This window comes from Rousettus aegyptiacus, unplaced genomic scaffold, assembly GCF_014176215.1.
Source record: "Rousettus aegyptiacus isolate mRouAeg1 unplaced genomic scaffold, mRouAeg1.p scaffold_m13_p_5, whole genome shotgun sequence".
Taxonomy (NCBI): Eukaryota; Metazoa; Chordata; class Mammalia; order Chiroptera; family Pteropodidae; genus Rousettus; species Rousettus aegyptiacus.
The window spans coordinates 15,574,273-15,861,941 of record NW_023416308.1 but is presented as its reverse complement, the minus strand read 5'-3'; the positions used below and the strand labels follow the sequence as shown (position 1 = coordinate 15,861,941).

The following is a 287,669-nucleotide window of genomic DNA, read 5'->3' as shown; positions in this document are numbered from 1 at the left end:
CAGAGACCCCTTTCGGTGAGTTGGGCTCTGAGTCCCCCTCCCCACCTCCTCTTCTGGCCCCTGATCCTTCGGGGAGGGCAGAGGCCTCCCTGAATTTGCTTCTCAGATTTCACTTGTCCTCTGGCCATGGGTCCTATTAGAAGCTAGTAGAAGCTGTTTCCAGACAGAATCAACCTGGCAAAGGCTCCCCACCATGTCCTGGGAAAGGTGAGGTGAGGGATCTGCTTAGAAGAAAGCTCCTGGGGAACTCCAGCTCTTCTTCCTTCCCAGACACACCTGGAAGAGCCTCCAAAAGATGCTGCTGACTGGCCTGCTCTTGTATTACTGCTTCTGGGGGAAGAACACAGATAGAGTGCTGTTCTTCCAGCTCTCACATATCTTACCTGCAGGCTGTGCTGCCTGCCCAGGAATTTGTCCCAACAAGCAGGATGGACAGGTTTTGCCAAACAGCATGGAAGCTGACACGGCCTGGGTGTGGGCAGCCTGGTACTCGTAGGCATTCTTAATGGCAAGGACATTTGCCTCTGGCCTAGGGCTTTCTGAGTTCTCGGGGGAGTTCAGTTGCTAGGGAAAGGCCTGGGCAAGTGCTTCCAACACTGGGGCAATTGGCTTTGTAATGTTCCTGAGCTGCAGAGCCAGCCCCCAAGTGTGCCAGGCCTGAGTACCTCTCGGGCCTCTTTCTGTGGTGCTACTCTGGAGGGAGGTGTGTAAGCTTTCTCACTACCTCTAACCTGCCTTTCTTTGCTCTCTGCCCCACCCCGCCTCCAACAGAAACTCCCCACGGGGTTACTGGCCCTCAGGGTCCCTCTTGAATGGAGTCATTCTTGGCTGGGGTGGGGCTTGTTTTCATTCTTTTGGAGCAGCCTGTTGTTCCAAGGGCTGCCTCCCCCTCACTAGTGGTCCTCCTGCACTTCTCCCTTCTGGCTTCCCCAACCCACCCCGATGCCCAGACTTCGCTGCTGGGATGCTAGTCAGGTGGCCAGGCCCAGGGCAGAAAAGCAGAACACCATGTGGTTTCACGGAATTACCGGACTGGTAGAGTGGTGAGAAGCCTCTGGATTTGGGGGAGGGGGAAGGGAACTGGTCCTCAGTGCTGACTCTACCAGGTGTCCTGCTAGGCAGTTTATCCTTTGATCGCTCAACAGCCTAAAGACATTATGTCCCCATTTTTCAGATGAGGCAACTGGTTTCAACAGAGATAAAATGGGGTCCTTCTGCCCAGCCTCTCCATCTTCCTGAGTTTCTCTCATCCTTCAGAAGGTTGCACCTTTCCCAGGGGCGTTCTAGGTTTGCTTTCCTCTCCCAGCAGAGAGAGGACAGAAAAACGACCCCCATAGTTTGCCTGGTATATCATCTGCAGAGCTGATATGAATCGATCTTGAGTTTAGAAGGCCGGTTTTGCCATGTGGAATCGAGATGCTAGGTGTTTAAAGTAGCCACTAGTTTAAGCCAGAACCTCATTAATGCCTCTTATTCTTAATCCTGGAAAGGCAGTTGGGGGAGGGGTTGTGCCCTTAGGGGCCAGGAATGTTGTGCCCCTTTTAATATCTGGGGGCAGGACCAAATTTCTCAGGAGTTATAGCAGATAATGAACTCTCAACCTGGACCTTTGAGGGACAGGCCACCAGTGTCGCCCTGGTCTTCCTGTCCTTCATCTTGTTCTCCCTCAACCGCTTTGGGAAAGCTGACAACCCCCACCACTCCAAGGTCTGCTTGCCCAGCTGAAGTCAGGGGGTACTGACAGACTGACTCACTACAGACCTCCTCTCCCTCAAATGGGAGGCCACATTCCTGAAGCCACATCTGAAGAGATAGGAGGCACATTGAGCTCCGTCCCACCGGAGGGACCACTTAGACCCTTTCCCAGGTATCGCTCTAATCAGTAACCACTGTCACTGCCTTGTCAAAAAGCTGCTTCCACCATCAACCCCCTCCTTCATTATAGGGTGTCCTGAAGGACTCCTATCTGACCAGGTCCCTATTCCCTTCCTGGGCCTCAGTTTCCTGTCTACAGAGCATAGGGACTGGACTTCCGGGGCTCCTGAACATGACCCTTGCCAGATTTTGTGAAACAAATTAAGTCCTTGACCCCAGGAGTCTGGGGGAGTACAAAGTCCACAGGAGTTCTGAGGCTGTGGTTGCAAGGAAAGTGACGCACTAGATTCCATGGGGACATGATCAGGCGTGACAGCGGCAAGGGGAGGGAAGAGGGAGCAAGGATAAAGAATGTAATTTCTGTGCCCTGTACACCCCTGCCTAACAGGCCATGCTTAGCAGAGTACATTGTCTTCCTCTGCCACTGCCACTCACATCAGGGTTAAGATGCAATTGCACGTGTGCTCTCAATAAGAAAACACCTCAGATTTACAAAAGAAGTAAATTAAGGACTGACTTTTATCTGACATCTTTAAAGGATTTTTTAATAGCATTTCCTTTAATGTCCAACACTGATTTAATGGGCTTGGTTTACACATTGTCTCTTGAAGAAAACAAGCGCATCTTTATATTCTAAAACAACCCATGTTTACAGGGAAAAATTACTCTTAACCCTGCCCAACTTAGCAGTAACATTTGGCAGCTGCCTAAGGTCCTGTGGGAGACTCTCTTTCTCCTCATCTGAAGAATGAAGGGCTGGAATCAAGTGAATGGTTCCCAACTACTACACAACTCATGTGGTTCCATGGAGACACACAACCTCTTTTCCTTTTTTTATCCAATTAATGAAGGCTCTATCCTTAACTAATACAACTGAACAAATTACTTGGAACTACAGGCTTCTTGGCTTTCGGTTGGAATTGAATCAGTGCACCCTGATAACACTTATTTCTTGCTGACCAGAGGCTTGTTATGTTTTTGGTGAATTTTTAAAAGCAGTGTAACAGTATATTTCATAATATTTAGAGCTAAATTGACAGCCTATTTCAGTCTACAGGGTCTCCATGAAGGAGTAGTAGTAATAGGATCTTTGGCGGTAGAAGACAGGGCTCTGATGAACCAGTGTCTTTGCACCCCTTGTTATATCTGCCCCTCTGGGTCCTGGGGAGAGTTGGCATACCATCTCTAGCCATGACACTTTCAGACTGGGCGTCAGCCAGGCCTTTACCAGGACATGGGAGGGCTTGTTCTTTAACCTGGGTGAATCCATTGTAATAATGACTGTTTGGTTCCATTACTACATTAGTTTGAAAATTTACCTGTAAACATTTGACCTGAAGAATTTGCATGTGATTGAGGGCTGGGCCTATATCTTATCTCACGTTTGCATCTCCCAGCATAGCACCTTGCCTGTTAGGTCTTGTACATCCTAGAGGCACAGTAACTATTTCCCAGTTGATAGGGATTGATTAGAATGTATTGGTTTTCTAATTACCTAGATAAATAATTCATTTTAGGACCTTCTCTACCTACAGAAATCTGTTTGGTTCTGGGCCAAGAAGCAGGTCCATATTGCTTGGGCATGAGACAAAAAAGGGGTTGGTCTGTCTCCTTTCGCGCTTGGTGTTCTCAAAGAGGAGAAGGAGGGAAATGGAAACTTACTAAGCACCTGCCAAGAGCCAGGCATCATGCTAGGCATTTGTATAAAATCGAATTCTCATAACTCCATGAGAGTTTATCATTACCAGTGTACAAATGAGGAAACAAGTCCAGAGTCATGAAGCTAAGTGGTTTTAGGTGACCCAGATAGTAAATGGCAGAGAGGAAAATAGACCTTAAAAGAGTTATTTGTGAGAATCTCAACTGATTATCTTTTTTAAAAACTCTGCTGACTCAAAAGACCTCGGTTTAGATCTGAGCTGCCCACTGGACTGACTGCCAGGATTCAGTGCCCTTTGTAGCTGCCCAGACCCTCTGAAGTGCTTTGGAAGAGGAGTTTTGGAAGTCTTCAAAGCTTGTGAGCATCTAGGGATCCCCTGGCTGAGGGTTTCAGTTTTGTTCACTCTGGCTACTCAGAAAAAGTGTCATGACTGAGGCCTTGCTTGGCCCTGGGTTCAGGGTTCTACTGCATCCAAGCTGGACACCCTGGGGTCTGCAGTTGGCAAAATTTGACTTTCACTTGAAACTTTCAACAGTTGAAAGCTGGAAAAAAAAATCTCTTGGCTTTGGGAAGAATACATTTTGGCTAGGGCCTCTGAAAATGTGAGGTGTGAATTTTTTTTTTTTTTTTTAAGTAGCACCCTACATTTCCAGAGTATGTTTTGGATTCTTTTCTTAAAAGGGTAGAGACTGCTGGGGAACAGAATGTTGTAGACTAAATGAAGGTAGAGAATCTTGCCATTTAACTATCAGTTCTTGGGCTTAAGGAAAAGCTTCTCAAAGTGTTAACACTAAAAGGACTTGAGTTCTCAGGGCTCCATCCTCCTTATTTTCATAGACGAGAATTCGAGGCCCAGTTTAGCAGATGTGCCACCTTACTCAGGTGTAGTACAATGAAAATGTCTTTATAAGCAAGTACACATAGGTTCAGATTCTAGCTGCCATAAGTATTAGGCAATATTGCAGAAGTGACTTGACTTTGCTTTACAGTCTTCTAGTGTATAAAACAAATAATCCCACCACCTTGTAGTGATCAGTATTAGAGATAGTGTAAGTACATAAGTAAGGCACTTCACAGAGTGCCTAGAATATGGTTGGCATTCAAGTAGCAAGTAATAGTAGCTGTTGTTAATATATAAGCTAGAACCGAAAGTCTCCCATGGCAAACTTCTCTGGGGAGAGGGGGGAGGAGAGAGATAGATGGGGTAAAAGTGGTCAAATATGTGGTGACAGAAAGAAATCTTAAGTATGGGAGGGGAACATACAATGCAATATATATACGCCATACTGTTAAATTGAAATACTGGATTTCGTTAACTGATGTCACCAAAAAAAAAAAAAAAAAAAAAAAGTAATTAAAAAAAAAAAAAAGCCTCCAGTGGCCTAAGAACCAGTTGTGTTCTATATCAACACAGCTTGGGGACCCGTAGCCCTCCTATCAGCTGTTCACCTTACCGTTCTTCAGAGACACCTGTGGTGACTGACTTTCAACCGTGCTGCTGGCCGTGCCCTTCAAAGGCATTTCTTGACACAGATATGTGCATTGGTGATGGGGCACTCCAGCCAGGTGTTCTTCCCAGCAGGTTGGCGTGGCTCTCTCCTGCATGCCTGCACTCGTTTCTCTCTCTGTTCCTTCTCTTGGGCCTGGCAAGGGCACTTAGAGCAAACAAAAGCAGGATACTGGCAGTGGAAAGGAGGACGTGTCCCGGTGCTCCTGTGCCCTGCAGCGCACATACCATTGAAAGGGTGTAACAGGACCCAGGTCTACAGTTGGGTACAAATATGTATGCGCTAGCTTTTCTCTATTGCAGACAGGAGGAGGTCAGGACCTGGTGACCATGAGCCACAGAATCCTTGTGCTCTCATCAGGACTTCTGGTTCTTGCCATTCCCATCATTTTCAGTTTGGAAACCTTTGCGAAGGACTTATTCTGCCCGGCCCGTTGCTAGATGCTGAGTCTACCAAGACTAAATGGAACACTGTTCCTGTCTTCAAGGAGTTCATAGTCTGGTGAAGAAGGAAGCCTCTGCTTCTAGTGCTGGCCCTCTTCTAGGCACCTCACAGCCATTCAGGACCTCACTTAATTCTACCCTGAAAGTAGGTGGCAATATTGCCATTTCACAAATGAAAAGTGAAACAGCTGACCTAAGATCATATAAGTAGTAAGTGGCGGTGAAGAGATTTGAACCTTGGATCATCTAGGGGAAAATGTAGATATGAACAGAATTGAGGAGATCGAGGGTACAGTCTAAACCCCTCATTTTACAGGTAAGGAAACTGAACTCAGAGAGGCAAAGAGGCTTGTCCAAGAGCAGGTAGCTCCTAAGAACTTGAACCCAGGTTTCTCTTCTCCCAATTCAGACCTTTTACAGAGAGGAATTTGAGCTACATGCCCAGAAAGGGTTTTCCCCTCAACCTCCTAAAATTTATGGTTCTTGCTGTACCATTCTAGGTACTTCCTATCATATCCATACTCTTGATGCCATACTGAATTTTCAAGACCCTGAAGTTCACCATCCATAGGATAAGTAGAAAATGCTGCAGGATGGGGGTGCCTGATAGCAGAAGCCCTCAGTATTTGTTGAGTACCTAGGGAAATTGGACACTCCATAGAGAGGGATTCTCAAGGGTCCTGCTTCTCTAGACCTTCCTAGCTCCACAGCTTTCTCCATTCTTTTATACAGCTTCTTCAACTCATTCCTCCTCTGCCTCCTGCAGTACTTAAAAGTAGTAGCAGTCATTGTGGTCTCTCACCTTGCATTGTTTAAATTAACTTTTGTTTAGACATTCTCTTCTCCAACTCCATTATAAGCTCCTGGAAGGTGGAGTAGGGGACCTTGTATATCTATCTTTTATATCTTCAGTGGCTAGCAAATTACTATAATAATACACTTGCCTTGCCCCTCACGGTTTGCAAAAGGCTTTCCTCATACATTAACTGATTTAGTTTCATGGTGGCTCTTTGTAGTAGGATGCTGTTGGTCACATTTTGTCAGTTAGAAAAGACTACTGAGAGTTGTCCAAAGCTACCCAGCTAGTGGCAGTATGTGGTTAATAATATGAGCTACCATTATTATCTTTAATAGTTAACACTTACTGATTTCCTACTGTACTAGGTCTTTTATATGAACTCTGTATGCTTTAGCACATATGATGTCACTTTCACAGTAGTCTATTTCACAAATGAGGAAACTGGGTTAGAGAAATGAAAGAACTTGCCCAAGATGACATATCTGGTATATGGTAGGGTCATGATTTAAACTAAGCGGCAGCTCTATTCTGCCTTTCGGAAGCAAGGATATGGCCAGTGTGAGTGGTGTGAGGCTTTGACAACAAGAATAGTCTGCTAACTAGAAAAAAAAAAATGCATTATGGGCTCAGCAGGCCAGGGAGCTCTTAGGTCTGGGTGCTGGGAGGCTCAGAAATGAGGAAGAGCTCGTCTGTGCAGACATGGCCTGAGCACACGCCTGACCTGACAGAGAAGGTGGAGCTTCACAACCAGGTGACTGAAGGAGAAAGGAGCTGTGGGTCCAACATGTACATCGTGCACAGTTCTAATGGAGTTTTGTTTTTTGCCCCTAATGTTTTATTTTGAAAATTTCCAAATATATAGAAAAGTTGAAAGAATAGTTTAAAGAACACCCATGTGCCCTTCACCTAGATTCATCCCTTGTTAACTTTCTCTTTGTCTGTCTGTACACACACATGTGCGTGCAATGTATTTATTTTTGCTGAGCTGTTTAAGTTGTAAGTATTTTGACTTTTACCCTTCATTATTTTAATATGTTTCTTCTAAGAATTATTATATATAACCAAAGTATTGTTACCACATCTAAGAAAATTAACAGTAATTTCGCAATATAATCTAATGTGTAGTCTAGATTCCCTCAGTTCCAAAAATGTCACTCATAGCTGTTTTTTTTTTTCTATTCTGAATTGATTCCAAAGTTTAGGTGGTGCATTTAGTTGCTATGCCTGTAGGCCTTTTTAATCTCTCTGCCTTTTTTCTCCCCATGACAATAACTTTTTGGAATAGTCAAGACCAGTTGTCTTATCAGATGACCCATGTTCTGGATTTGCCTGATTGTTTCTTTATGCTTAATGTTTTTGGGGAAAGAATGCTATGTTAGTGATGTTGTTGTTGAAGGGTACATTTTGAAGAATGGAGGTGACTGAGCTTTTTTAGTTTATTGAGATATCTCTCTAGACCAGAGGTTCTTAACTGAGGCCAAGATTAGGCTTCGATCTTTGACACACATATACCCTACACCTAAATTACATGCACGTTTTCCTTATATGTGCTTTTTTTCTGGAAGAGGCTTCTTGGCCCTTAACAGATCCTCAAAGAGCTTCAAGAAGTGAAAGAACTTGCCCAAGATGACATAACCTCTTTGGAGAGGTTAAGAAACACTGGATCCAAGAAACATCTGGATTCCAAAGATCCAGGAGAGTATCTCTTCTCTGGCCTTTCAGGTGTTCAGAATGCCAGGAGTCCGTCACCAACTGGTACTATGAGAAGGATGGGAAGCTGTACTGCCATAAGGACTACCGGGAGAAGTTTGGGGAGTTCTGCCATGGTTGTTCTCTGCTGATGACAGGGCCTGTCATGGTAAGTGAGTCCCTCCATCTCCGCCTTTTTGGTCATCAGAATCCATTGATAGTGTTTTTAGTTCCCAATGATCATGCATCTTCTGGTCTTCCCATCAAACAGGGCCTCTCTCTTTTAAATTATTTAACAGATACTTGTTGAGTATATTTGAGTGCCAGGGAAGAGCCTTCCCTCAAAGACTTAACAGTCTCGTGTTGGGTGTGGGTGAGTAGACAGGCAGGGAGGAGACACAGTGCAATGGGATGAAGGCTGTAAGGGAGACCATTACAGCTTGAGAGGAGGATACACTGAGGTTGTGTTCAAGGAATCAGAAAGGGAGCCTGAAATGGGCTGGCAGACTCTGAAATGGGCTGCTCTAGACAAAAGGCTTTAAGCCTAGTCACAGACTTGCCAGCCCTGTGTTGGAGAAGCTATGAGCCTGTCTAAGGGGAATGATTGGTTCTGGGAAATTGTTCTCATGGCTGAGATCAAAACAGTTTTTTGCAATCTCGGAAATGAAAGTGAGGCACCAACCTGACACTTCCACTGGTAGCTCTAAGGTAGGAAGTGCAAAAATACATTATGACAAGGGTCTGGAGATCCTTGATTGGAGGTCACTCACCCATCCATCTCTATCCTCACTTTAGCAGCAGTGAGGACTCACTTTCTGTATCTGACCACCTTTCTCCCCACCTGCTTACAGGTGGCTGGAGAGTTCAAGTACCACCCAGAGTGCTTTGCCTGTATGAGCTGCAAGGTGATCATTGAGGATGGGGATGCTTATGCCCTGGTGCAGCACGCCACCCTCTACTGGTAAGATGGTGGCCCTGTGTCCATCCTCCCTTACAAGAGTGGCTGAGAGAGAGTGATAGGGGTAGCATAAGTTGTGCGGAAAGACTATTGGGGTTTCAGCATTGGATTCCTATCACAGGAATGCTCTTAACTGGCTTCATAACTTGTAAGCAAGGTGATAACAGCCCTCTGGCCTCTGTCCTTACCTACTGTGAGAAAAACAACAGTGCCCTGCAGTCCTCCTAGAGGGAGAGAATGGCTGGGAAGGTGCTCTCAGAGAAGGATCCCAGAACATTAAAGGCAAAAGCCCCTTAAAGCTCACTCAGTCCAACTGCCTTGGTTGACAAAAGAAATCAGGATGAGATCCAGATCGGGGAATGGGACTGGGCTCTCACTGAGTCAGAGGCAGGATGAAGAGAACCCAAGCCATCTCATCCCCAGTCCCAGTCCACCCCAGAGAACCCAGGCTCATTCTGAGCAGCCAGCTGGATCATGGCAAGAATGGTAACAGTGGGATTATAGGTACTATTGCTGGAAGCCTTGTAGTACAGTGGTTGCTGGGGGCTTCGAGGTGGGACTCCAGGATCTTAGCCTCTTTACTGCTCCTTTCCCCAGTGGGAAGTGCCACAACGACGTGGTGCTGGCGCCCATGTTTGAGAGGCTCTCCACAGAGTCTGTTCAGGACCAGCTGCCCTACTCCGTCACACACATTTCCATGCCGGCCACCACCGAGGGCAGGCGAGGCTTCTCCGTGTCTGTGGAGAGTGCCTGCTCCAACTACGCCACCACTGTACAAGTTAAAGAGTAAGTATTTTGAGAACCTTGGTGTAGGGGTTCTTGAATAGAGTCATAGGCGGGCCTCAGGGAGCTCAGAACTCCAGCCTTTTGCAGAGCTCTCTCTTTGTCCTCATCTCATATCTTTCTCCTGGAGCTCACTTGCTGTAACCATGCATTGGGCATGGCACTTGACTGTTCTGTCTGCCCAGGCTGCTTCCCACCAGATACTTAATGCCAAAACTGCTCACCTTTCATATGTCAAGTTTCAGACCATGTTAGTTCTTTGAAATTATCTGCCTTGATTACGTATATTAGTTTATCATCTATCCTCCCCACAAGTTCCTTCTGGAACTTAGTCTTGTTCAGTACTGCATTCCCAGGACCTGGAACAGAGCCTGGCATATAGTAGGTGTTTATTGGTTATTACTTTATCGATTTGAGTGGATGAACAAAGAAAGGAGGAAAAAAGTTTAAGATTACATCCTAGGTCCAGGCCAGAGACCAGATGAGGAAAGAATCTGTGTCCATCTCAATACTAATATCGAGGCACCTGTGGCTGCCAGCCCTCTAAATCATGATCATGCACTCACTGTGTGGTAGGCCCTGGGTGCTTACAGTATAGGTGAGCAGTACTAGGATTGGGGAAGTCAGGAAGAGGTGAGGTCTGCTCTAAAGCCTCATTAAATGAAGGAGAGAGGGAATCATGTTAAGGGCAGAGGTGGGAGTCTGGTTGTGTCTGGTGTAATTGGGTGGTTGGCAGTAGCCAGAGATGGGGTTGTTGAGTCATGGAGGGCCTGGATTATGAAGAGTCAGCAGGTCTATTGAGGGATTAAAGCAACAAAGTGAAGTGACCAGGTTAGCATTTTAAAAGGATCACTGATGTGGAAGTTGGGTGGGAGGGGAGCAAGCCTAGAGATGTAGAGACCAATTAGGAGGCTGTTGCAAGATCTAGGTGAGAAGTATTAGTAACTGTGGTGATAGACGGTAGGATTCTCCAAGATGGTGAGGATTCGGGAGCAATGAGGGAACTCTGATGGCAAGGATGACTTCCAAGTTTCTGGCTTAGGCTACTGAGTAAATGGTCTTTTCCTGTAAATGGCCTGGGCCTTGAGGGCCAGTAGGGGCCTGGAGTCTAGTGAGCCTTCCTTGCACACGTGAAGTTGGTCAGGCATGTTTTTAGGATGACTTCGCCTTGCCTCAACTTTTGTCTGGCCCAGGGTCAACCGGATGCACATCAGTCCCAACAACCGCAATGCCATCCACCCTGGGGACCGCATCCTGGAGATCAATGGGACGCCTGTCCGCACACTCCGAGTGGAGGAGGTAGAGTGTGTGTCCAGTCTGTCTTACTGGGGCGGGACATGGAACAGACCTCTGGGAAACCAAGCTATGGCCTTTACTTTTCCCCACCCCTAGTCATCTCTTTGTCTTGCCACTGTGCCTGTGACCACTCGTGACTTATGTCAGTCTGGCCCTTTCCCCAGGCAGCAGGGATGGCCTCACAGATGAGGAAGCTGACAGGATGCCAAACAGAGTGCACTCTGGGGCTACTGGCAGCTTGAGGCCACCATTAGCCATGTTGAGCATTGGCCACACTGTACTTGGATCATCTGGGCTGACAGTGGGTAGTCTGGCATGGGACAGTCTGTGGGAGCCAATCTTACACTGCTTTTGGCCACAGGTAGAGGATGCGATTAGCCAGACGAGCCAGACGCTTCAGCTCTTGATTGAACATGATCCCGTCTCCCAGCGTCTGGACCAGCTGCGGCTGGATGCACGCCTCTCTCCCCACATAAAGAATGCCGGACACTCCCACACCCTCAGCACCCTGGACACCAAAGAGAATCTGGAAGGAACGCTAAGGAGACGCTCCCTGAGGTGCCACCTTATACCCTGGTTCTGTGCTGTCCCATGCCCTATTCTTCAGATGAGGCAGAGCTGGCTTTGAAAAGGGAACCAGCTGGCCAGGGACAGGCTATGAGGATTGTGCTGACCCAGCTCCCCTCATGGAGATCACAGTTCATATCCAAGACCTGTGTATGATCTGACCCAGCTGTCTGCCAGGTTTTCTTAGAAACTGGAGGGTCAGACTCTGTCCACTGAACTCCTGAGCTGGATAGGAGGCAGTGATGCTGGACCCCAAAGGGCAGCATGGCCTGTGGGGACATGGGGCTCGGAGGCTGGAGTAGGGGCACAGATAGGTTTAATAAGTATACATAAGGACATTGAAAACTATAAAGCAAGAGATAAATACAAATTGTTTTATATTTATTAAGGGATCAACAACTGAAACCTCAAAGATATCTAGGTCTGTGGGGCGGGAGCCTAAAATTGCCAAGTAGGGAGATGGAAAAATCAGGAGCATAGAGCATTGGCTCTCCTAGGCAGACACACCCATGTGGCACCTTTGAGCTGAGCTCCTTCCCTTCACAAATCACTTCATCTCTCCTAGCCTCTTTCTGTGTCTCTGAAGTGGAGTTGCAAGATAAAAGTGACTGTCTCACCAATTATGTAAGGATTCAGTGAGGGAAAAGATGCCAAGTAGCACAGTGCCATCATAGATTCAGCACTCAATGTTGTTAGTATCACTGGGAATCAGGTTCTGTATCTGCCTTCCTGACCAGACAGAATGAATCACTCAGGGCTCTCTTGGCCGGCATCCGTTGGAAATAGGGCCCTCTCTACAGTGGCTCCTGTCATTCCTCACTGAGCGGGCTGGTGGAGGCAGGGCACCAGAAGGGCACAGAAGGCCTGGGAATGTGTGGCCTGGAAAAGGGAAGATGAGGGGGTGGGGAGGTGGCCAGAGAGCTATTCAAATATCTGGAGGGCTGTCATGCAGGAGAGGGGGCAGAACACACACCTGTGTGTTCTGTGGGCACACTTGGCAGGAAACAGAGCAGAAGAACAAGGGTTGGGGAGCTGCAGGTTGTTGCCCACGTGAAATAGGAGTGTACCCAGAGAGATAGTTGTGGGGTTGTAGTCTACCTATAATGCTGTGGACTTCAGCCATCTTGTTCCTTCTTTAGGGAGTCAAAGTAACAGTTATCAACCATTAACTATTTCTGGCTGCTTTTAAAAATGTAAACATACTGGCTTTATTGCTACAAAAATTATACCTGCTTATTATTTTAAAGTTCAGGAAATGTAGACAGATACAAAGGAGAGCAAAATATCTAAAATCCCACTTAGTCATGTTTTGGATGCCAGTGGGCTATCACTCTGACCCAGTTAGTGCCTTGAATCAAGCAGACATGCAAGGTGCAGCATCCTCTGCAATAATCCCATGTGTTGAGCACTATATGCCAGTAGCATCTAGTCAGTCATTCCAGATGAGAAGTCCTTAGGGTTCCCATTTTGAATGTGTTTTTACTATGCTTAAACTGATGTCTGCAGCACTCAAATGGCATGTCTGTCTGATGTAAGAGTCCCCCTCCCCCCATCATAGCACCTGAACTATAGACACTGGAATGGATGGGGTTCCTGCCCCCAGGGTTTTCTGGTGGGTCTCTGAGGACCACCCTACCCTACCTCTTCCTTTCCTCATCCTCAGGCGCAGTAACAGCATTTCCAAGTCCCCTGGCCCCAGCTCCCCAAAGGAGCCTTTACTGTTCAGCCGTGACATCAGCCGCTCAGAATCCCTGCGTTGTTCCAGCAGCTACTCCCAGCAAATCTTCCGGCCATGTGACCTGATCCACGGGGAGGTCCTGGGAAAGGGCTTCTTTGGGCAGGCCATCAAGGTAAGCATAGGTGGCAGCTGCTCTGCTCCTCTGCCCCCAAACATGTTCAACAAACACCCCTCTCTTACCTTCTTTCGGGAAATCTTACCACATGGTCTCACCCGACACCCTGCAGGACACCAGGCCTCCTTCCTGGCTGCAGGTGATGGTGCGAGACTCGGGTTGGGATGAGCTGTGCCCATGGCCCTCTTGCCTCCAGTCAGTGGGTATTTTTAGGCACCCAGAGGCCTCAGTGCTGGGCATGCTGCAGGGAGCACATGGAGGAGTGGCTCCTGCCTCCCAGATGAACAGTTTTGGGGACTAACTTCTCTCTCTTTCTCTCCTCCTCCTCTACTGAGAGCTGGGAGGGGGGGTCAGGTAAGCCGTGTGTCTCAGCTTTTGGGGCATTGGGGCTGGAGAGCTCACCCCTGACCCACCCAGCCCCCTGGCGCATGTTTGTGGCACTGACCTTCCTGCCCCCAGACTTCTGTTCACCTAAGGGACTCACTCCTGTGTCAGATTACCAGAGCCCCTGCTTGGCTTGAAAGCGTCCCCTCCTGCTTCCGTCCACACTTCCCTTTTCTGGATTCTTGCCTCTCCTCTGTGCATGTCCAGCTCTCCAGGGAAGAGGGTATGCTCTCCTCTGAGTCCCCTGGTGCCCCGTGCCGTGTATTCTACACATGAACTCTGTCCATCTGATCTGGCTCAGGGTATCTAGGGGATGGGATGGCCAGTTGCATAGATTTTCAGTTTCCTGGAACTTCCTCTGGTGTCTGCACCCATAACAATTGCCCTCCTTGTAGGTGACACACAAAGCTACAGGCAAAGTGATGGTCATGAAGGAATTAATTCGGTGTGATGAGGAAACACAGAAGACTTTTCTGACTGAGGTAAGAAGGTGCCAGGGGGTTAGGAGTTTGGTGTCACTGTTGGAACAGGGAAGACCTTATTAAATAATGGTTTCAAGAGGAAATTTAGTTCGGAATCATTTTCTTAAAGGCCAAGCAGAAAAGTGCACTGGAGGAATGCTCCTGCCCCTCTGAATTACAGCATTATTATTTGTTCAACAAACACATACTAAAGACAGCACCAGCTGGGTATAACGGATAGAGTAACAAACGAGGTGTGGTTCAGAGGTGCTCATGAGTGATGAACATGAAAACAGACCAACTTAGTACAACTAGATACTATAATCATCACCTGAACACCTAAGGGAGCCTGGAATGGGGTATCCTAGAGAACTGACTCCCCTTGAGCAGTTCCACAGTTTTTACTACCTCTCCCAAGTTGCTTTATCAAATCAGCTAGGTACACCCATGGTCCAGGTGCTGCCCTCCAGGCCACTCCAACAGCCCCCGCCCCAGTGCACTTCCTAGAAAGGTAGGATCTCAAGGGTAAGGTCCGTGGGGCCTCCCCATCCATGTGGTGGTGTTCTTCCCCATCAGATAAGCTAGGTGGTAGGAGGTGCCAGGAGCACTGGTTAGGCTGACCTCCCGGAGGGAAAGGGTGAGGAAGACATAGTGGGAAGTAACCACCCACCCTCTTTGGCCTTCCCCACCCCAGGTGAAGGTGATGCGCAGCCTGGACCACCCCAATGTGCTCAAGTTCATTGGCGTGCTATATAAAGACAAGAAGCTAAACCTCTTAACAGAGTACATTGAGGGGGGCACACTGAAGGACTTTGTGCGTAGTGTGGTGAGTATATCACCCCGATCGTCCCCAAGAGCCCTGGTGGGTTGTCAGTGGGACCTCTATATCACCACTGCCCTGGAACTACCATGGTCAGAGAGACTCACTGCTTTGCCATGATGAGTGGGACTAGGCACAGGCAGGGAGGGTTCAGTGGCAGGTCATGTTGATCCATGGGGCTTGGACCATGAGTGGGACAGGGTTAAACATTCTCTGATGGACATTCTCCCATCCTGCAGGACCCCTTCCCCTGGCAGCAGAAGGTCAGGTTTGCCAAAGGCATTGCCTCTGGAATGGTAAGTCTTAGCAATAACTTTACCATCAGGTTGTCGGGTGGGAGGTTGGGGGTGGCATTGGGAGAGGTACAAGGATTGCAGGCAGGCATTGGAAGGCAGAAACCCTGTCCTGAGCAGCTTGTGTGGGTGGGATTATTCAGTAGCTGTGTACTGAGCTTATTTCTGTGCCAGTGAAACTGACTCCAAATGGCTCTTCTCTCAAAGCCCTACTCTCAAAGAATCCAAATCTTCAAGGACAAACAGGACACGGGCAAGGCAAACTGAAGAAGCAGACTAGTAGGAAGTGCCCTGCCCTTGCTATCACAGACTTGTCCAGTTGCTCAGAGCCCTTGGAGCAAGCAAAGAACCTCACTGCTTAGGAAATCCAAGAAGGGAGAAATGTGTTCTAGTTGAGCGCTAAAGTATGGGTCAGAATTGGATAAAAGTTCCTCTGGGCAGAGAGGCCCCAAGGTTGAGGGGATGACAGCAGAAGAGAGAAGGAAATGGTCTGTTTTACCTGGGAAAAAATGATACCAACGATAGCAATAATAAGTGGCAGTTGCTGAGTGCTTTCTGTATATCAGGTACTAGCCAAGGAGCTAACATGCATGTGCATATTTACTCCTCACGACAGCCCTGTTTCCAGGTGAGAAGCTGAGGCTAGAAAGGGGCAGAGCTAGGAGCTTGGGCTAGTCAGTTCTAGATTTTAATCACTGCTCTTCACGTCTGGTCCATGAAGACAGTATTAGTCTGGGGCCACATTTAACTCCCTGTGTTTCGAGCTAAAGAGTCGACTTTATGTAGTACACAAAAAAGACATGTAAAATATTTTTAAGCAAGAAAGTTTTATGGCCAGAGCTGCACGTGAGTCTGGTGCGGTCAGTAGGTTGGGGTGGAATTGGAACTTGGCAGAGAGATCCTGGGTGGGGGACTAATGAAACACTTCAGGTTTCCGATTTAAGGTATGGCTGGGGGAACAGATTAGGCGGCAGGATGGAGTCAGAATGGAGAGACAGGTGACTGAGGGAACAGAGATGGTAGGAGGAATTGGGGTGGCTTAAGGTCCCTAGAAAAATTGTGTCATTTACCAGAGGTTATGGCACTAATGGTTGGGAAACAGATTTGGGAGGAGCTAAGATAGGTGTCCGCTGAGGCCGATGTGGTTGGTGGGGATCAGCATATGAAAAGAAGATGGCTTTGAGAAGGGCTGACATTGAGGAGGCTGGAAGGAAAAAGCAGGCACACAGGCGTCTCGGGGGCAAGTAGTCTGGGAGAGGTGTGGGCAACCTTTGAAGAGGGAATGGGCAGGTCACTGAGCTACAGTGATTCTTGAAGAGCTCCCTGGGTGTAAGGGCAGCTGCGGGAGCCTAGGGGATGGAAGCAGTACTGCAGGGGGCTGGGGAGTGGGGAAGTGGCTCCTTCCACATTTGCTGGGGAAGGGGAGAGAAGGAAAAGGAAGTGGCTTCGGAGAGTTACGAGCCAGAGATGGAGGCCTGGAGGGGGAAAATAGCAGACAGACCTGTTTGGAAACATTTAGGTAGGAAGAGGGAGAGGTTAAAGTGTAGACAGAAAAGAAGGAGGGTGCTAGGTCTAAGGAGGAGACTATCAAATACAGAGCCAGCCAGACCAGGAGGAGGTCATTTCTTTCCCTGCCACACCACAGGAAGGATCCAGGGTAGATGAAGCCAGAGATTGGGGTCAGGGGGCCAGGAGCAGTGCATCTGAGGGTGCTCACCTCAGCTGGCCTGGATCTAAATAAATGGGTAGAGGGAATGGGGACATGCAAGGGCCAGGGCCCAGTAGCGTTGGGGACTTTAGGAGAAAGTAGTGAGAGCTTAGAGCAGCCACTAGGTTGAGGTCAGTGAACAAAGGATGGGCAAAAGATGGCAGCAGGGGGAGAAAAGCCTAGGTGGCCTTTGGCTTTCTGATGGTGTTGGGGCAAGGGAATGACAGCAAGAGGGCCTGGAGGAGTCTAGGTTGAGTTCTGAAGCTGGGTGGGGACGGCTTAGGAAAAGAGCAGGTTCTGTGGCCCCAAATCCAGAGTCAGCATCTGGTCGATTTTACTGGCCATTGGCCTTCAGCTCCTACTTCTTTTCCAGGCTTATTTGCACTCCATGTGCATCATCCACCGGGATCTGAACTCACATAACTGCCTCATCAAGTTGGTATGTCCCATGGCTCTGGGCCTCCCTGGGGCCAACCCTTCTGGCTTCCTTGTCACAAGGAGATTGATGGTCTCCTCTTGCTTTAGACCAGAGATATTGCCTGAGGCTCCTATCTTGCCTTTCTCGCTGCCTCCAATGCCCTCCTCTGTCTTCTGGGGGCTACCAGACACATGCAGACACAATTCTACCTCCTCCCTGTAGCAGCCTTTGAAATCCTTTAGTTAAAAGGGACTTGAGAAGTTCCTTAACTATATAGAACTCTGTTGATTTTCTGGGTTTTGCCCCATGACAGTCCTGTAAAACAGCTGATGGCAGACCCCATTTTAGAGCTGTGGCGCCTGAAGCCACAGAGCTGGTTACAGTGACAGGTTGGGGCCAGCATTCCTCCCACTGGCCGGACAACTCTGGTTGTTACAATGTTATTCCTCTTTTTTTACTTGCCATCTGGCTTTCTGGGTGTCCACTAACTGGCCCTGGCTCCACCCTCTGGACCCACACCAAACAATCTTAATCCCTTTTCCACATGACTGCCACATAGCTATTTGAAATGTTTATCTCCCCCAAGTACCCCGCTGACTGCCTCCACCTTGCCTTTTTCTGCCTTATCTTGGTTCTCGCAATGGCCTTAAATCTTTTGGGGAATAAGGCAGGATGGGGAACAAACAAAACAAAAGAAATCCCCTATCTTGCCTCTGAATTCCACTCTCAGTTCCCAAATCCTTACCCTTCCAGGCTCCAGAGCCTCTGCTGTGAATACCCCCAGGTCTGGGGAATCTTCCGTGCTCGATACCAAACTGTTAGAAAACAAACGCCGAGCCTCACCTGCCAGAGAGCTTTGGTTGTGACTCTCCTTTGCTACACATTTTTTCTTCCTTTCTCAATGGCTTCTCTTAGAATTGTCCCCACCAAGTTTTGACCTAGATCTTGTCCTGGCAGGACAAGACTGTGGTGGTGGCAGACTTTGGGCTGTCACGGCTCATAGTCGAGGAAAGGAAAAAGCCCCCTGTGGAGAAGGCCACGACCAAGAAACGTACCCTGCGCAAGAATGACCGCAAGAAGCGCTATACTGTAGTGGGAAACCCCTACTGGATGGCCCCTGAGATGCTGAATGGTGAGTCCTGATGCCTAAGGGTTAGTTGCAGGCCACATCTTGCAGCAGCAGAGCCCTGGAAGCTCCAGGGGACATCTGTGAAGTGTCAGACCAAGTTATCCCAAGCTGAAGGCTGTGTGATTTTTATCCCTTGCCAGACTGGGCTTCATAAACTCCTTTCTCCCTGAGCTCAAGCCTAAAAGCTGGTCAGTGTCCCATCCTGGGCTTAGAGTGAGATCTGACTGTGGCTTTTGTGTCCCAAGGGTAGGTGAGAACTCAGGCAATTTATTGCCTGAGCTTCAGCCTTTTCTTCTCTCTCCCTGCTGAGAACTGAAGTGTGGCACCCCCTTGTGGATAAGTCTCAAACCAGCCAGAGATGCTGGCTGGGATTCTTGAAACATACAGGGTTGTGAGGTCTCAGAAATGGCCTGATACAACCCTTTTTGGAACCTGAGGCCCAGAGAAGATCGGTGGTTTGCCTAAGGGCACACAGCTGGCTACTGGCAGAGTCCAAATGAACCCTAGTCCAGTTGTCTTCACTATCTCATGGTAGTTTCGTCACAGACAGTGTTGTTTAATCTTTCCAAGGCAGCCTACGCAAGGCTGAAGAGAGGTGATTTTCAGGTGGTACCTGTCCTGGGAAGCCTTTGGGGATCTCCACGAAACCTATTCTAGTTCAGGTTCTTCACTGTGGCCTGGTTTGGCCCTAGACTCAGTGCAGAGCCGGCAGGTAAGGGACCAAACCTAACAACCTGCTCTGTTGTGTTCCCCCAGGAAAGAGCTACGATGAGACGGTGGATGTCTTCTCTTTTGGGATTGTTCTCTGTGAGGTGAGCTCCAGCACATGGGCATTGCCTTAGGCAGCAGGCCCAGCAGCTCTGCCTTGCCTCAGAGCTGGGGCTCCTTTTCCTAAGGATGAGTAACTCACCATAAAATCAACACAAGTGTAGGGTTGTACAGTTTATCACACATCTGTTGACACATTTGAGTCTTATTGACTCCATAACAACAGGGCAGGATTCTTTCAGTTGAGGAAACAGACTCAGAAAGGGTCAGTCGCTTGCTGTTAGTCACGGCCAGTAAGGGGCGGGTGAGACTCAGAACATCACTAGGAAAGGCAGGAGATTTTTCATGTGGCTATCCATCTGGATCTTGGGCCAGATGCAGACTCTCCTTCCAAGCTCTAGTGGTGCCCCATCTTCAGCCTGGAAGTGGAAGTAACCACTCCAGGAAGTGCCAACCCATCTAGCACAGTGCTAGGCACTGTGGGCTAGAGAGAGTTTTGGGAAGATTTGTGCCTTTAAGAGTTTAGCTCAGTAAAACACATACGTTCAAAGGCTAGACAGGTGATGGTCGGAATATGAAGGAAGGTTTCTTTAAAAACTTTTCTTTAATAGAGATCACTTGAACAAATACTGTGTACAAAGCACTAGGCTAGCACCAAAAGGTTTCAGGCATGAATCAGACCCAGACCCTTACTTCACAGAGCCTGGACTCTGACAGGGGACACAAGAGGGACACAGCAGGGCAGGGTGAGATGTGTAGACGCTGCCCCTCCAGATTTGAAACATTGTACTTCTGCTGCAGCGAGGCCTTTTCTATAAACCTCCCTCAATAACCAGACTCTCTGTGGAGAGACATTCTGGATTAGCAAGATTTTGAGAGGTGGGGGTTGGAGGGAAGCCCTCTAACCTTGATTTTTATCTCCCTCTTCTGCCCATCCTTTCTGTCCACGAACCAGCATCCCACTCCCCTGCAATATGGCCATACCCTCCGTAGTCCATTCCTGACCAGCCATCTTCTCACTGCAGATCATCGGGCAGGTGTATGCAGATCCTGATTGCCTGCCCCGAACACTGGACTTTGGCCTCAACGTGAAACTTTTCTGGGAAAAGTTTGTCCCCACAGACTGCCCCCCAGCCTTCTTCCCCCTGGCCGTCATCTGCTGTAAACTGGAGCCCGAGAGTAGGTGTGTATCCCACCCCTTTTCCTTAGCTCACAAGTTCTGGAATGCTTGCCTCAGCCTTCAGCCATCCCCAGTCTCTTCTTCCCAGGAACAAGAGTGGCAAAAGCCTTGAGCTCAAGGATCTGGCTGTCAACCACGAAAGGCATCCGATAACTCTGACATGCCAAGTAGGGGATATGAGTGTTAGATGAGGGCACAGTAGCAAGTGACCTGGTATAACACAGACACAGCCATTAAAATAAATTTTAACAGAAGGAAACTCACCCAAACCTATGCTATTCTATTGGAATAAGTATCTTCATATCTCTATATTCCTGTTCATGTCCACACACACACATTTTTTATAGTTATGATTTCAAATAGAGGAAAGTTTTATACCTTGCCCTGCATTTTCCTTGTTACTACCCAGTCTTTCTGTTTACCATTTTTGTTGACTATGTGAAATTCTGCTAAGAGACTCTAAATGTATTATAACATACATAGTGTAGATGTTCAGGTTTGTCCACTTTCTCTTTATAGTAGGTATTATTACAGTGAGCTTCTTCTGCATTGGGCTGATTTTCTTCTCTAAAAAAAGTCTTTTTAAAATTAGCTTAATCTTCTTAGGGTATAGCTTTCATTATCACCAAAGATACACTGGTTCTTTTCAAGTTTGTGCATCAGAAAACTAAAATATTTGCACTTTTTTCCTGCTATCAAAAATCATGTTTCTTTAAAAAAAAAAAAAAATTCAAACATTACAAAATATATAGCCCAGGAAGTATACGTCCTCTGTGATCTCCTAACCAATGGTCCATCAATGCTCTCCTCCTTTCTCAACTTCATCTCCCTAAAGTAACATAAAATTGACACATAACCTTTATTTTAAAGTGACTTCCAAAGGTCCACTATAAAGTTGGAAGGCACTATGTCTTGTTCCTTCATGGGACATAGGACTGCAGCCCTTCAGTAACACTGGAGTAAAAGCATGAGAAAAAAACGTGAAGCTACACAATATTTGTCTGCTGATATCGCTTCTCAGTCATTCTAAATGTCTGTTTTTAATTCACTCAAAAATATATACTGAGTACCTACCATGTGCTAGATACTATCCTAAGTACTTGAGATACATCAATGAATAAGAAAAAGGTACCTGCACTCCCAGAATTCACATATTAGCAAGGAGAGATGATAAAACAGTACATATAATAAAATATAGTGTATATAAGAAAATGACAAATGCTTTTTAAAAATATAAAGCTGAGGAAAGAGGATTATTTTGGGTACAAGTTGTAATTTAAAATGTGATCGGAGTAGGCTGAGAAGACGTTTAAGTAGAAACCCGGTGGAGTATGCCAGAGATATCTTAGGATTCCAGGGCACCAAAGCTGTTTCCACAGCAGTGGGAGCCAGGTGTTTGCTTTCTCCTTGGGAAGAGCTACTGAGTCTATGAAATGCCCTTTCCTGGGCACATCCATTGATGTGGAAACAGTATGAGGACTGGAAAGGATCTTTAAAAAGGCACTTAGTCTGATCCCATCTTTGACAATTGTGTTTCCTCCAAGACATAGGAGGAGCTTTTTCTCCCCTGGACTTTCTTTTTTTAAGTTACTCCCTGGAGCCAGGCCAGCCTTCTCACAGTGTTATGTCTAATCTTTACGGCAACCCTATGCAGTAGCAATAACATTACCACATCCCCATCTCCCACAGGTGCATGCCCGAGGTCCTACACCTAGGAAGTGGTTGAGCCACAGACCTGGGTGGGTGCCTTTCACAGCACTCCATATTTCACCTACCTCCAACTCACCCCTTTTCTTTCTAGACCGGCATTCTCAAAACTGGAGGACTCCTTCGAGGCCCTCTCCCTGTACCTGGGGGAGCTGGGCATCCCACTGCCTGCAGAGCTGGAGGAGCTGGACCACGCTGTGAGCATGCAATATGGCCTGACTCGGGACTCACCCCCTTAGCCCCAGCCTCGCCCCCTGCAGGGGGGCGTTCCACAACCAGCACTGCCCCCTCTGTGCCCCATCCCTGCTGTGGGCAGGGCCGTCCGGCTTCCTGTGGATTGGCGGCTTGTTTAGAGCAGAACAAGCCATCCCTACTACCTCCCCAGGAGGCGCGCGGCGCAGCACCAGGGAAATGTATCTCCACAAGTTCTGGGGCCTGGTTACTGTCTATAAATCCAACATTCGCCTGAAAGCTGTGAAGAAGAAGAAAAAAGCCTGCCTCCTGGGCCAGGAGGAATCTGTTACTCTTGACCACTGAGGAACTTCCGGGCAGTGGGATTCCTGGAGGATCTTGCTTACACTAATCAGCATGACCTGGACCTGCTGGGCAGGATTCCAGGATGAACCTGCCTGTGGTTCTGAAGTCTCTGGTCCAGCTGAGGGCAGGAGGACTTCAGGTGGGAGTGTGGACGAGAGCAAGACTGGTAACCAAGCTGCGATTTAAGGATGTGAAATGACAGTGGTGCTACCCCCCTTCCACTCTGTCCCACCCTCCCCTGGAGCAGGGGTTGAGGGAGTAGATTTCATGTGAAGAGTCCCTTAGTTTGTTGTAGAAGTGGCTGGGAGTCACAGGAAGGGCTGGTTTCCGTTTACCTCCCAGGCCACATCAATGTGAGAAGGAGCTTCTGCCTCTCATTCTCAAACTGTACTGGAGACTGGCTGAGAACTTCTGGGTGGCATCCTTCTTGCCCACAACAAGAAGTCACCCGCAGTGCAGGAAGAGGCTGGGGGCTGGAAAGAAAACTGCCCTCTAGAAAGCCCATATCCAATCCAGGCTGCTGTCCCTTGTGCCTGGTGGGTATGTCAGTCAGAAGCCCAAGACATTTTGCTAGATGAGTTCTGGAGGACAGTATGGCTTATCACAGGTCCAGTGTATGAGGCTGGGGGAGTGGCAGTCTCAGCAATCTCCTGTCCTTGCGCCAGCCACTGTCTACCCTTCCTTCATACCCAGTCCAGGCACCAACTTGGGCAGGAAGAAGTGGTGGCAGTCCCAGAACTTAGATGCTGGGCCATCTAGTTCCTACTTCCCCTGTTGGCTAGCCTAGCTCACTAGCTCCTGGCTGCAGCCCCCTGAACCACAGCCATAGGTGCTGAAAAGCCCTGAGGGCAGCCTCAACCTTGGCTCCCAGAGCTCCAGGGACTCAACACAAATAGATTTGCCTCCTCCTAAGTGTCTGTGAGCTTGCACCATATTTAACAAATTAGGAATGGGTTTGGGATATTACTGGGATGTGTGGTGGTTGTATTGGGGGTGGGAGGGAGGAGGTGGGTGGGAGTGATCCATGAGAGTGATTGCTGTTAATACTATCTTGTTCTATCTCTTGGGTGATATGTGAAATAACTTCATAGATCTGATGAGTTGTGGGATTAGATGTCATCTCTGGCTATGTTATATAGACCATACTGTGTGTGGAGTGTGCAAGCTTGTGGAGTTGAGCTCTGGGCTCCCAGCAGCAGCAAGATCAGCATTGTGTGGCTGGTTGTGCCTCAGGTGCCCTCGGCAGGTGTGGGAGTGGTGGGTCCAAGCTGGGCCATTGAGCAGACGAAATAAATTAAGCAATTAACAAAACTGACGATAGTGAGAGTGACTTGGGGCCTACAGATACCTATGGAAGGTATGCTGGCTTGTCTGCCCCTTCTAGAACACTACTGGCCACTTTCAAGCCCAGGCCACATGATTCCCCATGGCAGCGAGTTGTCATGCTCCCTGACTCTAACTCCGCCCCTCCTGAGTGGACTCCAGCCTGCTCCAGAGAACATGTATATTCCACTAGTCCTTAAAACACGTCTGACTCCTACCTGCTGGCTGAGTCATTCCTTTGGGGCCCAGAGCCTGCCACACAGGTGTTGACAGGTAGCCAAAAGCTTCCTAACTTATGAGAAAAGTATTCCTAGTACCCCAGGAAAACTTCACAATGTGGAGTCCTTTTTTTTTTTTTTTTTTTAATTTATTTATATAAATCAAATGCAGAGCAATTTCCTGCACTTTATATGCAGGTATCAGCATGAGGTATATAAAACATGTACACAGAGAAATACTTTTATAGAAAAGTAGAAACCAGTAATATTCTTTTCTTCAGCATCACTAATACCAAGGGACCCCCTGAGGCATACGTCCTCTCAGCAAACCACCCCTGGGAACAGCTTGCTAAAGACAGTGGGCCCCACTAACCCCCCTCTCCATGTGGGTCAGTGGAAGGACTTTGGAAAGGAAGCTCTGTGGATAGGGAGCACTGCTAAGGCCTCCAAGTGTGACATCAGGAATTGGAGCCCTTGCTGAGCCACTGGCACAGTGCAGCACGTGGCTGCGGAGAATTGCACTCTCCTCCTGGCCATGCCTGTAGCTTGCTCTATGACCGTGGGTGTCACTTTCCCCCTCTGGGGTCCTGTGTCCAAAAGGTTTGAGGAACTCTTAAAGTCTCTGCCAGTGGTTCTATGACTTACAAGCTAGGGGTTGTGACCCTACCCCACTGCCCCAGTGGACAGCGCTGGGCTGGAGGCACCTGCAAACTCAGGCCACTGCAGACAAGCCCTGAAGCACTTTATTACCTTGCCTCTGAGCTTAGTTTCCAGGTTAACCTCTCAGAAACAGCTCACAAGGCCCCACAGTATAATTCCCATAGGTTAGTTGACTGTTGTTTTACTCCTGCAAAATGAAGAGAGGTCACTGTCTACTCTGAAAAGAGACTTATATAGGGCACCCCAGGTTCACCTCAGGTCCTGTGGCCTAAGGCAGTCGCGATCCTTATCTACCTTCTTCATAAGTGGAAAGTTCAGTCCTTTCGTTTCAAAACAGGAAGAGGGCCTGGGCCTGGCCCACTATTGTCAAGGCACATCACTTGCCAGCAAGCTGGAGCACACCCAGCAGCCCCTAGTTGAGATCTCATTCTCAACCCACAGTTCGTACTTTTATACACACTCATTTCCCATTTTCAGCAGTCACTAGGGGAGTTCCATCCCAAATATTTAAAAAACTATATTTTTAAAATGTCATCCCTCAATTGCTTGACCTGAACTATGAATAACAGTGTGCGCCGCTCAAGCCCACAAAGAACAGATGGAAAGGCGGACACTGAGACCACCTTAGATAGTAAAGCACAGAGGAGCCTGGGGGAGCTCCCTGTCCATCCCTGATTCAGTTCCGGGCACAGGCAATGTCTGGAAGCCCTTGTCAGCAGCACTGCTGTGGGGCTGTCACTGTTTCCATCCACAGGCAAAATCCTGCCCCAAGGGAATGGAAGAAGAGCATTGGTAGGACCCTGCCTAGCCTTGCCCTCAGTCCACAACACCTCTTGCTTCAGTCTTAGGATTCACCAAAAACGAAAAGAAAAAAATGTGAGGAGGGTTTAAACCACACAGAGACTATAGATCCTCCTAGCTGTAGGAGGGAAGGCCATCTTGTACCAGTGTCTGCATGGGCTTCTGCCCATTGGGGTGCTCAGGCCCCAGGGGTGCCTGCCTGGCCCATAAGGGGGGCACTGCCCTCCTGAAGGTCAACTGGAGTCTGATTGCTATGGACCACAACAGTCTTCTCATCCACGATCTCACAGGTAGGGTTGCTGAAGGCAGACAAGGGCAGGGTGATTCGCTGCATCTCCCTCTCACACTCTTTCTGCTCCCGCTGCTCTTTCAGGTCCTTCCCCCTGGCAAGAAAAGAGGGAAGTGATCAGGCTGTGCCTCCTACATAGCTCTGCTCATTAGCATCTCTGAGGCTCACGCATGGAAGGAGTTAGCATGGTCACAGTGAAATCAGTGGCTGATGTACTAGCTTTCTATTCTGCCAGACTCCCTTACCTCCTACACCTGTGTCTCTGCTTCCCCACCTGTAAATTGGGGCTGATAGTGGCATGAATTTCACAGTGCTACAGTGGGGCTCAATGAAGAGAATGTAGAGGAAAAAAGACTCTTAAAGCAAGACATAGTTTTGTTCTTTCAGGCTATGACCCCTAAGAGACCCAGTGAACTATCTCAGCCCTAACCCATAAAGTCCGTAAAACTGACCTGACCATCCTGTTCTAAGACAGTCACTGTTGGACTTGGGCTGATACTCAGAGAAGTTAAGACATGATCAGGGCCACCCCAAAGAAATAGTGGAGGAGGGACTCAAACCCAGTGTTCTGGTTGTGTATGTAGGGCCCTTCCCACTGAATAGGGCTACTACTATTGCAGACGAAAGGGTTTGGTGAGTGCCTAGCACACAACACCAGAACCAGCATCCAGGAAGCAGGTCAGCATCCTTCGAAGCCAGCAACTAGATACATGGGCTCAGTTGCTGTAGGAAATCTTCCCAGAAGGACTGCCCCCCCCCTCCACCACCTCCTGCTGAAAGAGGCCTCACAACAGGCAGCTAGCTGATGGATGACTTGGTGAAACAATATGGGCCCACTTCAGACCTCCTCAGGGAGATGGCTGAGATCTGATGGATTATACATCTGTCACGATAAGAGGTGCAATGACAAGTTTCCAGACATGAGAGAAGAACACAGAAAATAACAGGGGCTAAAATAGGAGGAGTTTGTACAGGTGCCTCAGAACTATCTTTAAATCACCCCGTTCTCTACTCATGTTCTACTAACAGCTAAACCTTGGCGTGTGACACCTGGCAAAACACTTAGCCTTGGAGCCTTAGTCCCCTTATCTGTGAAATGGGATATCTGCCTCAAAATAAGATAATGAAAGTGAAAGCACTTTGAAAATGGTGGAAATGCTTTAAAACTCAAAGGTTATTATGATATGCCCCAAATATGACTTGACTCACCAAGCAATGTTATCTTAATCTGGTTTCCCAAGGAAACCCTCCTACTGACCAACCAAGGCAAGTATTGTTTATGTGACCTCAGCAATTCCCCTCTTCTCTAGGCATTAATTTCGTCATCTGTAAAAAAAGGAGATGAACCAGGGCCCCTAATATTTGGTAAGATCCCTTGCATGAGACGTGCTCTGATAACACTAATCCTCACTGTAAGGTCACAGAAGGCAAATTTGTGAGCTCATTTCCCCAAGTCATCCTGGGTAACTTAGTTTCTGAATATGCAAGCCTGAGGCCTGAAGCTCTTGCCCAATCCTCATTAGCCTCTGTACCAGAAATCACCAACTCCGGCAGCAGAATAACTCTCAGGGCACCCAGAGGAGAAATGGAGGGACATGAGAAGAGGGTTGTCTGGGTCAAGTGCATCCCTACTCACAGCCTGAGATTCACTTTGCCCTCAGGTACTGCTTGTCAATGACAGCTGCTGCCAAACTGGAAACACCTACCTCGTAATAAAAAAGCCAGATTCTTCAAGGTTGCCCATAAAGGGAGAAACTTGCAAGCTCTGGGTTTAATTTTAAAAGAGAGCTCCCAAGCCAGTAGAAGACCAAAAGGCAATTTACAAAAAGAAGTGGAGTATACAGGTGTCTTGCCCAGGCCTGAATTTCAAAATATAAGGGGCTGGAGGAAGAGGGTACTTCTTGAGTACCTACGAAGGTGTCAAGAAATTGTCCCCCAAACCAGGATGAGAAAAGCTACTTATACACCTACTGGATGCCATGCACTTTATGTATGTACCATCTGTGTTTAATTTCCACACCAACTCTGCAAGATAATATACACGTTTTATAGATGAAGAAACAGACTTTGTTTTCCTCGGCTACCTCCTTTGCCAAACATCTGGTTGTAGCCCCCTGAGTTGTTGATAGTGGTCAGGCTGTATCATACACAAGTCTTTGGAGGGGGAAAATCAATTTCACATTAATGGGTCAGAGCATGGCTGGAAGAGCAGCCAAGGATAAAGGAAGCAGGTGCTGGGACTCATCTGGTTTATTCTCATCCATTTAGAAGCCTCAAAACACACCCAACCCCACGTGTCTCCTGTTAACGCTGCCTGCAAGTGAATCTTGGAGATACGGTGGCTGCCCCCGAGATCTCTTCAAGATTGGAGAGAAGCCGCCAGGCCTGCTGCATTGACCAGCAGGCAGCTCAGCCCAATCTCACTGCGTTGGGTTTGGGGGGATGGGGGGAGCAGCCAGGCAGTTGTCTGGCAGCCAAGAAAGAACAAAAGGCTTATTCACTGACTCAGCTCCTCTCCTAAGGGGATGGAATGGTGTTGACTTACAGTTTTCCCCTTGCCTTTTTATCAGAAAATAAGCTCTCCCTCCAACACTGCGCTTGGGGCAGACATGGAGCTGCAGACTGGCCATCTGAACCTCATGGCCTAGACAACCAGGACAAAGATGAGCATGGCTAAGCCCTCATCCCCTCCACTCCCACCTGCCACCCTTCCTCCCCTAAGAGGAAGCCTGGTGCCTACCTACCCTTCCCAGGCAGGAGAAAGCTCCATCCCATTAGCCTCATTGCCTTTTGCCGTATGTAATTCTATCCCTGACTGCTCCAGGGCCAGGATCTGGGAGCTGAGCTAGCCTGAGAGAGCAGGTATGGATGAAGCTGATACCTGCCTCTGACATCCTTTTGGGGGGGGAGGGTAGGGGTGGAAGAATGGAGGCATCGAAGTCCTCCTTCAGGCAACACAGGTTTCTTCAGATTATTAGGTAACTCTGAGACACAGCTATTTTCCCAGCAAGAAGCAATGCTGTGTCACACTGCTGCTCAGAAAAAGTTCCTCAAAGCAGCCAAGGTTATGAACACCAACTATATGCCCAAACTGCAGTCTTGTTTCATCCTCACAACAAACCTAAATAGCATCTATTAGGATTTCTGTTTCAGATATGGGAAGGCAGATGCAGAGAGGTTAAATCACTGATTCAAGCAAATGGCAGAGCTGGGATTTGAACCCAGTACTGCCTGCAGCCACCAGCGGGTAATACTGGTTTTTTTAGGAAATATTAGAGCTGGGAGGATCATCATATCTTAACCGCTTGCCCCTACACTATTTTAGATGAGGAAACTGATGAAACCAGAAAAAGTATATGACCTGTCCAGTGTCACACCCAGAATTGGTAGCAGTTCTAGAACTAGATCATGGTTTTTTTGACTTCTAAATCCAGCTATTTTATTTTGAAAGTTTCTATTTCTCCTACTGTCCTTTGCAATCCAAGGCAAATTTGCATGAAGCTACTGGGCTTCTCGGGACTGGGAGATGCTGATAATCTGTAGACACATCTTATTAGCTTGGATGTAAAACAGTGTAAAAGTGATCTTTCTAGTGTGCAGCTTGGGCAAGGGCATCAGTACAGCCTTAGTTATTAAGAAAATATGCAATAAATGTTGACTGCTACTGTGATTGTTTACCTAACTAGTGTTCTATTTATATTTAATATTTATGATAATCTTGGGTGGGTGGGTGTCAGGTGGGCATGGTGTGTGTGTGGAGGGGGCATATATTATTCCCTTTTCACAGACAAGAAACTGAGGAGTAGGGTAACAGAACCTACACTCAACAACTCTTTCCAGGAATTTTTCCCTGACTCTGTGGAGAGCTTTCCTGTAGCTCACATGTGGTTTCCTGTTGTACAGTTTGTGCTCAGAGCACTTTTGATGGGGAAAGGGGTGGTCTGATGGTTCGTGAAGAGGAGTCTGGTGACTTGTTGTTTTGCCCTGAGTTTACAGGAAAATTATCTTAGGCCTCAGGGCAGTCTCGTGATAGTCTACAGTAGCAAATCTCGAAGAAAGGCCAGGTTTCCTCATTGGGCATGACAACCGAGCTCAGAATTAAGAACATTTAGTCAGGTCAAGTACCTGGAGGCTTGGAAACTGTCACAAGATTAGAAGAGAGTCAACTGCTATCCAGTGACTGAGGATCAAGGGCTAACGTCAGTTAACATGGTTTGGTTCTGACACAAATTGTAGGCCAGGGTTACCACATCATTTTGTCTCTCTGAAATGAAGAAGCAGGTGTCCCTGGACCTACCACATCAACCATTCTGCTGGGGGTAACGACCCTGACTGGGACTCGAGAGACCCTCTCAGGTCATTACTTCCCCTCTCTGAACCTCTGCTTTGTGAATCACAGAAAATTAGAGAAAAACTGTGGTTAGAGAGCACGAGTACAGTACCCACATTTTACATAAAAGAAAAACAACTTTCGTCATGACCACTGAGCTAAGCAGTCACATGCCTTAGCCACAGCAATGCTCTGCAGCAGAAAAAAAAAAAGCAACATGCCAGAAGTCACACAGTAACTTAGTGGCAAGGCTAAGACTTGGCTCCATCAAATGCTAACTGTGTGACCTCAGGCAAGGTACATAACCTCTCTTGCCTCAGTTTCCTAATCCATAAACTGGGGGTTAATAACAGTATTTGCCTCATAAAAGTGATTGCCAGAATTGAGTTAAGGCATGCAAACTGCTTGAAGCACTGTCTGGCATATGGTAAATGTTCTTTGCTACTGCTGCTATTGTTTTTGTTTTTGCATTGTTATCATCAGTACCCAACACTTCCCCTTTTTCATCTGTAAAACGAGGAGGTTGATTGCATCACCTCTAAGGGCACTTTATATTTATTTAATGCTGGATAATTCACTAGGGCTGTGGGCTCAGACATGGCCCTCACCACTGGAAAATGCAGGCCACCATGCCACTTCCCTTACAGGATGCTCTCTCAGATCACAGAAGAGAAATATCACAGACACTCAGGGATGGAAGTCAAATCCCCTGATTTTGTTCAGGAACAGCAAATAATTTTCCCAGTTAACCAGTCCTATAAAAAGGAATGCAACTCTGGCTTATCATCTTGCACCTGTCATTGACTTTGATAGCCATTTCCATGTCGTTTCTCAGGGGCCCTCTCAAAATAAGTCTTCTTCTTCCTACTGTCCCAGCCAAAGAGGTTTGTCCCTGAGTTTCCCACGTAGCCTCCTTGGCTTTCTGATATATATAAACAGGCTGTCGTCCAACTCACTTTTTTTCCTTCTGTCCTAGAAGAGATCCTTATGACTCAGGAAATTCAAGCCCCAATGGCAAAAGTGGTAGCTGGGGAAGTCTTCTACTAGCAGAATTTTATAACTCACAGGAAGAATTCAATCTTTGGGTCCTACAATGAGTGTCCAGCCTAATTTCTGCAATGCCACTCACTTCCACATCAGATACACTGGATTAGACATTGGGGGATTTAGTATCAAAAGAGTTGGGTTTGAATCCAGGTTCTGCCACTCCCAGGCAGTACAACCCCAGGCGAGTCACTTCACTTCTCTGACAAAGGTTTCATCATCTGTAAAATGGGCAATACGAACCTCTACCTCACAAGGCTTTGGGTGAGGAATAAAGGCATCAAAGGAAAGAGTTTGTTCAAGGTTACATGATAAAGACCAAAACCAAGTCTCTACATCTTGAGCTGGTTTTCCTCCTTCGATACTTCAACTTTTATTTATTTCCTTATTTTTTGAGTAAGAATGCCACAAAGGAGTCTGATTCAACTTTGTATACAGGAAACCCAGAAGAAAAGTTACTGACCTCTTGTAGGTGTAGCCCAAGACGATTCCAGCTCCCATGACGATGATGATCACCATCATGGTAATGCCCAGCACAGATCCTGCCAAGGACAGGACACAAGGCTCCATTAGCCTCATCCAAGAAAATCAGCAAATGTTTCTGCATGAATCCCACAAGGACAGGGGTGGGGCAGTCATACCTAGGGTTCCCAGGTCCTTTTTCTCCTTGGAGTTCACTCGTACCCGCTGGCTGATTCCAATCACAGGCTGCACAGCCGCTGCCTCACTCCCGGCAGGCATGGCATTGGCAGGAGCAAACAGCTGCACTTCATCTCCACTTGGCACTTCAGATGCCTCCTCTGTTTCTGTCATGGAGATTGGCAGGCCCTGGGAAGTGGTCTCTGGAAGTGAAGTGGGAAACAGTTCTCATCAGAGTGGCCTGAGTAAATTCCACAATTAAACGTGGCCTGAGTACTGAGGGAGTTAAGGGACATTCACTTTAGAATGACCCATATACTCAAATCAAACCCTGCCCCAGCAAAAAGACCAAGGTCGTACCATAGCTGTGGCAAGGCAAATGTGAGGGGATGACCATCACAGTGAGCCTCTCCTGCCTTCCATCTCTTTATCTGTTCAAATCCTTGCCATCTTCCAAGACCCAACTCAGTTGCCGGCTTCTCCAGGGGATCTCCCTCTATGCCAGGAGATAATCCATGACTCCTCTGGGCAGCTCACATTTACTGAGCCCATGCGTGGTGCCAATCCCTCTGTTATATGCTTTACACATTCCACTTAATCCTACAGAACTGTCTTGCTGCCACGGAAGCAACAAGCCCGCGCTCGAATCTAATAGACTTGGATTCAAATTTGGACCCTGCCATTTCATTGCCTTCGATAAATTGCTGAACTTATCTGAGGCTCCGATCCCCAAAGAGCTTCTTCCACGGGTGGGGAGGGGAGAGCTGTGTGCAGAGGCTAGCACACAGCAGATGCTCCATAAACAGTAAACGCTAAGGTGATGGCTAAGGAGTTCAGAAACCGAACGCGGCTCCCTGGGGCTTTCCCAGGAAGCGCTGCGGCTCAGGAACAGGTTGCCGAAGCACGCCGCCGTAGCACGCCGCCGTAGGGCGGAGCTCGCCTTCTACGGTTGTTTACCAGGCGCTCGCGGAGGGAGCTCACATAGAGAGGCGGAGGTGGCCAATGAGCTTTGGGCCCCGCGGCCTGGAGACAGCCCTGCCCAATCGGACGGGGCGGGGGCGGGGGCGGGGCCGGCCGGCCGGCCGGCGCCTGCACCCGCATGTGCGAAGAGGTTGTAACGGCAGTGTCCAGGCAGCCCTAGGCGCTGGGGTCGTGGTGTTCCTGAGGCCCTGGGGGTCCCGGGCAGGTACCTGGGCAGCGCAGGTCCTCGCAGGGCCTCTTCTCAGGAGTACCGGACTCGCCGCTGACGTAGCACCAGGGACCGCGCGGGTCCTGATCTGGGTTCCGGCAGTAACTGTGGTTACCGGCGCCTGGGAGGGAAGACAAGGAGCCATGGGCCTGGGCCAGGACCGCGGCCGCTGCCCGTCCGCCGCCCAGGACGGATACTCACCCTCCTTGGGGGCAGAGGCCAGGCTGTTTTGTGCGTCCAGCCAGTTGAGACAACGGAGGCCCGGCGTGGGGTAGGGCTGGTGTGCCCAGTACAGGTGGCCGTTGTCCCAGAAGCAGCCTGTGAGGAGGAAGAGCCCCGCGGCATTGAGTGGCTAGCAAGGGAGCCCAGGTCACTCCGGCTGGGAGATCCTGGCCCCTGCAGGGCTTCTGGGCTTCCCTTCCTCCCGTGGAAAACCGCGCCCGTGATGAGACCTCAGTTTTTGTTGTTGTTAAGCCAGAAAGCACTGCACAAGTGCAAAAGATTGTTATTCTGGAAACCTTGGCCCCTCTGGAGGGTGCAGGAGAGGGCTTGGATGTTTTGGGTCGGTGGGCAGCCAGGCCTGAAATTCATCCCTGTATTTTAATTCTATGTTACATAAACTCTGGTGTTCCATCTCTTCGGATATGGCCTCACTTCCACAGGCAACACTCTCTCCCAAGAGAATACTACAAAAGATTCAGTCAGGCAAAAGAGCCTCAAACGAAGGGAACCTGCCTAATCCGCTGCCTGAATGTGACTCCAAATTCCCACTCCCCTCAGCAGGAGAGCCACAGGAAGAGACTGACCGGGGAAGGAGGCCTGTGCTAAGGCCAGACCACTCAAAACCCCTGAAAAGAACAGGATTTAGGGAGTGTGGGAGAGGAACCCCCAAGTTCCATCCACTCATGAGCCACAGGCAAGGAGAAGGAAAGAGAAAGTGGCTACTTGCCTTTGTTCTTAATGGCAAAGATGGAGCTGCAAGTCCCTGGCAGAGAAAGAAGGAAAAAAAAAAATAAAAGGCTTTCATGGGACAGCAGAAACCAGCTAAAAGCTTCGTTTACTGTCATCTTCCTGTGTAGCCTAGCCATGCTTGGGAAATAGGGAGCTTTAACCTTTCTGCTTCATAAAGTTGGCTGCAGAAAGGAAAGATTGTGCTCTTACCTCCAGATCCATAGGCTTCTGATAAAAGCATGTTGCTGACAAGGAATGTTTGCACCCAGGCCAACAGCATCCTCAACACCTTCATCTTGCAGGTGATTGACCAGTGTCCAACCGGGGTCCTCTTTGGCGGCAGCTCTGCCTCCCAGTCCCAGCCTCACAGTTAGACCTGCCCTTGTTATGCTCTTCTGGTAAACAGCCTCTCTTTAGAACTGGGAGCTTCCCAGCTAGCTTGCTGCAGCGAGCTGTTTTTCAGCTAAAGGCGCCCCCTGGGTCCTAAATCTATGCCATGCAAGATCACTAACCCTGAGTCAAGAGGAAATCAGCCAAGTCAAGAGAGGCAGAGAAATTCTGGTTGTGCTTAGCAGCTGATTAGTTTGAGACCTGCACTGGCTGCATCCCCAGGGGTTTTCGTCTCTTCTGTTTCCATTTGTGTGAGTACAGAAAGAGTAATTCTGTTAAGAGGCAACATTGCAGGAAGGGAGTTTAGAATTGTAGTCACCAAGGCAGGACAACTTAGGGAGGACAAGCTACACAAGACCACAGAGGGGGATGCAAATAACAGTATCCAGGTGGGAGTAACTTTATACCCTTTATTGGGAAAAAAAAGGGGGGTGTCTTTGTGTTTTACATGTGTTTATGAACACTGACTTTTAACAGTATAACTTTTCCATAGTCAGATTAGTCACATTCTTTTGCTTATATTTGGAGTTCGAGGTGTCATAGGAATACAGAAGGGGTCTCTTTAGTTGAAAACACATGTTATGCAAACATTGGGACATTTGCTCACTATATTTCATAGTCTTCCCATCTACTAGCCCTGAATTCATATAGAAGTTAAGTTAAATGTTTGCTTCCCCCTATCCCCTGCGGGAAATCCATTGCAGCGATTTATATCCATCAGTAAACCTCACCACATCCATATGACTTAGGCCTTTTGGAGTTAGGCAGAAGGGCTCTCTTCCTGTTTGGCTGACAGTTCAAGTTCCCAGGCAGCCTCACTAAACAGAGAGCAGAGTGATTCGCCAAGACTACCTTGTGACTCAGGCAACTCTCAAAATAGAAATGGGAGACTTTCCATCTGAGGGCTTGCATCTTGCAGGCAATAATTTAAAGAGAAGGAAAATAAACTTTACTGAATACATTTTGGAAGATCAAGGAAGAAAGCTATTGTTAATCCAACTAATCTGAAGTGAATTTGAATTCACTACGTCAGATTTCAGGCCTGTAAGGACAGATAAATTTAGTTTAGTACTTAGAGAAGTTTGCTGACAGTATTTGACTACTTCAGTCCTTTTAATAAGGCATGTTGCTTTGTTTTTGCAGTTACTCTCCTATCTCCTCAGAAGCTTCTGGTCCTCTGACTCCTAATTTGGCCTATACTGGGAATTACACCACAGAGTGTAAATTTACTATCTCAGACACATGTATACACAGGCAAAGATTTTCAAATATAACAATCCAAATAATATTCAGAGCTCTCTCTTATTTTTTTTTAATACTTTATTAAGTTTACAAAGTTTCTGAGACCCTACTACATTCTAGATACTGAGAATATATCTGCGAACAAAATATTTGAAATGTCTGCCTTAATGAAACATATTCTATTTGGGAAAGACAAATGATAAAGATATAAAATGTCAAATGGTCTTAAGTGTTACAAAAACAGGGTAAAGGAGAGAGAGTAACAGAGTAGTATTTCACTTGCTAAAGAAATCTTATATTTTCAGGGAACTAGTAGGATATTTCTACAGGCAAAGGCCGAAGGGGAAAGGGATGCACAATTTTCCTTGCAGGTCCTAAATACTCGTACACCACTGCAAGAGATATATGATGCGACTTTTGTTTCATTACATAAAATACATAGGCTTGAGAAAATGAGAATTCAGTTTTTCATTTCAAAGTAGCAAGGGGATTCTTTTTTATTGATCCCTCAGCATCTTTGTATGCATTGAGTGCTCAATTATTGCCTGATGAAATACTTCACCTTAGACTCTGAAGAACTACTTCTGCTGGATTATAATACTTTTCTCTCTGATTACGGTAGAGACAGGCTGTATACAGGCCAGCACTTGTACCATTTTCAGAGTACATGCTGCCAATATTACTTTCTGAGAAGCCCACAGCTTCTTGGCCTGTTGCTGTTATCTTTTTCTATTTAAGAAACTGGTATCTTCCCTAACTTATACACCTTGATATATAGCAAAACCACATTTTATGCCTTGTATCATCTTAAAAGGTACAGCATTGCCTAGAAAAGATATAAGACAGGCCAGAGATTTTTTTCAGCTTAGTCATCTCTGCTTTTTCTCTCCTATAACTAATACATTTATCAGTGTGCTTTGATTTTTTTCCCCCCCGGGAATGACTGGCTTATTGGTCCTTCAAAGGCATATTCTATTATAATAGGTTCAGTACCTTCCTTCCTCAGGGAAATCAGATTTCGTTCAGAGATGTGGCTGTCATCATCACTGATGATGTTTTGGTCTTTTTCTTATGATGTAGATTTGAACTTTGCTTCATGTGTTGGTACTAAATGGCCATATTTTATGGCCTATAGTTTCCAAACTTAAGATATCTTCTAGAAATACTACTGCAATAATCATATAGCACTACTCAAAGACTGATTTTAGATTGTTTATATCCTTGAAGACAGTGTTGTGAAATATAATATTCATATTTGACTAAACATGTCAGAGATGTTTGACTATTGGTTTCATATGAAATCAGTACTAATTCAGCGCTATAAAGCCATACCGTTAACTTAGGAAAGAGCCTCCAGAGCACTTCCCAAGAAGATGAGCAGTTCATTTTGATAACAGGCTATGTTAGTGGAAGAGCTCTAATAAGGAAGCTGTAAATCTGTTAAAAGGCTAAAGAATCCTTTTTGTCAGCAAAAGAGGGCCAAGGTGTTGGTAAATATGTTTGGAATAAGATCTAATGAGTTGGCTTCAGCTATCGTCTCCATTTGATATACTGTAGAAGTCGTCACTGAGATTTTGCTGGAAGATATTTGGGTGTATAATTGCAAACTGAGCAGGAGATGATTTTATGAAGCTTGTTAAGGAAATAATATTGTAGTCAAAATGTGTAGACCTAAGACTGTTTCTTTGAAAGTATGCCCCTCAGTGAGTTAACATTTCTATTTTGGTACGTAGTTGAGTGTTTAAGAAATGTTTGAAATAAAAGGGAAAAGCAGAGTACTATGTAATGAAAGAGTCTAATACACCTACAGAGAATAGTAATTTTTTAAGGTTAAACAATAAAACAGCCAGGAAGACTTGTGGATCACAGGTTACTTTCAGAAGCAAGACATTCTACATTGGAGAACTGAAGAACCACAACAGCAGAGAACTTGTGAACATCACATTACTAGTTTTGAGAAATAAAAGGATGTGTAAATTCCTGAATAAGAGTGGGTTTTGACAGAGGCCACAGCCTTAGAAAACATGGCTTTCACATGGAGGGAAACACAGTCTTCAGTGTTGCTGGGAGAACACTAGAGACTTAATTGGTTGGTAAGACTGGGCTTTCAGTATTTAAGATAAATTAACCAAGTAAACCACAACTATGCCTCTTTTGGAAGGGGATCTTCTCCAATCTCAGTAAATTGAATCTGCAGCTTTTAAAATCTATCAACACCCAGTATGAGCTTTAGAACTAACATTTAAAACAAGAGAAGTGGTATGTCAGATAAGTAAGAGTACAAGCTTTGGAAAGACCTGAGTTCCAGTCTCAGCACTACTATATGATCTTAGGTAAAGTACTTAGCATCTGTAATTCCAAGTTTCCTTAGCCTATTATTATAGTGTTTAAAAATACAGGCACCAATGTCAGGATTCAAATGCCATCTTGTCACTTATTAGTAATGTCATCTTAAAGCTAAACCCTCTATGATTCAGTTTACTCATATGGAGGGAGAGAGAGATATTGGATGTCAACTCTAACTGAAAAAGAAAAAGAAAAAAATTAAACCCAATGCAAAAATAGAGTGTTAAGAATATGATATGTGTCATTTTAAGCCTTTTAAGAAAATGCATATAAAAATAAATGCATTTTATACTCATGCAATAAATAAATAAATAAATAAATAGTCCCTTCATCACTGGATTGTTGACACTGGATTGTCAACATTCATTGAGCCCTGAATAAATGTTAGCTGTGTCGATTTTTGTGTCAGTAACCTCTAATTTAGAAATACCGAGTATATTTGCTATCTTCCAGAAACATACAATCTGGTTTTAAAGCTTAGGCTAACACATGAAAATAAAAGCAATATATATAGGGTCTGTATAAATAGGTGTGAAAAAGTTGATATAGACAAAGTTTTATTGATTCAATTATTTATTAAATGTCTACGGTGCATCAGGCAGGCGCTAAGCTGAGTACCAAGGATACAACAGTGAACCCTTCAAGGTCCCTGTTCTCAAGATTACAATCTTGTGATACAGTAGATAGTGGGACACAGGCAAAACAACAGCGTGAAATAAATGTTACAGTAGAGATTAGTACTGGGGGCTGTGGGAGCTCAAGAATGGGCATATGACCTAGTTTTAGGAGGTCAGAAAAGATTTATCAGAAAAAGTAAAATACGAGGGGGAAAGGAGTTAGTGTTCTTGGCCAGTAAGACAGTGTACAGGAAGCCTGGAACTGTAGGCTATCACTATGGCTAGTGGAACATTTAGGGTGGTGATTAAAATGAGGCCAAAAAAACAAAACCATGAAGTCAAAGAGGTAACCGTTTGCTGACCACGTTATGGGGGTTCCCTAGTGTGGACTTTATCATGAAGACAGTGAGGAGCCAGTAAAGAGTTTTAAGCAAGAGAGTGACAAGAGTCAAACTTATGTTTTGGCAAGGTCACTTGGGCCACAGGGTAGAAGATTAGTGGAAGCCAAGACAGAAAGCCAGAAGACTAGCAAGGCGGCTGTTCCATGATCTAAGTAAGAGAGAAGAATGGACCTGGACCCAGAATTGAGTCAGGCCACCTGGGTTTGACTCCTGTTTTGCCACTTAATAACTATGTGACCTTATGCAAGTTATTTAACTCCAATTTTAATTGTTTAAATTGGAGATGATAGTAAAATTCACCTTAGAGGCTTATTGTGAAGATCGAAGCACTTAAAACACACCTGCCTGGCACACTGTAAGTGCTCCCTAAATGTAGGCAATGAGGCTGAAGAGAAGCAGTCTAGGAAAAAGAATAATCAAGATTCCTTAACTGAGGGGATGTCAGGAGAAAGTAGGAGGAGCTAAGGAAGTTGGTTTCAGGTCTGAGAGTTTAGGAGATGGTGGTTCAATACACTGAGATAAGGAGGAAAAGCAGGTTTGAGGAAGGCTGAGAAGATGCAGCCAAAGATCAGTGAATCGCAACCAGGAGCGTATGGTATTAGAGAAGCTAAGGGGGTGGGGGGAAAGTGTTTCAGGAAGGAGGGAGTGGTCAGCATTGTTAAATGCTACATGGAAGGTCCAGTAAGATAACAGTTAAAAAGAACCCATTTGTTTTAACAAGAAGTTCATTGGTGACTGTCAGGAGGAATTTTGGTGGTGGTGGTATATGGATTAGGGAAGGAAAAGGAGGTGATGAAGGGAGACTGTGAGAACAGAAGACTCCTTCAAGAAGTTTAGCCAAAAAGGACTGGAAGTAGCTGGAATGATTATGGGCAAGGTTGACATTGGACCCAATAATAAACTGATTTAGCCTACTGGTGGGTAGATTTCTGAGTGGCTGTGCATCCATTCTAATTGCTCAGTAGCCAGGGAGGTTAAAGAAGTGGAGCTGACTTAGGAACAAGTAATGGAGTTGGCTTCACTGGTTTTGAATTTGACATAAGGGCAAGGTATATATGCATGTAGAAATGCCCAGCAAGCAGTTTGATATGGGACTAGTGGTGGGCCAAGTGGACAGAAGTTAGAGTAAGATTCAGGTGAGTGGGGATGAGTTAAGAAGGTTCTAGAACAAAGGCAGGCTGTCAAGAAGGCACAATGGAGCCTTGTGTCTAGCCATAGCATTCATGAGAGTGTGTGAACTCCATGAAGCTAGGTGCTAGTAGGGTGGGAAATGGGTCTCAAAGTGGTGGGCCTCAAATCCAGACTTCATAGCTTATGAAGAGCATTTGCAATAAACAGGGGAGTTCAGAGATGGATCCTTGGAGTTCTAAGCTATTAGGGAGAGGCAGCAAGAAAGGGAAGTTCTGGGTTTGTAGTTGCGGGTGATTGACCTTGGCCAAATGCTAGGCCTAGTCTAGGGAGTCACGTGGCATGACGGGTTCTCTGGGTTAACTTTTGTCCTAATCTTTGCTATGTCTTCAAAGTGTGAAAATGTTCATCTGTATATGTCAGCTGTGCCAAGCCCTGAATGTGGTGTTTGACATGAATTACTTTTAATTTATCAGACACAGTTGTAGTTAGCATTTTCATTTATGTAAACAATATGTAAATCAGATGTTTATCTATTAAATATATCCTGGGTGGGGAAAAAACAAGGAAGCTGGGAAAATACCTCTGTTCCACCTTTAGAATCCTAGTATTTCATTCTACTACTACTACTACTGTTTATGCTTTCAGTCAGCAAACAGTTACTCGGCCTTTCTGAACCTATCTACCTTCTGTGTCCAGGGCTGCTTTTCCTTTTATCATCTCACTTCTCTCCTGGCCATCTCTCCCATTCTGCACTATCATGTGGATTATTCTCATTGAAACTTTTTTCATCCATCTTTTCTCATGGTTAGTTCCATTCCATCTCCTCTTAAGATATACCATTTAAAGAATTTGTATGTCAGGAAATACTAATAAATGTTATAATATATATTCTTCGGACTCTGTTATAGTCAAATGGAAAGAGAAAGAAAAAAGAATCCCACACAAGATCATGGCGTGATTGTGGCTAGAAAGAAATGCAAGGACAAAAGAAATCAACATCTTATCACTATGAGGCCCAGTCCTAAGATCTGACTGTTGCCCTTCTCACCCTCTATGAAGTCCAGATAACAGAAGTGAGCAGTGTTATGGGAGGTATCATAAATGGACTCAGATTGGTCCCAGCATGGCAAGACCCTGAGTTCAATAATAGAAGGTTAAGTACCAGCTTCAAACACTCAGTGTGTTCTCTGAGTTCCCAATGATATTTCTACCTGGAGCTTTCTTCTACATTTACGTTAATGGCTCAGTTGGAAGTCAGCCATCACTGCTAAGTGTTCTTCAGTTTTTTGCAGTATTGGCTACAGCTTCTTTATTATCCTGACATTAGAAATAAGAAATTCTGCCCCATTGCAGCTGAGTTGTTGCTGCTCAGGCAATGGTGGAGCATTTCTACTTTCTAGGATCTTGTTCTTCCCCACACTGAGTGGCCTAACCTTTTGTCGCCTTCAAGAGTCATCGTATTTATGAGAAAGCCTTCCATTTCTAGAGTGGCTCAACTATCAGCCAGTAACGTGCTTTTGCTCTGAGTTACTGATCTCTTAGATATAGGAGGAAAATCTCCAATAAACATTAAATTGTTAATATATATAAAGCATTTGGAAGAGTGCCTCATACATATTAAGAACTTCTGCTATTATTGTTGTTACTCCCACCATCTAGTATCAGAAGCTAGAGCCTAGCTAACCCTCTGATATTGCTCTTATTATGCTGGGTTTATATTATTATAGGGTTGAAAATATTTAGTTTCCTCTCAATTTTGTGTACATTGTTAGCTCAATGAGTCTTACAAAGGTCAAAGTGTTGTCACGTTAATATTTTTACTTGTTAGAGCTTTGATATTCCCTCTCTGGATTCCTAAGAGACTCTAGTCCTGACTTGATGGGATGGATAATCCAGCAATCTCAGCATAGGATAATGTATATTTTGTCCATCCATGAGTGTTTACCAAACAGCTTAACATGGGACAGTAATAAACATTATAGCTAACATGCAATGAATATTTAGTATGTACCAGATACTGTTCTAAGTGCTTTTATATATAGTATCTCATCTATTTTTCATAAAAACCCAATGTATAGGCACTATTATTATTATTTTGTAAATGAGGAAACATTCATAAAGAGGTTAAGTAACTTGTCTAAAGCCACAAAGATAAAACATGGAAGAGCCAGGATATGTACCTAGGCAGTCCAATCCCATAGCCTGTGCTAATAACCACTTCACTGTACTGACAAGGAGAACTCTGGATTTGAGAGGCAGAAGTCTAATTCTGATCTAACCCCTCCACTTCATCACTTAAATTGAATGATCTTAAGAAAGTTACCCCACCTTTCTGAACCTGTCTAGTCATCTGTAAAATGGGGATGGTAATTAATATATAGTTCATAGGATGGTTATGAAGCTTGCTATGTGCCTTGCACTTATTAGGCATTCAGTAAATGTTAGTTTCTTTTCTTCCTACTCTATTCTAAGCATTACACTGGTGGTCAAGATGGAATAGGAAAGCTGTATCTCCTTGGGGGCCTGGTGTGGGGTGGAAAGAGAAGAGGGAAGAAGATGACAAACGTGGGGCTAAACCATTGTAATATAGTATAAGAAATGCCACTTTTTAGTATATTTAGTAGAGGAATGTACAGTTGAGAGGTTTGGAGAAAGTAACATTTTCTGAGATGGGGCAGGGAGAAGTTGGAGAACTTTCAAGGCACCAGTGATATTTGTTTTGGTTATTGAAAGATAAAATAGGATTGGATGGGGTAGACAGAGAGCACAAGTTTGCAAGCAGAGGAAGAACATGAGCACAAGTGCTGAAGAATTGAAGAGCTTGGCAGTCTGTTCGGGTAATGCCTAGAAGTGTGGTATGCAGTTGAGGACTGAGGATGAGACAGGAACTGAAGGTGACAAATGAGTTGCAAGGAGAGGGCCACATGAGCCTTCAAATGTCAGTATGTCCCTGCACCATTAAGACTTAGACGCATTTACAAACCAAATTTAATGAACTTAAGTAAATTTAATAACAAAAAACTTATGAATGCTCTATTTTTTATTGAGCTACAATTCACATACCATAAGATTTACCATTTTACAGTATACAAAGCAGCAGTTTTTAGTATATTCACAAAATTGTGCGATCATCACCACTACCTAATTTTAGAACATTTTTGTCACCTCAAAAAGAAACCTAACACCTATTAGCTGTTACTCCCCATCCTCTCGCAACCCTTGATCTACTTACTGTTTCTATGAATTTGCCAATTTTGGACATTGATATTTTCATATCAATGGAGTCATATAACATTTGACTTTTTGTGTCTGGCTTCTTTTATTAATGCAAAATGTTTTTGAGATTCATCTGTTGTAGCACATATTAGTATTTCATTCCTTTTTATAACTGAATAATATCCCTTTGCATGGTTATACTACATTTGTTTATCCATTCATCAGTTTGAGGACATTTGGGTTATTTCCACTTTTTGGCTATTATGAATAGTGCTACTATGAATATTCATATACAAGTTTTTGTTTGATACCGTTTTAATTTCTTTGGGGTACATACCTAGGAGTGGAATTTCTAGGCAATGATGTGTTTAACTTTTTGAGGAACTGCCAAACTGTTTTCCTTTGTAACTGATTTTTACTGTTCTAGATAGCCTTATTGACACTGTTTCTTCTGAAATCAGACTCATTGGCTATCAGGTCCCACCCCCTGGATGTCAGGGAATGATGGCTGCCGCTTTTAGTTCGTTCTCACTGAAACTCGGACTTTCCCATCTACCTCAGCTCAGACTCAATACCTCCTGCTAGTTGTGAATTAAACTTCTGGGGTAGAAGGCCTGCTAAGAAAACCTCTTTCTTGAGCCAGAGCTTTCCTAAGGTCAGGAGTGGTCCAGCCTTACCATCTGCTCTATGCTTTTTTGTAAATTACTATCCCTGAGATGTCATTGATGAGGAGTCATATGGGGAAGAACCTGTATTTTGAACTTCTCTCATAGTGCCAAAACTAGCATTTACAAGTGCTATTTCCATATGTAATATGTCCCTGTCTTTAGAAAGGAGGAACTCACAGAGATTATGGGACTTGCCCAGTGACCTCACACTGCTACTAGGAACAGAATGCACCATCCACTACCATAGATTCCCTTATCATCTTTGCCAAACACTCCTTCCCTATTGGGGAACATAAGGTAGAACTTACATCTCAGTATTTTCTCCAAGACAGGTTTTTAGTTTCTTCTTACCTGATCTTATGAATAATACAGATAAGGAACCCCAGCAAAATAACTTGCATACACTGTGACACCCTAAAGAATCCAGATCATAGGCTCTGGCAACAGATCTGTGAGAGGAGGGGACAGGAGAGAAAATGTCTGCGATTCCCATGCATTCTGAACTCTAAGAATTTTAGATGAGTAGAGATGCTCAGTTTTCTTCTACGACAAATAGGATATTTTCTGTGAAACTTGACTGTAGTGGTTATTGACCAAGTAGACTTTTCCTATGGGAATTTTCAAACATGTACAAAAATAGAGAGAATAATATAATGAATTACCAGGTACCTGTCACCCAACTTGTGGTATCATCAACATATGGCCAATCTTGTTTCATATCTACTCCCATTCACTTCCTTTCCCCATTAGATTATTTTGATCCAAAATCAGTATATTGACCAAATTTTCAGTTTCTACTTGTTCTTGAAGGTATTTCCCTTAGATACAGGGACATGTGCTCTCATTTAGATTGCTTTTAGCAATTTTATTGAGCATGACATTCTATCTATCTATCTATCTTTTTTTTTTTTTTTTTTTTTTTTTTTTTTTTTTTTTAGTTTTTTATACCTACACTACCTGGTCTTCCTGGGTAGTCTTTCGTCCAAGTACTAACCAGGCCCAACCCTGCTTAGCTTCTGAGATCAGATGGGATCGGGCTTGTTCAGGGTAGCATGACTGTAGATGACCTTCTTTTTCTGACAGTTTTGTTTCTGTTTTTGTTTTGTTTTGGTAGAATTGCAGGAATTTTCTGGCCTCGAACTCTATTTTTTTTCTCTCTCACTCCCAGAGTCCATGAACCTGTCATGCATCTTCACTTTGATCCAAGTGCCTAGACCTCCACTCACCAATTCTCCCAGTTCATCAGCTCTAATGTATGAGGTTAGGGACTCGTAACAGTCTTTTTGATTACTCTATATTCAGTGTCTAGCCTGGCATGTAGCAGGTGCTTAATACCTAGTTGTTGATGACTGGATGGATGAATTCCACTTGGCTTTCCACTCACCTGAACCTCACAGTCAGCTGTTTTAACTGTGCACTTGATTCTGTGTATCTTAAATGAGGAGAAAGTTTACCTGAGCCTCTTGAGAAGTAGCTTTTATCCTTCCTTGACCCTTTAGTCTAGCTGAAGAATCTGAATTTTTCTGGCTCCCCCTGCTGGTGGTCCCTCCTGGGCAGTTGCATATAGGTGCATCTGGTGACAAACAATTGGAGTCAGTCAAGTTCTGCTAAAAGAATATAGACCATTGCTGTGGAGTGCCCTAGCCAGTCCAGGCAGATCTGAGGAGGAAGAGAGCAGCTTGTTGAGAAAGTTCTGGGAAGTGTAGCTTTCTGTGTAAGAGTCAGGGTATAAGATGGCCCACTGCCTGCTCAAGTCAGCTCTGAAGCACTGGATGACCATGAATATCGTGATCATATGGGTACATAAATGAGTTAGTCATTATGTGGGGATCAGATTTGTATTGAGAATAGAGATGAGCTTCTTCTCTCCTTAAGACAGAGCAGTCTGGAATCAAACATAGTCTCCATGCAGACAGTGGCTACCGAGTTTCATTTTGACCCCCTGTGAAAGTTGAAGCAAGAAGGGTGGTGAAAGTAGATGAGAGTGTCCCCAGAGTTCATGGTCCTGTGTTGTATACATGACCCCACCTCCCAGCTCTTAAGACCAGTAACAACTTTGTGAATCCCTGGGTGGATGTTTTGCTGGGGCCTCCTCCTTCCACCCTCTGTAAATACTATAAATTCCCCACCTACCCACCCCCTAGATCAAATTTCTGGTTGTCCACATGTATTTGTCTTTTCTATAACACAACTTCCCAGAAAATGCGCTGTGGCAGAATGAATCTTGCTAGAGTCCAGCCACCTATAGGCATCAGGAAGAGGGTTAAATATGGTCGGACACTAAAGGCAGATCCTCTCTTCTCTCAAACCTCAAACCCCAAGTATAGGGTATTTCCACTTAAAATTGAAAATAGGCTTGTGTTCCCCTTCAGGACACAGAGATAAGCATGTGATTATCCCCAGTACATGGAAGGGGACCCAATGCAGAAGAACCTCAGGGCATTAAAATTACCATTGGACTTAGGCAGGTGTAATTATGAAACAGTCATTATAAAGAGGTGTTTGGAAGGAATTTGTTTCTGTACTGGATGCTGAGGATGTAGCAGTGAGTGAAGTCCTGCATTCCAACAGGGGAAGGCAGATCATAAATAAGTATATAATATATACTAAAAAGGAAGGAAAACAGGGAAAAGGGATAGGGAAGGGGTGTGTTGTTTTAGATTTGGTGATCAGGGAAAACAACTCTGTAGAGGTGAGGGAGCAAGCCCTGTGACAATCTGGAGAAAGAGTACTCCAGGCAGAGGGACTAGAAGCCTTACTGTGGCTGCAGTGTGGAAACTGATCACAGGGAGGCAAGGATGGAGAAGGGAGACCAGTTGGAGAATGGTTGTCAGAGAGAGGTGATGTGGCTTGGATGAGATAGATACAGTTTAAAGGTACAGGCAACAGGGTTTGCTGATGAATCGAAGGTTGGGTATGAGGAAGGAGAGGGCCAAGGCTTATGCCTGCATCATGGAAAGAATGGAGTTGCCCTTTCCAAGATGGAGAAATCTGGGAAAAGAGCAGATCTAAGGGAAAATTCACCAGTTCTCTTTAAATCTATTAAGTGAGATACCTCTTCAATCTCCAAGTGGAGGTTTCCACATCAAATAATAGTAGACATTTCAAATAATATGCTCCTCAAAAGAATAATAGCCAATAATGTTTGCATAGTGCTTTATAGTTGATAGTGTTCCCGCATGTTATCTTACTCTGTTCTTACGTCACCCACATAAGGAAGTTCATGTTCTTTCCATTTTAAAGATAAGGAAGCCGAGATTTGGAAAAGTTTGAACAAAAAAGCCATTTTTTAGATGCTGCCACACAGAGGAAGACAACAGCCAGTTAGTCTTGAAGAGCAGCAGCCAACCAACAAAGAGAAGGCCGCTTCCCCAAGGCTGTCAGGTCGGAAGACTTATGCCTCCCCATCCCTCTTCCCAGCCCTGTTGCAGAGAGGAACAGTGGGGAAGTGGTGGATCATGCACCATGTTCCCCCACCCGCCACTCAAACCGCCACCGCTGGGGCCAAGTCTAGCTTCCTTGGGAAGAAACAGGGCAAAGGCTTTGAACGGAAGCTTGAAATGGACATTTTAAAAATGAATATTTTTATTTGTGTAAAAATTTAAAATGAATCTTAAATACCAGAAGGAGACTATTCTGATTTTTAAAAGTAGATGAGAATCTCTGGCATCCAATATTAAGCAGTGAGAAAAGGGGATTTGACATGGTATCGCTGAGGGCAGCTGTTGAACAAGAGAAAAAATCTTCATGTGTATAGAGGAGGAGACGCCCCAATAAATCAGTTGCAACTGCATTTCCTTCCAGTCTTTTTTTCATGCATCTTTTTAAACATTGCTCAGATCTTACCATCTAGGCAATTTTGATTTTTCATAACCTGTTTTCTCGTAACTACTTTTAATATAAACATTTCCCCCAATGGTAGAAAACATTTTTTTGTAATCATTATTTTTAAATGGCTGTATATTAACCATCTTTGTGCATGAAGCTTTTTAGGATTACTTTGTTAGATAGCCCCCTATAAGTAGAATTATTGATTTAAAGGATATGAGCATTTTTAGACTCCTCATAAATTCTAACAAATTATATTCTGCAAAAGTTCTTCCATCAGTATAGTAAAGTAGAGTGAGCCTTGGAACCAAGACCATCTGACTCTAAACCTTGGGCTTTTAATTCTGTGCTAGGTTTATGATCTTCGGTTTTCTTATTGTGAGATAGAGATGACTGACCCATCATGATCGTGAGAATCAGGACCATGTGCTCAATAAACGAGGGTAGTTATTACAGTGAGAGTATTATAATGAGAGATTTGTCATTTAAAATGCTGGCTGCAGAATTCCTCCAAGGAAATTGTGTGTTCTACCAAACTGGCCCCTACACTCGGTCAGTCACCCAACTGATCCTCTGCAATCTACCCCGACCAGCTCTTCTTCACAATCTGATTGCCAACTTTTTCCACCAGCTCTTACTGTCTGAAGTGGCCCCTCTCCCTTAGTGACATGAAGGGATTTGTCACTTTGATTATCAGTTGGCATTTGGATTTCAAAGGCAAGTTTGCCCATGTCTTTCTTTCTTTGAGCTCCCCTGCTGCCCCCACACACGGCCCTATATGTCCAAGTCCTAAGCATGCTCCAGGGTCCTACTCTAATGCCATCACCTTCTCAGACCTGGCCAGCATCTCATCCTTTTCTGAATCACCAGAGCATTTATCTCTCCTCACCTCTCATGTCACGTTCTCTCTTATGGTATAGATATTTGTTCATGTGTATGTCTCACGTCCTTACTACTCTGTATGCATAAGTTCCTTGAGAGCAGGAATTACGTCTTTCTTAGCACACAGAAGCCATTCAGAATCTGTTGAATGAATTAGTGGCTGCTAAGTGTCAAACACTAATTCGGGTATTGTGAATAGACAGGTGAATTACCTTTGCATAAACCCCATTTGCAAAGAAACCATATGGGGAGATAGATCTATAAAAAGATGATGCAAAAGTAGAAATATGTGCAGAACAGAGATGGCACAGAGGAAGACACAGTTATGGCGCCCTGGGCTCCATAGTCAGACAGTTCAGGGTTCGAGTCTTGGCTCTACCACTTCACAGCTATATGACATTGGAAGTGACTTGACCTCTGTGGACCTCAGTAAGAATAAAATAGTACCTACCCCATAGGGTTGATGATGTACGTAAGGCCCTGGCACGGTGCATGCCACCTAGTAGTGACATAATAAGTGAAAACTGTCTCTATTCTGGGGGGCAGGGGAAGCATGCAGACAGGGGCAATTTGAGCTGAGCTTTGAATAAGAATTCCTCAGGTAGCCAAGAGGTCAGGACTTTACAGGCAGATGAAAGGACAGGAATAAGCAGCTTATTATTATCCAAAGAAAAGCTTTAAAAAAATTAAACACAGGCCCTGCCACTCATGGAGTTTGTGCTCCTTAACATGGAAACCAAAGCATTCAGCAGGCACAGATTTTGACTCAGAAATAAAAATCAAATGAGACTGCCCTTCAAGGAGGGAGGAAGGTGTCAATAATCACAGTTTTCTTTTCAGTGCTACCATAGGCTTTGACCTCAGCCTGGTGTGGCCTGGCCACGGGGCAGGACAGCAGATTTAGGGAGGGCAGCAGTCTTCCCTTGAAGCAAAAATATTTTCCTGTGGTGCCCATACACAGCAATACAAAGAAGCTTTATTCAGAGGCGCCTACCTCCACACTGCTTTGTCCTCAAAGGAAATTTGTTTTGTTTGGATGGATTAATCTCTTAGATAAATATTTGGCATTTCCTTTCACAGTTTAGTAAGAGATGAAGATCCAGACATTAATTATTCTGCCCTCCTCCTCAGCCCCAGTGAGAAACGCTTCCTAGGATGTAAGAGGAACCCTCCACTCTTAAAGAGGTCCAGAGAGGGTCAGGCAGGTGGCTGTGGGATGCGCGCGCACGCGCGCGAGTGTGTGTGTGTGTGTGTGTGTGTGTGTACAAAAATTCTGGAGGGCCTACTGCCAGCTGTCTGGGCATGATTATGTAAACTGGAGAGACCACCGGCCTGCTTCCTCCAAAGGCCAGGAGAGAGCTGCAAGATTTGTGATAACTTTAGGGTAAGTTTTAGGTAACTTTAGGGTATTTGCAGACCATTGTCACTTAGTGTTGAGAGATGGTAAAACTGTGAGATTTCTTTCTGCAAGGGGCACTCAAGAGAACTGTGAAATTCTGAATTCACTGCCAAAACAGGCAGCTCTCGCTTTATCCCTGGTGCCTCCAAGTACAAGCCTTTCAGGAAAGCCAGAAAAGAGGGACATAAGCAGCCAGAAAGAACCCGAGCGACAGTAACAGAATTCAGTCACTGGCCTCATTCACCACTTCCTCCAATCCTTCCTTCTGCCAGCCCCCTGCCTACCTTCTTCCCTGTCTTTCCTCCTTTGCCCCTACCCTCTAAAGGAGACATGAATGAAAACAAAATGACCAGAAAAACAGGTAGGTGAACTGCGCAGGCAGTTCTGGTTCTGAGCACATTGGGTCCTTCTTTGTGTGTACTCCGGAACTCTTTAGAATGACCTTGGTTGGGGTACTTGGTGTTAAACTCTGCATGGATCAATAGATTGTTTGGCAGACCAAGAAATCACAAGCTCTGGGTGTCAGATCAATTTAACTCATGTGAACTATGAGTCTGGTTGGCTGGGACCTGAGTCTGAGTGACCTCCAACATCTGAAAGCAAGGAAGGCCTGGAGAAGCAGGAAGAGAAACTGGTCTTGTGCAGTAGTCAGCAACCTGTGGCCTGGGTGCCAAAGCCAGCCCACCGTCTGTTTTTGTACAGCCCGTGAGCTAATTACATTTTCAAATGGTTGGGAGAATCAAAAGAATATTTTCTAATGTCAAAATTACACGAAATTTGAATTTCAGTATCCATCAATGAAGTTTTATGGGAACATAGCCCTTCCCATCCATTTATGTACTGTCTATACCTGGATGCTCTGCAATGGCAGAGCTGAGGAACTGTGACAGAGACCATATGGTTCACAAAGCTGAAAATGTCTATCCTCTGGCTCTTTACAGAAAAAGTTCATTTATCCCTGCTCTTGTTAATTATTGAGGGTATAGTCTAGTGGAGGAGGTAAACTAAAAGGGAGCTTTTTGAGTGTTTCCTAATGTGCTTTACAGGGATCAGCCCACTTAATCCTTACAGCAGCCATGCAAATAAGAACTGTTATCCTCGTGTTCCGGAGACGTACCTGCCAGGGGTCACCCAGCTAGAAAGTGGTGGCCCTGGGATCTTCCCCCTGTACTGTCTCAGGAGACTGCCATGAGGAAACTGAGGTTCAGAGATTTGCCCAGGGCTGGCAGTGACCACATGCTGGAGCTGGACAGCCAAAGCATGGGCTCTGTACACTTAACCATGGCTAGAGAAGTCATTCTGCCTTTGCCTACCCATGTTCTGCACAGCTTTTCTCCCCATGACCTGAAGGCTGTGGCATGTGGAGATTTGGAGGTTAGAGGTGCTGGGGACAGGCAGAGACAGCTCTACTTACTGCTCAGGCCTCCAGATGATTAGTGGTTTGGAAGAAACGACAGCCTGCTTGCTTTGTGGTTCCCTTCCTGCCACGTGACAGATACCGTTTCCCAACTATTGTCCCTACCTGTCCACGGACACAACCAGGGGTGTCAGGTGGGGAGCAGGGCTGAGAATGTATCAAATCCTTTGTTCAAGGCCAGGTTCTTTGTTTTAATGCTAAGTGGGTATGACCAGCTGGCAGATTTTGTAGTGTTCTACAAGATCACATGTCCACAGGACCTCAGCATTCTAGGGTAGCTCCTTTCTCTGAGAGACCAACCAGCCCAAGCCTCCATCCCACATGCTCCACAGAGTCCAGCAACTTACCCAAGATTTTGTCAGTGGTTTAGAGAGGTTTTTTTAAAAAAAAATCCAGTTCAGAGTCTTTGCCTTTAAACCAGAACAATGTAATTACTGATATTAATGTAGGTCTAAATCATTTTGTGCTTTGTTCGTTCCTCCTGGTATGTTTATTTTTCTCTCCTTTATCACTTTTTTCTCCTTGTGGATGTTAAATGCTGTTTCTGTTAGTTTAGGGGTTTCTCTCTTCTCTGGGGTTTCTTTAGCTGTCTGGCTGCTGTAAGTCTGCCAGTCCCCTCTTACTAATTCTTGCTCCCATTAATTCTCCACTGCACTCACTTCTTGCCTCTTGTTTACTGTTTTCCCCCCCTTCTTCTCATGCATTCACCATGAAGGCTATGACAATCTTTTACTTACCCCACAGGTAACGTGGGGTTGGGATGATTGAAGTTGCTGAATTTCTTAAAGCCTATTGGTCATGAGGATTTTCAATCTATCCATGTCCCTCCTTAGGTCCTAGCCGGTCCCCTGTAACTGCAGGTCTTCTCTCCCAGTGTCCTACCCCCCTTCCTAGACTACCTTCCCCACCCTCCCATTGTCGCTATTGTCGCTATTCCTGGTTAAAACATTGCCCAGTTTTTCTCCTTGGACTTCTTATTACATCTGCTTACTTGTTAATTCTCTCTCTCATTAAGCTCCACGAGGTGTCCTTTCACCACTGCATCTCTCCAGGGTGTGAGGCTGGGACTAGCACACAGCAGTGAAGACAACAAGGAGTGAGTATCTGTTAAACGAATGGGTGAATGCTGGCAGCTGAGTCCTCAGAGAGAACATCCACCTGTCAATCTCAGGAACTCATGCAATGAAGAGGAAGATAGGTCTCCTGGGATCCCATCCCCACACCAGGTGCAGGGGCATAGACTGCCCACCTTCTGGGTCCCAAAGACCCCTGTGGCTGAAAAACCAAACTCAGGGGAGCAGGTAGAGTAACGTACTAACGTTTTTAATACAGTCTGATCAGATCAATTCACATCACGAGGTCAACCTGGGCTTGCTCACATGTGATACAACCGAGGTGCACAATGTCCCCACCTGCCAGCTCTCCTGCCTTCCTGGCTCCCAACAACACTGAAACCCGCTACCTCCCTGACCAGACTGGCATTTTAAAAATTTTGCATAAAACTATTTCTTCCATAGACTTCAAACAATCAACTAGCCAAGTTAATTATGGTACATCTAAACAAAGTTTAATACTAACCCTAACTTGTGACTGCGGTTTACAAAGAGCTCTGTATCACCTGGGATAGCTTTCAGTAGCAATTCACTACAACTGGTCCTAAAAAATAATAACAATAATAATAATAATTAGAGAATTAAAACCCAACAGCAAGTCGAATGGTTAAAATCACGTAAGAACTGGAATTTGGGGTGAGAGTGTCCTCAATAGCTAAGCTCATCCTAGGAGCAAAATGCTAGCCTCCAAAGAGGGCTCAGAAAGGTCTGAGGCCCTTCAGGTCAGGGGTCAAGCTCAGGGGGCTCTCAGAGGACACTCACCCCATGGTCCATGGGATGCTGTAGGCTTCCAGCTTCCTTAAAAACAGTTGGGCATCAGTGTTGTGTAAGTGGGTGGGAACCCTACTGTGGTTTCTTTTGAGGGATATAAGGGGGAATGAAGGATTAGAGAAGTAGGAGAGGACCAAAATCACTGAAGTCCCAAAATGCTGCCAGGTGTAGGTTTGGGATGGGGTCACTAAGAATTGAGCACCAGAAATTCCAGCTTCTTCTAATTAAAGAAACTGGGACTGGCGTTGCCTTGGAGGCCTATGTAGTGTTTCCTGCCCTTGTCGCATATCGGGTCTCACAGATATTTCTGCAGAGTATCAGATGACAATCTATTTCTAAAGACCATTGGGGGATGGGTGGTGGAGAGGAATGGGATGATAAGGTTGGGGGGAAGTTAAAAACGAATAAAAATCTCTCAGCTACAGAACCCAAAGACATCACTTTCCTCCGCATTCACAGCATTTCTCAGCAGTCCCCAGATGGCCATTTGTGGGGATACAGCATCTGCCTCACTTCCCCTCAGGCCCCATGGGCTGCTGGTCAACCTCAGGATCTACTAAAGATGATGCAAACGCCGACTGAACAATCTGAAACCCAAATGACTCAAGGAGAGACATGTTCTGCTGAGGAGAGAAAGGTGAGCCAAGGGCGGGGCCCAGGTCTCCCAGGGGGCCCCCGAGAGCCCGGACATGCACCTTCTGGATGTGTTTGTTCAAGTAGGACTTGGAGCGGAAGAAGCTCCCGCATTCGGGGCAGGGGTATTTCTTCTCCCCATCAGACTCCATTTTGTTTTTGGGGACGGCCATGTCACAGGAGAAGGAGCCATTGGTGCTCTGCTTCTCTGGCGTCTTCAGGTCACTGGCGTCCGAGAGGTCACCGTAGGAGTCGGAGCTCTCAATCGGATCCTGATGTGAGCATTTCTGGCCTTCTAGGAGAAAATAAAACACAGAGGAGAGATGAGGCCAGGCTTTGGAGGTGACCCTTCCTGGAGGGGTCATGAGGGGCCAGCTCACAGGCCTGTGGAGGGCAGCTGATGGCCAGCCACTGTCCTGGCGGAACCCACAGAGGTTCAGCTGGTCAGTCAGGGAGCCTGGCGTGCCTACGGGGGTGACAGCAGGGCCCTGGGGCTGCCAGCCTCCCCTGCCGCGGACTCTTCATGCAGGTGCATGTGTATCGCTCACCACCACCTCAGCCTGCTTCAAGGAAGGGGGCATAGAGGGGAGACCTCACTGCTTCTGTCCAGAACAACTCAAAGGCCCCCGACTCCTAGGTGTGTTCTCTTGGGTGCCTCTGAAGTTCAAACAGCTGTTCTGATGATGCCAAGCAGGTATGTCAATGGCCTCGCCTCTGCACCAGACTAGCTGCACCCTAGCAAGGCAGAACCAGACCCGCAGAGTCCTCGACCTGGCAGACCCCACTGATGGCTGAGATAGAAGCGAACCCTTTCCCCAGTGCTGCCAACACAAGCCCTGCCTGACCACCTTCCTTCTGCCAAAACCCTTCCAGGGCCAAGTGGCCAAAGCACAGAGATTAAGAGCAACTTTGAATAACTCAGTCAGCTGGCTATCCCCACACAGGGCCCAGGACAATCTGGACCTGGAGACAACCCTCACTGTTCTGCCTTGCCCGGCCCACACTGGAGTCCTTCACCAAGCAGTAGCTTCCTGCCTGGCTTCAGAGAACCATGCCAAGAAGGGCGGTCTGTGATGGGAGCGTGGAGCATGCCATCTCTGCCATCCACCAAGCCCCTGACATCATCCCCAAGGCAACGACAACTTGAAATACCAAAGAACAACCTGAATCAAGTGAAGGTGGGGCTTAGGGAGCTCTATTCAAACCTTCTCCGAGTCAGAGGCAGTCAGGTAGCTCATGTATCGCCATGCATCTCACAAACGCAGCCAGAGGCCCTCTGGAAAGGGCTGCACAGCAACCAGTCACCCCTATCAAGAGGGAAGCCAGCCTTTGGCTCCCCCTGCCCTGCAGGGTCAAAGAAGAAAGCATTCAGCCACAGTTCCACACCACCCTTAAAGGGCCACAGGCAACAGACAAGCCCAAAGTGACTCATCATGCAGGGCTCCTCTTCCTGCCCTGGGCCTGGGACATCCCTACAGGGCTACAGACTGTGGGGGCCTGGCCAGGAGCAAGGGTGGAGGGCTGGGGACGAGGAGGCGGGGGCTGGATCACAGCAGTGCCCTAAAGCCTCACTCACTGCCCTGGAGTGAGATACCTACTGTGACTTTTGTCCTGGAGGCCACTGCCACTCAGATCTCTGAGCCTCCTCCAGGCGGCCAGTAAGACGGCAGCCTTCCCGCCTCCCCACACCCGGCCCAGCGCCCCCACAACACAGTCTGCGCAGAGAAGCAAAGTGCAGAGCAAGGGGTCGCTTGCCTTTGTTGCCATAGGTCCTGGCGCAGTGGAACGCTGCTCCCCCATTCGGTATGGGCTCCTGGTGCCTGGAGACCTGGGGAAGGGGAACACCGTGGTGGGTTTTAACATGGACCTTTAAGTAGGAGGCAGAGGAGAAACCTAAACAAGACAAAAGGAGATGAGATCCCGCGGCCAGCACAGAGATACCTCTCTGCTTCCCCCAAGCCTCTCTTCTGGCCGCTCTGGCTAGCATTCCCAGGTCAGCTGCACCTAGAAGGGACCCCCTTCTTGGCTCAAAAACGGCTGCAGCCACGGGAGCCACCTGGCTCACAACAGAGGGTGGCACTGTCTTCGAATCAGCTTCTCTTCAGAGTGCACTCAGCAAGGCTGTGGTGGAGGACCCAGGCTGGCTGCCTGGACGGATGGTCTGAGATCCTGCTCTGGCCTGGGCCAGAGGCCAAATGCCTCTAGGCTTGCTTGGTGCCTCAGTAACAAGTGATTTGAGTGGAGGTCTCACAGCCCAAGGTCAGCGGCAGGGACCAGGGCTAGAAATGTAGTCAGAAAAATATATGGGGCTCCAGGGCAGCCATGGGAGGCCAGCCAGCAGAATTCCTGCTAACACACATAAAGGTAAACTGCACAATAAAACAGATGGAAGCAAGATGAAGTCCCAAAGGAATGCCTCCAGGAGTTCCCATTCTACTAGGACATGTCCTATTTTGCTAATTTTCTCACATTTGGAATAACTGGAATTAGTAACTGTTTAGACCTTTTGAAGAACAGTGAAAACAGAATGTATGTTAAAGGGGCGCAGTCACGTCTTATTTGTAGTGGTCTTTCTGGTTCAGTTTTGCAGCATCCATGAGGAAGAAACAGGGATAATCTTAAGGAAGAATCAGGGATAATCTTTGTCTTTATTTTAGGGAAGGGGCAGTCCAGCCATCTCGGAGCTGCTCCAGCCCAACCCAGATGCTCTGGTCAGTTTGAGCCGTGCGATATCTCAGGCTGGGAAGAGTAGATCTTGGGCCAACTTCCACACCAGCCACAAGTCTGAGGATATGGAACCAGGTGGGCGAGCCAAAGGATTTTTGACTTGGATTTTGCAGGAAGGAGCTGTGTCATCAAACCCCATCATGGTCAAGTCAGAAAGAGTTTTCAGCAGGAACCGAAGTTTTGTTTTAGCATAAGGCCCACTTGGAGCTCCAGTGCCCTGATGACGTCCCTTGAATCCACTCCAGATCTGGATGACACATTCTCAGTTTCTTTTAAAACTACAGTTACAGGATAGCAGTGGGATCCACTACTAACGGGTCAGAGGCTGAAGAGTACTGTGTAATGTCTGCACGAGACTTGTTTTAAAGTCTGAATTGGCATGGCCTTTGGAATGCTGCAGAATTATAATAAATGTTCACTTTCACCAAGCGACGATGGTGTGCCAGGGCCCAGTGCATTGCATGCATTATTCTGCAGTACTCCCCTAACCACCCTATGAACTGGGAATTATTATACCTATTTTATAGATGGAAAAATAAGAGGCTTGGTGAGGCTAAGTAGCCTGAAGTCACATGTACAGCTACTAAATGGCAGAGCCTAGACTCCAACCCCAGGACCATGGGCCACCAGGAAGTCCTCAGCCACTGGGCAGACTCTTTAATGGTTCCTGTGTCTCGGCCCTGGCCCTAGAAACATTCCTTGGACTTTTTCATTAGGTTTCGTTATCTCCATTTACACTCATGTATTTCTCTTTTATTAGAATGGAAGCTGCTGGTAGACAGGCTGACCTGCAGGAAGCTTACTTAACAAACAATCCCGATAGTAGCACTTGGTGGTTCTGGAAGAAATGGAGGACTCAGTGAATTTTCCTTACTTTCCTAAAACAGCTTCTTCATAGCCCTGCTTGGACCAGATGCAGGTGTCTTTCCCTGCCTGGTAGAATGAGTTGTACTGTGCTGTGACCGAGTGGTCTGCCTGGGGCCAATCACCAGGGACAAGAGGCTTAAGAGGGTTCCATATAAACGTTCTTAAGAGGAAAGCTGTAATCAAGAATGAGTAGATGAGTAATTTGGGAAAGGGTACTTTAGCCCTGCTCGTTGCTGTGGCCCCAACAGTCAGCATATCAGGATTTTCTGATGCTATGATGATGCCACTTTAGAAGGGAATTTTTTTCTTTGTTTTTTAATCCCTTGTGGGGCCTCTGAAGTGTTAGGGTATACTCTAGCAGGTCCACTGCATTCAGAGGGGATGGGAAGAGAAGGGAAGGTGCACCAGGAATTATTATATTTACTCCTTGAGGGAAGAGCTATGCCAGGGGAAGATAACAGATGCTCAATGAAAACTTGCTTTTTCCTGAAAAACAGTCTGAGAAACACATGGCTAGGTCTTCTTGACTTTACCCAGCTGCAGACTGTACTATCTATAGCAAAACCGCATGGCTGGGTGGTAGGAGTGGATCCACAGCTGCTACTTAAAGCTCAGAATTTAAACACAGAGCAACTTGGCAGCCAAACGTTGGGATAAAACAAACTGAGTTTCTAAAAAGAACACATCTTTAAAGTCAGAAATATTTAGTCAGAATTCTGAACTCACCTGCCCATTCACCACTGATTAACCAAGAACCAAAGAGGCGGCTTGACCCAGGAGCCAGAATGGAGACTCCAAGCATATATGTGACTCCCCTGGAGCCAATAAGTCATCCTCCCTCTCACTCCAGAGCGAAGAATTTATCACCAAAAGGCTAACCGCTCCACCATTGCGTTTTCTTGTCTCTTATGCTGCATTTCACACTCCAGAAGCAAATCTTCCTTTCCCAAGTTCCACATCTATGCAGGGGTCAGGGATTGCTTTCTCCTTGTCCAAACCTTGGTGGGGCCATGCCCAAGTGAGCGGTGCTAGAACGGGGCATTAAGTCAGTTGTGTCAGCTCAGTCCAGGGGAATGGCAGGCTGTCTATGCCCATGCCTGGCACTGGTAACAACTTGTATGGCCACCTCTGACTGGGAAGAAGACTTCCTCTACCTTTTAAGCAATGATGTTTCAGACCAGACATTGTCTCTGTCGAAGGCAGAGTCCCAATAAGCTATCCTTCTTCTTCATACCAGTACGTATGTAGATATACAAAGACCCAGCTACAGAAATTTTAAAAGAAAAGAAGAAAATCATGGTGCATATGTATCTCCCAGCTCCTTCTCTCCTTCTCACTGATCAACTTAACTGATTTCCTTAACTTTAAATGAGGGAACATTTCTATAGCTATCATATTCCTCCCACTGCAAATTATCTTCCTCTACAGAAGGTATAACCTACATCCTGATATGTCTCCAGGACAAGGACAAAGTCATCTGTCTCAAGTGTGGGGCTACAGCAGCCAGACTGCCTCCCATCTTTCCCATTCTTCATAGGCAAGAGTAGTTTGTGTGGCAAAGACTGAAAAAAGGCAGATCTATCTGTGGCAGAGTTGACTGCTTAAGAATTGTTGGGATTAACAGATCTCAGAGGGCACTTGGAAATTCACCTGATCCAACCTCAACCATCTGGACCAGCTGGCTGACATCAGCCTTTGCTCAAACCCTTGCAGAGATAAGAATATTCATTTATTGGTGCAGCTCCATTCACAGCCTTGGTGGCAGACAGGGCAAAGCATGACCCAGAGCTCTCTGCATTCTGATTCCAGTGTCTCAATGTCTTTGGTATCCTTTTCCTCTTCCTAGAAAAATTGCCTTCCTCTTTTCTTTCGTTCTTTCTTTTTTTTTTTTTTTTAGGAGGAGTCTCTTCCTATTTCTGCCCAAGAAATGAGTCTGGAGGTAGAATCCTGCTCCTTCTTTTCTAATAAAAAACTGAAATTGTTTTCTTTTCCTTCTGAGTATCCAACGGAGGTTAGACCAGAGCCCTCTTTTATCTTCTTGGAAGAATGGGACTTCCCGCTCTGATTCTGGAACCCAAAGCTGTTTAGCCTCTGATCCAGACCTAGTGTTGGCTTTTCTGAGAAAAGGTAGCCTCTGCTTTTATCCTTCTTGTACCCCCATCCCAGTCGTGTAGCATGTGGCAGCTGCCCAAGTCCTCTTTACCAGCCTACGAAAAACAAATCCTGACGTACAACAGTTGTTGGCTTTGCCACATCAGCTGTCTTGTAACTGGGTCGATTTTCTCTGCTGTTCCCTGCTGCTCTCAGCTCTTCTTTCCTCCTGAGCTCAGCCCTCAGGCGCTGTGCCCCTCGGTCTCCCACCAGTTCTTGCTCCACTTCACAATCTGGGCTAGGCTTTCTGAGTTTCCTTATTAGCATCCTTCTTTATTCTCATTGGTTCCCACTTTTGGTCTCTGATCCCGGTTCTCAGGCTAAAACTTCAACCTTGAAAACTTGATGAAACTCTTGAGGATGGCATGTTGCAGCAGGTTTAGAGTCATTCGGGGATGCTGTCAGGAAGCCAGGTTAGGATGACACAGGACAAACTTTCTAGAGCTGGGGCAGCCACGGTCAAAAGAGCCACAGCCTGATAACACCCTGTATACACAGCCCCACTGGGCTCACTACCTGGGGGAAGTTCCTGCCAAAAAGGACTCTACTGACATGTCAGAAAATAAGACAGACACTTAAGCAGCTTTTATTACCACCTCCCCACTTTCACAGCAAGATTCCTGATGGTACAAACAGTGACATCCAGCGGCCTTCAAGGCAAACTCCAGGTGTGCAGTCCCAGGGAGAGACCCAGCTTCAAGGCACCAAGAATAAATACTCAGCTACTCAGCCATCTCCCTCCACCAGCAGCCTCAGGGTACATGGAGGTAGCATAGGCACCCAAAGTTTCCAACCAAGGACTGCAGGGATGCTGTGCCTCATCCAAATCAGTGTCAGTGAGCCATGTCTTTCCTAATACTATTACAAAGTGTAAGGACAGGGCCTCCCCGATGTCCAGCACCTTGCGGGGTTCAGTTAACTTTCATCTATCTTGCCTGTCGGGATCCTCACAACAACCCTGTGAGGTGGGCAAGGGGGTTGTTCTTAACCCTATTTAAGAGATGAAGAAACTGAGGTTTAGAGAGGGGAAGGGAGAGCTCAAGGTCGCATAGTAGGGTGAGGTGAGAGGGGATGGAATTAAATCCTAGGTTCCCTGACTCCTGGTTCAGTACTCAATTCACTAAGCCACACTCAAAACTTTCAGAAACATTGGGGCAAGAGCATCCCAGGAAATAGAACTTTCCAGCAATGTCCGCACCTGGCCAAAGCAAGCTCACCGTGCATAAGCATCCTCACACCCACCACAGAGAGCTACCCCGACCTCCTTCGGCACAGATATGGCGCAAGCCTCCTCCACTGACACTGTGCTTGCAAAACACAAACCTCAGCCCTTCCAACAGCCAACAGGCCCTGGCAGAGGCTCAGGGACAGGACAGGCCTACTTTATCCAACAAAACACCAGGGCCAGAGTCAGAGCCCACCTAGGCCAACCTCAACCGCAAGCACACTACCCTCTCAGAATACTTTCCACTTTCCTCTCTCGTCAAGGCCACAATCTACCTGGATTTGGGCTCGTTTCTGATCATTTGTGCTAGAAAGTTTCCACCCCTATCCATCTCCAGATTCAACTTCCTTCCCTTGCTGCTGAATTTCACACACCAGTGAATTAGCAAACAAAATCTCTCAGGCAGGACCCCTTCTTTTCCACCTCTTGGGGCTTAATGACTTTCCCAGTATCAATAGTGATGGTTCAGTGGTATCTATAAACGCATCCATGCTGCCACCTGAGCAGCAGATGTGTTAGGAGCCCAAACCTGGGAACAACACTCTCTCCTCTGTTCCAACTTGCTGATCTCCTAGGCGCTCCCATTCCAAGCACCCCAAGTTTCTTGGAAAGGAAGGGGTGGCGAGCAGCTAGCTGGGTGATAAAGGTGTTTATCATTCGGTGGGAAGGGAGGGCCAGCCGTGTAAAGAAGGGACTCTGAGGCAGGGTGGTAGAGAGACCCCCTGGCTTCCCACAACCTCAGGCCCATCCTCTGGAAGTGAGGAAAGAGCAGGGAGATTACCTCGGTTACAGATACTGCAGAAGTTGCTGGGCCCCTCGCTGTGCTTCTTCAGGTGGTCTGCCATGTACGCTGCTCTCAGGTACTTCCCACACACCTGGCAGGGCACCTTGTCTTCATGACAGGCCAGGTGGGAGCGCAGACGGTCTCGGGTGGCAAAAGAAGCATTGCAGGTCTGAGAGCAGAAAGGAAAACAGGGTGAGGTGAAAGCTGGCATTCCACACCTGACTCCCCATCAAGCACACAATAAAGCAAAACCATTTCTGACCAACACGTTTGATTCCCTGTATAAACAGAGCTTTAAAATGTGACCCAGGCTTTCTCCCCAGAATGTCAAGTAGTTGCTTTTATTTCCCACAATGGCTCCTCATGGAACACCTGCGCTGGAATTATTGATTTCAAAATGGCTATAACGTGCCCAGAACATGGCACACTAAGTACTATGCTCCCTACGAAATGAGGGTGGGGCGTTTGTTCATTTGTAAACGTTAAGAATTGACTTCAGTTGCGTCAACTAAGAATTTACAGAAGAGTTACTAGCATAAACAGACCAGTCTTCCTGTTCTCCATCCTGGGTTTCCCCTAGTTGCTTTATACAAAGAATTCAATGTGTTCACTTTATTCAAAAGTGACGTTAGTCTTGGCCACAAGAAAATGGAAAGGCAGGACAAAGAACAGAGATGATTCTTCATGATATTCTTGTGAGTTTGTATTGAAAAAGCAGCCCATAAGATGATAGTGTCAATTTGGCTAATATGATATGCTTGCTTCGGCAGCACATATACTAAAATTGTGCTAACGTGAGAATTAGCAGAGAGAACGAGGGTCAGAGGCTTTGGGAACATTTGTGAAACGTTAAGTTGGGGAAGTGCTGGTAATAACGAGGTTACTCTCACCTTACGTTATTACCCTGAATTGATTGAGGACTCATTCTGTGCCAGGCAGGCACCATGCTGAGCTTTTTACAGACACTTGTCTGATGCAGTCCATCCTTATAGCAGTCCTCTGAGGCAGGCCATGTCATCACCCTCCAAGAGTGTGGCCATAGAAAGCTGTGCTGTGAGCACCAACTCACAGCCAGGCCTCAGGGGCAGATGATTCAGGCACTGAAGGTCAGCACCAGCACCTTGCAAGGGCAGCTCCGTGCCCCGGGGAGCTCCTGTACCTGACGGACCCGACTCAGTCTCGATCTCAGATCTCCCCTCAACATCCCTTCCTCAGCTGGGGCTTGCACAGGCACCCCAGCCTTGGAGGTCATGAAATGCCAGGAAAGCCCTCAGGAAGACTTCAGTCTGGTGACTTGCAAGCTATTTTGGTTCTCTAAAGTTTTTTCATGGGTTTTAGTCGAGTTTGATTCATTTCTGTGTGTTTGTGTTTACCAACTGTTTAGGAACTGCAAAAGAAAGCAACATTCACTTTGTGTGTTACAGATCAGAGGTGAATCCACGGGAGACACACTAGAACGGAGCTGCTTCTGCTGTGTCTTTTTAACAGAAGGTCCTGAGGTCCTGAGTCCTTGAAGTAAGTGTCTGAATGTCACCATGTACATTTATCTGTCTCCTTACCGTACAATCAAAAGCAAGAAACAAACACATGTGACACTGTGGAGGCAGAAGACGCCACTGTCGCTACCCAATCCCAAATATCTGTGTCCATCGGGACAGGCCTTGCTGTTCTCAGTTATTATCTTTTAAGTAAATGTTACAAATTTGAATAGAACAATTTATGCACTAATGAAAGACTGCTTTTATCTGTTTTATACGTTGTTTATTCGTTTGACAAATGAGGAAGCTAAGTTTAGAAAGTGATTTGCCCAAAGCACATGACTCAGCTACTAACGAAAGCAGCTGTCTAAATACCCTGCCACTGCCAGGCCAGTACCCTCCCAATCCTTTTGATTACCCTATATTCCTTGATTTACAGCTGGGCAGATGGAGGCCCTGAGAGGATATGAGACAGCTAGCTGGCCTGTGAGCCAGCCTGAGTCTGTGCTCTTACCACCTCTAGATTTGGTAGAGATCATTTCTGGTTGAGTGAAAGGTACTTGACACTTTTGAACACAGTGTACTTGGTAGCCAGCATTTCCTTGACAGGGAGAGGTAATCAGACTGTGCAGGGAAACTCACATACTTAGGTGACTCAGAAAGCATCATGGTGCTTGGTCTCACGGCCGCAGGTGGACCCCACCTAGTCTGGGACCTCATGACCCAATTATAGGACACAGTGTGGGGAAAATGCAGAATCTTCCACCTACAGCCCACTGACCTACCCAGAGCATGGGCTGCCATAAATACTCTCAGGAGGGGGATGCATCTGTTGCTCTATCCACCGTCAAGAGCCAGTTTTTCCAGCCCGTGACCCCTCTAATGATGAAGGGCAGTGTGGTCTACACCTCAGAACTCACGGGAACCAAACACAGACCAGATGTGAGATAAAGCAGCTGAAAGCACACATGCAGGACTCTGCCTTCTGCAGTCCCAGGGAAAGGGCACCACTAGAGGGATGTGAAAGAGATGCTTTGTTTCTCTTGCCAGCCTACTTTTGGGATCTGTCCTTTAAAGAACTGCCTGTCATACTTGGCTACCTAAAGGTAATGGACAGCCATATCTCAATTATCCACAAATGGATTATCCATTTGGGGGATTAGCTAAGCAAAATTAAAATCCCAGACCAGGTTGACTTCCCCCACCCCTTCCTCCACTGATTATCTCTGAAGGAATGAAAGTTAACTTTGGCCTGAGCAAACATAATTAAGAATGTAAATCTGCTGCTGGTAAAAAAAACAAAAAAGAAAAAACAAAAAACAAAAAACAAAAAAAACAAAAAAACCCACAAACACAACAAAACTTTCACTGTGTTACAAAAGCCAAGCTAAAGTGACTGTTGGCTTCTCTGTGCCAGAACTGACTCTTTGTAGCTGAGTCCCCAAGGTTTTCCGGGGGAATCGTGAAAATGCATAAGTCTGAGTTTAGACGTGCCAGAAGTTCAGACAACACAGGACCGAAAAAGCCTGGGCACATGACCCAGAGAGAAGTGACACAGAAGAAGAAGACAGATTTCTAAGAAGAGGACACCTAGAACCTCCATGGTGGGGCCACTCAACAGAAAGGCAGTTCCTGTCTGGGAGACAGGGAGAAGACAGAGGGACCCTTGAGGGGACAAGAGTAAGCCAACAGTAGCATGATTGGATTGCCAGTGGTGCTCGGAATGGATGCCCTGCCTACGATCCTGCTATCATTAGGTGCCAACCCAGCTGCCCTGAGCTCAAGTCATCTCTGGTCATCAGCCCGCAACACTGAGCCCCTGTAATGCTCCCTTCCCTCCCCTGCCAGTTTCTCCCCATCCCAGAGTTCCTAAAGCTTTTGTTCCCAAGGGCTAAACCACTCAGTAACGGGGCCCAAATGGTACCAGGGATACTAGCACAGCCCCAACCTCTGGTGGCTTTTGAAACCTGGCAGCCTCAGCAGGTGTGCTAAGCAGGCTTTTCCACAGCCCTGGAAAAATCTAAAGGCAATGCCTGGAGGTCTAGTGCCATGGGCCTTGCTGGCCTCCTTCTTCTTGAGGGTGTCAGCTCCCTGATTCCCACCTCCATTCATTCCTTCTCTAATGAGCTATCCTCTAACCCAAGCCACCCCAATTAGCTCCAGAGAAGTGGGGCCAGTGGAAGCAATGGGAGAGGTCTCAGCTGCTCTAGCCTCTCAGCTTTGGGCTGAGTTCCACATGGGAGAAATGTCCCAGCTCACTGCACTCATAGATCCACCAGTATCTGGGCCATATGGGCCAGTTAAGGACACTCAGGACAAGCCCCGAGGAGACTTGTGTATCGCTGCTAAGCCTGAGGCTTCATGCCTCGACATTTGGATTGCCATTTCACTCAAGCTGTGGCACCAGTCTTGGTAACTGGCCTCCATAGTTCTCTGTGGCATCTAGGGCCAAGAGGTCCAGCCCATGCCCAGCTTTGCCAGAGGCCCAAGGAAATAACTCCTAGTGGGCCATCTCTTTACCTTGGAGGTTTTTATACACCATGCAAATCAGATGCCCCTGTTGGTTAACCAAGCCCAGGCACACTTGACTGGCCAGCCCAGCGTATGAGAGCCAGCATGTCTTTACCTGCTGGGTCATCATTAGAGGAGTTCTGGCTATAGGGCTGGAAGCAGGGCCAACAGGCCAGTGAGAGTGCGTGTTGGAGGGGCAGAGCAGGAGTGGGCTCATATACTGAGGGACAATGATGTCAGTGTTATGACACAGACCAAGGACAAAACACACAAAGCCTGAAATGTTAGAATGAAAACTTTTATCATCACTCCTGTTATCCCCGCGGAGCCTGCGGGGGCTAAAGGGCACACCACCGGGATCCAAGGGGGGTCTACATCTGCTTTATCAGCCCCCAAAGCCATAACTGGGGTGACCCAATATAAAGCTACTGGTTAGTCTAGTTCCTGAGCAGACCTACTAATAAACCTCAAAAACACAAAAGTCTAATTCACTAGCCAGAAATGAAAACAGGACCTGTCTTAATGGGAAGGGAAGAGGGCAGCGTAGGCTGACCCAGTTGGAGCTGTACCAGAGTCTCCTGTGGAGGGGCATTCACTCCCATGGTGGAGGGAGGGGTGGCCAGGCCCCATTCTAGAAACCTCGTGCCTTAGGGGAAGTGATGCCAGGGGAAGGGAAGCATAGAAGCCAGTGGCTTAGTTCTCAGGAAAGCACCAACCTCCAAAATCACCCAGGCTAGGATAGACACCCAGGGGTACCATCTGGTAAAGGGAGGGTAAAAAAGGCAAGAAAGCCCAGAAAGAAACCTGGAGGCTGCGAGGGAACCCTAAATGGAGCTTCTTGCTATCACCATCTTGGGTCCTTGAGCTGGGAAAGACTCCTAGTCACCCAGGGAGGAGCTGGACATGGTGAGTGGAAACCACTCTGCTGGCCTCTCCCAAAAGCAAGGGTCTCAGAACAACCGCCACTCCAGTTCCCTCCACAGAAAACCCTCTCAGGGAAGCCAGACTAGCCTACAGGCCACTGGGGAAAGGCCCGGCTGCCCTCTGGGGCAGTCCAGCCCTGCCTGAGATATCCTGGTGGGGCTGGGCAGAAGAGAGCGTTGCTGGAGTGTGCTGGGCCCAGGTTTTCGAGGGCTGGGAATGATTTTTTTAGAGAAAGGGAAAAGGCGGTGTCAGGAACCGAATGGGACGACCTCCACAAAGCAGGCTGGGCAAAGTCCCATGATGGCAGGTCGCTAGGAAGAGATTCCAGGGGCGGTAGGCCGCTGCTGCTCCCAACCCACACCTGGAAAAAGGGCAGAGAGTGCAGGTTACCCCCCCAGGCCACCGGGCATACCCCCACTGCCCTCTGGGCTCCTCCTACTCTGCTGGGCTGCTCAGCACACTACCTGGGAGAGTCAGAACGTGCTCTGTGATGAGAGAATCAGAGACAGAGAGAGAGAGGCAGCGAGGCACAGATGGATCTCAGCAGGCCCACCCCTGGGTGATCATCCTCTGGGGAGGCCACCTAGCCTGGTATATGCGAACACCATCCACACCTGGCCCCTGGGGGCTCTTTGCCCTACCTATAACATGTCCATCCCTCCCTACAGGTCTCCCTGAACCCTCCCTCCTTGCCACTACCAAGATAAAGAGAAGCAATTACCCTACCAGAGATTGCAGTAAGCATCCCACAACACCAGCTCCCCCTCATATGGCAGGAGCTTGGCACAGGAGAAGGGAGGTGACCAAGGAAAAGAGAAAGGCGTTGTTTTCCATCCACACAGGCATGCTTAGTGGCCAGGAGAGGAAACTTAATTTTCTGGGTGGCGCAGGGCCCCCAGATGCTGTTCAAGCAGAGAAACCAAGGGGGCGAATCTTGCCTAGCCTCCCTACCTACTGCTACACAAAGAGCTCACAGGAGAGGAAATCGCCTTGTTCTCCAGGCATCAGAAGCCCTGGCTATTTGCACACATGGCTCAGGAGGGTTAAACAGGTGCCAGTGTTCAGGGTTGAGACGACCTACTCCCTTCTCCTCCTCTACCCCCTGCTGCCTTGTGCCCTAACCTTAGGGGACCCAGGAGCTCCAACTTGGGTCAGGCTGCCTGGCAGGCAAGGGGAAGAACTGCTGGCTGGAACACTAGGAACCTTTTACAAACCGTTCCCTCCCCACGGTGTCCCCTGCAAACTGCTGAGAACCAGAAGCCGGGCCCAGTGGGGTGCCAGTGCCCCCAGGACAACACTTGTGGCCCACCATCCAAGGAACTGGCTAACACCAGGAGAGGAAAGCCAAGCAACAGAGCGAAGATGGAGACAGGGTGGGAACCAGGACCCGGCAACCAGGAAGGTGGCACATCACGGTTGGGGGGAACAGGGCCAGGGGGAAGAACAAAGGAGAAGAGCAGACGGAGGGTGGAGGGACAGAGGGGGAGGTGTGCAAAGCGGTGGTCAGTCAGCCGGCCCAGCACACACGTCAGCTGGCTCATGGCCGGGCTGTGAGAACAGCAGCATTCTCTTTCAGCCCATCTCTGCCCTGGCCCGACCCCTACCTGACACTTGTGAGGTCGCTCAGAAGTGTGCACCTGCTTGATATGTCCGTTCAAGTGATCGGGCCTAGAAAAGAGAGAACCAAGACAGACTTTAATATAAAACCTCAAAAAATGAGCCACACACTTGGCCAGAGCCCCCAACCTCACCCGTACACACGCTCTGCTGGAAAGGATTCCCTCCCCCTCACCCCAGCATGACAAAGACACAGTCGCCACCCAGTTGTGGTCCCACAGGCCCAGGCCTCTCTGCCCTGGTTTTCTCTAGAGGGGAAGGGAAGTGGGCGGTTTCTCTGACCTTGCCTACCCACCTCCCATCAGAAACTCAATGATTTCTAGGACCTAAGGAGGTAGCTTTAGAAGGAGACAGGGCGGCCTTGCTGAGGCCTTTCCAGGAAGGGGTATGTGTGATTCATTGTCCAGACTAAAGCCCCTCAGAAACTCAGTATTCCTCACCCCCCCCCCCCTTGCCGCTCCTGCCGTGGCGGCCAATGAATGCCACGGGGATGGAATTCAGTCCCCAGAGGCCAAGGGATGGAGCCTTAAGTCCCCAGCTGGGCTGGTAAGCCAGGTGCCTGCCAGAGCAGGTGGGCAGGGGCTGCCTGACCGGTAAGACGGGTTCCTGGCTGGGGCCCCTCTGAGGGAGTTTTCCAAACCTAGGTTCCACACACAAGGTCCTCAGTATCCAGGCAAGTTAAAACCAGCCTTTTATTCTGGACATTCTCTTAAGAAATAAAAAAAACCCCTCTGCTCCCAGACAAGTTCTCAGTTCCCTATCAGACTCACTGAAAAGTGAATCTAAAAATCTCCCTTCCTCTCTGTCCTGAAAACATAAAGGAAACCTGGTGGGTTCCGTTAGACTCTGCAGCCACCAGGTCAGGGCTGAGCAAATACTTTGGTGTCAGGAAGTCTCTGGGTGCTGAAGACTGTGCCTCATGATCCTATGGGGCTGTGAGGGGCAAAGCTGGAGTCCACTAATCCATGATTGCCAGTGCTCTGTGCTGGGGGATTTGGTGCCACAGAAGTGTAAGGAGTCCCAGATGCACTTGTTTCTGTTTCAGTCCCTCCCTCAGCAGCCATTCAAGCAGGGAAAGTCGCTGGAAGAGTCCAGCCTCCCGCCCCCAGAGGGGGCCCCACGCCTGGTGCCGGAAACACAAAGGGAGCCCAGGGAGAAGAATGGTGAGGCCCGGTGGCTGTGGCCTGAGGAATCCGGCTCCTTCCTACCAAGCCCCAAGGAAGAGACCTAGGGCACGCCTAGTGCCAGAGAACTTCCCTGAGAGAAGAAAAAGCAGTTTTGTGGTCATACCATCTCAAAAACTAAGATCAAGTGACCTCCACAAGTCCCACGCCCCCAGATCTTTGCAAGGAACTGTCCCATGAGCCAGGAACAGGACAGGTCATGGCAGAGGGGCACCATTCCTCACCTGGAGAAGCCTTTCCCACAGCTCTGGCAGATGTAGGGTTTGCCCACGGACCCATCATGGGACCGCACATGGTAGGACATGCGATCTTTTCTCTTGAACCTCAGCCCACACACAGGGCAGGAATAGGGCTTCTCCCCCGAGTGGGAAAGCTTGTGCCGATTGAGATGGTACACATCACGGAAGATCTTGCCGCAGATTTCACATGCCACCTGCTTCCTGGTCCGGCTTCTCTTTCGGGGACCATCAGGGTCCTCAGAGATGGGTAGCCCATTCTCACCCAGCCTGGGAGGAGGAAGGTCGATGTATCCCAGCTGGAGACTGGTGACACCATGCTGGGCCTCGTGCTGCCGGAGCCGGTTGGCATCAGTGAACACCTTCCCACACAGGCCACATGGAAGGATGCCTGCCTCTCTTAGGCCCCCTGGGGACCCGAACATTGAGTCCAGCAGGTTGGCCTTCCTTGGGCGGCCACGGCCTCGCTTGCCAGTCAGGGGAGGGGCACTGGATGCCACATTGGGGAATGGGGAAGTCAGCAGTTGGGGTGACAGGGGTCCAGCCACCATGGGCAAGCGGTCCACCCCCGGTAACACAGGCAGGGAAGCTTGGCTGGCAATGGCTGCACCAGCCGCCCGAGCTGCCTCCTCCTCGGGCTGCATGCTGCCTGCAATGCCATTGCTGTTGGCTGCCAAGGCTGCCCCGTTGGTCATGTCCAAAGGGAAACCCAAGTCCGAGGTCCCAGGGGGACGAAAGAGCATGATATCAGCCCGGGCAGGGGGCACCAAAATCTGCACATTGGATTGTTTGATGACTTCCTGGCAGATCTCAATGACCGACCTCATCAGCAGGAACTTGGCGGCCGTCATGAGCTCGGGGAAACTCTCTAGGCGAACCACAATGCGAGAAGTGTAGGCGAAGTCCAGGATGTCGCCGAACACCTTTGAGCTGATGGTATGCATCTCCAGCTCCCGGCTGCCCCCAGCCCCGCCGCCCGGGGCCGCCGTTGCGCCCCCCACGTCAGCAGGACCACCGTCCGCAGCTCCGCCGTCGCCCAACTGGGCGCTGAACACCGATTCAAAGTACTCGCTGCAGGCGGCCAGCACGGCGCGGTGCGCTGGGAAGCTCTCGTCACCCACCCGCAAGAGCACGTCGCAGAAGCGCCCGCCGTTTTTGCGCTGCTGGTTCAGGTTGTGCAGCATCTCCGTGCTGTGCCTGCTCACCTGGTAGGTGTAGCAGCCCGACGGGCCGCAGGAAGCGTCGTTCACCCGCTCCATGGCCGCCCCCCCCGTTCCCTTAGGCAGCTAGAGAGGGGCGCAGCGGATGTCTACACTCCCCACACGTGCCGGCCCCGGGCTCTTTAGTCTCGCAGGTGCGCCCAGCGCACACGCCCCCTGTCCAGATCGGACTGTCTACACCGCAGGGCGCACTACCCCCCGCATAGCGGCCCCTACCCCTGCTGAATCGCGCGCTCCTCTCTCCTCTCCGCCCGCCCGCCTCCCCTAGTCGGTCTACCTCCAGGGGGTATCAGAGCAAAGAGGTGCGCCCCTCCCGCAAACGCGCCTGCTACCTCCCCTCCCGCCCGCCAGGCGGCGCCGGCGCGCAGCCAACTGGGGCGCGCGCGCGCACGCGCGCCGGGAGGAGGAGGGGGTCTGTCGCGCAGGCGCGCGCGCGCCGCGGCTTTTCCCGGGCCCGCTGGGGGCGCGCGCTGCGTCCCCTGCAAAGCGCGAGCCGGGGCGGGGGCGCCGGAGCGGAGGAAACAAAAGGCGAAGGCGGCGGCGGCAGTGGGGCGCGCACTGGGGCGGCAGCGCGGGTCGGGTCCCGGAGCCTGACGGACGGTGGAGGCGATGAAAGCTGGAGCGGGCGGGCGGCAGCGGCGGCAGGATGGGCCCTTCCCCGGGCCGGACGAAGGCGGCGACGGAGCGGCGGCGCTGCGGCCCCGGGCTCCGTGTGTTCGGAGCGGAGGAAAGATGGCAGCGGCTGCACTTCCTCTTGCACTTTCACCCCTGGGGGGAGGAGAAGGAGGGGGCGATACCAACAACACCCCCCCTCTCGCTTGCAGAAAAAAAAAGAAACGGCGAGCTTGCTGTGGGGGCCTCCCGGTGCCCCCGGCCCTGCACGTGCGCACCCGTATCCTTGGCCCCGGCCGCCCTGCGCTGCAAACTTTCCACTTTCTTTGTGCCGAGCGCCCCCCCCCCTCACCCAGCCGAGGATGCACGTCCCCCCTTCCCTATTTATACAACCCCCCCGCAGCTCCGCTCCCCCCGCTTCCTGCCCCCCCTCCCCATTCCCCAGCTCCGCCAATGCTAGCGCAGCTGAGCCCCCGTCCGGCCCCCGCCTCCCCACCCCGCCCGCGATGTCGGGGGCTGCAGTTTCAGCCCCCCCGGACCAATGCAAACGAAGCGCCAAGCCAGCAAACCAGCTCGCAGTGCCCCTCCCTCCCCGCCGAGAGTGGCGGCGAGCGGACGGGGCTGGAGGGGGGTGGGCAAGAGGTGTAGATCTGGGCCCCCAGCCCCATCCTGCGATGTGCACCAGTAAGTGGAGCGGGCGTCAGCTACCCTTCCGAGCCCCCCTTTAATGCACGAAATCCCCAGAAGTCGCCTGCCGACCGCCTTCCCTCTCCCAACCCCAGAGAGAGCCCGGGGTCCTGGCTGGGGGCAGGTCGAACCTCCGGAGCTGCTTCTGCAACCCGCGAACCGACTGAGCTGAAGGGGCTGTGCGCCTGAGAGAGCTGGGGAAATGAGGCCATCGTTCAGACTCTCCAAACCACCACACGCCGAGCTTTGTGCCCCAGGGAGCGGAAAGTCAACAGCTCTGGGAGGCGATTACATAGGGGCAAGGGCGATGGACAGGAGCAGGGGATCCGCGCGCTCCCCAGCAGCTCCCAGGGAAGTGAGGGTCTGGGGAGCCCCCTTTGGCCTTTTGAGGCCCGCAGCATCCCCATTGCCTGCGGCCCAGCAAGTCGCCGAGCGCTCCAGCCATGAGCCCCGCAGACAGGCCTGGGCGCTTTGTCCCTCGCTGGCCCGGGGATGCTGCCGCGCGCTGTTTGGACATCGAGGTTCGCCTGCCGGGGATGCGATGGCGACCGCTGCCCGGCAGCCCAACTTGGAGCCCCAGGCTGTATGCACCGCGTGTGCGGGCGGGAAGTTCCCACAGTTGCAAAGAGGGAGCGAAGTATGTGTTCCAAACTTTCCACGGTTCCAAACTAGCGCTTCCATTAAGAGAAGCCGTATGCGGGAGGAAAAGCATTCTGGGTATTAGCATGCAAATGAACGGCCGGGCTTCCAACTCCACTCGGGATTCCCACCGCCACGCGCCTTCCTGCGCCAAGCTACACGCGCCTAGGAGGCTTTCACGCGTGGCGCCGCGGGAGGACCCGAGTTCGAATTCCAGACTTACGCTCCCGGCTTATGTGTTCTGGTGCCAGCTGGCTTCTTAGCCTCTCGGTTACAGAGATTTACTAACTTGTACACCGGGGACAGCAGCACCTGTCGTGAGGTAATGACTGTTGGAAGGTCGTGTATGCACAGCACCTAATTCTGGCCTGGGTCTTTCTCCGTACACACCTGTACGGAGCCCCCATTCTGTATGGTAGCTATAGCTATTCCCATTCTGCCGCAGAAGAAACAGGGAAATGGGTGACTTGCCCAAGGCCACCCAGATAATGGTAGAGCCAAGAACCCAATGGGTTAACATGAGCGTGCCCCTTCCTTACCATTAATTTGTGAACCCTCTCTGACTCCACGTGACATAGGAACTGGCTCTCAATCTTCTGTGCTTAGAAAACGGTGCTGTGACTGGCTGCACCCCAGAGGGTTCACAGAATGTTCTCAGGACCCACATCCACAGTGCTCTGAGGAAAACCGGAAAGAGGCATAAGCCCTAATTTGCAAATAGAAAGCCTGAGGCACAAGGAGCTTGAGGGAGTGGCCCAAGGTTTCACCATGGTGAAGTGGCCAGAGACAAATCCAGATTCCAGTTCTGACTACAGCTGCATGTTACCTTGGCAGTGTAATTGTGCAGGATGCCTGTAATGATCTCTCAACTTCATAACTCCACCTTCAGACTTGCCCATCTTTGTGGCTCCCAGGATTCCATTCTGTGACTTCAGGTTACAAGGCATACTTCTTACAAGACACACGTTTTTCTTTTCTTTTCTTTTCTTTTCTTTTCTTTTTTTAATTTGGTAGCATGTATTAAATTCACAATATAGTGTAAGCAACATCTCTATTGAGTTCCAAAACATCTTAATTACTCCAAAAGAAAAATTTGTACCCATTAGGCAGTCACTCCCCACTCCCCAATTGTTCCGATCCCTGGCAACCAACCACCAGTCTGCATTTTGTCTATGGATTTACCAGCTCTAGGTATATAATATAAGTGGAATCATAATTTTTGAACTTTTGAGCCGGGCTTCTTTCACTTACCATAATTTTTTGTAGACATCAATACGTCATTCCTTTTATGGCTGCATGCCACTGTGTGGATATACCACTTTATTTATTTATTTATTTATTTATTTATTTATGTTTTTTGTGTATGTGTGTGGTGACATTGATTAACAATGTACAGTTTAACAGTAAGGCATATATATATTTACACTGTGTGTTCACCTCCCATAGTTAGATAGATATCTTTCCGTCACCACATATTTGACCCCCTTTACCTTGTTTACCTCCCCACTCCTCCCTCATCTCCTATTCTCTGTAGTCCATATCCATGAGTCTCTGTTTGTCCCATTCATTTGTTGCTTTTAGGTTTATATCCCACATATAAGTGATATCATGTGATTTTCAACTTTTTCTGTCTGGCTTATTTCGCTTAGCATGATTATCTCGAAGTCCATCCATGTTGTTGCAAATGGCAGTATTTCATCTCTTCTTACGGCTGAGTAATATTCCATTATATATATATACCACAGCTTCTTTATCCAATCATCTATCATAGGACACTGGTTGCTTCTATGTCCTGGCCACTGTGAATAATGCTATGAACATCGGTGTGCAAATATCTTTTCAGATATAGGTTTTCAAGTCTTTAGGGTAAATACCCAGTAGGGGGATTGCTGTATCACATGATAGATCAATTCTTAGTTTTTTGAGGAACCTCCATACTGTTTCCATAGTGGCTGTACCAATTTGCAGTCCCACCAGCAGTGTATGAGGATTCCTTTTTCTCTGCATCCTCTCCAACATTTGTTATTACTTGTCCTATTGATTGTAGCTATTCAAACAAGTGTGAGATGGTATCTTATTGTGGTTTTGATTTGCATTTCCCTAATAGCTAGTAATGTTGAGCGTCATTTTATATATTTGTTGGCCATTTTGTATGTCCTCTAGATACCACCTTTTCTCTATCTATTCATCCATTCATGGCCTTTTGGCTATTGTGAATAGTGCTACTATGAACATTCTGGTACAAGTATTTGTTTTCAGTTCTCTTGGGTATATACCTACAAGTGGAATTGATGGGTCATATGATAATTCTATGTTTAACTTTTGAGGAGCTGGCCAAACTTTTCCACAGTAGCTGTACCATTTTATATTTCTATCACACGGGCCTTTTCATAAGTAATTTTAGAGCTATTTAAACTTCCAATTTTATGAATGTACATGCTGAGGCCCAGAGAGGTTAAGTAATGTCTAAAGTCACACAGCAGGGTCCAGACTAGAACCAAACTTTCTTGAGTTTCTGGCCTTCCATCCACTAAGAGCCTCCAATCTTCTTTAAGGATCAGAACTACCTTCCTGAGCATTTATCGATTGATTTGACAAACCTCTTCAGTGAACAACTGAATTAACCACATTTATGGTTAACTTCTTTCCCCTCAACATCTTTTGAAAGAGCCTACCGCCATGTTCCCAATTTCCAGGCTGCACCTTGAAAAGATGCAGAGCTCACAATTCCTATCTGTCTCCTGCTGCTGGCCTGGCCAGCTCTCTTCTGTTGTCATGGAAACCACGCACCTCTGTTTTGGCAATGCACCAGCTGGACAGCGAACTGAGAGCATCTTTGTCTCCCAGGCTAAATGAAGCTGTCAAAAGTTATTTGACTGCTAGATCTGTATTTATTGAGCATCTACTAAGCAGGTTTTTCATGGTTTTTTTTGTTTTATTTTGTTTTGTTTTAAATGCTAGGGATACAGCAATGAACAAGCTAGACCTCCTCTCAAGGAGCCCACAGCCTAGGGGAGGAGACAAATAAAAAACGAGGAAATAAAAAAGGCTTCTCTTGGCTTCCCTCATCCTTGGAGGCACTTCTCAAATCCCGCTTCCCCTGGGCATCCTCTCCAGGAGCCCAGATCCAAGTGATAGTTCCTCTCGGTTCTCAGAGTTTTTATTTATTTATTTTTCTTGATTGAAAAAGTGATAGTGCATTGCAGACAATGTAGGAAATATGTAAAACACAAAAGAAAAAGATTCCCCTATAATTTCACCACCAAGGGTTAAGAGCTGGCAACGTTATTTTTCTGCTCCTTTTCCCTTTCTACATCTGTGCAATTTTTGTTTTTAACATAATTGAGTTCCGTTTTCTATACTACTTTATAATCTTGTCTCATAAGAATGTATTTTCCTTCCTACACCTATTCGAAGTTCCCCAAAGTCAGGGGCAGAGCACTGATAATAATAGCGAGCATTTATTGAACACTAACTGCCAGCCATGGTACTAAGAGTGTTTTTGGTTTACCCTCTGCAAGCCTCAAACCACCCCTATCAGGTGCCTACTCTGAGATTCTCATTTTACAGATGAGGAAACTGAGGAATGACCAGATGAAGAAGGGAAAGGGATAGCTCAAAGTGTGTGAAATACAAAGTGGCACCTGGACCTCAGCCCGTTGCTGGGGCCTTCTGCAGGAACCCAGGCTGCCACATTTTGTTGAGTAATTAATTGCCCATGAGCCAGGGACCCAGCCAGAGGCAGTGATGGAGGAAGCACGGGAGAAGGGCACCCTTTTTTCTGCCAGACAATGAGAAAGCACCCCACTAGACTTTGTCAGGCTTATTTCGAAGGCATGTAAAGCCAACCCACCTCACCTCCCAACTCTCTTTAATGCCAAGCTGTGTTTGACTCCCTAAAAACAGTGACAAGATCATTCACTGAGCAATCATGGCATCTTATGTAGGAGCAGCACTCAGGGTTTGGAGCCAGACACGAGTTCAAGTGCCCTTTGCCGACAGTGGAGCTCATAGTGAACTGTGCCAGAAATTTATTTAGTGCCCCCCACCACCTTCCTCTGGGGGTAGGATCATTGCCCCCTTTTTATAGGTAAGGTAACTGGAAAAATAGGTGGTTCACCCAAGCCTGCACAGTGGTGAGAGAAGGCACAGTCCTCCCTGACTCCAATAGCCAGGCTCTTTACGATGAACCCTGCTCCTCTTTTGTTTCCTGAAATTGAATTTCCTTTGTGGCTGGGAAGAGTGTGCAAATCATCTGCATCTTCTGGAGGCCCAGTTCTTTGAACTTCATCAAGGATCCTGCAAGAGACACAGGCTTAGGGGTTCCTGCCTCCCCACCCCATCCCTGCTTATCTTGGCCAGTCTGCTGTGGTCTTCAGGGGATGACAGGGACGCTGTGGGCCACAGTTTATCATCGGCCATGTTTCCTGCTTCTGTGCCACCAACGGGACCTTAACTCTTTCTCTCTCTTTCAGTTAGTTAATCAGGAACAAAAAAAGGAAAAAATTATCATATGCAATTGTTTTATATTTTCTATGTGCAAATCTATGAGAATTTTCTTTTTGTTCCTAATTAACTGAAGGAGAGTTAAGGTGCCACTGGTGACATGGGGGCAGGAAATATGACAGATGATAAACTGTGGTGTGCCCACATGCACACACACATAAACACACACAGAGCAAATGGCCAACTAAAGGAAACAGGCTACATATGACAGAGTCAATGTCCTTAACATAGAAAGAGATCTTAAAGATCAATTATAAAATAAACACCCTCAAAATTAGGGTATTCGTTTTGCTGCTTTTTAAACATTTTGTGAATTCGAAAATTTCTAAGTAATTAATTTAAAAAGAGAACTCCTTACTGCATAATATTGTAGTGTAATAAACGCCACTGAATTTTACACTTTAAAATGATTAACATGATGAATTTTACCTCAATTAAAATAATTTTTTTTAAAAAAAGAATACCCTAAAAGAAAAAATGTGCAAAGGACACAAGTAGGCAACTCACAAAAGATGCAATGCAAGTGGCCTATAAAAACCAAGTACTATTTCTAACGGACTAATTGGTCTCTGTTTAAACACAGCTTCCTCAAAGAGGCTGCGCCAATGACCCTAAGTAGTTAGGTCCTTCTGTTAAGTTTCCAGTAGTGCCCTAAGCTTCCGCTTTCCTCTTTCATAATAGCTCTGACACCACTACTCCCCTAGGTTATAATTACCTCTTAAATTGTCTTCTTTCTCAATAGACAGAAGTTTCAATGACAGGGACTCCTACTATCTTGTTCCCACTATGTCTCCGTGACCTAGCACTCATAAATATTTGTTGAATGGATACATGAAAAATAATTTTTAGCTATCAAATTGTCAAATATTTTGCTAATTGTCATTATGGTTGGCAAGGGCCCAGAAGAACCTGGCATTCTCATCTCCTGCTCCTGGGAGGGTACTTTGGTGCAACTTTCTGGAAAGTGGTCTGGCAATACATTTCAAAAGCCTAGGAAATACGCTTACCCTTTGACCCAGCAGTTTCATTTATAGGAATATGATGAAATAAGCACCATAGTGCTCCAAGATGTAGGTTCCAGAATGTTCTTTGGAGCACTATTTCTAATAATAAAAACTGGAAACCATCTAAATGTCCCATAGCAGGGATCAGTTGCATGAACAAAGGTAATGGTGCTTGGGTTGACATAAGCTTTTAGCTGAAGATTTCTGGGTGATATGTGGTCCAACCATTGGCTCTTTTGGGGCACTTTGTGCCCGTACAACCAGACCGTGAGAAGGAAGAATGGTCCTTAGGTCGCTTCTGTCCCCGAGCTCTGGGCACAGAGCTTGGCATAGTCAGTACTTAATACATTTCATGTTTATTGAACTGAGGTAACCTTAATGGAGAGACCATAGCACATGGGCAAAAATGACCTCCTATGGATGTCCATGCTGGATCTCTAGCTCAGGCTTTTTTACAGAGCACTGCCCTTTTTTGAGCCTCTATTTCCTGATTTTTGAGCCAGCTCAAAAACGGTAGTTCTCATTGTTATGGCTAGCCACAGGGGTGGTCGGCCTGGTTTGGATGCAGCTAATTTACACACAAACTGAATCTTGAACTAGTACCGGTCCTTGGGTAAAGTAAAGAAAGATAAAAGATTTTATCATTTTTATTTTTAATGTTTGTCTTTCCATGAAGAACTCTTTGGAAAAGGAAGAAAAGCAGGAGGAAAAGAAAAAAATTACCTACAGCCCCAACCACCCAAACATAAATACTAAAATGTTGGTGACCTATCTGATCTCAGAAACTAAGCAGGGTTGGCCCTGGTTAGTACTTGGGTGGGAGACCAACTAGGAAGGCCAGGTGCTGTAAGCATAAAGAATTAACAAATAGGGGATTGTAAACTGACAAGGTCCTTGCATTCTGTGAGGTCAAGGGTTGCCTCGCCTAAAAAATAAAAAAAAATTAAAAAACAAAATAAAGCCTTGGTGTATTTCTGTCTAGCCTCCCCCCACCCACCAATTTTTTTTATTATGGTAAAATACATATAATATGAAATGTATCATCCTAAATACTTTTAAGTGTACAGAACAGTGCCTTTAAATACACTCATTATATTGTACAACCATTATCACTACCCATCTCTATAAGTCCTTTCATCATGTAAGACTGAAACTCTATATACCCATTAAAAAGTAACTCCTCATTCCCTCTTCTGTGCAAGCCATGGTGACCATCATTCTACTATCTGTCTCTATGATTTTGACTAAGTACCTCATATAAGTGGAATCATACAGTATTTGTTTTTTTATCACTGACTTATTTCCCTTAGCATAATGTTTTCAAGGTTCATCCATGTTGTAGCATATGCTAGAATTCCTTACTTTTTAAGGCTTAATATTATTCATGTATATACATATATCACATTTTGCTTATCTATTTATTCACTGATCAACATTTGGATTGCCTCCACATAGCTATTGTGAACAATGCTGCTGTGAACATGGAGTACAAATATCTTTTCTTTCTTATTTCAATGCATTGTTAAAAAATAATACTAATGAATATATATAATTGCATCCCCCTTCTTCAATGTGCCGGTATATCATGAATACATCATATGTTAACACTGCAGCTGGAAGTAGGTATGTTTGTGGGACACTTCACTTTTTACCTTGAACACTTTTATGGTGTTTTTTTTATTTTTATTATAAAAAGAGATTAACGTTTTTAATTTGAAAAGCAATGAAGAATCCATAATATTATGAGTATTTCTCAAGTCGTTCCATAAACATTAAAAATAAAGTGAGTAAATATTATTTTCACTGCTGCAATGCTTTCCTACCAGGCAGATGCTTATACCTTGATTCTTAGTTTTCTCCGTTGGACATTCAGGTTATGTTCTTTTTCTTTGTCTTTGCTATTATAGTCAGCGCTGAGATGAATGTCTTTGCACATCAAATGTAGCAGAAGATTTAAAACGATCGCCTGATTTTATAGGTTGGACTAGAAATAGAGGGAGTCAGTTTGTGGGGCCAATGGTGTTTTCATAAGGCGTTTTCTTCTGGGGGTGAGAGATAAATAGATTTTGGGCAGAGGGCTTAAAACATCAGAAATTAATTCAGAGGTCCAAAACCTTGATTTTAGAATAAGAATTATTATATTAATTACTGGACTTTAGCTAAAAGAGCCTTGCTTGGTTCCACTCTGGCTCAAGAAGTTGGGGTGTCATTCCAAGCTGGTTAGTAGTCATTCACTTCAGCCCTGGGCTGGGGTGAAGGGTAGGTGGAGTTAGACGCAGAAGCTTTCAATTCACCGTCCCTATTTACAAAAACACTGCAAAGTCCCTTGAGGTTCCCTTTTTTCCCCAGTTCCCATCTGTGCAGATGGAGAACATGGAAAGTCAAGGTGATGGAGTAAACCCACATCCGCAGGACTTCTGGTCTCCCTTGATTCAGAAAATCCGTGCCTAGCAACAGAGGTTCAGAAAATAGGAAGAGCATCAGCTTCGTGCAAGACAAGGAAGTCTGACCCCCCACTTCCAAGCTATGAGACTTGAGGAAATTTATTTTACTTCTTTAGGCCTAAGGGGTTCTCACAGATATTAGTGAGACTATTATTACACATATTATAAATCCTTAAGCAAATGGTAGCTATTTTGTTGTTGTTTGCAATTCACTGTTAATGCCGTGATGAGAGAAGCATCAGAATTAGACCATGTCAGGGATGATGGAACCTAGTCTGGGGGATCAGGGCAGGCTTCCTAGAGGAAGCCACAGCCAAATTCTGAGTGACAAAGAAGAAAGGCCCCAGAGTACTTCTTTTCTGGCAGCTGGACCTTTTTGTGTAAACATGTAGCATATTCTGGTGCCAGGTGATTCCCAAGCTTGCTGGGGTGAGGATGCGCAAAAGAAGGGAGGGTTGAGGTGAGGAGGGGGAAGGATGAGGAGGGAGAGAGGTGGGGTGGCAGGTTACAGGAAATTCTGGAGGCGCCAGCCCAGGGGAAACTGCTATTCCATTCTGTACCAGGCCCCTGGCATACAGCAGGCTTTCAAACTTCGCTTCAGGCATGAGAAGTCCTGGTTTTCTGGACCATGGCTTGTGCCGCAAGAGAAACACAGGACTGGGAATTGGATCTTGGAAACTAGCTGGAATCTCCAATCTTTGTGACCCTGGTTAAGTCCTTTCCTGTCTCACGATTCAACTTCCTTACCTGTAAAACAAGAAAGTTGACCTAGATCATGGGTCTCAAACTTGTGTCTCCAGGGCCCAGCAGAACTTGGTGAGGTGTATGGGCTGAGGAAGACAGCACAGTGAAGGATCCAGCCCATTGTGAGAATGCAGGCCCAGTGCTATTAGGGCTTCTCATTTTTCAGAAGAATCTAGAAATCCGGAAGTCTCTCATTTTTAAATGTTTGGTATCTAGTCCAAATTTTTCAATACACATTGCGCTGGCCAAATGGAACAGGCTATTGGGCCCAGTTTATCATCCCTGGAATGGCTCCTCTAAGAGGAGTCCTCTGACTCACACTTTGCCCTTTTATGTGCCTGGAAATTGCTCCCATGATTCCCGGGTGGGCCTTTCTCTGCCAATGGGATGTAATATATGACCTTAGGCAGTGAGGTCAAATGCTTTGAGCCTGCAGGCTGTACCTCGACCACAGAAGCACTCTGAGATGGGGTCTGGGGCTCAAAACCAGTCTCTGGTAGCTTCCCAGAAACTTAGAGCTTTCTTAGAAATTCCTAGAAACCCCTACATTGTCCTCCACCCTTTGCAGGCTCATCTGTCCCGCCAGGTCCCAGGGGCCAACAAACATATTGTGACACATCAGAACTTGGATTCACAGGAAATAAACCTGGGCTGAACCCTAGGTCATCTAGTTAAATTCCTCCTTTTTACAGACCCAGAGTGGAAAGCAATCTGCCCCAAATCCAGGAAGCCCCAGAACCCTGCTAAAGGGGGAGTTGTTACTAGTAAGCATTTAGGGACCAGGCAGGCCTGGGTTCAAATCCTGCCTTTGCGCTTGCCAGCTCCTAATACTAGGCTCTCTTCTAGATAAATAAATCTGTTCCATAATCCACTTCTGTTTCTTGCTTCTACACCTTCACTTCACTTCCTCTATTAGGAATTCCCCTTTTCCTATGTTTTTCTCTTCTAAAGGAAACATCCTACTTGTTTTCAACCGTCAGTTCAGATTTCAGCTCCTCTCTGAAGACTTTCATTTATCTATTCATTTGAATAGGTACTACATTCACAAATACATTCAAAGTTCAAATGGAATGAAGTCTTTCTTGATTTCCAGCCTTTATCTCAGTATCTTTGTCTTCTCTTCCCATTAAACTGCCACAGGATCCATTGCTCTTGCAATGAAGGGGGTATGGTTGTGAAAATCAAGGTTTATTTCTGGGATGAAATAATATGCAGCCATTTTAAACGAAGTGGAAGAGTTTAGAAAAATATTCACAAATTGTTGAGTTAATAGAGATCCTACTTCATACAAAACAGTAGGATCCCAATTTTGTCAGGAAAAAAAGAAGGTACACATAAAAAAATGATTTGAGGACATGCAACAAAATCTTCCTGGTGGCATTTGGGGGCGGGAACAGAATTACAGGTGAAAATTTTTTTCTAATTTCATGTTATTCTTCATTTTCAGAATTTTATACTTAACCATTTATTCACTTTGTAATCATTATCAAATAATAGTTTTTTAGACTGTTGAATCTCTTACACCCTTTGACCATCCAACAGCTCTGGGTGATCAGAAAAGTGAGGACTATCATTCCCATTTTAGAGATGTGCAGACTGAGGCTGGAGTGAGTCTAGGATGTGTCCAAAGTATGGTGCTAAGGCATGAAGCCAAGACTGAAACCCAGATTCTCCCACGTCCTAGTCTTTGCTTCCTTCAGGGAAACCCCCTGTCACTTTCTGCATTCTTGTAGCCCTGCACACGTGGCATCTAAAGATTTGGCAAGGAGCAGAAAGGCCAAGTAAAAACAAAGACATGAAGCAACATCTTGAATATGTCTGAGGGAGCTGGGTCTAATGTTGACTTCCACACACATACAGTCATTTGTTCTTTTAGCCAAAGCTCTTTGCAAAGACTAATTCGAACTAGCTTAAATGAACATAGTATGAATTTACCTGAAAGGCACTGCCACATCTCACTGAATCTAAAGTAATGGGGCCTCAGGAGGCCTGGAATGAAACATGGGAAGGAGATGGAAGTCCTGAGAATCAGTTAGAGCTCTTTTGGTTGCAAGTAACAAAGTCATCTCGAATTCTGTAAACACACGCATGCGCGCGCGCGCGCACACACACACACACACACACACGCACAACACAAAAAACAAAACTTTTATTTGAAAGACATAGAGTGTTCCCTGGAACCCACAAAGCAGGAATGCCAGCAGGCCCAGAAAAAGGGAGAAGAGTACTTTGGGGATCAAGGAAATCCCGTCTCTTCATAATTTGTCTCCAATGTGTTTTTCTCAGGCTACAGACCTGCTTCTCTGCTTCTCTGGTCTGGATGGGGAGCAGACATGTGTTGTTCCCCACTGTGACACATGTAGTTCCAGCCACACAGACAGACTGGACTTCTCACCAAATTCTTGGGGCAAGGACAAACTGGCCAGACTTGGCTCTGCTGCCATGCAGGTCTGGTCAGTTAGAGTCAAAGACATGGTATAAATATAGCTGCCAGGAAACAGCCCTCGTTTCTTCTTTCCCCTGAGCAATCTTGCCCTCTACAGAAAGCCCATCGATCTACCCAGGCACATGGCAAAAGATGGCTACACTGTGGATCCCCAATTTTGTCATGTTCCTCCTCCCAGCCACACCAGGAAAAAACTAGAATTGCTGAGCCTCAATGCCGAATCCTCTGGAGAGAGAATTAGATGAGCCCAACTCAGGTCCCTTATCCACCCTGGTACCATCCTCTGTGGCCAGGAGGAGAGGAGGGGTCCTGTCCTACTAAATGGCTACTTTGGTCCACACTGTGAGAAGAGGACAGTTCTCAGGAAATGTGATTGTTATGAATGCGGCAGGTACCTCATAAGATAAGGGCTCTTCTTGAAACAATTAGATCATGTCACGGCTTTCAGCTTGAAAGCATCCTTCATAAATGAGGGACTAGCTTCACTATCTTCTACTGAAGGCCCAGAAAAACTGGAATGTCTTTTCCTTTTAAAAACGTCAGAATTGGAAATTTTGTGCACACTGACTAATTCGATTTGGCCAGCTTATTGAGCAATTACTTTGAGCTAAACACTGTTCCAGGCCTTGGCTGTCCAAAGATGATCAGATATCATCTCTGCACAGTAGATCCCACCCACCCCTGCCCCCAATATGGTGTTTCTATCAGTCAAGTTCATTTAGAAATCTGTTATTTTTGACACAGTCTGCTTTGGAACTTCCATCTGACTGCATTAGAAGGCACTAAATTGCAAGAATTCATCTGAGAGTTGAGATCACAGGAACTAATAATGTACTTGATCTCCTTACTTTGAATCATCATTTTTTAAAACAAAAATATTATGAAGGCCATTGACAGTGGTGAAATTAATATCCGGTTGGGATTTCCCAAGCAGCCTCGGAGGCCTGTCATTATGGAGTGGAATCTGGGCCAGATACACTCGTGATGCTCTCCAGCATCTGCCTTGGCTTGTCATGTTATTAATGGTTTTGCAGAAGGGCACACATTCAATGTGGCTGGCAAGTCCTATTCTTCCATTTACTAGCTGGGTCACTGTGGATGGTGCACCCACCCCTCTCTGAACCTCAGTTACAGCCTCTCTAGAAAAGGGCATAGTACCACAGACTAGCTGCTGTTACTTCTGGGAGGAGCGGGGGATTTCAATGAGCTACAAAAGGAAATTTTCACATATTACTTCATTTGGTATTGTCTGAATTAACTACCAAGAGCTTGTATTTCCCTTAATTTTTTTTTTAGCACAAATTTAAAAAACTCAAGAGTAGAATGGACAAAGGCAAATTAGGAAAAAACGTTGCATATCAGCTCTTAACACGTCCAAGCACATGTTGCTGCAAATATCATCTTATACTAAAGCTAAATAAACGGACCTGCCGTTTCAGCTGTTTTTTTTTTTTCCCTGTCTTTTACCATGAGCGCTACACTCAGAAGAAGAAATTCTAGAATTTTTCTTTTGACTGCCCCAAGGTCTGACTGTAATTTGTGGGATCCCATGTAAAATGAAAATATGGGGCCCTTTGTACAAAAAGCAGGGGGGGAAATGCTATTGAAAGTAATAACAGGTTAAGCTTTTCCCTTTCTTCTGTGGTCTTTCAACTTGTCGTGGTGTTTGTTATTTGCTTTTTAATATCATTCTAAGAGAAGAAAAAAACCAACATTTTGCATTATTAGCATGAATACTACCATTCATGTTTATATTGTGCAATGCCAGTTTTAAATGCAAAAATATAAGAAAATTTAACTCATGTGGGATAACCGGATTCACACAATTTGCATTTTGTGACTTATACATGCATTTGTATTTTGTTCTTGCTATCCTGTGAAAATGCTGCACGAAACAAGCTCGAGTGTGTTTTTTTCAAACTCAAGTGTTTTCAGTTAACTTCTTGATATATACACATTATATCAACATTCTCAGCTTGCTGATGAATATGAAAAAACGAAAAGGAAAAGGAACTATGCATTGCTCTATCTTTCCCTTTCCTTTTGTCATCATTTTCAGCATAAACGGTTGGCTAACATAGAGAAGGCACATGAGTAAGGCAGAATATGATAGGGTTTTTTGGTCATTCATCTTGCTTAGAAAGATTAGTGCCTTCTTTCCTTGTTCAAGCAAGTTCTGATTCAAATAGAAGGCATGACCTCTTAGGACTATGTCCCCATTTACTCAGCCTCGGAGTAACCCATTTACCTTGTACTTGCTTTAAGTCTTGCTGAACTCCCATAATGTGGTGCGATCACTGGAATTTTGTGCTTATGGGACATCGAAAATGCTATGACCATCCTACAAATGTAATTACGTACACTTATATGTAAGCGCACTGATGTAGTATTTATCTCCTCTGCTCTTTTGTGCTGTGGGACTTAGAAAACACCAGTTCAAGGAAATTATTAAGAATTTCAAGACAATGACAGAAAGCTCAAGGCCCTTCAGGGTGAGGGGCCCTGTGGGACTGCATAGGTTGCACACGCATGATACCTGCCATGGCGGTCCTCTCCTTAGCACAGTGGAACCTACACTAGGTGGGCAGCAGTCAAGGGAGAAGAGCTTTGGATGGGGAGTTAGGAGATGTGCTCTGGCTCCAGTGATGCCGCTGGTTTTGATGGGACCTTGGGTTATGTATCTTTACCTAACCAGGTTCCAGATACACCTATAAGATTATTTCCCTGCCAGCTCCAAAACCTGCCCTGGCCTCCTCTTGGTCTCAGTTGTCAGCTTACATGCCACCTCCTTACAGAGGCCTTCTCTGACCACCCTAAGAAATGTCACCCAACATTATTTTATCAATACACCCTCTTGATCTCCTTCATAACACTTTCTCTAAATCGTGATGATGTATTGACTTGTGTGTTTGTTTTTTTTCCCACCTTCCTCACCAGAGTGTAAACTCTACCAGGCCAGGCGATATGTTAGGTTGTTTTCTGGTTGTAACAAAGAGCAGGTGTTTTGGAAATATATGTTTGAGTGAAAGTTGAACTCCAGAAGTATTTCCTCACAGGGATTCTAATGAACCAAAAATTGTTCATGAAGAGAAAAAGTGCTCATGATATAATATTGAGTTCAGGGAAATGAAGGGCCCAAAACTGGATATAAAGAATGATCCCTAAGTTCATCTAGAAAAAAAAAGTAAATGCAGAAAAAAGGGTCTGTGGGCTACATATATAAATGTAGCCCACAGACCCTATTTGTGGGATTATATGTGATTTTCATTTTCTTCTTTTTGTATATCTGTGTTTTCTAAAGCTTCTATACTGAATATGTGTTACTTTTGTAATAAGAAAACATTTAAATATAAACTACTATATCTACATTGAACTAGAAGGAAACACAAAAATAATGGTAATGGATGGGACTGTAGGTGTTTCATTTTATTTTCCTTATACTTTTGGAATGCTCCAAACCGTCTACAAGGAGAATCTTTTTATATGTGCTTGCACAAATCTTATTTTTAATAGAAAGATTGAGTTCTTCTCCATTTTAAAAATTATTTTTATTTTTCAATTACAGTTGACATTCAATGTTATATTAGTTTCAAGTGTACAGAATAGTGGTTAGACACATATAACTTATGAAGTAATCCCCCAATAAGTTTAGTACCCATCTGACACCATATAAAGCTATTACAATATTATTGACTATATTCCCTGTGTTGTTCTTTACATCTCTGTGACTATTTTGTAACTGCCAATTCATACTTCTTAATCCCATCACCTTTTTCACGCATCCCCCCAACCCCCTTCCCATTTGGCAACCACCAGTTTGTTCTCTGTATCTATGAGTTTGTTTTTGTTTTATTCGTGCATTTATTTTGTTTTTTAGATTCCATATATAAGTGAAATCGTATGATATTTGTCTTTCTCTGTCTGACTTATTTACTCAGCATAATACCCTCTAGGTCCATCCATGTTGTCTCAAATAGTAAGATTTCATTCTTTTTATTGCTGAGTAATATTTCATTGTATATATGTACTACATCTTTATCCATTTATCTATTAATGGACACTTAGGTTGCTTCCATATCTTGATATTATAAATAATGCTGCAATAAATATAGGGATGTATATATCTTTTTGAATTAGTGTTTCGAATTTCTTCAGATAAATACCTAGAAGTAGGATTGCTGGGTTATAAGGTAGTTCTATTTTTAATTCTTTGAGGAACCACCACACCGTTTTCCATAGTGGCTACACCAATTTGCAATCACAAAGAAACATTTTTAATAATGATTTAAACATAATTTAAACAATTATAAATAAAATAAAATGATAAAAAGCTAAAAAGAACTGAAGAATCTCACTTTTACCAGGGACGCCTTCCATTTCATGGCTCTGGACTCAGTGAAGTATTGTGTTCCTATTGAGATACATTTGAGAAAGAGAATGGTCATGTGACAGTCACGTGATCTCACAACTGGCACAAAAGGGCAACATGGGACTATCCATAGAGGCATCAGGTGAAAATCCCTCTTATTTTAACTGAGTCCTTAAGACATATACACTTATACTCCATTGGCATTTGTACTACTATTTTTAAATATATGTTTTAAATTTCAGAAGTAACACTCTGTGCATACTCATTTTAACAGGTGAAACTATTTTAATACTTTCTTCCCACCTGCCTCCCTCTATTTCCTTTCTCTTAATGTGACCAGAGTATGCAGCTTGGTATGTATAAGTCTACCTCTTTCTTTACTCATACACGTATCTATGGATAAATATAACTACATGTATATATAAGAGTTTTGAAAAATAGACTTTAATATTTAGGACTGTTTCAGAGTTACAGGAATTTTGAGGAGAGTTCTCACATACCTCACACCCAGTTTTCCCTATTATTAACCTCTTACATTAGTATGGCACTTTTATTACAATTGATGAACAATATTTATATCTGTTTGGACTCCTGGATATTTATTATTTATACTTCGTGTTATAATTCAATAATTCTTTATTTATCTTGTTGCTCAAATTGTTCCAGCTTTGGCCATTGGGAGCTTGTATATATAGAATTTTATGTGAGTTTTTTGTTTGTTTGTACTTTTACAAAAATTAAGAAAACTGTACATATTACTCTATAAATTGATTTTTCACCTAAAAATAGGTAGTATGTATATCCTTCCTAGAAAAAATAAAGATCTCGTACATTCTTTTTTAATACCTAGGTAATATTCCATATTGTTCATATACATAATGGATTTTACTCTTCCGCTATTAATGGACATTGGGTTGGTTCAGGCTTTTTTTTCTCCACTTACAAACAATATTGTCATAAACATTCTTGTACTTATAGAGGAATTACGGAATAGATTCTCCAAAGAGGGACCGCAGGATAAAAGGACATGTATGTTTTAAATTTTAGTAAATATTACCATCTTATTTCTCAAAAAGATTGTAACAATTCACCTTTTTTATAGCAAGGAATGAGGATGCCCTCTCTTCCACATTCATATTAGCACTAAATGTCATTTCTCTTTATTATTATGATGGGGACAAAATTCCATCTCATTGTGTCTCTCACTGGAATTTCCCTGGTCAATAGACTTGGTAAGCAGTTTTTCATATGTTTATTAATCAATCATTTGGGTTTCCTTTTCTAGAAATTGCCTGTTTATAACCTTTGCTCACTTCTCTGTTAAATTTTTTTTTTTTTATGACAACTTATACAAGCTTTTTTGTATAGGAGGAATTGTAAAACTTTGTCTTTCATATGTGTTGTAAATGCTTTTACCAAATGCTTTTTCTTACTTTGTTTTTGGTGTCTTCTGCAACCCCAAAATATGTTTGTTTGTTTTTTTAAGCTAAATTTGCCAGTCATTTCCTTTAAGGTCCCTGGTTTTGCTTTCTTTTGGAAGCCTTCTTTTACCCAAAGTTTTCTAAATGTTTTTCTAAAAGTTTCTTCTAATACTTTTAATTGTGGTCATTTTAAAAGGATTTAATATTATGCCATCTCATGTAAAATGTAAGACTCTTACAACAATATAATTCCATTTATACCTCCAATATTCTCCCTTGTGCTATTATAGTCTTATATTTCATGTATATAGACAGACTTCACAATACAATATTACTGTTTTTGCTTTAAACAGTCACTTGTCTTTTAAAGACAATTCAAAAATATGAAAGACAATTTTCCATTTATGTTGAGATATAATTGACAGGTAACATTGTATTTAAAAGATAACTTGAAAAATATTTATCTACATATTTTTCATTTCCAGTGCTCTTCATTTCTTACTGCAGATCTGAGTTCCATCTGGGATCGTTTTCCTTCAGCCAGGAGAATTTCCTTGTTTAGCATTTCTTATGGCTGGCAGTGAACTCTCTTTAACTTTAGTTTATCTGAACATGTCTTTATTTCACTCTCATTTTCTAAGGATGTTTTTACTGGATAGAACTCTGGATTGACACTTTCTCCCTTTCAGCACTTTAAAGATCTTGCTGCGGTGTCTTCTCGCATCTGTTTCTGATGAGAAATGAATTGTCATTGCATCTTTTCACCCCCATATATAAATGTGTCTTGTTTTCCTCTGGTTGCTGTTTAGACTTTCTCTTTATCCATGCTTTTTAGCACATCGAATATTATGTTCCTAGTTGTGTGTGTGTTTGTTTGTATTTATCCTCCTTGAGATTTGTTGAACTTCTTGAATCTGCAGGGTGATGTTTTCTGCCAAATATGGGTACATTTGGTCCATTATCTGTCCTCTCCTCTGGGTTCCCATTATAAGTATGTTACAATTTGGTACTTTCCCATGGGACATGAAGAGTTGTTCATATTTTTCTTGTTTTTTTCCTCTTTATTTTTCAATTTAGATAATTTTTATTGATCCTTTAAATTTATTTAAGCTTGATGCTGCACTTTTAATCTTTTGTTAACTTTATAACTCCTTTCTAGATATTGTGTTCGTTTGTTCCATAAACCCCATTTTTTAATATTTTCCTTTTTCTGCTGAGATATTCCCTCATTATGTTCATTTTTCCTTTAAATCTTTGAATCTATTGATAGTAGCTGGGTTATACCCTTTTTAGCTAATTCCAATATCTAGGACATCTAAGGGTCTTTTTCTGTTGACTTTTTCTCCAGATTATATATTTCATTTTCCTTCATCTTTGCATGTGTAGTAATTTTTATAGTAATTTTTAAAGGTATGAATGATACATTAGCCCACATTTGGCCCATAGCCATGCCACCCTGAAAGAGCTCAACTCTTTCTGATCTCAGAAGCTAAGCAGGGTCAGGCCTGGTTAGTACTTAGATGGGAGACCACCTAGGAAGACCAGGTGCTGTAGACATTAAAAAAAAAAAAAAGTTACATTGTAAGGAGTTTGAACTTTGTTGCATTCTTTTAAAGGTCTGAGTTTTTTTGTTTTGTTTGTTTTTGTAGGTGGTTGAATTACTAGTAAAGCCTCTTGATCCTATCAGGTTTGGTTTTAATTTTGTTTAGAATTTCTTTCTTTCTTTCTTTCTTTTTTTTTGGTCCTAGAGCATGCTCCTTCGTATAGGACTTCGTTCTTAATCCTAAAGCCTGGTCTTTTAAGGGTCTCAACTAAATACCCAAAGTGTACAGCACGTCCACTCTGGCTGAGCTTGAACTCCAACATGTTCCAACACTGAGCAAACTGTTATCTCTATTCAGCTCTCAGCTTTGAGCAATTGTTTTCTGTTAAGCCCCACAGAGTCTCATTCTGTAAACATATAGTCCACAGCCCTCTTTGGCCAAGACTCCAGAGGAATTCCTGTGTAGAGACTTCTGCCTCCTTCCACCCCCTGTTGTGCTGCTCCCTCCTCTTCTGTACTCTGGCCCGCAAATTCCTGTTGCTTCAGCAGCCCCTAACATTGATTTCTGCCTCCTCGGCTCAGGAAGACCACTCCTTTGCTTGGGATCCACCTCTCTCCACTGTAGTTGGGAAAATGTTCCCAGGCAAAAATCTAGGACAAACACAGGGCTCATCTTGTCTATTTTCCTTTTCTCAAGGATCAGTTTTCGTTACCTTTTTTCCAATGCTTGAAAATGATCGCCTCTGATTTTGTCCAGTTTTTTTCAGTTGTTTAGGATTAGAGGATTAATTAGTCATCACTGGAAATCTTACTTTCTATGTCTTTTTGAATATCTTTTTAGAGGTATCACTGACATACAATACATTGTACATATTTAAAGTGCTCAAGTGATGAGTTTTGACTTTTGCATATACCCATGGAACCATCACCACAACGAAGAAATGAAGGTAATGAACATATCTATCCCCTCCAACTTTCTTCTTGTTCTTTAAAAGCAAAGACATCTTAGCATGAAACTATCGGAACCTGGTGCCTTCTAAAATGTTACTTTTTCAATTTCTTTTATAGTTATTAGTCTATTTATACCTTCTTTCTTTTCTTGAGGGAATTACAGCATTTTCTTTTTTTGCTAGAAGTTATTATTTCCCCTAGATTTTCTAATTATTTGGCATGAAGTTACATGTATAGCCTTTTAGATTCTTTAATTGTTATTATTACTAGTTATATTTCCTTTCTTATTCATGATTACTGTTTATTATTATTATTTTTCTATCCTTTCCCCCTTTTTTGGGCTAGCCAGGATATTTTTTTCTTTCTATTTTATTGGTCCTTTTAAATCCTTTTGACTACTTTTGACAAATTGTTATTTTGTTAATTTTAGATTTGAATTTTTAAAGCATTTTTTTCTATTTTATTTTGGCTTACTTGTATGATTCATTTCCATTTTATTGTACTAATTTTTAAATTTGAATATTTAATTCATTCATCTTTTGTAAAATAATAAAAACCTTTAAAACTGCACAATTTCTTTTTTGTATAGCTTTATCAATATTTTCATGGTTTTGGTAAAGTGTATTAGTGACAAGATTATAGATGATTTGAAATTTTACTTTTTGTTTTTATTTTTTAGGGGAGTGGTTCTTAATTTCCAAATGGTTACATATCTTTTCTACTAATATTTCATTTTATTGGATTATATTCAGAGAATGCAGCCTATGTAACTTCTAGTATTTGGAGTACTTACAAAATTTTAAATATCTTCTTGTATTTTTTTACTACAATTCAATGACTTTTTAGTATATACACAAGATTGTGCACCTATTACCACAATCAATCTTATAAAATTTTCATCATATCGAAAAGAAACCTCATACTCTTTGACAGTTAACCCCTCAACAAATCCTAGGCTGTCACTGATGTATTTTCTGTTGCTATAGATTTGCCTATTTTAGGCATTTTATATAAACGAAATCAGATAATATGTGGTATTTTGTGACTGGCTTCTTTTACTCAACAGAATGTTTTTAAGGTTCATGCATATCGTAGCATGTATCAGCATTTCATTCCTTTTTATTGCTAAATAATATTGCATTTTATGGATATACACATTTTATTTATCTGTTAATCAGTTGATAGACATTTGGATTATTTCCACTTTTTACCTATTATGAATAATGCTGTTTTCTTTTTGTTTGCATTTATCTGGCATATCTCTAACCATCTCTTTTCATTCTTTTATTTTTAACCTTTCTTTGTCACATTTTTTTTTCATATTTAAGATCCAGCTAGGTTTTTAAAAAATCCAATTGACAATTTCTTTTTTTGAAAGTGGAATTCAGCCTGTTTACTGTATAATAACAGATATATTGAATGTTTTTCCTTTCATTGTATTTTATGTTTACTATTTATTCTTCTTTATTATTTCCTCTTTCTCTCTTTCCTTACTTTCACTGCCTTAATCACATTTCCTTACACCCCTTTTATTTTAGAAGTTCTACTATGTTTTTTAATTTTACCATGGTTACCTTTCCATTGCTAACATCATACTCAAATGTATATTTCTTTATAATTAAATAATGACTAAGCCTTTAGAGGGTATTTATTACTCTATTCTCCCTCATGCCCAGTGCCTCCATTTTGCTAAACTAGATTGACATTTCTAGTCCAAGATTTTAATTAGACTTCTTTTGAGTTCATGTCTTCTGTTTTGAGCATACTTGCTTAGAATGAACAATATACATTTTTGGACATTTTTATAATTTTTTCAGAAGAAGCCTAAGGAAGGAAAGAGAATGATCTTTTAGTAAAGTACTATTTAGCATGACTGGCCTTGCTGACTATATCAGTGATCTCAGGTGAGCAGGATAATCAATAATAAATTTGTTTTGAGATGCTGATAATCAAGAATACTTTTGTTTTGGGATGTTCTTAACATATACTCTCAGTCCAGGCCCACTGGGACTTGTGGAGACTACAGATGTGTACTATGCTTGCCTTACTTTTCCTTATTGCCTGGAATGGTTTCCCTCCTACATCTCCGTCTCCATCTTTCTAGGTCCAGCTCTTTCAGAGGGCTTTCTGAACTAAATCATATGTGAGCACTTCTTTTGAACTTCACAAGGTACCTTATTTATATCTCTTCTAACACCTCATTGGGCTTTGTATTACTGAGGTTTGGGTATTTGCATATCTTCACTCCTCTCCTCTTTCCTTGGGGTGGGGAGAGGAATTTTGTCTTTGTATTCCTGGTGCCTAGCACAGTCCCTAGAACATAATAGGTACTGAGATGAAATGACTAGAAGTACTATATGGGTCAAGGAATCACCCACTTGAATGACAAAAGAAGGAGACTTTAATTTAGTGAAGACTTTTGTGTATTTTTATTTTTTGCATCTATGAGACAAAGTAAAGAACTGTCTTCTTTGTGCCCTAGATATATATGCACATTCTTGAGAATTCTCCTTCTAAAAGCAAAACATTTATCACTCACTAATGGTATTAATAATTATCCTTCATCTAGGGTTTCCCACTCTCTACTGCTACAGTATCCTGAGAATTTTGATCTGTTTAGAAGCTAAAAGAAGTGATAACATGGATTTTTTCATGTATCATTATCCTGTTACTTTTCAGGCTATCAACCAGACTCAGGTGTTTTAGCTCTCAATTACTATGGTGTCTGTAATAAGGTATAAATGATCATTTAGGAAAAAAATTAAATATCTTTTCTGCTCCTTTTTTTTTCTGTCTCATTGCTTTTATTTCTATTTGTTTAATAAATATGTTTCAAGAGCTTACTGTAGCTGCTGGGAGATAGATATATCCTGCTCCTCCTTCATGGGCTCAGGGGTTAGTAGGGAGTCAGACAGCCAACAAGCATATGATGGGGTGAGAACCTGTAACTGGGGAAGCAGAGGCAGGCCCCTACCCAGCCAAGGAATGCTTCTCAGAGACTATACATATCAGAAAACTATGACATGAAAGTCTTAGCTAGATATGGGTGGTGGCAGGAGAGGCTAGATATGGGTGGTGGAAGGAGAGGGTTTTTTCTACTGAGCAGAAAAAACATGGGCCAGAGAACATCTACGTATTTGAAGAAGTGCAATTACTTCAGAGTGGATGGAGTGCCCTGGCAAGAGATGAAGCTTTTCTGTCTGCTGTTTTTGTTCTGTTTCATTTTTATTTTTTAAAGAAACACAGTGGCAAGGTGCTAGTGGTTCAGCCATATGGCCAAACAGGCCCTCTTTTTGTGCTTAGTAGCAAGCAGACCTTGGCTATTCTTGGCTCTTAGGAACTTCAAACGTACAAGTTTGGCCTTGGCCTCCTAACTTAGATACTTCTTAAGTGCTGGGACACTGTCTGAGTCACTCTCTGTTCTGTCTCTAGTCCTGGTACAGTGCCAGGAAGCAGTCAGAGATCGGTAAATATTCAATGGATAAGATGGTCACTCAGGACCCTGTGGGAGATGAATAATTACCTTTTGGCACACTCTCAACAGCTCGGGACCCCTGAGATGGGTCCTGGGGTGTTTTTGAGCAATGAAGTAGTTCACTTAGCTGCCTGTCTCCTATGACAGATTTGCTGAGGAGAACCTACTCACAGAGCAGTGATGCCCTTGATATTGTCAGGCAATTAATTCCTTAAGTACTTCAAGTTAGGAAAGGCTGGCTGATTTGATTTTATCTGTCTTTTAAGACTGATCTTTGATCATATCCTATTCCAGCTAGACTTACTTTCCTCTTCTTCCCTCCTCCATTACTGATGGTGCAGGATCTAATTACCTCATCACCCCTTAATTTATTTATGAAAGGGCTGAGGTTAAAGAAAAGAACAAAACTTCTGGGCCCTTTGGGGACCTTGTGTAAGAGCTTTCCTTTCCCCAACCCCTGCTTTCCGCACCCCCTGCCCTGGTCAATAAAACCTCCTTTTCTGTCTCTGGCAAGTTGGAATTGTTCTTACTTACACTTCCCTCCCAGTGCTGAGTGGAGGGCAGCCATGTGAGTTAAGCCTGGTCTGCCACTCCCAATGGATCAATCAATCTATCAACAAGAATTCATAGATCCCATAGGAAGCAAATTTCAAAACCAGCATACAGCTCCTGGTTGTCCTGGCTTCCTCTTCACAAGACACTTGGGGAAGGGGTATTTTTGAAATTTTTAATTTTATTGTTACACAATTATTGTATGAATATATTCAGCTTTTAAAAAATTCCAACGACGCAAATGTGTGGAAAAACAAGTGATAAGGCTTTTTCCTTTCCCCACATCCCATCCCACTGTTGAGCTTGAGATTGTATCCTTTTATTCAGACCTTTAAACATTTTCATACGTGTACATCTATATAAACATCTAATTTAATAACAAATGGAATTACATTTTTTGTTGTTGTTGTTAAAGCAATATGTCCTGGACCACACAGATCTACATTTTCATGGCTAAAATAGTACTTTACAGCATAGAGGTACCATTATTTATTTGTGTCCCTACTGATGGACGTTGTTTCAAATTTGCGAACACTGGTTCTCTATTTAATGATGTATTTATTGTTGGTTCACCATGTGCTACGCATTCTACTCGGGCTTGGTGGTAAACAAAACAGACACCTAAAAATAATTTTGAGTGATGGGAAAGGGGCATTTTCTTTTTCTAAGAGGGTGAGACGAGCGGAAAGATCCGTCTCTATAGCAATCCAGGAAGCTGAGGAGTCCGCTGCGGTGTCTTTCCAGCATAAAAAAAGGTTCCAGAACCCATAAGGAGCTGGCAAGAAAGAAGGTTGGAGAGCCAAGTGCGCTCTTCACCCATGCCCAGAGTCTGAGCGAGGGTTGCGGGTCTGAAAGTACCGTAGCGAGGAATCGTTCATTGCAAATCACGCGCCAGGCCCTGGTCACAGGTCAGACCAGGCGAAACGAGGCCGGGTGGGGCGGGGCCGAGCGGCGCGCGACCCTCGGCGCGCTCGGGGATGTATGGACCGGAGAGGCCTCTCTGGCCCCTACTCCCGCGGGCTCTATGACACCGCGTTGGCTCGCGGGACGGGGCGGGGTTGGTTGAGGGGGAGGAGATTGTTCCACGCTGTGCATCTCGCAGGGACCCTCGCGCTGTACTCTCGCGAGAAATGGGAAGTACCGCGCTTGCGCACTGAAGTAGCGCTCGGTGGCTCTGGCAGGTTAGCTGGCCGGTCTGTGAAGGGAGACTAATAAGTGTGGAGGCCGCTGCGTCCTCGGCGTTTCGCCACCATGAGCAGCACCTTAGCCAAGATTGCGGAGATCGAAGCCGAGGTAATGGGCTCAACTGGCTCCTCGCTCTCCATCTGAGCGTGTCTTCTTCCGCGGTGTCGCTCCTGCCTGAACTCCCTTCAGTCGCGTCAGGACCGGGTCGGCGTTCTCAGGCTTTTTTCAGCCGATGCACGCGTTTTTCGACTCCCCTCATCCTGTGCCCGCGTTCCCTAAACCCCTCCTCCCGGGCCCACATTCTGTTTACATCCCCGGACCTTCGTCGGTACCCTCTTCAGTGTTCAGCGCCTGTCCGAACATTGTTGTTCTCAGTCGTCTTTTTTTTGTGTGAGCAACACGGAATCCTGTTATACTCTATACTTACTGTTCAAGTACTTGAATATCTTTCATTACCTACCCTTGAAACCCCCGCCTCCTGCAATTTCTACTTTGATGACTCTCACCGCATCGCTCTGGGGAATAGGATCTGAAAGTAAATTGACGTCTATGGTACTTGTTTATTCCGTCTGGATTCTTGTGTGATTATTGCCCCAAGCGCTCAGAGCTCTTTAAAGTGGTGACCCTGTGTCAAATGGGGCATACCAGGTACAAGTAGTAGAAAAGGAATCAACAAATGTGTTTTATTCTAGTCTGTGGACGCTGATTGTAGTGACTTGGTCATATCTTTTCTCTGTGGGCCTCAGTTTGCTCTATAATTAGGGGAATGGGCTGGGTGATGGAGAGAATGGATATTTATTTTTGTGTGTGTGACTAAAATGGGTATCCTGACATTAGAGGGACATAGAAAAAAACATAATTCTCTCAAGTGCTGGGAGAACATTCATTCTGGATATTTTACCCCCTGTGAACTGCTTTGATTTATTACTGTGATTCTTCCCTTATAGATGGCTCGGACTCAAAAGAACAAGGCCACTGCCCATCACCTTGGGCTGCTTAAGGCTCGCCTTGCCAAGCTTCGCAGAGAACTTATTACTCCAAAAGGTGGTGGTGGTGGTGGACCAGGAGAAGGTATGTGTTTTTCTTCAACATTTTTTCTTGGTGTAATTTCTATCAAAATATAGGCATGTGGTTTAAAAATAATTTTAAAATTTCTATCAAAGTAGATTTGTATTTTCTAAGCCTAAACCCTTGAATTGTGTTTATTTTATTTTAATTTGCTGGTTTCAAAGGCAAATGAATATTGTCTAAGTGAACTAGGATTTTATATATGTATGTATTGTACTGATCTAAATAGATTTACATTGGCTTACAGAAATATGTAGATATATACAGTCAACATATAAAAAATAAGGAAATTGATACAAAGGGAAGGTAGGAAAGTAGGAAGAATACATCGAAGCCAAGAGAGAGAAGGTTAGAACAACAAGTATGTCATAAGATCTGTATACTTCCTAGAGAAGGGCCACAAATTTGTCTTTGAACCTGTTTGCAGCCATTGTAAAAAAAAAAAAAAAAAAACCCAGGCATTTTGGGTTTGTAAGACAAAAAATAAATCCATTTTTAGACCAATTTTTATATATGATATTTGGGTCTTAAATACTATGGGTACTTAGAAAGATATGTAACAGTTTAAGTGGCAGAGGAATAAAGTTTTTTTTTTTTTTTATCAAACACTCCATTAAACATTATAAATTATTATAAGAGGAATTTTGTGTGCTTAAGTTCTGCTGTAGAGGTAAACTGTAAAAAATTGGAGAAATAGGTCCTTGAGAGATAGGCAGACAGAATGTGAAAAGAATTGCATGAGTCTCAACACTCCAAGGGATAACTTTCTTCCTCTTGATATTTATTGATATTTTAGGTTTTGATGTGGCCAAGACAGGTGATGCCCGAATTGGGTTTGTGGGTTTTCCATCTGTGGGGAAGTCAACACTGCTCAGTAACCTGGCAGGGGTATATTCTGAAGTTGCAGCCTACGAATTCACTACTCTGACCACTGTGCCTGGTGTCATCAGATACAAAGGTGCCAAGATTCAGGTGAGTCAGGCCTGTGGGCCAAGGAAGGGGAAGAAATCCATTCTTTACTTCATTTAAAGAGCACTTATTGGGAGCTCTCTTATGCCAAACCTGATCTTTGATACAAGGCCCTCACTGTCAAGCAGGGGCTATAGAACAGTAAAGAAAGTAATACAGTGGGATAGTTTCTGTGAAAACACAGAGAAAGAAGGGACTACTTTTTCATCTGAGGATTGGCAATTGGGGAAGGTCTGGTAAGACCAGAAAAGCTTCATGTAGAAAGTGACAGTGTATGGGGGTTTTGAAGTTCAAATAGAATTTCACCAGCCAGAGAAGGTGAAGGACAATTTCAGGGAGCTATAATGGTGAACAGCTTACTGTGGTGTGAGTGTAGGTGTGGGACAGGGGGTGTTAGTAACTGAATCTGGAAATGTAGTTTAGGGCTGAATTATGAAGGGCCTTGTGTGCTTGCTAAGAAAGTTGAATTTTATCTTGTACATAGCTAGGAACCATTAGAAATGTTTTAATAAATAATATGATCAGACCCCTTTTAGAAGATACTTCTTATCTGTAAGCCTAATGAATTTGGTGTCGAAAGATGATAGATTTAGGGCTCCCAAATGAGAAGTCCCCTTGTCTGTGAAAGTGGTATATGTTAAAGATAATGGAAGATATCTTGTTGGCTGCACTGTTAAGAAGGCAAGATTCTAAATTCCATGATATTTGAATCTAGGCTAAAGGTTCCCAGACTTTTATGGTTCACAGCACCTTTAAGTCTCTCAGCAATTATTTCATGACCTTTTCTTGCCCAATACTTTTCTATGGTTCCCCAGGTCAAAAGAATATCTAATGGTTCTGTTAAATAGTTAGGTTCAAAAAGCTTAAGTTCTTAGGTCCTTACAACCAATTATTTACTAATGGGATATGTGCACTCTTAGGTACCACGTAACTTCTCAGTCCCTGGAATTAGATTGTATAGTGCCATATTTGTTTTCTTTTCCATGTTGATTTTTTTTGGTGTGGTGCTTTTTACTATAGCAATTGCTGAAAAAAATCTGACTTCTTAAAGATTTGGATCTGACATAATTAAAAGCAGTCTACTAGGATTTAATGTTGAAATTGGGAGCTGCTTGGAGCTAGTATTTCCCTCAGTGTCTGACATATCAAAAATTGCTGTTTCTCTCGAATATCCCATGGCACCCTCAAAATTCTCTGGTGCACCAGAGTACCTGAGCACCTCATTTGGGAACTCTTGGTGTATTCCTTTTTGCTGAGCTACATAGTGAATTGTGAGGTGCATTCATACTTCTTTATTATAGACTCTGAAGTAGGGTGGTACCAGTGTCCTGGTAGTGGTATTTTCAATGGGTTATTTTCCTGTTGGTTAGGTGCCCATGCAGAGAGTGTGTTGGGACATGTACCTCTCTGGGACTCCATGTGCAAATGTGTACAATAAGAATGAGGATGCTTGGGCATATTTGGACCACTGCTTGATTCTATCTGTTTTTAGAGTCTTGTTGATAGTTACAGCTTTGGTAGCTCAGAGAATAATCTCTTTACTTATGGGACTCTAGTGACACTTCTTTCAGGGCTTCTGAGTATCTCAGAATAAATAGATACTTAAACTCCTTTCTTTCCTTGTCTTTTTCACAAAACCTTAATTCATTTCACACTCTCCTGACTTTAAAACTTTTTTTTTTTAAATTTTCCTTTTTTGTATGGTGCTTTCTTTTCTACCTGTATCCTTTGCCTCTGTTTTTCCTCCCCTTCTGACTTTCTCCAGAAACCAAGTTATATAAGCATACTAGTAGGTATGCTTTAACTGATTTAAGATGACCGTCCTAAAATGTTTTTTAAATGGCTGTTTTGTGCAGAAGACTCATCATCTGTGTTTGGTTGTAGAGCGGTACAAAGTTAGAACTGCTTAATAAGAATTATAATGGGGGAGATTTTTGTTTTGTTTTGTTTGGAAGGAAGATATTTTTATTAATAAAGGGGCCTAAAAATGGAAGGGGACCTTTTGAGGTAATTAATTTCGGTGTCTGGAGGTGTTCAAGTGGTGGCTGAACTACCACTTAACAGTGATATTACAAAGAAAACTGATGTATCCCATAGGCTGAAATTGACCTGCAGAGTGGATTGTACTGTGTTTTAAAAATTACGGGGCTTATGTTTCACCTTTCCAGGGTCCCTAGCACTCCTATTGTCCTATATATAATTGACTTGCATTTTTAAGTTATCCGTTTTAACCTTTAAAGGCATTTGAGTTTGAAGTAGGTTAATATTCAAGTCTTAAAATTTTACAATTCCATGATTTAAAGAAATATTTTTTCTTATTCTTTGGTTATAATATGAAATTCAGATATGTAAAGCATGTGCTATTTTTATTGAATAAAATTAAATAAGATGCCACATTTAAATAGTTTAGTATAACTTTAAAAATATTTCCCTCTTAAAAAAAGCTAAATTTAACTTGCTTTTACTTTTGTAGGGAGCTCAATAAATTTCCCTTGTGTGTTTAGCTGTCATGGTTAGAAAGTTTGTGCTCTTTTCTCTCAGTATAAATAATCTGTTTCAAATGGTCGTTATATGACATTATAGTCATCTTCTAGATCTAGTTGTTTCAGATTATCCAGATGAATATTTCCTTTTGCATTCTTGATAACATCAGGTTCAATATGCAGAAGCCTTTTGCTGGTGGAATACTTTTTTTTTTTTTTTTCCCGAATAGCAGAAAAGGATTTACTAAATGGTAGGAGATTACAGAGTCTTTGGGAAAGTGGAAGAAATAGACTCTAGACTTAATTTCTAGGAACTGATGATGAACTTTTTGTTTGTTTTTTTCAAACATCTTTAGGGTATAATTCATATACAATATACAGTGTGTTAAGTTTTGATATATCTATACTCTGGTGAAAACAGTGCCATGATCAAGATCATGAACATATCATCCCCAAATGTTTCCTTATGCTCCTTCCCTCCTGTCCTTTCTTGTCCCTTTCATCTCTAAACAATCAATCAGTTACCTACTTTTGTAGATTGATTAGTTTACATGTTAAGAGTTTTATATAAGTAATGCCATGTATATATAGAAATGTACTTTTTTGGGGCTGACTTCTCTCATTCAGCATAATTATTTTGAGATTCTCTTATATCACTTACCCTGCTGCCCCTAATGTTAACATTTTATATAGCCATGGAATAATTATTAGGGATGGATTAACACTGGTTCAATAATAGGCACTAAACTATAGACCTTATTTGAATTTTTACCAATATTCTCACCAATGTCTTTTTTCTTTTCCAGTATTCTATCTGGGATTATTGCATGTTGCATTTAGTTGTTTCTCCTTTATGACCTTTTTATATTTTTATTTATTTGTTTATTTTTAGATTTTATTAGTTTGAAGTATATAGTACATTGGATAGACATTTATATAGTTTGTAAAACAATCCCCCTAATTTCTCTTTCTCTCTTTTTGCTCTCCATGTAGCCATTACATTAATGCTAACTGCATTCCCTATGTCTTGCTCCCCATCCTCGTGATGTCTGTCACTACTAATTTGTACTTACTTAACCCTTTACCTCATTCTCCCAGCCCCCTTTACCTCATTCTCCCAGCCACCCAATTCCCCTCCTCTGGCGGTCACCAGATTGTTCTTTATGTTTGTGAGTCTTTTTGATTCATTTGTTCTTTTTGTTCCTTAGATTCCACATATAAGTGAAATCATTTGGTATTTATCTTTCTCTGTCTGACTTATTTCACTCAGCATAATAACCTCTAGGTCCAGACATTGCAAAGGGTAGGATTTCATTTTCATTTCCTAATGGCTGAGTAATATTCTGTTGTATATACGAACCATAACTTCTTTATCCAGTTGTCTGTTGATGAGCATTTAGGTTGCTTCCTAATGTAAATTTTGTTGCCATGAATATAGGGGTGCATAGATCTTTACAAATTATTTTCGTACAAATTTTACTTTTTACTTTTACTTAGTAAAACTTTACTGCTTTACAAATTATGTTTTGGTTTTCTTTGAGTAAAATACCCAGAAGTGACCTTTATACTTTTAAAGAGTATTGATCAGTTATTTTGTAGAACGTTTTTCGGTTTGAGTTTGTTTCGTGTTTTCTCATGATTAGACGGAGATATATTTTTGGCAAGAATACCAAAGAAATGATGTTGTGTCCTTCTCAGTGCATCTTGGGATTCACGATGTCAGTATGTCTTTATTAGTGATGTTTACCTCTGTCATTTGGTTAAGGTGGTGTCTGCAGGGTTTCTTTACTAAAAAGGTATTATATTTTTGTGGCTAATAAATATCTTGGGGTAGATACTTTGAGAAGAGGCAAAGCCTGTTTCTCAAACTTGCCCACTAATTTTAGCATCCGCCTCTGGATCTTATCTGCAACAGTTATTACTGTGTTTCTTGCCTAATCGTGAGTCTTTATTTTTCTCTTTCCTACTAGCTGTTTCTTCTTCCCCATTTATGTATTTATCCAATAATTCGTATCATTGTGCGCTCATGAATGTGTTTTGTTTTATGGGTTATAATCTAGTACTACTGTTATTTTATTACTCCAATTGTTCCAGCTTTGACCATTAGGAACCCCTTCAAATTGGCTTCTATGGTCTTTATATAAACCCTCGTCTTTTATTGAGTACTTATTTTCAGACACTACATGATGTTCTAAGCTAATCTTATATTTCCCTGCCCCAGCCCTGGAATCAACTACTACTGAAAGAGCACTAGTTCCTCTTATTGGTCTTTAGAAATCAAAATCTGTTGTGCTCATTACTCACCATGGAGCCTTTTAAAATCAATGTAACTAAAGTTTCCAAGTCAAGGCAGGTGTATTGAATATAAATTATCTTTTTTGAAAGATGAAAAGGTAGCTCACTTTGTCCAGTATGTTGTATAAATCTTAGAGAAGGCAATGTTAATTATTAGAATAGAGAGGAGCTTTTGAGTAGTTCTTCAGTGGAAAATTGAACTGTCTATGCACCACCTGAATTGGTTCTTTTTCATTGTGGTTTATTTAATATGAGGTATATTTCTATACTGTCAGATATGGTTATGGCAAAGTTTAGTTTTAAATGATATTTTGATTAAATGCAACTCTGTTTTCAGTCCAATCATGGGGATAATTCAGTATTAGCCATACAGTAGACTCTTGGTATTTTCAGTTTGCTGTCTTGACTCTTTTTAACAGACTCTTAAGTGCTTAAAACTCATAGTTCGTAATTTTGGTGCGATGTGAATTTGAATCGTGTGTGCTGTGGAATTGGTTTTGATGTTCACATCATTAGGTACATACATGGTGAATTCTGTGAAGTTTTACTTTACTGCTTTCCGGAGCATTTAAGCAGTTATTTTTATTTGGGGACACATACAGAGTCAGCCATAGAACTTTTTGAAATAACTGATCAGTATCTAAACCTTTCTTTGGCCCTTCCAAAGTAGAATCTGCAGTGATGGGGCTTAGATGTCTGCACTTTTAATGGTTTTACAGGTGATTCTTATGTGCTCTCCTGATTAAGAATGGCTGCAGAAATTTTTGTGAATTGAGAAATTTGCAAAGGTCTCAGTATGTATCACATTCGAATATAAAGATCTAGCTATTACCTATAGTAAGGAATTTGTGTGGAAGCTCAACATTCTAAAAAATGAGAGATATTGAAAGATATTAATGTAGAATAATGGATTTGGCCCCAAAATGTGGGTTATAATCTTAGTTGATTTGTCAGGATGGCAACTTTGGGCAATTCACTTAACCTCTGTGAACCTCAGCTAATACCTTTATCTCATAGGGTTGTTAGGCATTTTAAACTAAATAAAATACATAAAAAACCTGTAGCTGTCATTTAGAAGATGCTTAAAGTAATATATTCATAAAGAAGATTAGATATGGATCTCCTAAATTTTGGATAGTTGTGAAATAAATCCTATTTGATCTGTTCAGATTTATAACTGATTTTTCCTTTTCTCTCCTTCCCTCTGTCCTTAATTTCGTAGCTCCTGGATCTCCCAGGTATCATTGAGGGTGCCAAGGATGGGAAAGGTAGAGGCCGCCAAGTCATTGCAGGTAAGTGGTATAGGGCTACCATTCTGGGATATCATCCCTTTACCAGGTATTGTTCCTTTAGATGAGGACGTTGGGCTTGGTGATGATACCACAGCGAAGGGCATAGTTATACCTGACTTTTTACTGGAGTAGAATGTCAGAACTTGGAGAGGAATAGTCCAGATCCCCATTTGAGGAGAGACACTAAGGATGGAAGAAGTGTCACAGTGTTCATAGCAGAGTTAGAACTAGAACTCAGGTTTCCTGACTCCCACCCATGTCTTTCATTCTTTTCTTTTTAAAGTAAAATCTTATAAAAGGCTAATTATGACTTGCAACATTCTGCCATCCCATCTCACCTTCACTGTCACTCTCCATTGGCAACTATACTGTCGACTCTTCAACTGTTTCTTCTTCTACTTCATATTTTTAAAAATTATGCTTATGTTGCTATTTCATAATTAATTTTAGATATCTATTGGTTTTTATAGTAGAGAATTAGCTCTGTTATAATTCATACCTCTTTTTCCATTCTTTTAAAGAAGTTATATCACAATTTTTAGTTAACTCATCAGTCATGGTTTATATGACTATGCTGTTTGTTCAATGCAGAGATAAGTAGTATATTATGACTTAGTTTTTCTCTTAAAATATGCTTTTGAAATTTGTTTTTCATGGAGTTAATAATTGGTTATTATTTTGTATACTTTTCTGTGTTTGCTAATGCTTTTCAAATGTATTTTCAGTGATCTATTTTCAATAGATAAAATCACTATCAGGCAGCATTTTTCTAGATACTTAAATACAGTTCTAAAAATAATCTTATTGATTGCATTTTTCCCTGCCCTAATCCTGACACTACCCTTTCTCTTTGTGGTTCAATTTGGATTGATTGCTTTCTAGACCAGCACTGTCCAGTAATGGAAATGTTCTGAATCTGTGCTAGGCATGTGTGGTTATTGTGCACTTTAAATGTACATAGTGTAGCTGAGGAACTGAGTTTTTAAATTTAATTTAATTTTAATTTAAATAGTCACAGGTGGCTAGCGGAGTCTGTATTGGGCAATGCAGCTCTAGACTTTTTTCATAGCTGTCATCCTGAGATGTGTGGGATTCCCTATTTCCTAGGATCAATGTTTTACATTTTTTGGGTTATTGTTATCTTTTGCTGAAGTACATTTTTAGTAATTTCCTAAGAAAGGGTAAATGAGAGGTAAATATTTATTTTTTTCCATGTTTGAAAGTATTTTTATTCTACCCTTATGTTGAATTATTAATTTAGCTATTCTATAAAATTATAGGTTACAAGTTATTCATGGGCGAATATCAAAAACACTAAATTAAAAGAGCCAGGCATACATTTTATTTGAGTCTGTTTATATGGAATTCTGAAAAATGCAAACTAACTTGTGGTGACATAAAGCAGACCAGTGGTTGACTGAGAATCATGGGGAAGATTGATTGGACAGGGACACAAGGGAACTTTTGGAGATGATGGAAATGTTCTGTATCTTGATTATAGTAGAGGTTACACAGGTATCTATATATTTGTCATCAAATCGTATACCTAATGAGCACAATTTATTTTTTGTAAATTATACTTCAGTAAAGTTGACTATAATTGATAACCAGAAACTCTTATTCTTTTAGAGTTCTTACTGTTTTAAATCTTTCTAAACTCAGGAATTTAGATTATTACCTGGTTTGTGTCTTTATTCTGACTTTTTTTTTCTACTAGTGTACCTAGAAGTTGACATTTTCTAGATATATTAGTAGAAAAAAAGTCATTATAAATTGGCTTCTGGAATAAATCTTTGTTAATCTTAAGAACTTCATGTTTGTCTATGTCTTCACAAAAAATCCTTTGTCTCTTAAGTGCAGGAACTCCAGTCCCCTCACCCCCCCACCCGTTTGAGTATTTGGATTAGTTAGGTCTTTCTTGCTTGAGTATCATTTTTTTTTTTTTTTTTTAAATTCTTTAGTGGCCCGAACATGTAACTTGATCCTGATTGTTCTGGATGTCCTAAAACCCTTGGGACATAAGAAGATAATTGAAAATGAACTGGAAGGCTTTGGCATTCGCTTGAACAGCAAACCTCCCAACATTGGCTTTAAGAAGAAGGATAAGGGAGGCATTAATCTCACGGCCACGGTAAGTGGAGAAGGTGATATGGGGCACGCTGCTGAAGAGATTGGGGTGGGGAGTGGATTGAGGTACAGGGACAGTGACATTTGGAAATTACCTGACTTCTTCTAGCACTAATCCAAGTAACAACAATGACCTTGTAATGACTGACAAGAATCAAGAGTAGGATGAGTCAGTCCCAGACTTACCTTTGCAACTTCATTTCATGGGAGTATAGACCAATCTTATGCTTGCATGAAGTAGATGGCTGCCGATATCATGTTTCCATTCATTCAACACAGATTAGTAGAGTGCCTACCAAAGACCAAGTATTGTTTTAGGCTGTGGGAAGTGGATGGAAGAGGGAGTAAAGGACAAAAATCTTTGCCCTTATTTCCTAATGGGAGCAAGTAGCAAACAAAATTGAGTAAATATAGTATATTAGATGATAAATCAAAGGACAAAAGTAAACTAGGGAAAATAACTACCGGTTGAGTTCCAGTCTATGGAGTGAACTTGATTTGATTTAGATTAACTGAATCTATCTGGCTGTTGAAAACAGACAAATGGATTACAAGCAGAAGCAGAGAAAACATTTAAGAGGTTATTGGAATAATCCAGTCAAGAAGTGATAACTTCTTAGACTAGGGTTGTAATAGTGGTGGAGATGAGAAGTGGTTGATTGTGGAAAGAGTTTGAAAGTAGCTGGTAGGAATGACAGCTGGATTGGATGTGGATTGTGAGAGAAAGATGATAGTTTTTTTTTTTTTTTTTTGTCCTGTGGTAGAAAAATGCACCCTCATTACTAAAATGGTAGGACTTTATATAGAATAGGTTTGGAGGGGAGGGAAAATCAAGATGTGTAGTTTGAGATGCGAATTACACATCCATGTGTTATTGTCAAATAGGCATATGAAGAGTTTTCTGGTATGAAGGTGGTTATTTAAGGCCATGAGTTGAGCCGAAATCACTAGGAAGTGAGTATAAATATAAAAGGATTAAGCTTTGTGTCCCGTCCACCCCCTTTCCCCCTCTCAATGATTAGAGGTTAGGAGATGGGAATAAATCAGTATATAAAACTTCTCAGGAGAAGGAAAACCAGAAGAGTTTAGAATCTTGAAAGCCAAGTAAAGAAAGTATTTCAGATTGGAGGAGTGATCAGTTCTATCAAATACTGTTTCTAAGTCACATAATTGAGGACTGAGAATTTCCTACAACATTTAACATTCTAGAGGTCCAGACAGTCTGACTGGCATAGGTTTAAGCTGTCCTGCCCAAAAGGTCCTTCTCTTTATTACCCTGTCATAAAGTTTGAATTTGAACATTCAATATTCTTTCAGTATTGGTTTGCTAAGGCTGCCATAATAAAGTACCATAGACTGAGTAGCTTAAACAACAGAAATTTATCTTAATGGCATAGGCTGGATATGTTGAGATCCAGGTGTGAGGAGGATTGTTTTCTTCTGAGCCCCTTCTTGGCTTATAGATGGCCATCTTCTCTCTGTGTCTTCACATGGTCTTTGCTCTGTTTTTCTTTGTCCTATTTTTTTATGAGGACACTAGGCACATTGGCTTAGAGCTGACCCATATGATCTTGTTTTAACTCAAGTTACCTCTTTAAGACCCTATCTCCAGTCACATAAGATATTGGGGTTAGGACTTCGACATATGAATTTGGGTGTGAAAGGGGTAGGGTGGGACACAACTGAGCCCATAACATCTTTCTTCGAGTTTGGAAAGGTTTTTAGTTTTCAAGTATCTCCTGCTAAAAGTCATTTACTCTCATCCAGGATAACAGTCTTTAGAAATGAGTTCACACCTTAGCCAGATATATCAGTAGATGATACTCTTGGGAGATTTTTTTGTTCTCTGACCAGTCATTGTCATCTGTGCCCATTTAGTGCCCTCAGAGTGAGCTGGATGCTGAAACTGTAAAGAGCATTCTGGCTGAATACAAAATTCATAATGCCGATGTGACGCTGCGGAGTGATGCCACAGCAGATGACCTCATTGATGTTGTGGAAGGAAACAGGTATGGACTGAGTGTGCAGTTCTAGTGCCTGAGTTTGAATTTGAAGCCTCTTAATCGAAACATTAGATCATGATGGCAGACATTGATTCTAACTCTAGTCGTGTTGCTGACACAAATAATTGTGGGTCTTGATTTCTTTGCTGTAAAATGAAGGGTTGGTCTTGATTTCTAACATCCTTTTTTGCATCTAAGATTATGATGATCAAATTCCCTATTTTAGTTACTTACTGTGAACCAAGCTGTCCCCTAATCTCCATGTCATATTATGGTTGAAGAGACTAGGTTCTTAGTCTTCCCCCTGAGTTAATTCATCTGAGAAATCCTATAGGCTGTCCTACAGAACTCAAAGCAGGCCAGGCTGTGTATCTATTCTATCTAACTTAAGGGTACATAGCTGAAACCCTATTCTACAAAACGTTATTATTATTAATATTTGAAATTGAGTAATGAAACAATTGTTAAAATTATTCCTGGCATTTGGAAATATTTTTTAGTTGCTTTCCTGTTCATTTGTTCCTATTTGTTGGATGAATTTATTTGATCCTCATCTGAAAGCAAACAAAGGTAATGCTTTGAGTTAGGTATTTTATAAGTTAGACAATTGAAGCCTGAAATTTGTGGCCTGCCTAATTATTAGTAAACTTAGCTGCCATATTGATTGGACATTGGGATTGTGACATTGCTAGATACTGTGTTTAAATTTTTTTATTCTTTAAAAACTATTGTGAAATGTATTATTAGAAATATACTTATATTCTTATAATTTTTTAAAACAACTTTGTAGAAAATCGACTCTGAGACTTGCCCAGGGGCACATATCTAGAAAGTGACAGAGCTGGGAGTAGATTCAGTCTGCATGACTCCAAAGCTTGTGTTCTTTTCACTGTAGCACATCCTCTCAGTAGTTAGCTGCATGGCTGGGACTAAGGCCTGGATTTTGTTACTTCTCAACCCATAGTTTACCTCTTGGGTATTCTACTTTATCTTGATAGAAAGCTTTTTTTTGGAGGGGTGAGGGGGTTAATCTGCTTTTTATGATCCCTTTGGCGAGTCTTTGATTTGGGGTTCTGGGTGAGGGGGTGCTGATAATCAAACTGACAGTCTTGTCAACAGCTCCAGGCTAATGTCCTGTTTTTCTTCTACTTCTCTAGAGTTTATATCCCCTGTATCTATGTGTTAAATAAGATTGATCAGATCTCCATTGAGGAATTGGATATCATCTATAAGGTACCTCACTGTGTACCTATCTCTGCCCATCACCGCTGGAATTTTGATGACCTGTTGGAAAAGATCTGGGACTATCTGAAACTAGTGAGGATGTAAGTTTTAGTGGGTAGGGTAATATTGCTGTGGGAATTAAACCAGACTGTCTGAAAATGATATCCTCTTAAGCTCATTAATATAATTTGTCTTTTTGGAAATATAAATAAATTAATTCCTGTCATCTGCTATACTATATTGAGGGTACTTTTTCCTCATTTGAGTTGGAGGTTATCCAGGTCTGACGTTCTCAGGGGTGATAGAGGGTTGATTTGCATTCAGCACATGAATCATTCCAAGAAGTCGGCAACCTCTGTTCCCTCTCTGTTCTAGTTATACCAAACCCAAAGGCCAGTTGCCAGATTACACATCTCCAGTGGTGCTGCCTTACTCTAGGACCACAGTAGAGGATTTCTGCATGAAGATTCACAAAAATCTTATTAAAGAATTTAAATAGTAAGTATCATGGGCATGTGGTACCTTCTTTTCTCTTTGAGCTACTGATTCTACTAATAGAAATTCTTAGGATAGCATTAAAGAAATCAGGCATCAGGAAGGCTGCTGAAATGCTTGTTTGGTTAGAAGTCTACCATATTTTCTTAAAACTATGCAAAGTTGATTCAGGAAGAGCTCTAGAAGCCTCTTCTGGAAGACTGATAGTACAAAGGGCTCTGACTTTCTTTCATTAGTTCACCTTCCTCTTGGCAAACATAGGTGTTAGTTCTTCCTGCCAGCATCGTATTGGCCTCCACTGGGTATTGAGTCCCTCTCTAAACTGTAAGCATGGGTAAACCCCTCCTAATCTCATACTTTCACTGCTGATAGGCTCTATAAGCAATGGTAGCCCGCTAATAATAAGCATTAAAGTATTTATTCATGTTATTTTAAACATATTTTGAACTGATTTTATATTTACAGAAAAGTTGCAAATATAGTGCAAAAAGTTTCCTTATATCCCTCACCCTTACCTCATTTCTAATATTATCGGCTACCATAACCATCGTATAGTTACCAAGAACAGAAACTAGCATTGGTGTATTACTTGAATTTTAATACCTTTTCTACTAATGTCCTTTTTGTGTTTCAGGAATCTATATAGCATTTAGTTGTTACTTCTCTTTAGTCTTCCAGTGTTGCAGTGTCCCAGTAATATTTCCTTAGTCTTTTGAAGAGTATTGATCAATTATTTTGTACAACGTCCTTCACTTTGGGTTTGTCCAGTGTTCTCTCATGATTGAAGTAAGATGCATTTTTGGTAAGAATACCACAAAATGATGTGTCCTCAGTACATATCATAGGATTCATGATGTTGATGTGTCTTATTGATGGTGATATTTCCTTTGATCACTTGGTTAAGTTGGTATTGGTAGTTTGATTTTTTTTTGTTGTTCATTTTAGCCTTCCCCTTTCTCTTTTTTAACTTTTTTCTCCTACAGTGAGAAACCTGGCTGTCTTCATCTATAATCTCCTTACATAATTCTAGTACATATATAAAGTAGTTCAGAATTGCAGTCTATAACCCTGTGGGAAATATTTAAACTGGATTATAATATTTATGAATAGCTTTTTTCATCTTTACAGGCTGAAATTTCTTGTTTTAAAAACAAGAAAATAGAAAATAATTATAGAAAATTGGGGAAGCATCGAAATAGTGACATTTTAAAATACTTATTTGTCATCCTAAAAATACTGAAAGAGTGAAGTTCTTTTTTAAGTTTTACATTCCTTTTATCTAAAGTAACTATATTCCACATGTAGGTGATGATTTTTACTTTCCTCAAACCATTATATTTTGGCACAGGCTTGAATCAGTGGAGTCTTGGAAAAAGACATTTTCCTTTTTTAAACTTCATAGATTTCTGTATGGCTCCTGCCTTCCATGGTAGCAGAACACTGTGCAAAGTGTTTAGAACTATAAATTAACCAGGGAATTAAATGAGAGGAGAGGAAAATATTTTGGAGAAAAGACATATCAAACTAAATAGAATTTTACTTCGTCACTGTTTTCTTGTTTTGTTTTTTAAATGATAGCATTTTAACTATTTTAATAGAAAAATTCAGCTTTAGACCTTCTAATTATAACATTTGTCCCTGTTCATTCCTTTTATGTCGTTGACCATATGCACAGCATATCCTTTGATCATTTACTGTATGTGTTTTCCATGTAACAAGATTCATATAATTTTTATAACTATGTTTTTCCTATATTTTGCTACTTTACATAATTTTCTAGTTTTCACTCACAAATTTTTCCCTTTTTCTTTAATTTAGCAGTAGGATTAATGATTACATGGCTTTTGATGTTTTACTATATTGTTTTCCAAAATGATTGAACCTGTTTACGTTGCCATCAACAAAATAGGAAGGAGGCACTTACTTTAGTGCAGCCAGTGAATTTGGCTGATAAAAACTACTTTTCCTTAAGATAGTAAAATGGTCACTTCGCATTTATCTTGTGTGTTTTAAATTTTTATATATATTTGTTTTATTAATACTGTTATATCCCTGTTATTTGTGTTTTTTAAAAAGTGAAATCTTATTTAGTGATTTATTTTTGGAATATAGATTTAAAAAAAAAGACAGTGTAATAACAATATGGTCACTGTTTTCCGCCACTTGGTACATAGTTCTCAGGCTCTGTGAGGCAGATCTTAGTGTCTTATTCACCAGTTTCCATCACTAGTATAGTCTATTTTTAGTATTGGAGACCCATGTGTAAAAATCACCTTTATATATTCTAAGAAATTAGGAGGATAGTTTCTTGATAGGGAGAATTTTCCTAGCATTGCTGAGGAGGGAGTACCCACTGGGTTTTAGTTGAGCCAATAAAAACTTGTATTCTTTAACAGTCTATAACTGACACTGTATTTGTAAGAATCAATTTCCAATCTGAATTATTTCAGGGTAATTGTCTATAACAAACCCAGGCTTTCTCCTTTTAGTTTTAAGCTAGCTTTGTCACACTTTTAATTTGTGTTTTTTCCCTTTGACTTTCATACACTGGCTCTGGAACAAGAGGAACTACACAACTCCAAAAGTGTTTGTTTGCTACTTTGTATGTGAAGGCTCCAGTGTGGCACACTACTGGGGAAGCTAAAGCCTCTTGGCTCAAAGCTTTGAGTGTGTTTCTTGACTGGAGACAGGAGACCTTGACTATTGCAGGCCTATGTCTCTTAAGAGTTGGAATGCTAAACTGGAGCAGAAGGGTGGCACCCAGGCAGATAGGGAAGAAACTAGTTGATTATTTATACTGATTGTTCTTTTTTCCCTTCCATACAGTGCTCTGGTCTGGGGTCTCTCTGTGAAACACAATCCTCAAAAAGTGGGTAAAGACCATACGTTGGAGGATGAGGATGTCATTCAAATTGTGAAGAAGTGAAACCTTCCCCTTTCCCTCTCTGCTGGGCCAACCACTGCAGCTTTCCCCATGACCAAGCACCCTACACCAAGCTCCTTCTGGCTTTGGGAACCACTGGATCAGGATTCAGGGGAGGGAGTTGGAGGCACCCAAACTGGAACTTTAATTGTCTTAACTTGGTGTCACTTTGTATGTTGAACCATAAAGGACCTGGTAGGCCAGCTGGCTATGTGCAGTTCATGTGTCATTGTCAGAATTTGTTTTGGGATGGACTGAATGAGGATGGGTATGTACAGTGAGGCAGCTGCAGAAGGGGTACCTGGGAGCTTGAATTTGAGTGTGAAATGGATAAAAATGTGAGTGCAACATCTTATTTGATATTTACTCATGGGAAACCTTTCCAACTGGGCGTGGCCTTCAGTCCTTTTTAGTGGTCTTTCCCAGATGATACCGGAGAGGAGGACTTGATGTAAGTTAACTGATTATTCCTTACATGGCTAACTCATTTGGGAGATGGCGTAGTATAGCAGTTAAGTATTCTGACGAGGCATTTTGTTGTTTGAATTGCAGGTCCACCTCTAATTAGCTGTGGAATGTTGCACAAATTATTCAACCTCTGTAAAGCCTCAGTTTCCTCATGTAACATGGAGACAGTAATAGCACTTACCTTCTAGAGTAAAGGTTGTTAGTCAGGGAAATGATACTTGTAAAATACTTAGCATAGTATCTGGCAATAAATACTTGGTGAATGTTGGCTCTTATTGACATTGGTCTGTTTCCTTTACCTGGCCTCCCTCTCTGTCCTAGTTAGAACACAGTTGTATGTCATTGTTGGGCTGAATGTTGAGCTGAACCAGGCTGCCAGGTGGGCCACTAACTATCTCCTTTCTTGTATCCCACCCAGCCTTTCTGCTTGAACCCCCATAGCAGTCGCTGGCCTCAGCCATGGAAGATGGGTGAAGGCATGGAGGCAGAACTAGTGTGATCAGAACTAGGTTTGTGTGTATACATATATGTATATGTAACAGTGGGAGGTTAGGTTAGAAGGAGGGGTGGGATCAGGACTATTTGAGAAGGTACTAAAGGCTTAATTAGAGGTTTTGGGGCTAGGAATAAGGAAATTTACAGGGTTTGTCTGATGATAGGAAATTGGCAAAAGTTTTTGTGTGATAGACTGGGCTAGTGAGAACATGGGCAGAGGGAAGGTATGGGCATTAGGTACAGAGGAGAAATTTAAATTTGGTGACTGACAGACTTGTTCTTTAATGTAAGAGAAATCAAAGATTACTTCAGTATGGATTACAGGGAAAATAGAGAAGGGTAGTCCCTGAGAATCAGGAAGGGAAACAGATTTGCAGGATGGTAGTTTGATTATAGATGAAGCAAACTAGAGATAGTAGGTTGTGACGAATGGGGATGTGGGATTATCCACATACTCAGACTTTTCCAGTACTTATTACTCCTGTTACCTTAGAGATTATTTCCCTCTGATAGTCTTCCTGTAGCTTAGGCTTAGCACTGTCCCAAGACCTAGGAGATAAGCCCCTCAGGCCTGGTATCCTAGTCACTTTGCAGGATATAGACCTTACTATCACCAGTATATTCATAATAAAGGCCATAATCTAGAGTCTAACTTCAGAGAAATATTGGTTTTCTGAGCTGCAGGATTTCCAGCAAGGTTTGTTCTCTAGCCAGAGCATATATAGAATTTTGGGGGGAATCCTCATTCCCAAATTCACTTTCACTGAGCAAGAATTTAGCACTAAGAGAAGACTGCTGAAATCCAGTTTATCCAAGGCCTCAGGATATGCTTTGATTTGGCCTTGCTTTCATTATTCAGTACCTTCCCCTCACCTTATTGGTGGTTTCCTGGAGCTTGAGAGCATTCCCTTACCTTTCCCTTTTGGGCTCAGACTTGAGAGTTCTGGGAGAGGGGTATAGTTTTATGTCAGGAATGCTGCCTGGGGTGGGGCCACCAAGGAGGGTAGCTAAAGGCTTTCTTTTCATGAACTCTAAGAGTATAGTGGTTTGGCTGACACAGCATGGCTTGAATTTCCTGTGCTGTTAAATATTCTTTCCTGATTTCTTTTTTTATTCAGCACAGCTAAGCAGACTCATTGTCCTGTGCCATTAGTTAGAATGTTGTTTGCTGTATTTTAACAAATTAATTTAACAAGCTGAAATGGAAGGAAACTTAGTCTTATGGAAGTCATCTAGAACTCAGTATGTTCATGGCAGGTGTTGTGTCATTGAGGATCCAAATTCTTTCCATCAGGCTACTCTGTCTACTGCAGTTTATTGGCTTTGCAGGGCAACTGGCTCCCCTCACAGTCACAGAATGTCTGCTACAGTCCCAGGCTCTATTTATGTCAGCATCCAGAGGATAATTAAAAGGAGGGCTGAATCTATTTTCCAGAAGCTGCCCAGCCATTTTGTCCTTGTGTCTCATGGCCTAAATTGGGTCACATGCTCATTCTTGGTCAGTTTGGTAAAGAGAATAGACTTATTTAAGAATCAGAGTTTATTCCTATAAGTTATCTTTGTGCTTGGCTTGTGTTTGTGCTTGTCTCTTATTTACAAAGGAGGGCCAGTGAATCTGACTTCCCTTTCATCTTAATAGACCCTGGTTTATAAGACAATAGCTGTCTTCTAAAAGGTGTTTGTGCTCTCCATCTGCCCCCCTTGTTGATTATAATTGACTTGCTCAACTGCTTCTTTTAGGAGGTATTGTTCTTTCCTACCTGACCCTTGTTCTTAAAAGGTCTTGCATGAGGTCCTCTGTGGCCCTCTGCTGTTTTACTTTGAGGCTGTCCACATTCTTAGATTCTCTTAACCTTTATTTTGCATACTTTTCCAGCCCTGATTACTTCTAAACTTGTCTCATGCTTGCCAACTTCCCAAAGTTGCTCCATGTAAGACATCTTTTATTAGCTGTGACATCACTTCCTCCCACCTTTACCCTGCATCAGGCTTGTCTCTTATTTACAAAGGAGGGCCAGTGAATCTGACTTCCCTCCTGGAAGAATGCATTAACTTCCTTTTTCTCTCAATTCCCTCCCATGCACCAAAATAGTTTTGTTAAAATCTTATGTCTAGCTTCTGCTGTGCTGGTGTTCACACTCCATTATTTCTTTCTGGCTCCATCTCACCAATCACTGGCTAATAAATAGCTTTGCCCTTTCCTTGGTGCCTATATTTGTTCATTTCAGTCCTACCATCTTTTAACCTGAAAAGCTCTTACTGGCAGCTCCAACCCAGTCCTCCCCAGCCTACACCTCCAAGTGTTGGTTCAACAAGAAGGGGAAAAAAAAGAAGCAAAAGGAAAGGTGAAACTGGATTCAGGCATCTATTCTGCCACTGTTACTTGAGACTGCTGTTTAGCTTCTACCTATGGAAACATTTGCAAGAATTCTAAACATAGGTGTCTATTTCTGAAGCTGAGGAATTACACTGGGAGCAAATCTTACTGAGGGGGAGAAAGGATAATAAAGTTGAAGTACTAGTTAGAAAGACCTCATGCTTAATCCACAAAGCCAGGTTTTGTTGAAAGGCAATCTGCTTTATATTCATGGAAGTATATGGCAGGGTGGGCAGCTCCAGGTTTATAGGCAACACCCTTCATACTCAAGACTCAGGTTGTTTTTTACCCTTGCAGTCAAAATCCAACCACATTTCTCTTTACCTGTGAACCATAGAATGGCCTCATTTGACCTAACATAAAGTCAAAATAGTGGCTCTATATGAGCAAGTATCAAGAACTCATGAAAATTCACTTGAAGAGCTTGGGAAACCAGTATCATCACCTCAGATCAGTAGGACTCAAGACCATAGCTATAGTATTCTGGCAGAATCTTTTTCTTCACTGCTTACATGTAATTAATGTGAATAATGAAAATAACTGAGCCGAGGAATGAGATAGAAAACACAAGGAATCAGTTAACACAAGCATTAGAGTCTTAAGGGAAGTTCTATATGCAAAAAATTAGACTTTAATGGATTGAATCAGAACTCTTGAGGTGTCGTTTTTCCTGTAGGAAACTTTGAGCTGAACAGGATGCCAGCAAACTATTTACTTTAGCTCCAGGAAATGTGGATTTGTTAGGTAGAATTTACCATATACATGATTATCCAACAAATTGTTTTCACTAGGTGGTTTAATCTTAGAAATTTCTCATGATAATCTATTAGCCACAAGGCTACCTGTAAGGTCAAGCCTAGCCTAAATTTACCCATTGGGGTCTTAAAGTCAAGAAAGAAGGCCATAGCTTTCTTTTCCTAAATGAGATAAAATTCAATGCCTTGAGTTTTAAATAAAAAAAACATCAGATCATTTCCCTCAAGGAACCTACTGAGCCTTAGAGGTCAGCTGGTTGGAAACAAAGAGGAAGGGATTCAAGAAGAAATAAACACAACAATGCCATTCACTTCATTCACACACAGCATATGCAACTTTAATCATCCAAAAGAAAAAGTCCCAAATGTACAAGTGAAAAAAATCCAAACTGTTGACACAGGCTTAACTAATATCAGCTACTTTTATATACAGCTGTATAAGTTCAAAAAAGCTATCCTATATGTATGTACAAAAGTTGTTTATACACAGGTCTGTACATAAGGGTCTATACATTTATTTCCTTAGAACCCTTAGGTGCCACCTCTTAGTGAAGACACCAACACTTCATTCACATATCTTACAAAAAAAGAATGTTTCCAGGATTGACAACACTGTGCATTCTGTGTTCAGACCACGTAGGCTTGATTGGTTAAGATCTTTCCATCATGCAGACCATACTAGATGCCTAGGCCCTCCCTAAACAGCTTTGCAGAGTGCTTCAAAGTAAAAAAGCCCGTAAACCAACCCGAGATGAGGAAGCAGAGTCCTGGCCAGGGTGCTACCATAGGTCCAAGCTTAGGCAAACCTGCCTTCCCTGCTCACTGTCGGTATTCTAATTCATCTACACTTATGACTTTGGCGGGCATGGAGGGCAGGGGCTGCTGTAGCACATCTGAGCCAAACCATTTGGCAAGGCCCACTGGGGAAGTGCTCCTCTGGCTAGGGCGGTGCTCCAGCTGAGAGTGCATGTGAGGCAGGCCTGATCGGCTGGCCACATTTTGAGGGGTCGTCTGAACACTGACAGCTGCTGCCTGGGAAGCAGAGCCCGGAGGATGAAGAACTGTGGGAATAAGAAGGAAAGGTTATTCAGAGCATGAGGGTGAAAGTAGTTCTATATCAGGCCTTGCTTTGCTTAAACCCCATCCAGAAAACTCCAAACAGAATTCTTTACCAGATGATTTATTCTAGAGCTTCTTAAGGAAACTTTATTGCAAAATGCCAGAAGAAAAAATCTTGGAAAGCTGAGCTATTCAGAAGCCATCCACATTGAGAAGCCATCAAAGATCACATGACCACTACTTCCCACAGTAAGTGGCCATATCACAGAAACACCAACGTTAGCTGGTGAGAGGGCATCTACTCTGGACAGTCCCTACTGCTGAACCTCTTGTGGGAAGATTCTCAGCCTCCTCTCCTAAGAGGTAAAGGACAAAAAAAGCCAGAGCACACTTGACTCTACTATTGTTTTACAGGAACAGGAATTCCAGATCACACAGAGGTTGGTTTACTTCATCCTATTCTTTGGTAACACCCTTATCTCAGTCTTGCGAGGACAGTTAAAGAATGAATTGTCAGTGTCAATTCATCCCCTTCACTGGAAAGTAGTCAAAAGTTTTAATCCTATTCAGCCCATCCCCAGATAACCTGGCCCATTTCTGAACTTACCTGAGCGTTGTAGCTGTTGCTGCATCATTGCCAGATGCAGAGGTGTCCCAGGACGAGGGTTCAGGAGAGGGTGACTAGCAGCAGGTAAAGGGTAAAAGGGTTGACCCAAGATTGGACCAGATAGTCCCTGTAAATGAGTCAAATCCATCCCAGGAGGAAGCACGCCTGTTGGGCAGAAGGAAGGAACTGGTGAGAAGTAATCTTAATCTACCTGGAAATTTTCAAGTTTGATTGTACAGTTTTGCTGATTGGAAAGTTCATTGAGAGTGAAGTATACTCAAGTTAGGTTCCTAATCTAACTGAATTGGACCCACTGCTTACCAGTTAGATTGAAAAATATCTAGTCACATCTTTCTAGGGATGAAAACCTCCCAGAGTATAGCACTTTATCATTTCTAGCAACTGTTGTCATGCCAGGTCAGAAACTCACCAGCTTGGAGCAAACTTGGAAGATGCTGTGGATGTACTCCCTGGGCCAGCATCCTTTGGACCAACCCTGGGTGGAGCTGGTGAGCAGGCCGAACGATTGGGACATGGGGGACAAGGGGAACTTGGTGGACAGGGCGGAGAAAAGGTGTTCCTGGAACTGGGGATGCCAAGGTGGGTGTTTTTCTCCCAGCTGCTTTAGGTCGATAATCTTGTTCTTTGGTATAACGGTTGGTTTGGGACAGTGGTGTAGAACATGAAGACCGCTGCAACGTTGACAGTTTGGGATTTGTAGTGGGAGAAGAGTCTCGATCAAGACTGGGCACAGAGTTGGATGAAAGGAGGTTCTCTGTAAAAATCCAAATAGAGCATTTTGTTGGCAAACTTCTCCCAAATACTGTCTTTCCAGTGATCCAGTAAATCTCATTTCTTAGCTCACAATCCTTATTGGATCCCAACAAATTTAAAGATCTGCATGGTAAGGACCATTGCCTTATGAACAGGCCCAGTCAAGGTCACAGGAGTAGTCAGGGACAGAGTTTGACTAGACCCCAAGTTTTCCGGTCTTCAACACTTTGTTGGAAGTTTATTTTTGCTACACTTTAAAAATCCGAAGGCTCTGAAGTTAAAAATGACATAACCCTTTAAGAAGCCCCTGTCTTTATTCTTATAATCCTCTCAACCCAGGAATAGTTATGGGCAAGGGAGCCTGGCATATCAGGCCTCAGTTGGGCACCTTGCTCTGTCCCTATGGCTATGGTCTGGATCTGTGTGGGAGCTAGCCCCGTCCTAGTCAGCTGCTTGGGATTAACATGCTTTTTAGCCTAAGGGGAAAATCAAGTAAGAGTAAAATTACGCAAATCCATCACAACAAAGTTAAATAGCAATCATAATAGCCTAGTAAAGGAATCTTAATTGCCCTCTAGTAGGACCAAAAGGATTTCCTTTTTTTTCCCCCCAGAAGCTGTCTCATAAGCAAAAAGCTTTCACACCAATATTCTAGACCTGTGTAAACCTAAATTATTAGAATCTATTTCACCACATCTTTATTGGTCTCAACTGTGCAACTCCTAAAAGCCTCTTACATTTTCTATATACTTCTACAAGGCTCTCCACAATTCCTATAGGCTTCACTCACTGCACAGACTTTGTTAGACACTTAAGTCTCCATAGACTGGAGAGAACCTTTCAGAAGTAAAACTGGTTTAACTATATTAATCTGCCAAATAAATGTACTATCATTCAACTTTGAAGCCCAAAGATCCGAAACTAAAGCTCATTCTTTCCTGTCTAATACTAGCACTCATACCACTATTAGATTAGTTAGAATTTTCAAGTGGCTAAGAGCTGTGAGCTGGTCCAAACTTTCTGTCAAACACAGAACTGTGGTCCAGAGCAGCCAGGGGTCCTGCCCAGGGCTTTGCAAAGAATCATGTCAGGCAGGTCAGCACTCAAGTCCATTCTCCCTCTGTCACATACTTTCTTGGGCAGTATACCCTCAAAATCTCTGCCATACCTTCACTGGCCTTCTGAGTGTCCTCTTTACTGTCACCAAGAGCTGCTTTTCCAGGTGCTGGCTCCTCCTTGCTTTTCTCTTTGCTCTCGTACATCTTGCGAATCACTGAGGTAGGGGTGAAGGAAGGAGAAAGCTGTGGAGAAAAACAGTATTAGCAATGCTCTAAATACCTTTCCCTAATCAAGCCAGGATTAACTGGCCAAACTACTCAGTGAGCTGAAGAGCCCCCCTTATTGGCTACATGTGGCAGAGGCCAACTCCAATGCTTAGCCTCTAGCTATTGGAAGTAAACAAACAGGATGGGCCATTATAGGCGGTAGCCCCGTGTGTCTCATCCCTTGGTCACAACTCACTGGTATCAAAACCTAGACTTAGTTGTAACATGTAGTTAAAGCACAGAGCTTCAACCTGCCTGTATCTATGGTGACAGAGACCTCCTTATGCAGTCACCACATCTCCAGCCAGGGTATTAGGCTGGGAAGAGGGTAAGAACATGGCCAGAAGTATATTCTGGAGCAAAAGACCTTGTAGCAGGGAAAGGGCATTTTAGAGACAACATCAGAGCCAAATTTCTCTATACAGCAAGTCTTCACTTAACATTGTTAATAGGTTCTTTGACTTTAAGCAAAGCAACTATACTGAGACCAATTTTACCATAGGCTAATTGATATAAACAAGAGTTAAGTTCTCATAGTGGCTCACTGACATTATAACCAAATGACACAGGACCTGCTGTACTCCAGATGTTTCCCACCTTAACTTGTCTACCAGAAAATTCAAAATTATCTTAACTCTCCTCAGTCACTAGGATTCACCATTTGGGGTCATTTGTTCCTATGTACCAATTTCTACTTTGGTAATTTTATTATGCATCCAACTTTTCTCCTTGATGGTAAGAGACGGCATGAATTATGAACAGAAAAACTCCGTGACCTTGCCTTCCAGGTGTTTAGTGTGTAGACCCACTTGGGGTCCAGAAGCACAGTGTAATAGTTTTTTCCCCATCTATCAGCTTTGACCAGGTGATTAAGAATCTGTGGGACAGGAAACTTTAACAAAAAGTAATGCTGATATATGAGTCAGTTATAAAACTAGACGTCACCACAAATAAGCAAACCCCTCTGTCCCAGACTTAATTCATATCACTGAGACCTGAATCTGAGTTTGTGAACTCACCATGTTTCACTGGACACCCCATGATCCTACCCCAGTCACCCCATTGGCTCACCTGCTGTCTTTCACCTCCGTCCTCCCCACTCTGATTGTTCACTTATTTGAACATGCTACATAATGCCTCATGTGCTCTAGCACATACTTGTCCATCTGCTAGAACACACTTTCCCCAATATAGGGGCTTCATCAGAATCCTAATAGGCTGGATCCTGAAAGGGGAAAACCTAAGAAACAGGTATGAAAGACTACTCAATCAGTTATTCCTGTGTAAAGGCACTCAAGGACATTTGGGCTACATAGTGATACACCATAGGTACAACCAAACATGGAGAAGCCTAGAAATCATTTGCAAAGGCAAAGGTCACTGACCATGCTTGTGATGGAGGCTGCGGGGGCGGGGGAAGAGGAATTCCCTCTGTGCACGGGTGCTGGTGACTTGGTCACTCGCTGTTGCCTGTGAACAAACCAAGTATCACTGTGAGCCCTAAGCTGCTTAAACTCCAAGTCATAAAATCACAAAATACTCAAGACCAGCCTAAGACTTTAACATCTTCTTTTCCTTATCCAATTCAATTTCCAAAGCATCGAAATATGCGAAACCACATGTCAAGTTCTGAGGGAAGACAAAAGCTTACTGAAACATGGTCCTGGGCCTTGCAAGAACTTTCATCTAGTGAGGGAGATACTAAAAACCATGGCATGCAGATACTAGGTACCAACAAGGTGTAATGGGAAAATGAGGGTTAGGAGGAATGATGGGATAATTCTATTGAAGGGACTCTGGGAGAGCTTCTTTGGGAAGGAGCTGCATTAAATTGGGTATGACTAATGAGAAGCTACAAAATGGAGAACAATGACTCAGGTAGAAGGAAAAGGTAAAGGTACTTGGGAAGGCCTTGGGACTATAGGGTTATCCAGAGCTGGTGTATAGTTTGTTTATAGACTATACCAGTGAAATGGGCTAAGAAGGGCCTTCATTCTGTGCGCCAGGCTGTACTCTGGACGGTAGGGAGCAACAGTGATTAGCACATGCCTGGCATAGAACTGATGCTCTGTGAGACACTGGTTCAAATACGGTGCCAACAGTTTTAGCTATTTTAAGACCTAGTTACATTCAGCATTCCACACCAATCCTAGTCTACACAGGGACTAGGTCTCTCAAAGTTTAAAAGAACAAACTTCCATCCTCTCCCTGGACATTCTACTTATTTTCTCTTAACTTGAAGGAAAACAGCTGATGAAAATATAAACAGGTGGCGAGAAGAATGAATTATGTGAGCTCATTGACTAATGAAAGCTTCACTGCATTTCAATCATGTCAGATCTTGTACCACAAAGGCCAAAACCCAAGCATAGTCAGTCAATGATTCTGGGAAGTTCTCTGAATCATATGCAGATGGGAATCCTAAACCCATGGCTTCTTTCCAGTCTGTACCACGTAAGCCCCATTGCTGCCATACTGAGACTCTGAATATGACAATGAAGGGAGACAGATCAGGAGTGTTCTGAGTGATTAAGAAACAAATCTGAAATCAGGTGGTTCTGCAATGATCTATGATTTATTCCTTTTGATAAACATACCTGAACATCTACTATATGCTAGCCACTGTTCTAGGTGCTAAGGATACAGTGGTAAACAAAACGGACAAAATATCTCTGGTCTCATTACATTCTTATGGTTGCAGAGTAGAGAGGGGTTACTATGGGCAGGGAGACAGAAAGTAAATAGTATGCTAGAAGGAGTTTAAGTACAATAAAAAAATAAAACAAGGCAAGGAGAAAGTCCTATCTTTTGGGGGCTACAACTATATATATAGGGTTTTCAAGGAGGGCCTGAGAGGCTGACATTTCATCCAAAACATGAACGCTCTACTGACATTGACTTGAGTCTGCTTACTAGTTTCAAGTCAGTCACACTTTAAAAAACTTAAGCTTCTGTATCTGTAAAATGCAGTTATTTGTCCCATCTACTACACAGGGTTGTTGCCAAGAGCAAAGAAAATTCTGGAGTTCAAAAGTGTTTTGAAAGTCAACAAATTATGTCAATGAATATTAGATAACTCCACTATTTTGTAGAGAGAAATCCAGTGACCAGGGGTGGGGGTGGGGCGGGGCTCAGAGGACCAGTCCTGAACTCTGTTTAGGCAGAGGGCTACTACAGATAGGATGCATTTATATAAAGGTACAGAGTACTTAACTGGTCTCAATGTTTTCTGAAAGTGTCAGCATATAAAACCAGCTGAACCAAGACACTGAGACACAGATATGGCAAAATTTAAGTATCACATCAAAACATAAATACTTTTTAATTACCAAGTACTATATAAGCAGGACTAAACTGTCCTTAAAGGCTGGATGGTGGTCACTTCTCGGTGAGAAAAGGGCTATTACTGGGAAAGGGCACATGGAATGCTTCTGGGTAGCTAATAAGGGAGTTTGCTTTATACTAAGCTATATAATTGTTTAATGTATTTTATTTTACAATAAAAAAATATTGCTAACACCCCCAACTTATGATTCATTTAATTTTACTACTTGTTGCAACCAGCAGATAAAACAGGAGAGTGAAGTCCGTAATCGTTTGTTAATGGCTCTGATCAGAAAGCTCATCAAACCCATCAGATCTGACCAACAAACTCTTGATCAACAAATGTGCATCACTGGATAGTCTGATAACAAGGAATCTATGAGAGAGGAAGCTAGGTGTTTTACTTTCCATTATCTCATAAGCATAGCTGCAAATAAGAAGCGATGCTAGCTACATTTGTGAAAACGAATCTTTCAAATCAAGAATAAAATTATATAGGATGAAAAGCCTATGCCCGTACTATAGAATTCAATATTATTTCCTCTACTGAACATCTGGAGTGAGATGGAATTCTCACCATGTACTGTACAACATGTCAGTGTATACAACAGAATTATACTGTGGATAGCTGACTTGCTAATCTGAGGAAAATTAATTTGCAAATTCATACAAGGGTAGGATTAGTAACTTACTTGTTTCTGAATCCATCTCTGGTTCTGTCCACCTGTGGTTTGCCAAAACCAGGCTGATAGAAGTTTGCTGCCTGCACTGCAAGGTCATGTGGTAGGGCCAGCCCCTCCAAAGCTGCCTGTTGCAATTCTAGCTGGCTCATCTGCTGAACAGAAGTGGCAGAGAATGATCAAAAGAAGAATGAGGACAGTCAATGAACTTTATACAAATCTCTCTTTGCTCTCTTAGGTATGTCTGAGAAATTAGATACTGTGGCCTGACTAAACTATGCCCCTATCCACTGAATAGAATTTTAACTATTTATGACTTTAATTATTTACTCCTCTTCTAGCCTTCACTTGAATTATAGTTCAAAATCACTTCCAACAACTATAGCAATTTTAATTCTCCATCCCACAAACAACAATAAGGATGAAAAGCAAGCAACAGACTGAATTTGAGTAAGAGCTCAGCTGGACCTGGGCCGTGACAGGGCTCATGGGCTTGCGCATGCCTTGGAATGGATCTCCAAGTAGCTGCTGTGGTCCTGGTGTGAAACCTGTTGGGAAAGTTACAGTATCACTGAGTGTGAAGACAGCAGTTGTCCATCAGAGAGGCATATCACCAATGCATGCTGTTCCTGAATACCATCTCTTTCGGGAATTACTGACTTCCTTGGCTGGTGATGTCCCTCGTCTTCTGTGCTCCCCACAGTGGGCTATGTAGACCTCAATTAGCACTTAATGACCCAAATTGCTACTGTATCCATTTTCCCCACAAAGTTGTCAGCTTTGTCCTTTTCAGAGCTGAGAACTCTCTCTACCTGTGAGAGAAGAGCTTTCCTAGCCAGTGATTTGGCCCATTATCACCAAGACTACTGATATCAATGCTCTGAGGTTCATACTCTCCATTCTATCTACCTGTGGAGGGAAGACAAAAACTCCAAAGGTTTGACAGGCAGGGACCAGAGTGGCCAGAAGCTATGTAGGGACACTATAAGATTCTGTACACTTTGCTAAGACAGCTTTCTGGAAGTGTTTCTTCCACTTATATTATGATTTAACCACAATACCTCAAAGTTGTGTATCAAGTTCATTAGGTTGGTAGAAAGCCACTACTCTGACTTCTACTCTATCAAGAAAAAAACCTAGAAAGCCAAATTAACTTTCTGGGGTTGAATTCCCCAAATAAGGAAGAAAACTAAAGAGCTGGATCCAGTTTAGATCAATTTGAAGAGAAAAAACTATATCATGAATATATTTATCTAGAGCTCTGAGCAGTTGGATAATAAACTATCTTCCACATGTGTGTCTCCACACATTTCTTTTTAAAGACTTTAAGGATGCTGATGAAAAAAGACTTAGCCAGTTCTAGAGGACAAGTATAACTTTGCAGGGGGGGAACAGGGGTAGGGGGTGCAGCACAATGGGGACAGATGGATAGACGGTATTTACCAACTGGTGATGGTATTCGAGGACGAAGGTAGTCTGCAGAGGCTGCTCGTGTTTGAAACACCTGTGACAAGGGAGGAGAGGGTGCTCTTTGGCCCAGTAAAGATGCTGTAGGCTCCAAGCTCCCCATAAGGCCACTCAGAAGATTGGAAGAAGCAGGCCTCTGAACTGGTGGACCCAGAAGTTCCTAAAGGCAGAAAAGTCAAATCCTTGTGAATAAACCTTGTTCTCTGTCCAAGTCAGAGGTTATGGATTAACTTTTGGAAGCCAAAGATGAATCTCACTCATGCTCCACTGAAGGACTTGGCATGTGTACATGCAACACATTTCTCTGAATGTTCAGCTAGCAACATTTGCTCTAAGTTAGTGCTACAAATACTGGTTAGATACTTTAAGTATCCACAAAAATTGCAAACCTGCAAATTGGAAATCAAAGGCTTACTCTGTCATCTTTTTTGAGCCACCTCCCCATCCCACTTTGAGGTTAACAGTGACACATAACTATATCACTTAGTGACATATCTATCCTCAATTGCCAGGCAACATGGATCATTCTCTAAGGCCCAGAGCAGGACCACTACAAAAAAATAGGTCAGAGGACTACTGTTCAGGACTCTGAGGCCTCGGTGTAAGATTGTGAAGTACCTGCAGGATGTTCTTAGGGACAGGCTGGCCTGGAATTTCAGCAGGGGACATCAAATGGCTTTCAAGGTTTCGCTAAAAAAGTCAAAGGAAAACTGGTTTTAACCTTCTTACACACTTAAGAGATTAATTGGGGACCATGAGAAAGCATTAAGAACTCCCCAGGGAGTTGGCATTTATCAGCAGAATGTCGTCAAAATCAGAAAACTTAGATCAACTTGTTCTACTGCCTTATCTCGATAGGTCTCAAAGAGATCTTAGAAAAGAATCTTCACATGTACATGTAATGTCCACTGAGGGACCCTCAGACAAGGTCTTTTCCTCCCTGTGGTAAGCTTAGTCCATTTTACTGTTTCTAACACTGTGACCAAAAAAGGGGAAAAGAAAATGGTGAAATAGGGGAACACTTATTTAGGAAAAGCCACATGTAGGAATCTTTGATAATTTAGACTTTGGTTTTTGAGGCAACCTTTGCTATCCATTACCTTTAACAAGATTTATGAACCACAGACAGTACCAAAAACCTAGTAAACAACATGCAGGTTTGGCCAAATATTTCAGAGCTTCATATTTCAGGAAATTTAAACTTTATAATCAAGCTGTTTCAAATGTGTCATATACAGGATGATATTTAAATCCTCCATTTTTTGCTTGATTAATGCAGCAGCAGTCATGTTTTGCATCCAACTTGCATTACTCCTGCAGTTCAGTACATCCTTGTGCCCATTTAGCCCTGCCTAAAGTGCTTTCTCTGGTAGTTTCCCTTCTACTAGGTGGAGATGCAAAGGTATATAGCAATGTCCTCAGGAATGACAAATAACCCAAAGATATCCAAGTGTTTTATTGTTGGTTTTGGAATTGGGACTGAATACAACAGATAATTTTAATGAGATATCCTCAAAAGTCATTTAATTCTACCTAACAAGTAGACAACTTTATACTACATGGCTTACTATATTTGGAGGATACAGTATATAATTCATTTTGAAATGGATTAGATGGAATCAACATGTCCCATTTGGGGGATAAAACAATGTGATTGAACCTAAACAGAGAGAGGCAGATCAGAAATAGTATATATAACACACACAGCCATAGTAATTAAAGACTTGATTTTAAAAGTAGATCATGACTCAATAACAAATGTAAATCAAGCAGTATTTTGAGATAATGTCTGGTGCACTTATTATATACTTTCCTTTGTTGCTTTCTTTTCTAGGTTAGGTTGAGTTTGTTACTTTTTGCCTAGCAACTTTAATTATATAATCCATTCCTTTACATAGGTGTTCAAGGCCCATTTCCTCAGCTGAAACCAGATATATTTCAGAGCACTGAACACTAACATTAAACCACTTACCCTCATAACTCAGGGTCAATTGTATTAATGTCAAACCCTAGAATCATATCTGAAACAAAATGTTCAAAAGTATCGGGTTAACTGTTGCACTTATCTGCTCTCATTTCTTTATTTACTGCACTAAAAGAAGCTACTTATAAGTTCTGACCCGTATCATTGCAGTCAGTACCCAGTCACCAAGAAACAAAAATAACAAAAATGGAGAACAGGATAGTTTGCGATTTTTAAATATGGTTCTCACTTGAAAGAACTTGTAGCTAATAATTCTTTGTACAGAAATAACTCTCAGGCAGTTTATGAGAAACATTCCCCTATAACTGGCATGGTGTAGTCAGATACATAGGAATAAGTCTACCTACCTGAGATGCCCCCTTTCAGAAGCAGAGAGTCTGTCCCAGCAGTAAGGCCAGGAACAATGGCACCTCTGTTGGAATCTCTATCACTAACTGCTGGTCATGTAAGAAACATCAAAAATCAGTTGCCTTTCCATGGTACAAGGCCCAGTGAATCAAACACCTATCACTACCAGAGTTAACTTGTAGTTCTCAGACAAGAAGGTATAAGGAGAAAACAAGAGGCAAAACTCAAAAGTAAATTGGTTATAACTTAGCAACTGGAATAGCCTATTTTATTATTCAGATTTACCCTGTATCATCACTTTGTATCACCAAGGGACAGCAATATTGACACATAGGCCGTGACTGAGGACCACCTTCTAACGTGTTATGATGAAGACCAGTATGTGCTACACATCTGCATTTATCAATGTGCAGTCACCTTTTAACCCAACTTCATGCCTAAAGGTGTTTTACAAGTTTGGAGCCATAGCTTTTTCTATTAATAAATTAACAGAATACAATTGTCTTGAAAAACCCATTCTAGACATTTACAAATGATTCATATAACTGCCAACTGCCGAATCAAGAAAGCAGGTAATCCCAGGTATTTGGGAATAATTAGAAGGTATGAAAAGATGAGACTGTAAAAATTCAGTAAGTTATTTTAACTTAAGTAGCTGAATAAACAGAAAATCTTCTTTGGAGCTCATCCAAAAAGATATTTTTTTTTTTTTGGCAGTAACTTAAGTTGACTGAATCTTTATACTTGTCATCCCCGATACATGTAGATTAACCACAAACCTGCTTTCTCAAGTAACAAACAGATAGTAATAATCAAAGAACACACAAAAGCATCAAGGACCAAATGACCACTAAAGAATTTCCAACTTACTCAAAGTACCTTTTTAAAAATCCATTTATTGTGGTGGAAGAGAAAGAGGGAAAGGAGAAAAGGCTGGGGTTTGTGCCAAATACTTACGCTGACTTTGGGCTGAGAAGGCAAAGTCCCACTTGCCTTCATGGTGCTCACTAGCTTGTTGAACGCAGTCATGTCACCATCTTTTTTGAGCTGTCGATTGCTGGTTACAGCATTCAGCGTCTCCTCTAAGTGCTCTGCCATGAAGGGAGTGGAATTCTTCACTTGTTGGTCCACCTTCAAGCCCTTGAGCCCTGCTTCTACCTCTTCCACTGAAAGTACAACCCCTGAATGTGCTGAAAGGTTGAGAAAGTCCAGGTTAAGCCAAGCAAAGGAATATGAGGTAGGAATTCTTTTTGGCTACCAAGATAGTTAAGGTGAAAATAAAAAAGGCTGACACCAAAAACAGACAATCTGAAGACATTAAAATCACTGTTGCTCAGTGGGAATAAGGTCATAATTGCGTACTCAGTAGAAATGGCATACTAACCTAAAATGTTTAGGTGACAAAAACTAGGGGACCAGAACTGCGGTGCTATGGTTTAAGACGTGACAAGGTCCTGCTGCACATCTTGCAGGAGGACCTCTATAATGAGTGTTTTGGAAACTTGTTACCAGGGACAGAAATCCCAGCTAGCCCAACGTCAGCAAGACTGCTACTGGTCACTATGGTTATTATATCACTAAGGTTTTATGTTGAAGGCTTAAAACCTAAGCAAGAACATGGCGGAAAGATGTGAGAAGCTAAGTTATACTGAGGAGGACTACAACATTCACTGGTATTATAATTAGGTCTAGGTAAGAAGGACTTGGTGGAAAAGTTCTTCTTATTATAGGGCCCACAGACTACCAAGTTCTCAAAGTGGTGGTATTGTCTGATAAAAAGTTTTTTCAATAACATTTAACAAAACCCTATTTAACTATTTAATGTTTGATGAAATAGTACATTAGATTTAACTGCCTTAAGACAGCACTCAAGCTTTTTCAGACACCTAAAGCAGACTCTAATAAACACTTACAGCTCTCTTTAAGTTTTTCTTTATTTGCAGAAAGGCTGGAGAGAAGAGGTTTTAAATCCACTTTGGCTTTCTGTAGCATTTCTAAGATATCCACTTTATTTTCAGCATGGTCTTCCAATGGTATAGGAGCAAAATAATTCCCCGAATTCTGTCCAGGGGAGAAGATGGCTTGCTCCAGACCTAATTTTGCAAATAAACATATTCATAATTAATTAGCCCTAATAAAGCACAGAAACTATCTTCAACATTATTTAAAGGACACAAATTGAAGACTTTTTTTTTTTTTTCTTTTAGTATCCAGAGATCCTTTAACCCTAATGGACCCCTGACTAATGAAGGAAGACTGAATAATGTCAGAGAAAGCTCAAGTCTTTCTCCAAGGCCAGAATCTGAAGCCACATTACCTGCAAGTCTCTCCAGTTCTTCATGTGGCGTTGACCCAAGACTACTGGATCGGCTTCCAGATCGGCTCGGGTTAGAGAACCATCTACTGAACCGACTGGCAGAGACTGACCCTTCTCCTAAAACATCTTCTATCATCTAAAGGGAAAAACAAAAAGAGCTAAGATAATAGTTCCTAGGTGAAAAAGACAAGAAGGTTAAAATTTTAAGAAAGGACCACTTACTTTGAAACTTCCTTTGAAGCGGTTGACCTTAAGGTAAACACCTTCAGAATTTAGGATTTTGAAAATCTTTAATTTTTCTTCCCCTCCTGGGTCATTTCTGAGTAACCCAAACTTGGGCATAATCAACCGCATACTTTGTAAGAATATAAAAAAGCAAAATCTCTGGGCCACAGAAAATGTTTTAGTTTTCTAATCTTTGCCTCATTAGAAATTCCATGAATTACTGAGTGTTCTTAGAGTAGAGGTCCCCAACCACCAGGACCGTGGACCTGTATTGGTCCGTGGCCTGTTAGGAACTGGGCCGCACAGCAGGAGGTGAGCAGCAGGCATGAGCAAAGCTTCATCAGTATTTACAGTTGCTCCCCAGCGCTAGCATCACTGCCTCAGCTGCACCTCAGATCATCAGGCATTAGCTTCTCGTAGGAGCACCAGTCCCTGGTGCCAAAAAGGTTGGGGATTGCTGTCTTAGAAGACAATTTCAAAATCAAAATCAGCACCAGGAGTAAAGCATTCCATTGCCAAGCTGATGAGTGGCCCTCAACTAAACATCAGGTATAGAGAGCTGATGAAAGAAAACCCTTGCTTCCAACATTCTTAAGGTTGTAATAAACATCATAAAATTCGATGCTGATAATTTCAGAAGCCAAGAGCTAAACAATACAGCTCATAAAGATCACAATTCCAAATCAAGTTTAGAAAGTGTCAGATGTGAAAGATACTTTTAACTGATTTCTATTATCTGTTTGAACTTAGTGGAAAGAGTTTTCAAGTGCTTGTTTTAAATCTGACTTCTATGGTTTTTGGCTTAATTATAAGGCCAACTAAAGGATGCATTATGATCAGAAATAATTTCTTCAATATGATTTCATAACAGTAATTTCTGTTACCAATCCTTCTTAAAAACTAGATTTAAACATTTTTAAAGTTTTCAATTTTACCTTATCATAAATCCAGTTAAACATTCAAATTGATCTTTATGCAGTGTTATCAATATTTAGAAAAGACAAGATAAAGTAAATGTCAATCCAAAAATGAGGCATATCCTTCAAAATGAGGCATAAACTTTCACTTCTATAACAATAATAAAAAGAAAACACATTTTCCCCTAACTGGTACATGTATGACAGAGTTAGTGACTGTTTTAAGTTTGGAACTCAGAACTTCCGGTCAAAGTTCAGCAGTGGAAGGTTATATCCTTTTTATCTGGAAGAATTTTCTCATAATACATACTGAAATTAAGCCACAAAATACTTCTCTTGAATACAAGACTAAGGGATTTTAATTCAAGATACTAGTTTGATTATTTGTGGTACTTTGATTTTCTGAAGTATTAGACAGTTTCAATCACAAGTCACTTGCAGAATCTCATACCTTTATTAATGCTGACTTTTAGGTGCACTAATTTTGCAATAATTAAAGTATAAGAGAAGCATTAGTGATGTGGTACTGTGAAAAATTGGGAATTGTACCCAGGATACAATCACCTTAGTGATAAATAAAAGTATTATTTTATAAGCAACTAAAAGCTACACCTATTAAAAATATTTTAATGTTGAAAAATTTGAAATAAGCAAAAATGGCTTTGCATTTTAATCATTTCCTCTGATCATACTGTATAGGAAAAAAATCAGAAAATACACAGGAAGAACATGAAAAAGTAAATAAAGGACATGAATATAAAGTATCTGGACATTTTTTAAACATATGGCAGTAAGTGTTGAGAAAGTCATTTCCATATTTTGATCAGTGACAAACTTTGTTTCACTAAGAGTTTTATTATAGCCGAAACAAAAGTAGAAACAAAGTTACTTTTATACACATTTACTAGAAATGCCCATTTCAAGAAACTGAAACATTTTAAACTTGAAAAGAATCCTTGAGAGTTTATCTAGTTATTTATTCATTTTTACCAGAGTGAGCTGGGATGCTCTAACAACAGTAGCACCCCCTCCTGCTCCCTGGAGACCTGGACTCATAGCTCTGACTTCTTGGTCAAGACATCCTCTGCTACATCCTTGTCAGCAAACAACTGGTTGAGAAGAGGACCCTGTGAACTATATTTTGGTATGTTTCAGCTACTCTTTCTATACTAGATTTTTAATAGTATTTTTATGGTAACCTATATGACTGTTAGTCTGGTCCTTCAAACAAAGATCGCTTACACGAGTCATATCCTAAGATTAAAATTATTATTCTGATTATCAAACAGATATTTTTACTCTAACAATTACTAGGTTTTATTAATGTTTTTATTACTTTCCACTTTCATGGACATTTCTATAGTTTTTTATTTGTTTCACTGTAGTTGATTTTTTTTTGGGATTTCTAATGAATGTATTTAAGGCTATACATTTTCTTCTAAGCATACCTTTGATTATGTCGCCAAGGGTTTTCTATGTCATGTTCCTGTTCATCATTCCAAATAGTTTAGGATTTCTGTTTTGATTTTTTCCCTTCATTCAACATAAGCACCTGTTATGTGTCAGGCGCTGTAGGAAGAATTGTATTATAGCTAAAATAAACTTACTTTCATTTAACTGAAATTATTTTCAAATGTGATCCAAATTTTCAGTTTGTACAGATTTTTGTGGCTGTCAACTATATATTACGACACTGGTAAATACAGCCTACAAATACAGATATAATTCTATTAATACTCAGCATCTGTGGAACTTGCTAAGTGCCATGTACTATTTCAGGCACTTTACATAACATTTGTTAAATGGTATTGAAATCCTATATAGCCTTTCTTATTTTCCCAAAGTGACTGCTCATTTTCTGAGCATTGTATTAGAATCTAGCTGGTTATGTGGCATATCAGAGCTTCTGTTTTTACTGATCCCAGTTTTGCTTTTAAATGAATGTTATAGAATATATATACCTTAATGAGCAATAACCTCCATGAAAATCATGGATAGACTTTCTAGCCAAAATCTACTGCTCTGCATTAACCAAGTTTTGGTTGAGGGTGAGAGTCAAAAGCTAAGAAGGCGCTGAGATCCTATTCTTCCCTTTTATGGTTTAGAGGAAGTATAGTTACGGAGAATTAAGAGCAAACACTATTAACTGAAACTGCATAAATCAGAATTCGGTTTCTACCACTTAACAGCTATGTGACTTTGGATAAGTTATTTAAACCTCTGTGCCTGTTTTCTCATCTATAAAATGGAAACAACAGTAAGCTAACTTGTGTTATTTGAGGATTAAATGAATTTACTGGGGTGGCATTGATTAATAAAATTATATGTTTCAAGTTTAAATGAATGTATTTAAACAATCAGCACTGTATATGTTACCTAGTATTAAAAGATTAGCTTTGAATTCTTCCTCTGCCTCGACACACAGGTAAATTTTAGAATCTCACATTTAGAGCCAAGTACAGGCCTCTAAATTTTGACCTTTTGTTATGAAAACTTTTTACAATGAGATTTCCATCGGTCTTCAAAGAGAATGCAAAAAAAAAAAAAAAGTCACTAAACACAGTTGGTATAAAAATAAAAAAAAATACTGTCCCCTCAAAAGCTAAGAATGTGAGAGGACCAGTCAATTTTATATCAAGTAAATTAAACTCACGCCTGGCTGTGACCCTTCTCCTTGTAACGAGGCACAGGACTATAGTCTAGCTAGTAAGGTATCTGGGTAGGAAACTTATAGTTAAAATTGCTGTTACAACTTAAGGAACAAAACCATGCAGTTGCCAGTTGATTTGAAGCTACACTCCTCATGCTCCTGAACAGTGCTATAGAGAAGTACAGTCTTGGACCATGCTGGTCCACAGAGAATGAGAGTAAACGCTTAGAAATTTTTGTAGCAATTTGTCATTACTATAAAAGTGACATTTTTACTTTAAAGTATTGGTCCTCAGTGGATTGGAAATATTACCTGGGCCCTCACCAAAGAGAGTTTAAGAAGTACTGCCCTAGAAGTCATCTGTGGCCTTGTACCTATCAGTGCTATGCAGGTCTGTTCACCTTTTCTGGGTGGGCGTCTATTGGGGATTGGAGGGTGAGGTGGGCAGGCAAATGAGAAGGGAGACAGGCCAATGTTCCTGCTCTGTTGTGCCCAGTTTTGTCTGCTTGTGCACTAATCAAAAAAGGAGCAGGTATAGTTTAGTAGTAGAGTCGTTTAAGTCAAATGCCTTGAACGGTCAATTTAAAGGAATGGTCAAACTTGTTTTTGGGGCTGTAAATGTGATATCTGGAATGTACAGATGCTTTTAGACAAATGATTTTTAAATTCTATTTTATCAGAGTTCTATGCACTCTTTCACCAACCACAGAAAACCTCATTTCTGTGTATTCATGCCACAGTTAAATTTTTTCCCCCCACAAATTTGACGAGGCTATATTAATTCTCAAATAGCTGAAGGGGATAGGCACAAGGTTGGTAGTAAGTAAAGATTTGGGGTATACTACTGTTTCTATTTTAAAAGCCGAGAAAGACTGGACCTCAACAGTTCAACAACAACACTGATACTATCCCAAGTTCCTCTGCACTAAGGGTTTTCAGAACCACCACATCATACAGGTATCACCTAACCAGCCACTTTTACCCAAGGAATGCAGATCAGCATGACACCAATCATCAGTTATAAAATCCACCTCCGCAGTAAATCTTTGCAACAAACATTTAACTACTTAAAAATTAAAGCAGACAATGTTCTCAAATATATGAATTCTTAGTCCAACGCTACCAGCCTGGAAAAAGAGTTAACATGTATAAAATTTTCACTTAAGTTACTTCCACTAAGACTCTCAAAACAAAGCCAACAAAAATTCAAATGAGTTATTAAAATTCAAAACTTCAAAACTTCAAAAAAGAGAGCTTATTCTTAAAAATTAAGAATAAAAGCCAAAACAAAAACAAAACAAAATAAACTCTAAAGCATCTAGAAAAACAATACGTTAAAAATAGTATCTTAAAGACTCAGGTCAAATTTAGCCATATAGTTGCGTCATCCATGTGTATAAGTGTGCTGCTACACTCACCGAGGCCAAACATGGCACCTTATCAAGGTTAAAGAACTCATTAAAATCAAATTCTCCTGGGGACTGCTCAGGCAAGACGGCATCCCTTGGCACTTCCTGATCAGCAGCAGGTTCCTGTGCGAGGATGACCTCCACCTCATCCTCTTCAGCCACTCCTCCATTGCACTCGACTAGGCCTGAAAGTAAAACCAAGACAAAAACAGTCCGATCAAGCAAGCTGCTCCAGACTTACTCTGTGGCCTCAGCCATCATCACACGTGCAGATGAGCCACAGATGACTTTAAAAGCAGACCTGTGTTGGTACAGCATTTGTTAGTGTAAAACAATTCCCTTCCTGTCGGAGATAGAGGAAGAAAAAAGCCTTGAGCCAGAACACAAACATGATGGGAGAAGGATTGCTGTCCCTCCTTCACCCATTCTCCGAGTCTTCTATAGTGTAGTGGATTCTTTTTCTAATAGGATTTTTTTTTTTTTTAAATGATGATCTTTGCAAGTCTCTTACTGCTTAAAAATGGAACCAAATTAATTTGACTCTGTCTTCACACAAACATCTGCACCACAATTTTAAGTCAGGGTTCAGGAACTTAAGGCATTTATGTGAAACCTACTACGAGGGCAATTTTCACTTGCCTACAGTTTGGTTATAGATTAACCTTTAAGGCAAAGCCCAAATGTTACCTTCTATGGGAAGCCTTCCTTGCTTACTCATTTTTATCCTACCCTGCAAAACTGATCACTGCCTTCTCGGTAACAGTTGATCTGTATTACGGTAACTGTCTGGTGAGACTAAGCTCGTTGAGGGCAGGTAACCTGCTCTAAACAGCTTCATCTTACTCTGTAGTGCCTGGTACTCAGTAATGTTTGGTTGTTAGGATGAGAAGGTAAGGTCTAAGTCAAGCTACCAAGAACTAATGTTTAAAAAGCGAGAGGATGGGCAAAAAGCAAAATCCTTAGGCTATAAAAATATCTTTGTCTTCCTTTTAAATAAGTAAACTCAGAGATAGTAGGCATTTGACTTTTGAAGAAAGGAACTCTCAAATCTCCACCTTGCAAAAGCACCTATGTAAAAGCTGCCTGCAGTTTCAGGATCATAATAGACATTAAGTCCTCCAAGAAAAAAAGCATCAAAGTCCCATCTAGACCCATCCCTTCTCAAAGTCCCCAACCACGGTCTTGGTATTAATCAGCCAGGATATTCTAGAACAAGGGAGGTTAAATGCAATCATCTGCGCCATCATTCCAGTAACACTTCAGAGAGCAAAGCAGGAGACTACAACAATTGAGAGGTTAAGTGGCTTGCTTACCCAAGGTCTCAATACAAGTAAGTGGTAGCAGCTCCAACCCCAGAATGCCCACCAATGCTCTTCCACACCATGCTGTGTTTGTAAGGCAGCACTGCTCCTCCACAGAGAGAACCCTGAGCCTTCTGAGGGCCTAAGGTAACCAGTGAGATGGATTTTGTGAGCCATGGATGAAACAATGGTCTCTCCAGTGGTCAGCACATGCTTACTGCCAACCACCAGAGGCAAATGCTAGTCCTCCAAAGACTGACATTTAAACTAAAAAGACTGCTTTGGTAGAGGTATTTTTCTTACTTTACAAAGAAACTAAGCCCTAAAAAAGTAAACAATAACCTAATCAATGCCAAGTTTGTGTCCTTTCCACTACAGCAGGGCTTCTCCCTGACCCACCTTGCCCACTAGAACCTGCCTGCCTACTTCAGGACTGACAAACAACATACATTTTGCTGCAGTTTTGTTTCCCAACTTAAAGATTGAGCTACACGAGTCTATACATGGCAATATACATTTACAAAAAAACTTTTAATATTTTTCCTCTGCACTTTAATTCTGTGTTGAGATACAGAAATGAATGGCTTTTGCAAGAAGCAAGAGAGTCCCACATGCAAATTTATGCAGCTTCAGGCTCTCTATAAAGCAGACTGGGCCCGACAACTGAGAGTGGACACAAGTAAGGAGGAATATGCACTAGCTGACAAACATAGCTGGCCATTTATGATAGATTCAAAAGTCAGGGACCTAGGGAACACAACTAAGGGCGAGTTTTATCATATTTCAGAATAAGCATATACTTTCATTAGAGAGAATGGAAATTAAAGTTTTATTTTCTATTGATGGAGGGTTTTAACCAATTTCTTATTCTACATAATTTTTTTCTGGTTAGAAGTGTAATACATATTCAAATTGTTTCATTCACCACCATATATGAATCATCTAGCATTGGGCCCTGTATAGAGTGGGTGCTCAATACGTATGTTTTAAAATTATGCAGGCAAGTAAAATGTTTGTCTTGTTCAATGCTATACTCCCAACATGTGCCTCCCAAGAACTGCCACATAAGTTCGGTGGAAAGGTGGAATACAGAAATAAAAGTGGACTAAAAGGCACTCATCATCCCTCCCCCCTCCTTTCATTCTTGTAGCCAAGATGAAACAATGGAGTACCTGTTTAAGTATAGTAGCTAGGATGGCCTAGGGACCTTTTGCAATTAACTGATGAGGTCAATGAAGCAAGACCCCTGGATTCTACTTGAGGTTTTGCCATGAAACCTATGTGACAGGGTCTTGGTTGTCGCCTCTTTCTAGGCCTGTCTCTCTCTGCATCTCTAAGGTAGGAAGTGACACCACTGATGCATCTCACTCCTTTTGGCTCCTCCACTTGTTGATATAACAATGGCTGAAATTCAGATTTCATCTCAGTGAAGAAAAACATGCTTTTCTCATCAGAAGCCTGATCTTTATCATTAGGAGAAAAGAACACACTTGCTGGTGTTGCTTTAGTCTAGTTGAGAATGAGACAAAGGCATATCTCAAAGTCATTTTAATAGCAAAGTCCCCCAAGTTACCCATCAATTTCCTGCATCACCCTAGGGAAGGAAATAAGATAATGGTAATGTCTACTGCATCTTAAAGATTGTGCAAAAAAAAAAAAGACAAAATAATTTTTCTCTTTTCTTTCTCCTACATAAATCCCATTAGCTTATTTCTGTTTAAATGTTTTAGTCTTATAATTTTAAGATGGCACTGATTAAACGCTCATGTATTAAAATAGCTTTCCCCTTTCGTTGCCTGATATCTACCAAAAGGTTTTTTCCAACTAAACTTGAAGCGTGGAAAGAACTAGAACTTACTGAATAAGTGTCCACAAGAGGCTGAGCTCTGATGTGTGCAACTGATCCTCAATGTTAAAAGTAACCCTTAAAGTTAGGAAGCAGGCATTGCCTTCACCTTACAAAGAAAGAGGCTCACCTGTTAAAAGTTTTATCAGGTTACCCTTTTCCTAAGCTGCAGCCTCAGAACTTAAAACATAGGCTACTGCCATTAAAATGACCGATGGGACCCCCAATCTGCACTAGGCACCTCTCATACTTTAGCTCTGGCTTCTTCAGTTTGGCAAGGGGGATGCCTAACCTTATCTCATAGATGAAAAAAATTGAGTTTGGAGATGCCAAGTTACAATCAACTGACCTAGAAAGATCTAACACCATGAAGATGGACTCTGAAGTATAAAAGCATCTTGCTCAAATTTTCATTACTTACTTCCTCAGTGTCCACTGACAAGTCACTTAAGCTCCTTGTTCCTAATTGCTCATCTGTAAGATGGGCATAAAAGTACCTACCTCAAAGAATTGTTAAAGTAGGATTATTAGACAAAATGCTTACCACTGTGACTAATACATAAAATGTGCTCAATAAATGAGACCCCTTATTATTTCTACCACATTTCTTATCTCTAGGGAACCCTTTCATGTACATAGGGCTCGTAACAGGGTAATGTGAGATGTTCCTGTTTAGCACTGCAGGCAGAACAAGTTGAGGAGACAGTATGATATATGCCTAGTAAATTTACACTTAGGAAACAGTTTCAAAATCAGGGTGCAACATCAAAAACGTGCTACTTCCTAACAATTGCCGCCCATTCCTAAATATACAATTATAAGCGCATCTCATATTAGAACAGTGGGCTTCCCTCCCAAACTTTTTGCTAACCTTCCTTCACAGAGGCTGTCCGTCGCCTTGTTCTTTTTCTCCCTTTGTGATCTTCTTCCAATATCTTATCATCAAAGCCAGTCAGCTCAATGGTTTCAGACTGACTTGTGGGTCCAGCTGAGAACCATTCTGGTTCTTCTTCTGTGTAGGAATCATTTCTTCTACGCTCACCAAAGACACGCTTACTATCCCCAAACTCCCTCTGGAAAATACATAATTGAGATTAAAAAATAAGATTCTAGTTAAGGCATTTCTACCCCAAGCAAGGCCTTGATGAATTAAGTAATGTTCAATAGTACAATAAAGATACTATACCATAGACTTGAATCCCCTCCCCACCCCCATCCAACTCTCTCTATTGCTCCCTATCTGGCTTAAGAATGAGCTGTGTTCATCTGGGATCTCAAAGTAACCTGGTATAAACAAAGTGAATATCGAGTTCCTAAGTACACAAGGTGCCAAAGGATCTAGAAGACAAACCCTGAAACGCTTGTCCTTGTAGTCCCTCTCTCGATCTCTGTCTCTCAAGTCCCGTAAATCCTTATCACTAAGACGGTGATCCTTCTCAAAGGTCCGAGAAGAGATTATCCTCCCACTGCCAATCCTTCGTCCACCAAGCAGGCGAAGCCCATCGCTGTCTTTCTCCAGTGGGCTTCCTGAGCGCCGAGAGCTAACAGCAGCTGTCACATGGCAGCCCCCTCCAAAGCTTCGTCTCTGAGGGCTGAGAACAACATCTAAGTCATCTTCTTTCACGCGCTCTCGTGGATCTGGAAAGACGCCAAAAATAGAAAATTACGCAAACCAGCAAGGGTATTTTTTTTTGGAGGTGGTATGTCCATGATTGGTGGTGGTGGGGTATTGGAAAAGTGTCACCACTAAAAATAGCTACAGAGTAAGACATATATTACATATTTAAATAAGACTGAGCCTTTTGATTTTTCTCTTTGGAGCAATATACTTCATAATAAATGATTTTCCATGATTAGTCTCCACAACCCTTTGATTTTGACCAAGTCCTTATCTATGTATTAGCAAATGTTTTGCCAACTAATAAACTATAGTGTCAGTATTTGAAAAAGTAACTACTTAAAAAGAAAGTGTCTCTTCAACAAATAGTAATGAACAGTGGGATATCCATATACAAACAAATGAAATTATTCAAAATGGATCATAGGTCTAATGTGAAACTTTTAAACTATAAAATTTCCAGAAGTTATACCTGAAACTAATATAATATTGTATGTTAACTTTAATTGAAAAGTAAAAAAATTGCTTAAAAAATAATTTTAAAAAAACAGAAAAAACTTCTGGGAGAAAATACAGGAAGAAATATTTGTGACACTGGGTTTCAGCAAAGTTTTCCTAGGCAAGACACACCAAAAGCACAGTCCTTTTTAAAAAATAATAAATGGGGAAAAAAAAGATAAAATGGGCTTGAGCAAAATTTAAAACCTCTGCTCTTGGAGGGATATCTAGTAAGTCCTCACTTAATGTCACTAATAGGTTCTGCAACTTTAAGTGAAACAATGTATAATTAAACCAGTTTTACCAAATGCTAACTGATATAAACCAAAGTTAAGTTCCTATGGCATATCATCAATGTTGCAAGGAAACAATGTAGAAGGAAATCGAAGTATTTGAGAACCTGGTGCACTGTTCAGAGAATGCAAAAACAAGCCATGGATTGGGAGAAAATATTTCAAAGCACGTATCTGATAAAGGACCTGTATCTAGTATATACAAAAACTGGAAAAAAAAAATCCAATTAAAAAATGGACAAATAGTTTCGTCACTCTGCCAAGGAGGATACATGGATGGCAAATAAGCACATGAAAAAATATTCAACATCATTAGTCATTAGGAAAGCTTAAATTAAACCATGTGATACCACTGCACACTTATTAGAATGGCTAAAATAAAAAAAGACTGACCATTTCAAGTGCTGATGAGGATCTGGAGCAAGTAGAACTCTCATACACTGTTGTAAAATGGTATAACCACTTTGTAAAATAGCCAGCCTGGCAGTTTCTCAAAATGTTAAACATATATCTACTATAGGACTCAGCAATTCCACTTTTGGGTATTTACTCAAGAAACAACAGAGTGTATGTATGTCCATACAGAGACTTGTACATGAATGTGCACAGTTTTGGTTAACAATCAAAAACTGAAAACCACCCAAATGCTACGGCCATGCCACCCTGAACATGCCCGATCTCATCTGATCTTAGAAGCTAAGCAGGGTCAGGCCTGGTTAGTACTTGGATGGGAGACCACCTAGGAAGACCAGGTGCTATAGGCATAAAGAAAAAAAAAAAACCCAAATGTCCATCAACAATGAACATAATGTGGCAAATTCATAAATGGAATACTACTGGGCAACAAAAAGGAGCTACTTATACATCTAATAACATGAGTGAATCTTAAAACAACTATTCTGAGTGAAAGGAGCTATGCAAAAGGTGCATGCTGTATAATTCCATTTATATTAGATTCTAGGAAAAGTAAATTTATAGTGATGGAAAGACGATCAGTGCCTATCTGGGTGCAAATGTGAGGAAAGGATTTATAGGAGTACTAGGGAACTTTTGGGGGTGATGGAAATGCTTATTACTTCGATTGCAGTTGCAGTTACACAGGTGCATACAACATATCAAAACATCAAATGGTACACTTTATGTGCAGTCTATCGTATGTCAATTATCTCAATAAAGATGTAAAGAAAATAAACATGTCACTGCACATGCAGAAATTCTTCCCAGAAAAACCAGAAAACTGAAGATAAGTCCAAATGAGAAAAACCTCTTTTCTCTCACCAGAAACAGTTTCTAAAACATTTGGCATGTACTTTTCCAGAATTTCCACGCAGTATCTCTGTTTTTTCCAAAATAAAATATAATATGGATAGTTATACATAACTTGGTAAACACATTTCTAACATTTTTATAGTTGAACGTCATGGTCATACATACTCAACCTATTTCTATTACTAGACATTTAGGTTGCTTCCAAGTTTTCATGATTTTAACAAAGTCTGTGGCACATCTTTAATGACTCTGTTAGAATAAAATTTTTGTTCGAGGGACAGTACTGCACTAAGGGTACTAATAGCTTCTGCGTAGAAAGGTCTTATAGCTCAAACTAGAATCATCCCTATCGTCTTTGCTGAGTTCCAAATTTGTTTTATAATAGGTCATCCTCTCATCTCAAAAGATGTTCTTTTAACAAGTTCCTTGCCTAATTTTAATACTGCCAGGCCCCCATTTCACTCTGCAATATCTTTTCTAGTTTAAAGGAGTAAAGAAATGGAAGACCAAACTTCATTTTATTCTCAAACCCTATCTAAACCCTGTATTCAGATAATAATCCATTATGAATTAAGGATGGCCAAACTGATTTATACCTGAGAACTAGTTTCATATGAGACTAAGCATAACCAGATTTCTGGCACAGCTTTATGCTCCTTACCACATCTCAGTTATCCATGTCAGTGAAAGACATTGGTACTTTCAATTCAAAAGCACATAGCCTAATACAGTCTACTTGCTACTACTATACCAGAAAGCTATGATTTTACTCTGTTAATCAGGAGAAATCCAGCTGGTAAATCAGTTTCCTGATAAGACACATTTCTCCAAATGCATAAAACTCTCACAGGTAAGAATGAAGCCATAGCAAAGAGCACTGTCTCCAAAATTGCTGCCCCCACTTAGTGACTGTGTGCTCACCTACTATCCTGCGCACCAGGGAAGGCCGGTCTGTATCCAACTCTTTCTTCACACTTTCCACTGGTGAGCTCCTCCCTGAAGCTGGGTAAAGAGAGGCATGCCACTTCTCAGGGTCCCAGACACCATCACTACAAGTCAAAGGGTACCAACAATTAGCTCTTGTACCCATGAACCAGATGATGTAGTCTAATTTCTGAACTTCAAATACTAAGTTATGGAAACCCCTTTCAAATATAAAACTTCATAGATGCCATCAGAATGGTTAAAATGGAGAAAAAGAAAAAACTATTAATTCAATAATACTTTGTTGTTGTTCACAATACACCAGTAGTTACTTGAAAACCAGTGGTCTGTGTATAAATGAAACATCCAGACCATAAACCTTAGGGTGCATATAGATTATAGTAACTAAGCCTATCCTCCATATATACTGATTAGTTTACTAAAAATTAGTTACTGGGGGTGGGGGAGAGGAACCTTAATTCTCTCACTAGAAATAACTCCTGGAATGCGTGGTGTTTTTTTTTTTCCATAATTTCTATGCATAGTCTCACTTTTTCCCATGAGGAGGACGGACAGCTCTTAAGAACCTAAAGTGTGTGGTTTGGGTTTTATTTTGTTTCTCCCTCCCTAATGAGGGGGTGGCAGGTTGTCCAGTGTGCAGAGCTTTGGAACCCAGTAATCTTGGACCAAATTGTAGCTCTGTCATCATCGCCAGGGACATCCTGGACAAGTTACTGAGCTATGCCCTTCAGTCTTCTGTAGAAAGGCCTTCCTCAGCCTCAGATCAGACCACGCAGCACTACACACTAGCACTCTGCACTTGTCTTTCACAGCCTGTAATGGTGGTAGTGACAAACTCTTATGAATATTTGACTGTATCCTTCCACAACCCAAAATTCCATGAAGGTAGTCCTTGATAGCACTTGACAGTATTTGCCACGTGGCAGGTACCAACTGAACATTTCTTGAATAACTGAGTCGACCTCTCAGTATCGAACTTCTCATACTAAAGGAAATATCAGCTATGTTTTAGTATGGTTGTGATTGCTTAGAGTTTAAGAACCCAACAAATTTTAATTCTGAGAGAAGAGAAACAGCAGAATGAGCAGCTCTTGCCTCTCTTTTACTTTCAATATTATTACTAGAAACAATGTCTCTACTTCAGACTAAAAGCAAATGTGTGTGTCCAAAATATTTTATGTGGAAAAAAAAGTTGTAATAAGAAAATTCAACTTGAGGAATAAAAAGCTTTACAGGTTTAATGGGGGGGGGGGGAAGATTATCTGAGACTTAACAAAAAACCCTAACTAACTGGAATAGCCATTATTCAAGTATCATTTTCATCAGAGGAAAGTGGTGAGGAGTCCAGATTTAGCAACCTCCTGAACAGTCTACATATAAAAGAAGAGTATATCTATTCAACCAAGATATTAAACATAATAGATGCTTCATGTTAAATGTGGACCTATATGAACCATCTACCTCGATATTTAAGAAGTGACCTAAGTCTTAGGGTGACCACAAGAAGTGCAATGTAAGATATTGTAAGATATTTACAGACCATTTTTAGTTAGAGTCTTCTCTAACAAAACCCTTCTACCTCTTCTGAAGGAACCCAATATACAAGAGGGCTAACCTGAATGACTATTTTGTTTTGGGGAGTTGGATGGTGGCGCATAGATAAAAGGCTCAGAATCCTCCTGATCAGCCTACCCTTGGCAGACCCTTGAAGAAGACCCCTGAAAGCACAGTGCAAAAACCACTGGAAGAGAGAAAAGACCTTAGTGAGGACCCTTGTGTTCAAGTCTTAATTCTGCTTTCTGACTATGTGTGTCTGACCAAATCCTTTTCTAGTTTGTTTCTTTACCAGTTAGTAGAAAGGGAATTGGTTTAGTTGTCCTTAAGAGTCCCTTGCAGCTAAAATCTTTGAATCAATGGTTTAAAGCTAAGTAATAATGAAACTGATGAAGACAATGCAGTGAGATGCTATTCATGTTCATATATTTATGCTGAAGCCCAATGTTAATACCTTTGAAATCTCCCCATTCGTAATTCTACCAAAAAGCTCCAAAACAATACACTTAATTGACTAGTTCGATGTAGTATGTAGCTAAATAGAAGCAACCCACCACCATACCTGTCGTATTTTTCAGAGAGGCACGAAGGCCTTTGTTTGGAATGAGGGCGTTCTTTTATATCCAAGAGCTCTTCCTAGAAAGAGAAATCAAATGGTGATTTTGAACAATGTTTTACACACTTTCAACTTATTTTTTTTCAGTAATTGTCTACCCTAAAAGCATTTCACACAGTTTGTATTTACTTATACCCTGACTTACTCTAGAAAGGACTGGAGTCAGTTCAAGGTTCTCACAAGAAGCTCAAGCAGAACAGGCTAATAACAGTGACCAATTTCTTGATAAGACACATTTTCTCATAAATTGCTGTCCAATAATATATTCCACAATACTGCTCATCAGGGCATGGAAGCTTCAGGCTTATATTAAAACCTCCATTTAATGTTACTCTTAAATGCATTAGATGCCAATTTACAAAGAGATGTTTTATTTTACACACAGTGGAAGTTACTAGGAAAAAATAAAGCACTCAAAACACCCATATACTATTTATCTGATCTGCCTGATTTCCCTATTTACTTTAGCATTTGGACTCTGTATATATCTTTTTTTGATCCACTTAAGGGAACACTGCATAAGTCATGGTCTTACCCTTAAATACTTCAGTGACTATTTCCTAAGAATGAGGATATTCTTTCACAGTCTCTTATTTGATTCCATGAGAGAATTAAGCCCTACAGAAAATGATTTGAGTGACTATATTTCTATTTTCCTAAATTACACTTGGCCAGGACAATATTAGATGCATAGGAAAGAAGTGAATCCATTACATATAATGGATGTCTTAGGGCATAAGGGCTTACTTCAGCAGAACCTGGTTGAGAAGAGCTGTCAGTTTTATATAACCAGTTATCAATAATATTTTTATCTAATCTACCCCTTCAGATTCCAATTTTGTCAACTGACCCAATAACGTCCTCTATATTACTTTCTTTAGCCTTCAAAACAGGATCTGGTCTAGAATCAGATGCTGGTTGCTGTGTCTCTTTGGTCTCTGACCTGGAACATTTCTACAACTTCTGTCTTTTAGGGCATTGACATTTCTAAACAATACAGCTTATTTTTTTTTAAAGAGAACATTATTCATTACGGATTTGTCTAATGTTTCCTCACAATTAGATTCAGACTACCCATCCCTAGAGAAGAATACTAACCTAAGAGATGTTGTGTCCATCTCAAAGCGTCGCGCCTGAACACTCATGATGTCCATCTACCCCTGGTGATATTAACTTTGATCACTTGGTCAAGGTTTTCTCCAGTTTCTCTACTGTTCAGTTACTACTTTCCCCCTTGCAATTAACACACAATCTGTGGGCAGATGCTTTAAAATCACCCAAATGTCCTGGTCGTCAACAAATTTTTCCCCTATGTTAAGCATCTACTGATGATACTTGAACAAACCAATCTTGATTTCTAACTCTAGGCCTCTCTGCACATTTACCAGTTAGCACTTGGCATTCTACTCTAAATATAAACCTCTTCCTTCTCTCTCATTTATTTACCTATTATTGGCATGGGCTCACAGATTCCTAGTTTTTCCAATGATCTATAATTTATTAATGTCCATAATTATTTTGGTGTTCAAATTGTGAGCCTCTTCAAGATGGCTGCTATGTCTTTTTTTTACATGCCCCATCATTTTTTACTTTCTATCTTGAACCTATCCTGTCCTAGCTTTAGAGTCATTTTTCTGAAGAATCTTACTTCAAGTGGGGAATGGTATAAGAAACCAAGGTTGGGAAACTGGGTATCCTCATTTGCTTTTGGGCCCTTCCAGAAGAACTAGGGAGTATGTATGTATACTTAAATATGCACATTTTTATACACTAATATAAACATATCTGCTCATATACATGCATATATACAAATATTGTTGCCTTTTCATACACATTTAAACATTCTCATAATGAAGTAAAAAAAGCAATTCCCAAATTTTTAGTACTAGTAAAATGCAACAACTGCCTTGCAAAAAGGCGTATATCACTGTGCTCTGATCTTTGCAATACCCCCCATTCACACGCCTCACAACAGAATACTTGCTGCTTCCTTGATCACTGCTTTCCTTGGGGTAAATATGGAGAGACAGATTTACTCTCTCAGCCTATAAGAATCATCGCATATAAGTATGCCATGAATTCATCCAGTCTTCCTACACCTGAAGCAGCTTAAGGTTTTCTCCATGACAGCAAAATGCACTAGAACCACATGACATTTTAGTCTGAATATTAGGCTTTGCATTTATTTAAAATTTATGATTTTTTTTTTTTTTGGCTAGAAATACTTAGAAAAATTTAGAAGTCCGAGATAAAATAGAATTCAAATTACAAGAAAATGTCTAGACACTGCTGAAAATTCTAAAAAAACTGTCAAAGCACTGACATACCACCTGGAAATCACCAGAAAGACTGGAGTCCAGTGAAGTCTTCAGGGTAAATATGGTGTCAGACGTGCAGGGGTGACACAAATTTTGTGGTGGGAGAAAAGGTGGTGGGGTGGATGGACCAATAATAGTTATGATGCTGGCAAATATTACAATACAGAAATTCTAAGGACAGGAGGGCTTAAAACATTTTCCAGTAGAAAAAGGAAGGATGTTGAAATATAGGAAATTCTTATACACACAATATAGAAAAAAGACTGCAAAGCAAAAGCAATTTTCTGCTATTAGAAGCAATCCGTAGATTTCATATTCCCTTATTCCACTATCCTCAAATCCAAATATTAAACTAAGAACCCTATAGGGCACTAGTAAACCAAGGATACTATATTTCATACTTAAATATGTATATTCTCAATATACAAAAGTTTCTAAACAATGAGGCTTTGTTTGAAATTTTTATACCCAAAAGATAATAGGGAGCCCAAGTGATAGGTATTCTCTTTTACTACTATAGCTGTTTCTTGAAACTAATGTTATCTATTTATTTGGGAGTCAACTGGGAAAGATTAACATTTTAAAACAGCCACAGTGTAGGAGTAAATGTTCTATTTGTGGGTATCAAAAAAAAATTTTTTTAAAGGTAACAAATAGCCTCACAGAGAGAAATGAGGAGATGAGATGACAACTAAATGTAATATGATATCCTAGATGAAATCCTGGAACAGAAAAAGGGCATTAGTTTAAAACTAAGGAAATGCGAACAAAGTATGGACTATAGTTAATAACAATGTATCAACATTGTTAATTTTAACAGATGTATCATACTAATATATTAATAATATGGATATGGGGTGAGGGGTAGGAACTCTCTACTATGTTTCTAGTTTTTCTGTAAACCTAAAGCTGTTCTAAACAAGTAAGTTTACCTCTACCTCACGCTAAAATTAACTCAAAATGTATCAAAGATCTAAATAAAATAGCAATAACTTTAAAATTCTTAGGAGAAAACACAGGTGTAAACCTTCATGACTACTTTGGACTAAGCAATGTTTCTTAGCTATGACAATGAAAGCGTAACCACCAAAAGAAAAAACAGATAAATGGGACTTCAAATTTAGAAACTTTTGCGCTTCAAATGACACTATTAAGAAAGTGAAAAGACAACCCCCAGAATAGGAAAAAATATCTACCAATCATTATTTGTAGTCCCTCCTCATCTATAGCTTCACTTACCCATAACCAACTGTGGTTCGAAATATTAAATGAAAAATTTCAGAAATAAACAATTTATGTTTTAAACCACATGCCATTCTGAGTAGCATGATGAAATCTCAAGCCATCCTACTTTATCCTGCCTGGAATATTAATCATCTCTTTGGCCAGCATAACCACTGTTTGTATGATAAGATATTCTGAGAGACTCCATATTCACATATCTTTTATTATAGTATGTTGTTGTAATTGTTCTATTTTATCATTACTGTTGTTAATCTTACTGTGCCTAATTTATAAATTAAGCTTTATCATAGGTATGTATATACAGAAAAAAAAAACAGTACATATAGGGTTTGGTACTATTTGAAGTTTCAGGCCTCCCCTGCGGATAAGGGGGTGGGGGGAGGAAGAGGGCTACTGTATCTGATAAGGTTCTATTATCCAGAATAAAGAACTTGTACAACTCAACAAAAGACAACAACCCAATTTAAAAACCGGTAAAAGAATTCAATAGACTTTTCTCCAAAGATACACAAATGGTCAACGAGCACATGGAAGATGTTCAACATTGTTAGTCTACTGCCTCCACCTCCCTCCGATATTATTCCAGTATTCTTTGTTGAATGTATATGCTTGGTATATACCAGACGTGAATACTCAAGCGACTGACTATACAAACTTGACAGGCCTGCAGGAGAACAGGGTAGAGCAGTGACAAATTACACACCAGCAGTAACTATGCCAGCAACACAATTTGTGGTAGGGTACACTTCTAAATACAATGGCTAAAACAAAACCCACCTGTCTAAAGACGATGAAGAGCTACTTTCTTCAATAAGCTGGAAACTGGGAAAATTCTTGGACTATAAAGCTTCTGGGAATAACTTTAAGCATTCAGGTAAAACTATACTTATTGTTCTTGAGAGCGGAGCTTTCTAAATTATTAATTAGGAGAGCAGGGCTCTTTTTTTTTTTTTTTTGGAGGCCTACAGCACCTGGGCTTCCTAAGTGGTCTCCCATCCAAGTACTAACCAGGCCTGACCTGCTTTAGCTTCTGAGATCAGATGAGATTGGGCTTGTTCAGGGCAGCATGGCCACAGACTAGAGGACCGGGCTTCTTAAATCAGTTTCATGACCTAAGGTCCACCTAGGCAAAAATAAGAGATCCTTTTCATGGGGTTTAAAGAGCTAATTCTGCTACCTTCTGGCAAAGTCTTAAGTTGCATAAGATGGTATCCCAGCCTGAGAGTGGAAGAGAGGAACCATGAGCTAAGTTAATACAAAGTTTTCTCTTTTCATAACTGTCCACAGAACATTTTCTGTGTGCCAAGCTTAGTGTCTAACATAGGCAAATGACTCTTGTCTCTGGTGCCAAGGCTCTCCAGTCTTTCAAAAGAAGTGTTCTTAAACCTGCTACCTCATCAAGAGCCCTTACTAGCAATTATTCCTGGAAAGGAACCCCTCTGTGATATTTTCAAAGAAAATCAACTTTAGCTAAAGAAAAAATACTTGAAAAGTGCTCACTATGAACTGGAAATGCTCCCTCCCTATAAAGAATATTTCTTTACTTTTGTGATCTGAATTCAATTCACAAGAGCAGAAAGCTATTTTAAAAATAATTAACACATTTTGTAAAAAAAAAAAAAAAAAACCCAGTTCTATTTCATTGTTAATGGTCAAAATACTCTAGAAGTGACCCATTACCTTACCTGTGTGCCTGGCTCTTCCTAAAGAAGGCAAATGTCCCTGGAGCAGCATTTGGGTTGGGTCTGCCTCTGACCTCATCTGCCAGTCCCTACTCTCCATACATCCACTTGCATTGGGTTTGGCCCATCAGACTCTCTGATGGTTGCTGACTGATCTGATATTAAGTTCTACTGAGTTACATGACTTTTCTGAAAGGATTAGTTTTAAAAATAGATCACAATGGAGTAATGGCATCCATAGATGATAGCCAAGGCAATGGTGAACTAACAACATAAGGGCACAAGGGAAACGTCCCACCATCCCCCCCATTCATGAGGTTTGTTGCTAAAGGGGCACCATTTAGAATAGTTCTTACAGGCAGGTCAGGATTTAAACTGGATCCTGCAGTTCATAAGCAGGACTTAGCACCTGGATTCACCCAAGCATCTAATGGTGGCTAATTTGATGCAAAGACTTTTTTCTATTAAAAGAATGTATTTGAAACTAAGAAGAATGGAATGGGGGAAAAAATAGGAAAGTCGATTTTTTTCTGTTGACCTGGTCAATGCAAAAATAAACCTTGACTTTTAAATATGTGTTTATCCAACTGACAAATGCAATGTAAACATTAAGTAGATAAATACTAGAAGGAAACTTAAAATCATTTTTAGGGTGGTGGCATGACATCTTTAACAGGACTTTCTGGTTTCATGTTAAAATAGAGATGGTTACCTTGAGATTTAGAAAATAAGCATCTTGATCTACACTCGGTATTTAAAGGAGGTATCTTTTAGTACCTCCCCCAACCTTATTTTATTAGGTCATAAGCAGTTTTCAGCACTTTTCTAAGCACTTGATATGCATTTTTCATTTACTCCCCACAAAAACCCTATGAGGTAGATACTACTCCACCTGCATATTACAAAAGAAAAGATTCAGAGAAGCTAAATACATGGCTAAAGGCCACACAGGTTAAATAAGTGATAGAGATGGGGGATCCTAAACCAGGCAGTAGGGCTCAAAGGCCTTTTATCCTCTTTACCTCTGCTCCTCTTGAGAGGACAAAGAAAGAAAGGCGCACAATCTTTCCCAGCAGCGGCCACTCAGTGTTATGTTTGTTCCTGTCCAGTGGGACGACTGGGAACCCTAAGCCAAATTGCTACCTCACTGGGCAGGCTTCCCCTAAGCTGGTCTCCTCTCATAGCCTCTCCTTTCCCGAATCAAAGGCCCTGCCCATAAATTTCTATGTTAAAGGTTCCAACTGTGAAATGACTGGTTCCAACTGTGAAATGACTATGTAGCTAGAAGTTCTCACCATGAGAGAGTAGGAGAGGATACTTATGATGGCAAGGGCCTTCAATCTTAACTTTTCAAGATGATTTAGAAATGAAATAGGTAGAAAAGAACAGCCAGAAGACAGTGTCTATGGTGTTGCCAGCCAGTCCCCTCTAAGAACTTCCAGTTTGCTAGGTTTTCTGAACAGTTGAAACACTAAGACGGTATAATGATTTTTCATACCATAATTCAGTCTTCCACAATATAAACTGGCATCTTTCTTTTATGCTAGCTTAAGAAGTTCTTAGCTAAGTGTATCACTGAAATGCCACCTGTTAGAGGTTACTACTCAACTCAGTTTACAAGAAACTTATGACGTTATCAAATGAAACCTTTGTATAGGAAAACCCGACCATCTGACTGATTTCAACCTAGGATTAAAATCAGTTACTCTTTTCTCAGAGGCTTGCTTGACTTCAAGTCTTGCAACTGATTCTCTCCAAGAATGCTAGGAGGATTACTCAAATCAGTTCACTTTAGTTGCTTATTTTCTTAACAGTTCTAAAGCAAAGATATAAACATGGCTGTACCACTGTGATCAACTGCCCATTAGTCAAAAATTAGAGTAGCCTCTTTTAAAGATCCTTACAGACACTAGTTAAAATAGTGCCAATTCATAACAAGTCAAGGTAATGAAGAGCACACATGAAAGTAAGCTCAGATAATCCAATACCTATTCTTTAGATTTAACACGCATGACTAACACTGGTCAGTATCAAACTGAATGTTTTGAGTGTCTTCTGCTTTTATTTCCTGTCTAACTGGCAGGTGACAATATTTATTTTATTTTTTAGGCAAGGCAACCCTTGGTTGATCTCACAGATTGCAAGGACCTTGTCAGTTTACAAGGTCCCTTACTTTTTTTTTTATTTTTTACCCCTACAGCACCTGGTCTTCCTATATGGTCTCCCATCCAAGTATTAACTAGGTTCGACCCTTCCTAGCTTCCAAGATCAGTTGGGATTGGGCTTGTTCAGGGTAGCATGGCTATAGATGGGTGACAATATTTAATAAGGAGCAAAGGAGAAACAGGACAAAGCATGTACGCTTTGTTATATGATATCAGTCTGTTCACTTTAAGAGAAAAAACCATGGATCTGAATAATGAGATGATCCAAAGCATTTCCATTTTGTAGTTCAATCATAAGATAGTATCACTAATAGAATAGCAGGTACTATACCTTAAGAACTAGTAAACAAGGACCTCTGATGAAGATAAGAAAAAGCTGAATGGGTCCCAAAGTTTTTCCACAAATAAGCACCCACTACTTCCTATGTTTCTGAAATCAATGGTTCTCAAATTTGAATGAGGCAGAATTCCTAGAAAGAGTTGTTAAATGCAGATGGCTGAGCCCTATCCTTAGTTTGATTCATTACCTCTGAGATTGGGCCTGAGATTTTGTATTTCTAACAAGTTACTGGATCATGCTAAATGCTAGTTCAAAGACTACATTATGAGAACCACTGTCTAAAACTACTTCGATATATGTCTTTATGGTGAGATTTCAATCCATTTAATCTCCAATAGTACTTCTACATAATCCAATCACTTTATAAATGCACATTTAAATACTACCAAAACATATGTTTTAGGCTTAGAAATCTGACCTGGCAAAATAAACCTCACTCGGTTTGTAAATTAAGAGCTCAAACCCCTCAAAGTAACAGGTGTATGTGATAAATCCACTTATAACCATCCCAATTAATCATCACTGAGGCTTATGGGTAAGCCTGAAAGTACCCAATATGACTCTAACTTGAATTCCTGAGACAGTCACGTAAGCACAACACCACTAACTGAACCTGGATTAACTACATCTGAGTTGCTTGACAAAATCAACACTGTATCAGGTTCTTCAAGAAATAGTAAAGCCTTGCTGTTCAAAGTATGGTCAGTGGACCAACAGTATGGGCACCACCTAGGAGCTGGTTAAAAAACTGAATTTTCAAACCCATCCATGACCGTAACAAGAATAATTCACACTTAACCAAGGTTCATAGGTGATTCCCAGACACATTAAGGTTCAAGAAGCAAGCTGGACTAAAGGACTCTGAAAACACAGGGAAACTCTAGTATGTTCACCCTGAAAAACACTTGGCCACAGATCTGGACTCCTCCATCCTCATGGGAAAAAAATTCTGAACAGACTATTATTGTTATCCCATAAAACTGATTTGGCAAACTAAGAAGGGTCAAAGATTAAGAAGCCTCTCATCTGGCCAATGTGTGTGTGTGGTTTTTTTTTTCACCTTGTAGTAAATTTCGCACATTTACAAGTGTTCACAGAATACATCGCTTATGAAAATCACTGAGGACAGTTTTCTTCTACTGCTTCTGAACTTCCTAGCCCATTAAGAGGTGGCAGAAATATTATTAATGCTTTACTTATTCCAATAGTTTGATCTCAGTATGTAGATAGGGAGTAGGCAGGCCCAAATATTATTCCAGTTGTGTAACTAACGGACCATTTATTATAATGCTTAAAACTCAGGATTGTTTTAAGCGTTCTTTAAAAGAAGGCAGGCTTAATTTGCCTCAAGTCTCACATAAAATTACTGGTGTTGAGAAACATAAAGCTAACACTGACTAAAGACAATGCTAAAACTACCATTAACTAAATCCTTTTGAGTGGAGTGGAAAGTAAACCTATTTCCAAATACTTCTGGTAGAGAAGACCATTAAATTTAAGCTCCACTGTCATTATCTAAAAAATGCTTTTAAAAACCATTTTAGGCACATTTATCTAAGTTGGCAGAATTGAGGTTGGACTGTCAAAAATGGGCAATATTGAGCTTCTTAATCTTTACTGTAGATATATGTAAGTTCTACCCTAACAGAGACTAGTAATATCTTTCTAAAAATTAAGCATAAAGATGGATGTATGTAAATATGAAATATGCCACCCTCAGATCAGTATGTGATTTAAAAAAGCCTGCCAGGACTCTATGAGTACTAGTCAGAACTTTTATTGAAAAAGTGCTGGCACAGTTTAAATTACATAGGCTTTTAAAAACAGAATCAGTTTCCCTTCATTTAATAAGCCTTTCTCCCTTCAGAATTCACCTGTAAACATTTTAGGTAATGAATTTAAGTTGTGAAACACTACTCAAGCACTCTCAGGTTTGAGAGGCACTACATTTGGGAAGACCAAATCTAAAGAAAATGCTTTCTATCAACTCACAATTGTTATGCCAAAACAGACTGTTAAGACTGCAATTAAACCAGGAACTATTTTACGCTTGAAAACATTTTTTTTTTCCTCTAGATAAGTTAAAAAAAAAATACTAAAAATGAATATTATTCTGACAGCATTTGATATTTCATCAAGTAGGTAAGAGTAGAGGCACCAATACACAAATACTAAGCAATCAGTATCCTGGGAAGCCAGGGACAATAACCACATCAGAGTCCTTGACTGGGTCCACACTAAGAAAATATGCCCAACCAGGACATGATCCTTTCTGTAACAGTCCCAAACAGTTTATGTCCTCCAGCCCAATGCATTTCAGGGAACCAGAAATGAATTCACAGCTGAGCCCTGTCAACCTCTTCAGAAACATTCAGCAGATATCCAGATATGCAGTTTATAATCACAAGTTTTTAGCTAAGAGAAATATACTTGAAGTCTTGCTTTTGTGATATCATATCCAATTTATGACAAGTGAAAAACAAAATTAAAAAATCTGGTTACCCTAAACACCTAGAATGCACCAAAGAGCGTTCCTTTGGGCTGTTCACCTCTTAAGGAAACATCAATACAGAAGACACTGATTTTTGTGAAGCATCTCAGAACTTGAATACTTACTCTATAGCATGTAAATCAACAATGTACCAGTTACACAGCTGTTACACAATTTGTGTGCCAACATATATTGATCTATAAATTCATATGGGATCTGAGCCAATACTCCCTTCACTTGAAAGTTAATTAAAGCAAATTCTAGTTTAAACTCTGGGTATTGAGATGTCTAGAAAAAAGTTCAAAGCGATGCTTTACTAAATGTAGTTAATGTTTAGTCCATATAGTGAGCCAGAATGACACTACCACATTAGATAATACTAATGAAATACCTACACAATGTTACTAACCTCCCCACATTTATAAAAAATTACTATTTCATTAGTAACAAAGCCTACTTTTGTATAGCGATGGGGGGATTTGGAGGCTAGTTGCTTCTTCAAGTCAAGGAAAGCATCTCCGTTTTCTGTTTCACCCACACTTCTATCCATGGCTTCTTGGTCTATAATTCTTTGCACCTGGAAGATAAATCAACACAAAACTGTCACTGAGAAAAACACATTTTCAGAAGTCTTGACTGTTCAGGAAACTGAAATTCTCTTATCTCTTTAAAATGACTACCTTTTTTTAAAAAAACAAATCCTCACTCAACAATCATAAACCAAAACCCAATTGGAAATAGAGCCACTGGTAGTTATCTCTTCTAGTAAATAAAATGCTCTAAGTATCAAAAGGTTACGGAAAGCAGAAGTGGAAGGTGCCCATAGCCTTTAAGCAGCTTTACTGCAAAAAGAAACCAAGATTAGTCGCTGCCACCCACGGGGACCGTTGAGGTAGTAGTGGGGAAGTTTCCCGAAGTGGGGACAGGTAGAAAACTGGTTGGGGCTGGTGATCCGGGAAGTCGGGCTGTAATAAAGTGCCTGTCACTTGCCAATGGACAGCGCCAGCTGCCCCTTGTTATCTTGGGGCCAGGAACTGGGGACGGAGCCCGAGCGCCCCTGGCCCTGTCGGCCGCACCTGTAAACATGTCAGGGGCGCTGTGGCAAGGAAGAAGCGAGAGCCGGCTTCAGCTCCGAAACTCAGCTTCCCCGGGCCGCCACCTCAACCCCCGGCCTCTCGCGCAGGCCCGGCCCAGCGGCCTCCTTCGGAGGAAGGGCGGGATAGTACTCACGAGGGCAGGCGGGCCGGAGGGAGCTGGGAGGCCGAGCTCCCTGGCCCCGGCGCTCTGAGTAGGAGCTGGCGCAGGCCCGCCGCCCTCCGCCCTGGACCGGCGGCTCGGGCCCGGCCAGCCCGCCTGCACGCTGCCCACCGGCCGCCCGGCTGGCCTCGCTTCCCTGCCCGCCTCCCGCGCGCGCCCCGGCGCTCGCGCTCACGCACGCGACCCCGGGAGCAGCGCGCCCGCGCCCCTTCTCTCCCTGCGGGCCCTGGCGCGCGGCGCCCCGGACCCCGCTGTCGCCACCGGGCCCTTACTCGGTGCCTCCGCCGCTCGGCGACCCTTCTTCTCGGCCGTCGCTCCCCTCTCCGCCGCCCGCGCGGGTCCGAGGACTGCTCCGCGCGGCCTTCGCTCTCGACCCCCCCACCCGCTCGAGCTGTCTCCCTTCAGCCGCCGTAACCACGGCCCAGCCCTTCGCCCCTCCTCCTCCCCGGCCCCCTCCCCCCCTTAATAACTCCCCCCACGCACCTGGTCCCCAGCACCGCCTTCGCCACCGTGCGCCCGGATGTGAGGTGGCCGTGGCGGTGCCGGATGGAAAAGAGAAACATCGCTGCGCGCTCCTCGGGCGCCGGCCTCTGCGTGCGCTCGGGAGCGGGGAGGCGGAGGCGGGTTGGAGGTGGCAGCAGAGGGTAGGAGGCCGGGCGAGGGGGTGGCGGGAGCCCTTCCTGGTGCGCGCAGGCGGTCGTCGTGGGCAGCCCCGGAGAGGACGCGGCGTTCCCACGCGCGCTTTGGGGCGGGGCGCAACGGGGCGGGCGGTGCTTGGAGCCTTCCACCCGGCGAGGCTGTTTTCTTGGGAAGGAGGTGGCATGTACGAAGTGGGCCGGGGTCCGCGGCTTGGCGCGACCTGGAAGTACGTGGACCCGTGCCTTTGCACGGTTCGCGCCCGCAGAGAACCCTGGGCGCTTAAGCATTGCGAGTCTTAAGTTTGGCGAACCTCGGGCCTTTCAGCCATCCGGGTGTGGGCTTGAACCTCATCTTTTTTACTAGTGTTGTAATCTTGGACAAAGCTCTGACTTCTCTGTGTTTAACTCTTATCCTTTCTAAAATGGCCTGTTTATGTAAATTTATGAGTAAACGAAATCACGCGTTGTTGCATTACTAGGCTAAGTTGCCACGATTGCTTTTGATTGAGCTAAGGGCGACAAATTTATAAAATGTACTGCTCATAATCTGAAGTCTGCATGAGAAGGAGAAGTTCGAATGTGTTTGGGTGAAAATGAGACGGCGAATGTCAAACGCTTAGTACTCAGTGCCGAGACTCTGGCTGAGGTGGCACAAATGCAAATGTTCCCCTACTCAGCGATATGAGTAACTTGTGCGGGGGAGGAGCGTTCGGGAAAGGTTTGACCGAGATCACCTGTGAGCCTGCTCTGCAGGATTATCAGGACCCTATTTCTGCCCAGTGGGGCCGCCTAGGGTTTGTGTTAAATGATACATAGGCATGGAGGGAATGGTAATTTTTCTCGCTGAATGGTATCGAAAGTCTCCTTTGAAGGGGTCTACTTTTAGCTTCACTTTCTTCACTTACGAAATCAGGATATTGGACAGCGAGTGACCTGTTTTCTTCTTATGAGTTTTGGCAACAGAAAACAATTGTGAAAACGTTTTTCTTTTCCTCTAATACTGAATAAAAAGTGTTTCTTACCAACTTTTCTCTGCAGGCAAGAGGCAGAGGGAAACACTTGCAAATCGGTGCAGTTTGCATCCCAGCCCTACCACATCCTACTGGCTGTGGAGAATTAATTAGGCCATTTATTCTTAGCTTTGATTTTGTCATCTGTAAAATTGGTAAGAAGCCATTCACAGGGCTATTGTCAAGATGAGATGAGGAAGGGTGGGTAAAAAGCCTTATTCAGGTTTCATAAAGCTGGGTTTTTTTTTTTAAGCCTATACAGAGACACATTGTAAGTGAGCAAACAATGATTTTTATTTTTAAAAACCAAATTGCTTTTGGAATCCAGGTTCTTATAATGCTGGAGAAATGGTCTAATCCCCTTGCCATTATGCAGTAGGGGAGAAGGCCCGTTTGAAGTTCTTAAGTCCTGATCTTTGACCTGTAGTATTAAAACTGAGCCAGTCATTTCACTTTTCTGGACCTGTTTACTCATGTGTCAAAAAAGGATAGCAGTATCTACTTTTTAAGCTTGTTATGGGAACTAGACATCACGTATTAAAAACACTGTTCTGGTTATCTATTGCTGCATAACATATCACCCGGAAACTCGGTGGCTTAACATTTATTTTGCACCCAAATCTGCAATTTGGGCTGGTTTTAACTAGCATAGATAATCTCTGTTCCCTGCAGCATCAACTGAAGCAGTAGAAGGCTGCGGGCTAGGATCATCTAATGTCTCGCGTTTGGTGGTTGATGGTGGTTTTTGGCTGGGACACTTAGACATTGCCTGTGTAGCCTGAGCTTCCTTACAACATGGTGGCTGGATTCTGAGGGCAACTACCTAGAGAGAACAAGAGAGTTAATTGATGAATTTTCTAGCCTCAAAATCATTCTGTCTGTTCTACATTCTGTTCTTTAGATAGGAGTCACTAAGACTAGCCTATATTCAAGAGGTGGGGACTTAGACTACATCTTTACATGGGGGGAGTGTTAACCAGGTTCTTCTTTTATGTCTTGTAGAACCTTGGTCTCACTTTTCACCTCTCCCTCTCAATTTGTCCTTGTGATAGAAGACAATTACCTAGGACTAAAAGTAATAGTTTATTATGAGGCCATGCAAAAGTTAGATGCTTGCAAACACCTGTTTCATTGTAGCTTTTGAATGTTGTTTTTCTTGGAAGGAATGATAATTTGTAATTCTAAATGCTCCTTTTTGCAACTAATTTGCAATATCAGTGTGGGAAATCCCTTGAAAGATAAATGATTTATTCCACTTGGTTACTAAATATTCCTAGAATCTTGATTAATATTCCTAGGAACACATTGTTGGTTCACACTTTGGCCTAAAAGGACTCAAAGATTCAGTGAGTTGGGGAAATTAGTCCAAGAACACTAGAGAAGCAAATGAAAATATTAGAAACCTGGAAAATGTGAGAGCAGCCTCAAGTCAAAAGTTGGGATTACACCTCAACTGTCATCTCTCTAAAAGGGCTTTTTTTTTTTTTTTTTTTTTTTGCTCTTAGGATAATTCTTAGTTCCAAGAAAATAGGATATGAAGTTTTACAGTTATAACATCATGTACTCGGGTTAAAGACTATAAAAAAAAAAGACCACTAAGGGACTTGTGGAAGACCATACAGCTAATTATTTGCAGAGCCTAGACCTGGCACTCTACATCTTTGATTTTTTGAACGGGAAGTACTTAAAACAGCTTGACATGTAAGTGCTGCTGCCTTAGCTATTATATTACTGTTATGTTCTAATCTTTCCTGACGGCTATTTTCAGTGTAACTCAAATAGGCCTTTTAGTCCTTTCTAAATTAGTCAAAGCTAATAGTGGTAAATTCATGTGACAAAGCACCAGCAAATCATTTAGAAAGCATACTTGCTTATTTATTATCTTGGATATGTCTTAATTTATATAAAGTTCTTATAAGAAAGACTAATTTTACAGTAAGTAAATATTACAGTGTTAACTAGGAGTTTGAAATTCACTCAATTATTTAAAACTACTTGGCCATATATCTTCAGATAAGAGGCGTCCTTAAAAGATTGGCTCCTATGTCCCGCTAAAGTGGAATTTCTCCTTTTAAACACTTTTAAATTACAAAAATTTCTCCTTTAAAACACTTTTAAATTAAATTACAAAAAATTACACTTTTAAATACATAGATAATAGAGTAAATATGAAAGTTATCTGTGATTTTCTTCCCGAGACACCCAAAAAGTTATTTTTCATTTTTTTAATGTGAAATCTTTCAAGCATTTACATGCATAATGCTAGCCTTTTCTTTCTCCACTATACATGTCTTGTGCTTTCAAATGATGTTTTAAAAAGCAAAGAAGAAAAGCATATAAGAATGCCTCACCTACCCTCCTCCATCTCTTTGAGATGATCAGTGTGGACCCAAATTTAAAAATTTAAGTATTTATTAACTAGAACTTGTTAATTGCAGTTTTTTAAAGGAAGGGTTAAGAGAAGAGATCAGCCAGGGATAATTTTAACTTGGGATCTGCGAAACCATACGCTCTCACCCCCCAGTCCAGATTGACAGCCTCCTGGTCCGCGCATGCGCGCGCCGTACTCTTTGCCGGCGGGCGCGCACTCCTCGAGAATTATGGAGAAGAGAGGTTTACGCGGGAACTGGAGGTAGGGGAAGGACTCTTCGGGCCGGCCTCCAGACGGGTACCTAGTGCTTGCTGTGCGAAACGTAACTCTGGGATCCGCTTCGAAACATCTCTCACGCCTCTTGTCCCAAGGGCAGTAGTAGGAAGCTGAGCTCAGAAGCTACCGGGCCAAGGACAGAGAGCCTTCCGTAAGGTAGCTCAGAGGATGCGTTTATCCACGCCTCTCCCGCCTAACTCGTAATCCCGGCGCTCTACCGCTCCCGCGGGGAGGCGTGTCACCTGCGGGACTGAGGCTGCGCGAACTCTTGGGTCCCTGGAGGGGCGTCCCTTACGCACGCCGCGTCGCCGTGGAGAAGTGGGCGGGGTCGGCGCGAGACCGCGGGCCGAGGAGCTGGAAGCGCTCTCGCGGCTCCGGCCGCGCGGTCCTGTGCCAGTCTGGTCAGCTTATATCGGCTCCCGCTGTGACTTTCTCTGAGGCGCGAGTCCAGAGGGCTTGGCGTCCCCAGGTACAACGTCCTGTCCGACCGTCCCGAACATCTCAGTGGCTCGGCCTCTCCGGTTAGGAGCCCAGCGGCGAGCGCATGCCCTGGGCTAGGTGGCTTTCCTGTGAGAGTCTCCGGTTGGGTGGGGAGTAGAAGAGACTTGAAAAGAGCGCGTAGGACTGCGCACGGGGCCCGCCCTCCTCGCCCAGCACGGAGCTGGCATCTTGTTTGTCGGGTGCTGCTTCTTGTCAGCGACTTGTCGTGGGGTCCGGGGACGCAGCATCCTCCCTCTGGTGCGACTAGTGCGCCGCAGGCGGGTGGCGATGCCCGCGTCCGTGCAGGGCTCTTTTGCGTGCGCGAAACCGAGTTGCGGGTTTATGGATTCTTACTGTGTAGTCCCGCGAGGGGCTTGTGTATACAGACTTTAGGGGTCCCATGTGAGCCGGGAGGGGCCAACTGGGAAAACATGGTGAAAGCTACCCCTCATTCGTGCATCGTTTTTATTTGCTGGGAGACCATTCGGATTTCTTATTAACCTCTGTTTAGATGTATAGTAAATATTTGTTGAACGAAAATGAGTACCAGTCCCAGCTGGTACACGTAGCTGGTGACCTTGTTTGGGTGGTTGTATTAAAAAGGTAATTAGTGAAAAGGTAATCGTACATGGCACAGAGTACCTACTACATAAATGTTATTTTGAATATAATCTCTGCGTTTTACATTGCATGCCATGAAAGCATGAGGCTTGGAGGTGTCAAGGAAGGCTTTCTGGAAGTAGTTGAAACTTATTCTGGGGCTTAAGATAAATTTAGGTATTGTATTTCCTTGCTTTAGTAGGATCATTCATTTCTGTTAGAAACTGCAAACTACTTTTAAAACCTTCTTTAAGATACTTCACAATTATGTTTTTCAAATTAACATCCATAATTTAAAAAACTAATATTAAAAGCTTATAGAAAACATCCCCCTTGTCTACGCCATGCCACCCTGAACAAGCCTGATCCCCTCTGATCTTGGAAGCTAAGCAAGTTTGGGCCTGGTTAGTACTTGGATGGGAGACCACCTAGGAAGACTATGTTCTGTAGGCGTAAAAAATAAGGAATTGTAAAATGACAAGGTCCTTTCAATCTGTGAGGTCAACAAAGGGTTGCCTCGCCTAAAAAAAAAAAAAAAAAAAGGAAAACAGAAAATAACCCCACGCTCCATTTCTAAGTTCTATTCTTCTAGCTTTTTCTCCTGATGTTATTTATAAATTGAAAATAAATATCCTTATAGGTGATATTTCTTTCACCTGTGTTTCACCTGTGATGTTAGTTTTACATATTAAGTGTTGACTGTTATTCCATGGGAGACAATTAGTTCGTGGTCTGTCTTCCATTATTATGGGGTTCTGTGGTAATTTGTTAGTGTTTATATTATATAGTTACAGCTCAACCAAGTGAAGTACTGAAACCCTTGTACATGCCATCATTTTTATCTGAGAATTAATAATTTGCCTAATAGTCCATGCACAGATCACTAAAATTTTTTTTTTTTCTGAATGTTTTAACGTTTCTCATATGGCTGTCTCTTTTTCTGCATACTCTTAAAACTGTCAGATTCATCTTTTTCTTGGAGACCTTCCTCTGCTCTAATCTGGTCTGGTGGCTCTGTGCCTCCTGTACCTTGTTCTAATCCAGGGACTTCTTTTCACATCTGCCTTGGGATTTGCTTTTTTTCTTTTGCAATCATGTGTGTTGGATTTGCTGTTGGCCAGATTCCCTTTAATTTTTTTCTTTATTTGCTTCCTTGGCTTTTGGAGTACATTCTCCTGAAGTTACTACTATTACTCCTACTACCACTTCCTTTTCTTTTTTTAACAGCTTTATTGAGATATAATTCACATTATCATACAATTCTCTCATTTAAAGTATTCAATTCAATTTTTAGTGTAGTTGCATAGTTATGCAACCATCACCAAAATCAATTTTAGAACTTTTTCATCACCTGAAGAGAATGTTAGTCGTCACTCAGCTGTTAGTAGTCACTACTCATTTCCCTTCATTCCTCTCAGCCCTTGGCAACCACGAGTTTACTTTTTGACTCTATAGATTTGCTCTAGACATTTCATATAAATTAAATCATGCAATGTGTACTCCTTTGTGATTGGCTTCTTTCACTTAGCATAAAGTTTTCAAGGATCATCCATGTTTTAGCATGTAATAGTACCACATTTTTTTTTATGGATGAATAATATTGTACAGGTAAACCACATTTCGTTTATCGATCCAGGGGTTGGTGGACATATGGGCTTTCACTTTTTGACTATTAAAAATAATGCTATTATGAACATTCATGTACAAGTTTTTGTAGAGACATTTTCAGTTCTCTTGGATATACTAGGAGTGGAATTGCTGGATCAAATGGTAACTGTCTTTTTGAGGAACTGCCAGACTTGTCCAAAGTGGCTGCACCATTTGACATTACCACCAACATTGTATGAGAGTTTCAGTTTCTCTGTATCCTCACCAACTTGTCTTTTTGATTATAGCCATCCTAATGGTGGTTTGGTTTGCATTTCCCCCACGGCTAATGATGTTGAGCATCTCGTATGTCTTCTGTGGAGAAACATCTGTTCACATCCTTTGTCCATTTTTAGATTGGTTATTTGTCTTTTATTGAGTTGTAGGAATTTTTATTTTTTTATTTTTATTTATTATTTTTATTATTTTTTAATATCTACAGCACCTGGTATTCCTAGGTGGTCTCCCATCCAAGTATAACCAGGTCTGACCCTGCTTAGCTTTCGAGATCAGATGAAACTGGGCACATTCAGAGTGGCATGGCCGTAGACTAGGAATTTTTAACATATAATCTAGCTATAAGGCCCTTAGCAGATTTGCAGATATTTTCTCCCATTCCTTGATAGAATCTTTGAGTCACAAGTGTTTTTAATTTTGACAATATCCAATTTTTGCTGTAGCTTCTTAAGGACTGTCTTATGCTTTTTCCTCTTGCTTATTGGAAAAAGTGTTTTATCTACCCTGATATTTGGTCTTAGTGCAGGACCTCTCTCATCTGAGGATTTGCATTCTTTAGTTTTGAGAAATTTTCTTTTCTTATTCTTCTTCTTCTTCTTTTTTTTTTTTTTTGATAATTTCTTCCTCTTTCATTATCTCTTTTTCTGGAATTCCTACTAGTTGTATATCTGATCCCCTGGATTGAGCCTCTGATTTTCTAACTTTTTCTTTATTTTTATTTCCTTCTGTCATTCTTTTCCCTTCCCACTTCCTATTTCTGGGACATTTCTTCAACTTTATCAGCTGCCTTCAATTATTTTGGCTCTCCTGCTTCTTGTTCTTCTTTTACCTAATGTCCTTATTTTATTCTATGGGTATAAATATGTTCTCTTATCTCTTTAAGGATATTAGTTATAGGGTTTTCTTTATTCCTGTTCCCCACTTTGTCTTTGTTTCTTCCAGAATTATTTCCTCCAACATTAAGAAAAATTACAAACATATAATATGTACCCAACACCCAGTTTTAAAAACTATCCATTCATGGACTGTCTTGTTTCATCTGTACCTCTCTGTCCCCACTGGATTATTTTTGTTTTAATTTTTATTTTGAAATAATTTCTTTTAAAAAAATATTTTCAAATTTACAGAAAAGTTGCAAGAATGAGACAGAATCCTCATACCTTAATTTACATTTACTACTTTTTACTTTTTTGCTCCCCCCTTAAACATTATTTTTTCCATCCTGGTTCCAAAGTGGGGGTTTTCCAGCTCTACAACTTCCTCCACATTCTTAAGTGGCCCTTCTGTGTAAGGAGGAGCCCTCCCTCCTCTCCCATTTATGTCTCTCTTCTTTATTATCAGCCTGGAATCATGAATTCCAATTTCATTTCATGTGTTATAATTTATTACTGTCTTTAATTATTTTGGTGCTCAAATTTCTCATTTTACCTGTAAAATTTTCTGTGTATTCTGTAAAAGATAAGGTGTCCTTTTAAAAGAACACCAATACCACTATAACAAAGAATGGTAAAATTTTTTTTTAGATTTTAAAAGTTTATTTTCATATTAAAAAATTGTGCATCCAATAATTAAAACCATTTTGCTAACAACAAAATATATGTGTATATATGCTTGTATATATATATGCATTTAACAGCCTGCAGGATACCTTAGACCAGCCTGGTATTTACTCTAGATGTCCCTGTTGTCCCACCCAGCTTCTGCCTTCACTAACATGCAGGTTATTTTCTTTCCCTGCCAGCCAGACAGGCAGATAGGAGAGGCAGATGTGGCCTTCGTTGTCAGTAGTTCTTTGATGTAAAAGGGGACAGCACAGCCATTTAAGCTTGATCCAACTTCTATGCATCTCACAAGGTTAAACAGAAGAAAATAAGGCAATGCTTGTGGAATGTACAGTACATATTGGCAATGCGTGCCTCATTGTGATTCACCTGCTTCCTTCTTTCAATTGTTTCTCTGAAGGCAGTGGATTTTTCTTTTGTGTTTCTGTTTTCTTCGACTTATCGAATTTCGTAATCTCAGCCATATTGGGTTTGTCAGACATGGTTGTAGAGGAAGTGGAGCAAGGTGCGTGAACTAGTGAGTCCAATCTGCCTCTGGTGGTCGTGGAGTTAATAATTTTTTAATAACATTAAACCATTTTTAAGTTAAAATTGAAATTTTCTTGTTCGTTTCATGGTTTTTGTTTGACAGTTCATTTGTAGTTTGTTAAAATCAAGATCTAAAATCAAAGTTTATACATTATATTTGGTTAATATGCATCTTAAGTCTCGTAATGTGTAAGTTTCCCCCTCCATGTTGCAGTTTATTTATTGAAGGAATTGGGTCATTTGTTCTATAACATTCCCACATCGTCGTTTTTGCTGATTGCAAAGTCATTTTATTTGTCCCCTGTGTTTTTTTGTAAGTTAATACTTAGTTCTAGATGAGGCTTGTTAATATTCAGATTCAAGTTTTTGGCAGGAATCACAGGTGGTGGTACTTTCTTTGATTCCTTTGTTTCGGTCTCTTTCTTGTTAGAGGTCATTTCCAAATGTCTTGTGATTCTAGGCTGTCCATTCATACTTACGTATCAGCACCTGAGAAATTAGTTGAAACCTCCGTGTCTGAGCAGGTGTAGGTTTGTGAGCTGCTTTGTAGGGGCAAGCCTGCCTTTTCATTGGTAAAAGTAGGGCACAGATATCAGAATCTGAAGGTCCGTTAATTCTTAGCTTCTTCTGAGAAGACTCTTCCATTCCCCTGACTGGGACCTCCCAGTTTAGCTGCCCGAATTTTGGAAGCAGGATGTAGGGAGGAAGCTGTAAACCTGCCTGGCCATGTTAGGCAGGAGACCAGGGACTCCAAATGCTCACCATACAGGCTTTCATTCAGTCCCCACATTTGGGCCTATGGCTTCAATTTTTGGAGCCTTTCTTTGTTCTTTCTAGTTCTGAGTTCTTCTGGGATTCTGGTGGCCTGCTTCTCTTAAGTATCTCACTCTTTGGTTTTTACTTCTTCAAATCTGTTAAGTCAGTTAATTTTCCGCTTTCCACTCTCGTTGCAAAATTTGTAGAAACCTTTCAATTCCTATGATTGCTTCTTCCATCTCTTGTATACCCTTTTATTGTTTACTGTCATCTTAGGAGGGAAATCTGTATGTTTAACTGGGAGTCAACACCTAATATTCTTTCTTTTTTGGGGGCTATCTTTTATATTTGGTTATTGTTCTGTGTACTCCAACTCAGAAGCAAGTTCATATTCATATCCTTACTGAGATCGAGATCAAACCCCTGTCCCACTCTTTCCAGTATTTATATATCACTCGTCAGGTTCCAGACATGGTTTTGGATGCTGAAGATATAGTGATGAGAAAGTCAGATATGGCTTCTATTTTCATGGGACTTATATACGCAAGTGGAAAAAGCAGATATGTACAAGTAATTAGAATGTTGGCATAGAATATATAACAAAGGGGAGTCTTTCACTAAAGATAACATTCCATAGAATCATTATAACAAGACATAAACCCATGTCTTGTTACAATGACCCATTTATTACGGCAGTATTTATCCAAAAATCCCTTTTCGAATCATCATTTAATTAAGTTTATTTACGGAAATAGTCACTAATGGTGACCTTTGTCCCTTGGAGTGTAATGCCAGAAAGACTAGTATGTAAGTTTGATCTCAGAACTATTCGTTTTACATGGATAAACTCTTTTGTAGCTAATTTCTTGTCTGATTGTCACTGAAATGTGTGACTTTGATTATAAAGGTGAACTTGATTATAAAGAGTGATTTCGTTTTTTTAGAATGAATGTCTCCCTAAGAATACATCACAGTTACCCGACACAGGACGTGTTCACCTAGTTAGCTTTGCTCCACCATGAACTTACTCCTTTGTTTTATCACTTGTATTAATTTCCAAAGGCTGCTGTAACAAAATATCACAAAACTAGGTGGCTTAAAACAACAGAAATTTATTGTCTCACATTTCTGAAGGTTAGAAGTCTGAAATCAATATATCGACAGGGCCATTCTCTTTCTGAAAGCTCTGGAGGAGGATCTGGTCCATGCCTTTCACTTAGCTTCTGGTGTTGCCCACAGTCCTTGGTGTTCCTTGGCTTGTGGATACATCACTCCAGTCTTTGCTTTCATTATCACATACTGTTCTCCTTGTGTCTCTACATGGCATTCTCCTCTCTGTGTATATCTGTCTCTGTGTCTCTTCTCTTTTTATAAATATGCCAGTCATATTGGATTAAGGGCCCACCCTATTCCAGTATGACCTCATCGTAACTTACATCTTAATTACATGGACAAAGACTATTTCCAAATAAGGTCAAATTCACAGCGCATCTTTTTGGGGAATACAATTTAACTCACATCATGCAATAATGAACATTATTGGTAGGAATTATCACCAAATGAAAATGAAAATTTTACACAGTACTGTACTACTGATCAAAAACTGCCGGAAGAGTCTTATAGGTAACATTGACAACTGTAAAAATTAATCTGGGAAATTTTTGGCATCTACTGGTATTCTTATAAAGGGAAGTTGAAGGTCTTGGAACATCACCTGGACAGGAAGAATGAGCCAGTCATAACTTTTTGAGTGTAGTTCACTCGCCTCTCAATTTCCTTTCTTAGAAAATAACTTCTTAAAAATGCAATTAATTTTAGATCAAAGATTTCCTATGTTCATCTAGTGTTGAATTAAGAAGGAGGGGCAGGAGACCTGGAGCTGACATGCAGGTTTTCAAAAGCTAATTTACTTTTTCTTTTATTCCCTTTTTCTTATAGTTAGAAGGGGAAGATAAAAGACTTTGATTCTTCATGAAGAATCTGCTCACTAAGAAGTATATATCAAGCCACTGGTTGAATGTCCATCAAAAGATTAAGCAGAGATTAAGTGGAGGATGGAAAGGAAAGTTGACTCCAGGTGAGTGATGTGGCGTGACAAAAAAGATAACTGTAATTATGGCCCATATAAAAGTCTGTAAACATTTTGAGTGTGAAAATAATAAAAATGTAGTTTTTTCCTAAATCATGAGTGCTGATAGAGGAAGTTTGGATAAGGATTTTTTGTTGTTGATTTTTAGGTTTCTCATCTAGAGTGTAATACATATTTCCTACCTAATGTTAACAGTCAAAAAACATTTTGCATGCGTGGAAATATCATTAAAATTTTATTTTGAGGAGGAATGAGGATGATTTTTCTGAGATTAGAAGTTACAACATTAAGGCTGGCTGGGTACTGTATCTTTCTCCTACTTTTAATCATGGTTGCTTTCAACTTGCATTAGGGTTCTTTTGATTCCAGATAACAATCTAATTCTGGCTAGCCTATGCAAAAGGAAGGAATTTACAAGACAGACTGCAGTTTACTAATAAACCTCAGACTCAAGAGTGGGTATATGACTCTCAGCTAGCCAGTCAAGTGTATTATATCACTGCCCTAGACACAGTGATTGGTTCAGGGGTGGGCATTTGACCACATAGGGCTAATCAGAGGCTTTTCTCTAAAGTTGAGACAACGATTTAAAGAAAGAGGCTTATCTCATGCTGAGGTTGCTATGACAGTGGTTGCAGTCTCCACTATGCAGAGGCAACAGGAAGCCTGTGTTGTAGGAGGTAAGCGGGTCAGCACACTCAAGAGAAGCTGCAAGACCTAATAATATTGAGACACAAGTTCTAGTCCTTGAGGCTGTAGTTCAGAATTATTCCAAAGTACATGAGCTAGGGAATTATCTTTGTGTTAGATATCTTCAATTTATCTCTTCAGATCTAATCTCCACTTGTTGGCATCCAAGCTTCCTGTTGGTTTCGGCTAAAGAGGAGCCCTGGCAGGAGGTATAGAGAGAGGAGTGGGAGGCCAGACTATTTATTCTCTTGGCTCCTTCCTTGAAAGATACTTAGTTGGCCATGTCCCTCCACTGAAGTTCGCAGTACTTTATAAGGCAGCAGATTCTGTATGACTGTCCTTCTGGATTCTGGTAATTATTCCTTCCTCTTATCCCTTTGAGCCTAGAGGTTAGACTAGCTTAGCTTCTACTAGCTTCAGGTTCCTGCACTGGCCCTTGTGGTTCATTTACACCCACAGCTTTGTAAATACACTGTCTTCAAATTATCCTGTTTTTAGTATACCAGCTGTTTTCTTTGGGACTCTTGGGAGTTTTATCATGACTGGGTTTTGTCAAATGGTTTTTCCGCATCTATTGAAATGATCATGTATAGTTTTTGTCCTTCTATTAATAGGGTGTATTGCATTAATTGATTTTCAGATGTTAAACTAGCCTTACATTCCAGTATAAATCTTACTTGGTCATGGTGTTTGTTATATGGTTTTTATATATTGGATTTGGTTTGCTAATATTTTTTGAGGATTTTTGTGTTTATAGTCATAAGGGATATTAGTCTGTATTTTGTGTATGTGTGCGAGAGAGAGAGACAGAGACAGAGACAGACCTTTGCCTTTGATATATGAGTGTGATACTGGCCTCAAATAATGAATTTTGAAGTGTTCCTCTGTTTTCTGGAAAAGTTTATAGAGTATTGATATCATTTATTTTTGAAATGTTTGATAGAATTAATCAGTGAAGCCATACTGACCTTGGCTTTTCTTTGTAGGAAAAATTTTAAATTACTAATTCATTTTCTTGTTATAGCTCTATTCAGAATTTCTATTCTCGAGTCAATTTTAATAATTTGTTTTTCTGGACATCGTTCATTTCATATAAGTCATCTAATTTGTTGGATGCTTAGCTCATTGACTTTCAGTCTTAATTACTTTGGAACACATGCATCTAATGCTGTACATTTTTCTCTAACCACAGCTATTGTTGCATTCCATATATTGATATATAGCGTATTTGTTATCATTTGAACATATTAATTTGTATTATGATTTTTTGACTTGTTTTTAGAAATGTGTTTCTTGATTTCCAAATTTATGAAGATTTTCTAATTACCTTTGATTTTTGATTTCTATTTAATTACAATGTGATCAAAGAACTTACTGTGTATGATTTCAGGCATTTGAAAAATTTTGAAACTTGCTTATGGCCCAGTGCATAATCATGTTAGTTTTTAATTTGGACAGTTTATTTTCACATATCCTTTTTTTATAATTTTTTCATTGATAAACATAACACAAGTATTGAAAATAGCATAAAAATATACATCTTGGTGAATTATTACAAGGCAAACACCTCTGTAACCACCACCCATAAAAAAAGATAGAACCTTGTCAGCCATTCCAGAGCCTCCTCCCAAATGTACCTGCCCATCCTCCAGAGAGTAACTGTTATCTTGACTTGAATGGTAGTTACTTTCTTCTTTGTAGTTTTATCATCCAGCTGTGTATTCCCAAACACTTTAGTTTTGTTTGTGTAGTTTTAAAGTTTTTTCAAATTATAGGCTATTTTTATTTATAATTTTCTAAATTTTTCAAGTACTCTAAAAATGGGCCGATATTGCCTTTTAAAAGAGTTTTTTGAGATACAGTTCACATGCTGTACTTTTCACTTATTTAAAGTGTACAATTCAGTGGGTTTTATAATATTCACTGAAGTTTTTTTTTGTGGCAAAATATACATAGCAAATTTACCATTTTAACCATTTTTAACTGTACGATTCAGTAGCATTAATATATTCATAATGCTGTGCTACCTACCATCTGTACCTAAAACTTTTTCAGCATCCCAATCAGAAACTCTATATCCATTAAACAATAACTCCTCATCTTCTCCTGGAAACCACTATTCTACTTTCTCTTCTTATGAATTTGACTATTCTAGGCATCTTATGTAAGTGGAAGCATAGAATATTTGGCCTTTATGTCTGGCTTATTTCACTTAGCATAATGTCTTAAAGGTTGATCCATGTTGTAGCGTGTATCAGAATTTCTTCATTTTTATAGCTATATAATATTCCATCGTATGGCTGTACCACATTTTGTTTATCCATTATCAGTTAATGGATAGCTGGGTTATTTCCACCTGTTGACTATTGTGAATAATGCTCTTACCTCACTTTCTATAGTTACATACTTCTGCCCTGCAAATGTGTTCAAGCTTGACTTTTATTTCTTTAAACATAGTTAACTTAGTTTTAAGATATACATGCCTGTGGGAGTGAGAGTATTTGGAAATCCTATTCTGCTCAATTTTGCTATGAACCTAAAACTGCTTTAAAAATAAAATCTATTAATTAAAAATATGTATATACGTTGCATATACATACACACATATGCTTGGTTCAGTACAGATATTCTGAAGCAAAAGATCTAGAATGAGATCAAAGCATCTAGGTTTTTAACAAATTCCCTAGGTAATTCTAATGTAAATCAGTCTGAGATCCTACTAGACTGCTTGGAGTTTCTTCACTTCTCCATGAACTTTTCTTCTACATTGAGTATTTCTACACAACTCCTTCTGGTTCTCATTTTGCACCCCAATTCCTGGCTAATTTCTACTCATATTTCCAAACTCAACTCTAATATCATCTCCTGGAAGCCTCTTCTGACCACGATTCTCAACCCCGTATAGATTAAGTACCTATTGTGTACATTCCCACAACACCCTTTCATTGGATTTAACAGTTGCTATTCTCATTGTTTGTCATCTCCACAGACTGTAAGCTGTTGAGAAACTATCTTTTTATCTTTATATATTTAGCACCTCACAAGCAATAGGTACTCAATAAACTTTCATTGAGTGAATAAAAGGTGTGTGTGTGTATGTGTATGTATATAAGATATAAATGTATCTTTAATATCCGAAGCCTTCATAGATCCATTATTTCTGTTTCCTTAATCACAGAGTCTAGCTTCATTGTGTGCTTGACATTGTATATTGAAAATTATGTATAGGAATGTCTTTAGGCTTATGATGAAGGTGACTTCCTCTAGAAAGAATTTACATTTTCCTCTGTTAGTTTCCTTGGTTCATTACTAATCTGGAATCACCTTATACCAGTTTTAAGGCTTGCACTTCCCTGACCTTGGTAGAACCCAGAATGTAAATTCCCACCACACTGCAATATTTCCAGTTCACCCACATCTGTAATTTTGTGAATGGTCCCTAAGTCTTTTGGAAGTGGACTTGTGCTTGCTAAACTGATGTACAAACCAGAATGCCAATTACTTTGAATCATTCTAATGTATGAAGTACTGGTTTATTAGTTTATAATCAGGAATATAATTGCCAGAGAGACTGGTGTTTGCCACCTCTCTCCCAGTAAGACACTCGCTGCAGGAAGTCTAGTTAGGGAAGATTTGTTAGGGAGTTTGAAATCAAAGTTTGGGAACATAATTTATAGGTCATCTCTGAATACTGCTAGAATAACATTAAAATGCAAATCTGACTGTGTCACCCCCTTTTCACTTAAAAGTCTCTTAGAGTGACTTGTCAGTGATTCTTGTTTGCCTTTGGGCTCCAGTCCAAGCACCTTAGCTTTCCCTTCAAGGCCTCTCCACAGCTCATTCCCTAGCTTCATTTCTTACCACTCCATGCTTCATACTCTTTGCAGTTACCCTTCGTTAGTTTGGATTAGGTTCAGAATATCCATAGTAATCGATACTAAACAAGATAGGAGTTATTACAGGAAATCTGGAGGTAAGTTACCCAGAGCTGTTATGACGGTTCATTCCAGGAAGGTCCTCATGGACCTGTGACCTTCCTCCCTCTACTCTCCCATCTCTGGGATGTGATCCTCATCCTTCCAGTCCAAGTTCACAGCCATTCCAAGGTAGCACAGTGGAGGAAGATAAGAAAAAGTGTGCATTGGTGGCTCTTAAGGCAGATTACAGGAAGTAGCCACCTGGTGATCCTACCTATGTTCTCTTAGCTAGAACTTAATTTCAGAAGTTAGTAGTAGGGGAGCCTGAGAAATGTAGTCATTATTCTGGGCAGCTATGTGCCCAGCCAAACATTCTATTATTTGGAAGAAGGAAAGCATGAATATTAGATGTGTATGGTGTGTCCTGTACTTGCGGTAAGCTACCAACATCTTGTTTGCTCCTTGTAAGACATCTTAATATTAAATAAACATTTTTCTTTGTATCCCCAGGCCTACCTTTGTTGTAGGTTCTTTTTTTTTGGTGAGGCAACCATTGGTTGACCTCACAAATTGCAAAGACCTTGTCAGCTTACAGTCTGTTATTTTTTTATTTTTACACCTACAGCACCTGGTCTTCCTAGGTGGTTTCCCATCCAAGTACTAACCAGACCCAACCCTGCTTAGCTTCTGAGATCAGCCAGGATCGAGCCTGTTCAGGGTAGCATGGCTGTAGACTGTAGGTTCTTAATAATGGGTAGAAGAATACACCACAGGATGCACTTGCAAAGTAAATCGTTAAATGAATTGGTCTGGGCATGCCTTTCTCTAGGCACTTTTGGATGAACATTTTAAAATTCTGTCTTTCTCCTCACTTTAATTTTTCTGTATATCTTGGTTAATCATACTCTTCCTTTGACATTAAAAAAATGTGTTCTGATGTTCTTAATTAAGCTAGTCTTCTCCCCTGTTCTTCATGATTTTTTGGCTTACCGTTACTATGTTTTTAAAGTGCCTTCTGTTTTATCCATTTTATATTTCTTTAGTCCTGTCCTTTCCATCCTTCTGCCCTAATTCAGCAGATGTTTTATGAGTACCTACTGTGTGCCTGGCAGTGTATTAGAGGCTGAGTATATATTAGCAAATATAAATGGTCCCTGTTGTCATGAAGCTTACAGATAGATTGAGGGAAATAAGACATGTAGGTAAACAGACAAACATATAGTTTCAGTCTGATCTCTTCCTTCAGGGGTTGATTTTGTTAGAATAACTTAGATTTCTGGGGCTACCTGATTTAACACCAGTGTGAATATCTTTATGGTGTTTAAACATCCAGAGCTATAAAAATAGTTCCTTTGCTGCTTATGAGGAGGAGCCTAGAGACTGATGAAAGGAGAGGGCAGTGGCCACAAGGATGACTTGAGGCTTGGACTTCCAGGTCTGTTGAGTGCAGACTACCTGTTTGGTTATGTAGCAGGGCTTCAAATGGGTACTGTCCCAGCATATGTTCTATCAATGTGCTTGTTTCATAGGCTTTTAACCTTTTAGGGCCTCTTTATTTTAAAGTGAGTTAGATGAAAGCCTTATTTAGTTTCAAAAAATTTTGTTAACCTTTTATTTTGAAATAATTTCAAACCAAGTTGCAAGAATATGACAAAGAACTATATACCTTGCTTCTCCTAGATTCTCCTACTGTTAACATTTTATCTCATTTGTCTGTCTGTCTATCTGTCTCTCTCTGTCTGTCTCTCTCGGCATTTTCATGTCATTTGCAGGCATGTGCAGAGGGGTAAAAAATTTTAGTCACCCAGTGTACACATGTTCCCAGCTGAGATGAAACAAGGCAGTGAGTGCTCTGTCTTCCTGTTTGAGTTCTCATACTGTAAACAAGTGTCACTTTTGCAGTTTATGGAGTGCCATATTTTCACAGTTTTGTGCACTTTGTTGATGATTTTGCTGTTTAAAATGGCTCTCATGCACAGTGCTGAAGTGCCGTCTAATGCCCCCAACCTCAAGAAGGCTGTATCTCTTTCTTATTTATTTTTATTTTATTCTATTAATTTTTATTGAGATATAATAGACATATTTAACATTAGCTTCAAGTGTACATGATGATTCAATATTTGTTTATAGTGAAATGATCACCAAATGAGTCTAGTTAACATAGTCTATTGCATTAGTCTACTTAACATAGTCACACAATAAGTCCAGTGTGTGTGTGTGTGTGTGTGTGTGTTTGCTGATTCATTGATTTTATGATGCTTTTTAAATTTTTTTATATTTTAAATTTTAATTAGTTCAAGTATACTATACATCGGTTAGGCATGTATGTAGTTAGTAGAATGATCCCCCTAATTGCTCCCTCTGATTAGTTTGTTCTTTTTCTTCCTTAAATTCCGCATATAAGTGAAATCATATGGTGTTTATCTTTCTCTGTCTGACTTAAATACCTTCTAGGTTCATCGCAGCAATATCTTTTTCCATTCTCTTCCTTTTCATATGTAGGGGTCTTGTTTTCTTATCCTTTCAGCCACTCCGTCTCTTGACTGGAGCACTTCATTTTTTTTTCATTTAAGGTACTTGTTGATAGGAATGTAGTTGTTACCATTCTTTATTCCTGTTTTTGATACATATTTTTCTTCTTAAAGAAATCCCTCCAACATTTCCTGTAATTCTGGCTTGGTGGTGATAAATTCCTTCAGTTTATTTTTGTCTGAGAAGATCTTTATCTGTCCTTCAACTCTAAATGATAGCTTTGCTGGATAAATTATTCTTGGTTGTAGATCCTCGGTCATCATCCTTTCATATATTTTTTTGCCAAGCCTTTCTGTCCTGCAAAGTTTCTCTTGAGAAATCAGCTGCCAGTTGTATGGGTGTTCCCTTATATGTAATTATTTGTTTTTCTCTTGCAGCTTTTAAAATTCTTTCTTTGTATTTGACCTTTGGCTTTTTGATTATGATGTATCTTGGTATGGGCCTCTTCGGATCCCTGATTTTTGGAAACCTCTGAGCTTCCTTCAGTTTTATATCCATTTCCTTCACCAGGTTAGGGAAGTTTTCCATCATTATTTCTTCAAACAGCTGTTCATCATCTTGATTTTCTTTACTTATGACGATCGGACAAATATTTGGAGCCTTAATAGTGTCGCATATCCTCCTTAAATCATCTTTTAAGTCTTGGCATCTTTTTTCTTGCTATTCTGTTTAAGTGTCCTGATTGGCTTTCCATTCTTCTGGATAAGGCATGTGATCCTCTTCTTTATTCACTTTGTTTATTCCTTTGTTTATTCCATTTAATATACTCATCTCAGATAATGTGTTATCCATTTCAGACTGGTTCCCTCTTATAATCTCCATCTCCATTTTTATCTCTTTGTCGGAGTTCTCTACATTTTCCAAAAGTTTACTGAGCGTCTTTATAACCAGTGTTTTGAACTCTGTATCTGTTAGATTACTTGACTCCATTATATCTGGATTTCTGTTCTGTTCTCTCGTATGGCTTCTGCTTCTTTGTCTTCCCATTTCGGCTGTCTTTCTGTGTCTGTTTCTATGTACTAAGCAAAGCTCCTAAGTCTCCCGGTCTTATTAGTGTGGATTTGCGACCTAGGTGTCCAGTGGCACAGTCTTGAGAGGGGTTCAGCTGAAGGCCAAATTTAGCCCAAGCCTCTACCCCTTCGGGGCCACCTATCAAGATTCAGCAAGCAATCCACAGATGCTGTGCTTATAGTTGCCTCTAAAGGCCACATCAGAAACTGAGGCTGCCTCTAGTGTTGAGTCTAAGCGCTGCTCAGCATGAAACACTTGACTTACTGAGGATATACCTAGATGTGGCTTGGGTGACACTCGAGTTGGGGGAGGCAGGGTTTCAGGGAATCCTCTAGACTGAGCGACCTCTATTATACAGTTTGGTGGCGCTGTGTCCGCACACTGGTACGGGGAAGGGCTCAACAGGGAACAATGGATACTACTGGCATTTCTGTACAGAGCAAGTCTCGCCTCAGCCCTCACTCCGACAATATCTTCCTATAAGTCCCTCGTGCACCCTGTGTGCAGCCGAACGAGCATTACCACTCAGAGTGAGCAAGGTCTGCACCGCGAAAAACTGCTCACGGACCTGGCCCTTTTAAGAGGCATCTGCTGCTGCTGCAGCCTCCATCTCACTCAGCTGCTTGGGACCGGCGGCCCCACATCCTCGCCCAATTCTATCTTCTGCCATTACAGGGTGATTTCTTGGATTTCTCCGTAGGTGTATAGCTTATTCATCTAGATCCTAGGCGATTTTTCCTTGCTGCTGCTCCTTGTTTCCATCACAACTTTTATTTGGTCGCCAGAGGGATAAACAGAGCCTCTATCATCTACGCCATATTTTTCTCTTCGTCCTGTGTCCTTTTCACGTGCTCTCATCATTCTTTGAATACTTCTTTATTTTCTGACCCAAAAAGATATTCCAGGCTTATCTTGTATTTGTCTTGTTCCAGACCTAAAATTTAGCCCTATCTCCAAGGAGTTCTGGTTTCGTTTAGTAGAGAATAGTACTTTATAATAAACAAGATTTAAGTCCTAGGTATGGTCATTGCTAATGGGATGTCATTGTTTTTAGGTATTTCCTGCAGGCAGAGCTCTGCCATGCATTTTTTTTAAATCATGATTCATCCTAGTAATGTTTCTAAAATGGAATTAAAAGTAAAAAATTTGCTGTTTAGTAAAAGTATGTCATTTCATATTGCTATAAAAGTCACATTACCTAAAAATCATTCCTAATTGTTTTTATATAAAGGAATCTTTCTAATTTGTTGATTACCCTTAAAATGACACATTAAAATGTTAAGACTAATGAATCCAGGTACCCTCTTAATCTGTAGTTTCTGCCTAGAGCCATCTCAGCAGTACCTACCCCCTGAGGCTGGCAGATATTTGTATCAGAGATTGGGCTGCTTATTGTCCTTGAAGCATAGTTATTATCAGTCTGTCTTAATGAGCTTATCTAAGTTAGCTTGTATGTTAAAAGGTATTTGCATCACATACAGAGATAATTCCATTCTGTCCTTTTTCCCTTATTCCTCAAATTTAAGGTCTTTTAGAGATGGTGCTGTTAAGAAACTTTATTCTCCAAAGATACTGTCCAACAAGAAGTCTTCTGCCTTCTCTGGGATCCGGAGTGAGATACCTCGTGCCCGTCATCCAGTGCAGTACCATGCCTCACATGCTTGGACCAAAAGGGGTCGGTTAAGAGAATTGCGCATCAGGTGAGCTTACAAGTGGTCACCTGCCTGCAGTGACTTTTTCATTCTCCCTTTTTGGTTAAAAGAAGGGATCATTCTTATTCTTCTATCTCAATTAGTTGGATACCTTGATGCCTGCTCCTCATGGTGGAATGTTCAGAAGAAAAGAATGGTTAAGACCCTGCAGACATAAAATCTGTGACTGAGTGTTCTTTTCATTCACATTCTCTGGTTTTACCCCACAATTATAAGCTATAAAGAGTCTTCCAGAAAAAGTCTAAATATAGTCCAAGAAAAATGATTATTTTCTTTTAATTAGGTCTAAAGGCATCCATTTATGCATTCAATAACATTTATCATGTACCTGCTAGGCCAGGTGTTGTGCTAGATGCTGAGCAAAGTGAATAAGACATTCCTGGTCCATGACCTCATGAAAGCTGAAAATCAAGTAGGCTTGACAGACTGGTAAACAAGCCACAACAACAAAGTATGGTAAGTACAGTAAAAGGAGAGGATGTGGTACTACAGACCCATGTGGCAAGGACGACCACGCCAGAGTAGCCAGCTGTGCCTTGCTGGAGGAAGTATAGTTGAAGTGGAATCCTGAAGGATCATGTAAGAATAAGAAAGGACAGGAGGAAGAAGAGCCTTCCCAGCCAAACCTAGAGAGTAACTGGCCAAGACAAGCAACTTTCTTTGTGTGTGTTCCAGGACTATGCTAAGTTCTGGGGATACTGTAAGACATAGTTCCTGCTCTCGGGGGCTCACAGTGCAGAGGGAACAGCAGGCACCCTGCAAGCCAGTGACTGTGATTTGGCGTCATGATGTTACACTAAGGGTTGGAACAGTGTGGTTGAGAGTACAAAGCTACTCTGTTTGGTTTGGGGAATGTCCAGCAGGGCATCACATTGGAGCAAGTATTAAAGAAGACTCTAGGTGGGTAAGTGGGCATTTGCCAGGTGTTTTAGGTAGGAAGAATAGTACAAACAAAAGCATTGCTATGTACTTTCTTTTCTCCAACTCTGAAGCCTTCCTTGACAAAATACTTGATATCGAAAATATTTTTTAAAATATTTTAATCTACTTGATTTTAACTTTATGTATCTGTCACATTTTATGCTCTGTGATGCAATATTAGCTATGATTCACCTTTTGACTTATACTAGCATCTCTCCCCTTGGGACCTTAAAGTTTCCCTCTCATTTCTAGAAAACTGATGACATAAGCCAAATGAAGTTTTAAAATGTGTATATCCTTTCTTCTTTCAGATGTGTGGCCAGAAAGTTCTTGTATTTGTGGATTCGAAAGACTTTTGGAAGAGTATTTCCCTCTAAAGCCAGGTAATATTAGCTCAGAACACTAAACTTCTACTGGTTAGTTCTGGGTTTTTGTTCTATATTAAGCCTTTATATAACCTTTATTATGATATATTTAACATTCCTCCCCAACCCCTCTCCCTGCCTCCAATAGCATATAATATAATGGTAATTTAACACATATTAGTTTGAATAAGTGTATGAAGGAATCATAAGTAAACCATGACAGTTAAGATCCTCTGGGAAAAAAAAGTATTTGCCCAGAAGAAGTAAATGAGCTCTTTCAGGTTAGTGGCAAGATGGTCAAATTGACTTGGTCCTAGGGTAGAACTTAGGGGGAAAGTTGGCATTGGTAATAGAAATGAAATTTTAATCAAGATAAAGTCCATCTGCCATAGCTTCATCTGTTATAAACCACCACTCACTGCCTCCAGTTTTGGTTAAGTTTTAGTTGCAGTGCCCAGAGTAGACTGCAGCGGGGAGCCATAGGGCTTAGGACCCTGTGCAGGAGGTAGTGGGGATGGAGACGAGGGGCTCAGTGTAGGGTATGTTTCGGAGGGAGAACTGGCAACCATTGAGAATGTAAGCATATTTAAAAAACCGAAATGTTATGTGTTATTACTACCTTCCCTCTCTCCTTACTACAACCTTTCCTGTTTCATTTTTCTTAGTCTGGCCTTCCTAGCCTGGAACATTTCCCAAGGTGTGTTGATTTCAAGCAAATTGGGCCTTCATGTGTTGTCTGAAATCTTTTCCAAATTTACCTTGTAGGGGGCCTTCTTGTTCCCATCTTCTGTGTGTGTTTTCACCATTGAAGCTCCCAGTGTGGCAACAGCCCATTCTAGCTGCAGATGTTAGGCATAGTTCACTTCTGCTTTCCCGTCTTCTCCTGTACCTTGGCCCTGTCCTTCGTTACTGCCTTGGTAGCTCCTCAGTGCCGTCAAATAATATTTTCTTGTCCTGCTTTTCTTGTCCTCAGTGGAAGAATTGATCTGAATTACCAAGTTTGCCATTATTGGAAGTCTCTTGTTTTTGTTTTGTTTTTTATTCTGTTGAGCATTTTACATAATTTTCCCTTTAACTTAGAAGTTATACTTGTATTCTTTTACTGACTGTGCTAAAGAATATATGTAGTAGTCCCTTGATCTGCAGTTTAGCTTTTTGCAGTGTCAGTTACCTGTGGTCAATTGCGGTAGGAAAATATTAAATGGAAAATTCCAGAAATAAACAATTGATAAGTTTTAAATTGCACTTTCTGAGTACTGTAATAAAATCTCACACCATCCCACTCTGTCCTGCCCAGGACGTGAATCATCCCTTTGTCTAGAGTATCTACCTGCTACCTGCCCTGATAGTCATTTAGTAGCTATGTCAGTTATCAGATCACTTGGGGTATCACAGTGCTTGTGTTCAAGTAACCCTTATTTTACTTAATAATGGCCTCAAAGTGCAGGAATAGTGATGCTGGCAAATCAGATATGCCAAAGAGAAGCTGTAAAGTGCTTCCTTTAAGTGAAAAGGTAAAAGTCCTTGACTTAATAAGAAAAGAAAAAAATTGTATGCTGAGGTTGCTAAGATCTACGGTGAGAAAAAATCTTCATGATACCGTGAAGAAAGAAGAAGAGAGAGACCACATTCACATAATTTTTATACCAGTATATTGTTATAATTGTTCTATTGTCGTTAATATCTTACTCTGCCTAACTTATAAATTAAACTTTATCATAGATATGTCTGTATAGGAAAAAAACATATATAGGGCTCAGAACTATGTGATTTAGGCATCCATTGGGGGTTTTAAAAAGTATCTCTTGTGGATGAGGGGGTACTGCTGTATATCTTTATTGGAATCTAATGTTAATTGGTCCTTCTACCCTCTTCCCAAATGTGGCAGGGTCCTTAGAACACTTTAACTTTGCCTATCTCCCTCCCCACGTATATGCCCTTTTTGTAATGTATTTTAAAATTTATAAAACATTATTTTCATTTTATAAAGCCAGTATTTACTTAAATTATTCATATATTTACCCTTTGTGTTGCTCTTTTTTATTTCTGCATTTTCAGGTTTCATCCGTGATTATTTTCCTTCTATTATTAGAACATCCCTGAACATTTCCTTTAGAGTAGATCTGCTTGTGATGAATTTTCTCAGATTGTGTCTAAAATGTGTTTATTTCATTTTCATTTTTGAATGATGTTTCACTGAGTATAGAAGTCTAGGTTACCATTTTTTTCCCCCAGTACTTTGAAGATCTTTTATTATAAGCTGTTGGTCTAATTGTTACTTTTAAGGATTCATCATTTGTCATATTTTTTGAAGTTACTGAGTTTGTTTTGTTTTTCTGATTTGCAGACACATCTTTCTGGCATACTTTCTTTTTCCCTAGGCATGTTATTCTCCCCTTTTTTTTTCTTATACAGTAACTTCATATAGGGTTTGAGCTCAATACTTCTCTCTTGCTCAGTTTTATGTGAAATAATTTTTCCAAACTTTTAGACTGAGGCAAGGTTCATTTAAGCTTTCCTAATTTCACAGAGCTCCCTCACATATATATCGTTTTCACAGTGTTCACAAATACGATTGCTTGCTCTATAGAATATGCTGGTTCTGTTCCCCTACCATCTTAGACTGATCCCTTTTTTTTTTCGATCTCCATTGTCCATGTCCTACTCACCTGTTTTTCATTTTTCAATTATAGTTGACATACAGGATTCATTTTTGGTGTCTTTTTGCTCAATTTCTGTTCTATTCCCAGCAGTTTCTCCTCAGTATGAAGTCCTGTTCTAGAAGGGAGCTTGCCAGGTCAGTTTTGAGGCTCTGGTGCTGGACTGCTCCAACTGTTTCAGTTCTTATGTGAACCCAGGTACTGAAGAGGACTAAGCTCTCAGCTTCAGCACTGGTCTCCAGTTGGGCCTCTGCACTTTCTAGTGACTACTTATTAGCTGTTTTGGGGTTCTCCACTTCTCACATTCCTCAGATGCCACCTCATTGCTCCTTTCTTGTGTAGAAATGTTAAAATCATGCAGATCTTTTGACTGTGGGTGGTTTGTCCTCACCTGCTTGCATTTTGGATTCATGGGGATATCTTGTCACCTAGTTTTGTTGTAATTGATACATGAGTTTTTAGTTTGGCTATATGGCTGTTCTTTGTGTTTTATGGGGATTCAGAGATTGAAAAACGATGTTGCTGACTCCACTATCTTCCACGAATTCTTTTTCTACTTAATTTAATTAATTTATATTTGACTCATTCTTAACTGGAAATCTCTTTTCAAATAGTATCTATTTATATTCCAAGTAGTTGAGAAATGCTGGTTATGTTAGAAATGACTATGAAAGGAAAGTCTGACAGTGGCTTAAATTGAGGTTTGCTTTTTCCCAGAAGCAGTCTGGAGATTGGTGCTGGTTCAGTTGTTCAGTGATGCCATCAAAGACTCAATCTTCTAGTACCTTACTAGTTCAGCATCCTTAGCATGTTGGACCTTTGTCCTCAGAGATGACACTGTGTAGTTATAAGATGACTCTTCTAGCTTTACATAGGAAGGAGCGGAAGGGTGGTGTCAACTCCATCTGTCTCTATCAGGAAAGCAAAACTTTTCTAGAAACCCCCAGCTGTATTCTGCTTCTGTCTCATTGGCCAGAACTATTCATTGGCCACCTTTCAATACAGAGGAGGCTGGGAAAGAAACCTTTCTAGTCTATTAATGAATTCCCGTGAGGAGGCAGAGGCTTTGCAGTGGGTGTTGGTTTAGCTAATGAGTGATGTCTGCCATACCACTTTACTTTCTCTTTTTACTTTCTTTGCTCTTGATTAGTGGCAAGATATAGGGGAAAGGATATTGGACTGGAGTTAGGAGACCTGAGTGTTGGTTTTAACTCAGACTCTAGCTAATTATGTGATCTAGGTGTAAGTTATGGCTTTGGGCTTCCATTTCTCAAATTGTAAAATATAAGGGGAGAATATTTGTTTTCTTGGCAACCACCAGAATTCTGATACTGTGTTTTCATTGACTTAGAAATTTGCTGTGGAGTGGTTTTCACTTTGCAACGTATTTTTTGAATCAGGTGGGTTGTTTGTTACTTTGGGGAGGGTTGACACTATTGATCTTTGCTTTTTTTTTTTTTTTTTTTTAAGTCTTTTTCCATATTGAATTCTTTCTCACTTTTAGGAATTTTGGAGGGGAATGGTATCATACCAGAAGCTGTAGAATATTACCTTATGTTTTTGGAGAATGTTTTAACTTTTATACACTGGATTTGCTTTGTCATTAATAAAACTAAACCAGCCCAAACCCATCTGATCTCAGAAGCTAAGCAGGGTTGGGCTTGGTTAGAACTTGGATGGGAGATCACCTAGGTAGACCAGGTGCTGTAGGGGTGAAAAATAAAATAAATAAGGGATTGTAAATTGACAAGGTTCTTGCAATCTGTGAGGCCAACCGAGGGTTGCCTCGCCTAAAAAACAAACAAACAAACCAAAATGACCACTGAATTAATTAGTAGGGCAAAAATAATACAGTATGTGTCCGTATCTGTATATAAGGCAGTCTTAAATATGAGCTAGTCACCTGTTTTTCTGAAGGGAAGATCTGAGCAAAAGCTTTTGGCTAATTTGGGAAGTAGATAAAACATTCATGTCCATTTATGGAATCAGTTTATATTTCTTCCTCATTCTTAGCTAACATCCTTGTTTTCTGGTTTTTTTCTTTTCTTTTTTTTTTTTTTTGAAAAAATAGAAGCAGCAGAAGAGACTTCCACAAGCTCCCTCTACTATATCTTCCCAGAGCCAGCATCTATTTACCGTAAAGCCTGCTTTCTCTACTGTTAGGCAGATGAACTGTCCATGCTCTCATTTGTGGCAAAACCCTTGATTTTGTATTATATTCTCTTGCTTACTTAAGGCCATCACCCTAGTAGTTTCTTTCTCTTTTTGCATCATTGGTTTTTCTCTCTTTACTGGATCATCTGTATCAGTGTATAACGCAGTTATTTTTCCCATCGTGAAAAAAAAATTCTCTTTGACCCTACTTCGTCCTGAAGCTAGCACTCCATCTCTTTGTTCCCCTTTACATCAAATCTCCTGGCCATACTCAGTGTCTTCAAAACCTTTTCTTGGAGTCTTTATAAATCCATTCCCAAAGGCTTTAGAGTCAATCAGTCCACTAAAACTATTTTTATTAAGGTCACTAAATTTGCTAAAATTGTTGGTTCTTAAACTTCTTTTTATTTGACCTACGAAGAAACATTACACAGTCCATTCTTCAGGAAGCCCTTTCTTACCACTTCCAGGTTGCCATCCTCTCATGGTTTTCCTTCCACTTCTCTGACTGCTTCTTCTGACTCTTTTGTTGGTTCTACCTCATCTAAATACCCTATACCGCGTCTTTTACTGCTTCTGTGTCTCACAACGGTAGCAATCTCATTAAATCTGATGATGATTCCTAAATATATACACCCAGCTCAGACCTCTCCCTTGAACTCTGGGCTACTACATATACGACAGTTCCACTGTGTGCCTAATAGATGTTATAGCTTAGTATGTTCAAAACTGAAATCTAGATCTTCCCCCCACAAACCTCTCTGCTAAGTCTTTCCCTCAGTTAACAGAAACTCCCAACCTTCCTGGGACTCAGATCAGAAACCTGGGAGTCATCCTTGACATCTTTTAAAATGCTAAATGCCAAAATTATGTTGATTCAACCTTCAAAATATATTCAGACTCCAACCGTTTTAGTACCTCCAGGTACTACCTTCCTGGTCCAAGCCATGTTATCTCTCCCCTGAATGACTCCATGAATCTTCTCACTGGTCTCCTGCCTCTGGCCTTGCTCCTAGTCAGTCTCTTCTGACAGGTAATCTGAGTTAAGTCAAATCACTCTTCTGCTCAGATCTCCCTCAGGTGGCTCCCCATCCTGCTAAGGGTAAAAGCCACAGTCCTTACTGTGGCCCGCAGGGCCAATCAGCTTTTGTTTTACCTGTCTAGGGACCTTTTTTTCATTTATGTTGTCATTTTTAATATTCAAGGGCTTTTTTTTTGTTCTCTGAATTTTTTTTTAATAGCATCCTGGAGGCTCATAATTTTTTGAGGATAATGTAGTAATTCGTTTTGAAGATTTTTTTTCTGTTCATATTATCTGTTTCTTTTAAGCTGCTTTTTTTGTGTGTGATTTTGGTCACTGTCTCATGTTGAAACCTTTCCTCAAATGTCAAGAGATCCTTTTATTGTCTGTTCATATTTGAGTTAGGTACTAAAACACTAATTTTAGAAGCTTTTATATGTATGCATAGAGACTTGTACATTGAGGGCTTTACTTTAGGCTTTTGAAGCAGAGAGCAGATTCTTTCACTGGAGGACTTCCTTCTGTCAGTATCTGAAAGCCTTTTCCCTTTGGTTAATCACTTTTCCCCAGAGGAGAGGAACTTCCGAACTTTATCTGGGGTAGTGTGGAGGTGGGTGTCAGTGGTTTAAGCTTGGCTACAAGCAGAGGAGAGGGAATGTGGGTCTCACTGTTCAGTAAGTAGACTCTTGTTTTAGATTTCTCTCCAGAGCTCTGCCTGGGATTCTAGAGTCCATTGTTCCTCCGATTCATCCTCTCCAGAGATAAACCTGAGTTTCTATTTGGGTGAATAATGAAATCCAGAGGCAAACTGCTTCTTACACACAGGCTTGCAAATAATCTTGTGTTTCCTCTCCACCCAGGACTCCCTCCTTCCCAATGTCTCTGGTTCCCACCCTTTTTGTGCCACCACCTGGTTACTTCTTGATTTCCCTACCACAAAGCACTTATTTCCCTGCTTTCTCTGAGCTGTTGATTTAGTTGCTACTTGTCTGCCCACTTTCCATCGTCTAAATCTGTTAACATCTCTTTTCATTTTTGCTTTTGTTCTTTGTCAGCTTACACTTTTGGAAATGTATTTGCTGTTACTTTAGTGGGAGTTTGGGAAAGGAAGGAAGTAGATGGATAAATAGTAGATGGTAGAAGGAAGTACGTGTGCAAATGGAAATAGTTCTTTCCCATTAAAATTTTAAAAAATTACAAAAAAGCTGTCATTAAAATTTTTTCAAACAACAGAAATGTGTTTGAAATATAGGATACACTAGTTTCTTATAATCCCAACCCGAGAGAGAACTAGTAATAGTTTGGTATTCCGGAGAGAGAAAGAACTAGTGGTAATAGTTTGGTATTCCGGAGATCTTTCCAGGCTTTGATACATAATATAATCATTTAGATATGTACACACGTGTGTTTATATGTAAAAACATGTATGTGTGGACATGAATTTTTATAAATAACACATATAGGGTATGTATTAAAAATTTCCAACATATAGGTACTAGAAATACAACAATATTTCTTAAAAATGGTATTATATACTGTGCGATAACTTAATTTTTTTACCTAATAACTTTGGGCATTTCTCCATTTCAGTATCCTTAGCTCTACTTCATTTATAAAAAAAAAAAAAAATGATTGCATGGCATTGATTGAATTTAACCTGTCTTCTTTGATGGCATTTGTAATGTTCCTTTTTTATTATTACTAATTGTGAGGTGAATTTCCCTAGGTAGATCTTTGCAGGCCAGATTTTTGAAGCTGTTAGTGGATGAGGAGGGGGTACATGTTAAGAACCTGGAGAACCATGAAAAGAAATTCAAAGCAACAGACAGGACCAGTGTTCCTGAGTTATGAATCATCTTGACAGTGCTTTGTTAGCATCAACACAATGTTGCATCTCTTCTGTTTTCTTCCTTATTACCTTTTTTCCTCTTTTATGTATATATATATATATATATTTGTTGTATAACTCCTCTGGCCAGATTTCAATTAAACTAATATGCTCTATTCCTGTTACATACAAGGAGTACCATTAGGAATTGGCTTATTTTGTAACTTTTACTCATTTATATACTGTGTATATAAATGAGAAGAGAACTAGTACTTTTTACTAATCAGAAGTATTTGATCTATGAGTGAAAAAAATTCAGAATGATAAAATTCTCAACTCACTATGGTATTTGAAAAGTCAGCTTTTTATTTTACTTTAATATTTTTGATTGTTAAGATTTGTAGTATAAAAGTTTTAAACTTCATTTCTTGTTTAAGTAGCTTTACGATTTTGATCTGAAAAAAATAAAATATGTCTGTTTTTAATCTATTTTGGTGTTATCAAGTAATGAGCCACACTTTTTTATGAGAAAGCAACAGCAATATGAAACCGTGATTTGGGAATAGATATTGACTCCAACATCATCATGTATCTCTTTCTGGTTTTTCCATTGTCTTAGGTTTTACTATGAGCAAAAAATACTGCGAAAGGTCTTTGAAGAATGGAAAGAAGAGTGGTGGGTTTTTCATCGAGAGTGGAAACTCTGTGTTCGAGCTGACTGTCACTACAGGTCAGATTTTATTTATATTACTTCAAGTATATTGATACATGTTACCAAATAATTAGTTGTTGGCATGTTTCTGGTTAGAGGGGAAAAGTTCTGAATCATTTTGTTTTTCTTCAAATTCTTTTTATAGTAAGCAAGATCAATATACTAAAATACTAAATTATTACATTAAATACTAAATTAAATTTAAGTACATGTGCATGTGAGCACACACGCTCCTTTAATTCAAGTAACCATTATGTGTTAGTTATGCTAATGATTTGAATAGAATTTTCTCCCTGACTTTCAATTCTGTATAACTTCTCATTCTGAGAATATTCTGTTCTTTAACATAAGTTGTTTTAATTTATCCTGGTTGGAGAAAAAAATATGTGCCCAATATATCTTACACATTGTATGTTTAAAATGGTGTTTACTGTTGTCATAATCACTTCTTTATTTAGGTTCTTTGGGGTAGGGGTTCTGATTTGTATATTTCAGATAAAATAGACATGTTGAATAATTCTAATAAGTTGGTAGTGTATGAAATCAAGTCTTAGGAAATGGGGTAGTGAAAATCTGGAAGGACTGGCGGTCTTAATGTGTCTAGTGTATGTGTCGAGAAGGAAAAGAGAAAGGAAAAAGTGTCAGTGACTATGTTTTAGTTCAAGAAGTAATGTTTTACATAGTGTGGATATGACTCTCATTCCAGACATCACAGCTTCGCAGATGTGGAAGGTAAAGTTATTCTCGAAGAAATCAAGCCGCCTTTTTTTTCTTCAGTGACACTCTAAGTTGTGTAGAAAATGCTCTGTCAAGGACAATAGGTTTCACTATGACTGTAGGAAATGAAATTTTAGCTTAGGATGTAGATATGGCTTTTTTGTATCATACGGATCCATGTTAATTTCTCCTGAGTACTGATCAAATTAGGAATTGTTTTAAAGAAATGCTATTTATTTATTTTTTTTGGCTCCTCAGATATTACTTGTATAACCTGATGTTCCAGACTTGGAAGATATATGTGTATCAGAAGCAAGAGATGAGGAGCAAGTACATGAGAGCTGAGAATCATGGTAAGAAGAGGAAGTGCTTGTCTAAAGAAAATGCCCACATTGACTTTTTTCTTTATAAAAACTTTATTTTTTTAGGAGCAGTTTCAGGTTCACAGCAAAATTGAGATGAAGATAAAGCAATTACCCATATACCTTCTGCCCCCACATGTAGCTTCCTCTGTTATCACTAGCCCCCACCGTAGTGTTACATTTGTTACAACTGACGAACCCACATTGACACATCATAACCACCCAAAGTCTATAGTTTACATTAGGATCCATTCCTGGTGTTGTTCATTCTGTGGGACAAATGTATAATGACCTGTATCCATCGTTATGGTATCATACAGAGCATTTTCACTGCCCTAAAATTCTTCCATGCCTCACCTATTCAGTTCACCCACCTACCAACCCCTGACAACCACTTATCTCTTTACTATCTCTATAGTTCTATCTTGGAGCCATGTAGCTTTTTCAGATTGGATTCTTTCACTTTGTAATATGCGCTTAAGGTCCCTCCATATCTTTAGTGGCTGGATAGGTCATTTCTTTTTAGCACTGAATCATATTCCATTGTCTGGATGCATCACAGTTTATTCGTCTATCGAAGGACATATTGGTTACTTCCAAGTTTGGGCAGTTATGAATAAATCTGTTATAAATATCCATGTGCACATTTTTGTGTGGACATAATTTTCAGCTCCTTTGGGTAAATACTAGGGAATATAATTGCTGGATCATTTGGTAAGAGTGTGTGTCTAGTTTTGTAAGAAACCGCCAAACTGTCTTCTGAAGTTGCTGTACTATTTTGCATTCCCACCAGCTATGAATGAGAATTTCTGTTGCTCTACATCCTTGCCAGCATTTCGTGTTGTCAGTGTTCTGGATTTTGGCCATTCTAATAGCTGTATAGTGGTATCTTATTGTTATTTTGATTCGTATTTCCCTGATGACATATGATGTGGAGCATCTTTTCATATGCTTATTTGCCATCTGGTATATCTTCTATGGCGAGGTGTCTGTTAAGGTCTTTGGCCTGTTTTTTTAAGTGGGTTGCTTGTTTTCCTGTTGAGTTTTATGAGTTCTTTGTATATTTTGGATAACAGTCCTTTATCAGATATGCCTTTTGCAAATATTTTCTCCCAGTTTGTGGCTTATCTTCTCATTCTTTTGACATGAGCTTTTTCAGAGCAGAAGTTTTTAATTTTAGTGAAGTTCGGCTTCTCAGTTTTTTTTTCATGGATAGTACCTTTGGTGTTGTATCTATAAAGTCATCACTATACCCAAGGACATCTATGTTTTCCCCTATGTTATTGTCTAGGAATATTAAATTTTTGTATTTGCATTTAGGTCTGTGAGCCATTTTGAGTTAATTTTTATGAAGGATATAAGGTCTGTGTCTATATATTTTTGCATGTAAGTGTTCAATTCTCCTTAAACCACTTATCGAAAAGACTGCTGCATTATATTGCCTTTGCTGCTCTAAGATAAACTGATATTTATTTAGGTCTATTTCTGGATTCTTAGTTCTATCAATCTATTTGTTTATTCTTTTACCGATACCACACTGTCTTGATTACTGTAGCTTTGTAGTAAGTCTTGAAAATGGGTAGTTCCAGACTTCAAACTCTTTTGTTCTTTTAACATTGTGCTGGTTATTCTAGGTCTTTTGACTCCATATAAACTTTAGTATCAGTTCGTCGATATCCGCAAAATAACTTGCTGGGATTTTAAATGACATTGCATCATGTCTATAGATCAAGTTGGGAAAAACTGACACCGTGAAAATATTGGGTCTTTCTATCCATGAATATGGACCATCTTTATTTAGTTCTTTGCTTTTGTTTATCACAGTTTTGCAGTTTTGTTTGTACAGATCTTGTACACATTTTGTTAGGGTTATACCTAAGTATTTCACTTTTGGAGCGGTGCTAATGTAATTGGTATTGCATTTTTAAATTCTAAATACTGTTTGTTCATTGCTGTTACGTAGGAGAGGATTGACTTTTGTGTATTTACTTTGCATTCGGAAACCTTGCTATGGATTAGTTATTCCATTTTTTTGTTTTTATTGATTCTCCTGGAATCGCCACATAGATAATCATGTCATCTGCAAACAAAGATCTGTTTTTCCTTTTCCCATCTGTGTACCTTTTATTGCCTTTTCTTATCGTATTACATTAGCTAGAACTTCTAGGATCATGTGTAAAAGGAATGGTGAGAGGGACTATCTTTGCCTTATACCTGATCTTAGTCGGAAAGCTTTGAGTTTCTTACCATTAAGGATGATACAAGTTTTTTATAGATTTTTTTAAATCAAGTTGAGGAAAATCCTCTCTTTTCTTAGTTTACTGGAAGTCCACATTTACTTTTGCAGAAGCTCTTTGGAAGGACAAGCACATTGTCTCAGAATAATTCTAAGATTTGTTTCAGTCCCTCTCATGTTTTCCAGAATTTGTGATCTCAGAGTGAGGACTCCTGCATGATCACATCCCTGTGTTTTTCTCCATATGGCATGGTTTTGGCACCTGCAACTCATTTAAGCATGATCGTGTGAGCTTCCCTGCTTGTGCAGCATGCTGGCTGTTTCTTCCATGACACCTGGAGCTGTTGTCTGTCTTGCTGCCATGTGTCAAATTGCTGGGCACACTTTGCTTCCTTGCCCAGGTTGCTCTTTAATGATCCTGGCCTGTCTGGTTTCTCTGAGTTAAGCCCAGAAACCTTTGGGGAGTCTAAGTGAAAAAGACACCTAGTTTCAAAAATAACAATGCAACCTGAATTATCAGCTGCCTCATAGCTATTCCACATGAATGCCGGCACCTTAACCGTAGCAAGTCACAAATACAGTTTGTTAACTTGCCCCCATTTAGACCTTGCTCTTCCTCCTCCTTTTCCTAGCTAAAGGAGAAGCCTGACATAGGAATGGCTTGTGAATTCTTCATGCCTTATGTCATTCAGTTATCCATTCTTACAAGATCTCCCTCTGATATGTCACTTGAACTCATCCTCTTTTCTTTGCTACTGAGATTAATCCTTATCTTTTCCCCAGAGTGTTATAAGTACCTCTCATCTCCTTGCATTTATTTTTCCCCCTTCTCAATGTGTATGTATAGCTACAAAAGTGGTAAGACAGAAAACGTCATGCCACTCTTGTCCGTAAAAATGTGTTTGTCTCCTCTTTGCTTACAGAATAAAGTCAACAGTCCTTGTTTTGCCCTGCCTTCCCATACACACTAAACTGTTGCCACAGTGGATATGCGCTTTCATATCTTTACACCTTTACCCCTGCAGTTCTTTCATCAGGCCCATTTTAAATGTACCTTCCCATATAGAGTTCCCTCATCTCCTCCAGCGCAGTGGGTTCTTCTTTTCCCTGTCTCTGTCCCCAAAGTATAAACCCTCTTACCCTGGCCTCTTAGGTATACTGTGAGATACATTATTTCAATATGTATCTGGTAAGTAACTACATTGTTTCATTTACTTAATTTACACAGTAAGAGTCACTCTTTTTGGTTTATAATTCTGTGAGTTTTGAGGAATGCATATTCGTGTAACCAACCACCAGCACAATCAAGATACAGGACAGTCCATGGCTCCTGATAAATTCCTTTGTGCTAACCTTCTAGCACCCTCTCTCCACAGTTGACTTTTGGCAATCACCAATCAGTTCTTTATCACTATATATATTTTCTTTTTCTAGAACATCATATAAAAGGAATCATCTAGTATGTAGCCTTTTGACTCTGCCTTCTTTCACTCAGCAAAATGCACCAGAGATTTATCTAAGTTGTTGCATTTGTCAGTAGTTCATTCCTTTTTATTGCTAAGAAGTATTCCATTGTATGGATGTAATAAGGTTTATTTATCCAGTCACCAGTTAAAGGACATCTGGGTTGTTTTTAATTTAGACAATTATGAGTAAAGTTGCTGTAAGCATTCGTGAATGGTTCTTATGTGAGTACTTTTCTTGGCTAAAAATAATCTAGGCCTAGGATTGCTAGTTAATATAATAGGTGTATGTTTAATTTTATAAGAAACTGCCAAGCTGTTTTCTAGAGCAACTGTATCATTTTACATTCCCACCAGCAATTTGAGTGTTCCCCTTCCTCTGCGTCTCCACCAGCACTTGGTATTGCCAGTTAAAATAAAAATTTAACTACTAGTATCTCATAGCAAAGTTTTAATTTGCATTTCTCTAATGAATAATAATGTTGAGTATCTTTTCCAGTGCTTATTTGCTATTTATATATCTTTAGTGAAGTGTCTAAGATATTTTTATCCTTATAAATTGGATCGCATGTGTTCTCGTTGAATTTGAGAGGGTTTTGTGTTTTTTAGTGTATTCCGATTCCAAGTCTTGTCAAAAGCATAATTTGCAAATATTTCTCTTAGTTGGTGGCTTATCTTTTTATTCTCTTAACAATTTCCTTTGTGCAGAGTACAACTTTTTAATTTTGACAAAGTCCGGTTTATCACTTTTTTGTTTTATGGATGTGTTTCTGATATCTAGGAACTCCACCTAACCCAAAGTCACAAAGATTTCTCCTATGTTTTCAACTAAAAGTTCTCTGGTTTTACATATGGATCGCAAATATCCTGCAACGTTACTAAAATTCATTTATTCTAGGAGATTTTATGTAGATTTCATGGGATTTTTTCTCTGCAGTCATCTGTGAACAGAGACAGTTTTATTCCTTTCTTTCTAAATTTTTTTTTTTTTTTTTTTTTTTTTTTTTTTTTTTTGCATTTACTAGAGCTTCCAGTACGATATTGAATAGGAGTGGTGAGAGTAGACATCCTTGTTTTATTCCTGATCTTAGGGGAAAAGCATTCATTCATTCTTTAACCGTTAAGTATGATGTTTGCTGTAGGTTTTTTATTGATGTCTTTTATCAGCTTAAGGAACTTTTATTTCTAGTTTTCGGAGCATTTTTATTATTAGTAAATGTTGAAATCTATCTTTGTTTTTCTAAATTGAGATGATTATGTGGGCTTTTTTTTTTTTTTTTTTTTTTTTTTTTTAGTATGTCAATATGGTGAATTATAGAGAGTGATTTTTGGATTTTGAATTAGCCTACATTCCTCAGATTAATGTTATTCTTTACATATTGCTAGGTTCAGTTTGCTAATATTTTGTTGAGGATTTTTGCATCTCTGTTTATGAGGGATATTGGTCTATAGTTTTCTTTGGTTCTGGTTCAAGGAAATACTGGCCTCACAGAAAGAGTTGGGAAGTATTTCATGCTCTTCTGTTTTCTAAAAGAAATTCGTAAAATTGGTATTACCTCCTCCTTGAATGTTTGGTAAATTCTCTAGTGAAATAGATCATCAGGGCCTGGAGTTTTCTTTGTTGGAGAGTTTTAAACTTTGAATTCAGGTTTTTTTCTTTTTAATTTTTAATTAAGTTTTTTGGGTTAACATTGGTTAATACAATTACATAATTTTCAGGTGTATATTATCATTCGACATCTGTATATTCTATTGTGTGTTTACCACCCAAAGTCAAGTTTCTTTCAGCTATCACATGTTTGATCCCCTTTACCCACTTCATCTTCCCCCTAAACCCTATATTTGACCCTCTTTACCCCATCTACCTCCCCACTCCTCTCCACCCCACTAGTAACCACTAGTCTGTAGTCCTCTGGTAACCACTAGTCTGTATTCCATGTCTTTGAGTCTCTGTTTGTCCTGCTCATTTGGTGCTTTTAGGTTTATATCCCACATATAAGTGATATCATGTGATTTTCAACTTTTTCTGTCTGGATTATTTCGCTTAGCACGATTATCTCGAGGTCCATCCAGGTTGTTGCAAATGGCAGAATTTCACCTCTTCTTATGGCTGAGTAATAAATATTCTATTTTATATATGTACCACAGCTTCTTTATCCAATCATCTATCATAGGACAGTTTGGTTGCTTCCATGTCCTGACCACTGCTATGAACATCAGTGTGCAAATATCTTTTTGGATATGAGTTTTCAAGTCTTTGGGCTAAATACCTAGTAGAGGGATTGCTGGATCATATGGTAGATCAATTCTTAGTTTTTTGAGGAACGTCCATACTGTTTTCCATAGTGGCTGTACCAATTTGCAGTCCCACCAGCAGTGTATGAGGATTCCTTTTTCTCTGCATCCTCTCCAACATTTGTTATTACTTGTCCTGTTGATTATAGCTATTCTCATAGGTGTGAGATGATATCTCATTGTAGTTTTGATTTGCATTTCCCTAATAACTAGCGCTGTTGAGCATCTTTTCATATATTTGTTGGTCATTTATATGTCCTCTAGGGAGAAGTGTCTGTTAGGTCCTCTGCCCATTTTTTATTTAGATCATTTGTTTTTTTGTTGTTACTGAGTTGTATGAGTTCTTTGTATATTTTGGATATTAGGCCCTTATCGGAGGTGTTACTTGCAAATGAATTCAAGTTTTTAAATAGATATAAAACTATTCAGGTTATATAGTTCTTCTTGAATGAGTTTTGGAATTTGTTTTTTTCAAGGAATTGGTTCATTTTAAATATATTGTTGAATTTTTGGGCATAGAGTCATTTGAAGTATTTCATCATAATTTTAGTATCTGCAGGGTCTGTAGCAATAGTCCTTCTTTCAATCCTAATATTGGCAATTTTTGTGATCAGGCTTTTATTTTTGGTCAGTCTGGTGAGAGCTTTATCAGTTTTATCAATCTTTCAAATAATCAAGTTTTACATTCATTTATATTTTATATTGTTTTTCTAGTTTCAAGTTCCTTGAGTTCTTCTGTATCATTATAAAACTTCTGCAAAGTCTGGTTTTAGTTTGCTCTTCTTTTTCTAGTTTCTTGAGACGCAAGCTGACATTGTTGATTGAGACCTTTCCTTTTGTCTAACACATGCATTAGCTGATATACAGTTTCCTGTAAGCACTGCTTTAACTGCATTCCATAAATTTTAATATTTTGCAGTTTTGTTTTTATTTAGTAAAAAATGTTTTCTAATTTCCCTTAAGACTTCCTTTTTGACCCAAAGATTATTTAGCAATATGTTTAGTTCTAATATTTAGGATTTTCCACCAACTTTCTAGTATTGATTTTCTAGTAAATTCCATTCTAATCAGACAACTAGACTTAGTATGATTTCAGTTCTTTAAATTTGTTAAGGTTTTATTTTGTGGGCCAGATAATGTTCTATTTTGTGAATGCTCCATATTTACTTGAGGAATGTGCATTCTGTTGTCTTATATTGTTACTTATCGTATAATAAATACAGCCATATTACAGAGTAGAAGGCAAAGATACTTGGATTTTTAAGATAAAAAGTTATTTCTGACATATGGTATGGTTTCAAGCTATGTCCACAGACTCCAGGGAGTGTCCATTCACTCATGCACTGTTAAATAAAAAGCCCGTAGGTACTTACAGGCCTTAAGGAAGGATGGTTCTCAAATTGTCATCAAAATCATGGTAGAAATGGTTACTTTAGATTCCTGGTCTGCATGCTTGCATTTATTAGAGACGCTTTTTGTAGATAATCTCATTTACTCTTTGTAAACATACACCTAAGGGAGGTACCATTTTACAGTTGAGGAACTTGTGTGAAGTTACTTAACTAATAAGTAACAAGGTCAGTATTCGAACTTGGCTTGTCTTACTTGGGAGCCCAAACTCTAAACTGTAGCACCATATTAGTCCTCCTTGCCCGAGATATGCCGATTCCTGAGGTCTGGTGTAGACCCGAGGAAGCGGCTTGTAAATTTTCCTTCATATTTTGAGTTGACTTGTCAACAACTATGAAAAATAAAATGTTTAGCTCTAGGCCTACTGACCACATTTTGCAGACTGCTCTGAATATGGTTTACATCAGGGTTCCCCAACCCCTGGGCTGCATAGCAGGAGGTGAGTGGGGGTGGGATGAGCAAGCGAAGCTTCGTCTGTATTTGCAGCCACTCTGCAGTGCTAATCTCACCATGTCAGCTCCCCCTCAGATCATCAGTCATTAGATTCTCATAGACGCACCGGTCCCTGGTGCCAAAAAGCTTGGGGACCACTGGTTTACATAATTATTTTCTCCTCTGTATTCTAAAAAGTAAATAAATATACTTCATCGTGATGACTTTCATAATGAAAATGTAATTTACCACAAAGGGACACCCGTGGACCTTTGTACCTCCATATCTAGGAAATTTTCTTTCCTTCAGGATAGTTACTGGTCCTTTTTATTTTGTTTCTCAAACAGATACAGACAGATATAGCTAGTATCCTTTCCTTTTGTCTTGTTTATGCTACTTTACAATTATTGTTTCAAACAGCAAATTTTATAATATGATTTTTTCTTCTTTATACTTCATATTGTAGAAAATTTTAGATATCTACAAAATTGGAAGATGGAATAATGAACCTTCACATGCACCCACCCAATTTCAACAATTATCAACTCACACGTCCCACTTCTTTGCTTCCTGTTATTCTCATCACTTCATCTGTAAATATTGCATAGTCTATCTCTAAAAAATAAGGACTTTTAAAATAAAGGATTTCCAAACAGTGCAGTGTATTGATTTTCTTTTAAACATTTTGGAAACGTCATCACGTATATAACCATTTTTCATATGCACTTGCCTCCTTATTAATTTTGTGGAGCTTCACAGCTTTTCCAGCAGGGGGCATTTGAAGACTGGAGAAATTTAGATATTCAAGGAAAGAATGATTACAGAGAGCCTATGAGCTTTTATTGTAACTCAGAGTAATCCATCTTCCCATAATCCTTTTGAAAATCTCTTTGGTGCATCTAGATGCAAAGCAAAAGATGCAACAGGCCTGGAAGTCCTGGTTGATCTACGTGGTTTTTCGAAGAACCAAACTTCAGATGCAGACCGCCGCCCTGCAGTTCAGGCAGCGGAGTATTTTGTGGTGAGTGTGCTCAGTTGCCCTACAGATCAGCAGCTGTCATTTTACTTCAGCCTTGCTTTATGCTGCTGGAAAGCAGCATGAAAACTCACTTTAAAAACAGTTTCCAACATTATCGATACCTAATAAATACTTTTTGACAACTTGTTCAACTGTAAGATGAGGTTTTCACATAATCATAAGTAATGCTATTTGAGGTTCTAAACCCTATGTTAAGTTTGTGTGTGTGATTTTTTTAATGCAAAGTGTCTCATTTAATCCTAACCATAAACTATAAAATAAGTACTGTTATTGTACAGATTAAGATACACAAGTCTCAGAAAGGTTGAATAACTTGCCTAGGCTCATGTTAAGTTGTAATTGACAAAACTAGAGCTCACCTGCCCATTTTTCGGATGCCAAAGCCCATGCTGTTAACTGCTGCCCTGCACTGCATCTCATCAGCTTTTCCTGCACAATGGAGGGACATGATTTAGTCCATTTCAAAAGCCAGATATGTGTAACAATGAGCTACTTTATAATGTGACTGATTCCACTATACATTGTCTCTAGTGGTCTTCTAGTGTCCTGAATAGCAGGACACTATTTAGAGCCCAGTTCTGGCCTGAAAGAGCTAGGCCCTGTATATAGTCTGGATAAGAACACAGGCTTTGCAGCTAGACTAATTTGAGTTCTGATCCCTGCTTCAGCATGTATTTTTGCATCATTTTACCTCTCTAAGTCTCACTTTCTTCATCTGTGAAATAGGCACACCATGAAGTATCTTTCAAGGTTATCATGGGAAATAAATATAAGGTAATATCTGTAAAGTAGTATAGTATCCTGAATATCAGTGAACATAAAGCAGTTACTTATTTTTTGAAGTTATTTAAAAGTTATTCAGCAAATATTTAAAAATGCTTAATAAGTATGCAGTTCTACTAGAGTCTATAGGAGATATTTTTACCTAAGTTTATTTATTCAATCTATATGTATATTGAGGACTCAAAATGTTCCTGGTATTATATTGGGTACTGGGACTGCATTCAGGGAATTTATGATTCCCTAAGTGCTTAAAAAGATGATAATGCAGAATAGCTTGCAATTTTAAAGTGAGTGATGTAGCTAGCATGGCCTAGGTTAGGAGGAAAGAGAGATTTTGATTAGAGTGACCAAGCAAAGTGAGTGTTTTTGTAAAATAGATGTTGGAGACTCTCATTTTTTCATTATTGTTTTCCTATAGCAAATAAGAAAATAAGAAACAAAGACCGACATGAAACCTGGCCAGGACAGTAGGAAAAGATGAGATCCATCAGGGCTGGAAATCTAAGAGTCATTTTTTTTGTAGATTGTTCTGTGAATGCTCCTGATTCTTTAAATTTTGGCCGTAATTCATATATATTTTTTAAACCTGTGTAGGCCAAACAGCGTGTATATAGTCTCTAAGGCTGTATCTGGCCTTAGGAACCATCAGTTTCCAACCTTTAATTGGCAGCTCTAGGACTGTTTCTTGATTGTGTTGTTCAGCAGTGGCTCTAACAGATATCACTCTAGAGATGGCACCATGAGGGAGAGGGGTTTGAGCTTAGGGTCTGAGGCCCAGCTCTTCCTACCCTTCTTTTTTCTGAGTGACTTTTTTTCTGACTGGTTCTAACTTCAATTTGTTCTTTGACAGGGTGTGGTGGAGTGAGTGGAGGCGGCAACTAGGAAAGGTCCGTATGGGCCATGCTCTCTGTGCCTCAGCTATGAAGCACAGGAACCTGAGTCTCCAGCTGAAGGTGAGTCCAGCAGACTTGAGTTTTCAAGTCCTCTGTCCATGTTGTCAAGTCAAGCCCCACACCCACAGAGAGTGAGGTCAGACTCCCAAGCAGAAGGCCAGCCATCATGCTACTGCTTCTCTGCTGGCCCCTCTCTGCAGCTAGGGGACTGAGGACGGGGAGGAGGGGCAGAAGCAACCTGAAAGGCTAGGCTCTGGGCTCTTCAACAGACAGAGGCTGCTAGATGTGATCAGTGGTTTGTAGAGAATGGCTAATTGTGGAGCTGGAAAGGGATATATGAATTAGTTATAAATATGTTTAAAGAAACAGTATATTCTTTATTTACTCATTACCATTTTCCTACAGCAAATTAGAAAATAATGAGGACAGAAAAGAAACTAAGACTGAAAGAAAACCTGGTTTCTTTTTTCATATAATCTTGCTTATCTTAGAGGTTTCTTTTGGGAAAGCTAGTAGCTTTTGATCAGTAAAAAGGCCTTACATCTCTGCTGTGGTGAAGCTCTTACAGCTTTTGATAGACTCTCTGAATTTCTGTCACTTTTTTGTGTCTATGGGACTGCTAAGTCAAAGAGACTAGAACAGGGAAGAAGAAAAAAAAGTGCCTGTTACTATATGTAGGAGTAATATATATATATATATATTTTTATTATGGTGACACTGATTAAGGAAATCCAGTAAAGTGATATCTTTTTATTCTGACAACATTTTGTATTGTCCGTGCAAGTGTATATAGTGTATGGAGATCACATGCAAATAGCATATACAATCATACAGATCATGGGGTAAGCAAACTGGCTTATAGATCATATTTGGCCTGCTGTCTGTTGTTGTAAATAAAATTTTATTGGGACACAGTCATACCTATTCATTCATATATTGTCTAAGGCTGCTTTCAGGCTACAGTGGTGGAGTTGTTGAATAGTTGCAGCAGAGAATTGGTGGCCTGCAAAGTCTAACTGTTTATTCTATGCCCTTTTAGAAAAAGTTTGTCGATTCTGAACTCATAAGAACTTCTGAGGCAATAGCAAGGAATCAGAGATCTTTGCAGTTGTAATAACAGTAATAGTCACAGCAACAGCAATAGCATTTGTTGTGGTCTTGTGCTAACTGATAAGTGCTTTACATGCATTGTCTCATTTAATTTGCATAATTCTTTATTAAAAATTTCATTATTGAGGAAACTAGGAAGTTTAAATAACTTAAATAAGGGTGTACACCCAACAAACATTGGAGCCAGGATTTAAACCCAAGCATCCAGAAGACTACAGAGTCATTCTTTTAACCATCATGCTACATTGCCCTTAGTAGGCTTGTAATATCAGGAGGGAGATGGCACTGACAAATGTGAAAATGCTATAAACATAGGAGCATAATGAGACTGATATTTCTGTCACTGATGGACTACAACTTTGTAAGATTTCTTTCCTTTCAAATAGCCAGTTTGGGAGCCTATAAACTCATTCTACTGATGGCTGCTGTATCTCAGAACATTTTTAGATTTCACTTTTAACAATTGTCTTTAGAACTTGCAACAACAAATTCGATTGGATATGTTTAGTCATAACGGATTTTTATGGTTTGAGGTTGGATTTAACTTATAAAACAGCTAAATCATTCAGAATCAAATCCTATGAAAAATGTGAGTAATCAAGATAATATTGATATGGGCCAAAAGCTATGTGAGATTCTAAGACACAGATTTTATTGTGCAGATTATAAGTAATAATGCTTTGTGCCTGATAAGCACCATATCATTTACCAAGGACTTACATACTTAAGTCATTTCTCTTAAACCTTGTGTCTCTGAACTACATAGGACAGACATCATGAGATGTGTGAAGTTTTTAAGAATTCAATTTGTGTAGTTCAAACATAGAAACATTAAATATGAAACATTTATAAAAATGTACTGTACTAACATAATCCAAGTACCTACCACCCAGATTTAAAAGGTGTTAGCATTTCCCATACTTGCCCCAGAATTTATGTAAATGGACACTACTCAACCCCTATTCTTTCTCCCTTCTGCCATCTTCCCTTCTCAACCATAGCCACTACTGTGATACTGAAATCATTGTTCTCTTGTATTCTTTTTACTTGTAAAAATATGTGCATGCAGATCCATAAAGAATAAATGTTATGACTTTGTGTAGTTAGGAAACTTATGAATGGTGCCATACTGTACATTTACTTTGAAGCTTGCTTTTTTTTTTTTTTTTTTGCAACAGTATTTTTTTGAAGTTTATCCATGTTGATACATATAGATCTATTAACTATGTATAATATGGCTCAACTTATCACTGTTGATGAACTGTTGATTACTTTTACTTTTTCGCAGCTACACATAATGCTGCAGAGAGCATTCTTAAACATATATTCTTGTGTAAGAGTCTTAAGAGTTTCTTTCATCTGGTTCCTAGAAGTGAAATTGTTGCATCATTGGATATTCATCTCTTCATCCTTATTAGGTATCACCCAATAACTTGCTAGTGCTGTACCAATTTACATGCTAATGTTTCAGTTCCCATTTCTTTCAGCCTCACAAGCATTTTGCATTGCTAGATTGGTAATTTTCACCAATTTGATGTGTGTAGAATGATAAATTCATTGTTGCTTTAATTGATATTTCACTGATTCCTTATTTGGCCCAGCATCTTTTCAGAGGCTTGTTTGCTGCTTGGTTTCTGCTTTTGAGCTTGTTATAGCCCTCATTCCTCTTTTCTGTTTGGTTATTTGGCTTTTTCTTACTGATTTATGGACATTGTAGATTCTGCTTACTAATCTTTTGATTGTTATGTATGTTGCAGCACTTTCTTACAGTCTTATAGCTTGCTTTTTACATTGTGGTGCCTTTTTTCATACAGATATTATTTCAGTGAAGCCTAATTTATTTTATGGCTTGATCTTTAATACATATTGGGTTTACCTTATAAATTGTGTAAAACAGGGTCTTAGTTTATCATTTTCCATATGGATAATTAATTGCTGCAGCACTATTTACTGAATGGTCCATTCTTCATCTTTTTTATACTTACTATTAATCCACCTCCAGCATAGGGCAAGTTCCCATTTATTCATCGATATGTTCTGAGTTCACCATTCCGTTGGTCTGTTTGTCTTACTCTGAGCCAATACCACACTGTATCAGTTTTGATTTAATGAGGCAGGAAAGAAAAAGCAACGGTTCTCTAGTCAGACTGCTGAGATGGAAATTCTGCCTTTGTTGACTATTAGCTTTGTGCCTTTGAATGAGTTACTTAATCTCCCTGTACCTTGGATTTCTTACTTGTAAATATTACTAACTACCTAATAGGATTGTTGAAGAATAAGTGTGATGATACTTGTAATATGCTTGGAGTGATGCTTGGAATATGGAAATGCTCAGTAAATGCTGTTTATTACCACTCCTGATCTTACTGGACAGCTCTAAGTCTTCATCTATGGAAAGGGATCTTCTTTATTCCTGTTCTTTTTAAAAATTGTCTCAGCTATTCTTCTTCACACTTTCTTATTAATTTTAGGGTCAACTTCTCAAGTTCCACAACAAAGTTTACTAGGAATTGTCATGTGTATGATGGTTATTTCATCCATGAACTTGATAAATCTCCTATTGTTAATGAGCATGAGAAGGTGTAATATTGTGATATATAAGAAATATATTCTGGGTCATTCAAATGACCTAGTGTATATTTCTTGAGTATATGGGATCATCCACAATTCCTAGCTCAAAGCTCCTGGAACTCCCAGAATTTTCTAAGCGTTGAGAGTGGGAAAAGGGGTCTTTCGTTATATTAATGAGGTGACTTTTTGAAGCATCTAAGGATAAGGGTTGGTTGCCAGTGGAACCAACTGAGATTAGAGTTTTGGAATTGTCACTCACCACCCCCCACCTCTGGGGAGGAAGAAGGGCTGGAAGTTGAATCAGTTGCCAATGGCCAGTGGTTTAATCATTCATGACTATTTAATGACGCTTTCATAAAAACCCAAAAGGATGAGGTTCAGAGATCTTCCAGGTTGGTGAATGTGTGGAGATATGGGGAGAGTGGCATGTATGGAAAGGGGATGGAAGCTCCATGCCCCTTTCCCACACACCCTGCCCTATGTATCTCTGCCATTTGGCTGTTCCTGAGTTACATCCTCTTATAATAAACCAGCAATCTGAGTTCTGTGAGCTGTTCTACCAAATTAAACTTACAGGAGGTGGTTGTAGGAACCTCTGCTTTATAACCAGTCATCAGAAGTACAGGTAACAACCTGACCTTGCAATTGGCATTCTGAGTTTGGGGGGGGGGGGGGTCTTTGGAACCTCCAGTCAGTGGCCAGTGTGTCAGAAGCACAGGTAAGAGCCAAGGCTAGAGGCTGGCATCAAAACGTGCTGTTGGGGGATACAAGGCGGGCTTGCAGGACGGAACCCTTAGCCTGTGGAATCTGACATCTGATGTTTTCTCTGGGTAGATAGTGTCAAAATTGAGTTGAATTCTTGGACACCTTGCTGGTTTCCAAGCAAACTATAAGGCTTTGTAGGCTATGCCCATAAGGCTTTGGCTATTATTCCAGGGGAAGTGGAATAAGCAAAAGAGTGATATGATCACACTTACCTCTTAATAGGATCCCTCTGGTTTATTATGTGCTGCCTTTTATTATTATTATTATTATTATTATTATTATTATTATTATTATTATTTATGCCTATAGCATCTGGTCTTCCTAGGCAGTCTCCCATCCAAGTATAACCAGGCCCGACCCTGCTTAGCTTCCAAAATCAGACATCAGGCCTGTTCAGGGTGACACAGATGTACACCATGAACTGTGGCTTCGTTGGGGCGTGAACCTAGGACCTTCTGCGTGTAAAGCAGACATGCTAACTGCTACACTATGGAACCATATCCTGTGTGCTGCCTTTTGAAAGGAAGGGAGAGAGGGGTGTGTGTGCGTGTCTGCAAGAATAATGGAAAAATAAACCAAAAAACTAACAAAAGAAGAGAAGAAGAGAACAGTGTGAGAACAAAATATTTTTGTGAACTTATTTTGTTACATATTTTTAACTTCAGAACCATGTAGATTTTTTTAATGTAATTAAAAAAGCAAATCAAAAAAGGTAAAAAGCAATCCCTAGGATTTTAAAATACACCGAAACAAATATATCAAGTTTGTAGCAATAACTACACAGAAGAAATAATTACTTCAAGTAACTTTAAAATATAATATTTTTGACTGTTCGTCCCTAGTGGGATGTCAGGACACAAAGAACTGCTAAGAAATCTAAAACTGTGTTCAGTAGTCTTATTGTTAGTAGCGGGTCTGGAATCGTTACATTAAAATGATAATAGCTACATCGTAAGATAAAGCAAGTAACTGTGGCAATGTCATTAGGAATCAGCATTTTTCAGGGTAAAAGAAAAGATTACAGGTATAAAATCAAAGAAATTAAATAAGAGCCCTGTAATCTGAAACTGGAAATGTAAATATCAATATGGAGTTAAATTGTTTTTACCTAAAAGATCTATTTCTAACTTTATTTACTGAAATACCTAGAAGCAGTGGCAATAATAGAGCATTTAGCATCTCCAGTGACCCCAGTCTACTGTTTTCCACTAAAGGGAACTGAGATTTTTTTGGAGAAATGGCTGATTCCATATCTAGAGCAGGAAATAGACATCATAATCCTAAAATATAGTGGCTGTAAAGTGAGAAAATTAATAAAGGTTAATGGGGTTGTGTCAGGGATACCATAGGCTTAAAATACAACAATTTGAGCATCAAAAAGATAATGACTACAATGGATTGAAAATATATCAAATATATAAAAATTAATGCATTCATAATGAGAAATAAAAAGGAACTCATCAGTCACAATTTTGGGTTGTTAGAGCATTAACTCATTTCTTTGAAAATTAATGAAGGTAAAGATTAATCATTTATCCTTCCTTTACTGTACAAACTAATCTCTGAGAAACCAGAGGGTTAATGAGAGAGTAGACTTCTTTATAGAATTCCAGTTAATAAATGAGAGAGCACTGAAATTGGAAAGTCACTGTTTTGCCACCTCCTAATGAGAAAATGGATCTAGGCAGCAATCACCAGGTGAAAAAATGATGGGAGAAGTATAATGGAGGGTTTGGATTGATGCCACCTGAAGCTGTGGAACAGTTTTGGCACTGATAAAACTGGCAGCCAATCATGATGTGCTTCGTGATACAAATAATGGGAAGACTTAGCACCACTTGAGAAATGTTCTTGTCTAGAAATTTGAACATGACTCCAACCAAACCTAACATGAATCTAACAATCAGTTCATGGGAAGAAATATAGGGATCAGAGGAACGAGTTTAAGGAAACTTGTGACAATCAGCCAAATCTGAAATGTGGGACATTTTATAGGATAAATGACCTTGTTTGTCTAACAAATTGGTGGCATGAAAGAGAAAAAAGGCAGGGAAGGAAATTTTCTCATAAAAGGGAGAGATTTAAGTGATAAAACAATCAAAACAAATGAGATAGGACCACTCTGGTTAAGAATAGACCATAGTAGAAGATCAAGGATAAAAGCAGACAAAACAGTTTGGAAGCTGTTATAAAATTCCAGGTGAGATTTTTGACAAGGATGATAGCAAGATGGTGTTGGATTCTGGATATTTTTTGAAGGTATTGCCAGCAGGATTTGCTAATGGATAGATAAGAACTGAAGTTTCAGAGAGGGTTCAAGATGACTTCCAGGTTTTTGGTTTAACTAGAACGGTGGAGTTGCCATTTACTGAAATGGGGAAGACAGAGGAGAGGCAGGTTCGTGGGGAAGGATTGGGAGGCACTTCATTCTCAGCTCCGTGTCTTCAGCCTGACAGGCCTTTTGAGCATCCACGAGATGTCAAGGAGGCAGTTGGATATGTATGTGTGGACTGTTGAGGAGGGTCCAGATCTGAGATGTAAATTTGTGAGTCCTCAGCATGCAGATAGTATTTAAAGCTATGAGACTGGATGAAAGCACAAAGGGAGTGAGTAGCTAGTGAAGAGGTTCCAGGACTGAGTTTGTGAGATGGGAGTCCATAGCAGGAACAAAGGAGAAACCTGAGAGGTATCCCAGGAGTCAGGTGAAGGAAGATATGATCAGCTTTGTCAGAAGTTTATGGCAGCTAAGGGAAAACAAGGACTAAGATTCGACCTTTGGATTGAGATGTGGAGAGTCCCAGATTCACTAGATAAGAGCAGTTTGAGAAAGCCTGAGGAAAAAGGATTCAAGGAAGCCTCCCTGTGAGAAGAGAAATTAGAAAATAGCTATTTTGAGGAGTTAGCTGGATTGCGAAGTGTAGTCTGGAGAGGGGTGTTGGTGGTTTTGAGAGTTACTGATTTGTTCCTTTTTAGAAGTATTTTTGTGACAGTAATCTTCCCTCCCAACTTTTTATTTTTGACAAATACCAAATCACAGAAAAGATAGATACTGTATACTCTTCATTAGTTTAACTGTTGTTTACATCTCACTACATTTGTTTTCTCTAGGTATGTATTTTCTGAGCCACTTTAAAGTTGCAAAGTTTACCCTAAATATTTAAGTTTATATCTCCTAAAAATAAGGATGTTCTCCTATATAACCACAATATCATTATCATATCCAAGAAACTGAATGTCAATATGGTAATATCTAAAATATAGTTTATATTCAAACTGTATATTGTTGCCATTATAGTTCAGGTTCAGGTCACCTGTTGCTTTTGCTTGGTGAGTTTTTTGAACACTGTTCAAACGATTTATTTGCCAACAAGAGTTCAAAAGTAATAATACATAGGCTGGGAGAAATAATAGCGCATTCATATGCTGATTTAAAAAAAAAAAATCTAATGGAGAGTGAAAATCAATGCTGCAGAAGTAGGGGAAATTGCCAGAGTGATAAACTTGAGATAGAAAAGATGGGATGTATCCATTGTGGGAGAGGGGTGGCCTTTGATGGAAGCATGGACAGTTTATCCAGGAGGGAAGGCATATCCTGTAGTCAAATGGGTGGGTAGAGTAGGGGGAGCTTGATGATTGTTTTTATTTTCTTGGTGAAATAGGAAGAATGATACTCAGCTTGAAGGAAAGGCAAAAAGGTGTTGCAAGTTTAAGAAGGTATGAAGTCGTTGTCTGAGACAGTCATCTTCAAACTAGAGAGTGCATATTGCTGAATGTTCATGAAGACTTTCCTAAGGGGGCATGTTTATGGATAGTCTTAAGGGAATCCTTTCGTAGACCCTCAATTTTTGTAGGCATGCTTTCGGGAAACTAATGTGTCTGAGAGAGGTCCTCTAAACAATAGGCTTCCTCCCACTTTGGAAGAAAAGGCAGATCCTCATCTATCTCAAATCTAAATTAATTATATCACACCTTGGATTGTCCCTGCTGCTTGTCTACTCATTGATTTTCTTATTTCTCTTTATTCTTAATCCAGAAAAACTTACTTTCTGGAAGCAGAATGTACTTAAAGATCCTTCCACCCCAAGTGCCCATACTTTATGATCCTGCTTAGGGATTGCTACTTCCTTGTTTCTAATTTGAGCCTTTCTAGTGTGTATGCCTGTCTATTTTTTCTCTTCTCTACTTCACCTCTGCTTCCCTGCTTCTCCTTTGATCAGTGTCTTTTCTCTGGTTTTCAGGCTTGGTCACAGTGGCAGGAACAGCTCCTGCATGTACACAGGGAGAGACAGAAGGTGATCTCTGCAGTGAAACATCATCAGCACTGGCAAAAGTGGAGATCCCTGAAGGCCTGGCTTAAATACCTACAGGTCCGAAGAGTAAAGAGACAGCAGAACGGTGAGCAAAATGTCCGGGGCTTGAGACAGGGTTGGATCACAATTTCCACTCTTTTTCTGCCAGTTGTACTAGGTAATTAAGGAGAAATGTAACCCTATTTTTTTTTTTTAATGCCACAAATTTTGAAAAAAGGAGATTAAGGAGGAAAATATATTATCCTTGGTACACATTTAAGATATTTCCATTCTGGCCTTCTACACATATATTTTATTCAATAGAATTTTAATTATGCTGTAACTACTGTGATTATTATGATTAATATACATACAGTTTTATATATTGCTTTTTTTTTTCACACAACTAACCAACACCTTTCTATGTCTAAGTATTCTTCACAAATGTTATTTTTTTAAAGATTTTGTTTTATAGGATGGCTTACTTTAATCTATTTAGTCATTCTTCTGTTGACATTTGGATTGTTTCTCCCCAATAATGCAAATGCATGTGATTTATGATGGTGAGTTTTTTGGACACTGTTCAGATGATTTATTTCCCAACGAGAGTTCAGAAGTAATAATACATAGGTCATGATTGTAAGTACTTTGTACTTTTGTTCTTTGGTTTCTCAAGACTATGCAGATGTGACTCAAGCACTGTTCTAGATACTGGGTTGGGCTCTCCAGCTTTGACCTAGGCCTCTCTGCAGATATTTTCCAGGCCAGTGGTCCCCAACCTTTTTGGCACCAGAGACCAATGTTCTTATGAGAATCTAATGCCCGATGATCTGTGGTGGAGCTGAGGTGGTGATGCTAGAGCTGGGGAACGGCTACAAATACAGATGAAGCTTTGCTCTCTTGTCCACCTGCTGCTCACCTCCTGCTATGTGGCCTGGTTCCTAACAGACCATGAACTGGTACTGGTCTGAGGCCCAGAGGTTGGGGACCCCTGTTGTAGGCTGCTAAAACTGTCTCTTGGGAGAATTTGAATGAGTCAAGTTAAGAATAGTGATAGGGGACCAACATCTGGTTGCCCAAGCCTATAAGGTGAAGGTAGTAAGCTATTAAGCATGATGAGCTGCAGACTAACACTCCTCTATTACAGCATTCAAATTCCAGGACCGACTTCCTTCTGCTTCCTGGACTTTAGCTCATCAGGCCATTAGCTAATTAGTGTTAAAAGGAGGTGAAGCTGACTGCTTGGATCAGCCTGACTGAAAGTTCATAAAAGCCTTTGCCAGCATGTTGGCTACGTTGTATGTCATTGACTCAGTCCTTAAAGTCTTATCTAGGAGACATCAGTAAAGAGGCAAAAGTAAAATCAACTCTTTAAAAGCAGCAGTCACCATTTTTGCTCATTAGCAGTAACTAGGAGCCTCAGCGTTTTGATATTACTGATTTTATAGCATTCACCTCCCTAAAATTACAGACCTTTTCTCTTTCCTTGGAGAGAAGAGATGCAACTAATGGATTCCCAATAACCCTCCCATGTTTTTAAACAAAATGTTTATCCTGAGATTTTTTTGTGAGAGCAGCCTTGAATATCTGCTGTCTGCCAGTAATGGACTTCAGCTTGTTTTAAAGATGCTTCCAGCTCATTGGCCAACATTTGGGGAGGTGGGCGGAACTTTAGTTATTTTCTCTGTTGCAGAGATGGCTGAGCCATTCCATCGAGTCACTGTGCTCCAGACACATTTCTGTGATTGGCAGTGGGCCTTGGAGCAGAGGGAGAGCTTGTATGCCCACCAGGCACAGGTGGAGGCACTGGCCAGGAGGATGGTGTTGCGTCGAGCCTTTACTCACTGGAAACACTGTATCCTTTTCAGCCACCCAGCCCTGTCCAGCGCCTCAGCCAAGACAATGTGAGCTTAGCAGTCTGTAAGACAAAAGTCAGGAGATACAGGGGAAACAATTGCTAAGTAGTTTGACAGTCCTGATCTGCGTTGGCTTCTTTTTAATTTTTTTGTTTGTTTGTTTAATTGGGAATATTTACACAAAATGGTATGTATAACATACATTTATAGTTTAAAGAATATTAAAATGAACACCTGTGTACCTATTGCTAACACCCCTGTCTGCTACTCCCTGATTGCATTCCCTTCCTCTTCCTCAGAGGTAATCCCTCTTTCCTGAATTTTGTGTTATTTCATAGCTTTTCTCCACCCCCTAGATGGCGGAAACAGTCATAAATGTTTCTGCTTCAGAAATTCATTTTATTTCATTTCTGTTTCGGAAAGCTATTTGTTCTTGGTGGACCTATCATTACGATCATAGCTTCTATTTATTGGGCTTTTACGTGTAGGCATTATGCATTATCCTTAATCCTTATAGTGACTCTGTGGAGTGGGTATCTCTATCTCCATTTTATAGATGAGGAAACAGATTCAGGGGAGCTAAGTGATTTTCACACTCACAGCAGGTCATTGACAGAGCCAGGATTTTTTACGTGTAAAGCTTTGACTCTAATGCACATGTTCTTGATCACTGCCCCTACCATGGAATGTGCCCAGGCGTGAGGATCTAGACTGCATGGGATGTGCAGCTATGCGTTTGTTTGTCCATCGAGCTCTTGCTTCGTTTTAAACTTCTGCCTAAGATTTGGAATATGGGAAAACTCAAAGACTAACAGTAGTTCATTGTCTAGTGGGGAAAATAGACAATGAAAATGGGTCTTTACAATATGGTATGATAGTGCTGTCATAAAGGTTTTGTATCAAGTCCTGTGAGAGCTACTGTGGCAATTCAGCCTAGGAGGTGATGTATGAGCGGAATTGAAATCTTAGGAGATGACAACTTTCTCAGGAGAAATCTGGAGGGCATTTTTGGTGGCAGGAATGGCATTTACACAGGCATAGAGGAGGAAAAGCAAGTATGGCAACGGGGTCAGTAGTGAGTTGAGGGAGGGGTTAGCAGTAGGGTAGTGCAGGCAGATGCAGGCTGGGGATCCTTATATGCAATGGTTAGAAATTTGGGCTTTATCCTGATGGCACTGGGGATCCTCTGGAAGTTTTCGAGAAGTTGTGCAGCAGATTTGTACTTTAGAAAGGCTAAATCTAGATTGAAGGAGCGAAGCTAGCACAGGGAGACCAGTTATATGAGGAGGTTCTTACCATAACTTCAGAGTTTTTGGCTGAAATGTCTGACTGGACTGTCAGAGAATGTGGGAGAAAAGGTATATTCTGCTTTAGATGTGGCAGTTTTGAAATGTTTACTGCAATTGGTGGTAATTTACCTCAACTATTTTTGCCTCGTGAAATGAGCATGGGGGAAAGGCAAGGCCAGCTGTTTGAAGTAACTCACATGGTTCATCTTTGCCTACTCTTCCTTGAGTCATCAGGAGGAGAAAGAGGTGGACATCCTACCTGTCATATTTTGTGATCCCCTGCAGCCAGGGAATCACTAGGATTGTACTGTGCAGAGGTGGGAACCTTGTTGAGACGAGAGGCCTTAACTCCTGGCAGATGTGCTGCTGTGTGCAGAAGAAGCTGCCCAGTGGAAGGTGGCAGAAGAGCACCATGGGCGCAGCTTGCTGGTAAGCTCGTCAGCCTTGCTCAGGCATCCACTCTGGGGGGACCCGCACCTACATCATCATACTCTTTGTATCTGGTCATGTGGTGAGCTTCAGTCATGAAGCCTTCCTTCATTGTGGGTGTCTCTTTTTTCATTTTGGCTCAGAGATGGTAATAGTGTGGGGTCAGAGGGGTTTGGAACTTACAGGAACCTTAGAGATGATCTAGCCCTGGGGTTTTTTACGTGGCGGGCCCCCTTTTTAATGGCTGAAGCCTAGTCTGTGAAATTGACCAAAGTAGAGACAGTGTGAATGACGCAAGGTCTGGGGAGTAGTCACTCTTCTATTGGCTGCTCTTCCTCTGTTCACCAATACTTTTAGTATCCTGTGTGGTTCCACAGAGCGCAGTAAGAGAATCCCTGAGAATTCTGTCTCAGAAAACTGAAGCGCAGGGTGTGGGGGGATGGGCTTTGCTTAGGTCACATGTGAGTCATTATTGATGGAGGCAGGTATGTATGTCCTTCCTTACCGTGACCCTGTACTCACCAAGTATTTCTTCTCTTCCTTTTGTTTTGCTCTCACAAACTGCATTTATAATTGTGCAGGTAAACACAGTGACCCCACATGGTAAAACAAAACACCATAGGCTAAAAGTTCTTTCTGAGAGGCAAAGTTGATGTTTTAAATCTTTGTAATGTTCCCGTCTGGGTCAAGGGACCTCTTCTGGTCAGAAGTGGTGTATTTGTACCAGTGCGTTATCTGTGGATGGCAAGGGGTGGTTCGAGAGCTATTAAGTACCTACTGTACGGCCTGGCTTGTAGCAGGCTCACAATTAAAACTCAAAGCACAGTAACACTCTCAGGGACATGGGCATAGTTGTAAATAGCTGTGACTGAGCTCGCCAACTGATTCAGGCACTGCCGTTATTTTTATAGACACTACTAATACTGGTTGTATCCTTGTTTTCATAGCACTTTTGCTTTAGAGCCCTAAAAGACAATGTGACCCATGCCCACCTCCAACGAATAAGGAAGAATCTCGCTCACCAGCAGCATGACATCACGGTGAGGATTGTCTTCTGTATTAAGGGACCTCTTCTGATGGCCATTCTCTTTTTAACCTTTGTGATTACAGATTTCTCCCTAGACCTTTAGACTCTGAAACTTTAGAGTCTATTTTCTTTAGCAATCCATACTAGCTGATAGAGAAACCCTTGTTTTTACCTTGTTGAAGCCCGTTTTTTATCTGTTTGCTAAGAAAATTGACATTTGAGTCCAAGGTCAGGCATAGTAGATTACAACCCTGACCTAGGGAATATACTTTAAGTCTATACTCTAGGAGGCTGTGATTGTGTTTGTACTGTAACTCTATTCTCTTCAGGGGTTCATATACCTGAGGGCAACAAATGTTCTATGCAGATTGTGTTTCTTGGCGTAGAAGGATGGTTTTTTGTTTTCTTTTGTTTTTAATTATGAAAATGTTCAAACGTAGAAAATATAAAGAATAATGTAATAAACCACTATGTACTTACATCTGAATTCAACAATTGGTAATATTTGCTTTTTTTCTGAATCATTTCAAAGTTAACTACAGATATTGTGACATTTACATCTAAATATGTCAGCATGCATCACCCAAAAAGAACATTTTTTTACATAACCACAGTATCATTATGATCCCTAACAAAATGAATACCAGTTCACTATTATCTAGTACCCAGCCCATATTCAAATTTCCACTGTTGCCTTCAAAATCTTTTAAAGCTTTTTTTTTCACACCAAGATTCAATTAAGTATTGATTACTACATTTAGTTATATCTCTTAAGGCTCTTAATAACAATCTTCCTGCCCCCTCACTTCTTCTGTTTAACATATTTATCGTTTAACTGTGATAAAATACATATAACAAGATTTATCATTTTTAAGTCTACATTTCAGTGACATTAAATATATTCATATGATTGTACAACCATCACCATTATCCATCTTCAGAATTTTTTTCATCTTGCAAAACTGAAACTCTTTACCCATTAAACAGTAACTCTCCATTCTCCTTCTCCCCAGCCCCTGGCAACCACCATTCTCCTTTTCGTCTCTATAAATTTGACTACTTTAGGTACCTCATATTGACAGTGTTAGTAGCCCTTTTGTGACTGGCCTATTTCATTTATCATAATGTAGATTTTTTTTTTTTAATGACATTGACTTTTTTTTAAAAAGACCAGTTATTTTGTACGGTGTTTCATATTCTCGATTTATCTATTTCCTTTTAATGTCATTTGATTTCCTTGTTTTTAATGTTGTTCCTATAAAGTAGAAGTTAGATCTGAGGGTTTGATTAGATTGAAGTTAAACATTTTTTGGCAAGACTACTTCATAGGTAGTAATATGTGATAAGATCACTTTTAATTTCTAAAATGATTATTGATATTGTCTTCCATGAGACCCAGATTAGGGATCTCATTAGGGGTCTCTATTAGCTCTAAATAGCTTCTAATTTTCATAGACTGAAAGATCCTTCTTTTTGCTTTTTTATGTTGGTCCAGAATAGCTCCATATAGCTTAGCCATAATTATTTTGCAAGCCTGTTATATGCTGGATGCTCCATATTACTTAATTCCTGCTTTTGGAGTAAGAATTTGTTAACTAATAGGTTGAGAGAGATTGTTTTACCTTTTTCCCTAATAAACTTCCATTTCTTTCCTATTTTGCTTCAGCTGCTACGCAGGTTCTGGAAGCTCTGGCAGTCTTGGATTGAGCAGAGGGAGGAAAGAGAGCAGCTCCCCTTACTGCAAGCTGCCTGGGAGCACTACAGGTAGGGCCTCTGTCTTCCCCTTATGCCTTTCAGACACCTGTTGTGACTGACTCACTGTTCTCCAGGAGTGATCACTTGCCCTTCCATGTGTTACTGCAGCAGATTCAGAAAGACCCTACTGTAAGCCAGTGGTTCCTGAGCTTGCATTTTCCTTTTGGTTGATCAGGGGAGAGGTACTCTGAGAATGTTCATATTGGTTCTTAACCACCATAGCTTAAAGTGGGTGCCTGCCAACTCAGTGCCTCAGCCCTTCAGGCTTTAGTGATGATCATGTCTTCAGATTCATGCAGCAATACTGTTAAAGAGGAAACTTAGGTCAGGTGAATATTTGTGGCTTGGTTTTGAAGGGTGCAGAGAATATCCTCAATTTTTTAGGATTAGTCATTTAATTAGTCAGTGTGAATCCTAATATTTAACTGACTCTGTTTGGGGTTTACCATTATTCTGAATCCTGATTTACAAAACTGAAATGTGGTTCTCACTCTCAGAATCACTGTGTGAAAGGAGCATGTCCCAGACCTGTGTGCTCATAAACAAGCCCCAGTGTTTGGCCATAAAACCAGAAGGATATTTGGGGGGGTTCATGCATATTATCTAAGTTCCAGAGACACTGTGCTCAGTGCTCTAGTTAGGTTTATAAGAAAGTCGTCAGAGTTTTGGAGCAACCCATAGTGCAAAATCAGGGTTGACGGATTTCACGTTAGATATCAAGTTCTTATTTCCCTCTCTCCTAGAATGAAACCTGTGGGGTGCTGTTAACACTAAAGATGTAACTACACCTAGATTTACCTGTCTTAAAAACAAAACAAAAAAAAAAACAAAACAAAAATTTTAAAACTTAAAACCTGAAAGTGCGATGGGCAGTACCTTTGTGTTCTGTGTTTTATTTCAGAATAACATTGCTGCGCAAGTGTATCAAGTTGTGGTTACAGCACACTCAGAAGAGGCGATGCAAGCAGGTATGGAGTACTTCAGAGCAGATTGCTTTTTTGGCGTACATTCTTGGATCCATTCGCTTTGGGAAGATTCTTGGAAAAGCCTATGCCTAAGAGGTATTGGTGCTCAGATTTGGAAGATAGGGTGCTGTTCAAAGCTCAAAGGTATTTTCCCCTCTACTGATGTCAGGAAATATGCGTAACAGTCATTCCTTCATCTGCTATGAAAATGCAGATGTTCTCTGAAAGTGATCAACTCTTATCAGCCATTCATTCTGTTCACACCTTTATTCAAATTAATTTCTTATGTTAGTTAACCAGCCCATCACCCAGTGCAACCTTTAGGAGATTTTAGGAAGGGTGCAGAGCATAAATGCTGTATTCTAGTGCTAAATAGTGTGAGACACAGGTACCCACAGTATGTGAGAGGAGATGAGGGTCAGGCTGACGAATTGGCAAAGGCAGATTAAGAAAGAGAGATTCAGTTCCATTTAAGAATGACTTATTGAGCAACTCCTATGCCTCAGACACTGCATTAAGCACTGAGGATATGGCTGTGATACAAAGCAGACAAAGCTCCTCCTCTCACAGGGCTTGTTATTTAGCCTGAGGGTGGCACATTAGTATGACCTTTCAGGCCAGCTCTAATGATGAGGGGCAGCTGTCTTACGTATTGAACTGAGCAGGATTTCGAGGCCATGTTCAAGTTCAGGGGAATGTGTTCAGCTGATGTCTACATGGGCATTACGGTCGGAAGTACTGCACCTGCCTCTTTTTGGCCGTGCCTGGCAGTGAAATGGGGCAAGTCACAGACCAAACACCTCCCAGTTTTTTTGTGCTGCCCTCTCTATCCTTACCTTAACCTGCTGCTAGAGTCTTAATATGTGAATCTAAAGATTTTGGCTGATCCCTCATAGTTTTTTGGGAGAGAATCCAAAATTTTTAGTGAGACATACAGACTCCTTTGGGAGCTGCTCCTTGTCTCTTTCTCTGCCCTTTCCTATTACTACTGTCTCTGTTCCTCACTATTGTACCCTGACCAATTAAACTGTCAGTCCTTCTGTGAGTGTATTCTGTCCTCTCCTGCTTCTCACTGTACCTGCACTTCTCTATTCCTTGCTGCCCTTTCAGTTCATGAGTCACCTCTTTCCACAGCTCCATTCCAGCTGAATTTTTATCAGAGTATTTATCTCAGGGTCGTTTACAAGCTTCTCTCCCTGCCAGGCTGTGAGGTTCTTGAGGGTATAGCCTATTTCTTCTCCTTAGCCCAACATAGTGGTTGGCATAGGGTAGGTGCTGACTAATGTTTGGATAAATGAATGAATAAATGAGTGAACTGAAGAACAAACAGCCCTTGATTACTTAGAGTATTCTCTAAGGGTTGACTCAGTTCTTGGAGTTTGAATAGTTAGCCCAGGGCATGGCTTGCTTTTGTCATGCTTGCCTACCATACCTAGAAAATACTTAGAATGGCTGCACTCTGTGATGTCCCTTTGGATTATGTGGCTGTTTCTGAAAGATCACTGCCACTTGGTTTCTTAAGCTCATTTAATGCAAACTCAACAAAATGTAAAGAGATCTATTAGAAAAAGGTTGTGAGTGCCAGAGTTGACAGATATGTTTATTCAAAGTGGAAAAAAAGCAGAAGGTCTCTTTTAGTTCCATCCTGGCAAAAGAGAGCTTCTTGACACTGGGGCCCAGCATTGGTAGAAGGTCAGGGGTCAGTGCTCTTATCTGTCATACTGTCAGCATGGCCTCATAGCAGAAGGTCCGGAAAATAGTAAGAGCCCTGCTTAGTTGTTACTTTTTTTAAATCTTACTTAACAATCTGAATTTCATCTCTTTGTTTAGATATCCAAGGAGCACATCAGTTCTTTCTATTTCAGGAACAGATAAAAATATAGCTTTTTTATTTTTATCTTTTTAATTTATTTTTACAGATAAAATATTAATTATGGATTTCTTTATTTTTAAAAAGTAATATGTAAAGAATGGCATATTTGCCAATCGTTAAGCTGGGCAATAAGTTCATGGGGATTTAGTATACTGAGGCTTCTACTTTTGTTTACATTTGAAAATGCCCATAATAAAAATAAAAAGAAAATAGTATATAGACATTATTGAAAATTTTACAAGTGTAGAAAGACATAAAGAAAAACTAAAAACACCCATCCTCTTGCCTCTTACGATGACATTTAGTGAGTAAACCTGGTATCTTTTTTCCTCTGTGTGGGTAGGAGTGTATGTACCCATGTTTTCACCCACATGTTTGCATACTGTTCAGTTATCTATTGCTGTATAAAAAAAATCACCCCACATTCAGTAGCTCAGGACAACCATTTTACTATGTTTGAGCATTCTGTGGGTCAAAAATCGAGATGAGACATAGCAAAGATGACTAATTTCTGTTTCATGATTATTGGGGCCTCAGCTGGGAAGATTCTAATGGCAGAGAGTTAAAATCATCTCGAAGTTTCTTTACTCACATGTCTGGTTCCTGGGCTCGAATGACTTGAAGACTGGCCTCAACTGGGACTATTAACCAGAGCGCCTGCCTGTGGCCTCTTCAAGAGGCTTAAACTTCCTCACAGCACGGTAGCCTCCTGTGTTGCCGCCCAGGGCTCCAAAAGTGAGTATTCCAGTAAACAAGACAGAAGCTGTATGGCCCTTTATGGCCCAGCCTTGGAAGTCACATAGTGTCACTTTCAGCATACCATGTTGGTCAAAGCATTCACTTTCCCACCCAGATTCAAAAGGAGAGAACATACACCACTTCTTAGTGAAGGGGAATCAAAGACTTTGTAGTCCTGTTTTAAAAATTGCCACACATGCATACATGTTTTTTCCCCACGAGGTTTTAGATTATGGAGGCATATATATTCTTATGTCAGTTGTCTGTCTTCCTGCTGATATATCAGTGAAATAGTAGTAGACTTTTATAATTACATAAAAATTTAAAGAATCTATTACAAACAAACATTTTAAACAAAATCAAAAGATATTATTACAGGGTGGGAACAATATTGATAACATACATGACAAAGGACTAATAAATTTCTTAAGGTTTGAAAAGCCCACATATATATCATTGAGTTAAATGCTGACATACTAAAACAGGCAATGGGTATGTACACTTAGGCCATAGGAAAAAAAATTAGATAAATATAAATATACATACACACATAAATATATGAAAAGATGCTTAACCCACTTTTAATTAAAGTGAAAAATTTTTACCTATAGTTTTCACCTGTGTGATGACAAAGATTAAAAATAATGTTTTGATCTTGTTCTCAGTTTTGTGTAGAAAGCAAGCTTTCTTCAAGAGTGTGACCCTGAAAGGTCATTTTCTTTTTTAGTGTAAAGTATAAATAAAGGTCATTCATCCTTTCCCTTTAGCTGTTGCAGGCCAGAGCTGACAGTCACTTCCAGCGGAGAGCCCTGCCTGCAGCCTTCCGGGCATGGAGAAGACTCTGGCGATGGCGCCAGCAAGAAAGTGTTTTTAATGCAAGAGCAGTGTGCTTTCACAGGTATGCTCTATGGCCCCTATCTGCATTGGGGCAGGCTACTTGGGTCCAGTTCTGCCACCTTTATAGCCATTGGCTTTTTTGCTTTTCAGCCTCCCAGCCCCCTAGGCCCAGGTTCCTCCTGGTTTTTCAATAATGTGGGCTCATTGATTAATTTAGCGGAAGACAGCCAGTATTTTCCCCTGGGAAAATTTTTGTCCATCTTTATTGCACATGCTTTCAAAAGAGCCTAGGTTTTATGCCCCTTTCCTCATTATAAGCCACAGGGAGCTCCATTAAAGCTGCCCATTAGCTTTCTGGATCAGAGTGTGGGTGGACCTTTGGCAAACATTCTTAAGTATGATTTCCCTGAAATGCTTGGCTCCTGTTCTGCTAGACATGGCTTTTTGAAGTCTTGAAATTGTAGCCATCAACAGAATTAAGAAAGGCAAGGAGCAGAGCTATATCATTTTAGCTCCTGCAGGGGCAAATTTCCCCATAGCAGGTCCATACTACATGTTGGTGGAATGTAATGAAGAAATTATTAATCACTATAGAGTTCCGGTCAAGGTGGCAGAGTAGATGACATAAAAATTACTATGCCAAATTATAACAAATTAATGGCTTTTAAAGGAGAAAACCTGCTAGAATTAAGGACAGGAATGGAATAATCGTGTCATTTAGATGAGCATTACTATAAGTGTGACATAAGTTTTTAATCATTTGAAATTATCCAACTTTGCAAAACTATAAAACAACTCTAATAAAAAAATTATTAATCACTAACTGTGTGTCTGCTACTGCGGTGGGCATGGAATGATGGGAGAAAGGAAACAAATAGGCTCGTTTACCTATGGTGTCATCATCTTCATTAATAATTTCCTTCTCACAGCAGACCTGAGAGAACAGCTTCAAAGTGATAAATGTAACACAATCAGTAATCAGAGCCAGGGTTTAAATTCAGATCTCCCTGATTCCAGAGTCTCTGGGGGAAGATCTGTTTAATGACTTTGTAGGAACTTTACATCTTTGTGAGGAGATAAGACTGTTACACAAGAAACAACTGAAGAACAGTTCAGGGGAATAGATCCTTGTGTACTCAGTTATGTCAGCTACAAGTTCTTCTGGAGCTCAGAGCTAGTGCTTAGGGTAGAAACTGGAGGAGACTCGGCTGTGAGCTGAGGGGGTGAGGATAGATGGTGGGAGTGTACAGGATGAGGAGAGCCAGACCGAGGAGACGTCTGATCTATAGATAGATAATGTATGTTTGAGCAGGTGCATGCATCTAGTAAAGTGACAGTTTTGGAGATTGACCTGAGTATGGTATATATCCACTTAGGACAGAGAGACAAGAAGAGAGGGACATGCTTTGGGAGAAGCTGCAGTGATCTTGACTTTGGAAGACTCTAAATACTTAGGAGATTAGCCAGAACTTAGGAACTCCTTAGCACAAAGTCCAAAGACATATTTTTAGTTTCCAGTCACAAGGAATAGTGGCTGATAGGATGATATTTATCTCTCTGCCTTTTCTCCTATAGGGAGTGGCTTTGCTTTTACATAGTTTCTGTATTGAGGTCTGGTATAAGATTCATTCAGAAAATGGCTTCATTACTTAAAACACACACACCCTTTGTTTCCTTTACAAATAAAGTCATGATTAATTCTATTGCTTTTTTGTATTTTGGCATGCCGCAGGGACCAAAAATTGAGGGTTCCTTAGAAATAGCCAAAAGGAGCTTCTGAAAGGATTATTTGGCGGAGCGGGCTTGAGTGAATTTACAACTATACTCTTGAGACAAAGCTTAGAGGGTGAATTAGAGACAGGGAGCAGCCAGGAGACTTGAAGGATTGCAAAAGCCTGGTTTAGATTTTATCTTATTTGGTTTAGTTGGCTCTTTGTAGAAAACTTAGTTTTCTTGTCCTCCTGGTTCATGAGGGAGCATAGTACCTAAGAGCCTGCCTTGGAAGCTGGACAGGCCCAAGTTCAGACCCTTAGTCTGCCACTTGCCAGCTCTGTGACCCTGGGCAAGCCACTCAGTCTTAGCTTCAGTTTCCTCAAATGTGAAATGGAGATGAATTGATAATAATCCTTATCTCATAGAGTTGTCATGAAACTAAGTGGGATAATCTATGTAAAATACAAGCAGAGTGCCCCGCACAAAACATTAATTGTCCCATGAACCCCCTTAGAATTGAGTTGTAATTCACGGTAAATTAGTTTTCATAGGTTTGGTTTGGAGTTTAGCATATCAGAGTTCCAAATAAATACGTGTATTCTCCCTTCCATAATTCTTAGGGTTTTTTTTTTTTTAATGTTTTAGGACTATGAACAGAATTTATGGTAGAATCTCATGAATTATGGATAAAAATGATAGTTTATTAACCTTCCAGGGAAATTGTTTTTCACTGAACTAAATTTATGTACTGTTAAAGGCCGAAATGTTAAGTAAATGATTTGATGAGTTACATACCTGGATAACCAAACCCAGTCAAGATATAAAACATGTCCATCAGCCCAGAAAGTTCTTCATGTCCCCTTCCCGTGGAGTTCCTGCTTTCAATTCTTTTGAGTATATACCTAGGAATAGAATTATTGGATTATATGGTAATTCTATGTTTAACTTTTTGAGGAACCACCAAACAGTTTGGTCCTTTTTGTAGTTTTTATTTTTCACTGAGATTCCCTGTCTGGTAACTAATTTCGTTCATCTTGTCATTTAAGAACTCAAACTCATTTATTAGAGTCATTCAGTTTTTGTTGATTCCAACATTTAGGTCATTGTTTCTGTTGACAGCATTTTTCCTTTAAAGGGTGTTGCATTTTGTTCTGGTGGTTCTTGTTGATCCTGTCAAGTCTGGTTTTATTCTTCCTTTGTGTGGGTCTTTTTTGATTTCGCCTTCATTGTTAGGGCATGGCTCTTTTTCCTAAGGCTTAACCTTTCTGAGTTCAGAGGTTCTCAGTGAGCTCTACTCTGAGTGGGCTGGAACTCCATCTTCCAATCCTGTCCAACCTCTCTGGTGTTTCCATTTAGCTCTTAGCCCTCCAGCTGCCACCGTGTACTAGTCCTCGTGGAGTTTACTTGTGTATCCTCAACTGAGGATCTGGGGCAGCCTCACATAGAATTTTGGGCGTTTCTTCTGTGGACTGTGCAAGATGTCCATGTGTGTGCCCGCAGGTGAGAAGGCCTCCCTTGGCCACAGGCACTCAGGCACTGTGGCAGCCTTGAAGGAGACAGGTGGTTGGGGTTAGGTGTACAGCTGCCCCGGCTTAGGAAGGCCACGCAGGCCCACACAGTTTTTCTCCTGTGGTCTTGAACACTAGTCTTCTGCCTCAGCTCAGTTAGGCTAGTGAGGCTGTCATGCTCTGCTTGGACTTCCTCTCCCTTCCCCTCACTGTCCATAAAGTGCCCCAGGCAGAATTCACAGTCTGAATCACCTGCTGTTCAGGATCTGAAAACAGTTGCCTCATGTATTTTGCCCCATGGCTTTGCCAGTGCATAGCCCCTGGTGACTGTTGACCAGTTATCCCAAGGCTGTTTTTGCAGGTTTTGACATCAGTATGGTGAGCAGGAAGGCTGAGGCAGACGTGACAAAGCAGTGGTTCCCAAACCTGTCTCCCTGTCTACCTCACTTGGAACTCTTGTTTTACATACCATTTCTGGGGTAGCCTTAGACCTTCTTAGTCAGCCTTGGGGGTCTGGCATCTGTTTGTAACCACTCCCCCCAAGGATTTGTGTCCCGCCTGATCAGCATAGTCTAGGACAGCTTTCACTAATGATTGTTGGACATTTTTAGTAATTTAGGTAGAATTGATGAAGAACTAGGGTCTCAAAGTCTGAGACTTTTACATACTGTCTGAGTGCTTGGCTGATACTAGAAATAACTTAGAAAAGTATTAGGCTGTTTGTGGGTTTTTTAGCTATTGTTTTCTGCTTTCCTTCCCCTCCCCTTTCCTTTTCCCCCATCCAACCTTATTTGTCTCTTAGTAGCACAGTGTAGGAAAAAAATTGAATTATTTGGAACTTTTCATTCTTTTGTAGTTTTGTTTCATTTTAAGTGCTTTATTATTATTTTTTTTTTTATAGGGAGACATTAGAGAAGCAAGTATTTGCTATTTGGTGGCAAAAGATGTTTCGGGTTCGAGAAAACCGCTTGGCAGAAAGAATGGTAAGTGATTTTCCCTGAGGAGGTGCCTGCAAAGGGCAAGACCTGTTTCAAGCCTTTGTGGTCACTGTGTCCTCTCCTCAGGACATCTCCTGGAATCCAAACTCACACTGAAGCATGTCCTGCCTGTGTCCAGGACTCACAAGGCAGGGCCAGGGTCTGGGACATCTGTTTGCTTTGTATAGGTGGCTTCTGGGCCAGGGCACCTAGCTCCTGAATGTCCATTTCTTTTGCCTTGGTCGTTATTTATGGCATGTTGATTCTTTCTGGCTTCTGTACCCACTCTTTCTTGACTCGTACTGTTCTTTCCTTGCCATCTTGCCACAGGCTATCCTTCATGCAGAGCGGCAGCTTCTGCGAAGGTCCTGGTCTACGTGGGAGCAGCAGGCTGCAGCACATTGCCAGGAGCGGCAATGGCAAGCAGTGGCCTGTGCCCACCACCGCCACAGGCAGCTCAGGAAGGCATTCTGCGTCTGGAGGGATAGTGCCCGAGGGCTCAGATCAGAGTGAGTGGCCGCTTCCGCCTCAGGAGCTTTTCCCATCTCAGACCAGTTTTGACATAGTGGCAGCACTGTCAGCTCTTGAGTGCCCATCCAGAGGGTCATGTTAGCCTAGACTCTGGTTTTAAGTGCCAGAAATTCAATCAGAAACCATCTAAGCAAAACCAGGGCTGTAGGGAGAGGATCCTGAGGTACTGCCTGGAACTCCCATCCTCAGGAACTTGACGTGCTCCTTAAAGTGACCATGGCCAAGGAATGGAGTAATTGGCCCATTTGGGGATAGTGGACCCCTCTTCCCTAGGAGCAGCAGCTACGCCCAGGGGCAGGCTGTGGCACATGGTCAGGAGGGCAAGACAGACGGGCCACGTGTCCACTGCAGACATTGTCCTGCTTTGGCACCTTTCTGTATCTACTTTGTGCTCTGAGGAGCTCCCTACTTCTCAGACTCTGGCCACATTTAATCTCTTCCTCAGTCGCCCGCACATGAGTACGTGTCCATGATACTTGAAGCCCTGTGAGGTTGTCCATAAAAATTTGATTATATGTACACTTTTCTGGGGGGAGAACTCATCCTTTGGCAGCTCTTCTGAGAGGGTCTTAACTTGCCCCCACATTTAAGAACCACTAGATAGGAGCCAGGGACTGTGAAGGGATGCCCATCGAGAGGGCCCTAGGCAGGTCTGGGCTGCAGCACTGAGCTCTGACTCTCTCCCCGTAGAAAGGTGGGCATGATGCTGGCTGCAGAGTTCCACTCAGCACGGCTCCTGCGTTGGGCTTGGAACAGGTGGAGGGAGGTAAGTCTTTGGCACAGGCGCCACCCACGTGTGGCTTGTAGACAGGTGGAGCTGTGTGTCAGCATGACTCAAAGCAGACATATGGCCTCCTCCCCAGTCCCTCAGAAACCACCTGCCTCTGAGTGGAGGGAAGAGGCCAGGCAGAAGATGAAGAGTTTTAACCTGGTTTTGTGAGATGAACTTACTAAATCTAAAATTCCTGGCCTAACCATTTATAGGCATCCTACTCTGGGTAAAAAATATTTATGCTAATTTGTTGGAGCATTTACCCTAAGTCAGGCACATGCCCCATTCCAGTAAAACCCTCAAAGATACCTATTTATAAATGAGAAAGCTGGGGCTCCCAGGTTTCGTGCACCCGAGCTCACTCAAACTGCATGTAAGTGGAGACAAAGCTGAGTCTGTCCTACTCGGCCCTCGGTGGCCGGCTCTCTCCTTTGTCTACAGTACCTGGCCCTGCGGGGTGCTGAGCAACAGAAGCTGATGCGAGCAGACCTGCATCGCCAGCACATCTTGCTGCACAGGGCGCTGCAGACCTGGGGGGTAGGAGCTGCTGCTTTCCTACAAATCTCCTTGCGTTTGCTGGGTAGGGGAGGGGCAGGGTTCGGAGACTTTGTTTGTCTTTCTTGTTCTTCGTGCCTTTCTCAGAACAGTCTTTCACCAGCTTCAAACAGAACAATTACCCTGGAACTGGGTCTTACAGCCACAGGGTTAAATTCTTCCATCCTTGCTCAGTAGAAAATGAAAAATAAGTGCTATCTGGGGTCACCAGCTATACCATCAAAATGGCCCCTTGTCTAGGAGTCCAGTGGTTTGATTTATTAGATGAGGACTTAGCAAGACAGTCCTCTCCGTGTTGTTTGAGTGGTCTCCTGGTCTTAGACCTCAGGCCTTTTGGCCTCCCTCAACTCTCTTGTAAGCTCTGGGCATTATAGTCCCTGTTAAGAATATACTTCTGAGGCCTGTCTGGGACTAGGGAGCACTGTGGGCCCAGGGGCAGCCTCCAGTCTTCCTGGTCTCTTGCAGACCTACCAGAGCCAGGTACGGAGTGTCCTACAAGAGGTGGCAACCAGGGAGAGCCAGCACAAGAGGCAGCTACTACGGTGAGTCTCCCAGTGTCTCCCAGGCCCAGCCTGAGGATTGGGGAACAGATTCTAGACTCAGGCAGGTAGGGAGTTTTATCCAGGGCCAGGCAGAGGACAGGCCTGGCTGGCTACCTTGTGCTGTTCATAGTATAGCTTTGGCTTTTTCACAGCAAACACTCCATTCACTGGTTCACCTCTTATGTCTTGAATCCAACCTGTATGCAAAGCAAAGACCTCTGGGAAGCAGCTCTCACCTGAATATCTGTGAGATCTCCTGTTTATCTTGCTTCTCTGAGTACTTTACCCTCCCCATTTCAGACCTGGAAGATTCAGCTTCTCAAGGGGCCATTTCAGCACCTCTCCTGCTCTAGAAGCTGCCTCTCAGTTTCCAGTCAGTTACCAACCCCCTTGGCTCTCTGGGCCTTTCACTGACTCTGCAGAGTCATCTCTTCACCTTTAGGACCATCTGTATCTGCGCCACTCTTGGAGGTCACTCTTACTGCCTTGGCTCCAGCTCTCTCATGAGCCCATCCTCCAGCACCTGCTAAGCCAAGCTCTAAACTCATTCCTCCCTGGCAGGCCTCCCTCATTCCTGTCAGTTCCTTCTTCTGATTTGTTCAGCACACGCTATTTTAGTGGGTGGTGCCCCTGGTGGACTTTAAACAGTGCCATCCCTCCTTCAGAGTCCCATAAAGTGCCTACCCGGCTCCTCAGAGCAGCGTAGGAAGAGGGAGTCCCCAAACTAACTCAGCACCAGGCAAGGCTCTGAGGTTCCAGTACCCTTCCTCCAGCTTCCCTGTCTTTCTATACCTCCCTAATCACAGCACAAGTCACCTGTGTCATCATAGCCTGGTTACAGCTGTGTTCTCCGTAGCACATAAATGGGTGAGGATGCAGTGTTTGGTCTTGTTCACCATGGTGTCCCCAGTGCCTGACACAGGCAGGTGCTCAGCAACTGTGTGTCGCACATCTTTGTCAACATAATCCTGGCTGTCAGTGAAACACACTCGCAGACATAAGGCGTTCTTGATTCAGGAGTGAGTCACGGAAACACCCACTGTCTCTCCACACTGGTGTCACCCCTATCCCTGGCCTGTGTACTTATAGGGATGTATTACATCGCTGGAGAGAGAACACCATGGCCCGTGTGGACGAAGCAAAGAAAACCTCTCGAGCAAGGGCTCACTACACAAGGACCGTGTGTTTCAAGGTGAGGCACGGAGAGGCCATCTGGTCACCCAGGAGGGTTTGGGACCGGGCTCCTACGAGGCGGTGGTGTGGGAGGTGGTGCCAGCGATTTGAACAGAACAAGGAACCTAGAAAATGGGATAACTCTTCTCTTCTACCATGTGAGCAGTTGGATTTTATTTTATTGAATTATTATTCAGTATTTATTAAAAAAAAACAAAACATGGCACATGGTGAACTAGTTCTACACACGTGGAATTTTCTGCTGCGACAGACCGTGTCTATCACCACCCCTCTCTCTCCTCTGTCAGAAGAGACTGCTTGTTCCTGCTCATAGGCTTTCAAGTTTCGTGGCTGTAGGACTTTTTAGAAAACAGAGAGCATCCCAGGAATGTGAGGCCATTGGTCATCGTTGGTGGGAAGTGGCCCCAAAATGCCATGTGGCGGGATCTGGTCCTAAGCGCTAGGGGAGGGAGGGAGTGGCAGGGCGTAGCTGCGGGAAGAAGGCGTATTACAGGATGGAGGGGACACCTACAAATGAAATGACAGGTGGTCTCAGGGATGTTTTAGAAGAAGGCCGTGTGCTGGGATCCTGTCGGAAGGCCAGAGTGGTCCGGACAACTTCAAAGCGTCCCACAGATGAGGAACGATTGCATACGGTCAAGGCCCGGTCTGTTCAGGCCGGTGTGTGAACCCTGCTCTGGAAGGGGGGTCAGGACTCTCTGCTTGGCTTCCTGGCTCAGAAAGGAGGAGGCCTTTTAGGGAGGACTGGCGTTTGTGACTGTGTGGGGAGAGGCGCCAGGCATCCCCCTGGCTGCTGCACTTCCTTTTTAAAGGGTTCCGTTAGTGTGATTTCATTAAGTCTCATGTACAAAAGAGTGCATGTAATGTTTGGCTTCTGTGTAACAAATAATATTAGAACGAGTCTACGGCCATGCCACCGTGAGCAAGCCTGATCCCATCTGATCTCAGAAGCTAAGCAGAGGCGGGTCTGGTTAGTACTTGGATGGGAGACCACCTAGGAAGACTAGGTGCTGTAGGCATAAAAAATAAATAAGGAATTGTAAGCTGACAAGGTCCTTGCAATGCGCGAGGTCAACCAAGGGTTGCCTCGTCTAATACATACATACGTACATACATACATACATACAAAGTCCATTTACTTCTTTATAGTATGAAGTTGAACTCCTTCTGGTAGAAAAGTCCCATCCACCCGAGATACTGGGCTTCCTCTGAGGGGACTGGAGACTGTGTCCTGTTGCCTGTGGTCTGTATGGATGGTGGGCGCTTCTGGAATGTGTTGGGTGCTGTGAGTCCATCACTTGGCCTCATTTTATGAGGAGCTGCCAGTAAAGCTGGGGTGCCCCCATAAGTCAATATGCTGTGCTCAGCTTTCTTTTTGTTTGGCGTTTAGGTCCTGGTCCAGTGGCGGGAGGCTGTGGCGGTGCAGATATACTACCGACAGCAAGACGCCTGTGCCATCAGGGAGGCCCAGAAGGTGCTGGATAGGGGTAAGCGGGGTCCGGGAAGCTGAGCACTGCTAAGGACCTGGATCTGCAGTGGTGTGCTTATGTATTTCCCCCAAGTCTTTGTCTCCTTATGTATATTAGTTTCCTGTTGCTGAGGTAACAAAGCACCACAGACCGGGAGGCTTAAAACAACAGAAAATTGTTCTATCAGAGTTCTGGAGCCCAAGTCCAAAATCAAGGTGTTGACAGGGCCATGCTCCCTCCAAAGGCTTAGGAAGAACCCTTCCTTGCCTCTTTCAGCGTCTGGTGGCTCTCAGCAATCCGTGGCATTGTTGACTTATAGGCACCACTCCAGCCTCGGCCTTTGTTTTCACAGTCACATGGCTGTCTTCCCTGTGTGTTTGTGTCTCTGTTTATAAGTATACATCCAGTCATACTGTAGGCCCATCCTACTCCAATACAATGTCAGTTAATTGTACTGCCCTGATCTTTTTTCCAAATAACATCAATTCTGAGGTTCCAGGGTGGTCATGAATTGGAAGGACATAACCGTTCAATCTAGTACATCATAGCATTCTTCTCCCGACTGATTGCCAATCAGTTTATGTTAAAATAAAATGCCAAGGCTTGAGATCTGCAGGCGAATAAGGAAATGAAGGTGAAATGAAGGAATTCAAGGTGGTTAGGGTGGGGTGGTTTTGAGGGGAAAGGCCTTCAGTGGCCGATGCCTGTCAGGTCAGCCCCATCATGAGGGGTCCTGCTTCCTCGCATCCTTGGGCTCTTGTATATTTAGAGAGCAGGACTTGCTCTGTTGGCTTCAGTTAGTCCCTCTGCTGAGACGACAGCCTGGGGAAGACGGTCTGGATGGGAGCCTCTGCTCACAAGACGGTGGAAACAGACCCACGGCCTCACAGTGTGGGGATCCAACACTCTGAGGAGACACCCATGGTTAAAATAAGTGAAAATACAAATGGAAATGGTTTAAGTCAGACCATAGTGAAAACACATCAAGTTATGTTGGCTTGATGGAGTTTGCGCTAGGACAAATTGATCAGCTTTGGTTTAGTTGGCTGTAGGGTGTGTGTGTCGATGAACACAGACTCCATTTTCCTCTAGACAGAAACCTGGGGTCAGATATCTTGTGCCTGCTCCACCTGTGATGTGCTTCTCTGTGTCCTCAAGCTGCCCTTCACCCCAGAAACGAGTGCTGTGTTTCTAGTTCACTCCCAAGAAAGAAACTGAAGGGCTCAGCCCATCCCTTGGCCTCTGGACAGAGCTGTGGCACCCAGTGCAGCCCAGGCAGCCACGTGGGGAGTTAAGGTTATAGGTGCTGCCCAAAGCCGATTGTCTCCACAGCACTGCGGGGCAGGCAGTGTTCCTTAGAAGGGAGTGGCAGTGTGAGGCAGTCCTTGGGATTGCCATGATACAAGGGACTTGGAAGACCATGTGACAAGACACTGTTCTCAGTACATAGTAGATGTGCATTTAATACCTAGGACCATTTCTTGGCTTAATTAAGGCCTCTGAGTTACAGGCTCACCTTGGCAGTCCAAGCATGGGGCCAGGTGCTGGAGGACAGACTAGAGGCAGAGTGTCATATGTCTTGTTAAACAGAGTGCTTAAGAAGTATCAGCAGGGTCATACGCTAACTGTGTGACCTGGGGCAAGTCCTCTGCACCTCAGTTTCTCCGTCTGTAAAATGGGGATAATGGTACCTGCCTCTTGGGGTTGTCATGAGGATCCAGTGAAACTAACGTATATGCGCTTAAAGCACGGACCAAGAAGTGCCAACACTTAGTACTAACATTTGACCTCCAGGCTTGTGAACACCACCTTCCCTGCCCCCTCTGGCGGTGCTGGAAGGCACCCCATCTTGGCATCAGTGCCCTGGTATCAACTCTCTTCTGTTGTCTTTGAAAGAAACTGCTCTCAGGGCCTAAGAAAAGAAGAAATCCTAAGTAAAATCAGCAGAAGAAAGTGTTTGCTTCCTCACAAGACAATCTGGTGACACAGAAACAAAATGCAGGATGTGGTTCCTACCTGTGAAGCCCGGGCGCCAGAGGAAATGGCTCAGCAGACGCCGCGCCTCTTCTGAGGCCCGGCCAGGGCTGCGTGAACTTCTCTGAGCCTCGTTTTCCTCTCTGGCAAAATGGGGACGTCTCTTCCCACTCTGTCAGACCAGAGGTCTTCTAGGCCACCCAGCAGCATCTTGCAGGTTGCTCTGTGGAGCCCCTGGCACACCCGTGTTTGTTGTGGCTCTGGTGGGCCTTTGTGGGGTCGCAACAGCAAACAGCAGACTTGGTTCCAGTCCCTAGGGTGCTCAGTTGCTGAAGGTGACCAGAGCTGTCCTTAGTTGAAGAGTAGCCACCAACCACACGTAGTGGTTTCACCACGTGTGCACTGACACCCCTGCTCTCCCCACACAGCCGTCTCCGTTCTCCACTCTCTATACTTTGACCATGGCGTAGTCATTTGTATAAATCCTGTAAAAGAGCAAACTGACTTGAATCTGCCTTAGGCCGTCTCAGGACCTGGTTTCGGTGCTGGCGGGACCTCCACCGGAGGGCAGCCCGGCAGAGAGCCCAGCTGGAGAGAGCGGCACAGCATTACCGCCGGCGACTGCTGCTGCAGGGCCTGGCCAGGTGGAAGGTGCACCATCTGGGCTGCCTGAAGAAGAGGGTGAGTCAGGCAGCAACTCCTGTTCCCCCGTGTGGCGGAAATGTCCAGGCCAGGAAACCACCTCCCAGGAAGGAAGAGGTCCTTCCTGTAGACCTCAGAGCAGCCAGTGTGGGTGCTGGGCGGCTTGGGGTCCTGCGGGCACAAGGCTGCAAGAGCCCTTCTGGGATGGCTAGGGGAAAGCCAGCTTCGGATCAGGCCTCTCTGGGTAGAAAATGGCTCCACAAAGAAACTAGGTTTACTCTGAACCATGGCTTGTTAGAGCTGGGGGATCTGCGGAGTCACCTAGAAGCCTGGGGCCAGAGGCCCTTAGCTTGACCCAGGACCTTTCACTTGGGCCCGCAGTCTCACCCTGTGGCTGCTCCCTGGTGGCCTGGACATGGGGCACCCGATGTGCCTCCTCACAGCTCCCCATACGCATGTTTTCCCCCCAGATTCTGCAGAGACAGGGCACCCAACTCCTGGCCCAGACACTCAGCCGGACCTGCTTCTACCAGTGGAGACAACAGGTGGAAGCTGTTGAGCCCCTGTCCCCTCCCCTGCCCACTACCCCACCAGTGACTTCTTTGCATTGCCAGCTTTCTTCCACCTATGACCTGTATAAGGCCAAGTCATTTCAGAGCCTTCTTTTTAAAGTGCCACATTAAAAGAGTATGTCAGAGTACTCTCCAAAATTTAATATGACATGCATTTTAAGTCTGCCGAGGCCTGATAAAATACCAGGCAGGATTGCATCCTGCTCAGCACTGGATTGTCTAGCTTTTCTCCTGTGAGCAGGGCACCCTGCCCTTACTCATTTCCTCCTCCAGAGCTCTTTGCCTTTCTTCTTTCCAGAGGATCATTTGTCACCCACCTCCTCAGGGTTTGGTAGGGAAGGTTCTGAGAGTGACCCAGGACCCCCTGAAGGTGATTTTTCTGTAATCTCTGACTTCTGGTCTGCAGCTGGTGAACAGGAAGCAGGAACAGCAGGGCACAGCCCAGGCCCTGTGGTTCTGGGCCCTCTCCCTACAAGCAAAGGTAATGGAGTCTCTCCATCATATCGCTCCTGCTTCTCCCAGGAAAGGACCATGCCTCAGTGGAGGGCAGGGTGGGCACAGCCCCTGGGGGAGCCTAAAAAGGGAGAACTGGGCCTCACTTCCTCCTCTCCCTGGAGGTGTGGGCTTCGTGGCTGGGCTTTGTGCTGGAGAGGAGGAGAAAGAAAGCGCGGCTGGAGCGGGCAGTGCAGGCCTACCACCGGGAGCTCCTCCAGGATGGTGTCACGCGCCTCCTGCGGTTTGCAGCTGGCATGAAGGCCTTCCGGCAGCAGATGCATGCCCAGCAGCAAGTGCAGGTAGACCTGGGAGCCCCACCTTCTCATGGGGAGTGGGCAGGACATAGCATGATCTGACAGTGGCTGTTGCAGGCAGCCCACAGTCTCCACCGTGCAGTCCGTCGCTGTGCCATGCTCTGGAAGCAGAAGGTGCTGGGGCCAGGCAGGGAGCCTCAGCCCCCCACCTCCACCATGCCCAGAAGGAGAGTGACATTTGAGGTTCCCCTTCCTGACCATGTCATTGCCGCTGGGGATGCCACCTTGGAGACCATGAGACCACGAGCTCCTTGGCCTCACGGGGCTCTTGGCAGCCTGGCCCTGGATGCTGGGGACCCCCAACTCCTGGAGCTGTGAGTAGCTCATCTCTTACTTCCACCCAGGACAAAAGTTTGGATTATAAAGGAGGGAGGACCCTGAGAGTCACTGCTGAGATGCTGGGATCCCTCTCTCCAGCAGGCTCTGTTCCTCCCAGGTACTGAGAGAGAATGCACTTAGCAAGAGGAATAGCTGTAGGGCAGCCCTCCTGCCCCCAGGCCTGCCCGTGTCCCACTTTTCCCCTTAGAGCCAGGAAATGGGCTTCCTCTTGGAAACCTCACTTTCTGTGCCCTGGCCCTAGCCCCATCCCCACACACCATGCTGATGTAGCTGTTGGCTTTCAGGGTGACCAGTGCTTCCTGAGCCAGGGAGAGAGGTTGCCGGTGGGGAAAGTCAGCATCCTGGGCCGTGGTCCTGCTCCACTTGCCTTACCCCCAGCTCCTGACCCTGACAAGCCTGCTCCCTCATGACATGGGACCAGCACCTGCATTGCCTGGGTTACTGTAGAGGTCAAATGAGAGGACATGGGTGAGGCAGCTGTGGCATCAAGCTTGCTTCCTTGGAATTGCTAGAAGTTCCATATGGCCCAGGCCCACACTAACTCACGTGCTGACCTTGGGCAAGAACCTCTCCTTTGGCCGTGAGTCTCCCGATAGGATTGGAGGGGTCAGACTAGGTGACCCCCTTACCCCACAGATGTCTCAGGCCCCCAGCAGCCCCTGAGCAGCCTGGAGGAATAAGCCCATGTTTCTTCCCAGCAATGCTGTGCGCTTGGCAAGGAAGCAGCCACGACGCCCAGACTTCCTGCTGGAGCCCTTACAGAGCCAGAGGCCCCTGCGGTATGGTACCCTGGGGAGCAGGGTTAGGTCACATGATCCTGGGCTACCTTTACCCAGGGCCTGTGACTTGGGGTCTGAGGGTGGGTGGCCCCCTTTCCTTCCTGCTCAGGATACTGCAGCTTGACCAGCTCCTGCCTTCCCTCTGCTCAGGCCTGAGGTGCTGAGGGAGCAAGACCTCGGCATAGCCCAGCCAGCAAGCCCTTCCCCGACAAGGCCCTTCCTGGCAAAGGCCCAGAAAGCACTGATCCCAAGCAGCTCTCTGCCCCAGCCTGGTGCTTTGCCCAGTCCTGCTGGCCTGAAGTTACCCCCCACAGCAAGTACAGGCCTGGAGCTGCTGCCGCCTTCCTCCTTCACGTTGCGTGGGGTAGATGCACCCACCAGAGTAAGTCCTCCCTGGTCACCTGGGGTCCCATTTTCTCGTCTGGACTTTGGTGCTATAGCCACAGCTATGCTTATTGCTTCTGGGATACTCCTGGCTCTGGAAGATGCAGGGAGGCCGCTCATTCATTCACCAAGTGTAGATGCCAGTGTCCTAGGGACACAGTAGTGAATGGCCTGTGAGGCTCCTTGCTCGTGAGGCTAAATATATCTTTGTCTGTGAGGATCCCCACTCAAATAGAGGCTGTAGATGATGCAGGGCCATGCAGGCCCTGGTCAGTTTGGATTTTAATGAGTAGGAAGTAGGGGAAGATGGTGGCTGCTGTGATCTGATGACATTGCAGAAGGTGCTAGTGGCTGCAGACATGGCTAATACGGTGGTGGGAGACACTAGGTAGGACTTACTTTGAGGGGTTTGGTAAAGGTGAAAGAAGGAACCTGGCATGGCTCCCAGGTGTCTGGCTTGGATAACTCAGGGAATGAGTTCTATCGAAGGAAGGAAAATAGGGTGGGGTCCTACTTGGGGAGAAGCATGAAGAGCATTTTTGAACCTGTCAAATTTTGAGATAAAGCAACAGGATTGAAGTTGGCCTTTAGGGAAGGGGTCAGGACTAGAAATCAAAACTGAGAATCATATTGTAGATTGATGGTAAAGCCCTAGAAACCAACGAGGTCACCCGGGAGGAGCGGGTGACATTGAAGTTGAGGACTTGGCATGGAGGAGCGAGAGAGCATGAGCTCTCGGTAATGGAGGCGATATTGGGCCACCCCAAGGAGCTGGTGCCTGAAGAGAGCTGTGGCAAGGCTGAGGGGGTGAGGGGTGATAGGAGAGAGGACACTGTTGTCACCAGGAGGGAATGGAGAACGGTTGTAGGTGGGTGGTTGAATAAGAACAGTTGCCTCTGCTTTTCTCACTGAAAGGCAGGGTCACAGCTCAGTTGAGGCATGGGTGAAAGGTCAGTAAGGCTTGAAGCTGATGCTTGGGGCAGTGCTGAGCCAACCTCTAAGGAAGGGGTAGGACAGGACTGCGAAGGTCTGGTTGCTTGTGAGACTTTCTCCACTGGTGTCAGGTCATAAAAGGCAGAGCCAGGCCTCTGAGTGAGCTGGCTGAGTGAGCTCACTCAGAGGCCTGGCTCAGTGGAAGCCCAGTTCCTGGGGCCTCACCTACCCTCCCCCTGCAGTGGGCGGCCTTGGCTTCCTCCAACTTCCCTGCTCATTGTCCATCCTTCCTTTACAGGCTTCAGCACAGCCAACCTTCCCTGGGCCTACACCCCAGACCCTTCCATCCCTAGCCAGTGTCCCCAGTCCCCATCTGCTCCTTCCTGGAGACTTCGCAGGCACCCAGCCTGGCTCTGAAACCAGAGGTGTGTACCTGAGGCCTGTCAGCGCAGCAAGTACTCAGGCCACTCCCGGCACCTGGGCTCCCTCAGTTCAACCTGGGTCCAGCCAGGAGGGTGGTCAAGATAAAGTTTACTCTCTTATTGCCATGGGCCACGCCAACCTGGAGGCTGAGCTTGAGGACATCCAGCGGCAACTGCAAGATTACCAGACCATGAAGCAGAACCTCTGGTAAGAACCGGAAACGCCCCTGCTCTCCACCCACACTGTGCACTGCCAGTCCCCCATATACAGGTACCTCTAAGTCCTGCTTAGGAAGGCCAGGTTGGCCTTACCTGTGGGACAGAGGACAAAGCTGGGCAAATGGTCTACCCAGTGATTGTGACATGGGACAAAAAAGGTACAAAGACAGGCCTGGGCCCCAGCTGACCACAGTGGATTGTCACGTCTTTCCTGTGGTCTGGGTCTATAGCATGGGTCCTCCCGGCTGGGGACCCTCACCGTGAGTAGCAACGTTAGAGGGAAAGGGAGGGTTTCTGCCTGGGCCCGTCAAAGTTGCAGTCTGCTGGAAGGTGGAGGCTGGAATAGGTGCCCTCCTCCCTCCACCCAAATCAGAAGTAGCTGTGTGTTTCTCCCCAAGCCTCCACCAAGGGCCCAGCCAGGCGGACAGCAGGTGTCTCACTTCCTCAGGTCCTACAAGCGGCAAGCGAGTAGCTTGCGCCGGTGGCTGGAGCTGAGCCAGGAGGAGCCCAAGTCTGAGGACCGGGAAGCAGAGCTTAAGGTGCAAGAACAGCTGCAAGAGGTGAGGCCCCATGTGGTCCTGGGATGGGCTCTGGCTGTGCTGCCTCTCAGCTCGGCCTGTCCCTTCCTGGCCCCCAGGTGGAACTGCAGATCCAGCAGCTGGCTGCAGAGCTCCAGGCCCGGCGCCAGCCTATCCGCACCTGCATTGCCCGAGTCCAGGCCCTGCGGCAGGCTCTGTGCTAGAGCCGTTGCCCCAGGGAGGCCTCAGCCCACCTCCAGGAACAGACTGCAAAGCTAAAATGTTTTATTTTTTTTATTTCAAAATGTTGCAATTAAATGAATTACTGTTCAGAAGTCTCCCACTTTTCATACAAAAATACTGTGCTACTGATACAGTTGAAAAAGTTCAAATGGCTTCTCCTGCAGGAGAAATTCACAGAGTCCCCAGGAGACATGGACCTGGCCCTGTCCCCATTCATCATCAGTGGCTCCCTAAGGCCTACATACCTGGGGACAGGTTTTCTAGGCACTGACCCTGCCTCCCCACCCAACCCAACATACAAAGGCTCCTCTGCCACCAACAGAAGCCCCTGAATCAATAGCAGCAACTTTCCCATATTTAACATAGGTCTAGATCTGGGGGAGGGGATACAAGCTCTCCTTGGCCCAGCCCAGCCACCACTGTGCCTGTCCCCTTCAGATGGATTCAGTAATTGGTCTTGCCTGCTGAAAAGAACTTGCCAGCTCCAGGTTGCTCATCAGGGTCTGCAATGTGCCTTGCCATTAGTCACCATCCGCAGAAGACGCTAGCAGCCACAAGTGTGAAGCAGAAAGACAGCTTTTCCCAGTGAGTAGGGTGGAGTGAATTTGGGAATAGAAAGTGGTTGAGTTAAAGGCCCTGCTCTAGGGACAGGCCCACAGTCAGTGCCAGGAGGCACCCCATGCTGGGTAGGCCAAAAGCAGTTATAGGAGGAGCAGCAAGAAGGTACATTATCACTTACCGTCTTAAACGGAAACCAGACCAACTGAATACTCAGCCAGGAGACGAAGGGTCTCCAGTTTATACAACAGAGGTTAAAACCTCCAAAAGGGAATTTGAGATCATCCCGGCACTTAATTTTCTCTTTAGGGTGGGAAGAGGGGATGAAGTAGGTCTAGGGCAGAGTAGGGGCTCTGACCTCATCTGTACCTCTGGGACAGCAGGAACAGAAGTCACCCAGGTCCTGCCTGGTCAGACCCCACAGCCCTGAGAGTCCCCTCTCTGGCTAGCCATGGAGGTTCTCCTCAAAAAGATCCCCCTGTTTCTGTTTGGAAAAAAAAATCCCTCAGTAGCTGAAGCCAGGAAAGTCACTCTAGAGGGAGCCCAGAGCCTCTCCGAATCGGATTTTCTGTCCCGCTTTCAGCTTGAAGTCGAAGTCCTTGGGGGCCTCGAAGATGAGCACGATGGTGGAGCCCAGGTTGAACTCGCCCAGGTGCTCGCCCTTACGCATGGGGATGCCCTCCTTGTTGGCGTGTGTCACAAAGCTGAAGTCGTTGTAGGAGCCCTTGCTATACTCTGGGCTGTTTGTGTGCAGGTCCTAGGAGAGGCCAGGTGCAGAGCATGTCAATACCTGCTCCCTAGACCTTGAACACACCTCTGCTGCCTGTCCCAAACTCAGCTTGGAAAGGGAGGTAGGGACAGCAATTCAGCCCATAGGCTAGGTCTAACCAGACAGTCCCGGATACCAGCTATGAACTGGGCCACTCAAGGACATGGAGGAAGCAGGTCTCTGTTCTCCAGCATGAATGGTGCTGCAAGACCAGCACCCAGGGTGGGCAAGGGGCAGTCACAAACTGACACCAAGAAAGGCAGTGCTCTGGGCAGTGACCACCGCCTCACACACTGGGCCTCCAGTCAGCACACACCACCAAGAACAATATTCCCCTTTGGTACCCAGCAGAAGCAAAGTGCCAAGCCGGAAGGTTAAGTCCTTCCCTCTCCATCCACCTCCAGAAGGGCAAGTAGCAGCAAGTGTGTGTGGAGGGGCACAGAGCAGGAGCTCAGGGCCTGGCCCTTCCTAGAACTTAGTCATGATGGATCTGGCTGCACAGGAGACAGGGCAGGGGGACCCCAAGTGACCCAACTGTTGGGCTTCAGCAGGGCCTGAGCTCTACATACCCGGTCAAAGTAGATGCGGATGGAGCCGACATTGGTGGCCCCCACAGCTGTCAGTGAAAAGAAGCCATGTTTCCAGTCCCCAGTCAGGACTACCCGCTCATTGTGGCAGAAGAGCTCTTTGATCCAACGGGCCATGCCAGGATTCACAGACATCAGGGAGCCTGTAGAAACAGGGACACTGTTACTCCCCACCCAGCATGAGGACCAGCTACCCAGAGCACGGTGTCACCCCTGTGTCATTCCAAATACAGAGTAGGCTAGATCCCAGCCTACCCCTCACTTCCCACTCCTGGCCAGATTATAAAGCAGTCACCTCCCAGCTTTTGCACCCCAAATCTGCAGCCTGGATCCTTTGATACCTAGAAGCTGAGGACATTCGTCTGGGGCTCATAGAAGTAGCTCTTGGCCACGTGCCAGCCCTGGCCTACCTGGGAAGTGGCGCCGGTGGGACACAGTCCAGTCTGTAGGGGAGTGGAAGCAGTGGTAGTCCCCAGGGGCCAGGTAGATGACGCAGTGGTAGAGCTCGTTTCCTTCTCGGGTGACCAGCTGGCTCTTAAAGGAGCCGCAGGAGGTGTCTGGAGGGGGCAAATACAGGGGCCAGGTTCTCAGACAAGTGCCTAACACGGGCCTGTGTGCAGTCTGGACACAGGGCGGCGCCGAAGCGCTGGGCAGAGTGATTCCAGGCCCAGGGCCAGCTCTCAAGTTCAATAGCCTTCCCAGCATCCCTCCGCAACCTGCTCCCAGCCTTCACCCTCTGACCTCCAGCCCTGCCACAACTTGCAGGACCATCTGGCTGCGAGCAGGCCAGGACCCACCTGGCGAGAAGGGCAGGTCCCCTGCTGAGGTACGCGGGCCCAGAAATGACTCCAGTGAGTAGGTGATCCCCTTCACCTGCTCTACCTCACAGTTCTTCACCTGCCCAAAGTTGAGGATCTTCCCATCTGATGGGCTGATCTGGAAGACAAGGAGAGGCTTGCTGACGGGGAGGGGACACAAGAAGGGAAGGGGACACAAGGCAGGGCCTGCTCCTCCCTGGGAGATACACCCCTCCCAGGCCACCCTTGGAGGCTGCTGGGACTGGTTCCCAAAGGCAGAGGCCAAGATCACGTTTCTGGAGGGAGGAGTGGAAGGGCAGGGTCGAGCCTCACCACGCTGTGCAGGCCACACACAGGCCGGGCCTGCGGCTTCAGCTTGCGCCGGAAGAACTCGCTGAGGTTGCGGTAGTGGTGCAGGTCCTCCACGGCGGCCTCCTTCATGTTCACCCCGAAGGTCCAGATGTATAGGCTGTAGACGGGCCCGCGCAGCCAGTGGGGCAGCTCCACCTGGTTGAGGCGGCCCCAGGCCCGTGACAGCAAGCGAGTTGGCACCGACTTGTACAGGGCCACCTGCAGGCCACAGGCAGGAAGATGAATCGACCACACTTCAAGTCCGCTGTCCCCCCACCATGGAGGTCACCTCCAGAGGCCTGGGCACCCCACTGTAGCTTTGTGGTGTGGTCGTTTCTCACTAGGAACCAGACTGAGCCTGCCAAATAGTCTCACAAACTTGAGTACTGGCCGAGACCGTGACAGTAACTTACAACTCAGGTGTTTCAGTCATTTTATGCAGAAGTGAACAGCAGCCACTGTAGTCCCTGGTAAAGACCGCCCAGCACAGCCTTACGTCTTGAAGCGGGGCGGGGGGGGGGGGGAGTGTAAATGGATCTGATACCGTCACAGAGAGGCTGTGGCAGGAGGCAAGTGCTGCCTGTGTCCCAGACCACAGAAAGGAGGAGGAGCCCCCCGGGCACACGGGAAAGTCTACAGCCCAAAGTGCACATCCTTGGCCTAATAGGAAGCAGGAAAACACACCCCCTCCTCCCAGAGTCAGGGACTTTGGCATCACACAGATTCACTGTATCACTGTCACCAGGGCCAGCCTCAGGGCTTGCAGAGTCCTGCCTGGCACTCCAAGTGTTCTATGACGTCTAGTCCACAAAGCTGTCTGCACCTGGGGCTCCCCCCTGGAGACACAGGGAATTGGCCCCCTCAGCCAAGCTCTTATGGCCAGGAGACTCTTCCAGGTGCTGTTGGTGCAGTGGGACCTGCATCTAATTGGCAGCTGCTGCTTGTCTGAACACAACCAAGACATCAAATCCCCAAGGTGTAGAAGTAATTTCATTCCACCTTAAACACCTTGAGGAGGTATCCCAGAGCTCCTCCCAGATGAGACCTGTGCACTGGAGCAGCCAAGGCTGCTGTGCAACCCTAGGTCTAATTAGCCAAGGACCCCTCATGTACCCTTGACCTTCCAAGCCCTCACAACACCCACCTGGGCTCTCCACGGACCCAAGAGCAAGGTTTCCTCCTTGGGGTCAGCCTGTCCTCCAGAGAACTGCCTGGGGCTCCCAGGTCCCCAAAGGTATCCCCACCCCACAGGGCCCAAACAGGCTCTAGGCTTCCCAAACAGGCTCTGGCATCCAGGAATTAATTTGGATTTGTCTCAACATCACCTCTAAGGAAATCAAACATCATTTTCTGAATGCCCAATATGGGTTCCCTCCAAAAGCACAGTCCCCAAATGGCGCAAATGCAGGCAGAAAGCAGGTAGTGAACAGTGAGCCCTCAGTCACCTTCCTGCCACCCACAGGGCCACCAACCAGCCCAGCCCTCTCAACAGTATCACCTTTCAACGTGATCCTACCAGAGGGCTCAGCCCCTATAGCCATCACCTCTAATCTGACAACTGTCTCCTTGGCTGCCGGGGGGCGAGCCAGGTCAGCAGCCTGTGCACACTTACCCTGCTCACGGGCCTCCATCCCACCCGGCTGAGCGGTCTGAGGGCACCAAAGGGCAGGAGGTAGTAGAGGACCGTCAGGGGCCAGGAGCGCAGCTTCAGGGCAGGTCTGGACATGCAGCTCAGCTGTCCCAACCTCCGCCTCAGGGCCAGCTGGGGGAAGTGCAACCTGCAGGGTACATGTCCCATCCATGGCCAGGGTCAGTGGCCAGGGAATGGGAGCCCCCTCCCCACCCTCAGCAAGCTCACCTCTCGACAGAATCTGGCAGCATTGGCCATGCCCCTCGTCCCAAGCCCATTCTGAGTTAGGAGCATGGCTGCCTCACTTCCCAGTCTCCCACCTGCCTGCCAGCTGAGGGGAACACAGGACATCGGCAGCCGAGACACAGAGGGTTGGACCCAGCTCCTAACCTCTCTGAGAGAGCAGCTTCTGAACATGGGAGAGGCTCCAGCAAGGTCCTTCAGGGCTAAGTACCACCTGCGCCTAGCACAGGGTCAACAGGTAAGACAGGTGCAGAGCCAGTTTCATAGCACCACCTTCCCGGGGTGCCAAGAACAATCTGATCTCCCAGAGCTCCTACCGGAGTAGCAGCACATGGCAGTGGGGATGCAAATGCTACCACTCAACTGTGGGATCTGGGGAAATCTCTTTACAGCTCCAGGCGTCTTATTTCCTCATCTGATAAATTAAGTGGTTGGGCCTGACAAGATCACAAAGGAAAAAACACACAGACATAACCCTAACAGCTACTGCTCCATTCATCTGCATGGCAGTCTATGTTAGATTCTCCAAAAACGACCCAGAGGTTGGTAGGGGTAAACTGCCCTCACCCTCAGGCCTTGCAGGTCTGCTGGGGCTACCACTTGACCCAGGCCCCTCCTTTAAGCAAAGGTGGGTGGGCTTTTCCTCAAATTTCATTAGCCCAAACCCAGTACAATTAGCACAAGCTCAACCTTTCCACCAGAACCCTGGCCCCCTAAGGCATATCAGTGAGGCTCAAGTCCCCCTGTCACAGGCCTAAGCACTAGAAAATGCTCCTGAGACCCCATCGTAGCCAGGAGGAGACCACACTGCCACCCACTCTGAGAATGCCCCCAGGCCTCGGTTTCCTCATCTGCAAAAAGACTGCATTCAACTGGATAATCTAAAGCTCCCATCTGTGCCTGTGCATGCTCAGAGAAGCTGTGTTCACTGCCCCCACTTGCTGAACAAACTAAGGAACAAAGAGCCACCTCAGCTGATACTAAAGAAAAAATGGAGAAATGAGCCGATGGCCGATGGCCGGGCCCAATTCAGTGATGGCAACAAGGTGCCGCATATTCACTGCACCTCACTCCCTGCCCTTCATTCTCCCATCCCGCCCCATTGTGTTTTAAAAAGGTCCCAGGGGTGGTGGGGCCTAGCAAAGCCCGAACAGATCACTGCTCCCCCCTCCCACTGCCCCCACCACCCTGCTCACTGCAGAAGCACAGGGACCAATCCCTGAAGAGCTGTACACGAGTGGGGTGGGGGCGCCCAGGGGTGAGGGTGGCGGGCAGCAGTTAAGGTGCAGCACACACACTGGGCCACCAGCCAGATCCACCTCCCTGAGTACCTGAAGCGGGCTCTCCGACTCAGGCCCCCCGGGCCAGGCCCCTCCAACCTGAGGGGCTGATCCCCCAGGACCCTGCGACCATCTCCACCTTGGGGCCGCTGGACGTGAACTCTGACCTTGCGGAGGTCGTGGCGGGGCACAGCGCGGTTAGGAGGCCGCCAGCAGCATCTCACCATTTCGCTGCTCGGAGCTCCGGTCCTCGCCGCGCTTCTGACTGACACATGGTGGGCGGGCTGGGAGGGCGGTGCCAGCGCGCTCGCCTTTGTTCCTCCTCCTCTCTCCCTTCCCCCCAGAGGAGCTCCTGTGCTGTCACTGCTTCTCGGTGGCTGGTGGGCTGCTTCCTTGGCTCAGGGGCGTAGGGCAGAGTCAGGGCTATTGCGAAGATAGGCACTGGTCATACATTGGCTCTGGGCCTGCAGCACCAACCCTGAGCTCAGCCTACTCTGCCCCAAGCTTGGCCACCTGCCTGTTCCAGTGAGCTGATGGCAGGGAGGGGACCGGGCGCCTCTGGGCCCAAAGAGCACAAGCGGGAATCTGAACCCTGTGCTCTAGGCGGGCACCCAGCGTCGCCCTGTCTGCTGCTCAGGCAGCCCCTCCCTTGCCAGGACCTGACCCATTTTCCATTCAGGTGACAAAGTAGCATCTGAGGAATGAGGGAGAGAAAGTGGGAGAGGTGTGGCTGATGAGACCCTGGGCATCTGACCAACTCTGGCTCTTCCTCACGCACCCCTTGCCTCAGAGCCCCCAAGAAGGCAGCGACCCCCCAAGGCCTTCTCAGAAGATGAGCACCTGGGCGACCTCAGGGAAAACTGGCATGGAGCTGGGGACAGGCCAGGATTGAGGTCCATACTCACTCCCCCACCCCACCCCCATCTTTCCTTAGGAACAGGGACAGCTCTCTGGCCAGGGGCCTGCCTGCCTATCAGGAGAACATGCTCCTCCACAAAGCTCTTCAGGTCACCTCACAGATAACAGGGGAGGAGAGCAAACATTCCATGGCTGTTGCTGTCTCAGCCCCAGGAGTCAAGGCCCCAGGGAGGATGCACCACTGGCCAGGCCTCCAATCCCAGCTACAGGATGGCAGGAGGCAGGCACCTGACCATCTTCACATGAAGAAACACAGCTCCAGAGTGGTTCTGAAGGCAGAGAACTGACCCAACCAGGACCCAACATGGCCAACGTGCTGTGACCAGAAAAAAGCCCCAATTCCTATGTGGCTCTACCACGCAAGCGGAATGGTCTGACACCCAGCAACCCCTTCAGCCATAGAGGTGAAAACATCAGCCCAGTACCCACCTAGGGAGCTAGACACCCCAGTGTGCAGGGGCCTATGTGACCCAGGACAAGGCCACCTAAGGTCTGGATATAAGCAGAGATTTCCGCCCTGACCCAAGGAAGTGGCAAGGCCTGGCCCACCGAGACCAGAGAGAGTCCAGACCCCTCCAGCAGGTTCATCTTCCTAAGCCGCCTGTCTTGATGAGTGGCAGGGATAGCTCACTGTGGGTGGGCCAGGCAGGAAGGTGCCCAGCCCATCCGCCAGGCCTCGCCTAGAAATAGATGAACATATAAGCTTCCTCCAGCTCTAGGGGCCAGGCCTATGGCCCCATGGACACCCTGCTCCAAGTCCTGCTGACCTCCTGCTAACAGTTTCATCCATGATGTTTAGGTCACCTCAACCAGACCACCTATGTGCTGAGCAAACCCTCCGCCCCTCTGCAGTAGGCCTGGACCCCACGCTGCTCCCCAGAGGAACAAGCCCAAAGGGGTGACGGGCAGTCAGAGTTGAGTCTAGTTCTTGGCTCCCAGGACAAGGCCTTCTCCTCACCTCTAGAACCTAGAAAATTCTGACTGAGTGCATATCTGGAATTCTTGGTGGGGGCCAGTGAGGCCTCGTGGGAGGGAAAGGGAGCCCCCACCTCCTCCTGACAGTTTTCCTCTTTCCTACTAGGCAGGATGGCGACTCCTGCGGCATGCTGTCAGAAAGGAACACTCGGGAGCCCACAGACAAACCCAGCTTGGCCTGAAGCCACTGCACACACTTGTACTTCATTCTCCCCCAGGGCCTCTGGCCCAGGGGCTTGGCCAGGCAGCCCGTGGGGCAAGGCAGACCTTCCTCACCACACACACAGTAGAGGGAGCTCAAGGGGGACCAGCCCAAGGAGCTGCTGTCCTGGAGACTAAGAACTGGCCTAAGGGGCCAGGCAAGGGGTCCTTACCCACTCAGTACCATCTCTGCCACTTTCCACCACCTCTTCTAAACGAGACACTGAGACCGGGTGTCAAGCTTCTTCCACATCACCATCTGTGGGCCCCAAAAGGTCCTCAGGGAGCAGACATGAATTCAGTTGTCCCCCCGGAAATGAGGCTGGCACCCTCTGTCCAGCTCTCAGCTGGGTGGAGGCGAGGGGGGTCCTAGGTCACTTCCCACCTCCTCAGCTAGCAGCACTCCAGCCCACCCCATCCACCCATCGCAGAGACCCCTTTCCATCCCAACCTGTGACTGCCCTTGGAGCCCAAGCCAGAGTTCCTCTCCCTCCAGCTCCCTGAGTGTGACTAGGGTGCCCAGGCCAGATGAGGTACTTGCAAGGAAAGTTCCTGAAGCAGGGAAGTGTGGACACCTTCCTTCCCTCCTGAGAGTCTCAAAAACACTGTGGAGATGAATTTGGGGTTGTAACCAGTCATTACAAGGCTTAAGGGCCAGCTACATGGAACGTGAGAACTCAGAGTGGGTTTGGTGGGGGACAGGGACACTGGTTACTGCAATCCTGGCTACCTTCCCACACCTGAGAGCAGGGAAAGGCCTTGCAAGTCACAGGCCTTGCTGGAATGGCCATTCCCCTTGCTCCCCCTCTGCAGTTTTAGATCACAGCAGTGACCAAGGCCCAGAACATCTCTGCTCTGAAACCCCCTGCCTCAGTTCCGTGCAAGAGCTCCATACGGCCTCACCTCCCTTTCTGCTCTGGGGGGATAGAACGTTTGCTCCACTGGGAAGGGACAGGGCTGAGGCATCAGTTTTGAAAGAGGAGCCCAAACCTAGGGGCTGTGGCTGCCCCTGTGAGTAGGACAGGGTGGGGGAGAGAGGAGATAGGAGGGGAAAGGGAGGAGTCACCTTTGTCAAGACATACTGTTTATCTGCATGGAGCAATGGTGCGACGACCCCACCCACCTCTCACAACCAGGATGAAAGGAACAGTCCCCCCTCAGAGGAATGGAATGTTCCGACTGAAGTGGACCAATCGGGCCAATTACCAGTTACTGGGGGGCACATATGGGCACCGGTCTGGTTCTCAGACGCTGGTAGATTCAAGTTTCAATCCTGGCAAGATCAGAAAGGCAGTGAGGGACTGAGGGCGCTCTGCCCCACAATGAGGCTCTCTGCTGGGGTTCAGCCTGAGACCACCGAAGAATTTGCTCTCCTGCTCCCTGAAATCTCACTGGGTGCCAGGGTCAGCAGAAGCCTAAGCAGAAACCCCAGGGCCCCCACAGCATGTGCCCACCAGCCTGACTTTCGGGTCACACCCACCCTGGAGGGCAGGGCTGCTTTCTGCCGCACCTCCCCTTGAACCAAGGCAGATTTGTCCAGACAGGGCCACCAACTCTCCCTCCCCCATATTCCAGGGCTAGAAACAGACAAAGCTTCACAAGTAGGGAACAGGGAAAATGAATCTCCCCAGTGAAACAGGTAAGCCATCTTGGGGAAGCCCTGGGCAAGAGAAAAGGAAGCAAAAAGATGGGCCCAAGGATGCCTTTCAAGCTGGCTCTTGGGGAAGCCCAGGGTAGGGTGGGTGGAGGTGTGGACAGGACTCTCCCAAAGGAAAGGGACCTCCTCCAGCAAGCCCCAGTGCCAACAGGTAATGGGGCAAAGGGCAGCATGTCACCCCCTCCCCGGCCCTCGGGGGGTGACATGGTGACATGTATCAGCACGTTCAGGTTCCAATAAAGACAGCGCCACCTCCCTCCCCCTCTGGCACCTGCCCCAGGTCCTTTTGGCAGCATTGAGAAAATCAGCTAGCGCTCTCAGCCCTGGAGGCCGAGCAGCCGACCCCCCACCCCCCTTTCCCCAGCAGGGCTGGCACTTCCCTTTTCCCCTCGCCCTAATGCCAGGAGATGCTACAAGAGGGAGGAAGTGAGCTCATCCAGCCTGCCCCGTGACCGCCATGTGGGGCTGGGGGAAGCCTACAACTTGGTCTAGACCGTAGGGTGGGCTCATCGCGCCAGGGCCTCAGGCTCCAAGCTGTAAAGGCGTGCCCCCAACTGCAGGGGGCTGGATGGCCCTCCTGAACCTAAAAGCCACCTCTCAGGCTGGACAGGCAGGCCCTAAGGAGCCGGGCTCACTCACCCGCAGGTGGTCCCGTCTCAATCAGCTTCCGGGCGCAGCGGACTCCGGGAGGCGCCGCTCCTCCGCTGAAGCCTTGGGTTGGCGGGCGGTGGCTCGGGCTCCAGCCACTCAGACTGCCAGGGCGGGGGCAGGAGGGCGGATACTAAGCGCAGAGCTTTGCTCCGCCCCCTAGCCCCGCTAGCCCTGGGGGCCCCTTTAAGTGAGAAGGGACCAGCCCCCTGGCGACAGGGGACTTCCCCAAAAATGGCTCCCACCTCCTGGTCTGGGAGCTGTCTGTCCTCAGCAGGGGCTGGTCTCCTTGGGGCTGCTGTATGATTCTCACTCCCCCTCCAGGCAGGCTCGGGCCTCCAGGTGCTGTCAGGCTTCTCTAGACTGAGCAAATGGCCACCTGCAACCAGCCACCTTTCCTACCCCTCCAAGCGACAGAAGGTATCTAAGTCCTTGCTCCTTCCCATAACCCATCCAGAAGACAGGTTCCCCCGGCCACACACCCTGTCCCACTTCGTCTCCTCTAGGCAGACACACCCCTGCCTGAAGTACAAAATCCCCTGACATATAAAATCTCCTGTGCTGACCAGCAAACAAAATTCAGGGGGCAAGGCCCACCCCTGGGCCCAGCACGCAGGATGAAGAACCTGTGTGGTGATCCTGTGCCCTTTCTACCTTACTAGATAGCAGAGGCCCAGCCTGCAGGGTCAGCACCTTAGCCCCATACCCCCCAAGTCAACATGGGATGGAATGAACCAGCTTAACATTTTTCAGAGGGGGAGGATCTGACAAGGAACACTATTCAACCAAGAAAAGAGTGGCATTCAGGAGCCTGGTTACTCTGTGCAGGTCATGCCGCAGGGCAGCACGCCACCCACTGGTCAGACTGCCTCAGATTGCTCTGGGCTATTCAACAAGGAACCAACCCCAGCTTCTTCTGACCACTGAGCATTTAGTTCCTATAGCAACACTCAGAACAGGAAGAGAGAGCCTACAGGCTTGTGAAGGGATGAGCAGCTGGGCCAGGGAAGCCTGGAAAGGATACAATGGAGTACAGACACAGCCCACACACCTGTCCTCATCCGGACCCAGCCCAAGCAAGTGCTCCATGACAACCTACAGACCTGGGATGCTGCAGTGGGAGAAGGGGAGACAACAGGGAGACCACAAGGCCTGCCATGGTATTGCACACCTACAATGCACCAGAAGGAGCAGAGAGGCAGGGGTGGCGAGCCATACAGAGTTCCAGCCCTATGGGCTCACAGTACTCTCGGAGCTGGGGAGACTTCAGACCCCTGCTCACCTCAGAGCTCCAAGCAAACATGAGAAATGGGATAAAAAGGAGTTAACACATAAGATGCTGACACAGAATCCTATCAACACAAAATACCCGAACCAGAAAGATCCGGGAAGACTACGTGGACATCCCTAAAGCCTCCAGCACTTCCAGATCAGGCCCAGCCCCGGTTAGACCTTTAGAGGAAAAATAAAAGTCCGTGGATTAAAAGCCCAGCTTCTCATTTGCTGAGCAGCCTCTGGTGCCAACACTCTTCCCTCTAAAATGACCAACTGGGGGCTCCAAGTCATCTCCCAGAGTTCCTTTATGACCACTCAAAGCCTATCAGGTGACTGGTGTTCAGAAAACTCATAAACCAGCCCAAGGTCCTCCCTGAGATCAGCCCTCCACCTGACCTCCACCACTTGGTGTTACAGTAGGGACATGCCTTCCAGATTCCCAACAGCAGCTGACAAATCATTTTTGGGAAAAACAAAAACATTTGGTAAGTTTACTTTCCTACACTGAATGAGGCCCCTTAATTTCCAGTCCTCCCTAGGTAGGAGTGCCACCTAGTGCCACTGCAAGGCTCTGCAGGCTCCAGGCCACTTGGCTGCCAATACCTGTGAACAAACCTCCCTCTCTCTAGGTCAACCACTGCAGCTCCCTACAGAGTGATTTTCACACACAACTGTGCCAGGGAACAAGACAGCTGTGGGACAGGGTTGGGAGGTGTTTTCTGCTAATTCTCACTGCCTGAGGGCGGGTTGGGGCCCTTGAGGAAGATCTATGATGGCTGGTGTCTCATGGCTCAGCCCCACAGAGGACTGTGCAAGGAGCCGGGACTAGCACGAAATGCCCTCAGACGACTTCTTCATCCACAAGCTTCACTCAGCCCTGCCAAATTCTGCCCTCATGTTTGCAAAGGTTTCTTAGCAGTCGCACCAACCCACAGGACTTCTCTGATGCCCCTCGGCCCATGCAGAGCCCCTCTGGGAGCTCCCTGGGGAACGGAGGTGGCACCTACAGCATGATGAAGAAAACAAAGTACTTTGAAGAGGAGCAAGCCCAGCAGAAAGGGCCCTGTAGGTGGCTGAGTTGCCACCTTGGACTCTTTCCAGCCCCAGAGCTCAGCCTTGTCTTGTTCCACATTTTCAGGCAGAGACCTCTGCTGCTCCATACACTGTGCTCAAAGCCACAGGAGGCAGTTCCCCAGCGGTACAGACACAGAGCTGTCCCGGGGTTAAGGAAGGCAGGGAAGAGGCAAAGACTGGAGTAGGGGCCTGGGCTACCTGGGGGTGTGGCTGCCACAGTTCCCACCATTACTGTGAAGGAGGAGCCCCAAGGCCTCTGAGCTCACCTCCTGCCCTAGAACAAGCCTAAGAGTCTCTGAGGACGGAGCTGGGCTGTAAGTAAACTGCACCTGAGCAGGCAGGGAGATCTACTTCCCTGCCAACTTGACTATTTGCCCATTTTAACAGCCACAACTGTTTTCTCAACACCTATTAGGGAAAAGTACTTACTGAATCTCTACTCCCTGCCAGCAGGGAACCAGGTAGTTAGACATACATTGTTCTCATTTAACTACTTTACGAGGGAGTTAATAGCAGCCTGTTTGCAGACAAGAATAAAGCTATAGCAAGTATAGAGTTTAAAAACATACAGAACATGTTCACTGCGGCCCAGAGGCATGGACACGCAGTACAAAGGAGCTGCTTGCAGGCAGATGGGGCTCTGAGCGGTGGGCGGGCAAAAATGAAGACACAGGGCAATGTGGGAGATTGGATGGACTGATCTGTCTTCATTCCTGTTCAGAAACTGAAAGGCTGCACCACGTATTTGAAAAATTCTACACTGAGGCTAGAAATAAGGCAGTAGTGCCTTCAGAGAGAGTGAGAACAGAACGCAGCCGCTCCTGACAGGCCTGTTCACACGGCCGCTTTCTGAACGGCTGACCTCACCATAAACCCCCCATGGCTAGACTCAAATGAACAAAATGGCATTGTTATTGTGCCCAGATGTGGACTTAAGTACTTAGGGGGTCAGCAATGTACTTGCAAATGGTTCAGAGGAAATATTATATAAAAGAGATAAAGCAGGTATGATAAAACACTAACAACTGTTCGATCAAGGGTGTGTATACGTTTGCTTTAAAACACAGAAAATGCTCTAAATCCTATTACTGGGGAGAAAAACCCAAGCCCATGCTCCCCACACAGCACTTCTCTTGCTCTGAGGTGTGGGGGAGGGAGCAGGACCTGCTTCCACGGTTCCCCGCACACCTGCCACGACTGCTTCACACATAGCAACTCAGGACCCAACCACTCGGCCAAGGTGTATCCGGCACTGTCTGCCTGGTCCCTGGCTGGGGGCTAGCATTTGTACCTGATGGGACAGGCCGACTGCCAACCACTCTGCAGCTACACTGCGGCCACCCTGCAGCTACAGGCTCTCCCATCTCCATGGAGTTACCTCCGAGGCTTGCAAAAGGAGAGCTGTGTGGACTGCTTCTTCCCCAAAGTGTCCCCCATTTCCATCAGGCCAGCTTTCCCACAATATGAACCTCTGTCCTCAGATAAAGGAAGAAAGGACACCTCAGAAATACCAGAGGCCAAGAAGAATCTGTCACCACATGTCATCCTGCATGGGCCTCAAATCACTTAGGCGCTCAGAGGAACCTTGTCGCTGTGTACTCAACACACCTGACATCTGACATCACCCGGTAACTTTAGGTGTACAGATGCTACACACCTTCCTCCCTTTTCATTAAGAAGTAGTTAATGAAGGTTTTATTCCCCCTTTTTGACTTATGAGGACAAAAGGACAGCATCTCTGAAATCACAACTGCCACACAAATGCAGACCCTGCCACAGCTCCAGGCCCACCTGGCTGCCTTCCCTCCCGTGTGTGTTGTTCGCTCAAAGCCAGCTCTCTGCAGAGGCCCGTGTCAACCGCCCTCCTCCTGAAGGCCAAACGCCAGGCCTGGGCAGCCCGAATGAACAGGCTCTCTGACCACAAACCCCGAGCTTTTCCAGGACGTCATGAGTCCTGAAAAGAAACTCGGGAAAGTGGCTCCTCCTCTCCTGCTCTCTGCCTGCCTGCGGCTCCTGCTCTAAGGGCAGAGTGTCCTCGCGGTCTCACCAGGGCTGAGAGCCTTGTTCCTGAGGAGCGTGGGTTCCTCATTCTGTCCATTGCATTTAAATATTAAATTTATAAGTACTCTGAGCCAATATAAACAGAACAAACAAGTGAAAAATGTTGAACTGAACCCACATTTTTAAAAAAGCAAATTACAAACCATATTAAGGTACCAGTCTTGTGCCCTATTTCCTCTGAGACCATCAAATGAAGAGCCATAAGTCATTTTCCATTTCTCTCTCCTCCCCCATTCTAACCATCAGTGCATCCTATCTGCTTTCCCCTCAAAAATACCCAAATTGAGTCCCTTCCCCCCACCCTGGTACCCACCACCCCCTACCTTTTCTCGCTGGGATACTGTGAGAGTCTCCCGAGCAGGACCCCTGCCTCCACCCCAGCTCCCCTACAGTCTGTCTCCACAGCAGGCAGATACATCTGATCAGAACCCAATCCTCACTTTTTAGTCAGGCCTAATGTGTTGGGGTCCTGCAGCTCTCCTACCTTTCTTCCCTTTGCACCTCTAGCCATGTGAGCTCTTTGCTCTTTCTCAACAGTGACAAATATACTCTGTCCATATCAAGCCTCGGCCTGGACTGCTCTCCCTTCCAACGCCCGTTGGCTCGCCCCTCTGTTAATGCAGTCTCTGCCCATGTGGTTTCAAATGAAGCCTTCCTTCCCTGACTGCCTCAGTCCCAGCCTGGCTTACCTGTGCCCTTTACCTGTTTATGTTTCCTCCATGACACTTCAACCACTCGATATGTCCAAGTGTCCATTTGCTTCTTATCTATCTGTCTACCCACTAAGGAAGACAGGAGCTCTGGTTCTATCCACAAGTGGATCCCCGGCATTTCAGCAGAGCCTGGCATTACAGGAGCTCAAAGGTTTGAATGAATGAGTGAACTCAAGAAGAAATGAATTATGTTCACCTATGACAACTTCTGTTTTGCTAATATCATAACCATAGTGTGGTTAATGTGCTCAACAATGCTAACTACAGCTCAGCAACAAAAAACAGGTTTTAGAAGCTGAACACATACGACAAACTGTATAGGTGTCCAAATCTTTTCAGACAGCAATTCTACTCCTAGGCATTCACCCTGAGGAAAAGGCCTATGTGCAAAGAAAGATGTGCTCTACATTATCCACGATGGCAAAAACCACTGCTGCGCCAGAATCGACTGTAGTAGTATAGCCACTTAACATGTTTTCAAGCAGTCATGCAAAATCACATGTAGCAATACGCATAAGGCAAGAAAGGCAAAATACAAAACAGGTGCATCCATCTAAAAATAGGGACAAACATAAAGTCTGTGACTATGCAATCATAGACACACAGTGAGAACAGGTAGGAATCGTGACTGTCCTCTGTTTTTTAACATTCTATCAAAGTATTATATCATTTCTGTTATTTAAAAAAGAATGAGATTGATTCAACAGGTGCCCCAATACTGTTCAATGGAAAAAGGACAGTCATTCAATAAATGATGGTGGGAACACTAGATGTCCACGTGCAGAACAGAGTCAGACCCTAATCCTACACCATGTAAAAACTTGAAGACAAACATAAGACCTAAAAATATAAAACTCTTAGAAGAAAATAGGAGAAAATCTTCAGGACATTGGATTCAGCAATGATTTCTTAGATATGACACCAAAAACACAGGCAATAAAAGTAAAAATAAACTGTACTTCATCAAAATTAAAAACTTTTGTACATCAAAAGATATTATCAAGACAGTGAAAAGAATAGAATGGTAGAAAATATTTGCAAATACACATAGCTAATAAGGGTCAGGTATCCAGTATATATAAAGAACTCTTACAACTCAGCAACAAAAAAACAAACCGCCTAATTTAAAAAATGAGCAGAGAACTTGAATAGACATTTCTCCAAAGAAGATATATATATATATTGCTAACAGGCATGTGAATAGATGGTCAACCGTCACTGGTCATTAGAGAATGCAAATCAAAATCACAATGAGACAGAACTATAGGGGTTAAAAATGAGTTACCCCAAGATATGCCTCTGTGGTATATAGATTATTTTGAGCTACAGGCAACCGAGACCCTTTGGGCTCAAGAGACACTTCTATCCTCCCCTTACCTACCCAGAAGAATTTGAATTAGGGGGCCTTGCCTATAATAAGAGATCATCTGAGATAACCTTTTTTGACCTATCTATATGGCATGGCAAACTACTAATTACTAAATATCAGTTCTTTTTATCCTGCACTGACCCTCTAAAGCCAAGGTGCTTCACCTCATCCTTAACTCAAAATACTATATATACCTCATTTTCCCTTTCTGGCTCATATATGCAATTTCTGCCTTTCATGTATGTGACGTTCCCATATGTACATATGTAATCAAATTATTTACTCTTGTCAATCTGTTTCATGTAAATTATTAGACCAGCAGAAAGAACCTAGGGAGTAGAGAAGTATTTTCCTTTCCCAAACCATTTCATACCTATTAGGATGGCTATTATAAAAAGTAAATAAATAAACAACGGCTCGTGAGAATGTGAATAAAATAGAACCCTTGTGCATTGTTATGGAAATGTAAAATGGTACAGCCACTGTGGAAGTTTGGCAGTTCTTCAAAAAGTTAAACACGGAATGACCACATGATCCAGCAATTCCACTCCTAGATATATGGCCAAAAGAACTGAAAGCAACATCTCAGATACTTGTATGCCAATATTCATAGCAGCACTATTCACAATAGCCAAAGTGGAAACAACCCAGTATCAAGAGATGAATGGATAAACAAAATTCCACACAATAGAATATTATTCAGCCTTCAAAAGGAATGAAACTCTGATACATGCTACAACATGGATCTTGAAAATATTATGGTAAATGAAATAAGCCAATCGCAAAATGAGAAATGTTGCATGATTCCATTATATGAAGTACCTAGAATAGTCAAATTCATAGAGACAGAAGTAGAACAAGTGGTTACTAGAGGCTGAGGGCTGAGAAGAATAGGAACAATTGTTTAATGACTACAAAGTTTCTGTTTGGGACGATGAAATAGTTCTAGAAATGGACAGCAGTAATTATTGTGCAAATACTGTGAATGTGCTTAATGCCACTGAATTGTACACTTAAAAGTGTTTGAAATGGTAAATCTTAAATTATGTAGATGCTATGGACTAAATTGTGTCCCTCGACCCAAATTCATATGTTGAACCCCTAACCCTCAATGTGATGGTGTCCAGAGATGGGGCCTTTGGGAATAACTAGGTTTACATGTGATCATGAGGGTACAGCCTTCAAAACAAATTAGTTCTATTAAAGAGAAAACTAGAGGTCTAAAACAGTATCATTCGTGTGAAAGTCCATGATACCAAACCTAGATTTAATACCTGACCAAAACAGTGTTTCAACTTCTCCCAGAAATACAATTTTAATCAACCAGTCTGGAATCTACTGGTCAATCACATGGTCCCCCTCCTTTTCCTCCCCCAAAGAAAGAAGAAGCAATCTGCGTGATAAAAGATACCTGTCATTCCCTTGCCCACAAAAGAAGATATCTTGGTCTAAAAATAATCTTATCTTCTCTTTCGCTAATAGCTTCCTTGCCCCACCTTCCTATAAAAACCTTCCATTTTTTACAACCTCTGGGAACGCTTTTTTAGTGGCTAGATGGGATGCCCCCCAATTCACGAACTGTTTAATAAAGCCAATTCGATCTTGAAATTTAATCCACTGAATTTTTTTTTTAACAGTACCCTTATAAGAAGAGACATCAGAGAGCTCACACTTACTTTCTCTTTCTTTGTCATGTGAGGACACAGTCTACAAGCCAGGAGGAGGGCTCTCATCTGAACCTACCATGTTATCATCCTCACCTTGGACTTCTGAGCCTCCAGAACTGTGAGAAAATAAATTTCTGTTGTTTAAGCCACCCAGTCCATGGTATTTTGTTATGGCAAGCTGAGCTAAGACAGTATATTTTATCAGGAGTATAAAAAAAAAGAGAGAGAGAGAAGAGAAAGAAGTACGCCTAAGACTGAGTTAGTATACATCACCAAAATATTTTGGAATGGTTTCTTGGAGGAGGGGAAGAGAAGGTGCCATTAGTCAGAACAGACAGCAAAGTAACCCAGGAGGAGGTGATGAGAAGGGACAGATTGAGGGGTGGGGGCACATGGACTGACATGAAGACAGAGGACATGAAGACAGAGGACACACACACAGAGGGGTAGGGGTAACAAGGACAGATGGTGTGAGACAGGCAGAGATATGTAACTTTCCAACAGCAAAACTTCCCCAAGGCAGTGGATCCCCACAACTGCATGCGCACGCAACCCTGAGCTGACCGCTGTAAAATCTTCCTGGTGTGGTGGTAATGAGCAGCACCACCATTTTAGGCCTATCAAGCAGGTGCCAGGACCTGGGCATCGACTGCATGCCTGCGTCTGCGCAAACACTGTGACCAGGAAAAGAGAGGATCACCCAAGCTGATGTCAAGCCCTTCCTCGCTCTGCCCTATATAATGACCCAAGAGGGTTCCTTTGGAGAGCCAGCCAAAGAACTTCTCTTATTATCCCCTTGTGCTCAAGCATAAGCCTCAATGAACCTTGTCTGAGCTTATGGTTTGGCCTCGTCAATTTCTTTTACAAAGAAAGCCTAAAAACCTAAGGTCGGTAACAAATAGACAACAGAAGCAAAATGAAAGAGGGTGATCTCCAGGTCCCTCTCCTCTAGCTGCACTCCCCGGGGATTGTGGGGCATCAGTCTTATTGCCCCCAATCCAATGTTTTATGTTAATGTGACCTCTGACCTTTTCTGCTCTCCCATACACTTCTCTCATCCATTGAGCAAACTGAAATCACCAGCAACACATAACGAACTTCAGGATGCCTGAAGCATGTAGAATGTGCCCTTGGCCTATCTGAACTCAAAGCGCAGGAGCAGAAGAGCAGCTGGTGTCTTATAACTGCAACATGGGAGCTGAGGAGCCTTAAATGGGTGGTGACAGCTTCTATGAGCAATCATTTCCAATATATAGTTGTGATGTTACAATTTATCAAAAATACATATTTGATGACCAAAATATATTTGGTCATAGTTCTAGGCTCGCAGCTCTCAAAACCCTTGGAATTTCCTGAGTGATAAGAACAATGGGGGTATCTTTTGTTACAATATTTGGCCTTTCGTCTAGGGTGCTGAAATCTCCAGAGCCATAAAGGTGAAATGTGTATCTTGTGATTCATAGCAAGCTCTTTTCCATCACACTGGGTTTATTGTTAATGAGGTGACTACTGGAAAACACTTAAGGATGGCAGCTGGTTGCCAGGGGAACCAACTAAGAATAGAGAGTTGAAACTTTTCCGGGGGGCATGGAGGGGGGAAGCTAGGTGCTGAAGGTTGAATCAATCACCAACAGCCACTGGTTTAACCAATCATGTTTATGAAGCCTCTATAAAAACACAAAAGGACCCAGTGTTGAGAGCTTCCAGGATGGGGAACCCAACACTTCCATGTGCCACTGAGCAAGGTCCCAAACTCCACGAGGACAGAAGTTTCTTTGTTTGGGACCTGGCCCTATGTATTTCTTCATCTGGCTGTTGATTTGAATCCTTTAATAAGCTTTGTAATAAACCAGTAACCTAGTAAATAAAATGTTTCTCTGGGTCCTGTGATCTGCTCTAGCAAATTAACTGAACCCAAGAAAGGGATCATGAAAACCTGACTTAAAACCATTCAGTCAGAAGCACCTGGACTTGCGATTGGCATCTGCGGTGGTGGTGGTGGTGGTGGTAGGGGTAGAGATGGGAGTTGTGTAGTACTGAGCCCTAACTTTGAGGAATAGAGCAGAGAAATAACATGGAGTCACTGTGGTTAAGCTGCTAAATTATCAACCTCAAGTGGGCTGGGACTTAAGGAAACAATTATTTTTTAAAATAACTCTGGAAACTTAAACTTTTGAACTTTCTAATCCTGTGTCAATATCTAGATGCACATCAGTGAGTTGGATGTTTTAATGCCTGGACATACATCAAACCTTCGGTTAACCATATGAATGAATGTTCCCTTGTATAGACCACCAGACATCTGCTGAATACCACCATGGACCAAACCAGGGGCTAAGAACTGATTCTTCTCAAGAATGTACTTTTTACTATAAAACTCTCAGACTTTACTTTCTCCTTCAGAACACTCTGGGTATTGCCTAGTAGTGTTTATGATTTGCAAATACTGAGACCCTTAAATAAATCTTTATCACTTATTTCTAGCTAAAGCCCCCTCGCTCTTTTTGAGTACATTTGAAAACCTGTAACCCAAAGAGGGGATTATTGTCAAAAGCACCGACGACAATATGGGTTTGCGACTGGCATCTGAAGAGGAAGGCAGTCTTGTGGGACTGAGCCCTCAACATGTGGAATCTAATGCTATCTCTGGGCAGATAGTGTCAGAATTAAGTTGAATTGTAGGCCACCCAACTGGTGTGAATTGTTTGCTGGTATGGGAAACACTCCGCACCCTCACCTCCATGTACTGGAATTGGTTCCAGAACCTTTTAATAATAAAGACCCCTCCAAGTGTCTATGCTGAAATGAGTTCTGCTTGTTTGTAATGGCAGTGAGGTGACTGCACCAACTATGAGCTACATTCTCTAAGACAGAAAACAAGAAAGGAGACAGTTATGCAGAGAAGAACTCCATAAATCTACAGAGGGGTTCCCCTGACTCTCTTATTGAGTACTAAGCCATGCTATCTAGGGTAAAATTCATGAGGCTCACAAAGAATAATTAGAGCGCTGTCAGCCAAACAATTCCCAGAGCTCACAAGGGACCAGGAAACATTTTCATTTCAACAGGCCAGATGGAAAGTCCTCACTGAATATTTGGGGCATTTAGTAGATATCCTAGAAGGGTCACACCCTTAGTACAGCAGTAAGGCTAAACTAGCCCGGAGCAGAGGCTACTCTAAATTTATCCTAACAAGCCTAAAAGGAACAAAGTGATCCACAAATAAGTTAACTTCCTGGCAGAACAAAATCTAACACTATTTGAAAGAAAACAACAAAATCTAGCATTTGACGAAGTAAAACTCACAATGCATAGTACTGAATCAAAACCACTGAACATGTGAACAAGCAAGAAAAGGAAGAGGAGAAAAAAATTAGTCAACAGAAATAGGCCCAGAAATGACAGATGATGCTGAAATTAGGAGAAAAAGACTTGGATATAGTTATGTGAACAAGCACAGTAAGCTCAAGGATTTAAAGGAAAATATGAACATAATGAGAGAAATGGAATATTAAAAAGAACCACCTGAAACTTCTAAAATTAAAAAAGAATATCTATAGTGAAACTGCTACAAATAAGCTACTAGAATATTTAGTAAGATCACTCACATATTGCTAATGAAAATACGTACACAAACATTCATATAGACTTTACACACAATAGTCAAAAGTTGCAAACAACCCAAATGTCCACCGACAGAGAAATTAAAAATAATTTGTGGTATATCCACCCAATAAAATACTACTTGACAATAAAAAGGAATGGACTCCCAATATATGTAATAACATGAATGAATCTCAACATTATGCTCAGTGAAATAAACCGCATATGACAGAATATTCCATTAATATAAAATTTCTTAAAAGACAAATCTATAATGATAGAAAACAGATCAGTAATTGCACGCAACCATGGGTGGACAATGACTATAAAGGAGCACATGTTCTCTATCGTAAGTATGGCAGTTACTACACAGGTATATACATTTATCAAAAAACAATGAACTGTATGCTTTAAAAAGGCATTTTAACCGAATGTAAATAATACCTCAGTAGAGATGACTTAAAAATTTAGATCACGCAACATTATTTATAATAGTTAAGGCATGGAAACAACCTAAGTATCCACGGATGGATGACTGGATAAAGAAGCTATGGTATATATGTATATACACATACACACACAATATTCTTTTATGGAGTATTATTCAGCCATAAAAGATTAGGACATCCTACCATTTGTGACATGGATGGACTTTGAAGGCATTATGTTAAGTGAAATAAGTCAAAGACATATACTATGTGATCTCACTTACATGAGGGATCTTAACAACAACAAAAAAACAAACTCATGAAAGACATCAGAATGCAGGGGTCGGGGAGAGGGAAATGAAGGAAGGTAGTCAAAAGGTACAAAATTCCAGTTATGAGACAAATAAGTTGAGGGATGTATTTGTACAACACAATGACTGAACACTACTGTGTAACATATAGGAAAGTTGTTATGAGAATTCTAAGAGTTCTCATCACGAGAACATTTTTTTTTCTTTTTTTGTTTTATTGTATCTACATGAGATAATGGAGGTTAGCTGAACCTACTGTGGTAATCATTTCACAACATATGTAAATCAAATCACATGTGCTATGCCTTATCCTTATGTAATGATGTATGTTAATTATTTCTCTATAAAACTGAAAAAATTTACGTCAACTTTAAATATGAAAAATATAAGTATGGATAGACTTTCTGGAAAGATCCACAAGAAATATTAAAAATGCATATTTGACTCTAGAGAGAATGTGATTAGTAGATAAGAGTGGAGAGTGGAAGATCAGTGTAAATCCTTTATTATTTAAATTTTTACATGACTATATTTTATTTAAAATTTTAAAGACTATCTCATTAAAAATAAAAATTAAATTAACAATACATATTATTAATTAAATACAGCCAAAAGCCTGGAAGGGCTATGTTTCCAAAATGTCAACTATGGTTTCCTGCAGGTTGTGGGATTATGGGTCGTCGTCATTTTCATCTTCATATTTTGCAACGCTTTCTGATTTTTTTAAATGAACACTGCTCTTTATAATTAGATAAAGGGCAAAGCTATTTCCACATTTGGGAAGGTGAGGCTATATACACAGTCATGCGCTGTATAAACATTTCACTCAACAATGGACCATATATACAATGGTGATGTATCACACAGCCCACATGTGTAAGCACACTCTTATAACATTCGCACAATGAAATCACCTAAGGACACATTTCTCTGAATGTACCCCATTTGTCATTAAGCAGCACATGGCCATATAAAGAAAGACTGAAACCTCTGTTTAATAGGTTACACTGTTGCTATTACAGAATTCCCATAATCCCACAGTAGCAAGCATTTAGGTTTCATTTTGGCCAGTTACAAGTTTTTCTTCCCAGCATAGAAAGAATATAAGTCCTAGAACAGGCAAAGATCTTGGAAACATTTTCTTAAATATGTAAAAACAGAACCCGGAAAGTTTAAACATGGTCAAGGTCACAGAGCTGATGGCACCCAGAGCTCAAGCACCTTTATACCCTATCCAACTCTCCTCTTCCTCACTGCCCCTCTGTAAGAGCTGTGCCCTTTGCCTGCACCCCAGAGTGCAGCTTGCAGTGAGTGAGGTGGCACAGATTCCGGAATTATGGTTTCTTTTATACTGCTAACAACAACAACAAAAAATCTTATTTCAACAAAGAAAAGCTATTGGTGTAAATTCTTCAGGAGCGGCTTGGTTTGCTGGTGGAAGACCACCTAGCATGCATGAGCATCTGCATCACTGAAAACAACTTTTCAAGTCAGTGCAGTCAAATTCACCTCACATTTAAACAGTCAGAGCCCTCAGAGCATGGAGGCACCTCAAATACACAGCATGCCCTGGTGGGCAGGTAGCTTACCTCCATCCCTTGCTGTCACTGTCTAAATTCTGTACTGAGAACACTTTTTACTAGTAACATGGTATCATTCAAAGAGTATGGGATTTGGCGTCAAAAGATCTCTGTTCTGGAACCCACTCTGCTACCAAATGGTCTTTCCATTTGTAAAGTGGCTCTACCATTTGCCCTGCCCACTTCTGTGAGCTGTTGTTAACTAAAAACGTTCAGAAAAACTGAGGTGCTGTTCAACACAGGGTATTACAACTAGGCTCTGACAGAGTTTTGATACAGAGGGATAACCAGATGTTTCTCTGGCACAAGAGAAATTTTCAAATGGAAAAGGGAAACAAAGGCTTCCTGCTGGCACACTGACCCATAGGGGCTAACAGAAGTGCTTCATATATAGGGAAGGTTACATTGCCCCTTCCACCTGTGTTTATCTCTTGGAAAGCCAGAAAATGCTATTTGGTGAAATAAATCATCCAATCACCTCAACTATGGCACTGACCCCAGGGGCTCATTTCAGCAGTAATTATCAGCCTGTCTTCTCGCTCAGCTCCAGAAATGTCAGACTGGAGCTCAGGATATGAACAGATTATATTCCAACAAAATTGCCACCAGAAGTTTCCATGTGCCATTTAAAAACAGAGCCTTGAAGGGAACCTTACAGCTCATCTGCCCACGGTTCCTAAATCTGGCTTGTCATCAGAATCACCTAAGGCACTTTCTGAAAACAGAGATCTTGGGCCTTGTCCAAACTCTCAGGGTAAAACTAAAGAATCCTTAATTTTTAAAGCTCCTCAACAATTCTGATGGTCAATCAGATTGGGGCGCCCTCTTTTTCTGCATGAGGTGACAGTGATCGGGGGGGGGGGGGGGGGGGTCAGGGATAGAGCTAGGATCCAGCCCCTCGTTGCCAGTTCAGAACTCTCTCTCTCACAACCAGTCGCCTATCCTGAAATCTTAAAATGTCCACTCTGTGTCCATTTCCCTTTCATAAAGTGAAATGCTGCAGCGCTACTTTGAAATTCAGGAGCAGTCTTGTTTCCATTTTACTCAACCAAAAGAACAGTATCTAACTTAAGCCCAGTTCTTTACCAATAGGGGCTTCAGACCTCACGCCACACTAGGCCACTCCATACCAGTATCCTGTCAGTATTCAGGTCCTAAAACTTAGGAGCTAATAAACCCCATCCTCTTTACAAACAATCATCTTTCAGGTACTGACTCATATATGACAGTAATCTCAATTATATAAGCTGTGGATGTTAAAAAAAAAAAACTACTGACATTCTTCTTTTATGATTCTGGAAGTAGCAATTTCTTCCAAATGTAGATTCTCTTGGGATACTTTTGAAATGAGTGGGAATTTCCTAAGAGCATGCAAGCTTATCACAGGGTGAGGCAACCTGACAAATGCCTGGGATCAGAGAAAAGCTGCTTTGGGTCTAATACTCGAGTGCAGTCATAAGATCACAGTCTTACGAATTACTTTATTAGCCTAAAGGAGAAGGGTATGTTTATAGGGAACCATCGATGTTATAGGAAATAAACAGCACAGCATACACTCAAAGTGTGACTCAGATGCTATGCAATTACCCTTCACCAAAAGGATTTTGTGATTACTGGAAAACAGAAAATCTCTTTTTTTTCTTTTGGTCTGACAAAGGTTATTGTAAAGTCCAAAGCATACAAACAGGCCAAAAGACGGACACATAGCACACAGACCTCTTAGAGTAATGGTCACATCTGGATCTGTATGGTCAATTCAGTAAGTCACAGTTTTAGGATTGCTTCAAATCAAGTGAAACCTTATGCTGGATTCTGTTGGAGGAAGAGGGTCAAAACTAAAATTCACAATAGGATTTTGGAAGAAAGCCTATATGTAGCACGTAATGCGAATGTCAACAGTTCCTAGATAAACTATGTCAGAGCAAGAAGAGCTCTCAGAGTTGGGTTCCAATCCAATCCACTGTTTTACAGCTGAAGACACAGAGGGCCAGATGGAAAGCGACATGTCCAAGTTCACACAGCTACTGAGGAGCATGGTTGGCACTTGCCTTCAGAACCCAGATGCTTTGGCTACTGGAAGCTGAGCTAGATTAGCAATACAGAGTGGCTCATGAAGAAACTCAAAAGCATCGTTTCAAATACTATAAAGTCTCTACTTTCACCCCTCTTTTGCCCAGGTTACCAGGATCTATTGACATTTCAGATTTTTCATCTGTTAAATTATAACTGAAAAGAAGGCAATTTTAAAACTTATGGCCTTTATACTCAATTTCAATATTTGCTGAATATCTCCTCTGAGTCGGGTATCCCCCTGGGCCACGAGAAACACAGACAAATAAGACGGTTCATTATGTATCACACTTGGTTTGACAGCATCGCAGCTTGTCCCTATCGTGTGACCCTATTGTAAGGGAGCATTCTGAGCAATTAACGATAAAGGAATTTCATTATTTCAGTCTGGTTCCTGGTGAGAACTTGTCCACAACCCAAAGTCCAACCGTTTTAGCACATTCTCAGACTGAGAAGGGCACGAACAGCCAGGATGCCAGCCCCAACATAAAGCATGAACTCTGAGGATTTCGGGAAATTTCTACTCAGAGCCCTTGGGGAAACAAAGGGTAGGTATGAAGACAGATGGGAAACCTGGCATGATGCTGAAGATATAACTTCTATAACTGGCCAAACGTCCACTGGAGACATGAGCTCCAAGAAAACACATTTCACTTTTTTAAACATTTCAACTTTGGGGCATTTAAAAGTGACAGACAGTTGTGCTAGATGAAAAGTCAAGGTGGTTCCACCTTATTCCTACCTCCCAGTAACTAGCGAGCTTGGGCGGAATCTCCAATCCCAGCTTCTCCAGCTCTCGGTCCCTGTACTTCTCATACTGCCGGTAACCTGCATACCCTCCACCTGTAACAAACAGTAAGCGAAGTGGGCGCAGCCGGAGAAAGGTTCGAGCAGGGGCAGTGTGGACTTTTCTGGCATCTGTAAAAACAATGAAAAGAAAAATGGTGAGCCTGGGAAAAGGACAAGAATGAGTCATGCAAACATAGCACCAACAGGAGGGCTAGGAAAAGTCAATGTATCTTTGAAGTCTTCAGTAATGGTGACTGGACTCTAAATGGCTGACAGGCAGGTGCAACCCTGAGTCACTACTAAGACCCTTCTGTCTCCAAATTCTATCAATAAGTAAGGGACAAGCATCTTTCCTATGAAACTATAATGCACCTCAATTGCCACCACAGTCATGGAATTTAAGAAGAAAACACCAAATCACAAAGAGGTCAAGAAACTAACCAAGGTTGCCCCATTGGTCACCAATAGGTTCAGGACTGGGATTCAGGTACCACTTCTCACCCAGGGCTCTCTGATCTTAACAATCCAGGCCAAATTCTGATTGGACACTAGTATTCTCAAATGCAAAATCTCATATGCTCTCACAATTCAACAATAAAAAAGGCAAATAATCTAATTAAAAAATGTACAAAGGATTTGAAGAAACATATTTTCAAAGAAGAAATGTCTCCCCAAAGTTCGCATGTTGAAGCCTTAACCCCTGGTAACTCAGAATATGACCTTGTTTGGATACAGGGTTTCTAGAAAGGTAATCAAGTTAAAATAAGGTCATCATGGTGGGCCCAAATCCAATGACTGGTATCCTTATAAAAAGGTGAAATATGGATATAGGCATGCATACAAGGAGAATGTTTATGGGAAGATGGAGGCAGAGATCAAGGTAATGCTTCTGTAAGCCAAGGAAGCCAAAGATGGCCAGCGAACCATTAGAAACTAGATAAGTAGCATGGAACAAGATTCTCCCTCACCGCCCTTAGAAGGAAGCAACCCTGTGACACCTTGATCTCAGACCTCTGGTCTCCAGAATTGTGAGAGAATAAATTTCTATTGGTTAAGCCACTTGGTTTGTGGTAATTTGTTACAGTAGCCTTAGTAAACCAATATAATATCAGCAGTAATCTGGGAAATGCAAATCAAAACCACAGTGAGATACCACGTCATACCCACTGGGATGATTATAATCAAAAGGATAAGTATTGACAGGATGTGGAGAAATCTGAACACTCATACACTGATGGTGGGATGGCAAAATGAGGCAGCCATTCTAAAAACCAGTTTGTTGGTTCATCAAAATGTTAAACATGAAATTACCATATAACCCTACAATTCTGCTTTAAGGAACATACCTAAAAGAAGTGAAACACATATCTACACAAAAACTTGTACAAGAATGTTCAATAGCAGCACTGTTCATAATAGCCAAAAGATGGAAGCATTCTAAATGTACATCAACTGATGAGTGGATAAACAAAATGTAGTCCATCCATACAGTGGAATATCACTTGACAATAAAAAGGAATGAAGTACTGACACACTATAATATGAACCCTGAAAACTATGTAAAATTATGTAAAAGAAGCCAGCCACAGAAGGCTGCATATTGTATGAAATGTCCAGTATAAGAAACATCGTAGAGACATAAAGTGGAATAGCGGCTGTCAGGGGCTGGGGATAGGGAGAAATGGGGAGTGAGTTTAATGGGTCAAGTATTATTGATGAGGGATGCAAAGAGGGAACGTTCTAAAAATTTGGTAGTGGTGAAAGTTGCACAACTCTGTAAAAACCACTAGAAATCACTGAATTGCACACTTAAAAGGATAAATTTTATGGTATGCAAATTATATCTCGATAAAGTTATTAAAGTAAAATCTCAAGAGCCGAATTCTTAGCAGCCTGTGCAAAGCGAAGAGCATACCCTTTATTCTGCCTTTGACTTCCAATGGAAGGAAACTGTCCTGCTCCCCACGTAACTGTCCATGTTTTGGTTGTTGCTGTTTCTTTTTTTAATGAGAAAGTGTGGGTGTCATTACTCTCTCCCATCTTCTACATACTCTTAATGAACCCTTACTACTCAGTAACAAAGTATTCTACCTCTGACCTAGAAAGACTTGCCAAAAAGTGATAAAAAAATTGTTTTGTCTTTCTAAAATATTTGGTGACAAGAGAACTGCCGAATGTCCCCTGCCCTGAGCCAGCATCCTAATCTGACTAATCCCACTCTACTCAATGTGTCTGGGACACTGGTCCTTTCTTCAATCATAGGTCTCTTTCTCTGTTACTTTACTCTTCCAAAAGGAGATAATAAATAGAGTGCCCTCTACGCCTGACCACTGCTGTTTTTTTTTTTTTTAAATAAAAGCACAGCTTTTCTGCAGATCCAAGATTACAGCTTAATTTCTGAGGCTCCCCACCTTTATCTTTCATGTGATTCCTACATGTTCTGGCATGCAAGTCCTAATTAAATGACACATAGATGTGTTCCTCTTCATTACAAAAAGCTTTATGTCTTTGTTCTCATCAACCATCTCATTTTCTTCTTAAGGTACTCTATTTGGCAGTTAAAAACAGCTTTTGGTATGACAGAATAAAAAGGGTATTTAGATTCTAAAGACAAGACACATTTTCGGAAGGGTTCAAATAGCTGCTTGCAAAATCAAAAAGGTTCATGATTCACAGTGTGGATGTGGGGAACTGATGTACTCATGAGCACTTCCTGCTTATGTGAGGGTAAACTTGGACAAGCCTCTTTGAAGAGCAATTTGGCCTAAAGGCCAAACTGTAAAATACATAAACCTTTTGATCTAACAATTACACCTCCATAAATTGATCTTAAGAATGCACAAAGAAACGTTACTACAGAATTGCCTGTAGTGGGAAAACTGAAAAAAATGCAGAACACCAAATGATACAGTCATACAAACAGAATACTATGCAGCCTGCAAAAACGATGAGATAATAGCTAGTTCTTCAGTAATCACTACATGCCAGGCACATTATAAACACCTGATGAGTACGATTCTACTTAATTCTAACAACAAATCTACAGATTAGGTGCTATGTGTATCCCAATTTACTGAAGAGCAAACTGAAGCACAGAGAGGCCAATATCACCTCTAATTGTTACTTACTTGTAGAAAAGGCTCTAAGAGGAAGCTTCCTTAAGGCTTGTAGGAAATGGCTCGGGGCAGTGATTTCACAGTGAAGGAGGCTATAATCAAGCAAAAATGAACCATTAAATATTTTTCTTAAAATTAAAAAAAAATTAGATCAACTAGCAAAATCTGAATACAGTCTACAGGTTCAACAACAGTACTGTATCAGTCTTAATTTCCTGGGTTTGGACATTGTACTATGGTCATGTAAAAAAATGTCTTGTAGGAAAAAGACTGACATATTTAACGGTAAAGGGGCATCAAGTCTGTAACTTGCTCTCACTTGTTTTGGAAAAAATATATATGCGTATGTATATATATCAAGAAAGGAAGAGAGTAAAGGAAAGGGAGAATAATAAAGCAAATACAGTTGACATTTGAGGAATCCACGTAAAGGGTACTTGGGAATTCTATGTATCATTTTTATAACTTTTCAGTAAGTCTGCAACTATTTCACAATAAAAAATTAGTTTTCTTAACTAAGCGTAAGATCATAATAGGCAGGAAAGTCAGCGCTCCTACACAAAGCCATGTTTCTGCATCACAAAAGAAGAGCTGTATATAGCCTTGTAAACACCTAACCCTAAATCTAATACTGCAGGTGGCTGAAGTTTTAAATTTTAAGTGTGCTGGGGGGAAAAAAAGGCACAATCAAGTCATATTGAACTATTCTAATCTACTTCAAGTCTGGAAGGCTCGATGGCTTAGAACTTTTGAATTATCTTTTGTGGCTACTTTGCCACAAATGCTACTTTGACACAGTGAATAGGTTTCAATCAGTCTAAGGGGGAAAAATCAATTATTTTCATAGCTTTGAAACGCTAAGAAAATATTTGATTTAGTTTCTCTTCTCTGTTTTATCTTCAGCCAGGGAAACTGACATATCCCCAGGAGCAGTAAGTGACAGTGCCCATGAGTAAAGTAGTAATGACTTTTTGGTTAACAGTTGGATCTCCCTTAAAGAACAAATATCCCACTTTCAACTCAGATGGCGCTTCAGTTTCCCCATACACTGACTTGAAATCTAAAGAAACTATGTCCTTGTCAATAAGCCCTTCTGTTTTCCTTGAAGCCCTTTGTGATAGAATGATTTATTATAAATGTCTAAATTGATATTTTTGTGAAAAACTGCATTTATACATACAATAATGTTTATTTTCATGGGTATTTAGTAGTTATGTCTTATATAAGTATCCTGTAAACATTATCAGATGTAAGCACGAAATTTCCTTGACTTAAAAATACCCTCAAATCATGGCTAATGTGATGAATCTGATCCTCCAATAGACAAATAAGATTTGTATACAGAAAAAGCATGAGACCATGATAATCGAATCCCTCAAGCCAGAAAGATGTACAGCTATTAACACAAAGAAGGTCTATGACCATTCTTTCAGCATTCAACAATATTCATCTTGGACTGGATACACCCACCATGAAAGCTAAAAGCCTAAAGCCTGGCTTTCCAAACAATCAGAACAAGTGTAAAAACTGATTAAAAGGTACATTACAGTGTTCTGTACACTGCTGTATTGTGTTCCAGAATTAATTCTGACCTCCCTAAAAATAATAGAATGTTTGTAGATTGCTGAATGAGTTTTTTTGGTTTTTGTTTGTTTGGCTGGGGGAGGTACAAATGGAAGATAATCGGTTAGCCACTGTAACCGATGCAAGGCACTCAGGTCAAGGCACTCAGGCCGTTTGAAAATGGGTCTTCCCCCATCAGCAGCCCTGCCTGAGAAAACACAGAGTTTGCCTCTCCTACAGTGCTGTAGCCCCAGCTCCTGGCAAATGACCCATTACATTACATCAACTTGTCTTATTACTGGATCATTCCTATCCTCATATAAATGTTATACTTCCTCCAAACATACATAAACATTGTCCACTATATATCCTTCTCTTTAGTTTCCACCCACTTTTCTGCTCTCCTTCATATCAATAGCTCTTAAAAAGAGCTATGTTCACTGTCATCACTTCTCACCTCCCACTTTCTCTTAATCCAACTCAACCAGGTTTTTATTCCTATCATGTCACTTTGCCTACACCAACGCACGTTTCTTGGGCCTCAAGTTATTTGACCTCTCAGTAGCATCTGCCACAGTTGACCCTTTATTCCTTTCTTTAATCCAGGTATAATTGACATATAACATCCTATCAGTTTCTGGTGCATGACATAATTTGATATTTGTATATATTGCAAAATGACCACCACAATAAGCCTAGTTAACGTCATTCACTATATAGTTACATGTTTTTTTTCTTCTGAGAACTTTCAAGATTTACTCTTAGCAACTTTCAAATATGCAATTCAGTATTATTAACTGTATTCACCATGATGTACATTATATCCTCATGACTTATTTAATAATTGGAAATTTGTACCTTTTAACCCCCTTCACCCTCTTCTTCGTGAAATAAATTCTTCACTTGGCTTCTGGGACCCTGATTTTCCTCCTACCCCTCTGGTCTCTCCCTAACTTCAAACTAGTGCCAACCAAGGTTCAGACCTCTGTCTACGCTCTCTCCCTAGAGATGCTCATTCGGTCCCATCTTTCAACAGCCACATACTGGTGATTACCTCACTGCTCCTTCAGACTTCCAGATCCGTATTTCCAACTGGCTACCCAAAATCCTCACTCTGAGTCATCTCAAACTAAGTCTGCCCAAAACAGAATTTCTGACCGTCCCTCACTCCTCTTCAAACTATTCCTCCCCCAGAGCTGTCCATCTGTGGCAGAACCTAGCCAAATGTCTACCAAATCCTCTTCTTATTCTTCCTGGGAACACAAGAGACTACATTTCCCAGCTTCCTCTGCAGTAGGGTGTGGCCACAGAACTGAGTTCTAACCAATGTGAGGACCATGCAGGCTTCCCAGGCATCCACCTCCATGTGTTCCCCTTTCAGCCTGCTTGAGGCAGACAAACACACAGACCTTGAGAAGCCATGTGCTAAAGATGACAGGAGACTGGGTCTTGGAATCACTGTTGTCCCGCCTATCAGGAGCTCTCACTGGGACTTTACAAACTTTTACTGTTAAGTCACTAGGATGCTAGGGTTCACCTGTTATATATAGTAGCAGCATTACTAAAATTGGTACACTACCTCAGAAAAAGGCACCATCATTTACTTAGCTACACCAGTCAAAACCCTACGGCTCATTCTTAAGTCCTTTCTTACTATCTACATTCAATCCACTAGCAAAGCATTAAGACTGTACCTTCAAAAATATATCCTTATCTCCCTATTTCTCATATCCCCCATTACCTAAGAAATATTGTGGGTTCAGTTCCAGACCACTGTAATAAAGCAAGTATACCAATAATGTTGTAATTTTTTTGCTGGTGAAAGGTCTTGCCTTCCATTTGTAAAAAACACAACATATGTGAAGCACAATAAACCAAAGTACAATAAAACGAGGTATGCTTGTACTCTAACCCTAGCCCAAGCCATGACCTCTTACCCATGACTAAGTAGCCTGTTCTCTCTGCTTCCACTCTTGGCCCTCTATATTCCGTTCACCACAAAAAAGCCAGAGTGATCTTTTCAAAAGAAAAAATAACACCAGACCCTATATAATTGGTAGTTGCTGAGTTCTCAGATCTCCTGCTGCTTTCCCTCTCCTCCTCACTCACTCCTCTTGCCAAACCTTGTACACACCACACCTGTGCCCCCTTCCACACCTTCACATTTGCTGCTTACTCTACTGAGCACACTCCTCTATGTGGATTAATCCCTTATCATTCAGGTCTCTGCTCAAATGTTTCCTCCTCAGTTTGGTTTTTCTTGACCGCCATATGCCCAAGAGTTGCTCCTCCCAAGCACTCTCTAACCCCTGAAATAACATCCTTTATTTTTCTTCACAGCACTTACTATCTGAAACAGATTCTAAATATATATATATATATATATATATATTTTTTTTTTTTTTTGCTTATTTACTGTCTGTACATCTCAGTGAACGAACAGGTTTGTCTGTCTTCTCACTGGAGTACAATCTCAACAAAGAGATTAAGTCCCAGAGAGATAGATGAATGGATAAGATCAATCAGATATCTCTTCCACATGGTGAATTCAGGTGAATATCCTTAAAGCAGGCAATTAAAGCCTCTAAGCACTCAAGTCTGATCAAGAAGCTCAAATCTCAGTTCTGCCATTTATTACCTCTTTGACCATAGGAAATTTCTTAACTAATTTTAAACCTCAGTTTCTCCACATGTTAAGACAGGACCTATATATCATTGGGAGTGAGACAATCATATAAAACCCTAAGCCCAGGACCTGGTACCTAGTTCTATATTACTATTATTAAAATAGAGTTAATATTCATCTGGCACACACTAGGATAGCCATATCAATTGTCTATAACCAGTGTCCATGCTGACTGGTCTGTGCCCATATTGTCATGCTTATAAACATTCCTAATATCAGTAGTGTGTTTCCTCTCTCTCCTACTAAACTGCAAAGTTCTTTAAACATGAGGCCTATTTCAAATATATCTTTTAAGTCTTCTCATTCCCCTCAATTCCTCCTTGGTCCCTGGCACTGTGGTTTGCAGTGGTAGGAATGTCATAATATTTCAGAATGAAAGTCTTGCAAAAACAACCACTCCCTAGGTTCTATGTCCATACTTGCCTGAACCTAAGTATCATCTGGGACATTTGTAGCCTTCACCTACACCTACTGAATCTGAGTTTGGCAACGAGGTAAAGATATATCTGGGAATCTCTATTTCTAATAAATAACCACCTCATTTTTTTAGCAAATTTAATTTTGGGAAACATGGCTCTAAATCATCACCCAAGATGTTGCTTTCTCTTTGTTCTACCACCTATCACAAATCACCCTGTCACTGAAAAACTTTTCTGCAAATATGAGGCTTTCATCTATGTCTCACAGATGCTGCTTTGCTTAAAACTCAAAAATGTTATCTTTTTGTTTTCTGCATGTATCAATAGTTTCTTGTCTTGCTATTAATTAAGAAAATCAAGAGTTGTTATTATACACAAACCCTCATACCTCCCAACCACTGCACCTAAATTGTCTTTTCTACCTACGTTGGCACTAAAGTGTGACTTTCCTCCTTTTTTTAATGACGCTGAGTGAGTACATCCTCCTAGTTTTTAAAAAACATTTTAGGAGTGTCCTTTTTTAGTCATTCCAACTCATGACACAGTTTAGAAGAATTCATGGCTGACTACAGCAGCACACCTGGTAATGATGAAGCCACAGAGCTCCACCTGTCCAAATCCTAATAGTTAAACCACCGCATTGCAGAGCCCCCTCCTGAGAGAGCTACACTACCTCTGAATAATAATGGGAGAGTTAAGCTTTCATGACAAAACCAGTGACAGTTTTTGTTCCCTCTCAGTCCAAATCCAGTGTACTTCTACTTCCCAAAATTACAATGATAAGTCACAAAGCGAGCTTAGGTCACGCTGATAAAATGAACCCTGCTGGAAACACAAAAGTACCCTGCGTCTCTTAAACTGTCGCTCTTTGAAATGACACCCAGCAGCTGACTCTGAGTCACAGCTACCAACATTTTAATCCATTTTTCGAGAGTCCAAATGCTACTAAGGTATTTGAGATAATAATAAAACGCCCACACGGTGAGCAGCCTGAGGGAAAAGTTCTTGCATGAGAGATAGGGTACCCGGGTCGGGGTCCTGGCTCTGCTACTTTCTGGTGAAGTTGAACAAGTCTCTCTCTTAGGGCCTCAATTTTGCCAACTCCAAAAAGAGGTGGGTTCAGATGACCCCTCAGGTCTCTCTCAGCTCTAAGAACCTAAGGTTAGGAGTCACTACAGTAACCAAGACCCCAACTCCATAATAGACTACCAAATCTAAACCCCTCGCTTCAAAGAACAACAATCCAAAGCGAAAGCTGCCGGACTCTCAGTCCAGTGCTCTTCCCACATGACATCGCCCTGTCGAATCCGTTGGAGAGGATTCGAATCCCCGAGAGAGGCGTCCGTCCACTCCTGTCTTGACTCTAGTGGAGGGGACGCAGCTTATTCCATTATTTTTCTTGTCCCTTGTGCCCTTCCACCTAGCTGGAAAAGGCAAATGGAGAGTGCTTAAGCCAGACCCTAACTAAACCCGGACCGCCCTACGCGGCGGCAGTCGTACCTGCTCCCGAGCTCGAGGTGAAGGTGAGCAGCTGTCTTCACCCGAGCTCTCCTCAGAGTGAGCCCGCGACAGAGAAACGACTCCTTTCTACACTTTGGCCCAGGCCACCCCCTCCCCGAGCAGCCTCCCCACGCACCATACCTGTTCCGCCCCGGCGTGACCCCGCGCAGCAGTCTTAGGTACAGCTGTCCCACGGGAGACACCATCTTGTGTCCTCCTCGGTGAGCCGCGCCCCCCTTTCACACGAGGGGCGCACGCATGTGACGTCACGAGCCTCAAGCCACGGAGCCAATGAGGGACGCGGAGGATTGTGGGCGGAGCCGACTGAGCTCCTCCTTCCGGTTGCTCTTCGCCCCACGAGCTTCCGAAATCTGCAGTCAGATTAGGTAGGTTGCGGGGGGAGATGGTCGCTCCCTCTGCGGTAAACCTGGGTTTGGGTGCAGTGTTGCCAGTTGAGAGAGAGATGTTCATATTTCCAACTATAATATATACTTGTTTATTTTTATTTTAGTTCTTATAATTTTAACTGAATATATTTTAATATTTATGCAAATTGCAGTTCGGTATATCTTCCTTCTGGATTTGCCCTTTTTACCATTATGAACGTCCCTGTCTCTAATAATTCTATTTATCTTAAAGTCTAGCTATATCTGATATCAGTACACCTATGCCATCTTTTTTTGTTGTTGCTTAGTGTTTATATGTTTTTTTTTCCATTATTATGTCTTCAAATTCTATGTGTCCATGTACTTATAGCATGTCTTTTGTAAACAGCATATTATTGGGTCTTGTTTTTAAATTTATCTGACAATATTTATCTTTTAACTGGAGCTTTTAGTCCATCATTAAGTTACCAATAGATTTTCATTTAATTCTACTATCTTATATTTATTTTTATTTGACCAAATTGTTCTACATTCCCTTTTCTCTCTATTTTCACCTACTTTTGGATAGATCAGGTTTCTTATTCCATTCTTTCTCATCTATTAACTGATTAGTTATAACTTTTGTACTAGTCTTTTAATGGTTACCCTATAGATTAAAACATGTATGTTGCCTTTTTTACTTAGGTAAAATTTACATACGGAAATGCAAAATTCTCAGATATAATTCAATGAGATTTGATAAATGTATACAGGCATGCAACCACTATTCACATTTAGAACCTTACCATTAGCCAACAATGTTCCCTCAGTCTCTTCATTTCTGTTTGCCCTTCTCCTTTTGATAGGCATTTGAATTCTCTCTGGTTTGGGGTTATTATGAATAAAGTTGTCATAAACTTACTTGTACAAGTATTTTTGTAAACAGAAGTTTTCATTTTTCTTGGGACTGGCATTACTGGGTTGTAGGGCAGGAAGATTTTTTTTGATAAGAACTTGTCAGAGTTTTCCAAACTGGTTGTATTATTTTACATTCCTACCAGCACTGTATGAGTTCTGATTGCTTCACATTTTCACCAATGTTAATTTTAACCAATCTAATGAATATGGTATGATATCTCATTTTGGTTTAAATTATATTATCCAGTTAGTGACGTTGAGCACTTTCTGTGTTTATTGACCATTCATACAGCTTCATTCGTGAAATGTCTACGCAAATTTTTTTCCCACTTTAAAAAATTCAGTCATTTGACTTTTTATTATTGAGTTGTCAGGGTTATTTATATACTCTGAATATAAGTTCTTTGACAGATACATGTAGTGCAAGTATTTCTCCCAGTCTGTGTCTAGTCTCTTCATATTCTTAATGGAGTTTCTTTATGACCAGAAGTTTTTAGTTTTAATGAAGTTTAAGTTATTAATTTTTTCTTTTATAGTTTTTAATCCTAAGAAATTTTTGCCAACTCATGGCTGTAAAGATATTCTCCTGTTTTTTTTTCCTAGAAGCTTTGTAGTTTTATCTTTTATAATTCAGTATAGTTTTATATTTTACATTTCTTTTATATTTCATCTCAAATTAATTTCTGCATATGAAATTAGGTTCATTTTTCCATAAATTTATCCAATTTTTCCAGCACTGTCACTGAAAAGGAAAGGTGCATGGGAGAACTTTCTGAAGCAATGGCAATATCTAGGTGGTGGTCACAGAGGTGTATACATTTATCGGAATTCATTCAACAATACATAATAGTTTCTGTGCATTCTCTAGTTGGTAAATTATATTGATAAAAATGAAAAAACACGGGAAAGCCAAAAACAAAGACAGCAACTGCTGAATTAAGCTTGGCCAAAGAAGTTTGCTCCATGAAAACTTCAGTTTCTCTCTGACTCGTCCACAGCCTAAAAAGTTTTAAAGAAAAAAATCAGCAGTTTTCTACTTTCCTTTTCCAGAGACCATTTCTGAAATGACCCTTCTAAATCCCAGACTTGATGTGCAGGTGAGGAATATGACGTCTCTCTTCCTTCCAGCTCATGCACTGTCACACCAGGTCCTAGTGGAATTAAAACGAGGAAATACTGCAGCTGCTTGAGATAGGTTTGAGGGAATTTGCTATTGTCAAGAAACCCTCTACTCCAAACTCTCTAGCTACTTCCCAGCTGCCTTTGATGTGCACTGGACCAAAAACTTCCAGTTACTTCTGTGTTGACAATGGTCTCCTCTGGTTAGGGTAAGGAAACAAACAGTATATGGATTTCGTATGTTGACAGATTTTGTTTCATCTCATTTTTCCCTTATCATCCCACATAGAAGCACATTGGATTGGTCAGTCTGCTGGTAAAATCTTGGCAGGAGGAGTTTCCTGAGCCCAAATAGAGATGGTCATCCTTTAGAGCAAACTAGGAATCCCCATGTTTTTTTCAAATAAAGCTTTACTGGAACACAGCCATGCCCATTTGTTTACATATCATCTATTCCTGTGTTCCAGCTACAACCAGAGTTAAGTAGCTGCAACAAAGATTGTATTGCTTGCGAAGCCTAAAATATTTACCATCTGGCCCTTCACATATAAGTTTGCTAACCTCTAGTCTGCACCCTGCATGGCCACATAGAGTGACTGGGGGCCTCTGCCCTGTCATTCAGAGTGATGGTGGCATCGGGGTCAGGGGTGCCAGCCACAGCCTCAAGAGAAATGTGGTGGGAGGTGAGGGAGGGGCGGGGGGAGTCAGATGTAGTTCATAAAGAAGAAAGAGCATCTCCACCGGATGGTTTCTGGTCTTTGACCTTCAGTTACTACCTCAGGGGTAAGAGGGATTTGGATCAGGTTAGTTGTTGTAGGGATCAGAATGAGTCATCCCAAAATGTGCCACTTGGGCATATGAATTATTTTGAGCTGAAGGCAACCGAGACCTTGCAGGTTCATGAGAAACTTTTATCTTTACCTTAAAGAATTTAAATGAGGGGACTCGCCCTTACTAAGAGTTATCTCCAGAAATAACTTTTTACGACCTAACTATATGGCAGGACAAACTATTACTTACTGAACATCTGCTCTTCTTATCCTGCGAATGACCTTCCTTTCCCCCGGAAATCCCAAGGTACTTTACCTCATTTTTAGCCCAGAGTGCCACATATACTTCATTTTCCCTTTCTGTCTCTTACTCATGTGTGGGGTCCCATACATATGTATGTGATTAAATTTGGTTATTGTCTCTTGTTAATCTAATCAGTCTCGTGTAGATTTAATTATTAGACCAGCAGAAAGAAGCTTGAGAGTGAAGAAATTTCTTCTTCCCCCAACACTGTCCTAGAATATGTGGGGGAAATACCCAGAGGGCTTGCTGGAGAGCTGGACATCCTTGTGGAAAATGCCAGGGAGGACTTGCTGATGAGTTCAGAGGCTGCTAGGGATCAAGTAAGTACTTAGCCAATCCAGAGAAGCAGAGGTCATGGTTTCCAGCAGAATCTCAGATCTGACACTCATATCTGTTGGTTGTAGCCTCAGAAAATTCCTGTAGAAATCTTAGCACAATTTTGCAGAGGAGGGTAATCATTACAATTCATTTCAAGAGTGAACAACAACAAAAAATAAGACACCAATATACAACCTCTTACGTTTTCAGAATGGATGCACATATATTCTAACTCTCTTAAGTTTTAAGAATATATACATATATGTATATATGTTTGCATGTATGTGTATAAAATCTTTACGTATAAAATCTAATGCCTCCTTCCAGCTATGAAGTTCTATGGTTTTAAGACAATATGTGCCTGATTTGGGACTCTGTTTCATAAAATTTTCAAATAACAAATAAGTTCTGGGTTGTGTCTTTTCAAAGAAGATAAAGGAGAGGGGTTGGACAAAGAGAGGGAAAGAGAGAAGTGGGGATAAAAAAGAAAGATGCAGTGTTAGAAGCAAACATCCATCAAGATTGTAAGAAGGGCAGGCGGGGTCATGAGCCTTCACCTCCAGCCCCTGGGCTCTCAGAGAACATTACTAAGTTCTTCCAAAGCTATGCTGCAGACCTAAATGTGGTACATGACCTGTAGGCAGATAAATGTAGGTAGTGGGGCCAAGTTCACTGCAGGATCATGGCCACCTTCATTGGCCCAAGAGAAGCTGTCTTTGTGCAATAGGAATAGAGGAGAACTTTTAAATGGTGGTAGCTTATTTACCTGAAACAGGTATGTGCCATTTGCATGATGCAGCCAAAGTGAAGACATTACCCCAAAGTAGCTGACTCTTGGACAACAGTAACCAAATCCTAGCCCTTCCAGTTTCCATTGATAACCCCTGAATATATCAATCTGTTGTAATGTAGATGGGTTAGAGAGAACCTATTTTCCAAGCTTATGGGAAAAGAAATGGATAACTGAATGGCTTTTAAAAGTCTCAAACTTTAAAATATGCTCCCTACCCATCAACACTTGCCCTTGCTACCCACTTCTACACCCAGTGCCTTTCTTTCAGAGAGGCTTGGTGGTGTGTGTGCAGAGTGGGAAGAAAACCATCAGTGCTGTGTGTGTGTGACAAAGCTATTCATTTTCCCTGTGCATGCTTAATACTTGAATACTTACTACTATAGACAGTTTGACATGTGATTCCAAAGAGCTGTGAATGAGGCATCAAAGTCAGATCTCTTCTCTACTTTGAAAATGTAACCTTAGATGACTCCGATAACTTGTTACATTGTTACATTTAGAAACAGTCCCCGTATAGTTCCCTCAGCACAGTCTCTGGTTCTAAATAAATGCAAATAGGATATGCTGACTATGTAAAACTCACCAAAGGTTCTGCTTTGTCTCCAAACTGTAAACCCTCCACTATTAATGTAATTCTCATCTGCCTGAGGCTCCCATCTCGATGATGAATAATCCAGATAAACTGTATTCCCTGTAGTCCTAGGCAGGGATTGCAACCCTCCACTAACTAGTAATGTAACCCTGGTTAAATGACTCTGATCCTCGCTGACTTATGTGGACATCAGATACCGCTTACCTCACGAAACTGTGAAGATGAAACGATGCAGTACATTTTCAAAGCACCCTGGTAGCTGCGAATTATCCAGCAGCAACTGGGCAGTAACGTCTTCTGAAATTTCCCTACTGCCACGAGGGGGCAGGATTAGCCTAGGATTTAAGAACCAATTTGCAATCCCCTGTGATTCAACTTTCAGTTTGCAAAGTAGTTGTTGTGCACACTGTGGATGGTGGTGGCGGAGCTGTGTTAAGGCTTTTGTGGGCCCTAGGCACGTTAACGTGAATGGATCCCTTTCTCTATAAAAAAAGTATTAAAAATTATAGTTTATAATATTGTTGATATAAAGACAATAGAATCCAGGCCTTGCTCATTATTATATTATTTTTTTCTTATTTTAAATACAATTAAAACATTGCTATGTGACCCTAGCAATAGCATGGCCGCTAGCATTTTTCCTAATGTGCCTACTGGTCAGGTCAGCCCTGGGTGGTGATGGGGAGGGCATTCCATCACTCCTGATGCAATAAGAGAAGCTTGGGCTTTGGGAGTATCTGTGTCGTGGCTGCACCTCTTATAAGTGGTAAGTATTAGTTTTCTAGAGCTGCCTTAACAAAATGCCACAGACTGGGTGGTTTAAACAACAGAAAGTAATTTTCCCACAGTTCCCCAGAGGTCAGAAGTCAAAGATCAAGTTGTAAGCAGGTTCGGTTTCTTCTGCAGCCTCTCTCCTTGGCTTGCAGATGGCCGCCTACTCACTGTGCCCTCACACGGTTTTTCATCTGCATGTGCACATCTCTGGTGTTTTTTTGTCTGTCCAAATTTCCTCTTTTTATAAGGACACCAGTCATATTATATCAGAGCTCACGCAAACTATTTCATTTTAAGTTAATCACCTCTTAAACACCCTCTCTCTCAATACAGTCAGACTCTGAAGATTTCGGAGGTTAGAACTTCAACATATAAGTTTTGTTGGGGACACAGTTCAGTCCAAGCACAGTACAACCTTGAACAGTTGCTTAATGTCTCAAAGCCTGTTTGTCCATCTGTTTTAATGGGGCAACATTAGTAACTGTTTTGTGGGCACAACAGAATTTTATTTTGGGGTGATAATGTTCTTAAACAAGACAGAGATGGTTATACAATACTTTGATTATACTATATGCCACTGAATTGTTCACTTTAAAATGGTTAATTTCAATAACACAAAACAATCCAATTTATAAATGGGGAAAGGACCTGAACACCACTTCACACCCATTAGGATAGTTACAATTTAAAAAAATAAAATAAAATAACAAGTGTTAAGATGGAGAAATTGGAGCCCTTGTACAATGTTGGTGGGAGAGTAATGGTGCAGCCACTGTGGAAGCCAGTTTGCAGTTCCTCAAAAGGCTAAAAATAGAATGTATGTTATGATCCAACAATTCCACTCCTCAGCATATACCCAAAGTAACTGAAAGCAGGTACTCATCTGTGGTCTTCATTGAAGCACTAGTCACAATATTCAATAGGTGGAAACAACCCAGTGTCTATCAACAGACAGATGGATAAACAAAATGTGGTCTGTATGTACAATGGAATATTATTCCCCTTTTAAAAGGAAGGAAATTCTGACACATGCTACAACATGGATAAACCTTGAGGAAGACATCATGCTAAGCGAAATAAACCAGACACAAAGGACACATTGTGTGTGATGCCATTCTTATGAAGTACCTAGAATAAGCAAATTCATAGAGACAGAAAGTAGACTAGGGGTTACCAGAAGCTAGGAGGGAAAGAGGATGGAGTAGAAGTTTTGCTTAATTGTGGTAGAGTTTTTGTTTGGGACAATTAAAATTTTTGTAAATAGAGGTAATGATGGCTGTACAACCTTGTGAATGTACTTAATGTCACTGAATTATAGACTCATAGACTCAATGATTACAATGACATTTCATGTGAGATATATACATAAAACTACGATAAAAATGCAATGTAAACCAAAAAAGGAAAGAAAAATATTTTTATTCTTTAACCAAAAAAGGTTAATTTTATGTTATATGAATGTCAGCTCAATTTTAAAAATGGGGACATCAACCATGAGTTAGATTTGGGGTTCAAACAGGATATTGAGAAGACAAGAGGACCATTTGGTGCTAGAAACAAAGAAAAGCATCTTAGGTGTCCTGGAAAAGTACAAAAAAAGGAGATTAGCCTTCAACAAGCATTGCTGAGTGTCTCCTTCATACTCGGCCCATAGTTAGACCCAGGTATCCCAGTTGTGGTCCCAAGTTTTCTAGGTGTTCACCAACCTTGAGGTAGATATACATCAACTACTGCCGACAGGACAATGTATTCTAGAATAGCTGTCAATGTAGAAGGGAATTTAGAGGTGGATGGCTATTAGCCTGGTTCTAGGGTGGAGGCAGTCATCACATGGAGGGCTATGTGGCTTGGAGGGTCCAGCTGTGGAGGCTGGCTAAGGTTCTCTCTAGCCTCACTTTACAGAACCGAACAACCCTTCTCACTGGCTAGAAACAGTGGCTTCAAAATGACTTTTAGGATTATACAAGAAATTTGGTGAATAGCAGTGCTATAAGATGAAAGGCTTGGAAAAGATCCCATTTCAAAAGAAGTAACTATGGCTGCTGTAACATTTATGGCTAGATCTGTGGGGGCACGCTCCAGCTTACAGGTGCTGGAGAAGCTACCTCCTTGGAAACCTACCTGCTTGCCTGCTATCAGTGACACTATGTTCTAATGGTACCTCCATCACTCTATTCTTCAGCTTTTGTTCTTCATAGGCCTCATTACTACATGGCGTGACATCCTATGATTATCCACTTATTATTTTCTACTGTAATATAAATCCCATACAGCAAAACATTTTTATCAAATGAGTTCCCAGACCCCTTAGGTTTCCATATGTGACAAACTCAAGGAATGGGGCTGCAGCTGACACACTGATTAACACCAAACTTAATTCTCTGTTTAGGTCTGAATATCCTGGCCTATTCTGTATGTATAATTTGAGATCAGTAGACTTTTTGGTAATAGAGGCAACTTAGATTGAAACAATATCATTAGTTGTGAGCGAGAACCAAAACCCAATTTTAAGCACATTTGAATAACCCAAATATAGCTAACTCTATGAGCAAATTTGTTTTTTGACATTATACCCAACACTCTCTAAAAAGACTAGCCAGCTTGTTACAAGTTTACCAGTTCCCTATATTTTTCCTTTAGTAGCACTCATCACAGTCTGTTATTTTCTAGCTATGTTACAATTTTAAAATTACAATTTAATACTCTCTCCCCTCAGAAGAGAGAATCCATTCCTCTGCTCACCATTAAATCCCTAGAGCCTACTACAAGGGGACATGGGACAGGGGAGGTGCTACGCGAATGCCTGTAGAACAAATGAACCGAAGCAATCTGGACGCCAATCGTCTTAAACCACAACCCAAGTGCTGGAAAAGATGAAGCAAATGCTCTTAGAAAGTGCCATCCATGCTTTTTTTGGGGAGGGGCAGGTGTCAGTCAACTGAATGGGGAATTTGTCCTGTTCCCCACTGCTACCTGACTTCCTAGAAGTCCCTCCTCAAGGTTGCTGCACCTACCCTCACCTGAGACAGCCATTGAGGCCAAGGAAAGGAGTGGAGTAGCTGATGCCCCTTCATTCATTCAAGGACAGGTTTTTCAGGGCCCTAGGACTGTTGGATAGAGAGGGCTCTCCTGCCCTGCCTCCCCAAAGTAAGAGCAGCACCCCCACAGGACGGTGCTTCAAACCAGATCCAAACAAGGTAAGGTTCCAGCTCTCTTGGCTCTTCACTTCTTATCTCCCTCCTCTCCCTTCGGTGTCCTTCAAAGACATCCACTACAACCACACTTAGTCCTGAGCACACCATGCCACCTTCACTGGTTCCATGTGGTAGAAAGAGCACAGGCTTAGGAGCTAAATCGATTCCGGTTCAAATGTCAAGAACTCAATTTGATTCCAGCTCTGCCACAACGAGTCTTTGACCCAGAGCAACTAACTCAGCCTCTCTGCAGTTTCCTCACCTTTAAAATGGGGAAAAAGCAACTAGCTCATAGAGTTATTACGAGGGTTCCCAATGACTGTATCCGTGCGAAGCACACAGGAAGTACTTGATGAGCGGGGACTGCCATCTTTGATGTCACCACCGCTGTTATTGCGGGGCTGCTGTTCCCTCACTTTGCCCCTGCCCCTCCTGTTTCCTCCTTTCCCCCAGCTGCACCTGACACCTCTGGTGCCTGTTCATTCACCCACTCACTCACAGAACCCAACATCCCTTCTCATTGGCTAGAAACACAGTGGCTTCGAAATGACTTTTAGGATTATACAAGAAATTTGGTGAATAGCCGTACTATAAGATGAAAGACTTAGAAAAGATCTCATTTCAAAAGAAGTAACTACGGCTGCTGTAACATTTATGGCTGGATCTGGGTGGGCATGCTCATTCACTCAGTGAGTATGTATTTGCAGAATCTCTTTCCTAGGTGTGGGGGTGGGCATCTTTGCCTTCATGAAGCTTATATTCTAGTGTCAGGGGACGTCAGAGAGAGGCGTTTCTTTATCTGTGTTCTTAGGCTTCGATACCCCCCAACAAAAAAATTCGTTATATCCTATGATGTTTGTTGCATAAAGGAAAATCATTATTGAAAAATGTAAGGCACTGTGTAGCTTTTGAAGTTATTAGCTATAGTCTGAAGACAAGTGGTTACACAATTTAAGAGTTGTAACCAATTCCAAAAATTATATACCACATGTAACATGATTAACTTTACGTATGGTCAACGCTGTTAGATATTAGGAAGCACACTCAGAAGTACTGCAGCTTCCTTAATTTGGGTTGGCAGCAGTGACTGGTACTGAAAGCTCCCAGAGGAGGTGATATTTGCAATGAGACCTTGTGCTAGCTCTTGTGACCGCCAACCAAGATGTCCACATCCTAATCCTCAGAACCTATGAATAAGTTGTTACATGAGAAAGGGAATTCAGGTTGTGACCAGGATTAAGATTACCCAGGTGGGCTCAATGTAATCACAGCATTCTTAAATGTGGAAAAGGGAGAAAGGAGAGTGAGGGATGAAACATGAGAATGATTCAAGCAGCCATTGCTGGCTTTGAAGGTGGAAGGGAGTCAAGAGCCAAGGAAAGTGACAGCCTCTAGATCCTGGAAAAGACAAAGAAACTGATTCTCCTCTAGAGCCTCCAGAAGGAATGAAGTTCTGCTGGCATCTTCATTTCAGCCCAGCGAGACCCATTTTGGACTTCCAACCTCCAGAAGTGTTAGATAATAAATCTGTAATGTTTTAGGCTACTAAATTTGTGTAATTTGGGACAGCAGCAAAAGGAAACTATCGAGCCTGAAAGAAGAGTGGAGAAGTAGGGGAAGCAGGAAGGCACTATGGAGGAAATGCTGCTGCTCCATGCAGCGTGAACAGCCAGTGCAAACCCTTCAGCATTGAGGAAATGAAACGTACCTTGGGAGAGGAGGAGAGAGGAGCCAAGATGAGCCTGGTGAGAGGATGGCAAGGGAGCAAATGAGGCAGGAATTTCGGGTTTATCTTAATATCCTGAAGTATTTGGAGCAGGGAAGCAACATGATTGGCTCTGTGAATAAAAATCTTACGCTCAAAACTTCCACTTCTGAGGAGATAAAGTAGATTGTCTTTTCCCTAGTCTTTTCGCTTTGTGCAATAAAATATCTGGGCATCATTTATAAAACATAAGAAGACTCTGAACGCTAAACAAAGGCAGAGTGGCTAGCTGGCTCAGAGCATAAGGAACGACATAGCAGAGAGTTGCCTGGGTTTTCTTTTTGCTTCATACATCCCAGATGTGGACCCGAGAAAGCTGGCAACCAGAAAATGCCATTGGGCAGAAGAAAAACATCAAAAACCTGCTCTCTCCAGCCAAAAGACTGGGAAAGGGGAAAGCTAGCAAGACAGAAAGCTTTTATTAGACAATAAACACTCTACTCTAGCCAAACATCCCAGAAAAAACTTTGGCCCCACCCCCACCAGCAAAAGCTGAAATGGAGAGCCTAGACTTCCCCTTTGGCAGGCTGTAATGAGGCACCTCAACCTCACCACTGGGGTGGTGTCACAAAAGGCCAAGTAGGGAGCTGGGACTGTTGATGTGAACTTGGCTATATGACTTGCTTTGGTCAGTGGAGCA

General features: G+C 42.6%; 7 protein-coding genes and 7 pseudogenes across 31 annotated transcripts in view; 6 read left to right on the top strand and 8 right to left on the bottom strand.

Moving 5' to 3' along the window:
• Positions 1-24,147, top strand: part of LIMK2 (LIM domain kinase 2) — a 51,458-nt gene extending 27,311 nt beyond the window's left edge. For 4 of the 5 annotated variants that reach the window (XM_016165448.2, XM_036221453.1, XM_016165510.2 and 1 more), the window contains 14 exons: positions 8,008-8,143; positions 8,826-8,935; positions 9,530-9,718; positions 10,909-11,014; positions 11,373-11,569; positions 13,242-13,428; positions 14,211-14,297; positions 14,971-15,102; positions 15,336-15,392; positions 17,471-17,536; positions 18,473-18,647; positions 19,401-19,456; positions 20,438-20,595; positions 22,394-24,147. In XM_016165448.2, coding sequence (XP_016020934.1) covers positions 8,008-8,143; positions 8,826-8,935; positions 9,530-9,718; positions 10,909-11,014; positions 11,373-11,569; positions 13,242-13,428; positions 14,211-14,297; positions 14,971-15,102; positions 15,336-15,392; positions 17,471-17,536; positions 18,473-18,647; positions 19,401-19,456; positions 20,438-20,595; positions 22,394-22,538 — 1,801 coding nt within the window. In that variant the 3' untranslated portion in view covers positions 22,539-24,147. Of the gene's footprint in view, positions 16-8,007; positions 8,144-8,825; positions 8,936-9,529; positions 9,719-10,908; positions 11,015-11,372; positions 11,570-13,241; positions 13,429-14,210; positions 14,298-14,970; positions 15,103-15,335; positions 15,393-17,470; positions 17,537-18,472; positions 18,648-19,400; positions 19,457-20,437; positions 20,596-22,393 lie in introns of all 5 variants that reach the window. The other variant, XM_016165455.2, reaches the window with a different exon arrangement.
• On the bottom strand, positions 23,896-34,692 carry PIK3IP1 (phosphoinositide-3-kinase interacting protein 1). Of its 3 annotated transcripts, XM_016165519.2 has the most exons (7): positions 34,491-34,688; positions 34,279-34,314; positions 33,531-33,647; positions 33,331-33,450; positions 32,143-32,343; positions 31,965-32,043; positions 26,017-26,221 (listed from the first exon to the last, which is right to left on the bottom strand). In XM_016165519.2, exons 1-7 carry the CDS (start codon positions 34,573-34,575, stop codon positions 26,017-26,019), a joined length of 843 nt encoding a protein of 280 aa, XP_016021005.2. In that variant the 5' UTR covers positions 34,576-34,688. The 3 variants fall into 3 exon arrangements, with proteins under 3 accessions (XP_036077354.1, XP_016021008.2, XP_016021005.2); XM_036221461.1 differs by having other exon boundaries at positions 23,896-26,221; positions 34,279-34,593; XM_016165522.2 differs by lacking the exon at positions 34,279-34,314 and having other exon boundaries at positions 25,920-26,221; positions 34,491-34,692.
• Positions 34,693-45,236: 10,544 nt separating this feature from the next.
• On the bottom strand, positions 45,237-45,355 carry LOC118603682 (annotated as a pseudogene).
• Positions 45,356-53,119: 7,764 nt separating this feature from the next.
• PATZ1 (POZ/BTB and AT hook containing zinc finger 1) lies at positions 53,120-72,197 on the bottom strand. Of its 7 annotated transcripts, XM_016165418.2 has the most exons (6): positions 70,026-72,196; positions 68,605-68,668; positions 62,085-62,256; positions 56,089-56,226; positions 55,539-55,677; positions 54,520-54,628 (listed from the first exon to the last, which is right to left on the bottom strand). In XM_016165418.2, exons 1-5 carry the CDS (start codon positions 71,294-71,296, stop codon positions 55,568-55,570), a joined length of 1,755 nt encoding a protein of 584 aa, XP_016020904.2. In that variant the 5' UTR covers positions 71,297-72,196; the 3' UTR covers positions 54,520-54,628; positions 55,539-55,567. The 7 variants fall into 7 exon arrangements, with proteins under 7 accessions (XP_016020871.1, XP_016020875.1, XP_016020912.1 ...); XM_016165385.2 differs by lacking the exon at positions 55,539-55,677 and having other exon boundaries at positions 53,120-54,628; XM_016165389.2 differs by lacking the exon at positions 55,539-55,677 and having other exon boundaries at positions 53,120-54,625.
• Positions 72,198-91,567: 19,370 nt separating this feature from the next.
• LOC118603160 lies at positions 91,568-91,686 on the top strand (annotated as a pseudogene).
• Positions 91,687-97,784: 6,098 nt separating this feature from the next.
• DRG1 (developmentally regulated GTP binding protein 1) lies at positions 97,785-115,457 on the top strand. Its single transcript, XM_016129547.2, has 9 exons — positions 97,785-97,943; positions 98,783-98,906; positions 99,700-99,875; positions 105,873-105,942; positions 107,904-108,073; positions 109,948-110,078; positions 111,230-111,397; positions 111,672-111,794; positions 114,618-115,457. Exons 1-9 carry the CDS (start codon positions 97,902-97,904, stop codon positions 114,715-114,717), a joined length of 1,104 nt encoding a protein of 367 aa, XP_015985033.1. The 5' UTR covers positions 97,785-97,901; the 3' UTR covers positions 114,718-115,457.
• A 3,664-nt stretch (positions 115,458-119,121) lies between these two features.
• EIF4ENIF1 (eukaryotic translation initiation factor 4E nuclear import factor 1) lies at positions 119,122-159,800 on the bottom strand. 6 transcript variants are annotated; one of them, XM_016129540.2, is made up of 19 exons: positions 159,606-159,800; positions 158,534-158,653; positions 147,782-147,855; positions 145,642-145,769; positions 142,394-142,680; positions 141,914-142,115; positions 137,905-138,080; positions 132,695-132,830; positions 132,291-132,470; positions 131,335-131,567; positions 128,664-128,735; positions 128,022-128,205; positions 127,047-127,126; positions 126,591-126,730; positions 123,960-124,044; positions 122,418-122,550; positions 120,906-121,250; positions 120,476-120,640; positions 119,122-119,870 (listed from the first exon to the last, which is right to left on the bottom strand). In XM_016129540.2, the coding sequence occupies exons 2-19, from the start codon at positions 158,624-158,626 to the stop codon at positions 119,629-119,631; spliced, it is 2,955 nt and encodes a 984-aa protein (XP_015985026.1). In that variant the 5' UTR covers positions 158,627-158,653; positions 159,606-159,800; the 3' UTR covers positions 119,122-119,628. The 6 variants fall into 6 exon arrangements, with proteins under 6 accessions (XP_015985026.1, XP_015985023.1, XP_015985024.1 ...); XM_016129537.2 differs by having other exon boundaries at positions 126,591-126,733; positions 159,606-159,760; XM_016129538.2 differs by lacking the exon at positions 159,606-159,800 and adding an exon at positions 159,307-159,456 and having other exon boundaries at positions 126,591-126,733.
• On the top strand, positions 144,097-144,215 carry LOC118603396 (annotated as a pseudogene).
• On the bottom strand, positions 152,358-152,476 carry LOC118603037 (annotated as a pseudogene).
• Positions 159,801-159,867: 67 nt separating the features above from the next.
• On the top strand, positions 159,868-239,368 carry SFI1 (SFI1 centrin binding protein). The gene is given in 33 exon segments (XM_036221449.1): positions 159,868-159,977; positions 171,377-171,478; positions 171,481-171,515; positions 181,204-181,377; positions 182,622-182,693; positions 190,958-191,068; positions 192,026-192,120; positions 200,869-200,986; positions 202,638-202,740; positions 211,365-211,521; positions 213,109-213,270; positions 214,919-214,989; positions 215,937-216,029; positions 217,683-217,780; positions 218,673-218,739; positions 222,115-222,245; positions 226,307-226,388; positions 226,713-226,891; positions 227,604-227,679; positions 228,127-228,222; positions 228,706-228,782; positions 229,872-229,974; positions 231,367-231,463; positions 233,940-234,100; positions 234,532-234,606; positions 235,040-235,114; positions 235,251-235,427; positions 235,500-235,756; positions 236,480-236,560; positions 236,711-236,942; positions 238,176-238,507; positions 238,967-239,078; positions 239,156-239,368. Coding segments are annotated over 32 exon segments (3,873 nt in total). The 5' UTR covers positions 159,868-159,977; positions 171,377-171,409; the 3' UTR covers positions 239,261-239,368.
• LOC118603735 lies at positions 166,789-166,906 on the bottom strand (annotated as a pseudogene).
• LOC118603646 lies at positions 176,751-176,869 on the bottom strand (annotated as a pseudogene).
• On the top strand, positions 230,877-230,995 carry LOC118603367 (annotated as a pseudogene).
• PISD (phosphatidylserine decarboxylase) lies at positions 239,316-276,351 on the bottom strand. 8 transcript variants are annotated; one of them, XM_016129543.2, is made up of 11 exons: positions 276,259-276,307; positions 269,962-270,041; positions 266,787-266,962; positions 249,885-249,997; positions 245,719-245,917; positions 243,954-244,119; positions 242,324-242,560; positions 241,991-242,129; positions 241,604-241,750; positions 241,176-241,336; positions 239,316-240,594 (listed from the first exon to the last, which is right to left on the bottom strand). In XM_016129543.2, the coding sequence occupies exons 3-11, from the start codon at positions 266,960-266,962 to the stop codon at positions 240,370-240,372; spliced, it is 1,563 nt and encodes a 520-aa protein (XP_015985029.2). In that variant the 5' UTR covers positions 269,962-270,041; positions 276,259-276,307; the 3' UTR covers positions 239,316-240,369. The 8 variants fall into 8 exon arrangements, with proteins under 8 accessions (XP_015985029.2, XP_015985030.2, XP_036077350.1 ...); XM_016129544.2 differs by lacking the exon at positions 269,962-270,041 and having other exon boundaries at positions 276,259-276,351; XM_036221457.1 differs by lacking the exons at positions 249,885-249,997; positions 266,787-266,962; positions 269,962-270,041; positions 276,259-276,307 and adding exons at positions 247,762-247,847; positions 248,795-249,869.
• Positions 276,352-287,669: the final 11,318 nt, after the last annotated feature.

Coding starts and splice junctions, on each gene's coding strand:
- EIF4ENIF1 (XM_016129537.2), bottom strand. CDS start 158,626: ATGGATAGAAGTGTGGGTGAAACAGAAAACGGAGATGCTTTCCTTGAC. Junction 131,568..132,290: donor AGAAAAACTTAAAGAGAGCT/GTAAGTGTTTAT, acceptor TCAACCTTTCAG/CACATTCAGGGGTTGTACTT. Junction 128,206..128,663: donor TCCCTAAGAACATCCTGCAG/GTACTTCACAAT, acceptor TTCTGCCTTTAG/GAACTTCTGGGTCCACCAGT.
- PISD (XM_016129544.2), bottom strand. CDS start 266,962: ATGCCAGAAAAGTCCACACTGCCCCTGCTCGAACCTTTCTCCGGCTGC. Junction 244,120..245,718: donor GAGCTCCGAGCAGCGAAATG/GTGAGATGCTGC, acceptor TGTACCCTGCAG/GTTGCACTTCCCCCAGCTGG. Junction 241,751..241,990: donor GGACCTGCCCTTCTCGCCAG/GTGGGTCCTGGC, acceptor TGCCCCCTCCAG/ACACCTCCTGCGGCTCCTTT.
- PATZ1 (XM_016165385.2), bottom strand. CDS start 71,296: ATGGAGCGGGTGAACGACGCTTCCTGCGGCCCGTCGGGCTGCTACACC. Junction 68,669..70,025: donor TGTGGGAAAGGCTTCTCCAG/GTGAGGAATGGT, acceptor TCTCTTTTCTAG/GCCCGATCACTTGAACGGAC. Junction 54,629..56,088: donor CAGGACCTATGGCAACAAAG/GCAAGCGACCCC, acceptor ATTTTCTCCTAG/AAGGCCAGAAATGCTCACAT.
- DRG1 (XM_016129547.2), top strand. CDS start 97,902: ATGAGCAGCACCTTAGCCAAGATTGCGGAGATCGAAGCCGAG. Junction 97,944..98,782: donor TTGCGGAGATCGAAGCCGAG/GTAATGGGCTCA, acceptor CTTCCCTTATAG/ATGGCTCGGACTCAAAAGAA. Junction 98,907..99,699: donor TGGTGGTGGACCAGGAGAAG/GTATGTGTTTTT, acceptor TTGATATTTTAG/GTTTTGATGTGGCCAAGACA.
- PIK3IP1 (XM_036221461.1), bottom strand. CDS start 34,417: ATGGCTAGGCTACACAGGAAGATGACAGTAAACGAAGCTTTTAGCTGG. Junction 32,344..33,330: donor CGAGGACCTGCGCTGCCCAG/GTACCTGCCCGG, acceptor CTTCACTTCCAG/AGACCACTTCCCAGGGCCTG. Junction 26,222..31,964: donor TTGGGCTACACCTACAAGAG/GTCAGTAACTTT, acceptor TTTTCTTGCCAG/GGGGAAGGACCTGAAAGAGC.